The following is a 249226-nucleotide window of genomic DNA, read 5'->3' as shown; positions in this document are numbered from 1 at the left end:
AGTACAGAAACCGTTGTACAACTACTCTGGAAAAAATACTTGTTAAAGTGTACAGTATACCTTCTTGAAAACATAGAATTTCTGCCTTCAGAGTTTATCCATTATTTATTGATATGATGTTCACATAAACATATAACCTCAGTCACTGTTATTAATATGAAAATTCATGCTCTATTGCTTCAAATGTAATGCGCTAATGGCGTTCTTTGTCAACGGTTTGTTTATACGGACAGTGCACGCTGAGAAACAGCCAATTTATTTTGAGATGAACTACGAATGCCCACAATACAGGTGTAATTTTTATAAAGTGTTTTATTTCATAATGCACGTGTGCTTGTCGTATTAGGGGGACTTGCCATCATTACGATAACTGCATTTTTGTGCCCAGCATTATTGCATGTTATGATTATTATCATTTAATTTCGCTTTCCCCTTCGGAACCTGAAAATTTGTCTTATTCGGAACGATTCTCATGTCTTACCGGATTCCCATCCATATTATCATGTTTTTCCCATGCTTCTTTTTCCATTTCCTCCACTTGCATCCCCAAAAACACAGGTAATTGTGAATATGCCTGTCTTACTCCTTTAAGATCGCTTTCCACGTTCCCGAGCCCCTTGGTCTTATTTTGCTGATTTTCATCCTATGGCCGCCTGTTTTCCCATGCCATTTCTTCCACTTTTACGTGGAAAAACTCGCAATAATGGACATGACTCTGTTACTCCTATCACCGTCCATTCCTAATTTCCATCTGCTACCTGCTCATTAACTGTCTGACATGTAGAGCTTGCAGATATATCTTCTTACCATCCAGTCTACTCATATTTTGCAATTATTATTATTAGTAATCTACTGGTTTAGATAGATTTTGGATGTACACAATTTATCAAACATTACAGCAATAATGTACTTGCCGCTCCTAACAAAACATAACCTGATATGCTGTAATACAATAAGCCCTACTTCAATACTGCATACCTCTTTCCTCCCTTCATTCCATCCAACATCCCTAACGTATTACTATCCCTTCCACATTAACTTAACATACGCCCCTCTATGACAATCTTCAACAACCCTTTCCCAATCAAAATACTCTGAATCTAGCTTTCCTGGCTGCTTGGAATTTCTCTGAACAATCCACTCTCCTCAATCACCATGTGTAGAACTTCTTTGTTGGTTTTCCTTTCTGTCCACTTCACATTTTCCATCCTTCTTTATGCCATCATTTCAAAAGCCTCCAATGTATACATTCATTCTTCTTCAATGACCATGTTTCCATGCCACACAAAAACATGTTCTATATCAAATTTTGGAAGTGCATTTTCGTGATATACTTAAAGTTCCTGAAATCAATTCAGTGCTCCTTGTGAAAGCATCTTTGCCTGATGCAATTCCTCTCCTTGTCCCTACTACTTTGACCATTTTGCTCCAAAAAGCTTCTGAGATAACTCTGCTCCATGTTCCACCTGCTCTTGTTTTGAACTCTTTAAGTATATAAGTTAACCTTTCTTCTTCAAAGACTCTCCCTCAAAAAATCGCTCTGAATTTCCAATGCACTAAGAATTGCTTGCAACTGCTTGGCTAACTGGCAAACAAAAGCTTGGTCATCTGTAAACCTGATTTTATGGCTTCCCCATTGACATCCATTCCTATCTCCAGTTCTTCCAATAACTCTTCAATCATTTCCTTTACTTATTTTTTGGATTGCTTAGGTGATAATGGACAACCTTTTCTTACCCTTCTTCCTAACACTGCCTATCTGGACTCTCCTTTAGCCACTTTTACTTGGCAGTCTGACACATGTAGGTTGCTGATATGTAGGCTGGTCATCCAATTTCTTCCTATATGCTGTTATACATTCATTCATTCTATCCATTTAACTCTTATTGATAGCCTTTTTGAAATCTATGAAACAAGCAAGTACATCCTGATTAAATCCTATGTTCCTTTTGATTAGCAATATCATTATTGCTAATGAATTAAACCTACCCCTCCCCTTTCTATTCAAAAGTAATTCTGCTCTTAAGTAATCATTAAACTCTTCTTCATCCTCTTAATGATGATCCTAAGTAGCTCAGGGGGAATAATTGTCTACCTCTACAGCCCCTCATTTGATTTTAATATTCTTAATACCCTTAGTATTTCTAATACCTCCACATTCCATTTCCTAAACTGCCATCCCTGTTTGAGTCAGATGCTACTCTTCATTATTGCTTAGTTATGATTTTAATCTGCATCCACTTCCAGGAAACTGCATGAATTAAATACATTATGCCAAAACACGTGCCTAAAAATACTATAGTTTAACTAATAGTGGGGCATTTTCCAAGCATACTATGTCTGTTGTGGTGTCCAAACCATGTGCTAATTATGATTAATTCCTGTCTCCTTCAGAACTCTATTGCTATCTCCCCACCATGATTCCTTGTTCCTATACAATTTTCCCCTACCTCATAACCATATCTTCCTTCGCCTACCATCATGCTCAAATGGTCAAATGCTTCCCTACAGGAACATCTGCAATTATTTTCTCTGACTGATCTTATGTCCAGTCGAGCTCTTCCTCATGGCTCGAAAGGCATCCGACTCCAGTCGGGGGCATTGAATCAATAGAATCATGGTTTCACGTTAAAAACACCATTGATGGAGGCCAAGGGAAATCACCTAAATTATAAATCACAAGATTTTTTATGATAGACAGTATAGAGAGCATCAGTCCTGGCAACTACGGGACTGGGACTGATCTACCATGTGTCATGCCCACCAGTGGGAGAAGCAAGGCTTCCATTGACTTCTCACGAAATCCTTTGAAAGCAAAAGCAACAGTAGCTACTTAGAAGAGGACAGAATTAATAAGTTTGCGAAACTACAACAATTATTTATTCCAAGACAGCTTAAAAACGATAATGGCAATGCTTCCTAACAAATACTGGACACAGTCCAATTATCCCAAGACAGGATGAACGCCATAATGGAAATGACTACTAACAAATATTGTACTCAGCCGAGTACCCTCTCCTCCACTGTCTCCTGCCTTCTACAACGAGTCGTTCCCCCAGCGGGTAGGGAGATGGGGAAACCCTGAAAAATAACCCCAGCCAGGAAGGGTTGCGTCCGGACAGCACTGTGGATCAACTGTCTGTGAGCGGCCATATCGTCTGGCCTGCGATCAGGCCAGTTGTTTGCCGTGCTTGAAGACCCCTAAGAGAGATAGGGAGATCCTGGAGGGTTAGCTTTCTGGTTCCCAGCAGGGTTTCGGATGCTCTGTTTGGTCCGGGAAGCGATATCTCTCAAATTTCGTGTAAACAGGAGGCCTGGAGCTAGCAATTCCCGGTCAATCGGCTTCCATCGTGTTCTCGCTCCAGAGGAGAGTGCCAAGGATGTAGGTGTAGGGAGGTCGGAGATGGGTCATTATGGGATGGTGGGAAGGTTTTGATGGGCCCTTGCTCCAAAGATCAACCCCAAAACAGACAACTACATCTGAACTCTGGTTCTGTGGAGCGGCGTCCCGATTGTGCGGCCCCATGGTGGGTGGGGAGGCCGAGGGACGAATTATGTATTATTATGGAGGAAAAATCTTTTCCACCACCGAAAACATCCCGTCCGGACATGGGCGGGGAAGATAAGTGTGCTGGCGCAGGTAAGCGTTACTTCATATTGTCATGTGTAAAGGAAGGTGAGACCTTGAAAAAGGTTTCTACTTTCCTTATGCGCAGAGTTTTGTCGCAGATCGTACCAGGGGCCCCTAAGAGCGTGAAGAAGCTGATGGACAGTACACTGCTAATAGGGACCATAACGAAAAATAGAGCGAAAAACTATTGGTAAAGGGATTCTCCATGACATTCCGATAAAAGTGGAAGTGCACCGCACTCTTAACACCTGTTGGAGAGTCATTAGTCATTACGACCTCCTTTACGTAGATGTGGACGAAATGAAGAGAGAAATGTTCTCTCAGGGAGTGACTGATTGTCGTCGACTCACCTCGATGCGCAACAGAGAAAACATTAATAGCACCTCCGTGATCTTGACGCTCGCGCGCGATAGACTACCCGACAAGGTGTTTGTTGGCTGTGAATCGGTCCCAGTGAGGCCTTTTTCATTCCAAATCCCGTGCGTTGTTTCAAGTGTCAACGGTTAGGCCATGTCGCGTCGCGCTGCGAGGGCAAGGCAACCTGCCCGCGCTGTGGCAAAGACGCGCACGAGGATAAAGAGTGCTCTTCGGAACTTCTTTGTTTCAATTGCGAGGGTACACATCCAGTGTACTCTCGTGATTGTCCGAAGATGAAAGAAGAAAGGAAGGTCATGGAGATCGAAACGCTAGAAAAAAATCCCGTACGCGAAAGCGAGGAGAAAATACAGGGCGCTAATCGCCCCAATCTTCTCCCGGTCCTTTGCTTCCGTTGCGACCACGCCACTGCTAAAGTGTACCATCGCAATGCAAACTGAGGTCCCAAAGACACCGCTATCGACCCGCAAGTGCTAAAACCCAAGAGGATGAAAGAAACAAAGAGTAAGGTGGACAACGAGCCACCTACTCCGGTGGACCCTTCAAAGAAGAGCCGACCAAAAACCATACCTCCAGCTAAGCCAAAAAAGCCGGAGGTCTTTGGAGAGGACCACAGTATCTCGGATACTGAGGTTGTCGCAAGCGAGTGGAAGAGGGAACATCGCTTCAAGTGATAACCACAATAGTTGGTCATCTCAAAACCTTTTAATAAACATTTATTTATTTATTTATATAATTATTCATTTTAAATTAACACGTTTACTGTCTTTTATATTGCAGTGGAACTGCAATGGTTTTTATCGGCACAAGGAGGAGCTGGCCGTTTTAATCCATGATTTTAAACCCTCTTGCATTTGTCTGCAAGAGACACATTTTAAGGCCGATGACAAGGGTGTTCTAAGGGGTACACTGTTTTAGAACGGATTCGGATCCCTCATCACTACCAAATGTTTCCCTGGAGGAATACACGATATTACATCTTTTAACCGTTTGTATATATTACCAACTTCGCCATTCACATGATTTCTTGGTGGTATGCATACCTGAACAATGACCAAGTTTATCAGTTCTCATTAAAATTTACTAGTAATTTTCTATTCGTTGCTTGCTCTATGTCAACTACGGTTTTTTTACCTTTAAAATAATATTTTAGCAGCTACTTCATGGCTTTCAACTCTTCTGCTGTACATTTCATTTTCTCGACAAATCCCCGCTATTTTTTCATCCCACATCGCGGGGATCTAAATTCGTACATTCCGCTTAAATGTACTAAAAGACCGGTTTTTTTAAATAATCGACGGAATCGCGCACAATATTCAGCTTTCTTTCATTATTTTTAATATTAATTTCCTTTATTGACCTCTTTTGCTCCAGCTTTCATAGTTTCCATTTTCCACAATTTATCGTAACGTTTATTAAAGTTAGGCCGAGTACCAAGGCGTTTAGGAGTTAACCAATTTTGGAAATTCCAAATTTTGGGTGAGAATATATTTAGAATAATGTCAGTCTAGCCCATTCTCGGGTTAACTTCTGTTTTTTTCAATCATCCAAAAAACCATTTCTAAGGACAATGTATAAATTATTAAATATAAGGTGTTGGGCAATACTCGTATCATTTATGAATCAACTATGACGCAATTCACCAACAAGATATCAAAAAAGATAAGAATGACTGTTTTGTTTTCCATATTAGTGAATTATTTCGTGTTTTAAGAAGTGAAAAAATATATTTGGCGCAGTCGAATTTTTTGTAATAACGAGTGTGCCTTTCGTAAAGATGGATAAAACGTGCAAACAAATTTATTATATATGTATGTGACATTATTGCAACAAGTTTCTAGGCAGTGTTTGTGTATCGAGATGGGGCATACTTGACCGCTCTACATATTTACACATTCAAAGAACGTAAATCCGTCAGCGCCATCTGTTGACGACGTTATTTACTTTGCTGGCTGGGGCGCGAAACTTAAAAAGATTGACACTTGTCGGATTACCTGAGGTCCATGTCAACCAGTAAACGAAATATAGGGCATTATGGGAATAAAAATAAGTCCATAGGAAGTAATAACATTCCCGAGGAAACCATTTAGGGTTTACGTAAATATGTGCAGACCTTTTTTTATACCTTAATTCCTATAATTTATCAGACGTCAACTTGAAAGGGAAGATTTCTTAAAATTATCCATGGTCCTAACCCAAAAAAAAAGGAAATTTTACCTCATGTGAGAACTATAGAAGATATGGTTTCTTTTCACCTACTTCAAATATGGTTCTGAAAACCAACATTGATAAGACTAAGCGCCCATCCGACGCCCAAAGCACGCTTCACCTCGAAGCTCAGATCCTAAAGGGAACGGATGACCTCCGTGAAATCATTGGTGCCCAAATTCGCCCAGCCGAGAGCACTTCGTGCCCCTGACCGCCGCCTCGAATGCCTTCGAATCCTAAGGAACTCCTCCGCCGGGTATGCACCGGTTGATGGACACGTACGCGGCGGCTCTTTCCCTCAATTGGATCACTACATTGCGGGCATTTAAACTACGTATTAATAGCATTCCCTCCCTTCCTATCCGCTCCCTTCCCATCTCACCGTAGGCAGTGAGACGTTTGTTGTTGATGGGTGTTCGATGCTGCAGTATAAAGAGGAGTTTTCCCCTCGTGTCTTTGTTTAATGCACATGGTCTTGTATTTTTAAATATTCCAAGTAGTTGTGTCCAGAATTTGATAAAGTAGAATGATCCTTCATGCCAAAGGCTGATGTTTATCGAATAAAGGCTTCTGCTTACCTTTAATTCTCATCTACCTTTACTGTACCTGAGTACTTATATAGTGAAAATCATAGAAACATGTTTGGAATTACGTTTTTTGTTATCATGTATTGGCATTTTACTTTTATTTTTGGAGATTTTTAATCTATATTTTCCCCGTTTTGTTACACACTTAGTAAAAAAAAGTCGCCCCTCCTCGCCCTTACACATTTAGAAAAAAAAGTCGCCTTTCCTTAACACTCAATTTATAACATCCTGGGGTTTAAACCCCTGCTACACACATTTGTGGTGCATTTCAAGGAACATAGAGCGGCAACATAACTTCGTCTTTTTTAAAACGCAATGGCGATTCTGCTCGGACATGGGAACCACCTTCGTCAAGCTTAGGCCAAAACTCCCCTGAACCGATCTGGGGTCCATTACACGACGGAAGCGGTGAGTAAGGTAACGGATAGGATACCCGACCACTGCAGGCCTTTTTAAGGATAGAGGGCAGGTCATTTAGTGGGTCGGTAACATCTGGTGCTAGCGCAGATAATATGATTAATAGAAATATAGAATTACCCGACAACGCTGGAATTGATTTGGAAACACATTTGACACGCACTTCTCCTTAATCGCGTCCTAAATCACAATCAGACGCAAAACGGACTTTATTCAAAATAAAATAATATATCCATATTTGTAATAAATTGCAGAAGCCTCAAAAATAGAATAGCGGATCTCAATCACATAATCCAAAGATGTATAAACGACCAAGAAATTTTCCCACTAGAAAGAAGTACAAAACTTGGAGTTGGAGTTTTCGTTGCAGTGAAAAGGAATTTTGAAAACATGCAATTTTTATTTGAAAATAATTAAATAGGGAGTGTTTGGTGGACCTTACTGCGATATAATCAACCCAACATTAATCGATGCTCTTTTTATAGACCCCCAGACTCAGGTTTTCAAACAACTCATATCCTAAATGAACAAATATACAATTTTACATGCAACATAATAACAGAATCGGCTACAGGGCATTATGGAGGGCATTGGATAGTTAGCGCAAAAGATATTGGGTAAGATTAAATGATAACAAAACCGAATATGACTAGTTTTCAAAAAAACAAACACTATGTTAACAATAATTGAGGTCACAGTTGTAATGGCATAGAAATAATGGATGCAAAATGGGAATTTTTTATATATAATAATATTTTTAAGTTTTAATATCGTGTCCGATATTTTTTTTATAAAAACTGTCGAGGTGCGCGTCTACCCACCTTTGCCAGCGATATTTTCTTGACAAGTAGGCTACAGGGCATTATGGAGGGCATTGGATAGTTAGCGCAAAAGATATTGGGTAAGATTAAATGATAACAAAACCGAATATGGCTACCTGGTGTGCTGACTCCAGGAAGTACCTTTTACGTAGATAGATAGATCAGTAGATTAATGTATTTATTTTGCCAAACTTGAGGTCATGAGGTTCCCTCTTCCATTTAACAAAGTACGCGGTTAAACGTCTTTGATGACACTTAGGGTCCATTTGCGGTATTCTTTGGGAGAAGATTACAATTTTAGGAATTGAATAAAAGTTGCTGGTGCCATGAACATGATTGTTACGGGGCTGGGTTATCGTCGCTAAGCCATTTTTCGTCTTGTAGTTGGTTACTTCGGACCAGAACCTTTCTGCGCATCAAGCCAATCCGCTGCGCAGAGCTTTCTCATCAAAAAATTTAATTGGAAATGGTGTACCATATGATCTTTAAATGCCGAAAGGATTGGATATTATGTGCACACTTAACTGTTGTTAAGCTTTGTTTCTTGTACTCAAAATTCCTTAAGATTTCTCTCCTCCTACAAGAAAGCACGATTTCATGCTGCAAAATATAAAATCATTTGGTTGACAAAACTCTTTTTTAATGGTTTTAGACTTAACTTTAGAAATATATATTAACTACTATATCCGCATAAAAATCATCCCAAGCGGTGCTTCAAATTCAATTCCAATTTATGTATTTTTCTACCAATATGATTGAACGAAATTTTTTACACATATTGTAATAATTAAGGTTTCGCTTTGGGTTACTTTTCTGAAAGAAGTCCACAGAAATGTAGGAGTCTAAATGCCTTAAATTAGTAGAATTTAAACAAGCCGTAATTTAGTCCTAAAACAAATGACTATTGCTATTAAATATTTTAAAAGTCTTCAAATTCCGCGAGTGTAACCCCAAAAGTTCGTGGTGTTCCCTAGAGAAAATATTGTAGGTCAGGTTTATTAATAAAATTTGTGGGAAGCAGAATGCATATTTTCCTACGCTGGATCCATATCCATGAATCTTTATTATAATTAAAAAATAGTATTATGGATGATTTTTATCAATTATTCCTGGATCATACACCATAGAGAAAAGACTGTCTCTCAACCAATCCGCTCATTTTTTTATCTTCATCCAGAAACGTCACGCTTCATCCAATTTCACCGCTTATTTCGTCTACTATATTCCCTAAAAATTCTAGAGTAAATTTCCAATTACTATCGCATCGACTTGGATTTAATTACGTCTTTTTCTAATGCATTAAAACTGTAGACAGCATTCAGGTATTTTTTCGTTTTTCCATCCCGGTATCTCTCATTCATGCAAATTTACTAGACGAATATTTGCATTGAAGAGGAAATTGTTTTGTCTTGTCAAAATTGTATCCCCCGTAGGAAACCTATTGTTGAAATGCCCTAATTTTTGCGGCATTTCTAATCAGAAAATTGATAACTGGCATATTAAATGAGATGAAATTTAATTATTGTGTAAGTACAGTATATGACTCCTTTTGTCTTATGAATAAAGTACGAAAATATTTAAGCCAGCCATTGGGCCGCTTGAAATATAAAATCGGCATATATTGTGAAAGTGATGAAAAATAACTATCCATTGAGAGTTGGGAACTGATGAATATCAGCCTAAAATTCTGACTCCGTTATCGCTCCATCCTCGGCCCTCCCCATTAACCTCCTCCTCATCACTCCCTTCGAGACCCTTCAAGGTGCCTTCTTTTATGCGAGCCGTGTGTCTTGCGTGTATTATGAAATTCATGGTAATCCATGTTTGGGGTATATAAATGCTAAAAATCACCTATTGAGCCTTCTTTTATTTCATTGGTGTCATTATTTTTATTTATTATGGATCACAGAGTAAATGGTGGAATATTTTCAAAACTAGTAACTTTTATTCCCTGACAAAGGTCGCTCTAAAATTGTAGTGCCTTTGACAGAAATGTGTGCCATGCTTTTATTTTTGAAAACTTAACGAATCCTGATGTCTCCCTATATTATGTCCCCAAAATAATAAAAGGGTGAATGCTGTTCAAAGGCCACTGCATTTTGCGCTGTCACCGAGTCCCTGTGCAGGATTCCACTTGAAACACTATCTAACCTAAACGAACGCTCGAAGCAAAATTACCTTCAGCGCATACTGACATCATACCCCCAAAATGCAGCCAACGCGGTGAGATTGCGCTACATCGTACAGTCAAGTTTAGAAAAAATAGTTCTTAATACTTCTAAGAAATACGCGAGATTTCTGGTTTAACTTCTTTATGCATATTCATTGAACCATACGTTCAGGATCCTTTCAATTGACTATAACCTTGATGTGGTGGAAGGGGTTGTGCTTTCTGATGACTCCTATAGCTAAGCTTGTGGTAGCAATAATAACTCCTCTTTCGCCTTCCAACTCTACCTTCAAATACTCCCAATCTTGAGTGCCCCTTTTCCCGACCACTGTATCCTTCCAGATAGTTGGCACCTCAAGGCAAATAACATATCGATTTACTGTGCAGGAAACGAAATTACCCACAATGGCTTCGGCGACAAATGCCGAGGTGAATTGGAGAGGATGTATATTATTATATGTGATGGTATAATGGCAACTATCAATGTCGTATAATGAATGGTATTAATGGTGCCTTGCTTATTGAATAGTGCTTGGTTCGTTGTGCGCGATGCATGTGCACCATAGGATGGCTGTTGGAGAGTTGATGGCCGTCAGTGGGCCTTGCAGTTTTTGTGACCAAAGTGGTAATTTTTTCTCCTCCCCTTTTTTGCATTTAGTGGAATTTGTAGGAGCCCCATGGGGAATTCTCCTGCATGAAACGACGTGTCTTCAAGGGTACTACCCCTGCACTTAGATACAAGAGCTAAGTTAAAGAGAAAATATAGTTACTCATGGCGATAAACGTAGGCAGGATATAGAGATTACTGGGGTAAAAACTTGGGAAGATTTACTTGAGATATTAATCGAAGTCATCCTGATATCATATAGCGACATGAACACTTAACGTGTATTTTGATACATACATGATGTTGTTAAGACTTATAGTGGTATTATACAGGAAGGAAACTGGCAAACAAGGTTGAATAAGGTCTGCTCTATTGATTAATAGTAAGAATTTTTAACTCATTTTATCCCTAAGTATTTTGCACTCTTTTAAAATAAGTGGGTGGGGAAGAAACTCCAATGGTCCCAATAATTAGTCATAACTCTCGTCAGACCAATTGTTGTGTTGGTTTAACGGGAACCACGTCAGGGACCAACCACAACCTCTCGACCAGAATACCCTCTGTGATGGTAGACGGGAAATTAATCTGCGTCGAGGACCACGCACAACCACAACTACACTATCTTGACTGAAATCCTTCACGAGGCTGTGAGACCCCGTTAAAGATTTTACGGTGGAGGATTCACGAGGCTATGGAGAAGACTCCGTTAAAGATTCGAGGATATTCCCAGACGCACACTTTGTGACTGGCACAGACCAATCACACACACAAGCACTCAAGAAACACACACTCAAAAGGGCCCAACTTCTGGAAGAATCTGGAAACAGGTAAAGAGCAACCAGGAAATGCGTCGAACACGCGTGTTTCGGCCTAAAAGTTGCCCTCTTCAGCGAACCGAAGGGAAAACACCTCCAACACAAGGTTGAAAGTAAACAACCGGAGACAAACGTCAAATGTATATATAGTAACTGTGGGAGTTAGGGGACCAATCGAATTTGTGGGAAGATGGAAAGGGGAGGAGTACTTTAAACGTATTGGTAAAGAGGAAGGGGGGGAGGAAGGTAGGTGGGAGGAACAATGGACTAAGTGGAACGGGAAGGAGTAATTAGTGAAGAGAGGGGAAGGGGGGAGGGAGGTGAAAGTGAAGCTTGTAAAGTCACCTAAAATAGTTGAATAAACAATTTTTGGCGATGGAGTGCAATACGATACGAATGGGTGCGTTGCTTCTCCCCATCTATTGCCATAATACACATTCGCGTGCAGCATAAACGATAGATAATGGATGCGAAAATTTAAATATCACTCCTCATCTTAGATAGTGAAATTATATCTTAGGCATGTTCTAAACATGTGCTGCAATCTGGGTCAGAAAATAAATGTCTATCTTTAAAGAGTCAAATTTCGAGAAAAAATCAATTATTTTGATGGTAGAGCATTATTTCAGCTGACAACACGAATCTTTATAGATCCTGAGGTAAAGTTTCTTCATCTAAAAGAATATTCAGCACTATGGCCCAGGGTGTGTGGGCGGCCCAATCTCATGGCTTGCGATTTTCTGACATTGATTTTAGCACAATAAACCGAACTGCTTATTAGCATGTGTGTATTAAATTTATTAGAGAAACCGGGGTTGGGATCGCTCAGTGGCTATGCCAAAATTGAAGTTTATGAGTAAATTGTATGCATACATTGTAAGGATGTTTTCTTAGCGACGATGCTAAGAAATTATCATTTAACCAAAAGCACAACGCAGAAAAGCAGGTCAACGTAACATTGTCTTGAAAACGTGTAGGACAAAGTTGTGTGCGTCTTTCTTTCCACCAACGATAAGAGTTTAGAACAACCCGTCGCGCTAATTGGGAAAGGGGTTTAGGTGTCAAAAGAAGTCAGGCGTCTTATCGAAACCTTTCACCGTAGCAGGGTTTCGTAAATGAATGAAAACCGAGGACGTTTTCCGAAAGGATAAATCCTGATTAAATAATTGCTATTAAATATATTTAAATTAATTAATTTAAATTAATTGAAAGAGTTAAAAACGAGTTAGCAAAAAGTCCAAACACTCAAGATCTTCAGAAAATTCAATTATTTTCGGGAACACTTTGTTGATGAGCTCATCTTCGGATGAAACTTATTTGCAAAAATTAACCGAACTGCTTATTAGTATGTGTGTATTAAATTTATTAGAGAAACCGGGGTTGGGATCGCTCAGTTGCTATGCCAAAATTGAAGTTTATGAGTAAATTGTATGCATACATTGTAAGGATGTTTTCTTAGCGATGATGCTAAGAAATTATCATTTAACCAAAAGCACAACGCAGAAAAGCAGTCAAGGCAACATTGTCTTGAAAACTTTGAAAAAGAAGTCAGGCGTCTTATCAACAACTTTCACCCAAGCGAAGCCTCGCAGGCTTTCGTAAATGAATGAAAACCCAGGACATTTTCCGAAAGGATAAATCCTGATTATTACTCCTTAAATGCATGCAATTTGAATTTCGGCAGAAAGTAATATTCCAGTGGACGCAATTTTTCTGCAATCCAGAAAAGGCGTTTTAAAAAGTAATTCCTCGTAAACTAGTTGGCAGTAACTCAGCACATTAATGGAAAGGCGCGTTTTTTCCTACGAAGTAGTTATTCAATGAGATATTGTAATGAGTCCTTTGGTAATTTAAATTACTAAAGAACTATGTTAACTTGAGGAATTACAATTCAGTCCTCAGGGAAAGTATCCAAATAAGATGATCATATAGCTGACCAACGCTGATTAGACACTTAGTAATTGGAGAAAAACTAAAAAAAAGTTTCGGAGCAAAATATTTTATGAATGCATTTAAGAATAATGCATGAAGTATTTCCCTCCCGAATGACTTCTACATAAAGTATAAGGAAAAAGAAAGAGTAGGCTCGATTAAATAACTCGACCCGCCCTCACGACCTCTCCTCTGTGAAACTCATACGGAGAATAGATGGACAACATAGCATGCAATACTTTAATGAGAAGTCTATTGGCGTAATATAACGAAGTTTATGGATAACAAGATTAGCTCCAACAAATATAGCCTCATTGAAAAATGGTGTCAGCAATTGAGATTGAAAAATATGGACGATCGCATTGATTATTGTGCCATGGCTTTTAAATATTAAAAACATAAATCAATTTGTCTAAAAACATTTTATTAAAACCTACAATTGAAAATTTAGTTTAAAAACACCAAATTTTTTTTGCAACAAGAAAGGTATTTATTGAAAGATACTGGACAATTCATATCACAAATATCGCACTGGCATTCATTAAGGCCCATTAATTCGAAATACGTAAAGCTCTCATCCACAAAATCATCGATGACGTCCAAAACACACTCGACCGATGTACCTACGTTTCTAACATTAAAACACGCTTCGCTTTAAAAATAAGACACGCAAATATTCTACAAATGTATGCAATACCGAAGGTTAACTGACACGGAAGTGAAATAAAACCTATTATCACGGTTTTAAGCCTTCCCACCAACAAACTCGCAAAGTTGCTCGACGAACCAAGACCCACAGACACGACACAAAAATTTTCCTTGAAAACACTCAACAGGTAAACCCCCTTAACAATGAAATTAAGGTATCCTTTGACGTAGGGATATTATTCTATAGCGTCCCTATATCCATCTCCCTTGCTTACATAGTCGAATGGCTATGGAGCAATCAGCTGACTCCGGTGCTTATTGGGGAATACACCATCCTCACAACAATGAGCGAGGACAGAGCATACTTCTAGGTCAACCCAAAGTATTACAATCTAGCATAGTTTACAGTGGTAGGATATCTATTCGCCGACAATGTTTTCCTCCAGAATTATAAAAATGACTGTAGGAACTATTTCAATTATTTCCTCAAACCCTAGTCAGGTATGAGGACGACATATTTGCTGATTACGGCTAAAGTAAAAGTGACATCCATAAATTTAGCGTAACACTTAATTCACCCATGAAGTTGCACACGACCACGCACTTCCATTTCTACACCTACCTTTCATTGGAAATTGCGAGAAAGTCGAATATGACATGTATAGGATAAAAACGCACGCCGAAAACAGCATATAGGCATACTCACTCCACACTTATCAACAAAACACGGCCGCCTTAAATTGCTTCATTAACCTAATATCCACCGTCCCTCTCATAAAACCACTGTAGCACAAAGATTTAAAACACATAAAACACCATGTCGTAGTCCATGTATGCGATCTAGAGATGATAGGCAAAATATTCAAAAACCATGACAACAAAACTTTCAAATAAATACACCACACTCACACAATTGAATTAAACAGCAAAGAAATAATGATAAAAAAAAGGAGACACTAGTATTAGTGTCAGAAATCCAAGCACATTACGAAACTTAACAGGTTTTCCCAAAAACGAAACGGCCACAGTACAAGAATCGGCAATCTCGTAGGTGATGTGCAGCAAAAATCATATATTGGACAGACAATCCGCAATGCCAATGCTAGGTTTAGCGAAAACTTGGCTGAACATAAGAACGGTCGTTTGGATAAATCGGGCGTCTATGCACAAATGTTCGAAACTTCCTTTCCTCTTAAAATTTTATCGATTAACAATTAAACGAGTAAGTATATCTTGATGAATAACAATTTTTATACCCGCAAAGGCTTTTCTGAATAGGAGCCGGTCAGTAGTAACCTCAATGGATCGACGAATCAAGTCACGTTTTACAGAATATCACTTGCCTCGATGCACGTGACTACAACACTGTTTAAATATTCAGCAACAATGATTCTCCCGCGTAAAATATCTTTTCAAAGATTCTTATGAGGAAGAAATATTTTCGTGAGAAATATGCAAAAGGGGGAGAGGAAAGAAGAGACGAGGAAGAGAGGGAGGCTTTAATCTGGCCTTCCATGGCAGAGGTTAATCGAACGTAGACTTCTTTAACACTGATTAATTTATAAATTAATAAATGTCTCAACTTACAAATATTCCTATTTGCTGGATTCTTCGAAGTTCCATGCCCTAGGAATCCTTATTTCAATCCTGCAATTCCAGGCATTTCACATAGCACTGTGACATTTTTCCCTTTTCACGTAATGCTACACGCCGATCACATAACTGAAAGAGAGTAAAAAACGAGTTAGCAAAAAGTCCAAACACTCAAGAATGTGTGTGAAAAACTTTCCATTTTCAATATATAATTCGCATTCAAAGGAATGCCCGACCCCTCATAATTACGACGTTGAACGTTAAACCCTGTTTGTTTCTTGCAATTAGAAACTTTATTTAGTTACATTTTTAATTAAAATATTTGCAAGTCTTTGGGAATTCGAGGGTGAAAATACTTAATGTATTGTTTGACCCAAACGCAGTCGTATTAATTATCTATGAGTGTTCGAAACACGGCATGCATCGTCACTGAAAGAGCAATTTCCCCGGCCTCAGTCAGGGAGAGCGTCTGAGTAAAATGGGCCAAATGAACTTGAGAACACCTAGCACCTCGTGACCGTGACGTTTAAGTTGGAATGCTTGCACTCAAGCAATTGCAATTGCCACCACCTTCTTGGGATTAACGTTTGCAAGAGTTTTACTCCGGTTCGTACAAGTTTAATTAGCACTTTAGATTACCCTTTCAATGCCTGTGGAAGCAAGGTGCAATGGGATGTGACTGGTATTGTCCCTACAAATAAGTACCTACAGTCAAAAATATCGGGTTAACGAAACGCAAAGGCTACGGACCGACTGCGGATGACTAAATGTCGAAATATATTTAGTTTAGCTGCATTAGGAATACGAAATTTGTTGAGGCATTTTCTGCCGGGCATTAACAGAGTGTACTATCAATATTTCTGAAATAAATTTGCAACCACTTATACCGTCGCGCACCACAGTCTCTCCGTCTTCTCGGCAGTTATCATATTTGTTAACCAGTCAAAGTAGCAGCCTGTTGCATTGTAAATTAGGATATCATTTAACCTCTACCAAGCCAACTTAAAACCCCCAAGTTACTAGCAATCGCACGAAAAATTATTCGTCACTGGCGTCCCATTATTACAAGGAAATGGACACATCCGTCGCTTTCGCAATAATAATCATAAAATTATATCGCACTGAAAGAATCACACCCATTTTCACAAAGGCAGCCAATATCATGGGGCAGCTGACATTAATCACAAAAGGCGCGAATTCTAGACGAATATTGACACTCACCTCCGTCCAACGCGACGACACTTGACCATCTGAATGGATTAGTAATCGAACGAATAGCAGGTGTCCAAAACCGTTGGATGACGTCATTTTTAAAATTTTTAAAATATGCCATTAAGTTAGATTTTAAAAGTAAATTAAATCTACATAAAAAATGTCATTAATATTTTGGTAAAGTAATTTTAAAGCAATTTTCCCTTTATTAATTAGCGTATTTTTAATTCAATAATTTTTTGTTGCATATTTCAACTAACCGTCATGGTCTGGTCTTAAACCTATAGATGGCGCCAGTGGAAACATAACCACTCGTACAAGCAACATCACGACGTTGACTGCGACACGGCGAAGGCGCGCAATGGAACACACTTACGTAACTAATAACTGTCGGATCGGATCTTGGTCTCACGGTCCATCCCTTGCTCCTACCGGCAAGAAGTGCTGCTGTCCCCTCTCCTGGTAAGAATTATTATTCTTTTCTCTTGAATACATATCGGTTTCTTAATATTTGCCCGAGTACATACACGCTTAATGAAATAATCTTCGGTAAACAACATGATCACCCATCACAGGAATATCGGGACTCACTCTTGGCGACACGAATCGTAGTTCTGCGGATACTTAGAAGCATTTTGATAAACCACAGAACCGGACAGAGCACTTAATAAACATCAGCAGGAGAAATTAGAAATGTACTCCGGGCATGGCTATCGCCTGCCCTCAGAGGGGGGGAGGTACTGTTACATTCCCAGGGACACCAGGAGCATCCGGAGGAGAATCGAAAACATCACTCTTTCCCGGGATCAAAGCAATCGTCACCCAGGAACGATAACACTGCATCCCATGTCAGTTTTCAATCACCTCCCATCAAACATTCGCATACACACGGATCATCGAATAGACTGGAAAATTTAGGTGCGGTTAATCCGTCGACAAGGCGCACTTCTTAACAAAGCAGTGCTTGATAGACATTCCTTCAAAAAACATGAGCACGACCCTCGAGACTCTTCCAGCCTATTTTCTTGGAAGTGAATAAACTGACGCTTCACATTAAACAGAACAGGAGGAAACTTTTCCCTCTCATCACATAGCTTGAGACTTTAACGGGCGGATATCGGCATTTCACTGTCGTGATTCAAAGGAAAACTGGGGCGCATTAAAATTTTTGTAAAGATGTAATTTTATTTGCCAGCCTGAGGAAGGAAATCTAAAACGCTTGTTTGATCAATCAAATCAATTTGTATTGACTTCTAAGGAAGTCCTTAAAAGACCATTCATTTTCTCCATTTTCTTCTCATTTGTATTTTTAACTATTTCAATGATTTGAGTGATGCGAGCGGATTTACATTCTTAAAGAAGAGGCAAGCTAAGAAAGTTCCTTTGGCTAAGAGGATGGAACCTAGCCGAAAGTGAGGAACGAAAGAAATTGAAATGAAATGGCCGGATATTCCGAGAATGCAAGGGCAGTAGAAGAATGCATTCACCGTGTTCCTCTTGGTTTTGTGAAATTGTATTTCAATTAAAACGTTCGACATGTTTCCTCATTCACTTTATGCAATAGTATAGTGTATTTCGTATCCCGACAGAAATTTTTATTGGTATCCTGATCCTAGTTACGGTGTTTTGTTGAAGGACACTTTGAGTGTGTACGCCGTCCGTTGAATGGGACGCTAATCTGCCGACCCCTTGCCGCCTTTAGTTAAGAGTAGGCCATTTCCGACGCAACCACCATTCATCATCCTTTCCTGTCCACCCCAAATAGCCTCATAGCTCGGTCGCTTCCCATCAAAACTACTACTTAAGGCAAAGGAGGATATTTTGAAAATACCTGATTAATACCAATTCGGTGCAGTTTGAGCGAAACGGCAGCAGCTTCTTTTTAAATTTAAAATTTATCCGAATATCTACTCGGCTAACTTGCACTCAACGGGTTTTTTTTAGAAGCTACATATAATGCTTATTACACAGTTTATTTGCCGCTACGACACCGTACGTGTTACTGCATGTACCATTGGCCTAAACCTGGAAGAGCCCATAACCCCACGACATTGAGATAATATTTTAAATAATAGAAGCACTCACACTGTTCGGGGGTTCGCTTCCCGCGAGGGATGCCATTTCGTTTCAAATTGATTTTCTTTGCAATGAAAAAACGTAAGCACATTATTCATGATATCTTGTTGTCATTGACTGAAAGAAATTGATAAATTTCCTTGGGATGCTTGATTTCCGTCCTCTCACGTTTCCCATCAGACAATAGCATTAAAATGAGTATTTGGAAAAGAAAAACACTGTAAAATGAAACAACATGGTTAAAGGACTTTTTCAGGGTCGAAGTAGAATAATTTGGATAGTTTTTATATATTCAAAAATGAAAAGTGAAGCGGATAGGTACATGCTTAAATGAGGTGACATCAACATATATATAGCGCCCATTCACATATAATATGTGAATGGGCGCTATTAAAATGTGATGGTGAATGATGATGTGGCCATTCCTTCGATCGTTTTCATGTTCATATATATATATATATATATATATATATATATATATATATATATATATATATATATATATAACATATGTGCATAATTATACCTCTGTCTGTATGTATTTATGGATATGCATGCATAAAATTATGGCTAATATGAAATTTATATGAGGATAGGTTAAATGGAAGAAGGGATGATGTGGTCTCAATTTCCCCCCATTAAAGACGTCTATTTATGTCACATATCTTTATTTTGTACAGAGATTTTCCCAGTGTTATAATTTTATTGTCAAGTTTTAATTTTGACTCACTATTTCTATTAATAACTCATCATGTTTCCCAAAGTTCCTGACCCATATTAATTATTTCTTATTTCCTACCAGACACCCCTTTGTTTATACTTCCATACTACTCCATCACTTCATTTCTTCCAGTTTTAACTGTTGTTTATCCTGAATCATGTCATTGATATACTCCACATCCCTCTGCAACATTTTAGTGACTGCCTAATATTTTTTGACCTACGCATCTTGGCTTCCCCAACTTTCTCACTGAATATCCGTAAGCACGTACTTCTGAAAATTTTGTGTGGAAACATGAAAGAGTGAACATTGAATAAGGATTTTCTGAGGAGGGAGAGTCCTCCAAGCCGTTCATCAACCTCTGGCCAAGGCAGTGAATTTGAAACAAAAAACTTAATTTGAACATGCATGGGTAATATCAAGGCTGCTTTGGGTGGACTTGCACAAATAGTAATTCAGTGCAATGAGGTGCACTCTTTCCTTGAAAGGTAGGTTTGCACATTTAAATAACATAATTCCCTAAAATTGTCAGTTAAAATAATATTTTGTTATGGTAGTACAGAGTCATTGGTTGATACATATTTTACTTGCTACTACGCAAAAGGCTTCTCAAAACTAGAAAACATGTTTAAGTTTCTTTTGTATCATGTGATGTATCTTTATTTTAAATTATCTTGCTTTTTATGTCTTCGTGTAAAAAAGAATACGATACATTGCTTGGTAGTATTGGAAAACTTTTAACAAGATTTTAATTGCAAATAAGGGTCAGAGTTATTGAATATTTATTGATACACTCACATGAATTTTGGCACATCCATGCTCCTCTTGGCCCTGTAAAATTTACATTATTACAAATAAACCTGCATGAGTTCAGTCAAATCAGTCAGTTACAAATAAACCTGCATTGGTCAGGTATGAGTAGTCTCAGAAATCAGTATGAAAAAACATGCCCCATTCGTATGCCATTTATCACCAAAATACCCAATGAAATTATATCTCAAACTGCCGTTAACAATCTATGAAGACCTATTCTCTCATTGGCAGCAGCAGTAGTAACGTTCACCTGGGAACAAAACTGGAGTTCTAGGCCGGCCTTTCTTTGACATTGATTATCTGCCATTTTCAAACATTTGCACCTATGTCCTAGTTGTTCTATATATAATTTAGTCTTTCAATAAGCCTCCTGTATCATCATTAGGCCCTGGCTGATGATTTCTTTTGGCAAAAGCGAAATTTCAATGCAGTGTATTGCTTGTCTCATTCTTGTTACCTCAACTGTCGCCAAATGAGAACTGAACCTGATTCAATTTGCAGTGACTGCCACTGATGCACTATCAGGGTGAAATTAATGAAACATATACAGGATATACTTTAGACTTGAAGCTTGCAATAAAATAAATTTGAATGTTTGCACATTGAATGATGTGTATGAAAGACGTAAGCTCTCTCTTTGTTGAAAAGCTTTTCTGCATAGAAATAGAGTTTTCAACTCTTTGCTTTGATGCACCAAAATGTGTCTGATGGCATTCAAAAGTTGTCAAGTTTGCCCCCTTCCCCTCGTCACCTCCCCAGTGTCTCCACTCGTGGAACTGCACACCGCCTATTAGCCACACAGAATGAGCCGTGCCACTACGTTCATCACCACTTATGGAGTATTTGCCAATGCCAGGATGAACGGATGATGCCATCGATTCTTGACCCGGTTACATCAATTGGTGGCCACTGCACGGAGCAAAGACCAGCATGGAGCATTTTGACACCTGGGCCAATAAAAGATTTTGGCGAGTCGTGAACCCATCATGCACTGTCAGCGTTGAAACTTTATGTAAGCCTAGGTGCTTTAAAACCTACCGATCGCAACGTGCGTGCTGAGATCTGCACTTAAAAATGTCGTCAATCAATTTCTTCATAATATACAGCAAAGTTCAAAGTATAATAATAATTGATTTCCACATTTTTCGGGCTGCGTCCACGTATGTCGTTTAAATTCACAACAGTTTCGCCAGCTATCCTGCTGGCGTCCTCAGGTCAAGGATGAAAATAAGCTCGTGAAAAAAGCTCGGCACCGTGAAAAACACCAGGCTATTCGAACCATTGTTTGAATATTAAAATGTGGTAATGCTTAGTTACTGAGTTTCCTCGCAATACCAATTACACAGTGGGACTTATTCTTTCGATTTTAAGAATATTTTCTTGTTATTTTTTCCATTAGCATTGAAAATAGTCCGATTAATGGCAGTACAGTTAAATGGATAAATATCTCTCGATCTTCCCACCGGAAAGTAGCGTTCAGCAACGGCGCGTTTCGTTAGCTTGTCTGCCGTTACGTCTACCGTATCCTTGTGTATATGCAACTTAAACTACATGTAATGTTTGATGTGTTGCATAACCACAGGATACGTTTAAACTCGTGGGTTTATTTCATCAGGCCGCGGTTTCAGATGGCCTTCGCACACCTTGGTAAGACTAATTAACGAATTTAACCGAACAATGATGACGTTTTCGGTAAGAACTGCAGCTATTGCATAAAGTACACGGTATAGAATAAATTACGCTCCTTATAACAATAAGGAGCGTAATTGTAGAAAATGTAATATTGAAAAATTATCCATGGAGGTACTGATCAAGTTAAATTTATGTTGGACAGAGAATTAGTCATTTGAGGGTAAATATTCGGTCGTGTCCCAAACTAAAACTGATTTTGATACATAACAATACTTTTTTATCACACAAAAAATACCAGAATTGAAATTTTAATCGTATATTGGTTAGAGCTATCATTTGTAAATCTTATTTCTCATCAATGATAAAACGATTCATTTATTTTCGCCGCGGTCGTAAATATTAGAGAATAATTCTACGAAATGGAAAATGCATATGAGTTATAACTGTAAATTCCAATTAATTTTACGATTATAGAGCAGATGCCATTATGTTTCTGAATCCAGTTCAACCTGGAGGCATTGAAAAAAGTGCTTAAAAAATCAAACCCAATGACAACTTACCACTCATTAGTTTACTAAACTGAAATGTATCTACAGCTTCAAAATTAGTAATATATAATCGAAATCATGAGCCATTACAGAAAAGTATCTTTTCCACTTGATTCCGTGCTTCAATATGAAGTTACAGGTTTATTTTTCAAAATATGAATATTCTAACACTGGTAAGATCCTAAGCATGCAGCAACGTCAGTACCTCGAATATCTCAAAACACCATTGTGTCGTAAGTACTTTGGTCGACTAAATATCACATTACTTATTTTATCATGACTTTATATAAAATATAAATATACAATATATTACTTAGAAGTCTCAATGCTAGATAATGCTGAAAGAACTAGATATGTTGAATGTATAAATCATGAGAATACTAATCTATTTATTGCACATGGTGTGTATTTTTGTACTATTTTTGGAATCTGGAATTACATATTAAATAAAGAACCAAACAGTTTCAACTTCAGGTTTTGATTAATAGCTACAAATTCTGAAGATAGAGTTTTTGTATATTTTCTTTAGAGTGCCTCCCATCAGAGCCATCATTGTTTTCTTCTTCTTGACTTTCTCTGACCACACTTTGTGATCTCTTGCATTGTTTGACCTTGCAAACCTAAAATAATTTACCCTGGCTACTTTTTGTAAAATGCTATCATGAAGAATCCATCTTTAACGAAGCTACAAAATAAATATTTTGCCTGAGTTCTTCAACGGTTATCTTTGTCCAAAACAACAGACTGTTTTTGTTATGCTACGCATGTAATTAAGTTTTGTGACCTCTACCTTAACCCTAAAACCTAGTCTTTGTTTTTTGCATCTTAATTAAACTTATGCTGCCATGTGATGACCAAAAAACATTCAAATGAAATAGTCCCATGATTTGTACGCATTACCAAATAAAACAATATTTTTCATAATTATTATTTCTGATTTTATTTTTGATCTGCATTTTATACTTGAGACTCCATGAATAATTTTGTTAAAAAAGTGAAGCCAGCGGTTAATATCCCATCACATATTTTATATATTTGATTGTTTATTACTCTAGGTCAAGAATCAAAATTAATACTGTATTTGTCAGCTTAGTGCAATGATTTCCATTTTCTAATTAAGGTGATTGACATACCTCATTTTTGGATATTTTGATAGATATAAAGACTGAGGTTTAGCTGATTTAAGTAATCCCATCAATTAACTTAAATGTTGTTACTTGATTACCCAAGTACAGTAAGCTCGCCAATTGTAAATTTGAGCAGGTGCATTGAATAAAAAATTTTTAAATGACGAAAAACTATAATTAGCGAGGAATGTTTTCTTTTCCTGGAGTTTTAGATGTGCAGCAAGTGATACAGTGACAACAAACAAGGAATTAAAGGAATCAGTACCCTAAAGATATGTATACCAGGCACAGTGCTACAAGTGCCATAGAGCCTTAGATTAGATCCCAAAGAAAGTCTTAAATTAAATTGTTCATCTATTGTACCAATGTTGTCAATAAAATTTAAAAATACAATAATCATTATCTTTATTCACCCATGCCATGGAGGTATCCATGTGGATATCATCAAACAGCATAATAAAATAGCAAGATGGCTAGCCGGTATTGAATGGATAACAATGCATATAAAATACATCAGTTTCAAAGTTAGGCTTGAAATACTCATTGATAAAGTAGTAGGTTGGAGCACGACCATTTTTATATGACATTTTTGAACCTTTTATTATATATATATAATTTATATATATATATATATATATATTATAATTTATATATATAATTTATATATATATAATCTATATATATATATATATAATTTATATTTATAAATATTGGGCTGACACAATATAACACAAATAGAATAGAATAGCAACATTTAAAAGGACACTCACAGGACTGGAGCAGTCTCACTTCAAGAAGGCCTCTTAGAGGGCCGAAAGCTCGAACAATTTACTGTGTGAGTGTCCTTTTAAATGTTGCTGTTTTATTCTATTTATGTTATATTGTGTCAGCCCATTATTGTGCCGCTCATGTGAGTTTTTCCTTACAATCGTTATATATATATATATATATATATATATATATATATATATATATATATATATATATAAAAACACAGATGTAGATTTTTAAACCATAGAAACACAAAGAAAGGACACTCACATATGTAGTTTTGACATTTCGACGGCAAGGCCATCATCTTTAGAATGGCGTTCTCGGGAAAGAGCGGATATGACATGTGCAGGGGAGAGGTGAGGGAAGGAGAGGTGAGGGACCAATGGGAAATGAACAAGAGGGTGGGAGGGGATATGTAGGCAGCTATATGATGCATTCAATGGGCTTGGTTCAGCCCGAGCGGTTTAAATGACTGGGTCACCCAGACATGCACCAACTCGCGGGTTCTCACCTCAATTATACTAGCAGATAAGATAATATAATTTCAAAGATGTATATATAATATATATATAAATCCTTCAATTTGTACCAACTCACATTATATATATATTTTGCTAAGCTTAAAACAATGCAATGAATGTTAAGAATACAGATATGAGAACATTGGTGGTAACCATGCATAAGGTTGATAAAGGTGTAAATTTGGCGAGAGTATTGACCCCATGTCTCAATGAGTCTGCTTATATTATTAATCCATGCATATTATGAAAGTTTAAAATACCTAATATAGCTTTTATTTTGCATAAGGTGGCATTAGGTTCAAATCACTATTGTTTCACTTTGGACAAAATCTAACATTTTACCAAGTATACTGGAAACTATTCATTTGTTGGCACAAGCATAAAATACTATTTGTTACGATCCTGCAATTATTCACTAATGTATTATATACTGATAAATTGACCTATTATAAATATAAAATTCCATGTATAGCAGAGGAACAAAGAATTGATTCCTAATACATGTTTTTTCCAATATAAGCTTTATTCTGTAGATGTACGAGAAATTTAAGAAAATGTAATCATGATTTAAAAAAATTGTTGAATTCTAGTAACCATGTTTAATTTCACTGACGCTTACTATTATTGTATTTCATTCATTTCCCTCTTGGATAGTTATGACATTTTAGAGAAGTTAGCTATTATTCATTTAAAGCATAGTTCCCTTCCTTCCTCTACTGTACGATAATTCTACGGAGCCACTGTTTAAACAAGTATCATTAGTTAAACAAATAACTCATTAAGTGTAAGGAAGGAATTTTTAACAAGAAATTCACAGAAGAGTCCTCTTGATGAAAGAATTAACATTTTGTGTTTGAATTGCCTCCCCAAACATATAATAGCTACAATAATTATTAAGTGATGACCATACTGATGCCTTGCCGCTACTTATTTCAACTTACCAATTGTCCATCAAAATTTAGACTTTGACAAATTACAAAGCTGTCACTTGCCTCATGTTGGAAATCGTCACACTAAAATTAAACTATTACCATTTTCCTTTCTGCTACAATTAATACCAAGTTTCACACATTGATGATTTGACAATTTTATGAACATCTGAAGTGAAATCAAGGAAAAGTTGACAAGTTGATTCCAACAATCAACATGTATGCAACCTTAAAGGAATACAAGGCAATGGTCAAAATAAATAATCATTTGTAACACAAAACATGAAGAAAATTTTAATATTCATTCACTTAGTACAAATGTGGTTCCTACACTATTATATCTACATTCAATGGTGAATTAGGGAGGGTTATTCTACACAAAGGAATATTTCCAGAGGCTCATGAACATGGCCTCACTGGTCATGGCCGATGGCCATGGCTCAGTGGTACTCAACAAAGGTGTTGACAAACCCCAAGATACAATTATGATTTGTTTTAAAATAAAAAAGCAGTTAAAATACTGTCACACACTAACAATGGACAATTATACTTAGCAATACCTTTGAAACAATAAAATTCAGTTAGTTTGTAACTGTCTCATCAGTTGCATTAAATTTTCCAACATCAGTGATATAAAATGGGCGTGTTTTAAGCATCGTCCAACTATTAATCTTTAGGTAAATATACATGGTTTAATTAATTTACTAGGCATAAAATAATATGTTTGTGAGTGAAACAGTTCATAGGAATATATGCTTTGTATTGTTGTTTGTTAACTGTTATCACAGCGTACAAATTTAGCACAATATCACATTTTCAAGAGTACAAATACAAAAAATCTACCTCAGATACCTCAAATATTGCCATGATTAATTTCCAAGATTTACAATAAACAATATATCATATCGAAGAAATTACCATGCTCACTTCACTAACATACATAGGAGCAGGCTTAAAGTAAACCATACACTTGATGCTAGCAGGGCAAAGACACCTAGGTGGTTCCAAACAAGGACTCAATTTGCCTATGGTGGTTTTCAAAATTATAATAAATTTTATCAGGGAAAATACATCAAAACATGGATATACATAACATACCATATTTACTCATGCACTTATCTCCATCAAAGAATTTCCCTTCTGAATTTTACGAGAATAATTTTCAGTTAACTTGAATTAATTTTGCTCTATATTCACCAAAAAAGCCCACATGGATAAAATATGTTCATATCTCAACCATTTAAACTGCATGAAATATATCAGGAGTCATGACAACATTATAATACATGAAGAGTGATTAATGCTATTAACTGAACATAAAATAATGTACAGACAAGTTACACACACACACACACACAAACACACACACATACACACAAGTTATTGCACCATTCAACTGTGTTTTCACTCATCAGCAAGTATTTCCATACTGTATGTAATACAAAATCCAACAACATCCATCTGTGGTATAAAATATTCATCCTAAATAGCAAGTGACCTCTTGATACACAGAAATCCACACTCCACTGTCCAGTTCACCATTTTCATTGAGTGAGTATTACTTGATTGACAACTATATCATGGATTTATTTCACTAACAGCCGATACCAAACCATTAGTACCATTTCATGAAATGACAACTTTCAGATGGAACAATGACTGCAGATCAATCCTCAACTATCATCAGTGGGGCCTGGCCTGAATTAATTAACAAGAGTTGCTGCTCCAATATTTTTGTTTAATTTTGGAACATCTGCAAGCTTTTATCCCAAAATTGAAACAGAATTTATGAGGAAAAATGTGAGTCAAAACGATAGTATGGACTTAGGATGTGCAATTCCACATTTAGCCTGATAGAAATTGCTAATAGCATGGCCTACTTTTTCTATGCCAGCAATTACAATAGGAATGTCAAAGAATGAGTTCCTTTTGAATTAACAGCTGAAACCAAAGGCAAAGAACTGTTGGCAAAAGAACTCAAAATATTGTTTTCCACTTAGAGATTTGATTTTAATTCTTTGCAAGAAACAACAAAAAACAAATACCAGCAACTAATTATTAGCGCTAAAGAATATTTCCACTTTGCCCAAATTTCATTATGCTATGCTGAATCAATAGTAAACATTGATTTAGATGAATTTTTAATTGAAAAGAATTCCTCAACTACAGGAAATATTGTATACTGGCTATTCAAAAATGTTATTTTTATAGTTATTTTGGGTCTTGAGTTCCAAATGAAGTATATTCTCACATTTCCAATGTCACTTAAGATTTAATAACTCATCAATCAATTAATCCATGGCATCTTTGAATAAAATAGACCATTGAATATTTTCAATGAAATTTGTTGAAAAATGTATTCAATGGAACACAATAAAACCCTGGGCAACAATGGTTCAACATGCCTGTCAACACACACTATGCGACCAGGTCAACATATAGGTATAAAAATAAATATATAGAAAACAATGCAGCAGCTAGGGAATGTGGCCCTAGAAAACAAGACAAATATTAAGCCAATTGGCTATTCATTGTGTCATATTATTGGATGGGATGAGGATGATGTGATAGCTAATATACTGGCTTCCCACTCTGAGGTTCCGGGCTTCGAGCCCGGAACTGGCAGGATTTTTCAGTGGTATCCCACCCCCTACTTGGTGGTTTGCCTTGTGGAGAGCACATAAAGTGGAGTGTCATGTCAATCAGATTAGACTATTAAGTTTGGACCCCTTGGCATCCATAGTAAAGAGCAGGCTTATATCCAGGTTTCTCTCCACCTTTCATCCATTCCCTGAATATTCCACCCCTACCAAATTACCTACCAATCCCTAACAGCAAAAATTATCATAGCTGTCAGTTGTCTCCCCTATTAACTACTATGACAAATCATCCGATGATGACCCACTATCGGCAAAAACAGTAGGATAACTATCAAATGACACACACAATTGGTCACCATGAGCATACCACAGTTAACTCCCAGCAACTGCACGTTACCATGTTTTCAGATCAGCCCTTTAACCTGAATCTACTTCTTAAATTCTATGAGTTGCAAAACCTACACTTTATGCAACACATACATATTACTTGAAATATTGAATCAAATCTTAAGACTCCACTGACTAAAGTTAATCTAGTTTCATTGAAGGTGCTTCAAATCATCATGTCATATTTCTAAAGGCTGCTGGCTAGGTTGTCCAACCCAAAAATATAAATAATCAAATATCAACCTCTTGCACCCTAAGTAGGAGTCCCAAAGACTTCATTCTCCTGAAAATACAAAAATACTGACAATGGTGCAGTAATGCCTGCACAAATTCTCACAGAACAGAACTACATCAAAAGAGGATCTGAACCACCTCTTTTTTTCCTACCAAGGCAGACCTCAATGATTTCCAATTCCCTGCAGCACTTCAATATGAATCACAATTATGACCACTGGAAACATTTTACTCGTGAAAACCTCTTCAAGACTTTCTGTGAGTTCTGCTGTGAATAAGAAAATGGTCACAAATGCAGAACTTCCTCGATACTAAGCTGCATTTGTTGATTTCACACTGTGGTAGTAAGGCTATACAGGTTTGAGGGGAGGAAAGAGGGTATTTGATCAGGAAAAATGCTAGCCTGCACCTACTCCCCAAAGGAAATATGGGAGGAATTCCAAAACTTTAATAGAAAACTAATGCTGCTGACCATGCCCTGAAAATTCTAAACCACACACTCTACCTGCCAGCAACTCTAACACACCATGTTCCACCTTCACATGCTAATGCCTACACTCAACCAATAACGAATGACAAGGAGAAAATGCAGACACTCCTCCAAGTGGGGAAACAACAACAATTGCTCCCATGTTCCTTCCTTGCCTTAAGACTCAGCCTGCCAACATATTGCCATCGCCACCAGTGTTCACTTCAGAATCAATCGGGAGGGAAAGGCCAAGGCATGGCTGACATCTCAAGTTAAGGACTAAACAAGTCATCATTCCTCTCGGAATACTTTCATGAAAAAGTTTATTTCATTCCCTAAGGGTGTAATGACATCACATGTCAATCCTCCCCAAAAACATCTCATCTTAATCAGATTCTAATTTCACATCCCTTTCGTTCTGTCAATCCCTTGCATGGGATCAATAAGATTTCCATGACACACCTACAAGTGTGACCCACACTTGACTGGAACAAGAGATTAATATCTGCAGCATAGGCACACACACCAAAAGAAGAGGAGCCCCAATACACGCAGACATTCAACGCATGGTTTACCTTCCCCTGGGAGGTACCCATATAAGTCGATTGGGGACACAACTCTCAACAATGTTGCCAACCCATCAAGAATTAACAGCAAGATGTAATGGCCACCTGTCACACATGCACATCCTTCACACATCCTCCCATGATGATGATGGAGGTGCACTGACTGGATGCAGCTGAGAGATCACATGGGACGAACACAGATGGCACATAACATTGAGCAGGAAATAAGCAAATGCCAAGGATTTGGCATACTTTTAGACCAAACAATGCAAGCAGAAAATGCCAAGCCTTCCAGATGATAACCAGGTTACTTCAAATGCATCCACTCATCAGGGGCTCATGTGGCATGGAAGCACAGGATTCCATCATCAATCCTCAATGATTGAGAGGGCTGGATTATGAATGTTTGCTGTTTTTGTGACTCTAGTAGCTCAGTTGGCACCTAATCACTCAAAGAGCCCAAACTTTAATTCAAGTGTACACTACAGGCAAGCACTGTGCAGGGTAGGATTTGAATGCTACCCCTCTGTTCCTAAAGATTTTGAATCAGGTGCATATCCCAATGGGATACCCTCTCCCTTGGATGAACGGGGGACTTAATGAGTAAAAACAAATTTCTTCTAGTTTATTAAGTGATGGTCATCACATAAGGCTTAAAGAATCCTAAGTCACAGCAAAAATTCAGTAAGTACCCATATAAGTCACTTGGAGCAAATGATTTCCTACATTTTTATTACTTGATAATCTACCACTTTGGTAGGTTTTGGATGGACACAAACTAAACACTACTACATTCCTTAGACTTGCACAAAATGCAGCCTAACAAACATCATGCCTTTCCAGACTCATTTTCAATAGTGTGGATGTTATTTATAATGAGGTCCATGTTATGCTGCCCTAGTAAAGCATCTAGTAAAAGATTTTGTTAGACCCATAGATCAGATAAAGTTTTGAAAAGAAGACATGCAATTTACCCATCTGCAACAGACAACAGGTAGAAGGCACGATTTTCAATTGGTGTTTTTTACATCTATAGGTTGTTTCACCAAACACTTCCACTAAAAATCACAATGGTCGGACAGAGCTTAACAACCTCCAGCAAATACTTTCACCAAAAGATTCAATGGCATGTTTTGCCAAATTGAAAAAGATTCTCTCTAGAACTTACAAGGCTAGAATGTCACTTTTATCAAGGGATCAGTGTGCTTGCAGTAATGAGGATGTTTTGGGAGATGGCTCCCTTGTAGTGTATCCCTTTGTTTGGCAAAGCATGGAATGGATAAACCCAAAAATCCACATCAATCCTAGGAATATCCCACCTCTTTCTGAGTGGACTGCCTTAAATGAAATATCCAGTTGAGGACTTGAGCTGTGGATCTTTTTTAACAGAATCCTCAGATATGCCATTTACCTCTTAATACATGGACAAAACCAGAGAGATGACCAGTCACCCATTTTAACCAACTACATGTCAAGTCTTGCCATGACAAGACAAGTAAGGTAGTTAACACAACTAAAAGAATGTATCCAAGAACTCCTGGGACCTCACTTGTCAAAAACAAGGCCTGGATCTCAAGCCAAAATAGAAAAACAACTCCAATAACTGTAACCTCAACAAAAAAATTTGGGAAATTACCACAGTCAGACAAGTTACATTACACAGATATGCACCAAAATGCAATTGGTTCTTAATACCACCTAAGAGGACTCAGCACAACTGTGGCAAAAACTCATTAGGTTGCCTCTATTCGAAGTGACTCCACTAACTCCCTGATTTTATAAGTAAACTACACAAAATACCACGTTTTTAGAGTACCATTTTTATTGCTATGTTGAAAAATTTTATTAACCAAATAAATTAAACTTCAAAAGAATAAATGTGATTGCTACTTTGTAATAAAATCATCCAATTTAGTAAGCAGCAACATTCAATGACTTTAAAACTACATTCCACTTAATTCTGTCATGGAGTGGAATCGTAATATTCTGTAAAAATTATGTGATTTAGTATTTACATCTAAAGGCATCGTAACAATATTTTAGAATAATGCTAATAGCGTATTTGGTGTTAATATTTCATCCTCATGCCAATGAATACTCATAGCTTTTAAATGGGTGAAACATCACATATTACCATGCAATGAAAAATATCCTAAATAAATCAGAGATAATGATTAAAATGTCAGCCACACAATGGTCCCGAAAAAGAAGAAGCAATGTAAAACCCTATTGTACATTATTTTCTTTAGAGTGGGCACTTATTCAAAAGGAAGGCATTGCTGGCTACAGCCACATTGCATCGAATTACATCTACAAGGAAGAACATGCTAACTAAAGAGCCAGTAAAATGACCCCATGGAAAACTTTTAGAAGATTCCTTATTATGCAAACAAATTCAACTATGCCCATGAGCACCAATAGACACTGTCCTGCAACAAGGTAAATAGCAGAGAAAAGACGAAAGGAAGTAAAGGTTTTTCATCACCGAGGAAAGTAAAAAAGCCTCTCGAGTGCACATTTGTTCAAGACCCATTAGTGAAGTTAGCCAAGAGGCCTTATTTTCAACATGTATATATATAGTGATCATCATATGAATTACCTTCAACAATGTATTCCAAAGCTGGAAAGTTATAACTCAATGCAAACAGATTTGTTTCCGATTAATGGTGGAGGGACTTGAGTGATGCCTCATGGTTTAGAGTGGCCATCCAAAGCACAAAAGAATTAACATTCTTGACTCAATTCCCAATGCTGATTTATTGATCCCTCCACTCTACTCTGCTGTTTATTCTTATAAATGCACTAAAATCTCATATTTAAAAATAGCTCACTGTATTATCATTAACTATTCCAACTCTAATAGTAGACTGATATATGAAAAATACGAAGGACAGTCGGCAAAATTCAGATAAAGGTATCATATGACTTACTTCAGCTTCATTTGGGAATATGTGATGCCAACATTTACACACAGTCAAGAAAATTAAGTGTCAACTTGATCCAGGAATGAAATGCACATACACAAGGTAACTGCACATTTCCAATTATTAGTACTTCACAGAAGAATTTAAGTTATGCATTAAGTGTGCATGCATTGAATATTTTTCAAGGCTTTAAAAAGAAGTGGTGAAAGCTTTTCACTCAAAAGGCACTGGCTTGATCTGCAAAGGTGGCCCAAAATTTTTCAAAATTGCAACCTGCAGTGCATCAAAACAAAATTTACACTGGAAAGACATATGTATTTAATTGTCATACGTTGTTTAAGAGTTTGGATAAGAATATAATTTGGCCTGAGTTTAAGTGATCTGCACATCCCCAATATATTTAGATGAGTACACCCATTGTATTTAGAATATCTTTTTCCTATTTTGATTTTTTTTTCACATAAGTACCCCATTGCATTGAAATAAGGTACTTTGCACACACAAACACAAAACAGAGATAATTAAAAAAAGAGACCTTAGATAAACACCGGTCAAAGATTGCTTTTGACAACAAAAAGCTTGTGTCACGACATTAGCAATAGTATTTTGACACTAAAAGTCTCACATGATGTAGCCTTGTTGGTATCTCTCCACCACAGGGCAAGCATTAAATATCCAAGTAAGGAAGGCACAAAACATACTAAATACTTTTGTGAGGCAGTACACTTTAAGATCGGTGACCAAGGCATTCAATCTGCAATAAATGACTGACTTTAGAATTTAACTGAGCACATATTAATGAGCTCATAAATGTCTATAAAAATATTCCCGTGAATAAATGATAAAGAACAAAAAATCAATTTCATTTCATATGGATCAGTATCAGAAAAAAAAACACCATTCATATACTTCTTCATTCCTGAACAATAGGGTAGGCTTCACAAAACATCATAACCGCACTCAAAAATGCATTTGCACATGACTGTAAAGCATTTTGCACAGAGAGAAACATTCCATCAAATAAAGGTTAATGCATGAATGAAAGAGTTAATTTTGGTGCTCTACTGGCCAAACCTAGAAAAAGTTTTATCTTCTAAATCCACCAAATCATTTTTCCAGGCTCTACTGGTGAATACAAACTAAAATAAGAAATGAAATGTATTCACAAAACTGTGGTTATCATTTAGCCTCATCCATTGTCACTCATTACAAATTAAACAAAACATTAAAATATTTTATCCTTTCTGGTTTGACTTAAATATTCATCAGCGGCCCCCACAATTTTCATTAATTACTCTTATAACATATATTTCATTAGATATTTCAAGAAAAAACCAATTTGACTCGCAAATCAAATTTTCATAGAAATCTGCTGCACTGCTATCATCAATGATTATCATTCATTTGACAGCATACTGGGAAGAAAATACAAATTGCCCACTTTGGGTATGCTGGATGTCCAAAAATCAACTAAGATTTATAATAAATAAAACCTTTGAAGTGTATTGCAAAAGACCAGCAGTAACTTAAGAGCTACCACTCAAAAAGATTCTCAAAAATTCAGCATACCCGAAGAAGCTTCATAAAGACATGAAATTTTGCAGGAAAAATTATTTTATAAGAAAGTCTAAATGATAATGGCAAACCAAACCCTTATTCAATAACAGATGTTAAACTTTGATAAATAAAATATCTTCCTTCCAGGCAGAAATAATTTTCTTGCATGGGATATTTTACATGGAATGTATCACAAAATATGCATTCCCTTGTAGGTCGAAGTATCCAGAAATTTCATTACTTGCAAACGAAACTGATATCTAATCAAAACAAACCCAAAAACGAAAGAGTCCCTGTAGATAGAGCATTTTAAATCACTGCAAGACCTATTTTTTCCTGTTACAGAGTAGATGAAAGAGAAGGGAAATTTAGATATCTTCTCCATGACAGGTCATTTATGTACAGCACTTGTTATCACAAAGAGAATTGTTTTTGTTTTATGAAGGCAGTTGTTAAAGGGCTCAGTAATATGCACAAATAAGGCCTTTTTCTGCTGGTAACTTTTTGAACACCCCATTGTTACTGACAGCTTCAATTCATCAAATAGAAAATTGCAAGTTAAGGAATGATTTGGAAAATATATATGCATTTTTTTATGATATGCCATATTGCAAGGACAAGTAAAAAAAAACCATTATTATAATTGTTGATAAATCAACTATAAATGAAACCTTATTTACATGACCGGACAAAGAATACTGTATTACAGCAGGACAGCAAGTAAAATGGTGGTACATGTGTCTGCCTAATGAGTCAGGTTTCTGATTCCACTCGCCCACTTCCAGACACAAATGGCTTCATTCTGATTCTTCAATTTCAACAAGAGAACATCCTCCGTTGGCAGGAAACTGAAAAATCTGTGAACTGACCGTGATCAGTACCTCTTAGAAACGAGATTTTAACTGAAATAAAAAACTCCATAGTATAAGGCTGGAATATCCTTATATAAAGCTTTAACCGTGTTTAACGCATAGAGATAATGTCTCATCTAAAACATGCTATTTGCAAATCTAAACTTTGGATAGTCTATATTAAAACCCGTGATGTATGCCTGTGTTATAATTCCATGTCTTGAGCTTCATCCTCACTGAAATCTGACATTGATGATTCACTGTCCGAGGAAACTGCTTGCTCTTGTTCTCGAAGGGCAGCTTCTGTTGCATACTTTCTGACGTACTCTGAAATCCAAGCACATTTAAATATATTACACCCAATTACTGACTCTTCAAAAAAGATGGCTAAAACAAAACATCAAAAATGTCACACTCAAGAGGAAATATAAAACAGGCAATAAACTGCTCTGTTTGAAAATGAAGAGATCATGCTCTCTTAGAAGTTTTGCTTTCTAGTAATAGACCTCACTTTTGACCTGCATACAAGAGGAAATGCATAATTCTTCGCAAGTTTGGGAAACCCTTTACACCAGGAGTGTATGCAAGGAGGGGGGGAGTTAAAAGAGGTAAGGTTAAAAGGTGGGAGGTAAAAAACCTCCCAAAGGAATTTTTGAACATTTGAATAAATTATATTTTAGTTACTTGGGTTCAAAGTTTTATTTGACAATTCAAACCATGCAACAAATTAAATATTTATACTTACCAATAATTTTAATTTGCTATTATTACTATGTAACTAATCCCCACAGAATTATGAAGTGTGTAGGTAAATATTTAAGAAAGCATTTTTAAGCCTCATTTATGATGATTAAGCATGTGTGAGAAAGAAATTAGGTCAATATTAATTCCCATCCCTAATGAGAGTCATGTGAGGACTATTGGACCACGAGTTGGATTTTGCACAGAACTAATATAGTTCTAAGGATCAACAACAAAAGATGAAGAAAAAAAGCAAATGATTACTTAAAGGAAGAAAAGTATGGGTTCAGAAAGTTTAGGAGCATGCAAAACGGCAGAGGAATAATGAGATCATGGATAGATGAATAGAATACCACCAGGATGCATTTGTTTATTTCATGAACTTCAAGGAGGCATTTGATAAGATTTTGAGTATAATTAATGATGTTTTACAGAAGATCAGAATTGACTGGAGAGATAGGTGACACCTGCAACCTTTACATGCTTCAGACTGCATAGGTGCAAGAAGAGACAGTGATTCAGGATGGGGATTGCTAGGTAGGGGGTAAGACACCTGTCCAATATCACCTGTGCTTTTCAGCATACCTCATTATCCTATCTCTATGTAACTCATCAATTCAGTTGAATTTGCAGATGATTAAGCATTAATTAGCCAGTAGGACAAGGGATCGCATTCATTATTGCTGAATGCATTTCAGAATCAGGGTGGTAGGTTGGGAATAGAGTCCATAAGGAAAAAATGAAGGCAACAAGGTTCTCACAAGACAGGAAGGCTAAGACAAACATTTGAGTCAGAAAGCATTAACTACAGCAGATACAATAGTTCACCTCTTAAGGAAATGTTTTTAAAAAAAGGGGGGGAGGCAAATGATAAGGGATTGGAAGAAGAATTCCTCAAAATAGAGAGGACTTAACAAGGAGGCGAGAGTTGATGAAATGAACCAAGTTATAGGTGTTAAAGAAAGACTAGTGAAAGTTTGTAACATGGGTCACAGTATTATATGGTTTAGAAACTTGGCTGAGGCAAGGTGATACTGGAGAATTCTGAGATGTGGGTGGGCTAGAGGAGAGAAAAGGAAACAAGGAATTTAGAGCATGGGAAGGGAGGAAGAGAGGGATAAATTCAAAGAAGGCACCAAAAATTAATGTAGTAGTATTTAAGGGAGGCGACCGACTGCTGAGGTCATTTGCACCCTAGGGGAAGGACAGGAAAGGATGAAGGGCGGAGAGAAACCCAGCGTCGGCATTAGCCTACTCTTAATGAAAGGCGCCTAGGGGTCCGCAGCTTAACATCCCATCCGACAGACGGGGTACTCACTCTAAGTGCCCTCCACAAAGCACCTCAAGTAGGGATCGAGATATTTTGAAAAATATTCAACACCGCCGGGATTTGAACCCGAGCCCTCTGGGTGGGAAGCCAGTACGATAGCCACCGCACCAATCCCGATCCCCGCAAAAATTAATGTAGGGCATGTTGAATGATAAATGTTGAACACTACAGTAGAGGCTATGATGTTGGTGGGACAAGGTAAAGACAAAAAGATTATACATGACAAAGAGGATGTAAGAAGGCATCAATCACATGTGTTTATTGGATGAATAGCCTCAAGTAATGCTAGTTTTAGGGTATTTATTTAGCTTTGTGATAGGTGAGCCATAGAGATCTAGCAGAGTTTAAGTGCTGGATCCACCAATAACCTACCCTGACCAGTAGATTATACTAAATAATAATGTAGCTATATTATGCATGTTATTTTAGTGGGCATAAGAGCTTTCGGCAATTTTGGTCAACTTCTGGGCTATACCTCTTGCCAGGATACCAAAAACTCGCTTTGAAACATATAATCTATCACATTCCAGCCTATCAATATTACACAAAGTATCTTTAGCAATTCTATTAAATACCATTAGTTCTTCTAAATTGCACTGTACTTTTTAGATTATAACTAATTCTTCAGATACAGTATTTAGTCATACATTGTTCCCTTTTACTGCTCTTTCTATAGTTTTATTATTTTGGAGAACCAATTTCAACAGGCCAACACAAACTGAGTATTGGGAAGGCAGCAAATTTTCCATGTTCCTTAGGTTAAAGTAGGCACATTGCCGTGGACAAAATATATTTCTTGTCAAGCATATCAGTTGCTTGCGATCTCTGCAGGAATTATCGGTAGTATGTGTGTGTGTATGTGTAATGTATATGAAGTTAGCACCAGCGGGCAAAGACAAAAACACAGAAACACGAAAAAAGGAAAAAAACTCGCTAGTTTTCGAATTTTCGGTGGTCCCAGCCACCTTTCTCAAGGACGAGAAGGAAGGCTGAAAACTAGTTAGTTTCTTTTCTCTTTTCTATTTGTGTGTTTCTGTGTTTTTGACTTTGTCCGCTGGTGCTAACTTCATATACATTATTACTCACATCTGTAAGACTTTCACGTAAGTTTTGAAAATATATATACATATATATGCGTGTGGGTCGCGGTAGTCCAGGGGTAAAGCATTGGACTACTGATCGGGAGGGCCCAGTTTAGATTCCTCGGCAAGCCTCTCTGGGCACCTGCAGCTCCACCCAAGCTATCTGATTTTTCGGGTACCAGATCTTCCTGGGAAACCACAACTAGCACAGGGAATGGAACTGGCCCCCCTACACTGATGTCTGTGAATTTTGCATGCCTCCAGGCTTAGTACTGGGTGAACTCTGCCGTCACCGACCAAACCAACCTTCAGGTCGAATACTGTTTTACATATACATATACATGGTCAATTATGAAAGTAATGTGCATGATTTTATTTACTTCTCTGGGAAAAATAGATTTTTACATTGTACTTGTACAAATGCTTAAAATTCTTTAAACTACTCTCCCCCTGCTTCAATACACTAGCGGAGACGTGTCTGCCCTAGAAGGCGCCCTGAAACTCCTCCACAGGAATGTCTCTCAGGATCATTGTAACATGCTTTTGGATGTTTTCCAGGTCTCCTATAGCTTTCCTTTCAGATCTCTCTTCAGTCAGGGGGACAAAAAAACTCGGAGACAAAAACATTTGCATGGAGTCTTTTCGGGACTGTAAGGGGACTGGGGGACCCCTGCCGTGGGGCTCCAGGCCAGGAAGCTGATAACAATGAAGGACATGTGGTTCAACACAGGACTGGGTTGCACATTTCCAGATCCTCTGTCACTATCTCATGTACCGTAAATGTGGACATGCATAGGGTGTCAGCAATCTGCTGGATGCTCAATCGAGAATTGGAATGCAGAACTTTGCTTGCACAATTCCTGTTTTCATTGTTCTGGCTATTGTCGTGCATCCAGAACACCTTTTCCACCTTCCAGACTGTGACCTTGAAATTCAGTCATCCATGTAGGCCTCTTGAAGCATCTGGAATGTTTCAGGGGCTTTCTTTCCAAGATACTCAGAAAACTTCAAGGCATATCGCTGTTGATGTAAATGCTCAATCGCACCACACTTGACACGGAAGCACGTGTTTCTGCTCAGACTACTCGGAGGCAAATTGCACCTAGCTGAGTTGGAAGGGCAGACCACACTGCCATGGATAATCGCGTCACCATAAAATCATGCATGTTAATTTCATAATGGACCATGTCTGTATAGCGATACCAACTCTTATGAGTCTTTAATTGCAGGATTATTATTATTGTGGTTGTACTAAAATGGCTGATACGACCTAAATCAAATCTGGTCTTTAATGTTTTATCAGTTCTAAAATTTTTATAATAATATGTCATATTTTCAAATAATTCATATTAACTAAAGAAGAAATTAAGATTTTAAATCAATATAAGAATTAAATTAACCATCTCAGATTTTAAGAACACATCAAAGATTTTTATAGAGTAGTAAATCACTAAATGTAGGTATTTGAAAAGATCAATTTTGAAAATCAAAGCAAATTTATAATTCACACTCTCAACACCTCCACATTTCATATTAATGATGATTCTTTTTTATTATAAGTGTTGGGTGTTGGTTACAAAGTCTGACAGTCCTATAACACAAAATCGCCAAGTGATTTCTACTGGAAGTCCAACATTAATAATAAAGATTCTAAGTGTTGAAATGCCATAGGCACCACCTAAAAATAAGCAATTACAAAAAATTAGATAGATACTGGTGAGTACCTACATTTTTTCAGTTTATCTCTCCCAATAAATACAGTTTCTTCAGAAAAAACAAATGATCAACATAGGAACAGGTCCATTTTTGCATCTATATAGGAACAGAACATTTAGGCATCCTTGGACAATTTTTCGTTGTGCCTTTTTCTGCTAAAATACATGGATTATCTAGATGGAAAGTATGAGAAACAATTTCAGTGTTTTTTAATGTTTCACAGAAAAAAATAAATTGAGTAAAAATTATCTCAACATTAATACTTAATTATATTTCTTATTGAGTGCTAAGTGTATTTGATTCATTTTAAGGAGTATCTTTCATGGTGTTTTGCCACTTTGAAAACTCTGCGAATGTTAATATGAATATAATTCAATATGAACACAAATGTTTTTATTGATTAAATTTTAATTTATCTGCTTTTTTTAATGATATATTCAAAATTGTATATTAAATAATGTTAAGAGCAGGAGTACCACTATGAACTGAGAATATGAAAAAAGGGCTTCATTAACCACAGAAAATGAACTTCTTGGCTCGTTTTGGTCAGTGTATTTTGTTAAAATTTTTATAGCTTTTTTAATTCCTCTATTATAGTTATTATTTTTTTTTATTCTAATCCATGTCATTATTTATATTCATATTTACATTCAAATTTTAAAAATGCTCTCTTCACTAAAATAAACTGAAAGCATATACATTTAGGAATAAGGAAGAAAGTTATCAATTACTTAAATTAAGTTTATAGTTTAACCTTTCAACTTTTAAAATTTAAGCATCAGCCAACTACTATGTCAAAGTGAATGGTGATATAATAATATTTATGATGACATCAGGACATTACTTGGTACAACAAAACTCAAGAAAGTTTCAATGCTCAACTTCCCTTCATACACTTTCCCAGTTATCAAAAAAGCAGAGGGTATGAGAATGAGATCCAAAAAATGTGACAACACTAAGCCAAAGTCCCATACTTACTCAATTAAAAATGTCATTAGAATCAGGATTATAGCATGAGAGTTGCATTTTAATGCACTTGAAGGTCAACATTTTCATGTACATGCATGAATAACATACTTAAGGTGTTATGTATTCAGACTTTTTTCAAATTAAAAGAGAGAAAACCAAGAACTAGTGATGCATGTGAGAATAATCAAGATGGCCACTAAGCACAATACAGTAAAACTTTGTTATTTTAAAATTCAAGGGACCAAAGCAAATGCGACTCCAAAACATTGGGGTGCAAAATAAACTGATTTAAAAAAATTATTACAACTCTGTACTCAACCCATATAATCATGATGCTGTTTCATCAGTACATTAAAAAACTTGGCACCTAGAAAGTATCACAGTGAAATTTGTTTTTGTATTCAAAGAGCAACTCAATGCCACAAGCACCAGCTCACAGCAGAATCCCCTCCATTGACTCATCTGCCCAAACCTACAGGAGCATAATTACGTTTTCAATGCTCTGCGCCATCTGTTTTTCAAATGTCTTTCCTCTATCAACTAAAATCTTCTTCATCCCCCTCAGCTGCAAATCTAGCTTTCATTGAGATGAGCAAATTGGATCATTTTGCTACCCATTCTGTGGTAAGTTCTCTTTTGGTATTACTCATGGGAAACAATCTTCCAATATGACAACACTGTATGATATGCATGAATGAAATAAAAAAAAGTAATAATGAAAGCGCAAGGGTTGAACAATAAAGACTGATCATACATTTGTTTACGTCATAATTTATTCCACAAAACTTTCTTATTATGTGGCAATAATAGGTAATTCATATGTGGTACAAGTTTCATTTCTTTGACTGACCTAAGCCAGTGTCTGATGATGAAAAAAGCTTTCCACAAAGGGATTTCTTCACATTTGGGGAACATAGAGCCACACAGGCCCCAAAGGAGGAGGGCAAACATACTCTACATTAATGTTTAAGAGATATTCAGCCGCGACATGTATGATGTGAGGCCATACATCCTCGTGGTGCCCGTTGCTTTCAAATGTCACCTTTTGCATTTCCTATGGCATTCAGGGAAATTTTCAGTAAATCTTGTAAGTATCCTCCTTTTACAGTCATGTGCACAGGCATGACATGTTGATGTACCATTCTGTGAAATTGGAAAAGTGTTATGACCATTACATTTCCATCAGAAGCCACTGGGCTGTGTTTGGTCTTTATGATGCAAAAGATTCCCATGCAGAGCTTTGTTGTTTGCTATCAGGATTAAAATGATATATCCATTTTTCATCTGGAGGGATAACTTTTGAAAGAAACTTCTTATCTTCCGGTAACAGCAACCTACACTTGGGATGCTCTGTTGTACAGATATGAGTAAGTCTGTGAACCCGTTATTAATTTTAGTTTGCTTAATTGGGTCATAGCTTGCATGTGCATTAAACTCTAGATTATTTGTGCTCATGGATGCAGAATGAACCACAGATTATCAAAACAATATGGATAGCAAAGATAAACGGAAAATACGGTTGTTATATAAATGGATTCAATTTATCTAATACTTAAAACAAGTGACCGCAAGTAGGAAACAAACTCTCAATTTTCATTCTTGTGATTAATTCAAGTTTTTTAGCTATGGAAAGGTCATTTTTTCTAATTTCAGACATTTCTGTAAGGGTGGAATTATATGTAGTGTATACAATTCATAGTCATCAGGTGATACCGATTAAAACAATGCAGTGTAGATAACTTATTTGTTACATTATTAAACTATATATATTTGCTCCCTTCAAGGAAAATAATGAAGGGATAATGAAGGAGAAGAAAGGAATTATGAAGGGAAATGTTAATACGTAAGTGCAGAAATAGTACAAAAATGTTTAAATTAAAAATTAAATACTATCAACAACTTTTCATTCAGAGAGATTAAAAGCTTTTAGGAAAGTCGAGGTATTCCCAACTTGTATTTTTTTATAGTACATCAAAGTTTCAAAGCATTTAATTATCTTTAAATTGTAATTTCATCAAAATTCTGATGAGCTGGTATGAGGAAATAGCATGGATAATCATGACTTCACTGTATTTCACTGCAAATTGTTAGCCAGCTGCATTTCCACACATGCTATCAAAGGTTTACTGAAATGATATGTTTTAGTTGAATCATTTTCAATGCCATGAGACAATCCTTTGGAGCACCTTAGAAGCCAAAACAAGCATATTACAAGTATTGTCTCTTAAAATTATGCGACAGGATTTATTAAGCTTTCCGTACTAAGAACATGATCCCCCAATAAGTCTTCCAGTGAGGGTACATACATCAAGCTTCTAACTAAAGTCATATCAAATAGTCGGCTCTTTGTCCCACCTGAGGGAGAGAGCATGAGGGAAGATTTAATGAAGCATGGCTGATAAGGTCTCCAAATGCATTGCAGCATAACAATTGTGGCCTCAAAAAGGCCTTCAGAAGAGTGTGGGCACTTGACAATTTCTATCGTTCATTCCTGTTTTTGGGGAGATTATAGCCTCAACTTCATGTTTTCCACCACATCAAGAGGCTCCCAAATATGCCTCCACAATCCAAACTCTCCTCCAAGATACTTGATTCAGGCATATTCTCTGTAAAGCCCATAAAATTGAGGGCATGATACCCTTTTCTGTCCATTTGACCTATCTACCTCAGTAAATGATGTACGAACAATTTGCAGCATTTCATACCACAATTTGTACGCACATGAAATTAAGAGTCAAGTTAAAATGTTATGCGCTCACAATGTGACACAAACACATCCAATCAATCTCAATACTTTGTTTTGAATTTCAACGTGTTGTGCTCGTGAAATGAAGGCCTGATATCCTCAAATCACAAATCTAGCCTTTCTTGAAGTATTTATATGGTCTTACATTTCCACATTCCATTGAACCAATTGAATCAGGTATTAAATGACTATTATTTAATTTACGGATAAGTTATATTAAAAGTTGATTTAAGCACAGTAGAACATTTTTACAACATTTTCTTTGAATTTAAAAGCACAGAAATTTTCAATATTCACTGCGCAGTCAGCTAAGCATGTATAACCAACAATAGAGGAGCTTCAAATTGGTGTCAATAAAATTCATTGGTTATGATATTAAATGAAGCACCCAATACATGTCAAAGGGTGACAGCCGAAATATCTTACTTCTACTGTGGTCATTCTACAACAGTTCAACAAATAAAATTGAAATTTCTTGTGTCACGCTCTGTAAGATTTTGTCCTACTTTCTGTGCCAATTGACACATATGAAAAACTGAGTCGCATGAAATAGTATTATGCACAAACATTTATTACACATGTTATGTACACTTGAAAATTATGTAAACATGTTCAGAGACCCAAATGATCCAATATGAAGTAATTATAATGCATGAAAAAATTTACTACAAGTTTAACAATAGATAAAAGGGTAATATACACCATAAAAATACTTTCAAAAAATTTGTATTTATTTTCAATTGTGTAAACTTGAGCAAAATCTTTAAAGCATAATTTCTCAAATACTCTTGATTTTTTCTTTAAAAAATCAAATGATGCACTTAACCTTTATCTTCAACATAATTACATTTAGTGTGTTTTTTGCTTCAAGGAAGATTCATAAAACTAAACTATATCATTGACAGACCTTAACTGCTTTCTTTGATCAATTTCAGAGCACCAACATAACCTACCCATAGCCATTCCTTATGCCCAGCCCTAGATTGATAAATCGCTCGTTACTTGCTCTTCTTCCACCTCTTGTCCCCTAAATGAAATTCCCATTAAGAAGTAGCCTAACCTAATCAGGTTATTCCTCAGTGACTAAATTGACAGCAAATAGTCCGTGTGTGTGTATGGTAGACTTGATACACACGATGGTAAGGTGAAAGGTTCTGGGCCTGACACAAAGATGGTGTTCCAATCAGCTATTAATTCTTGTCTTCTGCATAAACAACATCTTGAGCACGAAGGCGCATGTGATGAGTCAAGCTGTTTCAACCCACATCACCTTCCCTTGGTATACAACCTTTTTACCCATACCCTAGCAATGAGAGCATTCAATTATCCCATATAGGACTCAGACAAACTGGATAAGCCATTTAGGATTTATGAATCCCTTTCATTTCTCAGAGGTTCGCTTATTTTCCCAGAAACATAGCACAGCTGTTTTCACAATATGGGGTTCTTTCTCAAATGATATTTTCCCTGTAGTTGGATCAATGCTTTTCCCGCAAGTAGTCATGTATTCAGAACAAATTTCCACTCCTGAGAATGGATAATTTTTTTATAAGACTTTGCTAGCAGCTAAGATGAATTTTACATTGAAAATGAAGGAGCTATTGACAATTATAATAAGAGTTCTCTGATCTTACATATGAGGATGATGAACTTAGTGCTGGTCCAGGTGGCACTGCAGAGATGAAATCATCCCAGCACTCACCCAGAGCCCAGACTGAATGCACTGAGAGTGAAGTTGCATTCATGAAGGCAAAATTAAGACGTGCAATTCTTTACTCAAGTGATAATGATATAAGCGATAGCATTGAGGAATTGAGCGTAGTAATCGAGTGAAAGAAATGTTAAGTGCGAGAAACAAGGAAAAGAAAAGTGGAAAGCTACATCTGAAGATGACCGAGAGCCTAGATGATTCCCTTTTGCAACAAGTCAGTTATGTGTTCGACCTCAAGTTACCACCGAATGTGCCACACCAATCGTTTTTTTTTCAGTTGTTTTTTACTGACACCTTGATAACAAGAATAACAAGTGAGACTAACGAGCATGCTGGGGTTATATTTAGCTGGAAAAACACATCCCAGCAACCCACTTGGAATAATTGGAAAGTGGTGACAGTTGAGGAAATGAAGGTTTTTCTGGATCTAATACTACAGACAGGTGTATTAAAACAATCTAACTTGCAAAGTTATTCGTACATGGATTTCAAGTCTCAAGCACCATTTTATTCAAGCTATTATCAAATGGGAGAGGTTTTTGCAAATATTTTGGATTCTGCACTTGAAAAACTATCAAAAATCAAGTAAAAATGAGAGAGCAAGAACCAAGAAGGTAAACTCCTCCTTGTTGTATCTGGAAATGAAATTTAGAGAGAGGTTCTGCCCTGGGAAGGAGATATCAGTTGATGAGGCTATTGTTAGTTTCAAGGCAAAGATAAAATTCATCATGTAAAATCCTAAAAGGCAAAAAAAATGGGAAATTTGTATTTAAGTCCTCTCAGATACCAACAGTGGTTACATACATTCATTTGTTCCTTATTATGGTGAATTCACATCTGACACCTTGGCAAACCTGAACCCCCTTTACTAGAGGAATAGTTTTAGAACATCAAAAGCAATGAAAAACTCTGTGCTTGATGCTCAAAGCTATCATTTCTACACCGACAGGTACTACACTTGCGTAACCCTGGCTCAAGAAAAAAACACCTGACAGGAACAATAACATCCAGTAGAAAAGACAATGCCACCCTAATCAACTACCCCAAGCTAAAGAAAGAAGAGGCAGTGGCTCATAGGAATCAAATTGCTATGCTCCTTGCATGGAAGGACAAGAGGGTAGTCGCAATGCTCAGTATATGTGACAACTCGCTGAGTCAGTCAAAAGGAGTGTGTGGCGATAGAAAGGCAATGATTTTCATACCCTAGGGAGTGACTAACAACACAAAGTTTATCAGGAAGTTGATTTGGCAAATGGTGGCGTAAGTTGTTTTCAGGGGGCTAGAGGTCAGCATTGAGAATTCTTAAATTTGGAAAAAATAATGCCAAAAAGAAAAAAAACCATTATCACATGGTAAATTAATTCGGGAACTGGTGCAAGGTCTTGTGGAGGAATTCAGAAGCAGAGCACAGACTACTAGGGTAGATTATCATCCGAAAAGTCAGATCAGCGTTTAAATGGAAATCTCAATGTAATCATTCCTCACTCAAACAAAAAAACAAAAGAGTGCAGTTTGCCCAGACAGAAAAGTTAAAAGGTGGAAGAAGAGAGGCAATTTTTACATGGGAGACATGTGAATGTAATCCAGTTTTTCATTTGGGGGCATGTCTCAGAAAATACCACACTATGAAAAATATAGAAATTAGAATAACTCTATGAATACAAAAAATAATTTTCATAGTAAAATTTTCCAAATAAAAAATTTTATGAGAAGAGAAATGCAGTCTTTCATCCTGGTGCCACCACATAAAGATGGAGCAAATGAAAATTAAATGCCGATTAGACTACAGGAATTGACACGATTACATCCAAGTGCCAAGGCTTAAGCAGGAAATAGATGATAAATGCACGAGGTTGTTCCTGGCAATCATTGTGGGCAAACAGTTGGATCTCTCCTGCAAAAAGGCATTGAATTACAGGTTGAAAGCAGAAGAATCATGTATCACAGGACACTAAGGGAATAGAATTTTCCCTAATACAGTTGCCAACAATATAACTAAACCGATCCCGAATGCGCCCCGTGCACTTCATCTCCCTCCCATGAAAACATTGAGTGTTCCCATAATATGAGGTACGCCCTGAAAATAATGTCCATTTGGTAATAAAAATAAAATGAGTACAAAGACAGAAAAACTATTTATTGAAAAAAACTACAATCTTAAACTATCTTTCTACACAGCTCCCACCATTTTGTAGGCACTTGTCATAGCGTGGCACAAGTTTTGGTATGCCTTCTTCATAAAACCTTGCTGCCTGAGTTGTCAACCATGTGGTAACAAATTCTTTGAGTTTGTCATCATTGTTGAATTTTTTATCACCAAGGAGCATTTTCAGGTGCAAAAAGAGATGGAAGTCCCTAGGGGTGAGGTTAGGTCAGTATGGATAGTGGTCAAACTGGCTCCCTATGTGAGTTGCATGTTTGATTCGACCTGTGAGGTCGGGCAGTGTCATGACTCAAGATGGACACCTACTTTGGCATTGTGCTCTTGATCATGTCCTTCATTAAACTGTTGGACCTATCTCCTTATCATTGTACCACTCATCACATTTTCCTCTTAAACCTCGAAAATCTGTCTATGAATATTGTTTGGTGTAGTATTCTTCCCATCAGAAAATGAATTGCAAATCTAATCTCACAAGTGGTGGGATTTTTAATTAAACTTACCAAGCACTATTAAGCGTAAACAAAAACAGGAATCTTAAAATGGTATCATCTCCTTCTCCTTGACCCAGAGCAACTATCCCACATACCTGTATGCCAAATTGCAATTGAAGCACTGCCATGGCAAGAAGTACAAATGGAACTTACTTCCGTCATGCACGGATTTACAATGAACCTGGGCCATCTAATTGTGCATCCTACATATCCAAGTAACTTTAGAAATAACTTTAGAAATACATATATTTTTGAGCTCAATCAATGGTTATATGCATGGTAATAGTACCATCTTGTTCAATGGAATGCTAAAACAATTGCTAAATCCTCCATTAATACAATAATGGAGAAGCAGATCTGAGATCATAGAAAAAAGCATAGAATCAGTTTTACTCATAAAGGTTTCTACCGCAACATATTCTTCAGAGAATGAAGAATGTTGAGAGAACAACTGGCAATTGAATGCATACTACCAAGATGAAATGACAGAGAGATATATTGTCACAGACAAGTAATTCTTCCCTTGCATGATACGCAATCAAAACAAATTCGTCAGACATAGCAGCCAACATCACATAGTTTTTCATATCCTGTTGTCTTCAGAAGAACTTTTTTGACCCCCTTTCTATCAAGCGTGTAATTTGATGGCATATCTAAGTAAATTGCTATTTTTTCCGCATTTACCATCTGCCCCAGCATGAAATTCCCTTTCTTTCGAAGATCAGGTACTTGTTTTCGGAAAGACACCTATGCGTATTCAAAGTCCATTGGAACCTTCTATCAAATCAATGTTCTCCGCTAAAACGCTAGCCCTGTTCGTCACATGAATCGTTCTGCCCATCATTAACTCGCCCCAAATTGTGTGCGAGGGATGCCCAAAGATCTTGCTTTGTTGTTGGCTTCCTGTTGAAGTAGGCCGTAGCTCACAAAAAGTCCACCTCGTGTTGGAATATTCCAACACTGCTGCATCCACTTCAGGGAATCTTCCATGTTTTTGCCCAGGGAACTTCTTTTGCTCAGGCTTGCATGCAAAAATAGTGTTATTTTTCTGATGCCACTATCTTACATTGCAACCTTTTACACCAAATCTGGTAACTGTTCTTCTATTCCCCATTTTCTTCCGCGAACAAGATAACTTGCCTTTTGAACTTCACGGTGCAAAAATAGTGTTATTTTTCTGATGCCACTATCTTACATTGCAACCTTTTACACCAAATCTGGTAACTGTTCTTCTATTCCCCATTTTCTTCCGCGAACAAGATATCTTGCCTTTTGAACTTCACGGTGCACAATTCTCGCTGACACAGGCCAGGTCTCGGTTCTTTATCAAGCTGGATTGCCCTGCTCTCAGGAAGCTATCTAAATGAATAACCAGAGTTCAACATTTCCCTAACCAATGACAATTATGAAGTCACCCACTTGGAAGCATTACGGTACAGATATTCTCACCCTTTTTCTTTCCTTTGTCAATGTTTTCCACGTACTTATATGCCCCACCCCAATTCTGAGGAACAACCACTCAATTATCCCTGCTAATCCCCAGAAATGGATCGCCACTAAATGCTAACCTATGTCCCTGAGAGGCCACGCCTGTTTGAGCCCAAAATATGTTGTCTTAGAATCACATTTAACTATTCTTTGGTTTTATGGTGTTGAAAATTGTGTGTGTCTTAAATTCACGGGCATCTTAGATTTGAATAAATACAGTATATACATCGCATCATTGAACAGTAAGGGCCAATTACCTCCTATATTTAAATATTAGCAGGTCAGAACAGTGTTGTATGCATTCAGTGCCATCTATTGATAGTTTCCAAAACCAGTGATGTTATTCTTTTGATTCGGCTGCCGTTTGCCTGTTGGCAAATGAGATACATTGTATGTGAAAATAGTCGATGTTACCAGTTGCAGCGTATGTGTTTTGATTAAATTTCTATGCGTTAAAGTATAATTAGCTGCCCAAAATCATCGAGAGTTTGCCTGGTTTTGAACCAGGCAAACTCTCAAACTTTCATGAGTGAAGGGAGGGTTTGGCATTGGTGTCAAGACTTCAAAATAAGCCACGCAGCCAGCCAGCCGTCCCATGCATGTGCCAGCACACACATGCATATGACGAAGAGCAAAGTGGCAGACACCGTATCCAAACTTATGTAGTCGTACAAAAAGTGAACCACGAACTGCATCTAATACATAATTGAGGAAAAATGCTCTGGCTAATAAATTTTCTCTTTTTGGATGAACAACTCTATGTCGTTGCCTAAGGAAAAGCTCAGATATTATAAATTGGGCCTAAGGTGAGTATGGACAATGCTTACCGACTAACACAAAGAGCAAAGAACGTTGGAAGGGACGAGCATTTTTGGACAGCTATAGATAAGACGCAGATTGCATCTAGCGACTATTTCCTCTTCTTGCACTTGAAATAGTGGCTTGTTGGACAACAGTTAGAACAACGACAAGGAACTCGAGACTGCCATTGTCAACTTTTTTGATTCCCAGGAGGCAAAATTCTATGCTAAGGGATTAAAGAAGATGGTGCAGCAGAGCCAAAAGTACTTAAAAGTGAATAGCCATTATGTGGGAAAGTGAAGTAAGTTTGTAAGAAATTAAAACTGTGAATAAAAACTACCCTAACAAATGTATTTTTTAAATGAACAAATGGCCCTTACTCTTCCATTATGCCTCGTGTAAGTTTTACCTCACTTTACTGAGTAATTTGTGAATTAGATTATGGCATAATTTATGGTTGAAATTTCATGGAATGATTCTGCTCATCCTTTCAAATGATTTATCTCACAGGATAGTGGTGTAACAGTCCAATGGATAGACACTGGGATACTGACCAGAGGACCTAGGTTTGATTCCAGGTGATGCCTCTGGGCACCTTCAAGTTCACCCAAGCTGTGTGATCTTTCAGGTATCAGATTTTCCTGGGAAACCACAGTTGGCACAGGGAAAGGAATAGATTGCATTATTAACCCCGTTAAATCATGAGTTTTACATACCATTGAACTGTGTATCAGGTGAACTTACCATAGGGTGACCGAACAACCATAGAGTGCTCACTGTATAGCCCTTAGGGCTATATGGTGAGATATATTCCATCCCCAAAATGGATAATCCGCATAGGGACAATCGAGAGTAGACTGTACTTGTTTAACAGACTACCGCCCCCTGATCTTTTCACCCAACCAAGTTTTGGATGAGGCAACATTGCACCCTTTGCCTCTGCCCCTCACACTTCCCAATGAGTCGTTTTCAGGGAGAGCTGAATGCCGGCCAGGATTATGTCCACATTTGTGATAGCAGCAAGGGCAAAGACCCTCCTCGCATTCTTTCCTTAAAGACTGCTCATTGAATAACCTTGTCTGTCAAAGCGTGTCATCTTGATAGGGCTGAGTAACATCAGCACTAGTATTCACAACAGTACAGTCAAATTTGAGATATTACACTAATATGCAAACATGAGTAATTCAAGTTCATAAATTAAACAGAGAAAAAAATGCAGCAGACAATTAATACATATGCAACTGTTTAGCGGAAAACAGGCAACTATGTAATACAAACAGCCAGGAAAAATGGTGACCAGAGCACTCAACTCCTGTAAAATATAAAATCTGAAAGGACAAGGGCAACTTTTAAACTGGGTTAAAACTTAAAGTTTGCAGGGAAATGGTGAAATCCTTAATTGCAGTAGAAATTGAATTATGTCTGAAAAAATATCTATTTTATAATGCATGAGTATTTAAGGAAAAAACTAAAATAATGCCTTCCCCTGATCACTCCTGGGGTGTTTCTTGTGAGAAATAACCCTCATTTTTTTTAATGATTTTGTTTAAGCAGGGCACAACCATTTTAAGGTATTGTTTATCATTCATTCATACAATAAATTCAACATATAATTTAGGTGCACAACACATTCATGATCTGTAAAATGTACTCAATGCTGCCTTTCACTTCAAACTCAGCTTTGATATTTTAAGAACATGTTTAGAAACATAATATTCATTTTTACAAATGATTTCGATGGATACATCCAACTTATATAATCTTATTTTAAATGAGTAAAGGTTTTATACAATGTTAAATTTGGCTATGATCCCAAAATTGGTTCTATTGTTTTGTTTCCAAAATTGTTTCCGATTTGTTCCTTCATTAAAAGGACGGGAAATACAATGTTAGCCATTGATCTCAGTAGCTATTTCCTTTAATTTGAAGTGTAATTGGTAGCTGGCCAGACAGTGGCCATAGGGTAGTGGAATGAGAGAGAATATTTATGGCTATAATGAATTTTAAAATGTATATTACTTACATGTCCAAGATTAATTTTTAACAGCTGATGTTCCTCGAGCACAAAATTATCTACTGCAAGGTGTTTGCAGATCTTATTTTGACAGTTTTGCAGCAAATCCAACTTGAAGAATCGAGTTGAAATGTCTGAATAACCATCATCTCAACAGATAGTCCAACGCAGAGGAAAGCCTGAGATACCTCCTTCATAATTTTAGAATATTGTTGCTCTCTTTTCTTGATTCACAAAAATGAGAAGAAAGAATCTTTACAACACCATTCATTACTTTAAATAAACCTCTGTAGGTAAATATTTGTTTGTGTAAATATATTTTTTGCATCCTTAGCCATATAGGTATAATTTTGCTTCTGGGTGTACGACCAGACAATGCCAAAGAGAAACATCTTATGCAGCAATAAATTTAAGTACCTGCAAATAAGAGTGAATTTCTTCTGTTCTACTTTGATTGATAAAAAAGAAATGCCTTCAGCGTATCATAAGTAAAGGAATTCGTCAAGTGAAAGGTGTCACAAAGACTTATTTTCATCCAGGATCCCTCAGGGGATGTATGGCCAAGTGTAATAAGTGAGTTGTTCAATAATTTCTTAGAAAAACCATGACGTGGCACTCATAGCATTGGGAAATGTTAGCTTTGAGTAAGTCTCATCTCTCACTAGACTGCTGTTTAAGTTTCAGCTGTATCCATCTCATGGTTTTATTTTCATAGTCGATTGATGGAACTAACTTTTGTTTATTTAGAAAACATGGAAATAATGAGATTCGATCTCAGAACAAACACTTCTATTTAAAAGTTTTAACACAATAAGTGATCAAAATCGAGCTGGATGAAGTTCATGGCACATCTGCTCCCGTGTTTGCGACCGTTAACAATTGGCTAAATGAGTTTAAATGTGGCCGTACATCCACAAAAGATCATTTGGGATGACCAGTGGAAGTGACTTCCTATGAAATGATTGACAAAATCCATGATATGGTCCTCCTGAGTGATCGATGAATCAAAGTTCGCAGAATAGTTGAGAGCACAAGCATATCACAAAGTACAATGTTTTCAATTTTGTATGAAAAGTAGTGGAGTGAATAAAATCTCCATAGATGGAGATTTCTGCTATGGTGCCGCATTTGCTTTCAATTGAGATTTAAGGCAACCTTGGGGTGGAATTAGAGGCTGGTTAGGTGCTTTTCTGTCACAATTCTGAGTTTCTGCATCGATACATAACGGTGGATGAAATATGGATACACTATCACACTCCAGGACAAAGTAATAGTGTATAAGTGGGTTTCTAGGGGCAATCCAGCTCCATAGAAGGGAGAGAGGGAGTTGGGCCAAAAAAAGGATGGCCACTGTTTTTTCAGATGCACACAGAATTATTTTCATCAATCACTTCCAAAAAGGACAAAAAGTAAATGGAGAATATCATGCCTCTATTATTTCACCAGTCAAGCAAAAAAACATAGAAAAACTGTCCTCAATTGTCACAGAAAAAAACATCAAGACGGTGTATGGGTGCATGCCCAAAATTGTGGAATTAAAGTCCAAATTATTACAACATCCACTGCATTCACCAGACTTGGCCCCCAGTGACTTTTTTAATTCCTAACATAAAATATTGGCTAGGTGAAATAAGTTTACATCAGAAAAGGGGATTATCACCAACACAGATACCTATTTTGAGGACCTACCAGAATCTTCCTTTTTAGATGGCTTGAAAAAATTATGACAAATCCTGGGAAAAGTATAAAGAGCTAAAAGGAGGATATGTTGGAAAATAAAAAAAAATATGCAAAACAATGTTTTTGTATTGTTTCCTAAGGACTTATTGAATGGCCCACGCAAGTACATATATTGTTTCATTTTGTGAGTTGTGACACTTCTATTTTCGCAGTAAGTCAATTTGTAATCATGAAGCAGCCGAGTGAATTTTCTTCAATGCTTACAGTTGGACCTCATTTCCACCACTTTCTGTGCATGCCCTCGGCAGGAGCATTAAAATCTGAATGTAATCTCTGGGTATAATTTTAAACCTTACGGATTTCAAATTGTCAAAGAGTTTGCAAATTCTTGCTACAATTATTGAATATTGGGAAGAAAGATATGAGGGAGCATCTAGGCATCCATTACCAAAACATGAGTAACCATAGGAGATCATCTGAGTTTATTCATTACCGGAGTTTGCATAGAAATGTTTAATATAAATTTCAATACGAAGCTTTATGCCCCACATTTCTACTTAAAGATTTTCATGTTTGATGAATAAAGTCCAGTTTCTCACATAAAGCATGCACAAGTCCTTTATCGCTGGTCACTGTATGGCTCTGCTCTACCTATCAAACCAACCACTGGGTTGATTACACTGGTTTTTTGATCTTACAGGATTAAACATGCTCTGGTTGTATTATTTCTGTATTTCATTCTACTAAACTAATGAATATGTATTTCTTCGACTGGATAAAATATTAATACCTTCTAAATACCTGCTATGAAAGGGGATAAGTTCAAAACTTATCCTTATTAAGATAAGTGGATCTCTAACATTAATGTTTAACCATGACAACTCCTCTCACAATAGAATTCATTTTATACTCCTTCCTTTACAAAGCATTCAGGTAGCACATTAATATCATTATGTTGCTCATTTTACACATCGATTATTTCCCTAAAACTTGTACAAAGGTGGAAGGAGCTCTTCCAGTGATGGCTGAAAGCAGTTATAAAATTATGTAATTGCAAAAACGTATGTCACCATTGGATCCATTCTCACCTACAAAGCCCTTAAATATTTATCCTATGGTCACCTCATATTTCAATTCAACAGAAAATGTAAACTAACCAGAAATTTTACAATATCTTTGGAAGATCTTTCAAACTTTGGCAGCTTGGAAAGATTTATTTTCTTCACACATGTCAGAAATAAAACAAAATTAAAAGATTGTAAAGGCCCCAATGGATATTAAAGGTATTACTACCACCATTAGTTTCAGGATGTAGTTAGTAAATATTAATATATCATTAGCAAACTATTTTGTCAATGTTCCCTAGAATAAATTAATTGTGATGGAGCTATTAATCTTAGAAGTAAATGGTTTCATGTAATTCATTAAAATAATATTATGCTGAAAAAATCCTAATTCAGTCAATTAATTAAGATTAAATGCTGGGTGCTAGTGAATCAATCTCTGAGAGATAGCATCTTAAGTTTGACAGAGAGTAGAGAATGAATTCTTCAAATGTCTTTTCAAAAAAATATTACCAGAAATTGGCATATTTTATGCATGTTACTTCATAAATATTTATTTCCTTTCACTGCAACATTTAACATAAAAAGGTCTGACAATGATGACTTTTAAGATAATTTAAAATCAACCTATTTTTCGAGTAAGGTATAGCATAACTTTCTGTTGCCTTGTTGTAATAATATTTAACCAAGATTACTCACTATATTTAATAAATTTCAGGGGAAGCCAAAAAGAATTTCAGACAAAAATTAAACAGCAAGCCTAAATATACATAGTTTTCATCATATTTCAATTAATTTCACATGCAAAAATCAGTGGCTTACATACCTTGAACTTTTTTCTTGTACTCTTCTGGCTTGTGTAGATACATTGCTGCAGCATCCCCATTGAGGGGATCTATTGGATTTGGGTATGTAAGTAGCTGAGGCAGGAATGACTCAAAGATATTTGATAAGTCTGAAAGGCAAAGGATGAGGATGACTACATGATTACACTCATTTCGCACAAATAATAATAATATGCACCCAAATAATGACCCTGCATCTATTTCATAAATCTGGTCACTTTCTGCAAACTTCATAGCTCTGAATTGTAAATGCACAGAGCACGTTAGATACATATACGGAAAAGGCAAATCAAATAAAACATTTAAACCATCAGAAAATTGGTAACTATAGAGAGCAATCATATCTTCACAGATATTAATTGAGTAGCAAAAATTATACCAATACCAATATTTTAAAATATGCCTTTCACAAATGCATGGTTCAACTCACTAGCCTGAAACAAGGAAAGCATTTAAAACCATGCATCTAACCCCCTTCCAATGCTTTCAATTCCTAATATACCTTTGAGTCTCTTCCACCAGAATCACCCTCAACTTTCTTGGTCCAGCTTTTCCAAAATCCAAACCATTCAATCTTCATCATACACTATCTATCTTTTTGGCAATTTGACTCTCATCCAATCCCCTCAACATTTCCAAACCAGCACAGCATACTTCAAATATTACAACCACCAGTGCATTGAATCCTCATCATTTCACAACTCACTCATCCCTCACCCTACCCCTCCTATTGTAATCACAAGCAATCCTCAAGTCACCCATGGCTACCCATTTGGCATTTTTGCTAATGCTGGCATTCTCAAGATCCAATTCCACACAATGATGTGCCTTACACAAACATTCATGTTTTTTTATATCTATTCAACACTGTACCAAATACCTTACTCTCAGCAATTCCATGCATTTTATCTCTCAAATCTAAACTCACACCTTCCACAAACATTCAAAAAAAGCATAGAAACCCAGCCTAACATTCAATTATTTCAATTATTACATTCACCAAGCAAGCATCCTTCTCATTAACCTCAACAAACACAACTGCTTCCATTCAAGATGCATTTCACCCTCTATTTCATTCTCTATTTTGTCCCACCAAACTTATCCAGGGTTCCTAATGGAACTTAATGGTTTCCAGCTATCAATACTACAGGGTGCAATGCTTAAATCCGGACAAATTTCCCACCACATTGTATTTTAACTGGAGGTCACAATTAGCATTCTTGAAAGCTATAGGCACCTAGTAAACAGTCATAGCCTCAAAATGGCCGAGATGTTGCATACAAGTGCGGAGTACAATCCAAGAGCCGCTATTATCGAAAGTGTTCGCGCTGGGCATTATATTTCAAAATAGTTCAATTCTTCTGGTACCTTATATCAACTGTTAACGATATTGTGGCTAAGTATAATGCTTCAGAGAAGTCTGGGGAAGGTTTTGCGATCCCAGCGAGGAAATCTCATTTTAGGAAATGTGACTTTGTCCAGATTTAAGCACCAAACCCTATATATTGCCATTTAAGAGAACAAGCAATTTACATTTGCAATCATTAGAACTAAATTTTCCATGCATCTATCTGCATCAAGCCCATACAAATATAAAGAGCCGTAATGCAGAGATTGCTCATCCTTGATGCATTGCATGCATCATCACAAACCACACACTGCCAAAGGCCCCATTTGCTTTTACACCTGCCATTCTTATTTTTATTGAGCCATCAATCCTCTCCAAGAATTCAAAATCCAGCTCATTCACTCCAAATTCTTCCCACCTGGGAGCCTTGCCAAGCCATACACAAAAACGGAGTCACCCAGCAAACATGGAATCATTGAATGCAACTCAGAGCGGGGAACATTGAGCAGGTTAGACTCCAGAGAACTTTGGCCCAAACTCCCACTATAAATTATCCTTTTCATGTACCACCCCCTAACTCACCCTCGGAAGTTTGTTCAAGCTCTTGTGCTGCATTATACCATTTTAACGTCTGTTTTCAATAACAACATGCAGACAATTGTGTGTCTATGTCTCTGAAATTATTTCTATTGTATACCCCATAGTTCTACTTCCATAGATATAGGGATGGGTGCACTCTTATACAGAGCAATTACAATTCCTTCAAAATTCTCTTCTCGATATATCCACATCATACTCACAACCTTTCTCCCAGCACCTTTTAATCTCTTTATGTCAATCATACTGTATTACGCTAACATTCATCCAAGGCAAAAATCATCCTCTAGTTCAATAATTTCACCAATAACAATTATTATGCAACCAACCTACTAGTTAAACAAAACTGCATGAATATATTCTATTGCTTCAGCCTTCATTTCATGTAAGTATTTAATATCTACACTAAAAGGAAAGACTTTTACTTTTCCACAGATTTTATTATATGTTACAACGTGTTTCACCGATTTGCAGCATCATTAGGAACCTGATGATGCCGCAAGTCGGTGAAATGCGCTGTACCATATAATAAAATCAGTGGAAAAGTACAAGTCTTTCCTTTTAATATGGAAAACTGCATTAGTTTCAGATGCATTTACTCTCAATTTCATTCTTTATTTTGCCTTAAGATATTCAGAGCTCCTCATGGACACATTAAACACTTGGCCAGCAATACTGCACAGTAGGCACACAGGAGAACTAAGTGAATTTAAATGCAACAATTTCAGAGTGTAAAAATCATTCGCCTTGACTGGGATTCGAACCCAGATCCCTCAATATCCGGTCGAGTGCTTTAGCCACTTAAGCTACCGAGGCGTCCTCTTAAACTCTGAAATTTTGGGGCTTTTAAAGGAACAAGATGTTGTGATGAAATACCGTACATACAATGTCACAGGCATTCGTAGTCGTGCGCAAGGCGCCACAGTCCACGAGGTTAAAGCTTTAAACATATATGGTGTTTTCACTTTGACAAATTCCAAGGAAACTGCGGGAGATGCCGCAACAGTAACTTTTAACGGAGTCATCCGCTAATGTGCATTTCAATGCAACAATTTCAGAGTGTAAAAATCATTCGCCTTGACTGGGATTCGAACTGGGGTTCATCACACCACACCCTTGTTTCACAACAGACTTACTTCAAACCAGTCACTCAATGTTCCATTCACTCTTAACTTGTCTACTAGTTTCATACGTCACTTTGCCAGCATTTAGTAACTGCTCACTCATTCCATTTCCTCAAAACCTTCCACTAATTTCCACAAATGATGCAATCATACCCCTCAAAATCAGCTATCATACAGGTAACTCTCTTTTGCGCCTACAGTGTAAGCTTGATATAATGAGAGCTAACAGTCCCAACAAAATTGCTGGATACATGGTGTTCCCATTATTAGAGATGATTCAATAATTAATCACACATTAATAAATTTACATGACATTTCAGCATATTATACGCCAATAACCACCCCAACGACTACAAACTTGATATGGTGGAAAGGCTTGAGCCGATCCATAACAGATAAGTCAAAGGGTAGGAGCCAAATGAAAGGTATTTATACAGCATCTGATCCTCAGTGAGGAAGCTTCAAAGGCATCTGACCCAGTGGGGTGGCCATTGAGTGATAGTACCACATTGAATATAGTAATGAGGAAGGAAACTGGAAACCACCTCAATTATTATCCCATGAACTGATGATAGACAGGATTATTAAAGTCTAAAGAGTCCTGGTAAACAATGGGACAACACCCAATTATCTGTATTTCATGACTGGTAGCAGGAGAAGCAAGGCTTCCATGGTCATCATCTCACACAATTCTAGCTATGTTCAAGCGACATAATCAGCACAGAAGACAATAGAACAGGACAGCATTAGTTGAATCATGAAAGTGGAATGTTAGTACAATTTTGAGAATATTAAAATAAGAAATCTAAAGAGTGATAAAAGAAGGAAACACAGATATTTTAAGGCTATGTGAGGCTAGATGGAAGAATACCATGGATTACTGGAGTGATAGTTATAGAGTAATATACAGCGGAGGGGAAGAAAGCCAACAAGGGAGTGGCAATAATTTCCACTGAAAAGGTTGGAAGAAGCATATTAAACAGAGCAAGGTATGGTGGGCTTATTATTAGTAAAACTACAAGCAGAACCAATGAACTTGGGTCATTGTTCAGGTATAAATGCCACCAGGCAATCATAGGGAGTATGAAGTCAACAGGGTATACAATCAGTTAAGAGGACATAATCATGGGTGCTCCGGGAGATGGCAAATCTTTTCCAGGGGTATCCCGATCCTTACTTGGGGTGCTTTGTGGAGAGCACTTCAAGGGAGTACAACATCCATTATTTTACTTATAAATCATAGAGCAATAAACTATAATAGGACATTATTCATTAAGTGAGGATTCCCATATGTGCCTTAATCATCATAATAGGCTTCCACAGTACATACATACATCAAATTCTTAATGAGCTTCAAACAGATGATGTGTACATTCCTATCAGGCATTTAAAATGCATTTGCCCTCCCACAATTGGTTCTTTGGTTTGCCAACCTTCCTTCAAACAACATTTTCCCAAAAGATCAAAAGATTAATTTATACCATCCTTATTTCATCTTTCCTCCATTCTCTTTACATAAATATAAAATTTTTGAGTCCTCTCAATCACTTAGGTACAGGGTGCTGCAACATAACTTCCTTTATTGAAAGTGTTTGAAAAAGGAATTACACACCCTGCATTACTTTAAGTTAGAAAACGGGGAAAAAAATGCACACATGAGTAAGAAGTAACTTTCCCCCAATACTTCTACATTTCACTAAACACATCATCCATGGTTACATTTATTCCATTCTTTTTGAGTCTCAGAGCTGTTATAACCTCATTTTAACTGGCATCAACTGCCTAACTTTAATTTTTAATAACTTATTTCTTTTTCCAGTTTCAAAATACTCCCACCAACAACCTTTAACTCTAAATTCATCCTAGGCAATCAATATCACTGCTCTCATTCTTTCTTGCATTAATCCCTCAAGTTTTTTCATCTATTGCCTAAAGAGCTTCTTGCTTACTTCAAAACCATTCTACATTTCTACGATTTCTGTATTTTGTACTCCTTCCTTACTTTCTCCCAAAAATGTTTTCTTCGACTCTATTTCTTCTGGCACAAGACAATGAGAGCCTTAACCTATTCCTCCTTTTTTCCTACTCGTATGATACTTTGCAAGTTTCCTTACAACCAGCCACTACCATCCTCAGGCAAAAACTAACTATGGGAATGAAGTTATTATTGTGTCTATGCAAGTATATATTAGAAGTTTGACCAACATCAAATACTTGTTCACTTAAAAGTTATTTCCAGTTCACCAAAGTCATTCTTCCGTTAAGGTTGGCCTTCAACAAAGTGTATTCAAATGCAATAAGCTACTGCGCACATGTATATGTGCCGACAGCCATTAATGGTTTAATACCTGACTGAAAAGAAGAAACTGAAGATTCAAGAGCTTCATAAATCACTTTTGAACTGATACAGGCTGATGATCCAAATGCCACAATCGCCCAACATCCTCTATGGTGAACTACACCCGAGCACTATTCGTAGGGACATTCAAAAGGCATTTTTATGCTTGACAAATGAGACCACCTCAGTCAACTTACCAATGTCAATAATGACACCAATGTAGCAGCTAAACACAAAGGCCATAATACAAGATGAGTTATCATAACACAGCTAAAGAAAACAACAGGCCAGTGTTTATCACACAATATAGGAAGTTCACACAACCAATTTAGCACCATAATGCAAGTTCCAGACCAAATCACATCACACCACTACAAAACCACCACAATATGTTTACATAGGGTAACATGCTGCTGGTTGGCACTTCTCACCAATCAATGCACAGGGACACTGTACAGCTCCTTCAAATTCTTCCTCTATTTGCCCTACATCCCAAATTCATCACTTTGTGACCCTAATGTTTACGCCCCTGGAAAAGATGACCGTCATATGTCACACAGTGGCATCCATTAAACTCTCAAGGACTGCTTCATCCAAAAGCCATCCTTGAGGAAGACATCCACACACTTTCAAATCTCAGGGAATGCCTGAATACAGGAGGCAACCAAGTTTTGTGTCGGCAAACTTGTCCTATATGTGCTCAAATATTTTCACACTTCGATGATCCCAATTAAACTATCCTAACAATGCACATTTTAATGGTCAGAACTTTAACTTGGTCCACATTCCAAACCCAACAGCTGATGCTTTGAGCAAAAGAGGTAGTTTCCTCCAGTGTAAAGATGCTACTGGTAGATTCCCGGAGCCAATTTGCCAACCTAACAGTAATACAAATATTACTGGGTTTCTAAGGTGCCATGGTGGATGTCATCATTATGTACCTGGAATGCATTCAAAAGTTGGCCTTGTGTCTAAAACTACATTCAGGCCAAACATAAGTTTTCAAGCTGCAACGAAAGGGTTAAATGGCAAATGTATCATTCATACTCATCAAATCAACCAGGACACTTGCCAATCAGATTACTAAGTTTCCTGGCCATCATTTGCATTCATATGGTTAAAATAACCCATTCAGGAGTTAGATTATTTTTCACTGAATTCTTACCAAAAAATTGTTTACTTAAAATATGGAAAAACTAAATTCAAAGCTGGAAGACAAAATAGAGGAAGACGGAATCTGTTTCATAATAAGAAGTGTCCAACCAGCAGACATCCAGTGACATGAAATAAAAGAAACTGGCTGGGGGTGGGGGAATGATTCAGCAAGCTTGCCTACACCAAAATAATGTTATTTTTCTAATAAATGCTTCATTGATGCACAACTGCATAGCCAGTTTTAACACATTACTGTTCAATCAACTGCTGTGTGGCCAGTAGTCCACGAATGAATATCAATTAGCCCCCTCAAGAGTGACAAGAAAATTCCATCTTATTAGAACAGTTTCTGTGAATTAGAACTGAGGCAATTTAATGTTAACCTTTAGAGAGTGCCATACAATGATATATCATCATTTGCAGAATTTGCTAGAAGCGCCAACACAATAAACACTTGTATTGTCGTCTATGGGGAGGCATTTTAAAACTATGTTTTTCTCTATCTGTATATATTGTAAATAATACAAGAATGCTATCTCATTTATCATGAGGCCCTAAAAATTTGATTTTAATTGAAATGATCAACAGCTTTAGTAATTAAAATGTCCGATTAAATTTTCCATTTTAAATTCCAAGTGGTTCTGGTTCTTACGAAACTGCTTCTGATGTGACACTTAAGAAATTACATTATTTGGTAGTCTGAATCAAATTGATGTTCTTCTAATATTCAATGCTTTGTATTTATGTCGGAAGTATTATTTTCAGCATGCTCTTTTTTTAACTGCATTGGAACATTATATTCAATGCCAAGAACATTGTATTCTCATTTGTTCTGCAAATTATTCATGATCATAACAAAAAGATGCTATGTCTTTTCTTCTCCCAGCTGCTGACTGTTCCACTTTAAGTCATTTATTTTAAACAAGGAAAGGCAGAAGAAACGATACTAAATAATTGCTACCATGTTATCTCTCACAGCTGGTGTTTTGGGTCAGCCGGTCTGTTGAGTAGCTATGGCAGTAGTAATTGAAAGATGAGGAGGAGCATAAATGAATACAATGTGTGCAGTCTGTTGCTGTTGTTTATACAATGAAATTTCACCACCTATATCTGGTCCAGAATTTTGTTCGTGGGGAAAGTATCATAGATTGACGAGTGGATTTGTGGCAATGTTTTGACCTAGTGGCTTTTCAAAATTAAAATAAACCTTTTGCCTAACAAATCGCACCAACTTTGAGAAATGAATTGACGCCTGGTGTTGACGATGACAGGTTAGCTGAATACATAAATTTGCTAAGTAGTAATGACGACTACTCTGTGGAAAACGAAGACAGCACCCATTTTCGTCGATAAATTGGTGAAGAGGAAGAGTTATCAGACTTTACGATCAGTTACAATTAGGAAAAAATTTCCATGGAATTGTGCAAATATAATATGCATGACAACGCAGCTACTCTAACCTCAGCAACACTTGAGCTGAGCAGGCAGAGAATTTTAAAACACCTATTGTTCAATCTCCGACCCCAAGGAGAAATATCTGGGCTTCATTGTGGAGACCCATTGTTGACAAATATTTTGGAATATAGTTCATAGATACGATGGCGGTCAATTATATATACCTTCTGAAATATATACACATTTCAGTGAGTAATTAAAACTATAACCAGAATTGTGAGTTAATGATAGGCCAAATAAAAAACCACAACCACCTGCAATTTTAAAGGCTCCTTTGTACACTCAAGAGTGATCCCTAAGTTTGTGCAGCTCAAATTAACCAGAAACCTTTATCAATACACCTGGACAGTTGTCAGTCAAAGTATTTCCTTGGTAGCTTTCAGAATAATCCCATTTCTGAAGCAAAACCTAAAAGAATTTTTCCTGGACTAAGTCTTCACTCTACTCTAGTCCAAAAAATATCAAATTTACGCATTATTATAAATGGAATTTTAAATAGTGCAACCAGTTCTTTTTAATTGAAAAACTTTTAAAAATTAGATTAAAAAAAAATAATTTAGAAATTCAAAATGATGCAATTAAAGAAAAAAATACGGGTTTTGTTTCAAAGAGGTCCACAATAATGCATAATCTGAATATATTCAACTTTTTTGTCACATTCTATAATTGCGGTACTCTTGTGTTTATATTATTTTATTGCAAACTCTCATCAAAACTATCTACTCTACAGGCATCATCCCATCATTGTTGAGCATGAAATATCGACTGCAAAAGATACTGAAACTTTATAAACAGAATGGTTGGAGGTGTCACTTTGTGGAAGCGATTCATTTCGGAAAAAGATATACTTAGTTATTCCACATATATTTTACTTAACACGACCTAGGTTTCCACTTACAAAGTCATCATCAGGTGATGATGACTGATTACGTCAAAACCTAGGTCGTGTTTAATAAAATATATGTGGAATAACTAAGTATTTCTTTTTCCGAGTCACTGAAACTTTATTTCTCATATCGTGGTCATGTCTTAATGTTACCAACCTACCACATTTGGAACAAAAATTTCATAAACCATTACATAATCTTAGGGCGAAGGCACTAAAATTAAGATTGATTCAGTAGATACGACCACAAATCTGCTAACATAGAGGCACTCATCCAGCAAGTCAATGATATATTGCATAAGAAACGTGCACAGTGTATGCCAACATCTTTTCCATCTTGGTGGAGAATAAAACAAAGCAAGAAATACTTTCCCATGGAATGATTTAACGTAAAGACCAATTGTACACTCAGGGGACTGTATGTCATGAGGGAAGAAATACTACACCATACAGAAGACTTTGCATTAACCATAAAAAACACCATACACGGAGTAATCAACCAGAAGGTCAATTTGGTTGGTGATGGTAGTTTCAAATTCACCCAGTACTAAGCCCAACACCGTGTGCAATTCACACATCAGGGTAAGGTATCTCTGATCCTTACTCTGTGCCATTTATGGTTCCTGTTACCCACCCAGGAAGTCCGGGTACCCGAAAAATCACACATCTCGGGTGAACCTGAAGGTACCCTGAGGCAAAACCGGGAATCAAACTCGGGGCCTCTGGTCAGTAGCCTGAGGCTCTACCCCTTGACTACCATGCCCCCCTATACATCTACATAAAAACAAAATCAATATGAAAATAAGAAGTGAACATTTGATAACCAATGGTGGCATTAACTAAATTGAAACAAATGACAGGGACCAGGATTATTATCTGGCAACCATTTAACATTTGTTTTGGATGGGCATCTTGCATCTTTCCCCATTGTTTAGCCCTCATGCAAGTCGTACACAAAACAAAATATACGTACAAAGCAATTCAGGCAGCAGGAAAGAGGAAAGAATTTCAAACTAAACAAATTATCTTTCAAAGGCAAAATAAAAGAAAAGCAAATAGGCACCAGTCCCAGTCATTTGCCTCAACTCGGCCTGAATGGAGGTTGAGAACCTGTTGAGCACGCCCCTTGTATCCGACATGTTAAGGGGCTCGTAGAAGGATAATGGCACCACAGTTTGCGGAGAAACCTAACAATTGATCACACACAGCAAAAGTAACAATTTTATATCCTTAAAAAACTTCACTTTCAAACAGCAATTTTTCCTTTTGTGCAAAACTCCTTATGTCAAGGAATAAAATTTTACAGAATAAGAGCTAGGTAAAATTCCCTAACAAATAGTAAAGACTTATATTTCATTTAAACTCCTTTAAGATTTTCACTGCTATTCTCTATCTTGTATATACTGGCAACTAATTTTGTGGATTTTTCTTCAAAAATTGTCCTTGAGAATGAAAGAAAACTTTCTAGGAATTCACTTTGTTTTATGCTTAACATATACTAAATATTATAAAATCATTTATGATTAACACATACATTAGATTTTTCAATAACACTGGAGACAAGAGTAATTACGATGTTCTCACTTCCTGGAAATTACAAGACCACGTGAGAACCTCAAATTAATATGTCATGTACTTACAGAGATGTTCCAATCATTAAAACGCACTCTTCCTGTGGTCGCACAACTTGATAGCGCTTGTTTACACACACACAAACACATGCGCACACACACACAAACAAATATTTTAATCACTCCACAATTTGGAATGGCTCACCATACAAAGCTGTCCATGCTTGGTTGATGACATCCAGACAAACAGTTCCAGACACTTCATCGATGTTTGGATGATAAACCTTGTTCATAAATCCGATTGATGGAGACTTGAAGGGATAATGCTCTGGTAAATGGACCCTGACTTTCCATATGCCACCCTCGTATGGCGCTGCAAGGAATAATGGAAACCTCAATCAATCAAACAGATAAGCAAACCTGCAAAATTCTTATCCACATTTTAGGAGAGCTCATTGAGCAACCGGGCTTAATTCCATTGGAAATCACCTATTGAGGACAGCTATTATATTTTCTTTCTTGAGATACAAAAAATTCGGCAAGCACTTTGCAGGCATAATCATGCTTTGAAATTTAAATGCTGTCAAGAGTGAGTACCTCAAATCAAAAACTCTTTCCGCACCTTTCAAATAAAGAGAAATGATAATCATTCTGGGTTTTCCACTTTCTATTACGTACCTTGTCACAGAATGGAGTGGGGGACAGAAATGATCAGATGGCATTGATCATATGATCTTTTGCAATTATTTGCTTAAATGGAGCCACTTGGCAGTGCAGCAGTAATATTACACTCTCTCAAAAGCACACAGCATGAAAATGGAAATTCACGGCATAATTTTTGAGAGAAGAAATTGATAATTAAGATAATTTAACATACTGTTTAGCTTACAAGTTCAACTAGTGGGTGGTGATTTTTCCAGCCAAATGCTCTCTTCAGCAAAAAGTGCAGAACCCTCAAGATGCTGTCCTTAACATCTGGCTGTGCTTCATGAAATCTTGAATTTTCATGCATGGTTGTAGTTTTAATAGTGGTCAGGTCTTCTCTCCTTCTACTTCATCCGAAGATTTGGGAATGTTCACCCTTGCCACTCATTGTTTAAGTCTTTTTTCACCCATCAGCCCTCCAAAGGAACTTTGACTCCTTCATCAATTTCTCTTCAGCAATCAAAAGTGACATTAGGGTTTATTTCTTCCTAATCCTCCAAGATCACAGGCATTGCATTTCTTCCTAAGTCATATCAGTCAGCTTTATTGACTATTTATGTGCTTAAAAACTTGCATTAGCAACCAGCCAGTTCAGGAGATAATTTTCGTTTGCACCTTTGGAGTTGTTCCATCCAAAATGAACACTTTTAAATTAACTTGGAATGGATAACATTTTTCCAAAGGGCCCTAAATACATTGGCTGCATCACAGAGATAATTTTGAAGTAATTTAATCAATGTTGCTACCTCCCTTGAAGAATCTTGTCCTGGGCTGAAAAGCTGCCACAGAGGAGCAGAATTTTATGCAAACAGAGATTTTTCCCCAAAGTCACAATCCATTTTTCAATAGCAACGTGGTCAATCAAGCATTTGCGCTAGCTTTATGCTGCAAAGGAAAGAATTTCCTGACCTTGAAATACCTCAGCTCTACTGATTTCCTCATGATATGTTTTGAGAACCTGTTGTATTTACCCCCACCAAATGTTACCCATTTATAAATAGCTCTTGCCACCACTGTAGTCTTTATATGTAAACTGTTCCCGGGATCCCCATGTTTTATTGGTAATCCACTCGGGAAAAAATACCTCTTTTATCCACATCTTAAATGTTTCTATTCCATTTACCAAAGCGTGTTTCGTCGACTCATGAAGCTCAATTGGCTACTGCCAATAGGAAGCACTTTCAACAATCTTAAAGGGAAATTAATTTTTTTCTTTAAAACCTGAAAACCTTTCTTTAAACTGTCACTTTCAGCATCAACACCCTTAGAAATAATAATAATTCTTTTCATAAAATCTTCAAACCAACCTAAACTTGCTACAAAATTGTTAATTCCAATTTTCCTCATCTCCCTCCCACCTTCAAACATAACAGTGCTCTACTAAAAGGCAAAATGTTTGCAGGAATGCATGAAAACCAAAAATATACTGTCAATGCCAGAATAGCAGCCTACCTCATGCATTTCCCTTTTCCTCCCCAAGCACATTTGGGCAATCCTTGATTTGTTTAATTGTTAAAGCATGTTGGTGTAGTGTTAGACAGATTTCCTCACTCTTTCATCAAACCAACCCTCCATTCCACTACCATTACAACTTTTCAAACCACTTCCACCTTTTCACTAAAGGTCATTTGCTAGATGTTTTGAATTTCAGGGATAGGATGTATATCACTGGAAACCGTCACTTAATTCAGCTAAGCTAAATTTTTAAATAGAAGGGTAAAAACTAAAGCAAATGGAACAGTGTTCCTATCTCAGAATTGTTTTGGACCAAAATGGTCATAGAAGTAGGGATGCAAGGGGAATAATTGTGTTAGGCAAAAAAGCTCTCACAAGAAGGAGAGAATTGATGTCATGGATACTAAGAAAAAGCTCATTAAAACTTTCCAATGGAGTGCAATTATGTATGGTGCAGAAATATGGTCATTGAGGCAGGTTGATAGGCGTATATTGGAGGCTTTTGAAATGTGGGTGCGAAGAAGGATTAAGAAGGGAAAGTGGATAGAAAGGAACACAAACGAGGTGGTGTTAGGTATGGTGGTGGAGGAGACAGGATTGTGGGCAGAAATCCAAAGGAGGCAGGAAATATGACAAGCTACCATAACATTTGGATTTATTAGAAGGGCATTGGGAAGGTTTGATAAGAATGTTAAAGAGCAATGTTATCTTTTGCTAGTTAGGCCTCATTTAGAATACACTACTATTATATGGAATCGTCATGAAGTTAGATTGATTATGGAATTAGATCACATGCAGCATATAAGAGCTGGATTTGTAAACCGCTGTAATTATAAAGTGAGTAGTGTATCAAAATTACTAGGGAACTAGGTTGAGAATCACTATCCAAATGAAGTTTAAATCTCTTGCATAAATTGGAAGGTTATCTCTTTAGTGTTTACGTTGATATGTATTACAAGCCCCATTGTCCTATGGTAGGAGAGACCATGAAAGTGAAATTACAGGGATTAACTGTAGAACAGCTAGATTTAAAATTCATTTTTCCCGGGCATAATTAGGGCTCAAACTAACCCTAATCAATTGTACTAGAGGGAAAAGTATTTTTAATTTGTCATTCTAAGGAGCCTCGTACGTTGTCTTTGTCTCATCTGGCTTTAATTATTTTCCTTTTTGTTACCTACAGCTCCTCTTGTACGCATAGAGAAGTTTATCTCACTTATTTAGCACAGTGAATGCACATTAAATCGTTACAAACTTCCTTGTTAGAATTATTTTACAGAATTATAATGTACCTAAAAATTATGAAAAACAATTTCAGATGTTACATGCCTGGTGTGTCATCACCCCCTACCGTGCACCCTAGCTGTAACTTGCAGGGTACTATATAAAATGAAATAATGTCTTTGCATAGATTTCTTAGGGAGTTTTCCCATGCATAAAATTTATATAACCATTAACACAGTAATCAACCCTATGGTTGGTTTGGTAGGAAATGGCTGAGTTCACCCAATACTAAGCCCAAGGGCATGTGAATTCATGAATCAGGGTATGGGGTCAGTGCCTTTCCCTGTGCCAGTTTAAGTTTCCCTGGAAGATGTGATACTTGCATAGTCACATAGCCCCTCTCCTTTCCCAGAAACTGACCTTGAAGGAAAATAAATCCAACCGTTCAGCCCTACCCCTGACCCCACCCAATGCCACGTAATAACCGAGGTACCACTACGTTTCCCCTTCCCTTACCCCAATAACCCTCACCCTTAACTTTCCACCCTCTCCCTCCCTCTAACATAGCCACCCCCTCTCCTTTGCCTAAAGGGTGAATATAATTCAACTATGGCATGTGAACGAAATTTATTACTGATGGGAGTCAGGTCGGGGAAGAGGCTAGCGTACTGACTTCCCACCCTGACGCCCCGAACTCGAATCCTGGAGGCGACATATTTTTCAGTAGTATCCTGACCCCTCCTCGAGGCGCTTTGTGGAGAGCACTTTAAGTGAGTACACCATCCATCAGATGGGACATTAAGCTGAGGACCCCTTGGCACCTTTCATTAAAAGTAGGGGCTTCTCTCCGCCCTTCCTTTCCCATCCATCCCTTAAGGCGCTAATGACCTTAGCTGTTGGTCACCTCCAAGAAAAACTACTACCATTATTATATTTGATGATTGCGTTAGTCAGTGAAATGGACTATACCTTAAAATTACGTCTGTGGAAAATTACAAACTCCTTTAATATGAAATTCACAAAATTCCACTAAATGAAACAACCCTATGAAAACAGATTGTCAGTTTTTCAGTTATTTTTTGACCTCAGAAGAGTAATAAATATTTGCCCAGATTTAAATTTATACAAAAATGTATTCTGCCATTGGGCAACTATTTACACAGAATAGGATGCTTACAAAAATAAATAAATGTGTGCAAAACTCATTTTGAGTGTGGGATCTATTTATTAGAGATATAGGTTAGCCGATAGCCATGCATATAAGGTTAGAGTTGGAATAATGGCACAGAAAATAAAAATTAAAGAACAATACAACATTTTAAGTACAAAATGAAGAAGGTTCGTGAAGACAAAGAAATTTAGGCAAAAGGAGTACAAAACATAAAAGAATAATCAGCTGCATTTGGTAGTCATACCCTGGAAAATGTAATGGAAGAAATATGAGAGGGAAGTTCCGAAATGAGGCAGGGACATGTACACAAGCCAAGGAAAGAGATGTGAGAAGTACATGTCATCAGATCTTAGATTTTAAATATTTTTGGGATAGTCTGGTGAAATTCTCAAAATTTTCCAAGGCACAGCAAATTCCCAGTTGTTCAAAACCCTGTAATGTAAATTTTGAAGATGATAACTGACAGGGAGAAGACAAGCACTGTCAAAATATCAACTAATATTTTGTATTATAAATTTTTGCCATAAAGTTTGCATTAAATTGACTAGAAAGATTAAAGATGTGGAATAAAATTTCCTTTTAAATAATCTATTTATTCATTTGCGATCATTTATTAGCCGGCCCGGTGGCGGCGGAGTAACGTCCTCGTCCGCCACCCCCGAGGACGCGGGTTCGATTTCCGCCAAGGTGGTCATTCCTCCTCCTAGGGCTTGGGTGAAGGTAATTGTCAAATTGATGCATCAATTTTCAAAGTCCGATGTTAAGGTCGGTGCGCTGTTTTCGGACTAATACAAAATAAATAAAATTCAAAACAATTTTGTTTGTCTAACTTCCTGCCCCAGTTACATCAAAATCATGGCACAATAACGCCCTGACACACATGCCAATGAATTGTCAAGGCACACTTGCGAGTCACAAAGTGCTTTCTAACACTTGCCATCTTGATCGACCAAAGCAGGAAATATCCGTATATTTAGATTACACTAAAGTCGTATCCAAAATAGTGACCACACTTGCTTCCTTCATACCCTGATTGATCTCCGGTAAATGAAACAAAAATGACGCACTATAAAAAAACTTTAAAGACCTATTCGTGACATTGCCTATTTCATATTATATCAATTCCTCTGCGCGTAACAAATTTAATATAAATGAAATTTGTTTAACGAACCATAAACAATTAAATACCTTACGTTAACAGTTCACCACAGCAGTAATTGTGGCCACGAAAAGAATAAAAACAATGGCAACGTGAGAAATAACTACAAATAGCGTCGCACGAGAATCGGCAACTGCTTTAATAAGAAAACACCGCCGTTACCCCCGTCATTCAAAACATACCCTCCAGCTTTACCCTAGTATAACGTTCAACGTGCTCCTGTGCTACACACTGCATATACGGGCAACGCCATTCCATTTTAGTTCAGCAATCAACCCCCACAATTCGCGCTTGCGCTTTGCGAAATGGTAAAGAAATTTGTGAAAGGTAGTGCGCACTTCACAATACGGGACGTCAGCTGTCAGGTGCTTTGTTTACATTTTTGGACGGCCTCCTTACGAAAGAGACTTCCAAGGCCGAGCTGAGGACTGCGGATATTTTCGCTTCCATTAAATTATGCATAGTCAGCTACAACTCGACAATTAACATTAAGGAAAGAAACATTTACCAATTTTTTTTAGGAAGTCATAAGTAAAAACACCAGACACAACAAGCACAAATCGATAAGTTTCACGGAAAGGAGAAAAGTTATACATTAGCGAATTTTTAATTCAATAAAATTTATATAAAAAATATTATTTCCACAATCACTGGCGTAGTCCCTCGGTGAACACCAAAACGAATACGATAACGAATATACGCTGATATTTTAACGCTCTTGATGTTTACTTGGGCACAACTTCCGCATGTTGCTCAAGGGGGACCTTGCGAATAGTTAAGGTTTGACGTTCGCAGTTTATAATAGAGACGCCACAGCAATGCTCAGAAATATTCAAACATAATCGCATTGAGAAATACAAATCACTGTAATGCACTATGACACTAATAAATATCTAGACTATTTAATTAATCCTTTGTGTAGAATTAACTCAATTACTGATGTTAACTCAAAATACTTCTCGCTTTCCGTACCATTGGAAGAAATTCAACGCCCATGCCTATTTATCAGCGAAATGGTGAGTTTTGTACAGGTAAATTTAATTTTTTTCAAGTGAAAACAACACAATTTATATGATCGTACAACCAGTATTTCAGCTTAACTTAAGCAATATAATTGAAAAAATACTATACTTACTGCTTCGTGGCCCAAAGAATTTGACACAAAATTCATTTAGGCCCCCCAATATAGTAACTTCATGTTTGCTCTCGATTCTGACAGAGATGTTAAGGAACATAAGAGGCACAGATCAGTACATTTTCACCTGATATCACGGCTTTAAACTACGCCCCAGGCAATAGGGGATGTCTAATCTTAGACATATCCCAATCGAAAGCTAAAACAAATATATTAACATTTCATTTTGAGGTAACCAGAGCATGTCACCTCTCTCCACATACAACGTAAAACATCACGAATAAATTAACTGACAAAGAACAATAACGAAAGGAATTCAGGAAGCATTATAATCAAATATAGATGAATGTCATGGTTGTCAGAAAGATAATGATGACCCTGAGACATGTACACAAATATCACTTATTTGTAAAAATACACAAATGAGAAAGTAATTCTGGTCAACGCTTCGCCTTTAAACTTGATCCTGATGGCTACAGTAAAATGTAATGCTATGTCAACCGATATAAGGAAAGTGATCACGGAGTAAGCTGTCGAAAATCCATAAGCCTGTGATGTTCCGAAGCCTGATTCAGTAGCACATCCTATCGCGCTCCTTATGCGATATCCCTCGACCACAAGGAAAGGATACAATTTCATTACGTCTGTGTCCATACGACGCTTTCCAGCACTCGGTGAAGACATTTTCGGTTTTCCTCTAGAAGGCAATAACAAACTTTCTCCGCACGATCTCTGCCCCTTCACACACTCATGAGTGGGCTTCTCTTCCCTCATGAAATGGCGACCAGTCTCGTGACCATAAGAGTGACACTCAGTGTTAAAAAACGGAATCAGATAACTGCCACTAGTATGTGACGCAAAACGAGCGCTGTGTTTGCAACGGCAGTGAGTGTAACTAAATGGCCAAACAACTGGGCAATCCTCCTCTCCCGATCCCCCCCCCTTCGTCGCGCTTCATTTCGGGTGTTGCTAAGTTGGAGGGATATGGAGAGTCATTTGAATGCAAATACAGAAATGTTTGAAAAATAATTCATTTATTTCAATTGTGAACACTAAGTACAAAATGACTCAAACGATTAATGTACAAATAGAAGTTAATCACCAACAGAAAATGGTATTATTGCAATATATTACCGCAGGTTTAATTATTATTAAAATTACTGAAGATTTTGAATTGGGTATCCGTAAGAATACTTTTCAATCAGCAGAAATGATAATTTCTGATAAATAAATAATTTTTTCAATGCAATGACTATTACATATTAACAAAGATGAAATATATGCTTGCATGCATGTTGTTGAGTATGCAATCGCACAGATGTGAGACCGGGGAAAAACCGAAAGGAATGCTAATATTTAAAGGAGTTTTCTGCATTCTCAGCCACCCTCCGATCTCTATCCCGTGAGAATACATTCGATACACACATATACACTGAGAGTTTATAATAGAGACAACACACAACCATTGAATGTAGCGCACAAGTGAATTTACGATGGCCACAGGCATGATATTGGGATAGAAAATTAAGTGAAATAAAGACACCACTTGCGTTGTAACTTGAAGCTGAAGATGGTTACGCCCATGATATAAACAGTGCTAATTGGACCATTTTTTCTGGATTTATTTTTCATTAGTCCAAAATAAGCACTTCGACCTTTTTACATCGGACTTGGAACATTGATATAGCAATTTGACAATTACATACCTGTAGATACAAGCCCTAGGCGGGATTCGAAACCCGCGACCCCTGGGTTGGCAGACGAGGACGTTATCCCGCAGCCACCGGGTCAGTAAAATTATTCTCTATTCCAGCACCACGCATGTGACCAGTGTTACATTCATAAACGCATGCTACATAAAACCTAATAACGATACTATAAATACATGTACGTGTGCTTTGCCATCAAAACTGTCAAAAAATTCAGTGCTCTGCATTACCTGTTTCTTGTTCCAAACCAGCGCCAATGGCTGAAAAGGACAAATGAATCAAGGTATTATTGATTTGACGGTAACCATGAATACAAATTGCATTGTTGATGCAAACTTACTTTTCCAACCCATCATGAAATCACGATGTAAAACTTCTTGCCTGAACCCTCAGTGCAGCACTGCACTTTCATCTTCTTGATCTTCTCTGGGACTTTTTTGGGACTGGGATTTTTGTCAGGCTGGATACAGCTCAGCTCCATGCAGAGTTTACAGAATAAAACTGGAAATGAAAGATTTCTAGAATGAACTATTACAGCGAACAGGACACATCCGATGCCACTTTATGATAAAAAAACATCTACTAAAAATATGCTCCCATCAATAACAAGCATAAGACAGTTAAGAATGACAACACTCATACAAAGAATTGCTTAAGCCAGTTGTGTACTATACGATGCATGGATTGTACTTCACCGATCAGAAAACACAATGTATCGAAGAATACAATGAATTTATGATGCAGTACGACTGAAAATATTATCAAAGACGGGGAAAAATATTTAATCACATATGGCTAACGGAAGCATGAAGGTGTTGATCTACATTAATTTTTCTTCACACTCTACCTTATTCTCTCGTGACAGTGAGTGACGCTATGTAGATATAAGCATTTAAACTTTTCAATGCACAATTCGCGGAAGAAGAGAATGACAGAAAAATTGCATCCTCTAGAAAATGCATTGAGAGGCTAAAATGACACTACCGATTTATGCCAATACTGTTTTGTCATTGATAGGCAAATGCTTTTGAAAAATATGTCAAAAACTTATCTCATTCCAGGATTACAAGGGCCTGATGCCAATCTTCCCAGAAAAAGCTGAAGATTTCTTTCCAAATAATTGTGACGCCAGTAATTATTCTCACGAATCGCCAGAATCGGGGGGAAAATACAAATCAACTTGTCGATAAGGAAACAGCGATTTCGAAGATATCGTATGAGGTAATAATATCAGACGCGTGTCACTATATTCCTGCTTCTAGTCATACTGCTTCTTGAAATGATGATCACCAATCAGTTCCTTTCGCCTTCGATCAACTTGAAACATTTGAAATTCGGAGAAACAAAGAGTATGAAAATGTAAATATTTTCAAATACTTATTTTACGCGCAACGATGAATAAATGAAAGTATTCTCAATACACCTTTCACTGGCATCAGACTTCCTCTACCCAAAGACCGGCAGGGAATGAGTGCTTTCAAAATACCAACTCGGCTTTCGATTGGCCAAATCATCAAACCGTACTCCCACTTGATTGGCCAATCAAAAAGAGAGAGAGAGAGAGAGGGTTTGTACGCCTTTCAAATATAATTTTTAAACATTATATAAACATAGTAGTTGTAATTTAAATGTAAAATATTACAAAAAATATTTTAAAATAGATAACGTTTGTTAAAAATGAAAATTTTATAATTATTAGGTTCACCCTCGTTGAATTCGCTACATTCGTTTAGCGTTCATGACACTTCCCCATTGGAAATGAAGAGAGAACTCCGCGCGGGTTGAGACGAAAACGGGAGTGAAGGGTGCGGGCACCATAATATTACCCACATTCTGTCAATATGTATTTATTCCGTATGATATCGCAGATTAGTATCGAGGAACGTATTATGTGAATAAATGTTTTGATCCTTGAAGGCTAAGCATTTTTCTTTCTTAAAATCTAATTTATATGTGCTTTATAATTTAGTAATTTCACAAGTTACCATGTTATTTTCCATTGGGTGGTGACAAACCACACCTTTCAAATACAAATATTAACTTTATTATCGTTGTAAACATCGTAGTTGCAATTCAGCATAAAAAAATTACAAAAATAATTTTCAATCAAATGATACTGACGCACTGAAATTAAAAATAAACGACTTGGCTTTTCCACATATAATTTTTTTTATTTACTACCTAGGTTTTTTATGGTATAACTTCGTTAAACATTTGGGATAAAATTTATTACGCTGATGGCTGTATAAGATTTAGAATTATGTGAGATGTATAGTGTAGATGGCCAGGAGGGTTACCGAGAAATACGCAAGTTATATCAACTATCGATGATATATGGACGAAAAATTGTTTTAGGAGTGAATGAACTCACTCGCTATGAAATTTGGGAATTGCGTCATTTACCGAACGCACTCGATCCTCAATCAGTTTGTCTCAAAGCTGTGAAACACTGAGTCGCTTCTCTGGGAATTTCAAATGATGAGATTAGAGTCCTTTTGATTTTGGAAAATTCCCCCTCCCATTCAAACATTCTCAATTTGCGCAGTGGAGATGGTAAGCTAAGTTTTGCCCCAACTGTAGCGTTTTTATTTCAGCCGATGGATCGAGGATTGCTTGAAAGAGATTGTTCAGGAAATTATTAATGTGTAGAAAAAGGAAGTCGATATCCACTTCTCAGGATTTGAACCATATGACTTTCTTCATAACTTTGTATAACTTTTTCTGATATTTAATTCTACTTAACTGAGAGACCCACATCAGTCAGATCTGTATTAACTCAGTAAAGCTGTTTAAATGTTAGCAAAGCTCAACTTTCTCAACTGAATATCGTTTAACACTTTACCATGCCTTCTTCCAATGTCATTTGAATTTTGGTGTTGAGTTATGGGGTCATTTCCCACATGTAAAAAAATTTTGTTAAAAGAAATGAGAGCTATTCGCTTGCTAATATACCACCACGTGATTCCTACAAACCTTTTTTCAAATAGGTATGAAATCATGACTATTTAGTTTATGTCTTTAAGGCTCTGATTCATATGAAAGTTAATCTAGAAACTTATTGATTAAGATCTCACATCCATAACTACACCACAAGAGGTAAAGCGAATCTGAATACTACTTATTGTAGAATGTCATCATCTGACAACATATTTCATTTTATGAACATACGACTGTATAACTATCTGAATTCTCAGTTGAAGTTGGACTGTATCCAGAGTTTCAAGAATACGGTACACACCTGGTTACTTGCTCACCCGTTTTACTCATTGGATGAATTCTTTTGTGACAATCTTCATCACATTTTAGAACTTATATTGATATATTTATACCGGCATTTAATATGCCTGCACCATTTTTCAAAATGAATAAAGCATTATTATCATTAACCACCATTCCTTACACCAGTACGATATCAGGCCTATCATTAAGGAGTAGTAGGCAACTTTACAGTGTCCTTATTTCTCTTTAAACCTTTTCTGATTTTAAAATTTATGTTTTTTCCCTTGGATTGCAAATACACGACATACATTGCAAATGTGGCCCAACTGAAGTGCACCGACCCTTCTCTCTTAACTTTTAAACAAAACAGGCCATGCAGATATGAGGAGTGCTTTTGTATGGTGAAGAAATATGGTTGTTGAAGCGATAGATTAGGAAGTGGGAGTTGAAGGATAGACATGTTGGATGGAATGAAGGCAGGTATTTGTATTCAGAATTACAGAAGTGTTTAAGGTAGTGCATGGCTTTTTTTGTCTGGTAACATAAGACTTAGATATGTATGTAGAGATGTTCTATCTGTATCCATCCAAAACCCACCTTTAACTACCAAAAAAGATTTTTTAGTGAGGGCAAAGAATTCTTCATGTATATTTCAACATTTAAGATTCTTATTTACTTTTCCCCTTACTTAGGGTCCCAAAAAATGTTGGCTATGGTGACACCTGTTTTGGCTCAGAGTTATAATTTCTAAGAATATCACTGATATAATGTATTTTCATGCATTTTGTGATGGATGATGACACTTACTGCTGGATACAGTGAAAAGGTTTAGGTGATTGAAAATGTTTAAAAAGGAATAATTGCCACTAGCATGTACAGGAGGAAGACTATGAAATTGCTGCCCCTGATGATATGAAGTAATTGAATGACAAGATATTGAGGAAATATAAATGGAATTGGACAAGGGGTGATTTTGAGTGAATTTCATCTGATTCATGAGTTTAAGAGGTATTGTTTCAGTGATATTGGGATAGTGAGTAAAAGGGGAATTTAGTGAATGCAAAGTAAATCACATACTGAATACAACATATTGAAAACTGAGATGGCTACATTGAGTAGTTATTGGGGTCAGCTGTATTAAATCTCCTCCACTTCCGAGCTACCTCTCCAACCCACACCCCCATCCTTCCTCTCTTACTCTGAGGCAGATTCCCTTCCTATATGTCCTCCGGAGCTTCAGGATTGTTGGCTCCATATCCCTCCTTTATAATAACTCATACATTGTCAAACATCCCTGCAATGAATACTTGGCATTCCACATGAATTTTATAAGAACCCCCTCCCTTGGCATGGGTATGTAAGAAATTGAGTTAAGTGGAAACTCTGGCTGGAAACTAGCTCAATGTTGGTCATACAGCTTGGGCAAAGTATGGAGAGTTGTACCTGTGCTGAATAAATAAGCAATGCCAATTTAAAAAAATAAAGGTATGATGATGTTGGAATTAAAACTTGTAACTAATGCTCACATTTACTGAGCAAATCAAAGCAAGAAATCCATGAAGTGATTGCTCTGATGCTTTTCACAAATAGCAAGTGCACTGTAAATTCTTATATTATTTCAATAATTTTTACATTACTTACTTCCTTAGAAAGTAATCTGAACCTTTTAAGTGGGATAAGTATAGTAAACTAAGGAATTGGATCAATAGACTTAATACAAACAAATTATTGATAAATAAATAGAGAAAATATAATTTATGTTAAGTATTAAATGGATATAAAAACTCAACACTCAGATTATTGATGGTAGAGTCATTAAATAAATAAAATAATGTACACAGTCATAGTCCTTGTTACACATTTATTTTCTTCATGGATACTACAAGAAAAGAAGTCATCAGTATTGATAACAGCCCGATAAGTTATTATAAAAGTTGTTTGCATGTCAGTTAACAAAACAGGATAACCAACCTGTATAACCAACCGACTGTTCTGTGAATGCTGAGATTGGGTTTGGGGCAAATGACTCTCATCCCTGGAAGATGATCCTCTTTTGAATACACCCCTGGGCACTTCAAAGGATCCTCCACTCAATCCCAAGGTTGCCGCTGTTGAAATGAGACTGAGCCAAAACTGGCAGGAGAGTGTACAACACCATCCTAGACAATGGAGGGGAAGGTAGGTTTGGTTTGGTAGGAATGGGTGCGTCAACTGGTAGTAATGTACAATCATCAAAGACAAGGAAACTTCTGTGCAGCAAAAATATCACCTGGCTCAGTCATTACATCTATCAAACTAATTTTAGTAACACATTCTTTGCAATACTTTCTCATTAGTTCACTGTAAAGATTTATAATCATTTCGTCACTTTTCCTAGCATTTTTTATGGTAAAATTTCTTTAAAAATGTCATCAAAGTGCCCCTACAGTGAAAAACTAGAAATGTGTGGCAATAAATGGAGTTTTTTAAGCATTGAAAATGTGTACAAATTTGACCATTGAGAGTACATTGCAGCAGAAAGTCAGGAAACCAGATGAATAATTTCTACATGTTGCTGAGCAGCTCTAGAGTTATTTTTTGTCATACCAAAATGATTTGCATTTTCTGTTGAGAAAGGCTTTGTGCCATTTAAATGAGTGGGTGGTAATCTATAACATCAAAATTTCTGCCCTCCCATGCTGCAATCCAAGTTTTCTCCCATGATCTAAATTTGCAACAGGTGTTTTCATTAGAGTTTCTTCATTACTTTTCAAACTCTTTCTGTGACTTGAGTCAACTTTTCTGAGTTTCCATAAGGCCTCTTTGACTTCTCTGTGATATTATCTCAGTTACTAGTTATTGTGTTGGAATTCAGAGAGAATAAACTTCTCTCTACTGTCAAGTGTAATGTTTAAAAAATTATTTCGAATGTGCACAGTATCTGCATTTATACCCTGATTGATTGCAATGCATATTTTAATTTTTCCCGAAGCCCATCAAAGTTCCCTTTCTGAATAGATATGTTTAATGCTTTTTCTGAATCAATTTTAAGTGTATAGTTTTCATTTCCTCTGGGGTATTAGTCACAAATGTCTCAAGCATGTTATGATTCTGCGATAGAGGAAGTTTAAGAAAGGATAACAGACAAAGGTATGAAAATTAACCCTGAGAAGTTACAGTTTAATATCAAAGAAGTAACATCCATTCGGAATAAGATGCCAAATCCAGAGCTTAGAGTAGACCCTAAACATATTAAGACAAGGGTTGGCTTGCATACCCCAGTTAATGCTGCTGCTAAAGTGATGAGATTTTTGGAAATTGTTAAATATTTGTGAAAGTTTGTATTTATACTCTCCTCAAATTCTAGTTTCTTTGCATGAATGAACTTCATCCCTTTGGGAATGGAAACAAAATCAAACAGGTGCTGTTAAGTATCAGAAATCCTTGCTTACCTAGGCTCTTTTTTTCTAAGTAATTGATTGGATTTATTCAGTACTCTCACAAAAATATAATCCCAGAAATGGTCTTGGCTGCTGTCTAATGCAAAAGGAGCAGGGAAAAAACTAAACAAAAATATGTTTCAATTGAAAAGAGTTTTCAGCTGGTTAGTTTACAACCAAAAAGTTCTATAAGTTCACTTAAGGTGGAGAAATGAGTATTCTCAGTGCTCAGACATCTTTGCAGACAACTATGAGGAAGTTTTTGAATGAACAGTTCATTTCCTTTTGTTTGTTCATTTGTCTCCTTACTCGCAAATACTTCTTTGGAAATCATTAGACCTCACTTAAACTTACATTATAGCCCTTGGAAAGATATGCATGTGACCTTAGTACCCTATAATCCTTTTTTTAACACAATGGAACACAAGATGAATATGATTTTGAATTCTGTGTGCAGAGTTAACTTAGTAATGTACTTATACCTAAAAATATGGTGAAATATAAAGTAGAACTCAAAATCATCCTAAGTTATAGGAGTGGCCAAAAGTTTTAAAAGATGAATGACCATAAAAATCAATGCTCAGATGTATTTAAAGAATTCTGGAAATTCAGAGCAAATCTTAAAGAGAAGGATGTACTTATTTCTAATGGAATTAAAGTGCTTCTCCTTAAGAATTAAGGAATTAAATGCTGGTGTTGATTAATAAAGGACACTTTGGAATGAGAATATGCGAAGCAAGAGCTTGTAAATTTCTTTATTGGGTAACTATGAGAAAGGATACCGAGGGCTCAATTGGTCAATGTGAAATTTACCTTCAGTTTCATAGAAAAACTATCAAAAGAGCCCATGCAATAGTATGGGCTCTTTATTAGTGGAGAGTATTATCATAAAATACTTGGCACCTTCACATGACTCCTCCTGCATTGGGCTGCAGAAGTCTGAATAAATCACTTAGAGTTTTCTGACCCCCTTAGTGCTTCCCTCTTAAAAGATGCCTCAAACATTTCCCTTCAACCTTTGATGCACATGGGCTATCATTACCAATCTCCAAAAGAATTATCCCATGTCATATTGTTTCAAGATTGTATTATACTCTCCCCATAATTTAACCCAATCCAAAGAACTGCAGGAGATGCCACCACAGTAACTTTTAATGGAATCATCCACTAATATGGATTAAAATGCAGTATTTTCAAAGTGTTAAAATTATTCGCCTTAGCAGGGATATAACCCGATCTTTTGAGCCATATCTGCTTGACTCCATAGTAGTTGTGAGGTTGATAACTTGCCCCTGTTTCACAGACTCCACAGCAAAAATTACCTCATGAGGCTCTTTCATCTCCACAGATTTCATATCTAATATAAACTTGCAGCCATCATCAGTTCCAGGGGCAATTACTTCTCTACAGTTTTATGAAGGGTGAGATGCCTTCCCTCAGAAAACATATTACTAGTCTATTTTCCATCATTTTAACAACTAACAAAAGGTTGGCTGTTTGACTTAAAACAAAAATAAAAAAAAGCTATATAATTTAAATATGTGCAACAAATCTTAACCCTTAACGATACCATAACTATCACTGCACACAATCTGATTGTTCTCAGTTCAAAATCCTGATGACTCCAGAAGTAATATTAACCAGCAAGTTTCTTAAGATGCTGACACCAGTCTTTACACTCTTATATTTGACGCTTGGCAAGAAAATCAGCAAATATGCATGTGTAACACTATGCAGCAATGTAACTTGCTAGCCATACTTGAAATATTCTCATATTCCATTATCATGCTAATAATTGAAGAATTAATACAACCTGGACCCATAGCCATGTTGGTATTTAATTTATTATCATGGAAAATAAAATAGCTTACATCTCCAAAACTTTCTGACTTTAATTGCACAAACCAGAACTGATGATACAAAACAAAAATATATTGGAAATATAAAAAATTAATTAACTGCAAAATGCCCTTAGAAATTCAAATGGTGCTAAGCTCATATGTAAACTACAATTACCTGTCAAAGATTGGGTATCCATTGAATATTTTGTGCCATATGGGGGTCAACATTGGTTTTTTTCTATTAGCAATTGTGTTGTACATTAGAGGATTGAAAAAAGGGTTTTGATTAAAATTCTTTACTGTACTTAACAATGTTCTGACTGCAAAACACACCATCAGTTTAAATATTTTTCACATTCACAATAGAACAAGCATAAATAATTCTCAGCTCAAGGAGCTCTTAAATAACAAAAAAGTATATGCTGTCAATATAATGATGAGGAGGTAGTTTGAGAAAGTAATTGGAGCATAACTAGGAACACCATACCATACTCTTTGGGATCCATACGCGTTTTGCATGTCAATCAATTCTTCGTCAGCACTCAGCTCGAAAGCAGATCTGTGAAAAAAACCAGTATCAGTGAACAAGATTCAGGGAAATGCAAAAGTAGTCATAAAAGAGAGATAGTAATAAAAATGTCACAGAAATGGCACACAAATTTTGAAACACCAGAGAGAGAAATTTGTTGATTCTTTCAACTTTTGAAGCAAACGATCAGAGGAGGATGCCCACATTTCTCCTTCATTCCAAAAGACAAGCTATTACTATTCTTCAGACGTCACTTAAGATAGAGGATGTAACAGGTCATCCCTCCGAGCTCAAATATCTACAGAAATATATTGAATCAAGACAGCTTTAGTACACATTCTTAATAGACATATTAGTGATGAAGGATTTTGTGCTTTCCTATTGAATTCCGCTCAGGTTCTCCACCAGGTAAAATAAATGATCACCGGGTCTGTGCACCCAAACCAGGCTATCAAATAAATTCTACATGACACCACAAAGTGATATAGGGTATAGAGCTCCAAAACTCAGGCCATATATTTCCCGAAGCTTTTCTTCATGATTACCTTGAAGGAAATAATACTACCTTGATCAAAAATTTCCCGGAATTTATTCAGAAAATTAAAAATACAAGTTTATTCATCTAAATCTATATTGTCCCCTTCAAAGTAATCCCCATCGACTGCAACACACTTATGCCAGCGCTTGATCCAATCCTCGAAACATTTTTTATATTCGGTTTTCGGTATGTCCATCAGTGCTTCCTGCGATTTTTCCATTACTTCCTCTCGGCTGCTAAAACGCGTTCCCCGTAATGGTTTTTTAACTCGATTGAACAGAAAGAAGTCACAGGGAGCCAAATCAGGTGAATTCGGTGGCTGTTGGATGGTATTTGTTGCATTTTTCGTCAAAAAATTACGAATAATGATAGCACTGTGCGACGGTGCGTTATCATGGTGCAAAATCCACGAGTTTTCTGCCCACATTTCTGGTCTCTTTCGGCGAATTGCTTCACGCAAACGTCTCATAACGCCCAAATAATACTCTTTGTTTACTGTCTGGCCTTCTGGCAAAAATTCATGATGCACTACACCGTTGTAATCCATGAAAACCGTCAGCATTGCCTTCTTTTTTGACTGAAAACGACGTGGTTTTTTTGGTTTCGGCTCATTTGGTGAACGCCATTCACTTGCCTGATGTCTGGATTGCGTGTCGTACTCATAAACCCACGTCTCGTCTCCAGTAATGATCCTTTTGATGAACGTGGGATCGGATTCAGCCTCGCAAATCATGTCTTTTGCGACGTCAACACGGTCTCTTTTTTGCATGAAATTGAGGTCTTTTGGCACCAACTTTGCTGCTACACGACGGAAACCCAAATCATTAACCACAATGTCTTGGGCGGATCCATAGGCAATGTTCAAGTCCTCCGCTATTTCTCTGATGGTTAATTTGCGGTTATTGACCAACATTTCTTTTACTTTATCAATTTTTTCACCGACTTTCGATGTCGATGGTCTGCCACTGCGTTCATCATCTTCGATTGACTCACGACCACTTCTGAACCGCTCGTGCCACTGGTAAACGACCGTTTTTTTTAGAGAATCGTTGCCGAAACACTTTTCCAACATTTCCAACGTCCGTGCGCCACTAAATCCGTTTTTTACGCAAAATTTAATACAAGTTCGTTGTTACAAATTTAAATCCATTTCTGAAATTGTAAAAAATCGCCAACACACACAGAGATAGATGTACTCTTGGCTACGTAACTTTTGCAAATGTCAAGTTATGACACTAAGATTTAAAGGGAATATCAACAACAGATGTACCAATTTAACAAAAAAAACAGAACTCAAATCGGAACGATGGGAGCGCCACACGGTGGTTATTCCGGGAACTTTTTGATCAAGGTAGTATACCATGATACAGATGATACAGACAGACGGAATACACAGTTACAAATACTTTGAGGTCCAACTTGATGATTAATTTTATAAAATTTCAAATACTATTCAGAGTGCTAACAATGGAACGGCGATTTTTATGCCAAATATGCACATGGCTTTTCATGAAATTTACTTTGTTCCCCATTTAACCCCCTTAGTGATGCGGGCCGATATATTGGCTTTTAATCTAGGGCGAAAAGTGCAGTGGATCAATATATTGGCTCAAACATAGGCTATTGTTTATATCGCTATAATTTAATAATTTTTTCATACATCTTGCGCATGGTTTTTTATCATAAATGCAACATCTCTACTTTAAAAAATATGCTTTTTTAGATTTTTATTTTCTATTTTAAATACCTCTTGTAAGGTATAAACCTTAATGTAATTTTTAGATTGAACTGTTTACACAAGGGAAAGTTCAGTCTAATGCTATGCTTTTTGTTTCACTGAGTGTTCTTTTCACTGTGAAATCCTCCTGAAAGACTAATCTGTTTAATTTTGCAAACTTTTGAATTCTTTGTAATGACTCTGTTTTGATTCAAACTGCTAAGATTTGGGCGATACGATGCTAGTGCTTAGCATGGAGCTGAAGCATTACCATGCAAACATATTGCTTTCCCTTGCCTTCAGTCTTAGGGAATCATTTGGGCACTTTGTAATGTGATGACATTGTAAGCATTTGTCTTTCTATAAGGGCTTGTTTCTTTTACTGCCTTGAGATGGAAAGTACATTGCAGATAGTATGCAAAAAACACAGTTCTCTTTTGGCTTTGAGTATCAGCGTTGTTTTCCTCTTGTGAGCGTGCGGTTGAATCAAGCGCAACCTCAAGAAAATAGGTAAATTTTTATTTTCTCTTTTATCATTTATAAAGAAAATAGTCCAAAAACAATGATGACCAGGCATCAATACACTTCAAGCATCATTCAGCCTCTTGAGACGGAATGCCTAGGTGAGGCAGAATGTGAAATATCTCCTCGTGTAGGTAGATCAAATGCCTGACTGGAGCAACTCCCAGGTAAAAAAGAACAGAATATTGCAGTTTGTAGTGGAATATATGGCCAGGAGAGAAAAAGGTCCCAAACAACAGTGTACATATGTTATAAAAAAGTGTGCATAGCATTTGTTTGGTTAGCCATTGGTGCTAGATGAACAATTTGACAACACTTGCAACAACAGAATTTTCTACAAATTGTGACTTTGCAGAGGCAAACAGAAAGTTATTCAACTCAAAAGTAATTCTTTATTTTTTATAATACTTTCCACATATCTTTTAGGTTAATTTTGTAATGCAAAAATAGTGTTTTCATTTGAAAATGTTATAAATAATATATGGCTATTGTTTCTTAAAATCAAATTTTTACTACCACAAAAAAATGTTCATGTTTAGTAGACGAAACAATTACTATTATTTTGTATGACGATGTAAAATTATTTCTAAATGTTACCTAATTCAGTTAATATATAATAAAAATATTGCATATGAATATGTTTAAAAATGTCTTCAAAAGGTTTTTTTCCCTCAGATGATACATTTCATTAAATTACCCTCTGCACTTTTTGCTACTAACCCTGGCAGGATGCAGTACTAGAGGGTTAAATAGGCAGAAGGTTCAGGAATATAGGATTTTGCATATCTCCGATTGAGGTAAAAGGTTAGACTTTTTCATTTTACTGCCAGTAGATAAATTTTTTTTGCTATTTCTGATCTGAAATAATAAATTACAGGTTCTGTAAAATATTGCACAGTGTAGATACTTGAAGGGTATAACCGATGTGGGCTTGATGTGCTCAAATACATCGATGCAGCTGTGTCATTTGTTGCAAGAATTAGTGACCAGTGACCCTCTGAGGCTGAGTATAAATGACCATTGCAGAGGAGGAGAAAGATGGATGTTCTAATTTTTGAAGGGTTTTTTGGGTGAATTTTATGGGAACTACAACACTATTGTAGAACAGAAATGAAAGTGCCAAAATCACTAATTTGATTGTCATCAAGTTTCTCATCACCATACAAAGCACATTAATGTGCATAAGTGTGTCAGAGAAATATTAAAGAATGAAAATGAACTGTAATTTTGCCAAAAATGAAAATGTTGCTGATATAATGACAAAGGAGCTATATAGTACCAAGTTTATACTTTATAATTGTTGACCTCTTATTTTGTATGAAACTTTGTATTTCACCTCTGCATCATGGAATATTATTTCCCTCTTTGTATTTATGGATAAAGGCTATGGGAAATAGATGACCTGAGGTTTGGATGTGCTAAGCACCATTCTCCATTACCAAAACTATATAAAGTGTTACCAAGATGAAAGGATAAGATAAAGTTGATGATTCATTATGCACTTGAGCAAATAGATTTTACTAATGGGATGGTTTTATGGTCTGCAAATTAAAATAATAGCAGAGAAGTAGAGATGATACGAGGGTCATCCGGAAAGTAGTACCCGTTCGTGCCGCATGAAGTGCTGACGACGCGAGTAGCCGCTGGACGAGGTCAGATAGCTTCAGTGGCTTGTCTGCCTTCTCTGAGCCAAGTTGCGTGACGCTAGCATTGCCTGTGTTGTTTCTGTGATTGTTTACAATGTTTAAAAAAATTGAGAACGCCGCCAGTTGTGAAGTGAGGACAGTGATTAAATTCCTCAATGCAAGAAACGTTCGCCCATGTGATATTCATCGCCAATTAAAGGAGGTGTATGGAGACAATGTAATGGACGAGTCGTCTGTTCGGCGGTGGTGTCGCAACTTCAACATGGGGAGGGGGAACACACACGACGATGAGCGTTCGGGGAGACCGTCTGTCATTACAGACCAACTGGTGAGCTCAGTTGACGAATTCGTGAGGAACGATCGGCGCGTCACAATTGATGACATCTGTGGCATTTTCCCAATGTTTCTCGAACAATTGTTCATGAAATTGTTAAACACCATCTGCATTATGCAAAAATTTGTGCAAGATGGGTCCCTCGCGTATCTCAATGAGCTGGCGGCGAAGGACTATGCAGCAGGAATACAGAAACTTGTCACACGTTATGACAAATGCCTTAATTTGCTTGGAGATTATGTTGAGAAGTAGTTTAAAGTATCCTCTTTCAAATAAAATTTTTTATGTTTGTTAATATTTACTTTTGTGTCTTTATTTCACGAACGGGTACTACTTTCCGGATGACCCTCGTAGCTGCAGGAAATTTAGTCAAGGTAAACAGTACATAAAAATATCAACCAGTGGAAAAATGTGAGGAACCTGCGATAAATCATAATTAATTTTTATTCTAAGCATTTGCTTATATATTGGAGATGAATTGTAAAATATTAAGCTAAGACTTTTCCTTCAGTTTATTATGAACTAAGTCAATTATTTTATCTTAAACGGTTTTATATATTTACATTGACATTAAATCCAAGCATAATGTTTTCCTCACACATACTTGTATGTGCTACTTAAATGGAAACTTACACATATTGGCTCTTTCAAAGTATGAATATTTCCCATTGCTAATAGTCATTTGATAATTTAGGTACCTAAAATTAGGTGTTAAAGACTGAATTTATTTAAAAGTATTCAAGGGACAGTAAGTAATATCAAAATGAATTTACATTAATTCCATGAAAATAAATCACTCAATCATATTCTTCTATGTACTGAAACCTAGTGATTGTTTCTTCTTCAGCATCAATTCCAAGGAGTCACAAAGGAGCCTTGCTCTATAATAGATGTGAAAATAAGGGATTGTGGTAATCTCCCATGCTATTGAATCATGTTTGTTTTTCCTAAGAGCACCCTTTCGGTGGTCTTCCATGCTAATCATACATTTCATGGCCTACAAACCAAACCTAACACTCAAAGTTAAGGCCAACCAATTACTCTGAATCACTAGAGGCAACAATTTCATTTGAAGACCAAATGTGAGGTTACTATGGTCCAACCAGACTCTCAGATTTTCAAGTTCAAGAAAGCTGGACTATCTTGTTTTCCACTTTTAAGCAAATAAGCATCTTTCTTTTCCCTATCTGGAATCAGCCTGTGATATATTGGATAATAGTGCACAAGAATAATGAGTGGCTTCAATGATTGAGGGTAGTAATGCAGATAGTGCTGGAACACACCCACAAAGGCTCCTTACCTTGTTGGGTAAGGTGGCAGGCGGACCCAAAGTTCATTGAAATTTCTCTTTTGTTGATGCTGCTGATTTCTTGGTATCCAGCTGGTTGTCTGGGCATTTTTCTTTTTCTGCTCATTAAGAATTTGAGAAAGAACAGCATCATCATTATCCATTAAACCATCACTAAATAGGTCATGGGGGGAGATTTCTTTGATATTTGTTGGCCTCGGCACTTCTCTCTCATCATTTGTTACTTCTGCCTTGTTCATGCATTTTTTCCTGAAACTAAACAAGAAAGATCTCATTAATGGGTTCCCAACAAATCTTCTTCATTACTGCCTAAACATTTGAAAAAGTGTTCCAGTACTAATAATGTCGATACATGGAAATCTCTTGAGTTTTATTAATATTATTTTTGAGACATTTCCCTTTTATTTGAGCTGTCAACATAGTTCCCTTACATGGAGTAAAAAGTAGGGGGTGTCAAAGGCAAAGATGTTGCTTAAAAGTATTCAGAGGAGCTCTGTGGAGATCTGGCTGATGAGATGGCTCACTGGACTTTCTGCCCTGATGACCTAGGTTTAAATCCTAGCAGAAACAAATTTTTCAGCAGTATCCCAATCCTTATTTGAGTGCGCACGTTTGTGTGAACAGCAGTTCAAGTGGAGTATGTCATACATTGCATGGGATATTAAATTGTGGACCTCTCAAGGTCCTTCATTTAGAGTAAGCTAATGCTGATGCAAATGCCAGATTTTTCTCTACCATTACTCCATTCCCTAAAAATCCTACCATATCCAAATTACACCCTATCCCCAATGGTGCAATTGATTTCAGCTGTTGGCCACCATCCCGAAAAATGCCTGCTGCAGTACTGCTGAGGTGGTGCATCACAGGGTCACATTGACTTAGAACATAATGAAGCAGATTTTGCTACTAGGGAGGATTATTCTTGGGCATGCATGCATGATCTTTACAGAATTTGGGCTGGCACAGAAGAAATCAGAATATTCAATATTTATTGGGTCTATCTAAAAAATTAGTCAAAATTACTCATCACATTTTTCGACTCAACAGGCATTTTCTACAAAGAGTTTGTGACTCAGGGGCAGTCTGTGAATAACACTATGTTTTAAGTGGAAGTCCTGAAAAGGACTTAGAAAATAGTGCAATTCATCTGAAAGGAGGTCTTAGCCAACTTAAGGCTGCACAACCACAAGGCACCATTCCACACCACCTTCCTTGTGACGTATTGAGTACCTGGCCTAGGACAAGGAGGGGTAACGGTACCCCAGCCACCCAATGTGGCACTGCCAGACTTATTTTTGTTCCCAAGAATAAAAAGGAGTTTGAAAGGCAACCATTTTGGAATGCTGGATAATGTGAGAGGCCGTGATGAAGTTCACATCAATGTCTTCCAGGAAGCATGGCTTCCTTGACTGGCATCAGTGTGTCAATACAGAAGGGTGCTATGTTGAAGAAGTTTAGCAATTTAATCTTTGATCAGCCAAACATTTTTTCCCGGATTCATTCTAATGATTTGTGGGACAGACAAAGTAAACTGGGGCACATTACTGCTGGATAGCAGCAAAACATGATGAGGTGGGGAGGAAGGGGAATGCAATTTTTCCATAGATTGCAGCTGCCAAAGCAGCTGAGAATATGCAAGAACCACAAATGATAAAATAACATGACTTCTGCTTAATGCTAGGATCAAGTTACCCAGGTTGTCCCTTGTGAGGGAGTTCTGCCTACTCCTGTGAGAGGAGTTTGTGTTCATTGGAGCGAGTTTACTCTCATTTCCACCTGATTAAAAGGGTGAACAGGGATCGTGCCCAAGCAATCTGACATCTCCCGGTATCTCTTGGCATTTTCCACATGGATGTACATGTGTCTGCTGGAATGTTTAAATCAGGCATTTGTGATAATTAAGCTATGTGCATTTTTCCTTCAATACTCTATACTTAGTTTTCTCTCCACAGTCTTTTCTTTCTCCTAAGCCACACCATCCTACCTCATCCTCTCCTTTCCCTTTGCCTGCCATTACATTCCAATCACTATCAAGTATTCCCTTCCAGGTACATTCACAACATTTCATCTAATTGGTTAAAAATCCATAAACACAGTTATCAACCCGAAGGTCGGTTTGGTAGGTGATGATAGAGTTCACCCAGTACTAAGCCCGACCCTGATGTGTGAAATTCACACATCAGGTTAGGGGGGCCAGTTCCTTTCCCTGACCCGGTTATGGTTTCCCAGGAAGATCTTGGGCCCGAAAAATCACATAGCTTGGGTGGAGCTGAGGTGCCCTGAGTGCCTTGCCCGAGAATCAAACCTGGGCCCCTCCAGTCAGCAGTCTAACCGCTCTACTCCCTCAACTACTGCGACCAAGTCTAATTGGTTATGTACATGATTTATACCTTCCTGCTTGTTGGCATGTACACCTAGAGTACAACTAACTGAGTGGATCTGCTCTTATTTCTAATAATAATAGTGTCATTCACCCATTCCATGTCTACTGCCCTTCTATACAGTTTCTTACTCATTACTATGGCTACCTCACACTGATTCTCCACCCCTATATACGCACGGATTCTCCACCAATATATCACTCTGTAACAATCATTTCAATAATCCATGTTATCTTTCTACGTCACCTCACACAAATCAACATTACTCTTTCAACGCCTTGGCTTGATCTTTTCCAATTTCCCTTCCTCAGCATTGCCCAAACATCTCAAACCCCTATTCTCACCCTTGCATTCCTCTCTTTTCTCTACTTTGCTGCTGCCACCTAGTTGGCTGTGCAAGGATTTCATGCAATGATTCAATCCCCCACACCAGGACACAACATGTGGCCCAGTGGGCTAAGAGTTGCCAGGACTCATTTTCTCTGTCCATATTTATCATGGGAATGCTAATTGATATGATTTTCCATTGTTTTCAATAGTGCAGTTAACATGGCACCAACATTCATTGGACATCCCACTGTCATCAACTGTCTTTGCAGCCACCGCTCTGAAGAACACACTGCAAAGACTACTTTTCATCTGCCTTCTATCCTGAGATCTATTGGCATGGGGGTACCCTTACCAGAAGCAATTATCATTGGTCCTACCAATACAGCTCTAGGAGTAATTGCAACAAACAAGGCTTTCCACCAGATCTAGTTTTTTAGCCATGGGGAGAGCTTCTGTGCATGCACCCACAGGAAAAGCATCTGTAAGGAGCGTGTTCGATGAAGCATTGCTGAGGTAATGAGGACATAGGTGGGTTTTTGGGAGAGGAAGGAAGTTCTGTGGGCTGTGGTAGGAGGAGGGATTTTGAAGTTTGCAACCTTGGACTGGTGGGGAGTAGTAAATACAGGTATTAATGATAATTACTTGGTACTCACTCTTTTAGTTTCAGATTAGGAAGAATATGCTCAACCTGAAATCCACTGTCTTCAACCACTTTCAGCATTGTTTGATTCCCCAGGAAGTGACCTGAAAAAAATATATATATTACACTCATGAAACGAAGCAAATGAGTAATATTCACTCCAAAAAATTTAATTTACTTATACATTTTGTATAACGAGTGAGTGGACCTACATCAAAATACCTAATAAACCAGAATTTCCATGAAGAGTAGAATAAGTACATAGAAAAGCTATGGGTTACCACAGTAGCCCAGGAAAGTGGTACATGTTCAAATAATTAAATATAAATGGAACATTTAATAGATTCTTCATTAGTGTTTTGAATTTGGCTAATAATTATGAACATGATAATCTATAGGAAAATTTAAGACTTATATTTTTAAGGTTAATAAAATGAGAGAATTGAGGATTGTATCTTTAAAAGGGAAGCTACAGTTAATGAATGAGCAATACATTAATCATGCCATTAATCATATTTATAAATGCATTACTTTTCAATCAAAGAAATACCTATGTAAAAAACACTGATAGAAAATTGGTGGCTAAAATAATCCTCATTCATCAAATCATTGCTGGCTGTAGAGTCCAAAAATCAGCATCCACTTACATACTTTGGCACCAAAATGCTAATAAAAATACTTTGATAGCAAATATTTGTATGCACAAATATAGACTTCTGGACTGAAACTCAAGAACTAGTATTGAATAAGCTATAAAGTCAATATGTCAAATGGAAAGCTACATTTAAACAAATTATTTTTATTTTAAGGCATTTTTTAATTTCGGTGTAATATTGGTATAGAGGTATAAAATATAAATAAATAAATGATATTAGGCAAAATTTAAGAAACTTAATAATTAATTTACCTAAGTTGCATGCATATAAAAAAAGGTCCTAACTACTTTTCTGTGCTGATCACTATAGGAGATATTGAATTCTAAAATACTACATGCTAAGTTTGAACTCCAGTATGTAAAAAAAACTATTGGAACTGCCAGGACTATTCTGTAACTAGGGCAGAGTATTCATTCCCCACTAGATCTCATCTCTTTTGAGTTGCCTCCATTGATTCCTGAAAAGCTGGGTGACTTACATTTTGCCATCAACTCAGCAAATCCCTTGGGTAGCCGATAATAGTTTGAGAGTTTTCAAAACAGTCCAATACAAATTCACATTTCTTAATTTCTCTTTAAAATTACAATCGAGCATAAAATTTTAAAATCAAAACCAATAAGGTTAATTTTTGCCTGATTTGGCACAAAAATAACAATGTATGTATTCATATTTATGGGCTGATAATGGGCTGTGTACCAACATTAAACCATGTTGTGCTAATGTTCTTTACTAAGGAGACTACAATTCTCTCCTGTGGTTTTGTATCCATTCTAGGCTTGTACCCCCATGCCACTTGTTTTGATAGGTCACCCTGTGAAATATATACTTCCGGAAGTAGCTGTTTTAAGGATCTTGCATCATAGTGAATGTCGATAATTAAAGAGACTTTTTTAATCTAAGTCATCACCACGCTCTAATTTATTACTTTAATTACCTGCCAAACTAAATATATAACAATCATAGAATGCAATAAGGAATAATAAAAGAACACAGGTTACTTTAAAAACTTTGGACTGTAAAAACATACCTGCTCCAAATGCAAAAAAAAAACTCTTGTCAGGGTTATCTCGAAGTAATGCAGCTACTTTCTTTCCCATTCGAAGATTTCTTTTGTTGATCAACTCCTCACGAAAATATTTATCTATCACTTTGGCTGTTCCTTCTTCAGTGGCCTGATAAGTCCCATTAGAGAACTGAGGCAGCTGAAATTTTTATATATTGTGATTAATGAGCAACGCATTTATTGCATTTGAAAAAAACATTTAGTGAATTGCATATTATGCATACTATTGAAGCATAGAATACGAGCATTTAGATCAATGGTGATAAACCTGCTGCAAAGGATCCAACAAGAATCAATCTCTCAAACATTAAGAGCTAAAGAAGAAAGCATACAAATAGCTTTGTTGCATGAGGGCTGCCCAGAAAGTAACTTATGTTTCGGCCTAGCATGGTGAAGGGTAGGGCTAGAGCCACAACTTGGTGTGTTAATGTCCCTACAGTCAGTACACATCCTGCTGTGGTAGTGAGCAAAGTAGAAAAATCACAGTCTGCAAACTACCACAGCAGGATGCATACTGAGTGTAAGGATGTTTAGACACCAAGATGGTGGCTTCAGCCCTACCCACCGCTATGCTAGGCCGAAACATAAGTTACTGTTTTGACAGCCCTTGTAATATGCTTGCAAAAGACACTGATACCAATAAGCATGAGTTAATATGCTTGATTTAATTGAAAGTGCATCTTAAGAAACAAATTGATGTCATTTTTAGCTACTACATCAGGGAAGGATCAAAATTAAAATCAATAATCCCAATGAATAATATGCATTTACTCACTGCTAATATAAGTATACACCATGTATGAGTAGAATGCAGGCCATGAGTTAATCGTCTGAACCAAGTGCTAACTTGCTTTTAACTACAAACTGACCATCAGCCAGGGGAATCAGCTTTTTACCATCAGTCATGGGAATCATCATGGATGGCACTGCCTTTGGCAACACATAAAGGCTGGCATGCATGCACAAAACAATGATAATCTGATGGCTGCTACATTATTTTTTTCACAATATATTGTCTTTTAGGACTATTGTCTCTAACGCAACTACTCCTTATTTCGTTCACCGTTCACTCTGTGTTATAACGGCCAAATTCACTCATACAGCGGATTTTCTGATTTCCAGGGAGGCTTGCTAACCATAATTGGGCTATGTGGGGGCATCAAGTTTATATAAACCTCATAAATCCTTAAATGACATAAATTGAGGTGCCAAAGGGTGTTGTCAAGGTGTTTGACTCTAATGAAGTCAAATTACTCTTATCTAATGTCCAGTTACTTTTCCATAGCCCACTTTATTTACCAATTGGCCCACAAATCAGAAAATAATTAGAAAACATAGCAAAAAACTTTAATCCTTAATTCTCAATGTTGGGACTCGATTAGGCAATGGAATGGGATGCGCCAAGAAGCTTATGTAATTATAATTTTTTTTAGATCAATGAACTTAAACACCAGGTAAGCAAAGGAAGAAGTTCATTAATCCACCCCAAATTTTGCACACATTGGTTTGATAGCAAATTCCACTCATATATCTCATGGTATTTTATTTCTTCAGTCAATACAACCAGTGCTTTGGCAGTTATAATGAAACTTAAGCTAAAAGAATTTGAGATATATTATGTATGATTGATTACGCCATTATGTATAATTTTTCTGGAAACTAATTACATGGTTGCATGGATGCAAGTTGGGCTAGATATATTTTATGCAGATGCTTGGCACATACTACATTTCTATTTATTTTGGAAAGTGGACCAATTTCCGGGGAAATTGTTGAGCAGAACAGTATTGCTAAATTGAACACAGAAGCAGAGTATTTAGATTTGAGTCACACTATTAAGAAGGAGCAATTTTGAGTTATTGATTCCTTGAAATTTTTGCAGAAAACGTTTAGGTACTTTTTACAGAGATGATCAGTTGACATAAAATTTTGCTAGCAATTATATTTACCATAATTGTACAAAACATCTTCATGCCTTCTGTGATGTATTTAAGCTTTACTGATGGTTAAATTGCGTTGAGATATCTATCAAACCAAACCAAAGATGTCAACTAAAGCTTTGCACAAAAAAAACTTAGAATGTGTATTGAAGGATTAAATATCATAAAGTAAATTTTGCAAGCATAATTTATTTTATTGGGTATTTTGGAAAACAAACAATACATTGTTTTTTATGGGTCCTGTGATTTCGGCTAAATTTTTTTATGCTTATTCCTTTATGATATTTTTCTTTTCAATGATATTCTAATTTTGTAAAAAGTGACCTCTGTAAACGCCATTATAATGGATACAGATATTGATATTTCTCCACAATACCCAAGTATTTACACAAAATCACAACATGGCTTCAGGATTAGCAAACACATTTGGTATATTTATATTGACCCGGAGATAAGTAATGCGCTGGAGTAAGCTGCTCCCTTGCACTCCTCTAAAAATAACGCCTTCCATCCATTCTAACTCAAAGAAATACCATCTGAATTTATGAATTAGTGTACATAAATTGTTTATAATCATAAGAAAATGCTTATGTAAGGGAGCATTACTGCATACATTCCTTGTACCTCCTGTAAACATACCTTAATTATTTGGGAAGCATCTTGATTGAAAATGATGGCATTCATATCTCTGCAGTTGTAATGTTTAATGAGATCATCTGTTGAAATAGTTTCATTGGTCTTTCCTGAGCGAAGTCTTTCCAAATGATTTAGAGTTTGATTCAATGCAAAAACCACCTAATGACAAATGAGAAATAATAATTTGAAATTGAAATTATAACTTGACAGTGCTTTCAATCATGAACATATTCAGATACCTATGATTTAAATGTATAACACCATGTTTTTAGCAAATATCACGCTTACTCTATGTTTCATGCAGTGTATACTAAAAATTCAATTTCAGCGTTTAGGCATGCTTGTTTAAATGATTTAATAAACCTATAATTACAAGAGTATGTTGCAACTATTCATCCAAGTCTATAGAGAGTTAATCATAAAATTATTTAAGCTGACTTTTACTCAAGATTTTTAAAAATAACTTATCTAAACTGCACATGTTAAATACAAATTAATTTAATTTCAGTTACAGCTGAAATAAACTTTTTGTTAATCCTCAAATAAATTGATCAAAAATATTTTTACTTCAGCAAAAACTCATAAAATATTTTATCCAATTCAGTAACTCTATTCTGCCTACAGATAAGTTTTGGAATGGTCCCCAATTTCTAGTATCTATGCTATGACTCATGGGAACTTCCTTCTTTATTGCTCTACCTTCCTCAAAGAAAAAAAATCATAATAGAAACTGACAAGTTATATTGCTTTAAATCAGGTAGATTTTTCTTGTAGAAGTTCATGTCTTTGACTTTTCTCCTTTCGTCTCACATAGGCGCCAACCTATAGTTATTCTTAGAAGGAATCTCTGTAGTCTGACAAGTTTACTTTTAGCAGCTATTTTGCGTGCTAAATTTTAAAAATAAAAAAACATGTCAGGTTAAAAATGTAACATAAAAATTCCAATTTAAGAGTTGCTAAAAATGTTTTAAATTAACACATTTATGTTTGACTCATAACCACCACAGTCTTGTTGATGTTGATGTGCATACAGGACTGACCCACACAGAGAAGCACATGGAGTGATTTGAACATGAGTAAAATGTGATACTGTCCAGGAAAGGGGACAATATTTGCTTGCACAATGTCCAATGCACTTCCAACTAATAGCATAGATATGCTATAATACGTATGTTAATACATCTCATAATGTTAATGAATTTTGCTTCTTACATCATATATTACTCCCCATGTTATGGCACCTTCAAGAGAAGTAGAATTTTTGGGCCATCTTTGCTTTTTGATTATCTTCAATTTTCCTCTCCATCCTTCATTATTTGCATAAGTATTGCTGATACATGTGACACAAGACTCAAGGTTTGGTGCTCCTCACATTTCTCTGTCCTCGTCCTTTTTTTTGGTATCGCGATCATCACACTCCTTCGAAAGTCTTGTATCTTTGATTATTCCATGCAGATTGTCCTTGGCTTTGTTTCCGAGTGCCTCGATGATGTCTCTGTCCATTTTGTCTTCTCCAGGAGCTTTGTTTTTCTCAAGGTCTTTTACTGCTCTATCAAAGTCTCTCCTCATCATGCGTGGGCCCTGATTTTTGTCATCCGTTTCACTCTCATCTTTCATCAGGCTTTCTTCCAGCGGCCTCAGACCTTGGTAGAGTTCTTCGATGTATTGCTTCCACCTATTGCCAATATTTTCACCTTCTATCAGTTTGTCCCCGTTTACATCCTTGATGTTGTTGCTTTTCATTTTCCTTTCTCCAAAATGTTTCTTCAACAGTTTGTATGCTGTGTCAGTATTCCCCTTCTTCATATTTTCATTGATTTTCTGGTAGCAGCCTTCTATCCAATTCTCCCTAGCCTTTTTGCATTCTTGGTCGACTTGGTTCTTAAGCTTCTTGTAGAGCGTTTCCTCATCGTCATTCCTGGCATTCTTGTATTTTCTTCTTCCTTCTATTAGTTCCCTTATCTCCGCTGTGATCCATGGCTTCTTCATGTCAGCTCTCTTTCTCACCAGACAATTATCCAAATAAGGGATGAATCTCAATCTGTATTGATAATTTTTATTATTATTGTTATTCGTATTCTACCGATTAAAGTAGGTTTTGGATGGACACAAGCAACCAAATAATTACCTAGTTTCTCCTTACAAAACAACCCTACAGCAAAGTCCCCCCCCATCTCCGTATACTTCCTTCCTCCATTCATTCCGTCCAACATCCCTATCCCATTCCTGCCCCTTCCTCATTTTCCTCATTTGCCCCTCTATCACAGTCTTCAACATCCCACGGCCAATACAAATGCATTTCATCCATTTCTTCTATCTCCTTTGGTTTCTCCCGACAATCCTCTCTCCTTCCCCGCCATAGCGCCTCCTCATTTGTTTTGCTTTCGGTCCACTTCCCCTTCTCCATCCTTCCCCACACCCGCATTTCTAAAGCCTCCAATCCATGCCTATCATACTACTTCAATGATCATATTTCCGCGCTGTACATAATTGCGCTCCATGGCAGAGTTTTGATGAGCCTTTTCTAAACGTCCTAACTCAACGTCCCAGTCATCAACTCCCTCCTCCTGGTGAAAGCTTTACCCAATACAATTCTTCTCCTTACATCCCTGTTACTTTGACCATTTTGGTCCAAAACACTTCCGAGATACGTAAACTGTTCCACCTGCTGCAGTATTGTCTTCCTATTTTAAAATTTTCCTTGACCTTTCTCTTTCTGAAAAATCGCATAGTCTTTTTTGATATCTGTACAGGTTAAGAGCTTGAAAATATTTCAAAGTAATATCAGAACAGGATTCGATTCTGCACGAAAAAAATTTCTTAAATCCACTTCATCATGGAAACTCAATTACAGGTACTAGAGAGTTCATTTATTGGTTTGTGTATTAAACGGAATGCTGTTCCGAGATATTTTTGAAGTATTTCCAAATTGGGTAGGTGGGAAGGAGGGTTAGGAAATACTATATCTGGTCGTAAAGTTCCACCCATATATGACGGCCCTAAAGAATGTAGAACGTCTTTGGAGCTAAAAAATGGTGTATTGCGATTTTGGGGTTTAAGGGCATATGGGTCCGTATTTATTACAACCGCCTTCCAGGTTTGGTATACGACTATTGGTCCTTAGTTCCGCGTTCGGCGGAGCTTAGAAGGACGGCAGATCTTGGTCCGCGGGTCCTTCGAAAACTAGCGTTGAGCGGTAGGCTGATTGCCTAAGGTTAACAAAAGCACTCATCTTCACTCCCCTTCCACAGGGACGATGCCCGAGCGACTGTTGAGTGCACTAGTGCCGTGATTCCCCTCCATCGAACTAGGACAGCCGAGAGGGAGGGCTTAGGGCTCGCCTCCGAATGGGAGGCGGGGGGAAGTGCGTGCGGCCTCTCCGCCCCCCCCTACCTTCTGGATCGATTGCCAGAGAACGACCATTCGTCACTGCCACTGCTTTGGGACGCAGGGCGGCGAGTCAGTCGCCCTGTTCCGGAAAAGGACACCCACAATCCTGCCAGCGTCGCCCCCTCCCTCGTGGGACCCTCGGTGCGATCCTGCCACCCCCCCTGCCGCTCCTCTCGACGAGGTTTCGTTGACACTGGCGTCTCGGACCAGGGAACGAGGCGGTGGCATAGTCGCCCGCCGACAGAGGGCTGTACTTCCACAGCTAGGCGTTCGAGCCGATATGAGACTATGACTGGCGGTTAATGTGTGAATGAACATTTCGGCTATCGGCTCCTGCTGCCACTTAATTAAATCGTGTGAAATTTTAAAAAATATAAACCCACTGTATGCATTATGTGAACTTCACTAGATCTAAAAATTAATGTTCCATTCCTCCACAAAGTAAGGGTGGTCGTCATTTGATATAAAGTCTAATGTATTTAAGAAAGTCTCACACCTCGTGTATTCGGAATTACAGCCCCAAAGATTGATGAGTACGGTTGTAAATATCCGTTAATTTATGACAGAGGTAACCGCCTGTACTCCTACTGACTCAGCCAAAATTGAGTCGTCAAGCGCAAATGGCAATCGCACATTTTAAAAACACACACATTACCTTCAGTACTTTCCGAGTCCGCTTTCTTGAAATTTTTTTCCGACTGGCGCGATTCGGGGCGTCGTCACTAAAGACAGTGGCTTAGGGGTATCTTCTATGAATAACAATATGTTGGAAGAAACACTATATCGCTTCATTTATTTATTCTTCACAAATCGAGGAGAATTTCCTCTCGCTAGTCATCCATGGGTGAAGGGAGGTTGGTAGGTTGGTCATATAGCCCTCGATATGCCAGTTCCAAAGCATACCTTGTCTATAGTAATTTTATGAAAGGCGAAGGATGGGAGAGGAAGGGAGGTTGGCTATATAGCCCTCGATATGCCATTTCCAAAGCGTATCGTGTCTATAGTAATTTTAATTGCAATAAGCGAGACTAAGACGTAGACGGCCTCTAATAGTCTTATTTTTCGCAAGCCCCCACTATTTATTACGTGGTATGACATTTTTACGACAGTGACTGTGACAAAATACCTCATAACAAACTAATAAATCGCGCTTCGGTTATTGTAATAATTCATATAAGGATGAAACCTGCCTTGGCAATTGTTTCATTGCGCAGAGTGGGATTAGGAACGCGACGTATCTTCATCGCCGTCGCAACAGACGCAGCCACTTGAGAGTATTGAAGGTGATGCTATCGAGTTCAATTATACAGAAAATACCTTTACTTTAAATGCAGTACATTAATTTTACAATGCATAATCCATACTTTATTTTGAACACTAATATCTTTATAATTCATCTATTTCATTATCGATTCCCCATCTAAAAATATTTGTACATAATTAGGTCTTGACAAAATAATTATTTCCACAGAAATGACTAAAGGAACGAGATGTACTGCCAGACCAGACGAGTCAACCACTCTTGTCTTGTTTCGGTTTGCTAAAAAAATACTCGCCTATTTATGTCCGTCCGTTTTGACGTAGGTCGGCATTTTATTTTAATTCTGAAATTTTAATTCCCTGTTTCCGGTCCATTAATAATTTAGTTATTCATGATTAAATATAGCATAGGCTTATATCTAGCACAGCCTCCCGATATTTCACTACGAGGAATCCCAAATTTCACGGTGGTATGCCAATAGAGTAGACATTTGTCGAAATTTGATTTGGCACCAGTTCCTCGATTAATTTAGCACTGAAAATATAGGTAATTACTTCAATGAACTCATAAAGAATCATTGTCTTATTTCTTATTGAAATCGGGAACAATACTCTCCCAGTATGCCAGTGGGTACTCAGGCACAACACTCCCAAAGAGAGATTATTTTAAAAACTCACGTGGCAACCGGAAACCAAATGATAAGAATTCCAAAGTTTTTCAGAGGAAAAAAGGTAATTCAAATGAACAATTCATACTAAAAGATTACTTAGAGACTTTTTGACAGTCATAATAGCATGCCTATGCCAAAATGCATACAAAAATGGGTGATTTAGCCAATTAAAATTTAGAAAACGGGTACTTTTAAAAAAGCTCTTAGTTCAAACGAAAGGAAGTTACTTTTTTAAGAAGACTGAAATGGGTGATATTTTTATTACCGATCAAAGAAATTAATGATCGTAAATGTTTACTCCTCGCCTTGTTTTAGCAGGTCATTCGAACCCTGGTTGGGCCGGAATGATCGCTATCAATGCCATCACGTAGTCCTACAGCATAACAGACTTCACCCCCAAAACCCTTCTCCAGCAATAGTTCCCGAGTTTTCAGTGTGCAGATTTTGACTTGTTAAGAGAGGGTCTGCCACAAAACTAAGTAGAATGATTTTTTACCGCCGACGCGGACGGTTGGAGTGGGGGGATTTTAGGCGGGAAATGCCCGCGGGCCGTTAAAGTGCACGGATCGCAGGCAGACTGAACCCCTGGATTATGCATACGCAATTTTTGATTATCCATTAATGTTCATTACTTTACTTGCGAAATCAAGGTACAAAATACGCCCGTTCCCGTCAAGTCGTCATTGTGAGAACAACATCCTTATAAATCGCCAATAATTTCATGGAATAGCTCAAAGTGATGGCTTCCATCGTTATTCCGTAATGGGCGCTCGTCATAAAAATTATAAGTTCAATAAAACCTGGCCAAGGGTGACAAATGATAAAGAAAAATAATATTGCCTATAATTATAATACACGTATTTGCAACTCAATGAACAAAATAATCGCTAAAATTCCGTAGATACCAGTGGGAAAGGTAATACATTCCGATTCGTTGGTTCTCCCATGAAGTCAGTCTGTCTTTTATTGCGGAGTTATCGTAAACTTCTCGACAGCTATGATCTAGCCGTAACCACATAGGTTACTCACAAGCATAGAAAATCAGCGTTAACAGGACACTCGCTATCACCCTTCAGGAATTCAATATTCGTAAAAACAAGTAACATTTCCTGCATTGAGGGCTGGAAAAATGAACAAACAAGTGATTTTTACTCTGATCTAGCATTCACAGAATTGAAATAATTTCCGCCTAAATGAAGGGCACGAAATCATTTACATTGCCATGCTATACATTTTTAAATGTTACGTCTTATACGTATATTCGGCGTCGTTACTGCACCGGCTGAACGAATAAATCACGCAAACACCTCACTAGGTAAAAAAATTCACTTCCATCAAAACAATGTACGGATGCACACCCGAGAAGTTTCGATGGCGAAAATAATGAAATTAAAGTTGGAATTATTACAATACCCACCATATTCAACGGTACTTTTCTTGGCCTGCTGTCAAGCTTCCTTACTAAGAAATCCCAACGGGCAATACTATCTGGCGTCACATCCCCTTGATCAACTGCACAATCTGGAGTTCCCCAGGGTAGTGCCCATAGAACCATATCTTTTCAATCTGTTTATTGATAATCTTGCCTTCCTTTGGTCCCCCACAAGCCTATACCCTTCTATATGCCGACGACTGTAAACTATTTAAGCAAATTCTTGTTGTTTCAGACTACCAACGTCCACAGGATGCTTTAAACAAAACTTCTGAATGGAGTAAAACTAAAACTATTACTGAGTAAATGTAGTGTTCTGTTTCGTTAAATCTCGTTAAAAACACCCTGTTAACTTTAAATAAACTAAATATTTAAATATTACTCCATAACTCTCAATCGCTTGTCATCAGTAAAGGATCTTGCAATTTTAACAGATTCTAAACATTATTTCAATGGGCACATTCAAAGAGTCAGAAATAAAGGTAATAGGTCTTCTCTACCGCTTCACATAAATAAGTGATCCACGAGCACTGCACCCATACGTTTTCACGATTATTCTTCTGCTCATAATAATTTCTACACAAAAATAGTATAACACCGGGTCCCCGATCTCTGTAATGCGTCCAAAGAAGTCATTTTATCTACACTTTCCACCTCTGACCTTCCCAACCAAATGGTAAAATCTGATTTAAAGTTAATTTAGAACACTATTAACTCTCTCACCGACTACCCCGAACTGCTCCCCCAAATCAACTTCAGAGTACCCCCAAGACCGACGCGCACAAACTCATTACTCCACATGTACACTCCCAGGTTATCACTATTTGAACGCTCTCTTTTCTTTCGCCTCTCCTCTCTTCGTTGAACTCTCTCCCTGACCCCAGGGATCCTTTTCTGCTCTCCTCTTACGTGTTTACTAACCTTGCTCTTTCCCATCTCTCCAAAATTTATGAGGGGTAAGCACCTGATGATGATGCGCAGCATCGAAACCATGGTCGTGAAATATTAAATCTTTATTGTGGAAGTATAAAGTTTTCCTTTTTACCCTCATAATGAAGGAATTCCACAAAGTTAAACCTGAAACTGTTATGCTTCTCCATAATTTGATGAGAACATACAGACCTTTGTTATTTCTGTTTTTAATTGATAATGTTTGTTGGTTTTGTATTTATGCGTCCTTATATTTCTACATGCTCCGCTTTGAATTGGCAAATTACTTGCGAGTGTGGTTACATTTTCAAATAAATAAATATTCACCACATTTGGCCCCTGGTGACTTTTTTTCCAAACTAGGAAAAATGGCTCGGCGGAAAACAATTCACGTCGACTATGAGGGCCTTTCGAAATCTTTGGGCAACTTTTGGGCAAACTTTGGGCAAACGCTTTTGGCAAGTTAAAGAAGTTGGAGAAAAGCTAGGAAAAGTTTACCATGCTAAAAAGATATAATGTCGAAAAATGAAAACATCTACTCAGAATAATTTCTTCTTCTGATTTTCCCAAAGACTTACTGAGCGACGCACGCATAGAATCAGGAACATAAACATTTAATTTTAAATTAACTAATTTCACTGCTCACATTTAATGAATAACGAAATTTAAGTGGACGCTAACAACTGAGGAGAAGAGGAATTTTCATATTTAGCGACGGTAGCCGCTGCAACGCAGGTAAAGGGTACACTCAAAGAAATGGGAATCATCAAAGAGTATTATTCGATATCACAGCGCAGCGTTCTGTTCCACGCAGCGTACAATATATTAAAATGACTTGGACCGAACCTATTTCGGAACTCCTTCGAAAACCGATTTTTCTTGCCTTTGGTTTTTGCTACTTCAAATTTTACTTGGGGAGATGGTTATTAAGTGATGCCTCTGCGTTATCTACACATACAGGTATCCTCCCCCTGTGTAGCGACAGTATCCCATTTCCCACGAATTCTGGTAACCAGAATATCGCACCACTAGGATTTTTGGACCGGGTTTGGGCGAAAAGATAAGTTTTGGACCAAGAAATTAAATGTTAAGATATGAGTTTTTATGGACTAATTCGTAGCATTTACGAGGGTGGTCGGAAAAGTTTCCGACCTCAGAAAATTTCAGAATAAATGTCTTGTATCTTTGTTAGGTCGGAAACTTTTCAGACCACACTCGTTTATGCAGGCATGTTGCATGATAGGTATTCGGTCGCCCCCTTTCCACGCGGTTTTTGGGGGACCGCGGGGTGCCAAGTACATGAGGAAATAAGAGGGAATGTACTATGTAGAATGGCTGGTGACCTAACACCCCCTGCCAAACGTCCTTGCGACGGCTTGCGGGGTATTATGCAGATGTAGATTTCTGAGGGAGGGATATGACTGGAAGACTTTGTCAGATCAGGGTTGGTTTCTATTCCAAAAAAGGGAAGGACAAATACTCGTATGTGAGGACTAGAGAACGATTAGTCTGGTTTCGCACGCAGCATAAGTAGCGCTCATGATCATCAAAAGAAGGATGGAGAGCATGACAAATGATTACTTAGGCGATGACCAGTTTCGGTTCAGAATCGGAAGAGGTACGTGCAAGGCTATTTCAGGAATGAGTTCACTGATAAAGGGGAACATAGAATGCAATCAGGCTGCACATATCTTTTTCGTAGATTTCGAAAAGACGTTTGATATAGTTAATTGAGTAAACTTTATACTAAAAGCTAAGCTAAATGTTAAAATAGGAGGGCAAAAACTAAAGCAAATGGAACAGTTTACCTATCTCGGAATCATTTTCGACCAGTATGGTCAAAGTAGCCAGGACGTAAGGAGAAAAATTTCGTTAGGAGAAGAAGCTTTCACAAGGAGGAAGTTGACGACAGGAATGTTAAGAAAAGGCTCATCAAAACTTTCACGGTAGTCCAGGGGTAGAGCATTGGAATACTGACCGAAGGGCCCATGTTCGAGTCCCGGGCAAGACTCTCTGGGCACCCTCAGCCCCACCCAAGCTATGAGATTTGTCGATTTTCACGGTATTCTCGGATGATACCGTGATTTACCGGGAATATCTGCTGTTGAGGATCAAATGATAACAGTAAAGAATCTCGCAGGTATTTCAAAATGGGGACTGGATTAAATCATACCACAAGTTCGGTGGTGAATTTCTTTAAAAGATTCATGGGTTTTGAACATAAACTTGCAAGAGCTGATCTAGAAGTAAATGATATGGTAAAATACCTAGCAGTGGCTATGACTGAGGACCTAGCTCAGGTCCCTCACACGCGTAAAATCTGCAGGCAACCAAATAAAAATTGAGAGTCATTAGACGCATTGTTGGAAAGATCAGATATAAGCTCAAAGAAATTAGCTATCATGTTCTCCTTAGGCCCCATTAAGAGTGTGCATGTACTGTCCGGCATCTGACTGAAAAATACCCCATTCGGGAAATGGAGAAGGGTCAACGCAGGGCGGCCCGATTCGTTAAAAACTGTTACGACTGAACGAAAAGCGTCACAGAAATACTTCCAGAGTCGAGTTGGGATTCATTATAACAAAAGCGATTTGATGCTAGGTTGAACTTAGTATCGTAAATACATTAAGAGCTGTTTTTTCAGTAGGTCTGGTCAACTATTCTTGATTCAGCCTACATTCTTCATTTAGAGCATGAATGTGAAATTTGAAAAATAGACACCAGGAGTAGCAGACTCAAGGACTTCTCCCTACAGGCAATACGGGATGGCAACTGTATGTTTATAATTAACAAGAATGCCACCTACCCCCCGTAACGTCTCGGTTTAAAGTTTCATTCGTATGCATGCATTTAACACTGATCTCATGTCGTTTGTTGGCAAATGCCTTCTCGCAAGACTGAGTAGTACTGAAATAGCATCTAACGTAGCGCATGTTCAAGTCATTATCTGCCCAACTGCCGACGTGGAAGGAAGTGCCTTAGCGAGCTCCTGCCAAAATAAGTCCAACCAACTTGCTACCTGCTCTTCACCCACGGCCTAGCAGTGCAGTTGCTGTGACTGATTTCTTACTGTATTTTAGTGGTAGTGATATATGTTCTACATTCAATTTATATTTCATTATTTTAGAGTGTTTAGTGCTCAAGTGTCTGTGTAATACCTTGTGTGGAATGATAACTGTTAGAGGGAGCAGATAGTTTACTTTGTGCGCCATTTCTTAAGTGTATTGATCGTGTTTTTCGTCTCGCAGTTCATACGTGTTGTTATCGATTATTTTGCAAAATAATCTGTTAATTTCGTATTCTCACCCGTTTACGAGCCTAAAAAGGTCACTGATATTTCATACATTTGATATAGAAGGAAAGAGGCAGGTGACAATTTCTTTATTGCCAGGGGATTTTTAGAGTCTTAGACTTGGTTGGCTTTTATTTTTTTGGACACAGATTAGAATGGATTTGCGTAGATTTCTTGTTCCCATGTTTAAAAATGCTGGCGGATTCGCTGCTCTTCGGTATCACCGAGTGGTAGAGGATACTGCAGGAGCTCCGATCGAAGATCGACAGCTGGGTGGCCTCTTTCAAGGGGGATGGTGCTCGGGACGGGATTCGGAAGCCCGCTATGCCAGAAGAGCTGCACGGGTTCGCCCGAGTGCTACACGTGGCTGGGCGATCGAAGACCTACCTCCAGTCCAATCTGCCAATGAAGGACAGTCTCCTTCCGTAGATCGGACGACAAGAGGGTCATTTCTCGGGGCAAAGGGAAGGTGAAGGTGACGCTGTAGCGGAGATTGGGCTCTGCAGAGGCAGTCGAATCCCCGTCTCCAACAGGTACCAGGTACTGTTGGGTGAGAGCACTATTGAATATGCAGCCCCCACCCCTACTCCGAGGCCACTGCTGAGGGAAAGACGTCCGCGAACGGGGAGAGAGTGAATAATTATGATAGGTAGCTTCAATGCCCTCCGTATAATTTCTTCCTTACGACGTAGGATCCAACAGGAGGGATATGTTGGATCTTGGTCCTCATGGTGTTCGAGGGTCCTCTTGGTGTACGAGGGTACTTGGTCCTCGTATATATATCAGGGGGTGGGGTCCCTCAGGTGACAAAGGTGGTGAAGGCAGGTTCAACGAAAGTGTTTTGTTCCAAGCTGCGAACTGCACCACATTTTGGGACCAACGACGCCACGCACTTCGGCTCTGAAGAAATTCTGCGTTCTTCGAGGAGCTGCATTCGGAGGTGAAGCAGGTGAAGGAAGCAGTTTAAATCCTTGTTAAGTCGAGCATTTGCTCAATTGTCCCGCTATTTGACCGCGGTGGCAAGATTTGGTTCCGTATAGAATGGGTAAATTATATTAGGAAATTTTTGTCGGGGAATTGGAGCGGACTTGATTGATTTGCAGCCTGTCCTCGCATCGTGTCGAAAGCCTCTCAGTCGTCCGTGAGTATACTTATATCATACAAATGAGGCATCGCAGAGGGTAGAGCGTACGATATTAAACGAACGTATGAGAAAAGGTTAGCATAGTTGGTAGTTTAGAGCTTGGGTCTTCTTCTAAGGGAATAAATAATACGGCACATTACATAAGACCTTTCAGTAAAAGAAGTAATGGAAGCGAAAACTATCTCAACACGCGTGGTGGATAATTTAAATAAATAAAAGAAGTACAGGTCGAAATGATCGGTACCATAATACTAACCTGTGGTCGTATTAAAAATAATGGAGCTGAAGTACAACAAATATTCCGAAGTGCAGATGCTGACATAGTTTTGGGAACAGAGAAGAGTCACTGAGGATATTAAGGGCGGTGATGTTTTACCTTGAGGGTACAGCAATTGCAGGCGAGACAGGGGTAACAGGAACGGAGGAGGAATCATCATTCCCGCGAAAAAAATACTTGAAAAGCTATACGCACAGATTTGATGAGCAGATCGACAGCTTTTGGAAAGCAATAGAGAAATAATCAGAGAAACTTTCATGCATGCTCATTATACAGGCCATTCGATTCCACTCCAGAGGCAATGCACATTTTAGATAGCTAGGTTTAATATTTCAACCGTTATTATAGTTGCTACATAGCGTCATTGTGAATTTCTTTTTTCTTCAATAGAAAGGGATAATTGCTGAATATACACCGTAGGGAGAAACCGCGATTCATGTGAGGCAACTTTTATTATGTTCCCAACACCCTCAATGTACCACGAATAAGAGTCTGTTTAATAGACTACCCCAATTTGATCACACATTTACAGGTAGTAAACCTGTAGTTGTAACCGAAGGGATAAGTGACCCCAAAAGCATTGTTGCCGAATTACATGCATCGGTAAATAAAATTAGAAAACCCAGAAGAGATATATCTTTTCGAGAAGGGGAAATTCTAGAATTTGCCGACTATTCTCTGAAAAACTTATAATTACTAATAACGAAAACGCGCAATACAGGAAATGAAACTGTATGCAGGCGTTTCTTAGATTCAATTAGACACTTAGGCGTAGAGATTTCTGTTCCGAGCAAAACAAAAGACGAAAGCAACGAACCACAGTGGTAAAACGGTGAGGTTAGAAGAGCTTTAAGGCAACAAAAGAGATTGCCACTGTTTCCGCCGTTACACAGTGAAAATACAAAGGAAATTGCATTCAAAATACAAAAATATTCATTAAAAAACCGATGTGGGAACACCTTTTGAAAAGTTAAGGGGAAAATACTTAACACATCGTAAGGGAAAAAAATATTTAGGCACAGCTTCAAAAGAAAAATTCTCTGCGATGATAGGGAAGATGACCCCAAATCTTTCTGGTCATACTTTGGGAAGTTGAAGGGACAACGCCCAAGCGCAGAGTTTATTAACAACCACAATGGTAATATACGACGGTAAGTCAATAAATAACTCGCAAAACTGGATAAAGGCATTAATAATTAGAGTATATTCCAGAAATTTATTTCACTTTTCTACATACCTGTATACACCCTATACATTCAGAGATACTTATACCATCTCTTTGCATGTTCTTGACAACCAGTAGCAAAGAAGTCTTTGGTTTTCTGCTGCAACCAACAAGTAACCTCTTGAACCAAGACATTATCATTTTTTTAAATCCGCCACCCAAATGATTTAGGAGCCCGAGCAGATTGCAATCACTGGCGGCTAAGTCAGGACTATCGACGGTGGATGTTCCAACCTCTCCCAACGAATTTTCGCAATGGCTCATGCGTTTCTCTTGCTGGCGTTTGCGACATATTTGACTTACCCTCGCATTTGCAGATGGCACCTAAAATCGAATATTGTAAATAATTTCTTTCAAAACATTTAAAATAACGACACAAGCATATCCGCGAAGGTCCAGTAGGACCGATTTTAAGGATGGACGACATCATAATTACGTACCAAGGGATTACGCAAGGGACTACTACTCCGCATTAAACAAAAACAAATCCCATGGATCAAAGGACATTCCCTCAAGAGTGATGAAATATCTCGCATCCGAAACAGTGCCCTTCTTGGAATTCATATTTTTTAAATCTATTTTGAAAGGTTTTGTTACCCGGGACTGGAACCTAGCCAACGTCACGCCAATCTTCAAAAGTGGAAATAAACGAGACCTCGCCAGTTACCGACTGATTTCCTCAATCTCCCTCACCTGTAAAATGCTAAAACACATAATTGTTCGCAACGTCATGGCATTTCTCGTCATTCAAAACCTTATATCCAATAAACAACACGAATTCAAAAACGGAAGATCTCTTGAAACGTAGTTCGGGCTTTTTTGTGGACGATGTCTTGATATTCGTGAAAAATGGATACGAAAGAATCACACATTTACAACAAGATCTGGGATGGGAACGTTTAGATGTGCGAAGACTCAGAGCTAGATTCACCCCATTTCACAGATACCAATCGTGCGATTTTGCATCCGATACAGAAGATATACCTTTAATTAAGCCCCCAATTACATAAGCAGGACAGAAAATTGTCAAAGAATAAAAGACTGCCGTACTGAAAGATTCAAACATTCATTTTTCCCTATTCAAAACAATAAATTACGGGGAGGGGGGCACTAAGACTGGAATGGATAGGCACTGGCGAAAACAGAAAGGGACATGGAAGCTACATTTGCCCTCAACTCGATTCATGGCCGGTGAAGCCCTTATGAAGGTGGTGGGATGTCGTGTAAATAAACTTGAAGAACTGATTCATTTGTGAATACTACGTACTGCATGGGTCGAACTCTTCCTGGAAGTTGGCGACTGCGTTACATGTTAACCCGCCCTTTTACTTGGGACTCCTTATTTGTGCTCTTGTTGTAGTCAGTGAAGGGGTTACTAAAAGTATAACAGTTTTAATGTGTGTAACGGATGTTGTATGAAGGTGTCTTGACTTCAACTTTCTCTTTCGGTGGATCAGGTGTTTGTGGAAGTATTGGAGTAGATGTGGTACGGCTGGTGACCTCACACCTCCTGCCTGCGATGACCTGTGGGGTACGTGTAGATGTGGATGTTAAAACACTCCCTAACCGTCAATCGTTGGGCTCCCCCCTTGCGCCCTTCGTCCTCCATGTGGGGGTTACGCGTCACCTGGTCAGCTATTATCATCAGTGGCTAAGGTTTTTACCTTCTTGCTTTCCGGTTCTGCATGACTTGTCTCATCGCGACGGTCTCTCATGCGGGTGGATGATGTTCATTTTGGTGCCCTCCTATTCCGTGCACCTAAAAACTTCTGCAGTACAAGTGGGATGAATATTTGTATATAACTAAGTTTTTACTTATATTTACATGTGTGCAAAACCATGCACGTTCTTTTCAGGGGTTTAAGTGGATGTTTTTCCCTTTTCCTAACCCTATTAACCCCCTCCCTCTCCGATATTCCTTACCGTTTCCACCTTTTTTTAGATTCCCTGTGACACCTTAGGCATGTTGCCTATGTGTAACACATTTTATAATGATGATAATATTCGAATATAAGTAAGAGAGAAAAAAGGAAGGTTACAATTCGGCGATTTTAGACTGAACCGTAAGGAAATAGGTTGCTCTTGAAAGGTCTAGGGTTCGTTCAGACCTAAAAACCGAGTCTACACGTATTAATCTCTGATGAAGGCAGCGCTATGGCCTGGTAGTCGGATATCGAGGGGTAGGTTTTGCGCTCGAGTCTTAAGTAATGCCTTGACCACTAGAACTTGGTGGGAAACCGAATGATGTCAAGGGAACTAGTCCCCCCTCTCCCTGACTGTCATATGCCTTTGGTCCGCAGTGAGATACAGCATCACCTATTGAAATCGACATCCGGGTCGATTACTGCCTCCAAATACATCAGTGGCGTACTTGGAAAACATAAAAGTTTTATTCTACAGTGGGCATGATTTAAAAAAATTGCTGGATTAAGGAGTACTGATTAGTGGTTTGCACGTCATCGATTCGTTTGTCCAGCCGTCTGTGTGCTTTTGGAAGCACTTTCTCCAACCTCGCTCTCGTGATCACCTTCATAAGACACACTTCCACGCACAAAATCATAGAGTAACTATATTAGAAAATTAACAACGATACAAAAAAACGAACGTGTTCAACAGTGTCCACTCCGTTTCGTCAATTACGTATACCCCAGGGCTGCACTCCAATATGAGCAAAAAGTAGGAGCCCTTTCGGTCTACCCAGTATATGGTGGCGAGTCACCGCAACCGCTTCAGTTGTTTTAGAATAGAAAATTGCTTGCAGAGCGCTATCTAGGCATGGAGTTCTAGTAGTACAATTCTTCACGCTAAGCACCAGCCAATTTATAAAAATGACCTATATCGAGAAATCTCGGATATTTTATTTGACTCCAGGCTTATTTTTCAATAATTCTAGCCTCTTCACGAATTTCTTTTCAAGAAACTGAGACATTTAAATTGAGCGGCTCCATATGTCTTCTTCGCTTTAAAAGCTTTCATGGCCACCCAGGGATTTGAGACCACAGCTGCGACGTGTCATTTCCGCTGAGGTCCTCAGTGACCACCATCCCTCCCGGTCGGTCGGGGGTTACCCTGAAGATTTACTCATTGAAGGCGGCCCTCGCAAATGTCACCTTTTTTGAAAACCTTGCACCGAAAAACTACTGGCAATGCGAGGCAGTACTAACAGCAGATTCGCAGGTGCATTTCTGAACAACTCCCTGGTATCAGTGAGCCCAGGTTTGCCGCAGTCGTGATTTGGCAGCAGAGTGTAGATTCTGAATTCGATGAAAAGTTAGATTGTTCATAGGCGATTAGAACGGGAATCTCTAACGTCCCGTCGCGAGTTTATAAACATAGATGCACTAACCCAAGACAATTTCCTCCATTTGGGGCAGGAGCACCGTGTCCATTTGCGAGGTTAGGTCGACCATTTCCTGCGATCGGTTTCTTTGGTGTCCCGTGATTTTACGGTTCACTCCTTCAATGTTATGAAAACAAAACTACCATCACTGTCTAAGGTTCCCTTCGCCAAATGACAGCAACTTAAACCCTCAAGTTTGCAAAGACGTGGAACTACCGTTTTTAAGTAGTTATCACTATAAATATAACTGAGTTATCTGGATAAAATTTATTCTGCATATTAATTGACTTTTAAACGCATAGTTTTGTAAATTACAGCTAATAACGTTGATTTCTTTCGTTTCAGGAAGCCGTAGTCATTGAAGCAACTCGCATCATGGAGAAGATAGAGGCTCGCAGTGTAATTAATTTCCTTCATTTGAAAGGTTACAATTCCCGGAAAATCCACGATGTAATGATAGCTCGTCACATGACACAGTTGTGAGTTGGAAAAGGAATTTTCAAACTTGCGTATGCCCCTCACAAACATTCCAAGAAGTGGAAGCCCATCACTTACGGACAATGCTGTCACGGTGAAGTTAGCTGAGGACTTCATCCTATTAGACCGAAGAACACCCATCCAAATGATCATGAATGAGACTGAGTAAGAGCAGTGCGTGGAAAATTATTCACGAAGAACTGCACATGGCAAAGGTGTCAGCACGCTGGGTTCCACGACTACCGGCTACTTTTCAGAAGCTAACACAGCACGATCAGCAATCTCGACCACCAATCAATGCTACGTGGATATGAAATGTTGCCACATCCGTCTTATTCTCTCAATCTCGCCCAAGAGACTTTATTATTCCTAGAATTCAAAAAACCATTGCGAGATCGGAGATTTAACTACTCAAACGTCGTCATTCAAGAGTGGAACATTGGTTATCGAAGCAATCTGCCGAGTTCTACAATAGCGGACGTCGAAAGGTCAAGAAACGCTGGGACAAATTCTATAATTATAGATGGTGACTGTGCAGATAAGTTTTAAGAATAACAATTAAATAATAAGTTTTTATCTCGAATATATTTAGCACTAATTGAAGGTTTAAGATACCCCATCGTAAGTTTCCTTACAGAAACTAGGACACTCAGAGCAGACTCGAGATTTTGGGCGGGTCAAACCCAGAAAATTAAAATCAGATACAAGAGGGCGGTGCCGGGCCGAGGTGTGAAGGCTCAGATTCGTTTTGCGTGTCTTTGTATACGTCTTAAGATGTGGCGCTCCAAACCTATCCAGTGAGAACTCTGGCTCCCTGAGTCGGGGCGACAGATGGGGAATAGGGGAGTCCGACCCGCACGGTGCAGCATATCAACGTACACTATACTTTTTATTTTCAATCAGTATTCCTCATTAACCCATGGCTAATGCAGCTCGATAGCTACCTGTACCAATCAACGAGGGAGAATACAAAGTTTCCCACTGAGAGGATTCCTTATTTTGACCTCTAGCATCCGGTAGATCCTGTCTCGATTACCGACGATGACATTTCTGCTTACATTGGGCGGAGTTTACCTACGCATTGAATGATTTTCATTTGATCATTCTCGACAAGTGCTGGTACGAATTCAGGATAACACTTCAAGGTGATTCCATTATAACGAATGTCTCCTTGCTTTTCTCATTCGATGGTAAATATTACCAACCTATATGTGTTATAGCTGCGGGCGAAAGTAAAGTTCACGGTATCGGCCGCAGTACTGAGATGTGGAAGGCAACGGGAAACCACCACATTAATCTCCCTAGAATATGCAGCTTTCCCTGGCATTCAGATACCGTAGAAGGGAAAGATATGTGCCGCAGTAAACCAATCCTAGGATTTAAATACTATAAAAAATATGTATTATATGGTAATAATCCCCCCCAAGTCATAAAACTGACACCTCTCTCGCCAACATTTTAAAATTCATGATGCTGGGCCTGACCCACAAATACCTAGGATATGATAAAAGATTACGCGCATATAGTAGTGGAAAAACTATTCCAACGTGAATCCGGCCATGTTAGACCGCACTAGTCCAGCCTACCCTTTTTTTGTTTGTGTCTCAAAGGACTATGGTGTCCCCATCGGCCCGATAGAAGTCTTTTTTTGAGGCGAGATGGGGACTTCATAGTCTCTTCTTCCACCAAACCTCATATAATACAATAAACACAATCACAATTATCTAGGCCCTAGGTTGAGGAAAAGCCAACTCGGCGGGACTCGAACCCGCGACCTCTGGATTATTGGTAGGCGAGGGCTTTAACCCGCCGCCACCGGGTGGGGCATCATTGGTCCGCACCGGCCTTTTCCTCTCCCAGGTGACGGTAATCTGCATACAAACCGCGGCCACGCTGAACCGGTGTCATTCATCGCTGCATCATTCCTCTCAAGCAGTCCAAATGCCTTTTCAAACGGTGCAAAAGTTTATTTGGAAGAATTTACGAGTTTTTTTAGGTGAATACAGGGGAATTTACGGGAGTACAGCCTATACGGTCTAGCGCGGATGATTTTATCTAGAACGCTTGTTCCTAAAATGATCGAAATAAGGTATTTCCACCTAGGTACCATAAAAATTGTTTTCATAGGAATTTGCCTCTGAGTTTCATTCATCTCGAAACCCATTTTCTTGGTCCATTTGGGGACTACGTGACGCCTACCCCAGTGCAGGAACCATGATTAAATTGACCTCCCCAACAAATGTTATCACAATGACTGGACGACATTATTGCGAAGAAAAACAGAAAAATATTACATTTGGAATAACTCGATTCTAATACTGTCCCTGAGAAAACGCGAAGAACAAATTGGAAAGTAAATTTATCTAATTCAATAGGAGCTATATTTCGTTTACACAACGAACGTCACGTACTTTGACTTTGTACGATTTTTCGCTAATTCTATGCGAGCGTAGTTGTCGCGCGGCTCAAGTCTCTCATGCACAAGTAAATATCTCCAAATTTTTAAGTTAGAAACACTTACCTGCGAAAAACTAAGACCGTTGAGAGGAGAACACTGCTCGTTCGCATCTTCGACAGCCCCGACTGCCTTCTTTAACTGCGAAGCCTTCTGGGCAAGATACAGATCTAGGACGGGGACACCACGCCATTTGATATCGCCTTCCGTCAACGAGCTGACCATCAGCATCACCCACACCGGCCTTTTCCTCTCCCAGTTCCCAGTGATAGTGGCGTAGAGGTAATCTGCATACAACCCGCGGTCACGCTGATCCGATGTCATCCATCGCGGCATCATTCTTCGCACGTACTCCAAATGACTTTTCAAACGGTGCAAAAGTTTATCCGGAAGAATGTCCGAGAGTTTTCTACCTCGGGGGATGAGTTGACACCGACGCAATGCCGACAGAGTTTTTCCGTCCGTAAGGTCCAACTCGAAGTACACCTTTTCGGATTCTTGGAAGGCCTGTTTAGTGTTTTCGGGGATGAAGTCCCAAACCCTCGTGTAGGGCACATGAATCGTGCCAAAGAAGTAAGAAGGGGGCTGACGCCTCACGCCCCACAGAAAAGAAAGAGGCGACTCCGTCTTGAGGAAAAGTAAAAATAGCGTCATAAGGGTATGAACATCTAAATGTAATACATACACGCAAAAAATTTATATGCTACGCCTACCTCCATTCCATCGCAATAATCGGGGGATGTGTATTTCCTTGCATCAAGAGATGCCCAACAGAGAAATAGCTGTGACGGATAATGATAATTTCCATTAAAACAATGTTTTTTCTTAAGGACTAGTAAAATTGCAATGCAGCTTACTATGTATGCGTAAGAAGCAAAAGTTTCCTGGCGTCCGACTGCCATGGCAGCAGGATATTTTAGTCACCACAGCCGCAGAATGCATGGAAGACGTAGGGTGCGTCAAGTTTACTCCGTTCTCCTCTAAGCGCGGCAGCGTACTTCAAACAAGACCCAATGTCACTTCAGGTCATCTTCTCTTACTTACGCCCACGCTCAGTCTCAACCTTCACTGAACTCCGTTAAATGTCTTCAAGAATACATGGGATAGCGTACGATCTCGATTCACTTGCCTGTTTCCGTGGCCGCCAGATGGAAGTGTAGTACTAATCCATAATGACCTCTAGCGCCATCGCCTCGAGGTAACGCGTCTTCTATGATGGAATGAATTTGCTGATTGGGGTCGTTTTTCAGATTAGTGAAATACGCCAGCAATGGTTACGCTATATTCAAGAAGTAAAAGGGCTGAAAAGCCTGCTGAAATTGGGGCTGAATACATAGATATTAAACCTATATACTCATTTGTGTGCTTTTTATTAAATGGCGAAAGTTTCCTGCTAACTACATGATAAATTCAAATTTTGATGATTACGTATCAGTCTCGTCAGAATAGCAGCAAAGGTTCCCTTGCAACTTGAACGATATGGTATTTCCGGATATTCACAAAAGCTTTATTCACGCGACTTCACAGAATATTTCTTCCTTTAATTGCATTCCTCAAATTCAGAACTTAGAAATTACATTGTTAAATTCAGCAGACTTCACATTTTGGTGACGGAGAACCGCAACATTTCAATATTAAAATTTCTAAGCAGTTAAAATATTCCAATGCAATCCGGTCATAGTTTCGACCTGGATTTTTCTACAGGTCGTTGCAATGGTAGAAATTTGTCTGGTGTATAGTTCATTGAAATTATTTAGGTCAATATTGACATTCATAAATAATGCTATACATGTCACATTCACACAGCTTTTATAAAACTGATTTTTTCTTTTTAAAAATCTATTTCATAAGCAACACAGAATAAACCATAAAAATGGTTTAAGTCTACCATTAACCTCTTCATATCCTCAATTATTGCACAGCTTCATTTATCCAGTCATCATTTCATTATTACTGAGCAAAATGATTTCTGTTCAGAATCATTTAAACAAGTTTCCCTCAACTGCTTCCCCATTCTCTATGGTGCAATGAATCTACAATTCCAAGTTCCTGAAGGAACAGCCTAAATTAACAGTAAAATCAATGTGACAATGACTTACTCCTGATTTCCCTGTACACATGAAGTCATTCCAGCACCTAAACGAATTTCCTTTCGTCCATTAATCGTACACAAACTGATTCTGGGAACCCAATGAGGTCTCCGGTAATTTTGAGTGGTGCTGAAAACCCATGAAGCAACTGTGATCATGTGCTTTCCAACACAATAGAAAATTGTCAACAGCATCAAAACATACCCACCCAAAGTTGTAACTAACATACCAACACACACCCCAATAAAATTCATATTCAATGTACTCATTCAAGTGTCCTTTATTTAATTACTTAAGCAATATTTCTTTTTCACTCTTTAAAAAATTCTTTTCATATTTTATCATGTACACCACCTTCACTGGCATAAAAGTGTGCCCTAAGATATTAAAAAATATTTTGGCTCTTTTCTAATACAATTGTTAGCTTAAACTTGATTATCTTAAGGCCCAGTTTGAATTACAAGTCACTTTAGAGTTTAAGTAGTATTTCCAGAACCCTTACTCATCAAATCACTTCAAAAATGTATTTGCTGTCTCAATATTACAGCTTTTAATAATCCCAATGGAATAGTTATTAAATTACTACCTGTCATGAGGGCACTAGCCCAGTCAAGTCTCAAGTCAATACTGATACACAAGGTCATACTTTATCACCAATCACAGTAATAATATTGCACAATAGAAGCTTTGAAAATAACTTGGCTAAGATAACAAAGTTAGCTAAACAGTGGACTTAATACATTACAAACTTACATAGTTCAAGGCAAATGCAGATGATTTAATTACACTGACATCATAACACACCTTTTGGGTCACTGCTTAATTGAATAAACCAGTAAAAAGTGACATAAAGGTACGTAATGAAGCCTGCTTTTTATGGCAGAATTGACACAACACTAAAAGGTATGATGAATGTATTATATCCAGTGATTTCATATATACACCTAAAAACCATCATTTTAACTTACCTACTTTGCTCAAATGCCGTTTGTCAAACACATCCATGGGATACCTAGTTATTTTTTTCTCCACAAGGCAAAAAAACTGTTCGTCCCATTAACAATAGAATTATTACTTTTTCCTTGCCATTTTTGGGCTAACAAAAATCTCTTTCTTTTAAACATGCTGCCCCAAGATGCTTAGTATCATCAGCTATTACGGGAGGTGACAGAGAGCTGAGGTAATTCGCACACCTTTAGGGAAAGGAGAGTGATTTGGTAAAGGTATAAATTCAGGAAATGGTGAAAAGCTAGAGAGAAACCCAGTGTTGGCATTAGCCTATTCTTAACAAAAGGCACCAACAGGTCCACAATTTAACATCCCACTCAACAGATGGAGCATTCACTTGAAGAGCTCTCCATAAATCACCCCAAATAGGGATCGGGATACCACCGAACTTGGTATATACACCACCTCAACACACCACTAGACGCACACCTTGTCCTTATGAATGACGAGTTGAATAAAAAATTTTTAAAATGGAGGTCAAATGTAATCAAAAGCTGAAACTCTTCCAGCCTTTTCAAATTTTAATTCTTCCAAAATAACAACATTTATCTTGAATTTGACATGTAGATTTAATAATGTATAACATATTAAAAACACAAAAAATAACAGAATAAGCATTTACAGTTTACTCATTCATTTGCCTCCAATACTGAAATAGTCTCAGTAAGCTCATCCATTTCCTGTGGAATTAAGCTTCAACTTTTTTGACCAGTGTCAACACGCTTTTTCAGAGGTTGTTATGTCAGTTCGCTAGCCCACAAGATTTGAAAGTCTTTTTGTGCAATTGTGCTGTTTACCCTGAAACATGATTTCACACATTTTCATTGCTAGCTCTGATAAAATGTCCGACAAATATTATTTTACAAATATTTACCGGAGCCAAACTGAAGGTTATTACTTTATGGATGAACTATGCCAATCACTGTACACAAATATTGACAGCATTATTTTATTTCTTATATAATAATTTATTTTCCGTAGAAAGACACAGGAAATTTTGTTCAGATCAAGCTGGCTCATCAGGTCATTTGAGAAGTAATAGGGGCAGTCAGCCCTGTATGGGCAACCACATCTGGTATAAGGAACTTGTAATTAATCTCTGCAGACATGGTTTAATGCAGCACATGCAGCAATAAATTTCAATGAATCTCACTGAACAGGAGTATGTATTTGAAACAAGCAAAGAATGCAAGTAGTGGAAAATCAGGTGAACCCAATGAAAATTTTCCATTTAGTCTTCTCCTCCTTGATCGTTACAGAGGGTACTCTTTTTAATATAAACCACTTCTGGCTTCTATATAAATACTCAACAGAGAAAACTTTTAATAGTATGACAAATATCACATAGACATCAGTGATCAAGCACCCGACTTTTACTGACACTGGCTATTGGATTACACAGCTTCCATTACTTGCAAGCCAAGCACGTTCAAATCTTTGTTTCACTAAGCACCTGAATTAAGAGATCACAAAAAATCACTTGGAAATAAGTAATAATTCACATATTATTCTTTCACCAATGCTAAGATAACTGCTCTTAACCCAAAATGAAATCTCAATTTTTAAAATGACAAGATACATCCAACACCTCTTTGTTGAAGATTAATAATGTCTGACTCTGCTGCTGGCTCTTGAGGCTATCATATGATGTAATTGAATCAGGCAAGAAAACAACACAAAAAATACAATCTCACCACTTGAGGATTTCATTGCTGCTCAGAACCACTTAATATAATAACATTATGAACCACTAACAAAGGCACATAACTAGTAGCATATAACTATGTTTATACTACATTTAATCATTACTGAAAAGAAAAAATTCTGAGGTATCTCTATTTAACAAGTAATGCAAAGCAGAAAATAGCAGGAAGGGTTACCGTTTACTGTTTCAGAGTAACCTCTCATTAACCAACATCAAGTTCCAGAGACATTTATCGCCAAGAGGGATTTCAGTGCAGAGGCCTTTAGGACTGATCAGGATGGTGAGGCAGAGGAATTTGTATTAATAATTCCTGCATAAGTGAGAGAAGATTGTATTTCTGAAACTCACAACAGCTGGAATGTAGGTTGCCATTAGATGGGAAACACTACACGGGATTAATGCACAAATTGTTACAGTAGAGGAAAGGAGGAAGTCATCACTCTTTAACGGAATGGTACACGTTTTCTGCATAGTAATGGAGCTCAGAAAACTCACTTCTGACACATGCCCTGATGTAACTTTTCGTGAAATCCGTCACCACTTATGGTCCAAGGATAGCTAGCAGAAATTGTACCTGAAATTATGTCCATAGTCAAATTCACTCTCCAGGGCCTTCTATACACATGTAGACTGAACAAATAGGCTTGGCCATTGCTATTGAGTTAATGGTGAACTATATCTCAGGAACATGACTAACGTACCTAGTAAAGGGAATACAGTTAGAAAAATCAAAGTGACACTAAATTTTCAGTTCAAAATTATTTCCTGAAATGACTGACCTGCAACAACAATGCCATACACTAAATCCTGGATGACTACCTAACTTGACCCATTCCTGTAAGGCAGAGGTTTTTCCTCTTTTAAGGCGTTTGCTTTTTACTTATATCAATTATGCTCATGCAAGTTACCACAGCATTATTGCATTAACCTCAAATTAATCCAATTAATGCAAATTCCATCATGATGACTAATAAAAAAAGGGATGGCTGCATACCCAGACTCCCCACCACTTTCTCACTTTCGTCACTATTGTTTGCACTCTATTACATTTCAGTTTGTGGCCATTAATATAAAAATGTGCTTCAAGTTTCCAATGGTCATCATATAAAATCTGGCTTTTCTCCCGATTCTGGTCATTTAATAGTATAGACTTTTTACATGGAAAAAATTCATTGGATTTACTTATGTTGGGAATGATCTTCGGAGGAATGAATTAAGATGTGAGTTGATTTTAATACAGAAATTCATAGCAATGTTCAAAACATTTCTTTTGCCTCTTACTCCGTTTCTTTCAGAGATTAAAAATACAATTGCACTAACTGTGCTAAACCAAATGTAAAATTTAAAGTCCTAAAATCAATTCAGCACCACAGGACAACAAATAAAATACAATTTAGGGTTTTTCTATTTCTTTAGGTCCATAAATTTCTTACAGTAAATTTTAGTAGTTTCTCTCCTCAAATCATGGTCAGGTGTCAAAGGAACGTTTTACAACTAATATAATTTATATATATTACTCTGATTTAATATACATTTATATACACAATGTATTTACAGCTTTAGGTTAATGTTAGCTGCATTCATATAGGTCAGGATTGTGATCAGGTGAAACTGAAGGTTCCTCATCATCTGCAACACTAGATTCCTTGGGGGCTGATTTCTTTAAAGAATCCAAGTATTCCTCTTGTGATGTAGCAAGGACTTCAGCCAAAACCTTTGCGTCGTCTTCCCACTCCGTTAATCCTGAAATGTTTGATACACCACACTGACAAACAGAGAATATTGCTTCTCACAGGAAAGATAATACACAAAGAGTTTTTGATGACTTATAAAATATGAATGCATATATCACTTCAATAACTTATTTGTTGATGCAATGTTAAACAGAACATCCAAATATTCATGGAAGGGAGGTAAATGAAAAAGACTTGGTATTTCTTCTCTAAAAATATATAGTTTTTGTAGCAATACAATTGTGTATTACCTTAAATTGAGAAAGACATAATTAGAGATATATTTGCCTTGCATGAAGCATTCATGCAAGGCAATCCATTCAAGTTTTTGCAATCATCCATAAGCCTAAATTAAATAAACTTTTAATCTTCATGAAATTTTGTTAAACTTCAACTACAAGATTTTAATTTAAATTAGCAGCAAACATTTCAATTTTATCACACAGGTTGTACCATATGAAATACAATTAGTACATTATAACACATCAGTGCGTTAAAAGGCACTGAAAGTCCTTAAATACGCACACTGTCTCTGCAGTTTTTATGGGAGGAAATGGTACTAATCTGGGTGGAAATAGTACTAAATATAATCGGGAAGAAGAGAAGATATAAAAACTGGGAATTGCAATTTTTGGATAGATGAATATTTTTGAGTTAAAACATCTGAATCAACTGATTAATCCATAAATGAATATGAAAGTAGCAAAATAGCAATGCCCATTCTAATTTCACTGAGGAAAATTGAACAGCGGCTCGACAAAGGGAGTTAATCATCAGATAAATAAATAAGGCTAGTGAAAGAGTTAAATTCATTTGTGTATGACATCATCATTATGGTAGCAATTCAAAATAACAAACCAATGAAGCACCAACACATTAAGTTTTCTGTTCAACTTCTCTTTGTAATAAGCTAATTTTTAATTTCTGAATGGTAATTGTTTCCAAAGCACTATTCAAGATTGCTTTTGTTTCGCTACTTTGATTGCAGCTGACCAAGGGCATTAGTAAGTGAGGTAGTCCACAAGCACATTAACACCAAAGACATACTTCAGACCATGCGGCAGAAAATTTGGCTGATTTTCATTAACTTATTTTTACATTATAAATATTTTGCAAAATTTTATGTTTAATGTAAATAAAGAGAAAATTTATACTCTTAACATACAAATTTTCCTCGTCAAATCAAAATAAAGCACAAGATTGCACAGTACGCGACTCAGGCTAAAATGTTGGACAGACGATATGAGCTCTATTAGCATGCCAAATGCATTTTTCACCCTCGAAATATATTAATTACAATCAAAACCTAACAGCGCAACTCTTCACAAATGTGCAAAATATTTTTTATTTAAAAATTAAGGACACGTGGCCGGACAATATCCTTGGCAACACAGCCTACTTTCAAATCTTTTCCCATTAATTCATTTTTACATGCTTCTCTTGGCACTACCACAGGAATTAAAAGCAAGAGACAAAGCAATGCAGATTCCATTCTTAGCTTTTTATCAATCATAACACACTCAGTGCATCTTTTATTTTGCAAATCTTTGAACAGCAATGTTATTATCAATGGGCATAAAAAGTAAGCCTTATCATTTAATTAGGCATATGAGGATGAATTGAAGCAGCTAGAAAAATGTGCTTTACACCATACATTTATTCTAAATAAACCCTGGCTTAAACACATGCAAAAGACCCTGTCAATACAGTCATTTTAGAAGCAATATCATGTGCTACAGCAGCTGATGTGTTTGTCACTTTCATGTCATCGGTGAGTGGAGAGATCACCACAAAAATAGCCCTTTGAATGTTTACCAAATAATAATAATTATTATATTATGGGTCGCCATAGTCAAGGGGGTAGAGCTTTGGACTACAGACTGGCGGGTCCCAGGTTTGATTCCCGGGCAAGGCACTCTGGGCACCTACAGCTCCACCCAAGCTGTGTGATTTTTCGGGTACCAGATATTGCTGAGAAACCATTACTGGCACAGGGAAATGAACTGGCCCCCCTACCCTTATGTGTGAATTTCACACGCCATCGGGCCTAGTACTGGGTGAACTCTACCATCACCTACCAAACCGACATTTGGGTTGATTACTGTGTTTATGGTTTATTATTATTATTATATGCACTTTCTACAGGTACTGATAGGAAATAAAAGGAATAATATTGCACAGAGTCTGGACTTATCAATGGCTTCAGTTGCATCACTTGCTATGGCTAATTTAGCTGGTCATTGATCATTAACAAAAGGCATCCTCTTAAAATAGGCCAAATTTAAAATTACTCATGAAGAACAAGAGGTATCACCTTAAACTTAGCTAGCCAGTTAGACCTGAACCATCTATAAATTTTTTCTTTAACTTGTCTAACATTTCTGTAAAAAATTGAATTACAGAGAACATATTAAAATGGGAGAGACTTTTTCTCCATAATTGTCTTCGTAAAACCACTAATAATACTGAAAAATCAAAAATGCAATGATACAAATCAGTATTTCTCCACATCATATAATGTAATATATGGTTAACATGTAAATTATGCATTTGTGGAGTAACAACAACTGAACGATTTTTGCTTTGGTATGATGAGGCAAATTTACGTCAGCCTTTCCTCACAATCTTAAGGTCGCTCTGATTGCACCTGCCTAAGGAGGGCACGGCAACACTTCACTTTCATATTACATGGGAGAGAAATAGAAACTGGATGAAACTTAACCATGATGGTACATGAACTGTGAGCAAGGGGCAGAGATGACCAAATTGATCCCAGCATGTGACACAGAAATGTGGCTGCAACATCATGCCATAATCTGTTACGTGAAGCTGATGAGAAATTCACCCATCGCTGTTTCTAAGTGCACATAGTTTCTGGCATTTATAGGGAAAGGTGCCTTCAGTGAGCCATTGCATTTCAGACCGAGATGTTGAGGTTATCTGACTCAATAAAACACTAATTTTCTATGCAATTGCTCAACAAAAATGATTCAAGGATTTGGGTCTGGATGTAATGTATTACAACACCCTGAAGTTATGTTTCCCTATATTAGTACTGATACTGCATTTACTCACGTATTTTCACATCTGATAATTTTCCTCCACCTAGATTTTAAGAGAATATTTTAAATTAGTATGCATTTAAAGATGTCTCAAACATTGAAAATTATCCCATCCTATTTTTTTAATGTGGGGCTAGTTATGGAACAAAATACAATGACATTCTATTGTTACTTAAGTACATCATCAACCACAACTAATAAGCGCACTGGGGTTTATTATGTCATTTTCAGATGGTCAATTTAAGTTGATGTAACATGGTCACACTACATGTGGCGGGCTTATGCTTTTCTCGTGCACTCACTTTTTTCATTGGAGGAATATTTTTGCCATGACGACAGATCAGAGTGGAAATGTTTTTTATTAAATACTATTAACGATTAATGCATAGCACTGAAACCACTTCAGCAGGGTCACATTTTACAATTTACACGCTATACATGCTATAACATGCATAACAACTACATGCTAAATCATTTGTATGCCATATTGGCAAGGACATTACTTTGCCACCACTGGGGCTTCATAAATGGAAAATATCTTTCAAAAATCATTATTTTTTTACTGAAATTTCAAATTTTTGGGCCGTTTGAAATGAGTAAGATGAACAGATTTTGGCTGAAAGCAGACCTGTATCAAATGATGGGAGCAATCCTAAAATTTTCACTAAATACTTTTAAAATAATGTCTATCGCCACAATAAGGGTGAAATTTTGGTGAAATCCTTTGACATTTAATGATCAATAAAATTATTTGACATCTAATGACAGAATAAAATGAGTAAAAGAATTTTTCCTTGCTAAGATAATGGAATCAAATTACTGTATATTATTAGTGATAATATAATGTGATATCCCTAGCAGTAACTTCGAAGAGGAAGTCATTTCAATAGTATCTAATACTTTTACAAAGAAAAACTATTATTAGAATATAAACTGCATTACATTTAATGCAGTTCTTCTCCTGATATTCGTCAATGACTTGAGGCCCCAGGGAATCACCTCCTTAATGCTTTTCTACTAAGTATTTTCAAAAAGCTCCTGATTCCTTTAATAATTCCAATTTTAAAGATGTTTGAAAAAATAAACGAGCATTGATTGTATGACTGCAAAACAACCATTGTTTTCTACACTAGAAGTAATTATTTTAGAGGGCTAAAATGTGGCGCAGGGCTCACGAGTGCACTTTTGATAATGCACTGGTGCAAAGAAAAATTCAGCTAAGACATCCTTGTGTGATCATCCATTCAAAATAAGGTTGCCAAAGGACAATTAATCCATGAGCATCAAATAGTTCATATTAAGGACAGTGACACACCAGCTGCTCCCAATCATGTTGCATGAGCATGAATGTGCAACTAATTGTGAATATAGATATTCTCTGACGGTGCAATGTGAATGCAATCAACTATACTCATCTACAGTCACCATGAATGAATCATGAAATAAATTATGGCAGTGATGGGACGGGAGACATTAGACTCCTGCAGAATACAGGATGAGCATGCAGAATGCCTTGATAATCTTAAAATACTTTCAAAATACCATTTCAGGGCATTTAACTGAATGAAAAATAATCTTTATTGTCATTATAAAAGGAAAGTATAAATTATTGGTGGCTCATTGAAAGATATTTAAACGGCATCTTTAGTTTTTCAATGATACTCTCACACAATTTACATCATTTACCCTCTGGAGAGATTATGATCAGATAAGGCATGCACAGGTTAAAAGGAGACTGGATAAGAGGGAGTCCACTATATTTAGCATTTTAAGCAGTAATTTGACCGAATGGTTTAGCTCAGATCCTAAATTCCTTCCACTACTGATAAGACATCAAAAGATTTTAGTAAACCACCGCATGCATGTGTGGTACAAACAAAAAAGTAGACATTTAATGTTGAAAACACACAATCCAAAGAGAGCCTAGAAGAGCATCACAAAAGAAATGTATGTCTTTGTATTGAAACAATTTATTTCCCCAGTCAAATTTGGTTCAAAATCACAACCAGTTCCAATGAGCAATTGCATCATCTGGACTATATAAAAATGGTATCAATTGAAATCCACTCCATTCAGAAACTTATTTTTCTTGGAAAACGTATTGTTTCACAAAAAGGCATATACATCTTCCCAAAGACATTTCATTTTTAATAGTAAGAAATTGTTCAAATATAAACTTATCAGGTATATCACACCTAAAGCACAATAACCTCCCATGGTAAATAAAGCAAAAATACTCGTAGAATTCAAGAATTCACATACCTAAAACTTCGGGTGGCACCTGGTTTAGGAAATTATAGCACGATTTGCTGAAATCCATGTTCATCTCACGCCTCCCTTGGGACGGGCCTGGTTCACAGGGAGACACCACATCCAACGTTGTGCTCACTAAGGCATGGTCGTCTTCCTCTTCATCCGAGTAATCTCGCACACGGATTCGAAAGTGCTTGCACGACGGCAGGAGGTGTTGGCTGGGGCTATGGCAGGATGCCACGGGCCCCAAATTGTGGCTCGTGGCCGCACCTGCAGCCGAGGGTGAGTGCCGCCCCGGGGCATGCTTCATTGAGTGCGAGTCATGGCCGCCCACCTCGGGGGAGCCGGGCCGCATGGGGGAGCCCCCCATTGATGCCGGCTTGCTGTGGCATGGCTTCTGCTTGGCAGAAACTATTTTACTCATCTTCCCTGGAGCCCACTGCCTGTTTAAATTCGACGATCCCGGCTCAGGCTCGAGATTATAGTCCTCCGGCCGGGACAAATTTTGGAAGAAGCAGGAAGAAAGGGGAACATAGGTTTGCTTAGTACCACACGGGCAGCCTGGGGGACATCTGAATGCATCCATGTGTCTCTGAGTCATCCCTGGTCTTGCAGAGTGAGCCATGATCTCTGGCGATGACTCGTGGTTTCTGTTAACAATTCCCGACCGAATCCCAGGTCGATGAGGCTCTGGAGAATTCTCCTTCAGCCTCTGGTTGAGCCCCGATTTGGTCGGCCGGTTCTCCGCAGAAGTGACGGTGGCCGACGTGGTGGCTGCCGAGGCACGCTGCTGCAAAGGAAGAAAGCAGTTGTTGTGTTTGAGGGGTACACCACAACTAGCGAATGAAAGTTGACTACATATTACAAGGTTTGGATCAAAACCAAGGGAAGCGAGGCTTCTGGGCCACCCTCATACTCTCTCATGTGACACCTAAAACTCATAAGCCTGCTACCTTTTTGACTGAATTCTGTGTTCACTGATACTAACAGGAGAACCCGACACCTACCATTTGATAAAAGTCTTTGTGGAAAGTTGTGATATTCAAAGGCATAAACCAAGATTAAACAATTCCTTCCAACACGAGTGATGCTTAAGGGAGGGTGGAGAGAAATGAGGACAGAGGTATGGTTATTCCACAGAGTGTGAACTCCTGACTAGGGAAGCATAATGCTTTGGGGAGAATCCAAATACCATGGAAGGGGCGCGCTTCATCACTTTCATAGTATGAAAAATATAACCGCTAAAATTAATGATGCTTTTAATTCAAATTGCATTTTAAAGGAATACTTTAATAGAACGGCAGATGCACATACCTAAAATTTAGCATACAACATATAGATTTTAATTAGATGTTATTTGGCCAACTATTGCAAATAATTTGCTGATATAAGAGAGCAAAGGTTGAAATAGCTGTTCATTCTCGTTCTCTTACTTCCCGAGTTATATTTCTCCTACTATATCCAATTCATCTGGCATTTTTGTAATTCACTTTATTCTTTACTCATGTACAGTAAACTCTTCATCGTCCCTTACAGAAAATCTGTTTTGCGGATCATTTGTTTCAAGGGTCATTTGTGCCGCCATTCCCGCTCCCCAGCAACCCAACATTATTTGATGAAATAACAATTGTAAAGACAATAATTTAAGCCTTTGAAAATCACATATACTCTCTAAAAAATACAATTTTTAAATTCCTGGTCCCCCTTGAATGTTTTTCATTTAGATCACATAGTCAAAAGTTATCAATCATTGCTAATGTTTTAATTTCAAAATTTTTGCAACATCTATACTTTCCCATTATCATTTCCCTAGCATTCATTAGCCCTGATGTTTTCGTGCTCTCCTTGAATGTGAGCAATGCAACAAATAAATCATTAACTATCAACACCATAGGGCCCAGGTTCGAATCCGGCAACAGCAGATATTTTTCAGCATTATCCTGATCCCCACTTGAGGTGCTTTGAGGAGGGCACTTTGATTGAGTATGCCATCCATCGGATGGGACATTAAGCTGCAGACCACTTGGCGCCTTTCGTTAAGAGTAGACTAATGCCAATGCCGGGTTTCTCTCCACACTTCATCCATTCCTGTCCATCCCTAATGGCACAAATGACCTCAACTGTCGACCGCCTTCCCTAAAACTGCTCCTATTATTACAAACAATTTATTTACCCTTCCAGGAGCAATAGCAATATCATTAACTTTTGTTTGTTCATTTGATAAAATTACGTGATTCAATTTCCTGCTAATTATGCTTGCTCTCAACTCACACCTTTTCTCCTTTTCCCTCGAAAGTGTAGAAGAGGAGTTTTTCTGTTATCAAACCAAGTACTTATCATCATTGTTTCATTAAAATCAAATTTTATCCATATAAGCATGTCCGTTCTCCACATTTTCCTAAAAACCAGAAGTTTATATCTCAACTACGTAAATAAATGTAACATATCCCATACTTTGGTATAGAGGCTATGCAGGAATTACCTTCAACTGCATGGTTATTACACATGAGTAAATTAATTAATGAATAAATGAACTCTTCACTGACCATTGTCTTGTGCCGTTTCTCATTGTCCTTAAGCCATTGTATGTAACTTTCCCGAGCAGCTTGCTCTGTGAGAACCTCATCTGTAGCTTCCCAATCAGTTGCCATTAACTTATCCTCAAGCATTGCCTGAAAAAAATAATTATACAAGACATTTTAACAAAGCGAAGTAGACTTTTCCATTATTTAAATTCATATGTATTCAATAACAAAAGGAAATTTCAATTCCCTTAGGTCTAACACCCTCTGTGCGTGACTAATATTAGAAAATGGAATCACCAAATTTATTCCATTAAATCTGATCATGTAAAAAAAAAACTCACCTTTGTATTTCCATTTCCAAATTTAAAAATTTAACCTTAAAAGTTTCTAACTAGTTAATAAGCATAACCCCATTTTCACAAAATTAATATGTATTTACTCATTGCATGAGATTTAATGCTACTATTAATATTAATTTTAGAATGCTGTAGCAACAGGGATTTTTGGGAGGTAGGAAGTTATTTGGCCTATATTTAGCACATTAAGTACATAAAATTTTGCATTAATGGTATCAAAAAAGGTCCTTCCTCCGCAGAACTCACATGGCAAAAGAAACTCAACCAAAGGGAATAGAATGGTTTGAGGAGTCACTTTGTGGAAGCCATTCATATCGAAAAAGAAAATGCTTTGTTCTTCCACACACATTTTATTATGCACGACCTAGGTTTCGACTTGCAAAGTCGACTACCAACTCCATGCTGAAGTGACAAATATATCTTGCATATAGGAAGAGGGGTTTAATAATAAAATTTACAGTGGATGCACAAAATGTTAATAATTTATGATTCCACTAAGTGCACACTAATTCCATTCCCAGAGAAAAACTTCATAACTGGAATTAAGACACCTGAGTTCAGCTCAAAAAATCATGAAATTGGGGCACAAAAATTGTCAAAACAGCTCCTTTGTTCTAAAATCATTATTCTCCCACACACTGATTGTGTTTGGAGCACAAGAAAATATACATTAGTGAGGTACCTACTATACACAGGTACATTTAAGATGCACATCATTTTAATAATGACCATCTATGCTCCCTGCTAAAAAATTTACCTAATACTTACGGCAATCTACTTTCATTTTGAAACACTATTTGCATTTAACTACTGTCTCTCATAACTGGAAATGGTTAACATATCCAGTAAAACAAAATACAACAAAAAACAATACTTGACAAAAGGTGTATGCCTGCCAAACATCTTTTGCTATGTATTATCTTCAGTATAACTACTGCATCTCTTTATGGTTTCTAAAATGTTTCAATAGAGATGCTGTCTGTTTACCTTACCTTTTCCATTTACAAATCTGAATGCACCGTGACTGAAGTACAACTCACGGGTGACTTGACTTTCACAGTGGCCAATTAAATTAAGAACACAACATAATTGTTTTTGGTTTATCATAAAGGGAAAACCACACAAGCTTCCCCGGCAGAGAAATCATATATAAAGAATATAATAAATTATGCATATGGTTATCATAGTATTGAATGACTAATGGCCTCATTAGAAATAATTACTGTCAGAAAATAAATACATAGGTACTACTCAAGTTTCAGCATATACTAATCTCTTCTCACCAATAATGGTCTTTCCGTTATTAACAGTTTCGAGAGTAAGATGATGTCGACTTACACTCCTGATTATAAGTACACGTCTCCTTGCCTCCACTTTTATAACGTAGGGCTACATTGAACAATTGCTACAATTATCAATGATGAACCTATGCTGTCATTTTGTTCTAATTACCAAATTAATTTTTTCAGACCACCAAATCAAAAATACACGTAATATTATTGCAATTGAAAACTTGTAATTAGCTATAACACACTAAGTACATTTTGGTTTGTTCAGTTCATAAAAAGAACGGGATCACGAATTTTATCATTTGTAAACTTATTTAATTCCTTCTTTTTAAGCGTCTCCACCAATATCCCATCAAATGCCTCCGACAGCTTACCAAATTGTGCCGGTCAACCTATGCCCAAAATTCAAATCTCAAATGATGCAATAGAACGTTTGCACAAAAATATTAAGCCAAACAAATCCTCCGGGACTGATGAAATATTCGCTGGTATATTTAAGGATCTAGCTTTGGAAATTTAGCAGTATCTATAAATAATATTTAAGAAGTCCCTGGCAGATCACAAGGTTCCCAGTAATTGGAAAGCAGCTAACGTAACACCAATATTTAAAAATGCAGACAAGGAGGAACGGAGAAATTACAGACCTATTACCCTCACATCCATTTCGTGCAAGGTTATGGAACATGAAGTTGCTTGTTCAATCGGGAGACACCTTGATAATCAGGAGTTATTAATGTAAAATCAGCACGGTTTTCAAAAGGGTAGATCCTGCAATACACAACTTAAGCTTTTTGTTCATGATATTCTTACTTCAGGAGAAAGCAATGTTCCAGTGGATGTGAATTTTCTAGATTTTAAGAAAGTCTTTGACTAAGTACTTCATAGTAAACTACTTGCAAAGCTAGAAGCATATGGCATAGATAAAAATATATGGGGTTGGATTTGAAATTTTTTGAATGGTAGGGTACAAAGAGTAGTCATAGATGGAGATAGCTCAAATACAGTAAAAGTTACTTCAGGTGTTGCCCAGGGAAGTGTCGCCAGACCTCTTTTATTCCTGCATTATGTAAACGACATTGACCCTGTAGCCACTAGTTAGATACGTTTATTTGCTGACAATGCACTGGCTTACTGTGATATTTGTCATCCTGAGGACAGAGCAAATTTATCAGATGACCTTAATGCTATAGCATAACACTGGTGTGACAATTGGCAATTAGAATTAAACTTAAAAAAGTGCATAAAGATAATTTTTTGGGAAAAGAGCAATACCCTCCCGAACGTCTACTGCATTGGGAATGCCAAAATGGAATGTGTAGACTCATTTAAATACCTAGGTGTCACCTAACTCACAACCTCTCCTAGGTTAAACACAAACGGAGAATATGTGGACAAGCTAATGAAAATTAGGATTAGAAGAGTAGTGGGTAAATATAATGAGAGGGTCAAAGAGAAATGTTATCTTTCGCTTGTTAGGCCTCATTTGGAATATGCTGCAGGTAAATGAGATCCTGGCAAAGTTGGATTGATTGCCGAAATTGGATCACATGCAGCATAGAGGAGCTAGATTTGTAAAACCTTGTTATGATAAACTTAGTGGCGTATCCAAAATGTTAGAGAAGGTTAAGTTATATATTAAATCTCTTGCATAAATTGGAAGGACATCTCTTTAGCAATGATGTTGAAAATGTACTATTACCCCTATCGTACTACGGTAGGAGAGATCATTTCAATAAAATGAAAGAGATTTAGTGTAGAGATAGATAGATGTCATTCCTTCCTTGAACGATAAGGGATCAGAATAACATTTTCCAGCCGTGATAGACTTGTATTAGAGTCATAATTAGTCTAGTGTATACAACCCCTGCCACACACCCTAAATAAATAAATTATTCAACAGAATTGTAATCCTGAGCCTTCATTGTAGTTCATACTCATAATTAAGCTAGAAAACAGCTAGACAAAACGCCATTACACCCAAAACAAAACACAACAGTCAACGAAGTAGGCATATTTTTTGTACCTTTCTCCTTGATTCACTGTTATGTGCATAATGGTAAAGTTCCATCGATTACTTCCTTCTAGCCACCATGGATGAAATTAGTGAGAAATCAAGATGAATGAAATTTTTAAGTAATATCCTGTAACAATAATAAACCTAAAGGAAATATGCATTTACAAATTTACTCTTCTATGCACTGACAATGTACACAATAGCAATCACTCAAATTTTCAAGTGTCTGAACTAAATTTAGAATATAAATACACCAAAATGAGGGCACTGTTTCAACTAACCTGCTCAATTACACATTCCTCACTCTGCCGAACAGCTTCTTTCATTAAATTAGTGTCCGCTAGGCCAGGGGTGAAGTTGGGCAGGCCCAGTCCTACGCCAATTGTGGCTTTATATGGGTCCACAATACTGTTATAGTGGACACCACGGTGATATGAGAGGCGAATTGGTTCGTTGTCAGGTTTGGCTAACCCATGAAAAATATTTATTGGTTCTGAAAAGGAAAATCAATTTTAAGTTATAATTGGTAAAATGCTATGAGATATGAGAAACTTTTCTTCAAAGCAATTATATGAATCCACGCGTGTTTGTTCAATCAAAGAACACTTAAATGCCCTGTCAATACCTGTTCTTCCCACCTCTTGTCCTCATCTTCAATCACGGAATCAAAGAATACCAAATTCTTGAAAAATACTGTGCGTTGAAAGGCAACACTGGCTTCCAGTCCCAGCTATTTATAAATGAATATGTTTGCAGGATGTTTAACCTTTCAACACCAACCAACGTAGAATCTATGCTGTTGGCTTTGCTAAATTAATCTTTTCTTGAAGTCCTGTCGCTCCATGATTTTATTCTTTGGTACTTCACAAAAGAGGAGGCTTAGACCTCTCATTTTATATAATTCAATTTTTTGCTGACAATGTAACTAACTACAAAAAGATATACCAAAATGTATTATTCAACATTGATGTTAATATTTTTAGACCAAATTTTAAGCCCGAATAAATACATAAATAATGCTGAAAATGTTGACAGCCTATCATGTCAACTGCTCCAACGGTGATGACATCAGTGAAATAGCAAAACAAAAATAAAAACACAACCTGAAAAGGCTCAGTTAGTGCTAACCTATTCTATTGAAATAAAAATTCCAGATAAGTTGGGCATAATAGATGTCCAGGAGATAATTGAATACATCTGTACTTAATGCCATGGTGATCTACCTGGCAAACATGGAGAGAAAATCTGATCATCTACTCTTCCAAATAAAAGTGGTTGAAGAGCTATCAAAAAATATGCATGACCGGGAGATTGTGAACAGCTGGGGTCTTAAGACCATCAAACAATGAGCTTAAACATCTCACAGAGCAACTGTATGAAGAAGATCCTCCTATCTTGAAAAAAGGTTCTCCTAGCAAAAGAGGTTTCTTGTCTGTTCAAAATATAGAAGAGAAGGGACACTGAGCACTGACTCAATATGCATTATGCTGGTCTTCACTTTGATTGCTTTGAAGACACCAAGCAGAATTCTGAATATAAGCCATATTTTTTATCAAAATTTTTGATACCTTCTTCGAGAATCTTATTATAATATGCAAATTTCACAGACTCGGAAAGTGGAAATGAACATTAGCCTTAAGGCCTCATACAATATTGATACATAGAAATTCCCCTCCGAAGGCCTTGTATTTTAGTTACCTAATGAGACATCATAACAAAAAGAATATTAGTCCGTGATGCCATTTCTTGACCAATTTAACATCAAATTATTCCTTATACAGTAATACCAAATTCTAATTAAATAATTTAAAATTTATGAAAAAGATACATATAAAACTTAAATTATAATGGCAATGTATTAAAATGGCACCAACTTGAACAATAAATAGGAAGGTCACAGGAAAATGAACCAAATAGAAAATTCTTAATTATCCGTCTAATGGATGCATGACGACGCCAAGGACAAACATGGACAACCAAAATAGGTGAAAAATATGGTCATAATATAAATGGTATGAATCAAAAATAATTTTAAAAAAAAGTGACTGAGATTAGGAAACAAATTAACTCTCCTTGTTCATTCTTTACGATTAATTAGTTATTTAATCAATGGCAAGTACACATTTATTCAGTTTTCATCCATTTTTATAAAGGTGGAATTATAGTTTTACAAAAACACACAACTGTCTTTAGGTAAACGGCAGAAGGTTTTGTGAGAAAGCTTCTGTCAATCACATAGCCAAGAAAAAACAATTGATAGGTGAAGGAAGAGTATCGACATAGGATTTCTGACACAGATTCATATTTGTCATTTCATTTTATTTAAAATAACATGGTGTAGATAGTTAATGATTTATTTGTTGCATTTTTAAACTATATACATATATTTGCTCACCTTCAAGGAGGGCAGAAAAACATCAGGGCTAATGAATGTGAAGGAAATGATAATGGGACTATAATTAAATATTACGTATATTTCATATAATATTAAAATGAATACATAAAACATTTACCTATGCTGTAACAAAAAATTTCTATCGCCCTGTTGAACATCTCACTGAGTGCCTGCAGCTCAATGTGATTTCCATGAACTGAGTCATTCCTTTTTCGGGCCACATATGCATCGAGGTCTTCAGTCATATACTGCTTATAGTGGTCTTTATTTAGCACCTGGGAAAAAATAACTCCTTTGAATTAAGTTGTTTCAAGCAACATGTTTAATGTTATCCAACTATGAATTTATTTAGAAAACAATTACTCGTAACTGTTATCCATTTCTAGTTGCGCACTTCAGCCCATTCACTGGATTACTGTCAAGTTTCATAGTTTCAATAATTTAAAAATTACAGAAAAAGAAATGGATGCTACTGTTGAAAAGACCTCTGCTCAATTCTGGGAGACAAATTTTATTTTTCCTACCATCAGCAAAGTGAAGTTAATATTTTTATGGGTGTAGTGAAATTTCCTAAACCTTATATAAACAGTCTGCAATAACCATTTGTTTGTGCCAATTTTCCTCAATGTAGACAATACATATTTTACTGCAAGTGGAATGTAGGAAGAGTCAAGGAGAAGATATTTGTAATTATGAAAAGGTTATTTGCCTGCACATGTACAATGAATTTATTCAACAAAAATTGGAGATGCAACAATACAAAAACATTATTGCATACAGCCTATCAATATAATTATAAACATGATTTATCAAAGCAGTACCATTATGAATAGCAAATACGCTGAAGCATGGGAAAAATGGTACTACCCTTGACTGTTTTAGATAGTTCTCCCCATGTCCAAACTTCCAGGAACAAGAATATTTTTAAGAAATAGGTCTCATCGTTAATCATTCTAAATGTCTACGCAATTGACCCTTTCAAGGGACCTCAAGAGCTCTTCATGTGTGCAGTGGAACCTTGCTTAACGAGTATAATTTGTTCCACAATCATACTCGTCATACCTTTTTGTGTTTTTCATTATCAGCATTCATTAACTATGGATTCATTAACAAGTGCACAGAGACTATCACTTAGTACTTAAGAAATAGTGAAAGAAATCATTCCCATAATGGAGTATTTATCTACAGCAGCATTCTTGCTCAAGAAGTAAGCATCCAACAATTGCTCAAGGGCTCAAAGCACCTAACTCCAAGTCAGGCAATGCTTTCATTTCATTCCACTAATACTTTCCTGGCAGACTGAGATTACAAGTATGAGAAGTTCACATTTCAGTCACCAGTGGTACTCTGTACTGCCCAGCCATTTTCAAATTCTTCCTAATAACCGTTCACATTAAACTTTTTCCCAAAAACGGTTTACTTTTTTAAGCATACACGTGCAAAACGAATTCAAAAAAGTTTTTTTTAAAAAGGCTGATGCACGTGAGTAATTGCTTAGAATGTTAAATTCTTTTAATCCTGCACATTGTGATAGCAGGAATTCTGAAAGTGAAATAAAGTAAATACAGGGTTCGAAATACATCCGAAAAATAGGAAATTGCATGATGTGTGTGATAAAAATGTTTTAAATTGCAGGAAAACATATATTCCGATAATGCATATACAGGAGACTTGTCTCTAATTCTTTCTGGCTACGAGATAATGCGCACAAATAAATTTGGATTGCATGCGGGTGTCATTCAATGTTTAACGACTGGTCTCCATTGATACCCAGTCAATTGTTCAAATTTTATACTTTGTAAATAAAAAGTTGAGCATAGCTTTTTCCTTATATGCGGTGGAGTGAGACTGCACTATGAGAGAGGAAGCAATAATTTTAAATCCTATAAGATGCATTTTCAAGTACCCACTATCACTTTGCTCCAAGATGTCTCGTAATAAAACTAATGCCACCAACTTAAAACTTGCTACACATTATTTATCACTTAGGCCCTTATCTCACCTTTGATATTATGAGCATTGACAAATGAACATGCAGAAAGCAGAGGCAACAACATTTGAAGTAGGATAGCATGGGATGCAGAACTCGACACATCTAAAGTGAAAGGAAATATTCTAATTTTTAAAAAACTTTTGCTCATCCAAAAAAGTTGCACATTGACAGCTAGTTGTCTCATTCATTAATCCACATACCATATTTTTGGGTTTCAGTCAGAACCCACACATTCATGAGACATTTAAGTATTTAAAAAAATATATTACAATAAGTTTTGGTTTAATCGAAAAAATTATCTCATTTTTCAGGCTGTATCTTATGCATCTCGAATATTAGGGTGGAATAAACCGAATTAATTCTGCATAGAATTTCAGGAGTGCAAGTTGCCTCTAATTAGGAGTGATGAAATTTCCAAAGAATGTGGAGTTTAGTACGTACAAGGAAGTCCATACATTGATTGCGGACAATGGAGTGCATTTCCTGGTCTCCAAACACTTGGTCAGCAACGGCACGAAAGAGACATGCTCCATCCTCACCCATCTGCTTGATAATCCACCCTTTTTTCCTTAACCTCTTCTCAAATCTTCTATCTCTCTACAGGGAAAACATCACAAAAAATAAAAATAAGTAATACATCTCAAAGCACAATCGATTGCCCAGAGAGTGGGCAAGAGAGTGCCTGGTAGCACACCTGAGCAAATGAGAACATATAAATTTGAAGACTTTTGGTAGGAAATGAGTCAAGTGCTGAATTACAAACTGCAAGCCAAACACCTCCTCCAGACCCAATGGCATATCACACCAAGAGCCCACACTCAAATTTCAATTGTTTTGCCATTTAAGGAATCACATCAGCTCTATATCAATCCTTAACAAATCTTGCAATATTAAACCTGAAGCCATGAGGCATAAATCAATATTACATAGTTTTCTTAAAAGTAGCTACCTTCAAACTGAGGGCCATCAAGGAAGCTGAATCCATATGTTAAACTGTGAAAACAACCCCAATGCGTACTGTTACCACCATTTCAGCCCACATGAAGCTGGGTTTCAGAATTCAATATTTCCCTAATTCTGTAAGATCTAATAAACAAGAATGCAGGAATCCACTTTTACAAGACGTTTATGGCAAAGTTAAATCAATATGCAGCATTTCACTGGTAAAATGTGAAATAGTGGAAGTAGTTAAAAACCACCTGAATTATGCCTTTAAGAAAGAAAGCATTTATTTATTTATTATTAATACCTGATCACATATGTCAAGAATTATCCACTTAGGAGAATTTTCCATTTGTCATTACATGGCTTAATTCCGACCATGGGGTTAAGAATGCAAGCGCCTTGGTATTATGCGAAAGAATTTCTGTATTAAACAAACAGGGAGCTTATGGTGATCTGGACTCTGGTAATACAGACTCCCAAAAAATATGGATCAAGTCTTGCTGTGTAATTTGGGTGGTTTATTAATTGGCTTTACATTTAATTCTCTTAACTATACAGAAATCAAATTGGTTGACAAAATACCAGAATAACCACACAGAAAGACGTATCTGCTAACACTAAAATGTTCAAAATTATACACATTTTCAGCATTCACAGATATTTGAAAAACATCACCAAATGTAATTCATTTTGGGCAATGGCATTGACAAGGGAAAACAACAGAAATACCAGTAAGTCCAGCATTTGTGTTCAAAATAAATAATACCATAAAGAAAATTTGATTAAATGTTATAATAACCAATTTTGAGGGCAGGGATATCAGGAAATACAAGATGGGAGATGGAGAGTACAAATCCAGATACTTTAGGGAATGTGCGGTAAAATGGAAGGATAGCGGAGATTACTGGGAATGATGAATACTAAGCAATATAGAGTGCAGAGAAATAGAGAGAGAAAAGGATGGCAGTGGTGTCGAACAAACAGGTAGGACAACGCATTGTCAACATAAAGAGGGGGTGAGGGATTGAACACTTATTATTAGAAGTAAATACTGACCTAACAAACTAAATCATGAGTCAGATTTACTTACCAACCAACAAGTAATCACAGATATGAAACAATAGATAGTTACAAGAGGTTGGAATGAGGTGGTTAGCGAAGGGAGAGATGTTTCAGTGAGGTGTTTTCTAGGAACAAGGAATACTATAGTGAGAATGAAATATATTTTGGCAGGAGAAAGGGTTAAATTATAACAAACAATTGGTTTATACAACACAAGAGACCTAGATATGAGAGTTGTCAGAAAAGTTTACCGCCTCAACATGAAGATGGCAGCAACCTTCAACAAAAGTTACGGAATGCGTACGTGCTTGTGTTCAAACATACTCACCAAAATTTTAGCCATATTAAACACCCGGTTATTGTTTGACATCTGTTTGAATGAGTGGTTGCGAAGGCTTTTGTGAAAATGGGAAAATTGAGTATTAAGCTATATAATGCATTGGTTTTTGAGAGGTAATACGCCTATGCAAACCAAAGGTGGGTTGAATGCTGTGTGTTGGGACTGTGGCATCATTTAACACCGTGACATTTTGGGCAGCTGAATGTAAACATGGCCACACCAGCTTGGCTGATGATGAGCATTCAGGGCACCCAGAAACAGGACAACCACCGATAAAATCAAATATTTTCACCAAACAATACCGGGCATCCATCAAATTAAGGTTAAAGGGATAACAGGGGTTATGGGTATTAAAAAGAATGCTTTTCTCATGTATTGACTGAAAAATTGGACATGCATCAGTTCTACAACCAATGGGATGCTTGCTCCTTATGGACCAAAAACTAATTATAAACACCATTTTGGAGAAGTTTAAGTAAAGTGAGTCAGTATTTGCATGGACGAATTGTGTTAAGCAAAGAAGCTTTAATTAAATAAAGGAGAAATTGATTATGGGGATGCTATGCAAGGAGGATAAGAAAATATTCATGAAAAGTTTGGAATGTATAAAGGTTTTCTTCAGCTTGGAAACTTGATCAATAAATCAAGCAGCTCAGCATAGCACTTTGACGATGATGTGCAGCATTGAAACCAGGGTCATATAATATATTTAACCTTCTTATGTGGCATAGGATTTTTTTTTCTCAACCCTCAATCAAACAGCTACCAAAATTTTCAAAACAAACATAACTATAATGTTTACTAAGATGATTTCAATAGAAATAAAATTATGCATTCCTATGCTCAACATCATCCTTCCTAACTACACCTACATCATAACACTTTGTGGTCTGCTCACTTATTAGCACTTTGCGTCACCTGGATCAAGTGGTCGCTCATGTATCAATACATGTTCATGCAATCTTCAGATTTGCATGCCCCAGTGGATTACTTTGTGATTATTAGGAGCTATTTCTCTGATCCTTATTAGTTAAGAAGCTTCCCACGTTGTTTCTATAGGTTCAAGTCGTTTTTGAGAGATAATACATTTTTAACCTGAAACATTTATTGCTACCCCTTCCGCAACCATGGCTGCATAGAATAGACGGGGAATGAGCAAAAATGATAGATTAAAAAGAATTTTTTACCGATAATTTGTTTGACGTCCCAAGTCGTTAAGGAACTGATGGAAGTTCTCATGAAAACGATAATGAAATACGAAGTGACCGTGATGAAGATGTAATAATTATCAAGACAACTGTTTATACTCTACCTTTACAGTATTCCAATGATTCTGAATTTGATGACAGTAACAACCAACACGATGAGTGAAAATATTTCATTTTGGTCGGAAAATGACATTATTCCTGCTTTAGAAACATTTGATGGCAAACCAGGAGTGAAAATTACTCCACATGATAAAAAAAATGAGTGACATAGTTAGTTTGTTCATTGGGGATGACCTCTTTTCGATGATGGGTGGAGAAATGACATTGCTTTCATAAGCAAAATGCTCATAAATACATTGGACCTCCTTAAAGTTTTAAGTGGCACGATATAACCATTGGAGATATGAAAATTTTTTAAGAATGGGTATCCTTATGGGACAGGTGCATAAAGTCAGAATAAGTCCACATAGTGGCCAAAGAAGACAGCACTGCATTTGCTGAACAATGCCCTATTCAATTCTTTTAGGGTGCATTTGGAGCTACCACCTATGATTTCAATTAATTTCCTTCCTATAGGGGGAATCGGGTTGATTCGGTGGCTATTGTACCAGTTTCCCACATGGGGGGCCCAGGTTTCAAATCCGGGAGGCGGCATATCTTTTTCAATGGTATCGCCATCCCTACTTGAGGCGCTTTTTGGAGAGAACTTTAAGCGAGTACGCAGTCGGTCGGATAGAATATTAAACTGTTGACCCCTAGGCACCAGGTTTATCTCCACCCTTCCACCTTTCCCATCCATCCTTAATGGCACCCAAGACCTTGACACCTCCCATAACAACAACTACTATTATTTCCACCTACATTCTTGAACCTAAGCCCGGGGGAACACACCCTATGGTACTTGCCTCTGCCCACTCCTCTTCAGTCAAATATGCTACCATTCCGTACTCGTCCTCTGAGTTGTAGCCACTGGCCTCATCCAAGTAGGGAGCACCAGAGGGGCCAGCGGATGGTGTTGGGGGTCGTGCTGGAGGAGGCCTCGATGCTTGCGCCTTGCTCTTGGCTCCCTGCTGAGAGTGCTGGCCAGGGCCCAAGTGACAAGTAGGAGGGGAATTGACTCGCTCCCTATGCTTGGACCGCGAAGTCCTGCACGAGAGGAATACCAGACATTAAAGATACACCAAATACTGACCATGCATAGAGCATGTTAATTTCCACATGCTAACATATATTTGCATTTCATAAGCTTTTGAAATCAGGATTAGAAGTGTTGCAAGGGAAATAAAAATGTCGACATAGCCAAGATAAGGGATCCTTATCCCCACGTTCACTTTGTCATAGTCACAGTAAAAAGGATTAGGTCCAGCTCTGAAAAAAACTTGTATCATAACCTACTGAATAATTGCCCAGTAAGTTTCATCAATGAATTACAAATTTTCTTTCATGGCTAGCGAATTAAAACCCTCGATACTATAATGCTATCATTTTCCAGATGTAAATTTGTTGCTTGTTGGCAAATTGTTGCCATGCACAAGACCTTGAAAATTATTTGCATTTGCTAAATACGAGGGTGGTCTGAAAAGTTTCCAAGCTCAGAAAATTTCAGAAAATATCAGAAAATTTCAGAAAAAATGTCTTGTATCTTTGTTAGGCGGGAACCTTTCCAACCGCCCTCATATTAAGATTTTCATTCTTTGATGTCATTGAAAAAAATACTGAGAAAGATCCATCCGCAATTAGTAAATGCATCCCACCAGTTATTCCAGTCAGAGTACACATAGAAACAGCCGTTACTGAAACATAACATCATGTCTAATTGGGAATCCTATATTTTTGAACATTTTTGTCTAGGATATGACTGGCAGCATTTATAACCAAGTTAAAAAATATTTTATCAATGGAGAAACAACTCTTAATTTCACAAAGGAAACAAAGAAACAAAACTTTGTGAATTTTTCCACAAGTTTAATTTCACATCTCTCGATAATTTAAAATTGTACACATGGAAAATACCTTTTGGAAATACGCCATCTCATTTGTCTGGAACCCTATAATGGTTACTATTGGTGCTCCATCAACAGAGATTGACTTGTCACTCGCATGCCTTAACATTGCTTGTCTATCCATTTTGAGGGATGCCCATGTAAACTCTAACTTGTCAGCTGAGTACTCATAGAGAGAGAGGGGGAAGGGGGGTGGGGATTCTAACCAAATATATCCGGCTGGTACCGACACATGGGCAACCCCGACAGCTGACCTTCCCGGTACTTTGTTAGCATGCAGTGGCTCAATAACAACACAATAAGCAGAGGATTATTTAGTCAGGGACCAAACCTGTGTGGACTTGCACGATGCCTTCGCTTGCCTACACTAGGCACCGAGTCAAGCATCTCATCAAAAGGATTGTTAGAAGCATTGTGAGATGGATGCTTTTCTTCACGGCTGGAACTACTTTGTGAAGGCCATAAGTGATGCTGCTGAGCATTTGATGTGGGGCTAAAAGGTGCACACGGAAGACCATGATTTTCAGTAGACTCCAACTGAAATGTGCAGAGAACATTAAATGTTACTTCAAAGAAAAATAACAAATCAATATATCAATTTTCTGCTACATTCTCAACGCATGCACCTCTTTATAACATACCAAGACCAAGGATTAATTTGCCTTCCTTGAGAAAACTGACGCTCATTACTATGAACCATGGCTGTTTGCGAATATCAAACTGAGCTAAAGGCAACTCTCGATGCTGGAAACTTCAAACGAAACTACTGTACTCATAGAACGCCAGTTTTCACATGTAATGCTTCAGACATTACAGAAGTAAACTGGCATTATATCAAACGGCATGTCTTACGGCTGGTACCATGACTCTTTGCATCAAGTCTCGGTTAAGCATGAGATCTGACAAGCTTACTAACAGTTAAATTTATGAGACCATATTATAACCATTTACTCACTGTCCAACAATTAACTATTGTACATCAAATTTCTAACTGAAGGTTGTCAGCAGTGCAAAACTGCTTTCTTTTGTTTACATCTAGAAACACCAAATGTTGTGCCTACTCTTGGCAATTTTATGCATATTTGACAACTATGAAAAAATCAATACATGGCACGCAAGCAAAAGCATTAAATTGTTTTAGTAAAATACCATGACACTCTTTTTAAGTTGTTAAAAATCATTAAGTCATAACACAAATAGACAAATTCTTTTCTTGAAAACACTGATATAACAATTTTGTATTATAATTTGAAACAGTTTTTAGATAGTTCTACCAACAATCAACAACTATCTGCTACCAGTCAAAAACTATCATTATGGCTTTGAACAGGGAGTTACCATGGTGGCCCCGTCAAAAATTGCTATTTCCTTAGGGATTAACATTTTCATTAACAGAATGACATAACAAGATCTTAAAATGGATTCCCACAATGGCACATTTATCAACCATTGCATTCTCACTCTCAATATTTACCTACTGATTACAACTCTATTCAATTACTACAATTTCAAAAATAATGTTCAAAGCTGATAGTTATTCTTGGTTGATTATAATTAATCACAGCAAAATTATTATCACCAAATCTGGAATTTAGATATATGCCTCCAAGATAAAAATTCTATTGTTTACAACTAACTCTTCTGGTAAATGTTGGAGTCAGAAATGGCTTAAAATTAACTTCAACACTCAGGGCTGAATGTGAACTTTCCTTCAGACTGACAAGGTTTAAGATTTCTGTTTCTAAATTGAAAATGAAATCAGCAGGTACATGTCATTAATTAAATCATTGAAATGAAGGATGAGTATGTATTCACGTGACAGAAGTTTCATGCTTACATTACTTAAAAATAATTCCTAACTTGATTTATCAATGCTCACATGAATTAACAAACATTTTCGTCGTCTGTGAAAATAAAAGAGTATCTGAAAATTATCTTAATGCTCTTAAGGAAAGTCAATATTTACTCTATTTTATACGTTGCAATTGCAAGATTATTAAAATACATGGTTCATCAAATAAGTCTTGAAAAAATAGACATTATTTTAGGCTAATGTATTTACATTTCAATATCATCTCGTTTTAGCTTGAAGCATTTATCCCAGTATTTTTCTGTTTCATTCAGAGCCATCCAAAAAGTAAGATTTCTAAAGGTCCTCAAAATAGGCACCTTTTGGTGATGATCACCTTGTTCATCATGCATTTTTTTTCCGTCGAGCCATTTCTTTAAGTTCAGAAATAAAGAACCACTGGGGGTCAATCTGGTGAATGCCATAGGATGGATGTTGCAATAATTAGAAATTCATTTTCATAATTGCTGCTATCGAAACTACGTAAGTGTGAAGAACTTTTTTGCTGAGTTTTATTGTGATTTCTTCACTTAACCGGTGCAATAATGATGCATACCAGTCTCCATTTCTCCTTTTTACAAGCAATCAATAGTAATTCCACATGCATTCCATAGTACCGCGGCCATTACCTTGCGGGCCGATGTCACCATCCTCGCCTTCTTTGGAGGCGGATCATCTTTAGAAACACACTTTGTCTCTGGAGTGTAGCTTTGTAACCATGTTTCATCAACAGTTCTGTATCGACATAGAAACTCATTAGGATTGCAACAGAGAAACACCAAACCAGCCTCCGACTGGACTGCACAATTGAATTTATTCTCCACTGAGAGCAAATGCAGCACACATCTTGCTTTTTTCACACCCAATTTTTAGTGTAAAACTGAAAACACTACCTTGTGATATGCCTGTTACAGCCACTATTTCACGAAATTCAATTTGTTCATCACTCAAAACCACATCATGGATTCGTCAATCATTCCAGAGGAAGTCACTTCTACTTGATGTCCCCAACAATTGGATGATCATTTGTGGATGCACAACCACATTTTAACTCATTTACCTAATTGTAAACAGTCACAAACACAAGAGCAGATATGCCATGAACCTCATCCGACTTGTCATGGATCTGATAATAAGGTTTTAACGGATGGCGTAAAAATACTGTGACAATGGAAAATGAGGTAGCTTTGGTAAAGCATGTCGGATGTCATGTTTGCTCACTTCAGTTGGAAAACGCAGTCAAATGAACATTTCCCAAGCTCTTCTGAAGTGGTTCATGTGAAATAAGCCAGGTTTTTAGTATCGAATCATAGCTGTAGATGAAACTTGGATTCACCGCCACAATCTTGAGATGAAAGAACAGTCAAAACAGGTGGACTGCAGGAGGTGAACCTGCTGCCAAAAAGTTGAAGATGGTTCAAAAGGCAGGGAAAGTGATGGTGACTGGTTTTTGGAATGGTCAAAGAATTGTGTTCATCTTCCGTTAGGTAAACAATAATGCGAGAGCATCACATGTCATCACTTGAAAAGTAGAAGGCAGGAGTTGCAAAAAAACCACCGCATTTGAAGAAGAGTTAAGTACTTTCCAATCAGGGCAACGCACCTGCTTACACTTTGACAGTCGCTATGGCTAAAATTCATGGATTTTACTTTGCTTTGGTTGACAACTCACCATATCCATCAGCTCTGGACGCAAGCAACCTTTTCCTGTTTCTTAAACTTTTTCTTTCTTAAACTTAAGTTTTGCTTGGAGGACAGATTTTCATCAGATGAGGAGGTTATCATGCTTGTAAATACCTATTTTGCTAAGAGAGACGTCTACTACTATTTGAAAGGTTTATAAATATTAAAGAATCACTCTAGAGTGGTGTATCAACTTAAAAGGAGGCTACGTTAATTAATAAAAATAAATTTGAAGAAAAAATATCTCTGACAAATTCCAAAGAAACTGCGGGAGATGCCGCAACAGTAACTTTTAACGGAGTCATCCGCTAATGTGCATTTCAATGCAATAATTTCAGAGTGTAAAAATCATTCGCCTCCAGTCAAGGCGAATGATTTTTACATTCTGAAATTGTTGCATTGAAAAAATATCTCTTTTACTTGTTAGGTAAGAAACCTTTCAGACTACCCACGTTTATTTACAGGTTATCAGTTTTTTTTCTATTTAGCTTCAACTTATCAGTTCATTTAATTCATTCTAGACATCTTATAATGTAGTATTTTACTCCTGTGTAGGTTTCCAGTTATTAATCCCAATCATTAATTGTTTTAATATATGCTTTGTGCCAGGTGCAATTTTTTATGTCCCAGCATACTTTTAAACCTAATGGGCTCATATTTTTTAATGTAATCTTCATATCACTTAACTTTATATCATATAAGGTACTAAAAAGATGCAAAGTACTGTGGGAGTACTTGGACAGTGACCCTAAAACAATCTGATAACTGTCATGGATTTACAGAGAGTACAGAGAAGCAAACCACATTTTGCTTAAGGGATTGAAAGGATCTTATTTCCACTGATAGTAATGAAAAACATACTTTCAATAAATTTATCCCGAGCGTTTGTACAAATGATGTTACCACTGAGGATTTCCCAGATTTTCTTCATTCCCAACAGATGGCTAATGTTAGCATCTGAATAAGAATTTATGAAATTACAAAAATTGATTAAGACCAACACATCCCTGGAAGCAGAAAATATACTGCTAGGGTAACAAAACAATTAGCTCTGAAAATTATGCCACATTTCCAAGTAATATTTTTAAAATCCCTCAAGGAATGCAAAGTCCCTAAAATTTAGAAAATAGTGCATATATCATCTATTTTCAGAAGTAGTGGGGAAGATCCCAGCAATTACAGACCCATTTCCCTCACGTTGATTCCTAGCAAAGTGGTGAAATATATCAATGCCATTTCAATAATGGGATTTCTTGACTGCATACACTTCATAAATAATGATCAGAGAAGTCCACTCATCTGAGACTCAATAGGTTTATTCACTCATGACTCACATTGAGGGACAGTGATAAGCAGTAGATGAATGTTTTTATATTTCAAAGTGGATGAATTTTTTTATATTTCAAAAAGGCATTTGAGAAGGTTCCCCATGGTAAACTTATTTAAAAATTAAAGGTTGTACCATCAATGAGAGCACAACCAATTCGGTCATTGGCTTTCTGTCAGAAAGTGAATCGAAGGTTGTCCTTGATGACTCTACAAGTGGCCTCTATGTATCTCAGGGAAGCATAATTAGGCCCTGGCTTTTCTTGATTTTTGTTAATGATCTGAACCTCGGAGGGAATAAAATGATTACAATGCTTGAGAATGATAGTGATTTTTTGGGAAATATCTGAAATGAGGGTTGATTGATACTCTCTAAGGGCCTTGATGGTATTTCAAAATGGTGCACAAAATGGGGATTAGAAGTAAATCATAATTAATCTTCGGGATAAATTTCCTTAAAAAGATATGCAGTTTTGTGTACAACTGGCTGGGGTTGATCTAGAAGTAGTTACCATGGTAAAATATCTACACATGTGTAACTATCAATGAAACTTTATAATGGGGTCACTACATATGTAAAATCTGCATGCTAGCAAATAAACAATTGGAATTCATTAGATGCATTGTTCGAAGGAGCTCAAGGTCAAGGAGCATTGCTCCCATGCTCTCGTGAGATCCTATTTTAAGTATCCATTCAGTTCATGAAATTCAACTGATAAAGGGTCTCATTCTGGAAATTGAGAATGTTCAACACAAGGCAGCCAGATTTGTTAAAACCTATTTTGACAAAATGAAAAGAGAGACAGAAATGCTTCTGAAGCTGGGTTGGGAATCATTGGACAATATAATGCCATGTTGATCCAAATATATTTGGAGCTGTTTGTTTCACCACGGAGATCTAGTCAATTATTCGTATGCCAACATACATCAGTCAATTGGATCATGAATGTAAAATTGGAGAATAAGACAAAAGAATTAGGAGACCCAAGGAGTCCTGCCCACATGCAATAATAACTGTAGGATTATACCCCACAAGAATGCCACTTGTCACTTGCAATGCCTAGGTAATAATATGTTTAGTTGGCAAAACCCTCCCCACAGGACTAATTAAAACTAAAAGAACATATATTGCAGTACATACTAAAACACTCGCTTACTGTCTTTCATTATTCTTTCAATCTCCCCTTGTTCCTGGGATGGGGTAACGCCTAACGCAATCAGTTGCTACCAGAAGGATCCCACTTTTTCTACCTGAACATCAGGGATGAGGACCCAAAATTAAAAACCCTTAGCTTAATCAAGGTGCACTCCTTCCTTTCCGAGTCTGCATGACCTGTCGTAGTATGGTATAGTCTCGAACACACATGGTTGAAGTTCATTTTTATCCCCTCTTCTTAAAATACTAGAAAACTTTCAGACCCTTTCAGTCCCTCATCCCTCTCCGCGGGGGGAAATTCCTGCTACCTGCAACATTGAGTCGCATTCCCTGCCTTTTACAGACTCTTTAGGGGGTAGAGTGTTTTGTGGTGCATTTTCATGTGGTAGTGATGTTTCACACTCTTGCTTGTTGTGTCCTGGCTTCCGTGTTGTAGGATGGCTTTTGTGCTGCATAATGGGGTGCAGTTTTTAGTTGTTTTGCGGTATATGTGTTCGCATGAGTATTGGATGAAGGGATTTTTGCATGAGTGTGTGCACTGCTGTGGGTGTAATTTTCCGTGTTGTTTTTTTGCATGTGGTATTTTTCCTTTTTACGGCTGGTGACCTAACACCCCCCGCCACACACCCTTGCGGCGGCTTGCGGGGTATTATGTAGATGTAGATGAAAACTTCTGTAGAGCGTAATATCAACACTTGTAATAAACTAAGTATGGTGCAAACACGTTTGTGTGTGAACATTTATGTGGGTGCTCCACATAATAAAACCACTTGGCACTTGCTTGCCAGGGCTTTTATGTGAATGTTCCTTTTCCTTTTCTTCATCCCTTGAACATCCACCCCTCCTCGTTTCATACCCTTTCCACCTGGAGATTACACACCCTACTCGCACACCCTTTAGAAGGATTGTGGGATATTTGTGTGCATTTAAACTTCACCCGAGACATTTGCATACCTTTCCCGGAAACATTACTACACATGCGGTACTCTATCAAAGTTTATTTTCCATCTTATGGAATCTCCAATTTTTCTTCCCACAGTTTAAACGAATATGCTTAATTTATGAAAACAATTGTTAAACAAAGTGGTTGCAGAATTTCCACTTGAAACAATGTTGAGTACATTAACATAAAAATACAAATAAAAGGTTACTTTTTGCAGTGTCTCAGAGATTTCTGGGATCTAGACTACTAAAATAAGACAACAAGTGGACAACTCAGGACAAGCATTGATTGTCTGGGAGACATCTAGCATATAAAAGAAAAGACTTGATTCCTAGTTGAAATTACTGAATACGAATGAATATTAAATCACTAATTCAAGATAACTAAGCATGCTATGCTTTTTATTATGTATAGGCAAATACCATATTCGTATTATTAGAATTTAAGTCTTCCTGCAAATTACAACATTAACATCACTTCCCATTAAATGTCCTTTTTTTCCAACATATGTTTGAATAATTACACAATTTCATTTTCAGTTTTCTTGCTTTTTGTTTGACCATGTGCCAGAGTAAAAAAATTCACATTCTAAGAGTTACTCGTGTACATCAGTCTTTATGAAAAAAAACTTCATCGATTAGTTTCGTACTAAACACTTATAGAAGATGAACGTTTTAGGGAATATTTAAACAAGGCGGGGTAATACTTGTTCGTTCGAAGGTTTCCGCGGCCATGAGTAGGTGATTTCCACATTTTTCGGGCTGCGTCCGCGTATGTCGTTTAAATGTACAACAGTTTCGCCAGCTATCCTGCTGGCGTCCTCAGGTCAAGGACGCAGCAGGATAGCTGGCGAAACTGTTGTACATTTAAACGACATACGCGGACGCAGCCCGAAAAATGTGGAAATCGCGGGGTAATACTTGTTCAACTGCCACTACTGATCGAACTTTGAACTACTTAAACTCAATCTCAGTCTGCATGACTAGGAGTTAGCTGTGTAATGTCTACATTGGAAGAACACCTGCGGGAGATGATGACAATTTCTCAGATAACTTGAAATGGGGAGAAATGAAAATGACTTATGAGGCAAAATTAAAAATATGGAGTATTACATGAAAATTAAAATACATGGTTATTACCAGTGCACGTGTTTTCCACTTTCAAAAGAAAAACACAATAAAATGATACATTTATAACCCAATCAAACTAATAATATTGAAAATTTAAAGCTTTGCAAATTTATTTCAGCACACTATTTTCACAGGATTTAATTTTTTTTTACAATGTTACAAGAGGGTGATCAGGCAGCCATTTTGTAAAAATTGCACAAAAATATCTCGATAACTATAATCTTTCAAGATGGGGTCAAATCTTGTAAACAATTTTGCTCTGTTTCCCCTGCTGGGTTAGTTCTACAAATAATGTCATCTTTGACCATTGATGCATACCTTAATATAAAATTTTCAAAAGTGAGCAAAATACAAAAATTTATTTTAAATATCATCTCAAAAACCATTTTATTCTTACTCCTAAAAACTTGGTCAGATACTCCTATTTGTATTTATGAGACTGGCAAAAGCAGATGAAATAGACTTTTGCCGGAAACCATCTCTAAGAACATCCCAAAACTCCCATCTTTCTAAGCCATCATCAGCTCAATTAGCACCCAAATTTTAGAACGAAAATACATTTTTTATTCCTATTGAACAATAAAGCTGTACAAAAAATATTTATCCTTCTGACAAGATGAAACTAAAAAAAATTTAGTAAAGGTTAGGTATGAGTAGTTCATTGTGTATTATTTTCAAAGAACATCCAAAACAACATTAAAAACTGTCAAGATGAAACGCCTTCTTTTTTTCTAATTTTCAAACCCTGTTTTAAGATTAGTCCACCACCATCTTTGACTAAGGGTAGGCAATGGGGTAGAACAATGGACTACTGAACAGAGGGCCAGGGTTCAATTCCAAGCTCAGCACTCACAACCTGTGATTTTTCAGGTGCCAAATGTGAAAAATGTCACGCTGCTTTGGGCTAAGTGAGCTCTAATACTTCAATTATCAAACCAAACTCCTAGTTGATGACTGTGCACTCTTTACCTTTTAATACGTGCAGTTTATTAGGATACCTTTTTTAACTTTGAGCAACATTTAAATTATACCAGGAACTCATTGCTCTGATAGTTTCAAGTTTGTGGATTACATCAAGCAACATATAAAAATTGTGCATGGATAACTCACACAAGAACTAATTTGTCTTTTATAAGAAAAATATTCAGAAAATGTGTTTTAGCCCAGAAGATTTTGGGCTACCTGAGAAATTTGACTAACCCTTTATTCCAGCGAGGATTTTACAATTATTTTTAATAGAAGTATCAGCACTTTAGATACTGATTTATCACTATTTAAATGTCCTTCACTGATCTGACCAAAAGGAACAGTTTCATGTGTTTGAGATGTAAATGGTCAAATATCTTTTCCCAAAAAGAACCATTGGTGGAAAATACATACTAAGTAATGCAGCAGCTAGCTAGCAGAGTAACTAGCAGCCTCCACTGCACACAAGATTTGCGAGGTGATAATGTGGTAGGCAAGTAATTGTGTCATTGCATGGCACACTGCAACCCCAATTACCTAATTCAACACTCCATCAAAGTACACAAATGTGACAATTATTCTTTAAGTGCTTGCAGAATACATAATGCATTGAAAGATGCTAGTTAGAAAAATATCTCTTGATTTATAATTCATATAGAATCCAAATGAAGAATATAATTATTTTTCCTTCTAAAATCAACCATGTGTTTTCCAGTAAAATAACATTTTCTCCAAAATCCGAGGTTATATGGATTGATTCCGAGTGTTCGCATGGATTTTTTTCAAGGTTTTGCCCATTACCAGTTTAAGGAATGCTGCCCACCCTTAACACTGGAAAAGAAATTTAGTTTTCATATCAATACATTTTTTACACTGATCATTTTCTTATTTAACTCATCAGTCTTTGGACCTACACAATCAACAAGTATATCTCAGACAAGGTACATCATTATCACTATATGGGTAGGTAATGCTGAAAAATATTGAAATATTGGTACTTGAGAAACTGGTCACTTCTATTTATTCCATTTACCTTGAATTTGAACAGACAGCAAAAGAGCCTGGGAATGTGACATACCGTACCAAGTTGAGAACTGAATGTAGCCATCGCTGATCCATAAAAATAGAACTTTTATGGCAAAATAAAATAGAAGAAAAAACCATTTAGCTAGTGTCTACAGTCACTATTTTTTTCATTGTTACAGTTTATTTTACCATATGATGTAATGATTTCTCCTACCAAATCCTAGCTAATGTTTTTGGGATACAGCAAATGCTCAAAATTATCCCATTAAGATTCTATCCTCCTCCCTACGATGCTTCAGAAGGGTATCTGATGAGTTGCCACACGGCTCATGCATGGCATTGCTTCAAGAAATGCCACTTCTTGGCACTGCCAATCAATGCTTGCATCTACCCAGCTGGGATAGTTTGTGAGCCAAAATAATTGCCAGTGTCCGGACTTTTTTTCCAGTATATTCCATAAAAAAATGTTCAACGTGATTTTCTGATTGCACACAATAATGGAATGTAAATCTCCAGATAAACCTCAGGAGAGTATTGAAGGAGATAATAGACTTTGCCTCAGAGGTATACCATTTAAAATTCTGTTTGCACATGAAAGGTAAGGTGAGTTATGTTCTAGCATTCTTCTTGAGCAAGACTGAATTTTCATCTAAATCTACAATATTTATTTCAAGATATGCTAATTGCTAAATCAAAAAAGGTCTATTTTCATGATGAGACCCTATATTTAAGGTTACCTAGTTAACCACTACTTAAAATATTTTTGAAGTTATCACACAAATAATTCCCACATCAACAGCCTGGATAATGTTCTTATATGATTAAATGTTTTCTGTTAATCCGTTGTGGTTACACCTACCACCTATAACATAATGGTCACAAGGGGTCCGGCTCGTTAGACCCATGCCGAAAAACATCCATCATTTCTTTGTGACTTGCGATAAAGCCTTGAAACTTTCACTGAATTTACTACAACATGTACTTTCTACACACCATTGTGCAGTTATGCAGAATTTGTTAATAATACTTTAAGTAACAATGTTAAAAAAACACTTAAATTCACTTTTTCGATCAAATCATTGAAAAATCTCCTAATGTCAATAAAATTTTAGGGGCACACTCCAAAGACACTACCCTTAGAAATGACATGAGTTTAAATGTTAATGCTGCAAAAAATTATATTTATTCTGAAGGTTTAAGGGCTGAATTTTAAGCATAATTGCTTAAACAATAGAGAGATCATTACCAAGGCAAATTGGGTGAATAAATAATTTTGTCTATTCAACAATAATAAATTTATTTTAAAAATAGTGCAGCAGACATCATGCAAAGTTTAGAAATTAGAATTAATGCCTAGAAATCAGACAGAACAACCAATTTCAACGTTTAAGGAAATGTGGTGTTTGTCATATATCAGGCGCCAGGACAATGGACTCTGCATCTTTGCTTGTTTGTCTTAATTCCTTTCATCTTCAATCAAATATTTTAATAAAAAAATCCCTACTATTCTCTTTGCAATACTCACTTCTCAAAACGACTATTTACTGGAAATATATTGAAATCGCTACACACTTTGATAGAATTTTGTGGCCATATGGTTGGACCGCGGCCACATTATATCAGTGCAGATCAATGTGCAAAGGCCACTGAAGTGATTCCAAGGCTTGCAAATGGTACAAACCTTTGATAGTGTTCACTATCAAATACAAATAGGAGCACAAGTTTGATTTTGAGGCATAGCTTCCAAGCAATGAAGCCATGAACTTGGCCTGGGATCTTTTGGACCCCCAGGTGACCCAAACATATGAGGCTAGCTCTCAAGACCACACAACAATCCAGGAGCTATTCTATTGTCTGAAGACTAGAGCTTCTTTTTGCCAAGAAGTAAACCTAATGCATGATAGTGTGTGTGTACCCTCTAACTCCTAAAAAAATGTCCCATTGAATCAGTTACCAACTCCAACTCACTGACATTTCTTAAAAAGGAGACAAAATGTGGCAAAATGCAATTATCACAAAATGATTTAGATCAATCTGCTTATATACATTGCTCATGAAAAAAAAGAGGGGAGGAGCAAAACAGTGACATCAACATACACAATTGATACTTTCGGAAACTGCACTGCATGCAAGTGGAGATGACATATGCATGTGAGGAAAATGTCAACCCCAGTGACAATAACTGCAGAAATTATTTGGCGGCAGTGATGACAAATTTCCGGGATTTTACAATGGATAATGGTTGATACACGTGTAGCCGCTAAATTGGAAGTACAACTTTTCAATTTTCTTTGTTTTTGGTGTTAACATCAAAATACTTAAATCCTTTTCTGTCTGATCCAAGTATTATCCAAATCTAGCAATCCAATTCAATTCTAACCTGAAAAATCCAGGTGCATCTTATGCTCCGGGAAATATGTTAACTCCTTGTTCTTACAGTGTAATAAATCGTAAGTTACGGGTTATTCACCCACCAACGGGAAATCAATCTTTTTTGCAAGACTTTGTGAGTATGGGATGCGAAATTAAATTTTAGTAACCTGTCTCCAAAACCTCAGCCATTCACAACTCTTTGAATCCTTGGTTTCAAAGCGACTAAAAACCATTTTAATGGAGATTCTAATAGGCCCTTACCATGCTGGTTCACAGAGAATTAATTCTTTCAGTAAATGTAACTATATGCAGTTATCTATTCAAAGGTTATCAAGTCAATGTCATCTACACAGACTATGCTAAATCTTTAGACCAATTGAGCATATAAGCACCACGGTCCGAGCTGTTCTACATAGAATTTGGAGGCCCCCAATGTTTCCATCGGTGAAAGATAATCTCGTCAATTGTAATGAGTTGTTGAAAATTCAAAACTACCATGTAGATCCTATCCCTGTGACTCCCCCAAGGATCTCATCTCCCTCCTTTTCATATTAATTCTTTTTATGAATGAACTTCCCGATCATAGAGGAAATTCAAAGATTCTTACATTTTGAATAACTGATTGAAGCACTTTTCCACTTGATAAAATAAAAATTTCATCAAGTGGAAAAGTGCTTCAATCAGTTATTCATTAAGTTCGACTTCCACCAAATCACGCCTGAAGCTACTCAATTTGTTCTTACATTTGCTGATGATGCTAAATTACAATGGATTAGTCAACCTGTGAAAGACTGCTTTTTGCGGCAACAAGTTCTAGTCTTTTCAATGATCTTCTGAAAAGTACACATAATAGCAGTCAAGTACTCATTATCATCAAAATAAAACTTCTGTCATCTTACTCTCATTCAATTAACAATGATGTCACTCCATATTACCAAAGATCTAGAGGTGTCGGTGAATTCCAATAATATTTTAATGTACATACTGGAAAAATAAAAAAGCCCTGAATTTTCTTAGATCTATTACTCATCTGGCATCAAGACTTCAATGCTTTTTAAAATAGACTTGTATTGCACCCTTGTGATCAACTCCTTTGGAGTGTGGTCTCCATTTACACTATAGAATATCAAAATACTTGAGTATGCTCAAAAGATGTTTCATTACAAATGGGAAGCTTCAAAGACAGGAATTCCAAATGAACTAATGAACGACACACACATGAACACGGTATTATATCTTGAATCATTACACTCCATGAGAGAGAAGCAAAATCTGATATTTTTGTACAAAATTATAAAATCTAGTTTATTATTATCTTAAATGACTTTTTATCACTAACACGCAACATGACCAAAGGGCATCTCATCCATGTATATAAAGGAGTCTATACTTCAGCCTGTGCATAATTTTACATTCACACAAATATACATCAAATTTATGACATTAAACACAACAATGCAATCACAAAATTACCATTTCCATGAAAACATGAAATCAGGTGATTATTAAAATCCAAATGCCAACATTAAAGTGATGCTAGCTTGCTCTTTATTAAGTATTAAAACCATAAACATCATCAACGAATATTTTTTTGGTTTTCTCAAACAAATAAAAAAAAATCAAAGTTGTAAAGAATGCCCTGCCCAGATAAATGAATTTTTGGAACCAAAAGGCAGCGGCACCGAAGTAGTGTATCATTTAGAGGGAATGACAAGGCCGAGCCTTCTCCGTACTGAAGCACCGATCAAGTCGCAATATGCCCACGCCTTTGAATAGAATATTCATAGACAATAAAGCATGCACGGGCAACAAGGCCTTTCACTCATGTACACAGTATATGAAAACTGTGAGTTGCAATGGGAGATACCCTCAAACAGCGCAGAAAGCCACCTCTGGTTCCTGGTCTATTCATTTCTTCATCCATGGAACCCAGACAGGGAGCACCTTTGTGAAATGTCTTATTTTTTTTAATCATCTAATTAAACTTAAATCATCATTTACATTCTGCTAATTAAAATACTCTACAAGAAAAAGAAACTCATACAATTCATAAACTTCATTCGAAGGTAGGAAATAGTAAACCACAAAAATCAAAACACCGACCGCCTGTATTAACAAAAGGTGGGCGTAAACATTTCCTAATAAGCATCGTCGAAACGAAACATCCGCCGTGTATCCGTACTGTAGGCACATTAAATGAAACAGAATATTCCTCCTCCATCATTATTTCAAAGCTGACTATTACAACATAAAATTTCGAAGGCAGGGTTGTAACACCGTTGTAAAAACTTCATAATAAAAAATATCTGAAGCTTCAGATACGGACAGTATCTTCACACGAACGAATTGAATGCTTGTAGGGTTAATAGGCTTTATTATAACAACTGGAGTAATTGCATTCGTTGGACTTGCAACAACAGGCATTTAAGATGAGTGCCACCACAGACAACAACTACAGACTTTCCGAACACAATATAAATTTTACCCCTTCAACAATTAAGGATCGAATAATATGAAGGAATAAGCATTACCGCGGGGCTTACTCACCGCAGAGGCCGAGACTGGTAGCGCAGATGATGTTGTACTCAGTCCGCCATTATCTGACGGCTCTTCATTTTTCGAGTTATTCTTCTTTTTACTTAATATTGTCATGGTATGTAATTTATTGGAATCAATTAAAGTTCAAATTTTGATATTGCGTTGAAGTTCTAACAAATTTTGAAGGAAAACTCTCAAAACGTTCTTCCAAAACGTGGACCGAAATTACCTCAATATAACCTTCGAGTGATCAAGAACGCTACAGTTAAACTACCATCTGGTGACCATTCACGAAGTTTATTTATTCGCGGGGTGTATTTTTTAATGCGATGTTATCGGAATAGTTAGTCTCCTTGGGAATAAGGTTTTCTACCGAGTCTTATGCTACGTTTAATAATTCATAAAAATATAATGAAATTATATTCTAATAAAATTTGATGAACAGAAAAATTCCCGAAGAGTGATACATTGAGATTGAAAATTTTCTTCTACACTGCATTTGTAAGCACCGTGATTTCTATGAAATCTCCAAGTTCCAAAGGCACACTTAATCTAATATTTTATTCACTTCAGGTGAAGTGGTAATATGAACAAGAGAGTGCATGGCTTATACGGGATGCTGAAAACTTAGGAATTAATCATATGTATCATCTTTCAAATTTTTTCAATGATAAAAAATTTCATAGCGTGTTTTTGAAATATATCTTTTGAAAAATATAATTAATTTGTAATTATTATCAAAATGAAACTAGCTGCATAGTGGCGACTTAGTGCAAACTAAATGAACTACGACTTTCGTGATAGAGTAGGGGCAAAATCGTATAGCCTACCATCAATCTTCTTCATATTTGGACTAGGGCTAAGGGAAATATATAAATAAATTGACATTGTTTTACTTGTCCATGTAAAATTTGAACAAAGTTGAGGAACAATACCACATCCAAAGAATAGCCTGAAGGTTATCCAGCAAAAAAGTCATTAAACATTTTTAGTGTAATTCGTATTATGCAAGGTATAGTTATACACAATTGTATGAAGCTAACAAATTAATGTTAATTTGAATCATAATTCCAAAAACAATTACATGTCACCTCACCCAACGACTGATTTCATACTAATTACCATAGTGGCCTCATGTAAATGATTATGGGTAACATCAAATTAAAACAGAAGGAACTTCCTCCCACCATGAGTGCTTCGATGCAAACAGCATATTTTAAGTTGCTGGCAACTTAAAAAGGTATCGCCTTGGGTGGGCTATTAAAATTGTGGAGGGAAGATTCCTTTGATAGAAACCACAACTGATGATGGAGTCATCTTTATGATCTAGTGTTGAAGTTGTAAAAGCCACTTGACAAGGACTGTTGCCACATATGAAGGAAATTCATCTCAAATAAGGTACCCTAGTCCAAAAAAAGAGTGGATTGCCTATAGAGATAGGCACGCATTGCTCCTGTCATGGAAAAATTAAAGAGTAGTATCAATTGGAATTTTGTCACTCCATTTGATATTATATCAACTGTAAAATAAATTTTAAAATCCAAGCGTAAGGATGTTTATGGTCAGTCTAATTCCATAAAGACGGAGATTATTGCATCATTGTGGACCCATTAGCTATGCTACTTAACTAATGTTTTGATACAGGAGATTTTCCAACGGCTCTAAATTATTTCAAAACAGTACCTGTCTATATGAAAGGTGATAAAGATGATTTAACTACTGCCCCATTTCCATAGTCCCTGTTTTTGGAAAAAGTTTTGAAGCTATAATAAAAGATCAAATATGTAATTTTTTTGAGTCAAATAATCTGTTTTCCAAATCACTTTTGATCTGGGAAATCCACAATTATGACTGTAGAGTCCATAGTTAATTATGTCATTAATGCATTTGAAGAGAATGAATCAGACTGTGTGAAACTGTGTGATCTTAGGAAGGCTTTTGCCTGAGTTAACAATTAAATATTACTATCTAACTAGTTGAGGGTGTTGCACTGAAATTAATGAAGTCATATTTTGATAATCATCACCAATTAGTTCAACTTGATGGCTGTCAATCAGCAGCTTTTAGAGTAAAATGTGGTGTTCCAGAGGGCTAGGTGTTTACCCAGTACTTATCATCATCATGATTAATGATTTGCCCTGTAATATGAAATCTAAATCTGTTTTATTTGCTAATGGCACCAATTTTGTATGAAAATATCAACATCTAGAAGATGCAAAGGTATGATCTAGCTCTACCCAATGACAGGCTAAGGAATGCTTTGATATTAATCATTTACATTTAACCAGTAAAAATCCCAGCATATTGTATGCAGTCTTAAATCAAAAATAACTGAAATTGAAACTGCTAAAATACTAGGCATTTAAATTGATACAAAACTTAACTGGGAGACCCATATCAGTCAAACCTGTAATAAACTGAGTATAGCTGTTTATATGTTAAGAAAGCTCAACTTTCTCATTTCAAATGAGTATCGTTTAACACTTTACCATGCCTTCTTTTGATGTCATTTGAATTATAGTGTTGAGTTATGAGGTCATTTCCCACATGTTAAACAAATTTTGCTACTACAGAAGAGAGCTAATCGCTATCTTACTAATATGCCACCATGTGATTCCTGCAAACCTTATTTATTAGGTATGGAATCATGACCGTACTTAATTTGTATATCTTTAAGGCTTTAATTCATGTGAAAGTTAACATAGAAACTTATCAATTAAGATCTCACATCCATAACTACACCACAAGAGGTAAAGCGAATTTAAATACTACTTATTGTAGATGGTCATCAACTTACAACACATTTCATAATGTGAAAATTCGACTGTATAACTCTTTACCCACTCAGTTGAAATTGGACTGTATCCAGAGTTTCATGAAAAGGGTATACACCTGGTTACTTGCTCAATCACTTAACTCATTTGATGAATTCTTTTGTGACTATCTTCATCACATTTAAGAGCTTAGGTTTATATATTAAGTAATATTTATATTGACGATATTTAATATGGTTATACCATTTTTTTAATGTAAAGCATTATAATTACTCCCATCCAGAGGTCATGGGTTCGAATCCCAGAGGCGGCAGATATTTTTTAGCGGTATGTTGGTCTTTACTTGAGGTGCTTTGTGGAGGGCACTGTGAGTGAGTACATCATCTGTTGGATGGGACATTAAGCTGCAGACCCCCTGGTAACTTTTGCTAAGAGTAGGCTAATGCTGACACCAGGTTTCTCTCCACGATACATTCTTTTCTGCCCATCTTAAATGACGCAAATGACCTCAGCTGTCGGTCACCTCCCCTAAAAACTACAACTTTAAACTGTGGGAATTCAAAAATTAAATTCGGAGTAGCCTAATGGTATTGAAATAAAATAGCCAGGTGCAAAGGGAAAAAAGGTGCATTGGTTGATTCTTCAGAAAAAATCCTTCAGCAAACTATGAAATTAGGACGCTACAACAGTGAGGCTCCTCTAATGTTATGTGTGGCGTATGAAACATTCTCCTAAGCTATGTGTTAACGTATGTCATAAAAAAGAAAGAAATGGTTAATGACATTTACATAAATCCATTGATAGCATTTGATATGGCAGAGTCATTAAAGTATATTTCTCTTACTGCAGGCCTAGCAATTAAAAGTGTCCAATGGGTATCCCTGACATTAGGAGGAATGATAAATCTAGGAAAATCCTTCAAATCTCATTTATGGAGTTATTAAATCAATGTTTCGAAAGACTTGGACCAAGCAATGAACTGTTAGACTACAAGATCAATGCATCAGCAGTTTTTATCAATGGTACTGATTTTTCCAAAGAGGAGCTCCAAGGGCTTAAGTCAGGTAATCATCCTATATAAAATGCCTGCGCGACAAATATTACTTTTTTAACATCAACCTCTAATATATAATAATCCAAGGATTTTAAAAGAACTGCAATACTGATATGCGGCTGATATACCATACCTTGATTCCTTAATGCTTTTGAAACTGCTTAGATAATGTGAATCTAGAAGATCCCTTGTAATATTTAATACTAATGATAATTTACAAATAAAACATAGTTCATTTCTTTTCTGATACAAGGCAGTTTTCAGATAAATGGTAAAGGTATGGGACACTAAATACTAAATGTCAATGGTTTGATACCAACCAAAGTTTCATTTATTAATTTATTATTCCACATTAAAAGAGTGTCATTTTTCTCAGACTTGTCAAGTCTGTGGAAAATCAAAAATTTCTTTAATTAGTTTTAAATGAATGATATGATTGTCTATGGCTGTAGTAATGTAGCTAAAGAATAAGATTGTGTTAAAAGGATTAACCAGAGTCGCTATTTCCTCCAGTCCATGATTCCATATATTCTTCTAGCGATTATTTTATGAAATTTAGAATTGCTCCTGATAAAATAACCATGGAGAAAAAAATTTCCCTGAAGAAAAAATCTTTTGCAGCAGTGTTTAAGCTGGAAGTCATTGATTTCATCAAAGAAAAAGGGAATCATGATGCAGCCAGGAAATGTGACATTGGGGAGCCAGTTGAATGGGAAGAGAAGAAAGAAGAAGCAGTTCTAAGATTTGTACACCAGAAGAAATGTGCACAGAGGTGCAGGTGGATACATCTGCCCTTTGTTGAAAAGAAGCATCATGAGTAAGCTTCTCTAAGAGAGATAGAAAAGAAATGTAGTTTATACGAGGGTCATCCGGAAAGTAGTACCCGTTCGTGCCGCATGAAGTGCTGACGACGCGAGTAGCCGCTGGACGAGGTCAGATAGCTTCATTGGCTTGTCTGCCTTCTCTGAGCCAAGTTGCGTGACGCTAGCATTGCCTGTGTTGTTTCTGTGATTGTTTACAATGTTTAAAAAAATTGAGAACGCCGCCAGTTGTGAAGTGAGGGCAGTGATTAAATTCCTCAATGCAAGAAACGTTCGCCCATGTGATATTCATCGCCAATTAAAGGAGGTGTATGGAGACAATGTAATGGACGAGTCGTCTGTTCGGCGGTGGTGTCGCAACTTCAACATGGGAAGGGGGAACACACACGACGATGAGCGTTCGGAGAGACCATCTGTCATTACAGACCAACTGGTGAGCTCAGTTGACGAATTCGTGAGGAACGATCGGCGCGTCACAATTGATGACATCTGTGAGCATTTTCCCAATGTTTCTCGAACAATTGTTCATGAAATTGTTAAACACCATCTGCATTATGCAAAAATTTGTGCAAGATGGGTCCCTCGCGTATCTCAATGAGCTGGCGGCGAAGGACTATGCAGCAGGAATACAGAAACTTGTCACACGTTATGACAAATGCCTTAATTTGCTTGGAGATTATGTTGAGAAGTAGTTTAAAGTATCCTCTTTCAAATAAAATTTTTTATGTTTGTTAATATTTACTTTTGTGTCTTTATTTCACGAACGGGTACTACTTTCCGGATGACCCTCGTAAAATGAAGCAGAAGAGGACCAAGTAGAATATTATTAGGGTTTTTTAAAGCTTGGGCTTTTAGATAAATGAAAATGAATAAATTTGTTTCCATAAATCATTTGTTCACCCTTGAGAGCTGGGCCCAAACTGCCTGATGACTGAGAGCCGAAGTATAGAAATTTAGACTCTATGTGAAAGAAAATGTTTGGTTGGATCTGGCACATCATGGAATGGACCCTATTGGCTAGAATCTCCCTGGTTTGAGGGCTGTTTATTCAAAAGCATCAAAATAAGTTCTCTTAGTCATAGCAGGACATGAGTGGTCAACTTTTACTGTATTGTTAAATGTTAACTTCCGATGGCAGGAAGCATACATTCCTGGTTGTACTATTAAAGAGAAAAACACTGCCTACAGGAAACTTTCCAAAATTAATTTCGTTATTGTAATTGAAAAGTATAGAAAATAAAAGTGTGGGTTGAAGATGCTTGGAAAAATGAACAGAAGCCTTTTTCAACCCAAATATTTTTTCATAGCTTCGAGTGACTTGGCAGTAATATGTATGTCTAATAAATTTCATTTTTTTTCATATTTTATTTCTATCTTATTTTCTTTTATTAGCCCTTATATGCACTTATACTTAAATATGAAATTGTATTATTTTATAAAATGCTTAGAAAATAAATAATTTATAATCTATTCAATGGCAGGTACAGGAGGTGAGTATGATGTCATCTCATAACATGTATCGAAGGACCAACCTAGTGGAAATTTCAAGTGAGCTTTTGCAATGTATTGAAAATAAACCTGATTATTTGGACAACATCAACACTGGTGAGGAAATCTAGGTTTTTGAATATGACCCAGCAGCAAAAAGCCAAGGCTCTGTGTGGCAGGCACACTGACCAGTTCCCCAAGCCCAAAATGGCAAGAATGAGCAAATCAAAAATGAAAAAATGCTCATTGTCTTTTTTGACAGTAAAGGGGTGGTCCATAAGAATTTTGTTCCTCAAGGACAGACAGTTATGTTATGTTGCCTACTACGTGGATGTGCTGGAAAGACTCCAAAAAAGGGTCATCAGGACGAGAAAAGATATCTCCGCTTCCTGGCAACTCCATCATGACAACACGCTACGATCCGTGAGTTCCTGGCCAAACACCAGGTGCCAATACTGCCCTTCCTCCCCTATAGTCCTGATGTTGCTCCGGGAGACTTCTTATTGTTCCCTCGGATTAAGGAAGCCCTGAAAGGAACCCATTTTTTGTCTATAGAAGCAATCCAATCAGCCGTAACAAAGACGTTATGTGAGGTCTCCAAAGACGCTTCCATGGCGCATACTGATTATGGCAGAGTTGCTTGAAAAAATGTGTAGAGGCCCAAAAAGTGTACTTTGAAGAATTTTAAGTGTTTGTGCAAATCTGTTCAATAAATCACTAAAAAAAATAATTGCATTACCTTCGCAATGCACACTGTATTATCCATTTTCCTATGCAGGTGCTATAGCTTTCCTTGAAGTATTCAATAAAGTTGTTGGCAGTTTGTGAAAACTTGTTTGAAAGTATTTATAGTATGGTTTTCCAAGAGTTCTCCTTTTCATGGATCAACACTTGCAGGGTTTCACTTTTCTGGACTCCCTTGGGAAGATTCTTCTGCTGATATATTTTAACATGCCAGGAACAAAGTGAATTCCTCACATTTGATCCATAACAGTTCTAACAGCATTTTCAGGGACTTCATTGCCATCTTAGACAACATTCAATAAAAATTTAGCACCACTGTCTGCAATACTCTGCAGAGTTCTGACTACTGTTTCCTCATATAAATTATTTGTTAAACAAGGGACAACAGGGCATTCCTCATCAGAAACTCAGGGCACTCATCAGGAACAATTAAATTTAACAAAATAAAACTGTTTTTTTTTCAATTTGTCCATAAAATTCTAATGTAGCCTGAAATCATTCCCTTTATCTGCTATTTGGTCTGAATTCCTAATATATTAAGTTCATACTTAGGGTATACATAATCAACAATGATGTGCTCTATTTCTGTTGGCTGACGCACAGATTTATGAATTAAAATAGAGTCACTTCTTTGAATGAAAAAGGAACTGAACACTGACTGTATCATCTTAACTGAGGTATGTGTTTAAATTTAATTAATCTACATCTTGTTACTTTAATAAGAAGATATGTAATGTTCCTTGAGAGGCGTTTTGTCTTTCAAATAAGGATCAACAGTCTGGAATAATTCTTGGCAGTGACATCTTGCTCTAAAAGGGAGTTATCATGGACAGTACAACTCATGCGGACTTAGTACAATGGACTGCGGGACCACCTTTCTGGAATTCTCCAGAAGGTTTGACCGTAGAGTGTTATGGATTTCAAATTGATCTCTTTCCCATGCTTAATGTTCAAAAATGTCCTTGAATGTATTAGTTTCTACAAATATATCCTGAAAGACTTGAATTAACTGTGTGGATTTCACTAAACTTCATCGCAGTATGACTAGTTTCATCATAAAAATGACATATTCAGGAGCCTGATTAAACTGCTCACACCTAAATAAATTTTGGTGAAATCTACAAAGTTTTTCCAATTCCTCAAAGCAATATTTCACAATTTCAGCCTGATACCATTAAATTGAGAATTATCCTCTTTGTAGAATCCTGGATTTAAGGGACTTAGACAAAGTTACTAGAAGTATTCATTGCAGTCGGCATGTGGACATGAGTTGTATTTGTCGGTAAGTGAGTAGTTTTTCTTATGCCTAATGAAGTAGACTTGTTTGAGTATGAAATATGATAAACTGAGCATGCCTAATATTCACTTAGTCTGCATGCTCTTTTCTGATTCTTATAAGTTTGCTTTGGAGCAGTGCATTGTGTTGCATTTTTCACACTACCTAGGATAAATAGAACTGTGAGAGATAACTCTCTCAGTTAGGCTACCATTTTTATTCTGAGTAAGAGATTCATCATGGAATATGCTATATGTTTTACAGAGGTTTCCATTTCAATTTAATGCATGATCATTGAAAAGAGAAGTACGGGGAAGAGGTGAATCAAAGGTTAATGGAGATGGCTTATATAGCAATGAAATTCTGACTTTGAATGGTTGCAGCAGTGAGCCGTTGGTTGTTAGTGAGACATTTGAAAGGACTGAGGACTATGTTGTGTGAATACAAAAAATGTTTCTCTTGAGAGAAGTATTTGATGAACCCTTTCATATTTTGAATTACTTCACATGATCTGTTGAAGTGCTTAAAACATTTCAGCAGTTTGAATGTGGAATGGAGAAAGGAGGACTTATAATTTTCTGTTTTTTATTATTATATGGCTTCAGCTGGATTCATATTTCATTGTGGCTTTTTGTTTTACTGAAGCAGAAATAGATGAAAGATAAGGGCCTATAAGGATCACTATGCATTATGCAGCACTTCTCATTAAAAATTAATGCTAGGCTGAATAATGTGGGTGTGGATGTCACTGCTGAGGGAAGCTCCAATCACAAGCAACCCTAGAACAGTCATTCTAAGAGTAAGAGAAGAAACAATATAATCCATCTGTGGAATCAAAACTTGTGATGGGAGTTAAATCCATTTCCTTGATAGGCACTCTTTCACTTTAAAGATAACTGAAATAGAATGTCACTCGCCAAGAAAGTATGAAGGTACCAGGAAGTAGTAATCATGTAGCTGCAATAGTGCATCCATTAGCAGGAAGAAGCAAGGCATAAACATGTTTCCTTTTTTTAGTGATAGTTATTATTTTTAGCACCATATTTATCTTGACTTTGTTTTATTTTGTTTAACTTTGGATCATTAAGAATCAGCCCAAACAAAAATCATGACACGAGAGTTCCCGGGTAAGAAAAATTTACTCCATTCTCCTTTGCAGATATAGTGGTAAACAACCATAAGAGTGGTAATGCTGTTTTGGGCTGAGCCATGAACTACGCAATTTCAGCATCAAGGCACAAGATTTCTAAACGAAGAGTCAGCATTTTTTTCATGCTTTGGAGAGGTAGCGGGGCTAATCTAAACTTTAATCTTCTTAATGTTCCTTTGATTATTTTTATGTTCCTTTTATTCTCTCCAAATTCCTGATTTACATTGGGTTTACCTGTCTCACCAATACAACATACAATTTGTTCATATAAATATAAATTATTAATTTACTTTATTCGAAAGACTGGACATAATGGATAAGTGATAATGGACATAATATTTTTGGCAGTCCCACAATTGCAATACTCATTTCTTTTTTAAAAACAGTCAGGATCTAGAAAGTGTGGCAGCATATTTGTCATAGTTTAATGCAAAAAAATGGCATTCTTTCGTACAAATATATTGCATTGAAACCCGAGTACCGTCGTGAAATATTCATTTACCCTGTGATTTTAATTTGAACATTTAAAAAAATTCCATTAAGTAAATTAACGCCACGGCCGATGTTTAATTTCCTATCGTCAACTTTGCAATTTCATAATATTAGGGCTTGGTTTCGGTAATATATATATATGTATATATAAATCTTTGTTTAATAAATAACACGGTAATGTTGAGAGGGAGTGATGCGATGTTCACGCCATCTATTAGCTGAGGCAATGACTGCGACATAGTATCATTGTAAAACAACGCCATCTCCTTGCAAATTCTCTAAATAAAACAGAGTTAAAGGTCTTTGAAAGAGGACGATAAGATACAGGGACTTTCTCCATTTTGGTCATTCGCGCCTGAGCAGCGCGACGACGTCTGTGGGGCCCTGCAAAGGATAAAGTTTGGTTATGAAGTTGTGTTTCAGATGTGGAATATCGTTCGTACTATTTGGATTTTACGTTGAGGAGTGCCAAATCGTGTGATTGTTTGGATCTCGGCTTCCAGTGAACAAACATTCCAGTGATTGGGGAATGTTTAGTGTGGTCGTCAGCCAATCATCCACTACTGCCACCGAAATGCCTTTGTCAGGAACGCGGTCCTTAGTCGCCAACATCAATGATGCTACGTCCAGCACTCCAAGTGATCCATTTTCCAACCACAAAACTGAAAACAGTAACCACCTGCCTCCACTGAACACTCAGAATAGTGATAGTCATAAAAGTAACCAGTTAGAAGGAGTGCAACAGATCCTCGAGGACCTAACCATTAATCACCTCCCTAATTTGAACATACAAATTTCGAACCAACCGAATACCCAAAATCAGGCGTCATTGTCTGCAAGCCATCCGGCGACCTCCGACAACTCAACAATAAATAATAGACCAGGAACACCAACTGAAGGAACAATGTTTTCTACCCCTGAGTTTGCATTGAAACTTTTCGAAGTTAATTTAACTGTGTTTGAGAAATCGGAGATCTACGATTATCCACAGATATATTTTATTGGTCCTAATGCACAGAAAAGGCAAGGTGGTACTGGTATCGAATACAACAACGGATACGACAATGAGCAAGGATGCTATCTACCCGTTACCCACGACCATATCGCATATAGGTATGAAATCATCAAAGTTATAGGGAAGGGAAGCTTCGGGCAAGTAGTAAAAGTTTATGACCATAAAAGCCATCAGCACGTGGCTCTTAAAATGATCCGAAATCAGAAAAGGTTTAGCAAACAAGCTAAAGTGGAGATAAAGATTCTCGAGCAACTTCGGAAGCAAGACAAAGATAATAACTTAAATATTATACATATATATGATAACTTTCAGTTTCGGAATCATATGTGCATTACTTTTGAGCTATTGTCTATCAACCTGTATGAACTAATCAAGAAGAACAAATTTCACGGATTCAGCCTGCAACTAGTTCGGAAGTTCGCCCACTCAATGCTGCAGTGTTTAGAAGCTCTATACAGAAACCGGATAATCCATTGCGACATGAAACCAGAGAATGTTCTTCTCAAGCAGCAAGGAAGAAGTGGGCTTAAGGTATGTGGAATTTCTTTGAGGTTACCATTCATATTATTTAATTTTATGAATTAATGAGCAGTGAGTATGAACTACTACCAATTACAGATTCAGGTATGGTGTGGTGGAACTGTTCCCTAATATCGGAGACGAAAAGTAATACAATTTTCCTATTAATAAAGATTTATTTCTCATTAGTTTCGATGTACTACATCATTTTCGAGTGAAGCTCTCTCTTTACCGCTGTGCGGTGAGAGCTTCACTTGAAAAAAATTTAGTGCATCGAAACTAGTTGGAAATAAATCTTTATTAATTGTAAAATTGCAATAGTTTTAGTCTCTTCTATTATTAACTAGTACCATTGCATTTCCTTTGTGCATTATGTTTTGGTTGTGCTTTACTTTTTACAAGCGGATTTACAATTTTTACAAGCGCTATCGTGGGAGAAGGGACCATCAGGTCTCAATTTCGCCCATATAAAGATATCTATCATAATTCTCTATATAATTTTTTCTTTAAATATTGTCGTATTTTAGCTTTGGTTAATACTCACACAAATTTAATTTCTTGAGGCGTGCGTTGTGAATGTGTCGGACTGTTTCGATATTTTTTAGGTATTTTTAGTTAACACAAGGTTTATTTGGTTTTAGTTTCAGCCCCGAATAAAGGCAACTGAAAGTTACTCAATCATTATATCGTACTAAACTGCTGAAATCGGAAAACAGCCTTTGTTCTGATTTCAGAAGTTAAATACGATCCAATAAAACGATTTACAATTACGTTTATTACGTTATTATTATTTTGGACAGGACAAGAATGCGAAAATATTACCTGTAATGTGATACAATAACATTGTTTATGATTCATTAATAGTCTGTGATCAGGAAGTTGCGCGGCACAACTAAAAATATTATAGCATTCCAGTAAATATAACTTACTAGGAAGCGAATAAATATCATGACCGTGAAAAACGCTTCCTCATCTACTTATTAAACTGTGGGCATTAGCATAAAAGGTTAAAACGGACGTGACATAATTTAATTTCGATAAAAAATAACGTAGGGACTGTAACTCTTGACCAATTAATAGGCTGGGAGTTTTATTCATGTCGTTTACTATAGATGGCTTTTCTTCGGTTATACTTTTTTGATCTTATGTGACTGAATAATCGTAATCTTTAATGAGTGCTTATTCGATGAATGTGTGAAAACTTTCCAACTTCATTCAATGCCCTCGGAAACGCATCCGTATTTGATGTTATGATGAAATAATAATATTAATGAACGAGAGTAGCTTGAGGTCCTAATGCTCTTACTTATATTTAGTATTTTGTAATTTTTACTTATTGTCGTGTAGTGGTTTTTTTCGGCATATGTAAAACAGTAGACTTGGTGATTTATCACATTTAACTTGCCTTTTACAACTATCATTTGCCCTTGTGTTCATTGTATCCAGATCGCCTGGTGAAAATAAATTATTATCCTGGACGCCACAGGCAACAAAAGTTGCACCCTGCTGTTGGCAGCGTGAGTCATCTCGAATGGAAGGAACTAAGAGCTGAAGGGGTTGTTAGGAGCATCGCTCACATCAAGGTCGCTCACTTCCGTCTTAAGAACTTTTACTAATTTCTTTGGGAAACCCGCTCGAAGAGGGAGTTATTTTACAATGCGTTGTATTATTGCGCCGTGGCTAAGCATACAATCTTCCATAAAGTTTTCGAATTTCTAATACCATCTTCCTTACAATTTTCATTTTATCTAATAATTATTATAGTATACCACCGAATAAAATCGCTTTTAAAATAAATAATTTAAAAATTGATCTCACATTTCGATGCCTTTTTTTGAAGCAACATTTTTCGAAATTAATGCCAGTTATTGGCTTGTAGCATCAAAGGCTTCCAAAGATGCAAATGTATTTTCTAATCACTGGCTCTGCAATTAAGGAATGCAATCCAATAAGATTGTTGAATTGCAAGATATATATCCCAAAATGTTACTCATCAGTATTAAAAGTTTAGTATGTTGTTAATAATTCATTTTAATGCGTGCAGTATCTGGTCAAGACACACTAATGTGAAAGGCAAAGCCTTGACCAGATGAGCTGGGATGCAAACACATAGTTTTTCAGAAAATTGTAAAGTGGATAACACCTCCAAAAGTATAATAAAGAACAAATAGATATTTTAAGTGGTAATTTTGAAATTTGCTCCCAGCTATGGCATGATTGAAAAAATACCACCAAAAGGCTATAAAAATGGTCATATAAAGGCGATATAAAAATGTTCATTGGACAACTGTGTGATGACTGAAAGGATAAAAATCACAAAATCCAATTTATGACAGTGCCCTGAAAAATTGACCGCCTCAGACCGCCCATTGGGTTAGCAGTTTTAGGAGAGGCGACCGACAGCTGAGGTGACTTGCGCCATTAGGGATGGATAGGAAAGGATGAAGGGTGGGGAGAAACTAGCCGACTCCAGACGCAAGGCGCCAAGGGGTCCGCAGCTTGACGTCCCATCCGACGGACGGCGTGCTCACTCGAAAGTGCTCTACCCAAAGCACCTCGAGTAGAGATCGCGATACAACTGAAAAATATCTGTTGTCTCCAGGATTCGAATCCCTCGGGGTGGGAAGCCAGCACGTAAGCTACTGCACCATCCCGATCCCCCAGTAATGGGTTTCACCATTTAATTTAATTTTGTATTTTTTCACATTAGGCCTCATTTCTCTGCTAATAATTTCGATGCACAGGTGACATCATCAGGAAGTGTCCATAGTGGCATACCTTATGATGCTGTATATGCAGCAAAACCGGTAGCAGTGGAATAAGTTTAGGGTGAAAAAATGCGTGGTTTACTTATTGAATGGTCTTGAATTTTCACTAACTAGAAACCATCGAATTCAGTATTATTACTTTTTATTGCATGTAATCGACCGGTTAAGCTAGTTATAGATGGTCACAACTACCAAATAAATATTTGCCTTAACTATCAAAAGGCAATGCAAAATCCGACTCTGCATAAAGCTTCTCCTCATGTCTTTGTACTTCCTTCCTCCCTTCATCCCGTCCAACATCCCTTTCTTCGTTTGCCTAACATTCATTCTTCCGTCTATCTCAGCCTTCAGCATCCCACTACCGATCGACGTTTTTCGTCCATTTTTCCTGCCTCCGTATGATTTCTGCCCGCTACCCCCTCTCCTCCCTCACCATACCTAAAACTTCCCTGGGTCCCTGTCATCAACTACCTCCTACTGGTGGACGTTTCTTTGCCCAGCGAAAGTCTTCTGCTTACTTCCCTACTAGATATCCTTGTAACTATAGCCCTCCTATTTTATTTTAAGCTTAGCTTTTCTCTCTCCGGAGATCTACCTAACCTTTGTTTTATTTTTGTTTATTCTCATGTAATATCCGTCGCCCTGGCTTTCCAATTCACCCAGCAATGCTTGCATCCACTTGCCTGACTGACAAACTAAAGCTTGCTCATCAGCAACCTAGCTGATTTTATGATTTCCCCGCCGACTTTCATTCCTGTCTCCAGTTCTTCCCATGCCTCTTAAATCACTTCTCCAACATACAGCACAGGTGATAAGGGACAACCCTGCCTTACACCTCTTCCTAACTGCCCTTCAGGACTCGCCATCCTTCACTCGCACTTGTGCAGTCCGAGACATGCACAGGTTGCGGATTAGTCTCCTTTCCCTTCAGTCCATACCTATTTGCTGCAATGTAATCATTGTTTTTCCCAATTCACTCTTTCAAACGTCTTTTCGAAATCTACGAAACCGACAAATACGTCCAGAGTGTATTCTGTATTTCTCTCGATTAGTGATCTCACTGCAATGGCAGCACGCGTGCCTCAATCATTTGCCCTACTCTCTATCCTTTTGTTGATGATCCTAAGAACGACTTTAGCTGCGTGGGTTATCAAACTTATTGTTCTGTAGTCCGGAGTGTATTCTGTATTTCTCTCGATTAGTGATCTCACTGCAATGGCAGCACGCGTGCCTCAATCATTTGCCCTACTCTCTATCCTTTTGTTGATGATCCTAAGAACGACTCTAGCTGCGTGGGTTATCAAAATTATTGTTCTGTAGTCCTCACATGATGTAACCGTTACTTCATTAGAATAGGAACTAGCGCTGGTCTCACCAAATCTTCTTGCGAAATTCCTCTCTCGTAAATACCACAAATTAGTCCATAAAAACTCTTCCTCCCTTCTTCTCCAAACCTTTAAGTAGCTCCACACGAATGTTGTATACCCCCCTCTGCCTCATTTGATTTCATTTCCCTTAAAGCTTTTTCTATCGCATCGTCGAGTATGCCCGGACCCAAACTGTCTTCATCTACGTCACATTCTCGTTTTATGGCCGAACTTGCTTGGCCTAAGTTCTTTACCATATTTCGCTTATAGTCCTTCCATCTCTCTAGGATATTTCCTAAGTTCAACTAGTATTTTCCCCGACTTATTTATGATTGGTTACATAGATTTTCCTTTCTGACTTCATCTAAATCTACATAATACCCCGCAAGCCGCCTCAAGGGCGTGTGGCGTGGGGTGTTAAGGTCACCACCCGTAAAAGGGAGCAAAACCACCTACAAAATCGACACATCCATGCAAACCCAGGCCCACAGTGACGTATACATTCGTGCAAAAATCTTTTCTACTTACGCGCATGCTACTACATATAATATCAACTAACAAACAATTGCGCCCAAGGATGCAATTGGTGTGCTATACAAGAAAGTTAAAACACTATAGGGAAGTAAGTTTTTTAAAATTTTTCTTGATTTTGTTAATGATTTGAACCGCGAAGTGAAAATTAAGATTAGGATGTTTTAGTTGTCGTTGAAGCGTAGCGTCCATTTCAAAAATATCCCCATCGCTCTGTTTCCATATCCTCGAATTGCGTCTTCCACATCCTTCTTTTGCTCTCTATGTTACCCATCTCAATTTATCATTTTACTCTTTGTACTTCATTCTACCTAGCTCGGTGTTCACATTATTCCACTTACTTTTCTCATCTATCTTTCTAATCGTCTCATCCATAATCAATAGTTTCCTTGCCCTTTTCCCATTAACGGTTCCTATAGTTTCTTTTTCTGTTCTTTCTTTCGCTTTCGATATCCCCTTTCTGATATACTCGTATTTCCATATTTCCTCGATGGTACTGAGTTCCTTTCCCTCATTTGCTTGCTAACCTTTGGAAAAAGCAAGCTTTGGCTAAGTGGTTCACTAGCGCTACGGCTCCGCCTACTTGGACGCTCGTTAGTCCGTCTGCATGCCGTCGATACGGCTTGCCCAACTGGCAATGCCTTCTCTCTCCAGCTCCCTGGCATTGAACCATTTGCACGCGTAACAATCAATTGGCAACCCAGGGAAAAGTTGCAAATTTGAATATTGGGTAGCTTTTTTAGGCTTTAGACCAATATGCACGGCGGGAATGGGATGTCAAGGGGTTAGGCGCCCGGTCTGGCTGGCCGTCGTCTTTTGAGAGCGAGAGAAAGAGCTGGGCGTATTGGAGGTCGTCACGTGCCCGGGGTTCACCTGCCCCCCCCTCTCTCGGCGGAACCCCCAGGGCCAGGAGGTGGTCTCGCTGACGGCCGGCGGTGGCAACTGGAGATGGTGGTGCAACAGGTTGTGGCGCGTGACGTCACTCCCCTCTTCCGCGCCACCCCTCGCCGCGTGCCATCTGTCCAGGGGCGGGCGCTCGGTGGGCTGCTTAGAAAACCAACCGACAGTGGCCGAAGTTCTTACGATAACACTATTTTTAAACGAGAATTTGGTAGCTGGGGTTTTAGAAGTCGCTGAACCCAACCAACAATGCTTACGAAGTTGTTAATAACAAAAATGTGGAAATTGACAAATTATTTCATTTTTCGGCGAAAGTTAAAGGTGGGAGTGTTTGGAGGATGCTGAATACGAATATATTAATGCATTTATTGTAAAAAAATAAGTAAATGATCATAATGTACGCAAGTTCTTAAAAGTTATTAAATATTGATAAAAAATGTGTTGCTGTGCAACTTAGCAGCACACGATTATTTCATAATTTAACATATGCAGTTAATTTTTATGAGCATATCTCAATCTATTCAACTATTGCACTATTCAGTTTGCAACTTAAATACCATGCAGTGGATCAACTAATAAGATATTTAACAAGAACTGCCTAAAAGCCATACTTATACCGTTCTTCTTTCTTTTCACGTTTCCTTTAAATTTCTTTTTGATTATTATTAACAACATAAAAGTGGCTCAGTCATAAAAAAATATACATAAATACATTGAAGAGATTCATTATGTATATGAATAAATATAATTTAAATTAAGACGACGAAGTAGGTGGATACTTGATTAGATATTTATTATATAAGAAATTACTCAAATATTATGAGTAGCTACATTAAAAAGAAGTAATCAAATGTTACCGCTGTCTTCACTGAGTCGTCTTCTACTGTACTACGCACTTCGACGAAAAACTCGTTCGACTGGTCTGAGCTTGATGGCATTCGTATATTAGGCGCCTTCAGAAAGCTAGAACTACCGGAAAAATATTTTTTCGTTTAGCGTTTCTTATGATCAATGGACGATAATAGGGGTCTGATTGTGCCAAGAGCCGTAGATACAAATTCTCATCTTCCTCGTGTGGTTCCTTCTGTAGGGCTTAGTCAATTTGTCACACGACTGGTGGGCGCCCTCCGATATCCGGCCAATGGGTAATATCATCTCTGGAGTTAATGATGGCTGTGCATAAGCAATTTATTGCACAGTTGGTGGTATTCAACAACGGGTAGAGATGGGCTATCTTTTGTGCTGCTTGAAGAAAGAAGTTTTCAGAAGTCTTACAGCCACCGGTCACAACCGGCAGGAGCATGTGTAAAACCTTTATCATTCCAGCATCTATCCCAAGGATCTCTGCAAATATCTTTCGCGAAAGCTTATGAGTGGTATTTGCCTTGTTAGTGCCTCGGTATCCTGGTTTGGGCTAATGCAAGCTACTTCTTGAACTGAAGTCTTGATCAAATGTTTGTGGTAAGCCACTGCCGTTTTTACTTCGTCTTCGCCCCCTTGCTATTTCTTAACCTTACACTTATATGCAACGCGCGAAAAAACCGGATGTCCGAATGTGTGCATTCAACGTCGACATTCCGCACTTCCAAGTTGTTTTCATTGATGGAAAGTGATAGAATACGCGGAATGATATTGGAATCCTTCGGCGTTGCACGACACCAATGGCGTCGTTGGGTTAACTTAACAATCAATCAGTGGAGTGCATCTTTTGCTGTCGATCATAGTCATGGCAAGGTTAAACGAAATTCGCGCGTGAGCATTCTGTAAGGAGGCTTCAAATGGCACAAGCAAGCTTATGTGATAATTAATGTCGTCCGTTATGGTTATCGCCACAGTTAATTTAGATTTTTATCGTACGCAAAGTATACCCTAAAAATACTACATCAGATAAAACTTTTCCACATCCTCAGATAACTTCAGCTTGTACTGACCGTGACCAGGACTACCGTCGCATCCTCATTTGCATAATTAAGCCATAATCTGCAGTTTCTCGTCCGACAGGGCCTGGAGCTCGTCTGATTGCGGGAACAAAAGCCGGAGTGCGATGTGGTCCAGCAAGGTCTGCGGCGGCTTTGGATTGGCCGATTCTAGGACTCCATATTCCCCTTGCCTTGGCGTGTATGATTTTTGGGCTCGATAACTTGCACGTGGACGTGGGGTAAATGTGCGTCGTGCTCCATACTAATTCTCCTCATCTCGCGATACCATTGGAAAGGTTTCTCCGAAGAACTACGTATAAATTATTTGCCCCGAAAATACTAAACGGTAAATTAGTAATGGCATTAAATATATACTCTATATATGGAAGTTGGTTGATGACAGGGAGCTAAGGTAAACATTTAAAGGTGAGGCTAGTGAAAACTTAAATGAGGAGTGAAGTAACGTGCAGTGTAGAAACTTGGTTGTTGAAGCAAGGGTTTAGGCGTGGAGTAGATGCTTCTGAGAAGTTGGCGTGGAGGGGGATGGAAAGGTGAAATGGGCGGAAAGAAAAACAAATTAATGATAATAGAGGTGGTAAGAGAGCAGAGAAGTTTGATGGAAGAAATTAAAATGTACGACGGTGGTTGATTTTTAGGTTATGCCCGTTTGGTTGGCAAAACACCTACTCAATATTTCGCTAGCTAATGGCTGGCGAAGCGAGAGATGGTAGTCCAGTTGAGGACTACGGTTTAGGAACAAGATTTTGCAGCGGAAGGAAAGCGGTAGAATTCTCAAGGAGACGTGATATAATCATTTGGGACAATTGATTTGAGCACAATTATAGGAGTAGGTATGCGTGGAATATGCCCAGGAATTCAGAGATATGTCAAGTAGGCTTTACGTAATGGTTAGGTCAAATTAAGGAACAGGGTGACTAACTTTAACATTCTCCCGTGAGTGGATGTGGATTTTGACCATAATTTAGTACTAATGAAGTGTAACTTCAGCTTACCGAGGGTAAAAGAGGGAAGACGTATAAGAAAATAGGATTTCAAAGCTTTAACCCGAAGACATAGGAAAGAGTACCATGTAGTCGCTGAAAACATTAAGTGTGAAGAGAGAGGGGCTCGTGCAATAAATGCAAAATGGGAACGTATCAGAAAGGGGCATGGAGATCCGCAGACTTGTTAATTGGAACATTTGATAGGGAACGGAGGGACCTTGGATTGCACATACGCACTCCCCTGTAAGAGTGTGTGGCGGGGGTGGTGAAGAGTACGAGCCACACATGAATTACTTCAATCGTACACTCAAACGTAAGCTCGTATGCAGACATTCTCGTGCACATGCATGCCGATATAGGTCATCCAATTATTTTTGCATTTGATCAATTTATTAAATTTATGGATTTAAGTTAATTTAAATATTTCGGGTTCTTGGGTTCGATTTTGACGTGATTGCGTGCCTAGCGAAAGTAGAACATGTATTTGAATCTGTCTTTGACGATATCTCCGTAGTTTTCTTACATTGGTCGACTTATATTATCTAATTCGGTTTTCGAATAATTCCCCTTGTGTGCAGCGTGGAAACTCAGCAGCCCATTCCATTCGCTTGAACACAGATGAAATGACGTTGAAGATAGGCTGAAGAAAGAAATGGAAGAATGTGAACACAGAGTTATGACAGAAAAAAATGAACAAACAATAACACTTTGCCGGATATTGAGGTAATTCACGACCGATTTCGTTACGGTTTCGAGGAATCGAAACCGATCGTGTATTAAATCAATATCTAGTAGAAATGTGTTATTACTTAATCATTATGATATTCGAATTCTGGCGGATCACGCCTGAAACTATGTAAGTTAATGGGCAACTAGGTGAAAAGTCATAAATAATAAACTGGAGAGAATGTAGCCCACCAAAGAGTGTGAACTTGTGTACAAATTTAGTCAAATTCCCTCAGAGTACTTTCGCATTTACGTTAGGCGAGGGGAGGGCTCACCACAGCGACTCCTCTGCTCACCGCTTTTAACTCAGCCGATGATGAAAATTGTCGTGGACATCCGGGTCATCCCGAAATGAATTTTGTATGTAATAGCAAATTGGTTTCCTTTTTTCCCCTTGGATGACGATTCTCTCTTGAGAGTTCCAAAGCAGCTGACGAAAAAGGACCGGTCACCTGCCATTATCCCCTATGATAATATGGCGTGCTTAGTTATGACGTCAATGAAAATGAATAAGTCTTTGCGCCAGCATTCCATCGCAAGATTTTTTGAAGACCAACTTGGGAACGATGTCGTGGTTCAGAGGGTGTCACGAGGAGTGTATTGTTTCTGAACGCGTTCTACCCGATCACGGAGATGGATATGCGCCTGGAAATTAAGCTCCCAATACCAAACAAGGTGCCCGGGACTGGACCACATCTCCACCCGGCACATTCGGAATGCACCACGCTGTTTAACTTCTCTTGCTCTTTTCCCAACGTGTGAAGCGTGGCAAAGCTGGGTTTATTCCGCAAACTAGGAAAGGTCCTTCAATCCCTTAAAATACGAGGGTCATCCGGAAAGTAGTACCCGTTCGTGAAATAGAGACACAAAAGTAAATATTAACAAACATAAAAAATTTTATTTGAAAGAGGATACTTTAAACTACTTCTCAACATAATCTCCAAGCAAATTAAGGCATTTGTCATAACGTGTGACAAGTTTCTGTATTCCTGCTGCATAGTCCTTCGCCGCCAGCTCATTGAGATACGCGAGGGACCCATCTTGCACAAATTTTTGCATAATGCAGATGGTGTTTAACAATTTCATGAACAATTGTTCGAGAAACATTGGGAAAATGCTCACAGATGTCATCAATTGTGACGCGCCGATCGTTCCTCACGAATTCGTCAACTGAGCTCACCAGTTGGTCTGTAATGACAGACGGTCTCTCCGAACGCTCATCGTCGTGTGTGTTCCCCCTCCCCATGTTGAAGTTGCGACACCACCGCCGAACAGACGACTCGTCCATTACATTGTCTCCATACACCTCCTTTAATTGGCGATGAATATCACATGGGCGAACGTTTCTTGCATTGAGGAATTTAATCACTGCCCTCACTTCACAACTGGCGGCGTTCTCAATTTTTTTAAACATTGTAAACAATCACAGAAACAACACAGGCAATGCTAGCGTCACGCAACTTGGCTCAGAGAAGGCAGACAAGCCACTGAAGCTATCTGACCTCGTCCAGCGGCTACTCGCGTCGTCAGCACTTCATGCGGCACGAACGGGTACTACTTTCCGGATGACCCTCGTACATACGTGTCCTATCCCTCATCTTTCCAACTCCTCAAGTCCATCGGTTTGCAGGCTATGCATCTCCCGAGGGTTTCAACGCCGTCAGCACACGGCCTTATTGGGCGTCGCCAAGGCCTTCGACCAGGGGTGGCACGAGGGCCTCTTCCTCCTGCTTTTCAGAGCGAATGTTCGTGGTCACTTGGTGGAAGTGATTCAGAGCTTCCCCTCCGAACGCTCGTTCCGATTCGCCGAGAAAGACGCGCTGTCGTCCGAAACAAAGATGAACTGTGGCATCCCCCAGGGCACCATTTTGTCTCTTATTCTCTTCAATAACCACGCCATTGATCTTCCTTCTCCTCCACGAACGCTCGCTTTCATATTCCCTGGCGACATCGCCAACGCAGCCAGATCTTGGAATGGCGATTCTGCCTTTTACAAGATGTAAAACCTTCTTTCTGTCATTGATTATTGGACCGTCAGGTATAAAGTCACGACAACGGCGCCAAAAGCGTGAACTTCCTCGTTAACGTTCAGAGAAGACAAAAATGTCCTCCACGCAATCTTTTTAACTGTCGAAGTCACCCGTATTCCAATGAACTTAATACACAAATCCTTGGGGATAAGAATGGCCTGCCCAAATTTTGTTCGTATCCGTTGACAAAAATATAGTTAAAAAATAAACTCGTTTTTCCGATCGCATAGCTCCGACGTGCATGTCAATACCAGGATACGACTATATTAAGAGATCAGAAAATATTTAATAACTGCTGCAAAAGAAAGTTTATGACAGAAAAAAGATGGAAAGAAGGAAAAGTACGGTCCCCAAACGGGTGTAATCGTTCTGTAGAAATGCCGTCAATCAATGTGCAGCTCGATTTTTTATTGAATGTCCGAACTAAAATTCAGTGTGGGTCAGTTTCTAAGAGCCATGTGACATTTACTGAGCGACCCATGGTAAATATTCTGTGTTTCTATTTTATGTATTGAGTCATATTAGACGAACACAAAGATGAGCTGAATGATTGGATATGTAAACGACCAGTTTTAACTATGCAACTGCACCAGCAAATATGAATGATTCATGGCATTAATTTTTTAGGTTGATCTAATCGTGAGTGTCCATTGTTTTTTTCTGTCAGGAACTATTTTAATGTTTTGAAGAGGGAGGGTGAGGAATATTTTCACAGGAACAACACGAAGAGTGAATGCGGCCACTGTGAAAATATTCTGAGTTATTCAGTGAAATCTGTAAGGCATTTTCTAATGTCTGTATTTATGTTACTTGGGATATAGCTTAAAACTTAACAGTCAGACGAGCACTGTTTTCTTGCTCTTGTCACTTGCGAATGCGGCTTATAAGGTAGTAACATTACTGTGAGACGGCTCGACATGCATGAAGAGAGTAATTGCTCATAATATCTGTATGGCGAATAATGTCAATCTGTGCACGAATGCTGTCATTGTTAGTGAATGGCGAATCTGTGCAATGAATGCTGTCATCTATCACCTCAGTATCCGTTGTACAGATTCGAAAATATTTCATAAGTTCCTTGTGTGATCATGGGCGTTAGTTTTAAGTTAATTTCGGTGTTTTCTTTAGTAACCAAAATTACTCGGAAGTCGTAACTAAAATTTTAAGTGGTTCTGATAGTTCAACTACATCTCCTTAATACCCCGCAAGCGGCCGCAAGGGCGTGTGGCGGGGGTGTTAGGGCACCACTCGTAATTAAGAAAAAAAGACCGCCTGCAATATTATACAATCCACAAACGAAACATGGTATACATTAATGCAAAAACCCGTACAATCCACACGTTTGCAAACACTTAAACTACCAACTAATGTACATATCACCAAGAAGTATTTCTGATGTATTTGCAATGTTTAATTTTGTTCAGATTTGTAAAGTGAATGTTTTTAATGTGTCTAAAATGACTTCGATTTCTCACTTATATGATTTCTGATTGTTCGGGGGAAAGAATGAGTATTTGTATCCATCTATACTGGAATATATCTCCCTTGTTTTATCTTTGTGGTCTGATCGACTAAAGTAGTGTGTGGCCATTATAATTCCTTTGTTGTCATCGTTAAACTCATTCGTTTTGAACCTTTCTAAAAGTCTTAGTCTCGCTTGTTCTCTTCGTATCTCAAGTGGCTCCCAGCCTAATTCCCCTAAGAGACGTGTCCCATTTGTGTTCTTATAATGACAAGTTTTAACGAATTTGGCGGATTTTCTCTGGACTTAATCTAATATTTTGCCAACTTTTTTCCCGAAGGATACTTGTGGCATATTGTCACTAAGGTCTAACTAGAGCAAAATAACCCCTCCCTTAAACTTTTTCATTTCACTTCCCCACACCGTTTAATGAGGCCGAGTTTCTTTGAAGCGGATCCGCATATTGTCCTAATGTGTGTTCCCCATGAAAGGTGTCGTGTTATAACATCCTCCAATTATTTACATTGATTGGCCGTAGTCAGTACTGAACCCTCTATTTCGTGGTTTATGTCCTGTTCGCCACTTCCTTTATTCCAAAATTTCAAACCTGCCCATTTGTCTATATTGAGCATTAATCCCCATTCCTTGTACCAATCCGAGATTGTGTCCAAGTCTCTAGAGAGTAGCTCGCGATCTAGTTGGCTCCTTATTTCCCCGTATACCACCGTGTTGTCAACGAATAATCTGAGTTTGCTACTAATGTGTGCGCTTAAGCCATTAATGTATATTAAGAATAGCAGCGGTCCTATTGCACTTCCCTGGGTGATGCCCGAAGATCTCTATGCGCTGAGAATGATCTCTATCCGTTGAACACAACCCATTGATGACCACTATAATTTGTTTGCGAGTTGACAAGAAGTCTCCAATCCAATTGGTAATTTTCTCATTGCTACCATATCATTCAAGTTTGTGTGACAAATTATTGTGTGCGACTTTATCGAAGGTTTTTTTGAAATCTAGGAATACTGCTTTGTTTTGTGAGTTGTTTTCTCTCGTCCTAAGGATATCGCGAGTGAAAAGACCTAATTGTGTTTCGCAAGATCTGCTCTTCCTAAATACGTGCTGGTTGTACCTAAGTATTTTCCTACTCTCAAGAAATCTCGTAATGTTAGTGACAATAATGTGTTCCCTTATTTTACAAGAGATCGATGTTAGGGAAATGAGTCGGTAATTGGTTGGTTTATCCCTGTCGCTGCCTTTATAGACGGGAGTTATATGGGCTAGCTTCCAGTCGCGAGGTACTGAGCTTTCTTCCATCGATTAAAAAAAAACCAGTCTGTGAAAACGTGGCAATGTCTTCAGCTAATTCCTTCAATATTTTAGCCGGTATTTATACCGGATCAGGTGCTTTGTTTACTTTGATACTATGCAACACGCACCAACAAGGGAATAGAGCAGATGCTCTATTCCCTTGTTGGTGCGTGTTGCATCGCTCAAGTGTTCCTCGGATGGGTTTGGAAGAGCGTTCGTGACTTTATTATAGACGCTCTGGAAAACTTTTTTTTTTAAATATTTTCCTTTCTCACGCTCTTTGTAATAATTTCACCGTTTTCCGTCTTCAAATAATGTACATATGTACAGTTGGACGTTAACCCTGTATATCACCAAAATAGGACCAGAATGACTTCGGATTTTCCTCAAGATATTCGCTTAGCATCTCAGATTTGAAGTGTAGGGCTTTTCGCACGATACGTTTCGTTATGCTACGACGTTCTTTTAGTTTCTGTTTGGATGAATTCTGACGAACTTTACTTTTTTAACAATTTAAAAAATCTGATTGTAGTCTTATTTGCCTTCTTAACAACGATCTGACGTCTCCGTTGTACCACCTAGGTTCCTTACTGTCGCATTTCAACTTTGGATGGGATTCACGAGTCCATTCTTTCACGAATAATATTTAAGAAAGATTTTCAAGCGTTCTCTGTATCGGCTGTCAGTGTTTTTGTCTTTCATTCTGGCAATTCTCTTTTTAAATATTCTCGTAGTCCGTTAAAATTTGCCTTGTTGTATACGTATATTTTCCGCTTTTCTTTGTTTATTTTCACGAACTTAGTTTTTAACTCTACAAGAATAGCCTTGTGGTCACTGATTCCGTCCATATTTCAATGTTTGCAATGATTTCGGGCATAGAAGTCGCAAAGATATCCAGTATGCTGTAGCCTCGTCTTGTTGACTTAACAATTTGTTCTAAGGAGTGTTTTGTGACTGTATGAAGGAGTTCATGGCATGAGTCTGTTTTTGGCAGATTTTCCTACGCTGTACGTGTCGCAGTCAATTGACGGTAGATTTTTATCAGCAGCAATTATAATAATACTGTTGCTGTTTGTTACTCAGAATGGATATTCGGTCGTCAAGCGTGTGTAGAACCTCTGTTTTAGAATAAAATCTTCTATAACTAAAAAAGTTCCAGTTCAATTGTCATTATCTTTCACATCTGTAATTGGTGAGTTTTTGTCCCAACATAGTATTAAATTTTCTAATACCGTACTCGATTGTGGTTCAGAATACGTGCTTAAAAAGCGTTGATCAAAGCAGAAAGTGGAGTTGTTATGTACGAATGAGGCTAAGGGACTAAATATGAGACACGAAAATTGTCCATAACACAGAAAAATGCCGGTTTATCAGCATCGATACATTTATATGGTTGCATTTCCAGGTGCGCGACCACTGCAGTGTATGTCTCCACGAGTACGGCTTCCCCCGTTACCTCGTTCGGGTCACGACCTATTGGGAGGTCGTGACCCGAAGGACGTAGGCAGGCAGGAAATGGATTCCACCCACCTCCTCTCCCTTCGCCCTTTCCACGTCTCCTTCGCTTTTGTAGTCCACTGAGAGGGAGGTCGATGGAGGGAGGGCTGGGGGTCCGTTGTAACCCTGCGTGAGTGCCAGCTCTGTGGTCGTTAAGGCGTAGGTGCAAGATCCCTAGCATTCGATAGAGAATCACAGTTGTCCGAATGCTGGCGTCTTCGCCTGAGACGAGATGTTCTATTTGATTTGGCCTCGTCTGGCGAGCCCCATTTTACCACCGCCGTCCATTATTTTCAATCGTTTCTTTTACCAGCAATATGATTTTTCCGGCGTCCCGGCGTCTTTTAAGTCTGCCAGCACCACAACCAATGAACCGAGATGCGTTGCACACATTTCCCGAACCGGAGAGCGCTACCGTAAATAGGGTTCACGATTTGCATCGACTCCGCCGACTCCTCTGTCACCATAGCTGCCACCGCCACTTTCTTTACGTGTCCGTCCCCTGCATCGATCGTGATGGTGTTGGGTTGCGCCGTCCGCACACCGTTGTGTGCGACCGCACCAGCCTCCAACACGGTCATGGGGAAGGAACAGTGGTGTACCGTGGTGCAGACGGGCTGCGGGTTGGTCGCGTCCGCGGGCTTACGTCGTACCCGCCAAGTGATCAAGTCGCCTTACCTACACAACTCCTCGTAGCGCGGCCTAGATCGGCCATGAGCACCCGGATACTTGAGTGCTCCACCTTTCGCATTCCTTAAGGAGCCATCATTTGGGCATTTGGGGTTTTATGGCTCGTTTTGCATCGACTCCGCCGACTCCTCTGTCACCATAGTTGCCACCGCCACTTTCTTTACGTGTCCGTCGCCTGCATCGATCGTGATGGTGTTGGGTTGCGCCGTCCGCACACCGTTGTGTGCGACCGCACCAGCCTCCAACACGGGCATGGGGAAGGAACAGTGGTGTGCCGTGGTGCAGACGGGCTGAGGGTGTGGATTGGCGGGTTGGTCGCGTCCGCGGGCTCATCATTTGGTCATTTGGGGTTTTATGACTCGTGGGCAGATGAAGTTTCCTTAGTGCACGTGTCGTTGTTCGAAAGAGCATTTCGAAGGACTTGGTGATCGGATTCCGGTGGAATTGTGTCGTTGGTGATCCCACGCAGTTTACGTTGTTCTAAGGTTCATAAACAAAGGGATAGAGAGTAGGGCAAATGATTATTTTGAGGATGACCAGTTTGGGGTTAGGAAGGGGAGAGGTACGCGTGATGCCATTGCCGTAATGAGATTATTAATCGAGAGGAACATAGAATACAACCAGGAGGTATTTGCCTGTTTCATAGATTTCGATGCTAATTTATACATTATTTATACACGTATATATATGACACTTGGTCGGCGCATGGAACGCAAGAGTAAGTTTTTATATATTTGTATTTATACTCCCGTGGGCCTTTCAATAAGTCTGTCAGGAATATTGGAAAAGCGAATTATTTGGGGCTGACATTTTTTTATTTTTCCGCAATCCCCGTTTCCATGTGCTTTTCCCAGCGTTTCTCCCACTCTTTTAATCCGTCCAAAAATCCGGATTTCGGAAGGTCCTCCAAATGGTGACCTATGTGTCGACGACGGTCTCCTCGTTCGAAGGGAGTCGTTTTCCGCCGGCCCGACCCTTTCTTTCCTTCCACAGACGTCATTTACCACAGGCCGTGGTGGATGGAAATCCCTCCACAAAATCTTGATCGGAATGTATGGGAATGCGAGAAACATCTGAATTTGAACACATTCAAATGATATACCTGTATAAGGTATAGATGTTATTACGAGTAAATTGCCACGGGGACAGTTTCTCTGACTGAAATCTTTTTTCATCGCATTACAAGGACCCGTTACGAGCGTTTTTCTATCAACAGCTAAGAAATTAGAATTAATTTTACATTGACTTAATTGATGAGTACATATAAATATGTAAATATTTTTATTGAGTCTTATTTGAAATCATAAACTTTAATTAAACATTTCAGCTAGGTGTTTATATTTTTTGTAGTTTTATAGAGCCAACTTTCCGTAAAAAATAAAAAATGCACTAATCATTAAAGCGTATTAGTTCAAAAATGGAATTATATGAAACAAATCTTAAAGGAACACCACAGTTGCCTTTGCCTGCGGAACAGAAGGTTCATTAACACATTTTCTCAGATGACAAAGGCACCTTCACTATGGTAGGTAGTTTGTTTTATGATATGCATGCAACATTTCCGTAGTCAATCTCTTTTTAAATCACTTCTTTTCCAATAGCTGTATTCAAAATTGTTGCACCATTCAAGACTTTATTACTGACCGCTCGTTTCACAGGGTGTGTGTAAAAATATTTCGCTTTTTCCTGGTTACGTGTTTGTGATTCACTGGTTTCATATCTCACGTAATGTTTAGGTGAAACCAAGTTTTGTGCAGTAAGAAAGATTCTATAAATTATCTCATCAGGTTTAGTGGGATTTTGAATTTTTGGGACGTTGATTATATTTTATAGCTTGATTAACTTATAATTTCTCCTGTAGTGGAAGATAAATTTATGATTTCTACCAATGACTGCAGTAGTCCTCAGATACATCTTTCGATATTATTGTCCCATAGAACATCTGTGGTTACCTTATGATTTTAAAATGAAATTATAGTCTTTCATTGGCAATTAATAGCATCGGGAATGAAATCACAGCATTTATTTAGGCTTTTTAATAATACCAAATTGAATATTATTCTCCTTGGTGGTTTCAATGCGCCCTTCCCATTGTCCCCCCCACTCTCTGCCATGTACTTATTATTTTATGCCCAAATTCCATGTCATGCTCTATATTTTGGCTTTCCTTGTTTGCGCTTGAATTAGTATTTTTTTGTTCATACCTTTCTCACTGGTAACTAACGATTTGAGCGTGCCCTGCATAGGTTTGGAGCTCATTCGTTGATAGGAAGGTCATAATATACTTTATTATCCTCTTTAATTAGTATCGAATTTCCTACTTTTCCATCCTTATCTCTATGCTGGAATCATCATATTTATATCTTCTCTAGGGTAGTATGTAGTCCTCTTTTGAGGAATTCTTTTCGACAATTCCTATGTATTTGTTGGCCATGGTTTATTTAAAGTACTAGATACTCTTCTCATACTATATTATTCTTTCCTTTTTCTATGACCCTGTAATACTTAATATAATAATATATACCATGCAACCAAACGATATAAAAGAGTTCTTCATCTTTGTTCCTTTTCCTCTAATTTTCTTTTTTGTATGCATTACGTATCATTTGCCGCGATCTCTTTGGTATTTCTTTCTCGTGTGTAATTTTCTGTTTTCTTTATATGGGCACGTGGTATTCCTGTGGGTGGAGCCCTGGGCAACTGTTCGTAGGTCCCATATTCAATTCCGGGTAGTACCCAATGGTCCACCCGAACTGTGTGATTTTCCGAGCACCAGGTCTTTTTGTGAAATATCTGCATGCACAAAAGACTCCACAACCCGCCTCAAAGTTGTGTCGTTGGGGGTATTAGAGTGCAGAATAATAATTCAAGCATACTCTGAAATACATGTTAATTGACGTGGAAAAACTATCGGGCACATACTTGGGCATTTACAAAAGACAGGTATTTTTGAGTTTGGCCAATACATTTGTCTACATATTATTTAAGAAATATTTTTAGAGATCTTGGGTTCGGTTTTGTTGTGCTTGCGTATGATGCAGGCAGGAGTAAGAATGATTGACTCCTTCTCTGACGATATCTATCTCCATTATTCCATTCCGGTGGTCGAATATATCGATAAAAGTTGCTGCAATAATAATTCCCTCTTTGTTGCAGGAAATCTGAGGTGCCCTGTACCTTTCTAAGAGTCAGTCTTGTCTGGAAGACTGTCAACATTCTCGTCAAAAATCAAATAGGCTCCCATCCTGATCCTCTCCGGATTTGGCCGTGAGGCTTACTCTCATCCCATAACAATATTTAACAAAACTACGACCGCCGTGCCGTCGAAACGTCAAAACTACATATCATAGTGTCCTCTCTTTTTGTTTCTATGGTTTAAAAATCTACATCTGTGTTTTAATGTATTTGTGCGTAGCCGAAGAGCGTTCCATTTCGAAGATGACAAAACACAAAATCCTGTTCCTTCCCTTTCCTCCCCTCTATTACACTCTTCAACATCCCACTGCCAGTCAATACGCCCCTCAGCCATTTATCCTGCCTCCATAGGATTTCTCCCAACAAACCCCTCTCTTCGCCCACCTTACCAAGTACTTCCTCATTCGTTTTCTTCTCCATTTCACCTTCTCCATTCTTCTCCACAACCACATTTCAAAAGACTCCTATCTACGTCTATTATCCTGCTTCAATGACCATGTTTCCGCACCGTACATAGCCACGCTCCATATCAAAGTTTTTACGAGTCTTTTCTTAATATCCTTACCCTAAGTCCCCCTCATCAACTCCCTCCTCCTTGTGAAAGCCTCTTTGCCTAGCGCAATTCTTCTCCTTACGTCCCTAGTACTTTGACCGTTTTGGTCCAAAACACTTCCGAGATACGTAAACTTTTCTACCTGCTCTAGTTTTTGCCCTCCTATTTTAATGTTTAGATTAGCCATTTTCTTTCGATTTATTAATATTGATTCTCATCCCATACCTGTCGCACTGAATTTCCAATTCACTCAGCAATGCTTGCAACCCCTTGGCTGACTGGCAAACTAAAGCTTGGTCATCAGCAAACCTAACTGATTTTACGAATTTTCCGCCCACTTTCATTCCTACCTCCAGTTTTTCCCATGCCTCTTTAATCATTTAATCGGCATACAGGTTGAACGGTAACGGTGATAATGGGCAACCCTGCCTTACACCTCTTCCTAACACTGCCCATCCGGACTCCCCGTTCCCCATCCGCACCTGAGCAGGCTGAGACATGTGCTGACGTGTTGCGGATTAGCCTCCTTTCCCTCTAATCCATTCCTATTTTCTTCTATATACTCATTGGTTTTTCCCAATTCACTCTATCAATCTCTATTTCGAAATCTACGAAACAGGCAAATACCTCCTGGTTGTATTATCTCATTACTGCAATGACATCACGCGTACCTCTTCCCTTCCTAAACCCTAACTGGTCATCCCGTAAGTAATCATTTGCCCTACTCTCTATCCTTTTTTTATGATCCTGAGAACAACTTGAGCTGCGTGGGATATCAAACTTAATTGTCATGTAGTCCTCACATGATGTAGCCTTTACCTTTTTCAGAATAGGAACTAAAACTGATCTCACGAAGTCTTCCGGCCAGATTCGTTCCTCATAGATACTACGCCCCATATAGCCTCTTCCTCCCACATTTTTCTAAAGATTTCAATAGTTCGGCTGGAATGTTATCCACCCCCACGGCCTTGTTTAGTTTCATCTTTCTTAATGCCCTTTCTATCTCATCGTCTAGTATGCCTGGACCTAAGCTATCTTCCTCTACGTCATGTTCCTTTTTCTATGTCTAACTTTGATGGTCTTAAGTTCTTTACTATACAGTTTTTCTGTATATTCCTTCCATCTCCCTTGGATGTTCCCCTGCGTCAACTACTATCTTACCCGCCTTATCTCTAATTGTAAGCATAGATCTTTCTTTATCACTTCCCGATAAAGATTTCACTTCGCTGTACAGCGCACCGATTTCACCCTTCCTCTGCAAACTATCCATATCCTCGCACTGCGTATTCCACCATGCTTCTTTTGCGTTATTTTTTACCCGCCTCAATTTATTGTTTAACTGTTTGTACTTCATTTTGCCTAATTCTGTATTTACATTCTTCCTTTTTCTCCTCTCATCCATCTTTGTAATCATCTCATGCGTGATCCATAGTGAGTCCTTTTAGCGTTAACGGTTCCAATAGTGTCCTTTGCGGCTTTCGATAACCCTTTCTTGATCCTTTCCCATTTTTCTTCGATAGTACTTAGCTCTTTACCATCCTCCATGATTTCCTCTACCGCCTTTTTGGTCTCTTTCCTTTTCAAACAATTTAATGCTTCTACATTCCATTTTCTAACCCGCCGCCCCTGCCTTATCTTTTTGAAACGGACGCTAAATTTCATAACAACTAAATTGTGGTCAGTGTCCGCATCCTCTCCCGGGAAACTGTGCGAATTTATCACACTCTTCCTAAACCTGTGTCTAACAAGAAAATAATCTAGCTGATACCTTTCTTAGTCACCTGGCATTTTCCATGTATACCTGCGTCTTTTGTGTTGTCTAAACCAAGTGTTGGTGATGACTAACCCCTGTCTCCTGCAGAACTCAACTGCTTTCTCCCCGCGGTCATTCCTCGTGCCTAAACCGTAGTCCCCGACCTCGTCACCATCTCTTCCTTCGCCCACCGTAGCATTCCAATCCCCCATCACTATCAAATGTTTCCCTGAAGTAACACACGCGATTATGTCCTCTTAAGTGATCGTATATCCTATCGACCTCTTCTTCCTTATGGTTGCTCGGTGGGATGTATACCTGAATAATAACCAAGTTCGTCGGTTTTGCTTTGATCTCTACTGGTAACAATCTATCCGCTACCTGTTCTATGTAGACTACGCATCTTCCTACCTCTTCATTTAATACTATAGCAACCCCTCGTTGGCTCTCGTCCCCACCGCCTTATATTATTCTACACTGTTCACTCCAGTAATCCCCGCTATCCTTCCATCTCACCTCGCATGGACCTAAAATATCTATATTTCCCCTTTCCATCTCTCGCTTAACATTCTCCAGTTTCCCTGTCCTCATCCTTGTCCTAACATTCCACGTTCCTATTTTAACTGATGTGGTCTTCTTCTGCTGCGTCTTCTGTCCTGCTCCTGCCGGGTTTCTCCTGCAAGGTTTTCGTGGGATGACGACCGCGGTAGCCTTGCCTCCCCGACACACGCACGACACACGACCGATTGGGCCGAGCCCCGTAGTTGCCAGGACTCAAAATCTCTGTATTGTCCATCATTTAAATCTTGGGAATGATAATTGAGGTGGTTTTCCGTTGCCTTCCTGAATAGTGTTTTTATCGTGACACCATCACTTACTGGCCGCCACACTGGGGTTAGACGCCATTGTAGCCGCCTCACTGAGGAACAGACGCTGCGTGGACTACCTTTCGTCTGGCTCCTAACCTTCGACCTATCTGGATGGGTGACCCTACCAGGAGCAATTATTATTACTCCCGCCAGCACAGCTCTAGGGAACGCCCAAGCCCTTCCACCACGTCAAGGTTGTAGTCCGGGGAGGTGTATATATATATACATCTATATATATATACATATATATACATATATATATATACATATATATATATATATATATATATATATATATATATATATATATATATATATATATATATATATATATATATATATATATATATAGATGATTTCGTCGACGTAACGCGGAAGTGCCGAATAATAAATTGGACAGCAACAAGCAATATAGAAACACATAAAATATATTTGTGTTTCTACATTGTGTTTTTGCTGTCCAATTTATATATATATGTGTATATTCAGTATATATTTAAATATGTACATATATATATATATATATATATATATATGTATATACATACATGTGTATATATGTATATACATACATAACCATAAACACAGTAATCAACCCGAAGGTCGGTTTGTTTGGTGATGGTAGAGTTCACCCTGTATTAAGCCCGATGGCGTGTGAAATGCACACATCAGGGTAGGGGGGGCAGTCCCTGTCCTTGTGCCGGTTATGGTTTCCCAGGAAGATCTGGTACCCGAAAAATCACATGGTTGGGTGGAGCTGCAGGTGCCCAGAATCCCTGGAATCCGCATGGTGAACGCATTCGTTGTCATGTATAAAGATATAAGGGATGGGAACACGCAGAAAGCATTCCTGTGTTCGTTTATATATATGTTTCTAATCCTTTTCCTTATATATGTGTCCATGTGAATAGTGTGTAATTATTTGGTTATCTACCGGTAGGTTTTGTGTGGGCCCAACTGACAAACAATTATTTTGTTATGCCTTGAAAAACACAACTCAACATCCTACTCTACTACAAGTACCTTTTCATATATGTGTACTTCCTTTCTCCCTTCATTCCGTCTAACATAAAACACCGTAATCGACCCTAAGGTCGGTTTGGTTGGTGATGTTAGAGTTCACCCAGTACTAAGCTTGGCAGCGTGTGAAATTCACTCATCAGGGTATTCATGCCCTTTCCACGTATGCCTAACAATCTCCTCTATGACAGTGTTTAACATGCCACTGTCGATCAATATGCTTTTCATCAATTTGTCAGGCCTTCGTATGATTGCTACCAGTAAACCCATCTCATCGCCCACCACTTCCTCATTTGTTTTCCTTTTTGGCCACTCCGCATTCTCCATCTACCACGCTCACATTTCAAAAGCCTCCAATCTACGTCTATTATCCTGATTCTGTGACCATTTTTCCGCGCCATACATAACTACGCTCCATATCAAAGTTTTCTCTTGTCTTTTCTGAACACTTTTACTCAGCGTCCCGCCCGTCATTTCTTGCCTCCTCTTGGAAGCTTCTTTGCCTAACGCAGTTCTTCTCCTTACGTCGAGACTACTTTGACCATTTTGGTTCAAAACACTCCCGAGATTTGTAAACTGTTTCACCTGCTCTAGTTTTTATCCTCCTATTTTAAGGTTTAACTTTGCCTTTATCCTTCTGGAAAATCGCATTACATTTGTGTTATGTATATTGAATCTCATCCTGCATCTATCGCACTGAATTTTCAATTCACTCAGCAACGCCTGCAACCTCTTGACTAACCAACACACTAGAGCTGGATCATCATCAAACCTAACTGATTTTACCAATTCCCCACCGACTTTCATACTTTTCTCATAATGGATAATGGATAACCCTGCCTTACAATGCAACAATTTCAGAATCTAAAATTCTTTCGCCTTGAACACTCTGATATTGTTGCATATAAATTCATATTAGCGGATGACTCCATTAGACGTTACTGTTGCGGCATCTCCCACAGAGTCTTGGAACCCTGCCTTACTCCACTTCATAACACTGCCCATCCGTTCCCCACTCGCACCTGAGGAGTCCGAGATATGTACAGGTTGCGGATTAGCCTCCTGTCCGTCCAATCTATTCTTTTTTTCTGCAATAGGTTCATCTTAATTCACTGTATCAAACTCCTTTTTTAAATCTACGAAATAGGCAAATACGTCCTGGGTGCATTGTATATTTCTCTCTATTAGCGATACCACTGCAATAGCAGCATGCATGCCTCAGTTATTTACCCTGCACTCGATCCTTTGGTTGCTTATTTTGAGAATCACAATTTTTTTGCATGTTTGATGAAACTTATTGCTCTGTTGTGCTCACATGATGTAACCGTTACCTTTTGTTACAATACGTCGGAACTAACACTGATCCCGCCAAATCTTCCTGTCCAATTCCTATCTCGTAAATATTACCAATTAGTCCATAAAAACTCTTCCTCTCACCTTTCTATAAACCTTTAAGTAGCTCCGCAGGAATGTTTTCTGCCCCACTGCCTCATTAGATTTCATCTCTGTTAAAGCCCTTTCTATCGCATCGTCAAGTATGCCCGGCCCAAAACTGTCTCCATCTTAGTCGTATTTTCTCTCTTTATCTAAACTTGCTTGAACTAAGTTCTTTACTATGCACTTCTACAGGTATGTATTCCTTTCATCTCTCTAGGATCTTTCCTGGTTCAACTACGAGGGTCATCCGGAAAGTAGTACCCGTTCGTGAAATAAAGACACAAAAGTAAATATTAACAAACATAAAAAATTTTATTTGAAAGAGGATACTTTAAACTACTTCTCAACATAATCTCCAAGCAAATTAAGGCATTTGTCATAACGTATGACAAGTTTCTGTATTCCTGCTGCATAGTCCTTCGCCGCCAGCTCATTGAGATACGCGAGGGACCCATCTTGCACAAAGTTTTGCATAATGCAGATGTTGTTTAACAATTTCATGAACAATTGTTCGAGAAACATTGGGAAAATGCTCACAGATGTCATCAATTGTGACGCGCCGATCGTTCCTCACGAATTCGTCAACTGAGCTCACCAGTTGGTCTGTAATGACAGACGGTCTCCCCGAACGCTCATCGTCGTGTATGTTCCCCCTCCCCATGTTGAAGTTGCGACACCACCGCCGAACAGACGACTCGTCCATTACATTGTCTCCATACACCTCCTTTAATTGGCGATGAATATCACATGGGCGAACGTTTCTTGCATTGAGGAATTTAATCACTGCCCTCACTTCACAACTGGCGGCGTTCTCAATTTTTTTAAACATTGTAAACAATCACAGAAACAACACAGGCAATGCTAGCGTCACGCAACTTGGCTCAGAGAAGGCAGACAAACCACTGAAGCTATCTGACCTCGTCCAGCGGCTACTCGCGTCGTCAGCACTTCATGCGGCACGAACGGGTACTACTTTCCGGATGACCCTCGTAGTATTTTCCCCGAAGTATATAGAAATTATTAACTCAGGTTTTCCCTTCTTACGTCCCGATAGTGTTTTAACCTTCTCGTCTAGCGCACCAATTTCATCCTGTCCCTTTTAACTCTCCACATCCTACTTTTGCGGTATATAGTATGTTACCCGTCTCAGTTTATTATTTCACTCTTTGTACTTCCTTCTGCCTAACTTGGTGTTCAGATTCTTCCATTTACTTCTCTCGTCTATCTTTCTAATCTTCTCATCCGTAATCCATAGTTTCCTTGCCCTTTTCCCGTTAACGGTGCCTGTATGTAGTTTCTTTTGCGGCTTTCGATATCCCCTTTTTGGTAAGTTTCCATGTTTCCTCGATGGTACTCAGTTCCTTTCCCTCATTTAAGATTTTCTCTACAATTTCCTGATACTCGTTCCTTGTCAATCCATTTAATGCTTCACAATCCATTCCCTAACCCACCTCCCGTGCCCTATATGTTTTTGAAACGGACTCTAAACTTCATAACAACTAAATTGTGATCAGAGTCCGCATCCGCTCCCGGAAAACAACGCGAATTGATCACACTTCCTAATTCTGTGTCCAGCCATAATATAATCTAACGGATACCTTTCTGAATCTCCTCGCATCTTCCATTTATATATGCTTACGTCTTTTGTGGAGCCTAAACCAAGCGTTGGTGATGACTAGCCCCTGGTTCCTGCAAAACTCAATTGCGTTCTCCCCGCGGTCATTCTTCGAGCTTAAACCGTAGTCCCTCACCTCATCACCATCTCTTCCTTCGCCAGCCGTCGTATTTCAATCTCCCAATACTATCAAATGTTTTCCTAAAGGAACACACACGATTATGTAACTGATCGTATATCCTATCGACCTCTGCCGCCCCATTATTGCTTGGTAGCATGTTTGCCTGAACAAGGACCAAGTTCGTCGGTTCTGCTTTTATCTCTATCAGGAATATTCTATCCTTTACTTTTTCCATGTTAACAACGCTTCCTCCTACCTTTTTATTCAATATAACGGCACACCTCGTTGCCTCTTGTCCCCTCCGCTTTACAACTATCACTCCAGTAATCCCCGCTCTCCTTCCATCTCTCCTCGCATAGACCGAAAATATATCGATTACCTCTTCCCGTCCCTCGCTTCATATAAACTAATTTACCTGTCCTCAAAATTGTCCTAACATTCCAAGATCCTAATCTAACTAATTTGGTCATCTTCTGCATATGCCGTTTTGCTGTTGTCGGGTTTGCTTTGCAATGGTTTTGTGGGACGACGACCGGGGGAGCCTTGCCTCTCCCGCTGCCAGGCACAACATACGGCCGATTGGACCCAGTCCCGTACTTGCCAAGACTCATATTCTCTATACTGTTCATCATTATATTCATGGGAATAATAAATGAGGCGGTCAAGTATTGTTTACATGCATCCACGATGAAATAACTAATTTATTAAAGCACTCTCCTTTCTTTATCTAATCTTTTTATCTGTAAGCACGGCGCTGGGGTGTGTCCATATGACACCCGTAGTTTTCCCAATGGCGCGAGACCCCATCTGGTTGCCTCCAAATAATGTCACGCATCGTCTACATATATTAAGGGGTCTATGAAGTCGGCGGGATGTTTTGTAACAGTTGACCTTCCAAATTCTGACGTTTCGGCGTGAACTTCTCTCGGGGGCCACGCATAATAAATAAACCCTTTTGAGGACGCGGATCTCGACGGCATTTCGTGCAGGGCTCTTAACCTCGAGGAAGTTCACGGATTGGAGTGACCATTGCGGCCTCAAGAGCGCCACTCTTGGCTGAGAGCGAAAGCACGCCCTCCGCTCAACGCGTTCGCCCCATTTCTATTTCGAGAAGATCTCGGGCGGCCTTGCAGCTGGCAACCCTGTCGAGTGCTGCTCTCCTCCCTCCGGTCGAGGGCATCGCCCTCCCCTCCCCGGATCGCCACTTCCCCCCCGCCTCTTCCGCCTCGCGATGGAAACCCTCGCCAACCCGTATCTGTCGTCTTCCCCCCTTCGTTCTCCCGCCGCATCCTCTATATCTCCTTCCGTTCTGCCCCTGTACCCTCGCCTCAATTACCCCCCTTACCCCCTCCTCTCCTCCCACAGTCTATCCTCCCGCACAAACCGGGGGTTAAAGACTAAGTTAACTGCGAGTCGCGATTTTATTCCTTCACGTTAAACTCCATGCATCATCAACTTGTCGCTTCACCAACTAGGGGCCATAATATTCTTGAAATGGTAGCCAAGAACTGTACCTATAGACACTATTAAAGAAAGTATTGACCACAGAGTAGTACATTCTAAGCTTGCCATCAATGGGGCCCGAAATAAAAAGCCGAAAAGAAAATTATATTCCTTTTAAGAAGGGGACTGTAATGGCTCAAAATGCGTTTTCCAGTGTCAATTTGTTAATTTTTAGGATTACATATGGTAAACACCGAAAAATTGAGAATATGCGGAATCTTTTCCATGGCATAACGCGCTCAGCAGTCAACAAGTTCATTCTCGTTGAATTTGTAAAAGGTAACACGAAATCCAGTTGGTACAACATGGATGTTAGAAAATCATTACGAAGTCTAAGCTTATTATACGCTAATTAATTGGGATGATATCTCTAGCGACAAAAGGAAGGTAATAAGATATGTAGATCGAATTTCAAGAAGTAATTTCAGAAGGCCTTCAGCAAATTCATAAGGAAAAGAATAAGAGAAAATTTGAAAGAGAATCCGAAAGCATTTCGGTCGTGCGTCAGAGAAGTTCAGGGAAATAAGTGTACAGTTAAATCGCTCAAAAACGATGAAGGCGAAAGAGTAACCAGCAGTTGTTAGTTGCTCGTAGAACAGAATTGCTTTAGTTGCTAATAGATGATGTTAGCTCTAAAGCAGTAGGTCTATCTTTAGGTGTTCCCATGGGGTGTTTTATCGGACCCCAGTACTCCTTCACATTAACGGCATTAACTCTCGAGTCACTAGTAAGATACGTTTCTTTGCCGACGATGCAGTAGTTTACAGAGATACGAGTATTCGTAACCCTGAAGATAAAGCAGTTTTAGCAGATGACTTAAATGCTATTAATCGCTGGTGCGGCAATTAGAAGTAAACTTAAAAAAGTGCGTAGTGATGCCTTTTTGGGGAAAGAGCAATTTCCTCCCGAACGCTTACTGCATCGGGAGCACCGAAACAATATGTGTAGACTCGATTAAATATTTAGGCGTCATCCTCACTCACGACTTCTCCTTGGTGGAACATTTACGGGCGATATGTGGACAAGCTAGCAAACAAAATAGGGCAAATTAGATTAGTACCTGGTGAATGTGATGAAAAGGTCAAAGAGAAATGTTAGCTGTCGCAGGTTTTTTGTCGAATTTAGAATATGCTGCTAATATTGGGATCCTCGCGAAGTTGGATTGATTGCCGTATTGGGTCGCGTGCAGTGGAGAGGAGCTAGATTTGTAAAACGTTGTTATGATAAACTTAGCAGCGTGTCCAAAATATCAGAACAGCTAGGTTGGGAATCACTCACGGAGCGAAGTTTAAGTCACAGATTAAATCTCTTGCATAACTTGGAAGGAGGTCCCTTAAGCAATGATGTTGAAAATGTGTTATAAGCCCCATCGTACGACGTTTACGGTGGGAGAAATCGTGTCGATAAAGTTAGAGAAATTAAGTGTAGAACAGATGGATTTAAGATATCATTTTTCCCTCGACCGAAAAGTGATTGGTAGAACGTTGTCCGATCGCGCTGTGAGCGAAAAGTATCTCGAGTCATAATGAGTCTGGTGCGTAATCACCCCATGCTACACCATAGCCGTGTCTAGCAGGGTCTAAAAAACGTTAACCCCGCCTCTTATCTCAGCCCCCTTCATTCTCACCTTGGACTCCAGCCCGCCTCCGCCGATCCGCAACTGGGAGCATCGGGTCCCCCCACCCCGTACCGGCGGCCACACTTTCACGGAGGAGACGAGACCAAGCTTGTCGTGGGGGGTGATGCGCGTCGTAGTGCAAGGAACCCCTCCGTCCCGTGCGCACGCCTCCCGCGCGCTGCTGGTTCTTGTTTCGGACGAGTTCTCTCGAGGTCATCAACTCTTTTCCTACCCGCGAGCCAAATATATGTATTTATTCAGAAAATTGTCCACAGGCAGCAGGGTTGCCAGTTTGTATTGGCACGTGTGACGAATAGAAAATAAGGGAGTTATACGTACGGATGTCAACAGGGAATACAGATTGACCAAATATCGGCGGCACCGGAAGAACATGAGGGTTTTTTTAGTCATTATTTTTGTAGCCGGCCGAGGTGGTGCATTCGAGTAACTGCATCATGGGCGCACCGAGTTAACGCTAATATCCAGGTTCCCTGCTTTCAAGCCATGAGGGTGTCTTGGTTGTCCGTGGCGAATGGCGATTCTCTCGGAAGAAATAGGCAGACGCCTCTGTCATGGACCCCGCTACGTTTCGTTCGTAATGGCCGAAGAGATTTTTACACCGTGCTCCCGACTGCGAGGAGACGATCTGGGCATGTCCCAAGTATTGACCCAATGTATTCCTCACTCTCTTGTTATGAGATAGGTTTTTAGGTGTTTGCGGAACTTACATTTCTTACACACCCTCCCATAGCGTAATCCGTAAGGCGTTTCTCATGCAAGCAAATCCGAATACTTTATCGTACTTGAATTCCGTAGTAAGGCGATCGATTGACCTTTGGACGAAACCGCAGCTCAATAACACTGGCATACTATGCAATCAGTTGAATTAGCAATTCGTGAGATCCGGCGATCCATACGCAAGCGATTGGAATTGATATCGAAGGAGTATTTTTTTATCCGTGCAATGGAAACAGTCTTCGATGCATACATATTGCCATTCAATCCATAGCTAATCGGTTCCACACGACTCAAATTGGGATGGTTACGAGATAATGTTCATCAATGATATTCAAAAAGGTTAAGCAATAATGGGAGAGTATTACACATCATTACTTGACAAGCTGATGCCCCATATTGCAAAAACCAACCGCATTTGAAGAGGAAGAAAGTGCCTTTCTCTCAGGACGACGCACCTGCTCACACTTGGGTGCCCGTCAATGCTAAAAATTCTCGAATTTCACTTCAAATTGGTTGACCAATCACCATATTCACCAGATCTTGCCCCCAATAGCTTTTTCCTGTTTCGTAACCTTAAGGATTTGCTTGGAGGTCACAGATAACCATCCGACGGACATTATTGTCTCAGGCGTAATTTTATGGAATGTACACAGCATATTTAAAATGAAAAGAGCTGCTTCGTAAATCCACACTAACTTCATTAAAATGCGACCTAGGTTTCGACGTTGGACGTGGGATCATCTGGGGCATGGCGTCCGAAGTCGAAGCCTAACTCGTATTTTAATAAAGTCGTGTGAATTTACGAAGTTACTTTTCCATTTAAAATATTGATGAATTTATGTGCATAAATTTTACCTTTTAAAAACTTTTAAACCCATCCTGCTGTCTAGATAAACAATCGTATGGGTAGCAATGATATATTCTACAATTAAACAGGATGTCGATATTTAAGGAATTGGTCTGTATTGCTGTGGTCCTCTCTCTCTCCACATCTGTAGCGTGGCCGTATCTCTACGCATGTGGCCATATGTGAGTTAGCTTCCAGTCGCGAGGTATCGAACTTTTAAAAACCATTTTAAAATGTTATGCGATGTGCTTCGCATTTTCCTTCAGAGTTCGCTAGGCAAATGCTAGGGCAATGTTGAGGATGGGAAAATTAGATAATGTAAAGCGAGAGATGCAATGAGGAAATTTAGGTCTATGCGAGGTCATATAGAAGGTTAGCGGGGATTACTCGAGTGATAGTTATAGAATACTATACAGCGGCGGGGACGAGAGCCAGCGAGGGGTTGCCATAATATTGAATAAAGAGGTAGGAAGAAGCGTGGTAAACATAGGACAAGCAACGGATAGAATATTACTAGTAGGGATAAAAGTAAAACCGACGAAGATGCAATGCGAGGTTATGGAAAGTTTACAGAAGAAGGGTGAAATTAGTGCGCTATGGAGCAAGGTTTGATCACTATCGGGAAGTAATAAGGGAAGATCTGTGCTGACAGTTAGAGATAAGTTGGGCAAGATAATTGTTGACACAGAAGTGATCCAAGAGAGTGTAAGGAATATGTAGAAGAACGGTGTGGACTATATAGACTGATTCTTTGCATCTATAAGAAGCGAATCTGTTAAGAAGACTTTGTGAGATCATTGTTAGTTTCTTTTCCGAAAAAGGTTAAGGCTACATCATGTGAGGGCTACAGAACAAAGTATGATTTCCCATGCAGCTAAAGTGGTTCTCAGGATCATCAACAATAGGAGAGAGTAGGGCAAATGATTACTTAGGGGATGGTCAGTTTGGGTTTAGGATGGGGAGAGGTACGTGTGATGCCATTGCAGTAATGAGATCACCAATCGAGAGGAATGTAGAATACAATCAGGCATATTTCCTGTTTCGTAGATTTTGAAATTGATTGAGTGAACTGGGAAAAACTCTCGAGTATTTTGCAGAAAATAGGAATAGATTGGAAGGACAGGAAGCAAATCCGCAACCTGTACCTGTCTCAGGTTGAGTGGGGAACGGAGAGTCCGGATGGGCAGTGTTAGAAAGAGGAGCAAGGCAAGGCTGTCCATTGTCACCGATGCTGTTCAACGTGTATGTGCAGTAAATGGTTAAAGAGGCATGGGAAGAACTGGAGCTAGGAATGAAAGTCAGGGAAATTAGTAAAATCAGTTATGTATGCTGATGGCCAAGCTTTAGTTTGTCAGTCAGCGAAGGAGTAGCAAGCATTGCTGAGTGAATTGGAAACTCAGGACGATAGATAGGGGATGAGAATCAATATTGATAAAACAAAGACTTCGGGGTTTTACAAAAAGAAAAAGGAAAAGTTAAACTTTAAAATAGGAGGATAAAAACTAGAGCATGTGAAACAGTTTACAAATCTCGGGAGTGTTTTGAACCAAAATGGTCAAAGTAGTCTCGACGTAAGGAGAAGAACTGCGTTAGGCAAAGAAGCTTCCAAGAGGAGGCGAGAAATGACGGGCGGGACGCTGAGTAAAAATGTTCAGAAAAGACTAGTGGAAATTTGATATGGAGTGTAGTTATGTACGGCGCGGAAGCATGGTCACTGAAGCAGCAGGGTAGACGTAGATTGGAGGCTTCTGAAATGTGGGTGTAGATAAGGATAGAGAAGGTGAAATGGACCGAAAGGAAAATAAACGAGGCAGTGCTATGTATGGTGGGCGAGGAGAGGGGATTGTTGGGAGAAAGCCTAAGCAGGCAGGAAGAATTAATGAAAAGCATTTTGATCGGCAATGGGATGTTGAAGACCGTAATAGAGGGTCGAGTGTTATGCAAACGAGGACAGGGTAGGAATAGGATATAGATGTTGGAGGGGATGAAGGGAGGAAGGAAGTACACCGAGATGAAGATGGACCTTTTGTAGAGTAGTATGTTGAGTTGTTTTTTGTTAAGAGATATTTCTTGGTAGTTTTGTCCATCCAATGCCTACCTTAACCGGTAGATGACCGAATGAAACAACACGAGTGAATTTTTAAAGAAATGTTTCCTCTAGTCTTTTTAAGTTTTTCGCTATCATATCGGCCTCTTGTTTTTTATGTTGTGGGATATAAAGAGTGATTTTAACCCATGAAAGGGCTTACGAAAGAAATGCTTCAACAACTGATTTTTAAATTAAGGAGAGGATGTTGAGCGTATTGGGCATATTGCCCTGTTCACAGCCAGAGGAATGTGTAGCAGGAGGTTATAGGTCACCAGCAAGTAGAGTAATTGTCATTTCTATGTCGTAAAGTTTCCTAATTGTGCAGTCTTTTATTGTGTGGGGCAAAATAATGCGTTAAAGCGAGCGACCTTGCAATAAATTCCCTCTGATATCCTGGCCGTGATCTCGTCTACCATTGATTGCATTGCGCCCCTTGGGTTTTCTCCGTCCTATCAGCTTGGTACTGGAGTGCTTGTAAAAGTTTGTCTCTCTTGTAAAAGTTCGTCCTCTTCGAACTTCCAGTGTCTCCCAACCGTGACCATCAAATAAAGAGGTGGCCCTCAGTAAATTCTCAACGATTCCCTACGAAGTTAGGTATGGCGAAACGAGCGTACATGAAAGAACCAAGCTAAGAATCGGCAGAAGTGGGAAATAAATTTTATGCGATATTGTATTACAGTTCCAATTGGCTCCCGAATACGGTTTACTTATAAAAGTCCCTCGTGCTCCGTAACGGTTACGAGGGCGTTAATCCTCCTTTATAATAATAGTCCCATTGAATCCCCGACAGAGGCGACACCGGGCTCCTGTCCAACCCTCCTCCCCTCCCCATCGCTCACCTGGGCTGGTGTCGTAGAATAAGGAACGCAGGCGATTCAGTCGGATTTCACGAACGTGCGGTGCTAACGCTTTGTAATGAAGATATCCCTGGTAAAGTGTTCTTTCCAATCGTTCCTTAAGTAGATAGCGACATTTGTTTCTCTCACACACTTGCAGGGTCTGCGGCGGAAACGACCGCGGATTTGCTGATAAGAAATATCGGAAGAAAATTTCGTTCATTACGGCCTTGCTGGCGTAGGTTTTACTCTAGAATTAATAGAAGGGATGGAGAAAATGGTAGCTCATATTAGTCAAGGATACTTTTGAAATAGGACCAAAACCTTTTCTAATAGTTAAATTGAAAGCGTTTTGAGCTTAATGAAAGACTCTAAATTAAGAAGAGTTTATATATATATATATATATATATATATATATATATATATATATATATATATATATATATATATATACTTACTCTACATCTCGCGATTCCGGAAATGAATCCATTTTTGAAATAGGAGGAGAGGTCGCTAGTTGAATTCCCATCCGAGCGATAGGAGAGGTGTAAACCGGAGGGGATTTGAATCTTATCTCCGTAGACGAGGACAACTATAGTTTCATAGGAGGAGGTAAGGACAAGGAGTCATGCGAGTCACTGCTTCGTGTTTATACATCACAATCGTTAAACCAGTTATTATTAACACATACCAGAGGGAAAAATATACTTGATCTATTAAAAACAAATTTATCAGAAGAAGTCCTAATTACAGTGAAACTTGAAGGGCTACGGACCTCAGAAAAGAGCAAGTTAAATTCAATATGTTTACTGAGAAAAATTAGAATCACATAAGAGAAATATACTTGATTGACCGGGCCAATTACGACGTGTAAAGGCGTGAGCTGCTAAAAATTATTTCAGGAGAGTAGTAGCAACAGAGACGGTTTGAGTATGTGGAGTGCTTTCCTTAAAGTCACGCGGTCTGCATTGGAAAAATACATGCCTAGGAAATAGGAATGGCACCGGACGGAACCTAGTTGGTACAATGCTGAAGTATTAAAAGCCCTTAGAGCACATAGGAGGCTGGCATTTAAAAATTAGGAGAGCACGCCAGGTCAAGACTAGGAAGATACAAAATGAAATATTTCAAAACAATGAAACGGCTCAAGCGCTATCAAGGAAAGCATGTCGCCGACTTTAAAAATAGAAGATTTGCTCAAAGTATATCGGGAGACACGATATCATCAGAAAGACCTCCTTATTTGGAAGTAAAATTCGACAAAACTTCACATAATCGCCACAGTTCCCAAAGACAGGAAAGTAGCCAGTGCCACGACCACGTTGAAGATAGGCAATAGAGAAGATCCTAGTAATTGCCAACCTGTCTCGAATCTCAGAGTTTACTGATAAAACTCAGCATGGTTTCTGTATGGGTAGATCTTGCGTATCCAACTAGTACTTAATCTTTCATAATATTTTCGGCTATTGTTCCTTTAATAAATTGATAACAATATTACTCGGTTTTCCAGTAAACTTCGTCCGTTTGGTGACGATGCAGTGATCTAGAGGGGTTAATCCAGTCAGGAGAATCATTACCAAATGACGTAATATACGATCCAAAAGTGGTGCGAGACTTGGGAGCTAGAATTAACTAAAAGGAAATGTTTCGATGAATTTTTGGAGGGAGAGTATTTCATGCCCTATCTCAGGCGTTACTTGGTGGAAGTCTTTCATATTGAGGGAAGACTGACTTGGCTGATTCCTGATAATGATGCCTTACAACGAAACCATAGTCGTGCAAAAAAAATGCTAGTGGAATCTGCGGAGTTAGTCTTCCCTCATTTACGCCTGGGAGAGTATTTCACCCGGAAACATTTACAGCATATAGGAAGCCAATATGACAAACGTAGTTATGTATTGATAGGGTAATAGAGCGAATTTAATTCACCGTATATAGTCCCGACCTGATGATCTGAGGTGTGTGGGATCCTCACGAGGTAGGCATAATATTGGGACTAGGTCGAGTCCAACGTAGAGCAGCTACGTTTGTCAATAGTTGTTATGAACATGATAGCAGTGTAACAGTAATTGCAGAACGAATAGATTTAAAATGCCGTTTTTCCTTCGCAGCATTAAGGATAAAAATGCATATGATCGCAGAGGTGAAGGTTTTCATTCATTAATCTGAAATGTATGACATGTTCCCTTATGATTTGAATATTGTCTTGTTACCAAATATTTCAGCATGTAAGGAACTTCTTGCGTGGTGGCTAATTTTGTTCGATTGTATGATCGAACCAATATCTCTGTTGATGTAGATGTAATGAGTTTGCTTGTATGGCTGGTGACCTAACACTCACTCTTTCGGCGGCTTGCGGGGTATTATGCAGATGTAGCCCATTTTTATCTTTGCAACACCCTGCCTAATCCTTTAATAAATTTTTAACACAGCTTCGTTAACAATATAATGGCCAATTTCTACGGTAGGGGCCTACTATGTCATAAACAGTACGGGTTTAGGAAATACAGGTCGTACGAAAAGCAACCCGGCCTTTTTTTTGTGATATCCTCTAATCGAGGAGCTGGAATTCAAAGGTGGATGTTGTATTTTTATATGCCTGAAACGTCTCCGTAAAGGTCTCTCGAGATGAAGAGCAAAAACTAAGAAATTGTGATATTAACGAGCACGTGAAACACTGGATAAAGTGCTTCCTATTTAACCGTGTTTTTTAGTTGATTCTTTAGAGGATGTTGGTTCAGGAATGCCTAAGGGGAGCACTTTTATGTGTTCATAAACGACGGAAGTTCCCTCGGCAACCGTAGATTATATAGAGACGACTCGCCGATTCGCGGAGAAATTAGGGCAACGGCGGATTGCGGGCCACTCTCTGGTCCTTTCGACCAGATATTAGTGAGCTTTAAGGAATGGAGGTTAGAGAACTGAGTGTCAGAAATAGAAAAGTTGCCAAGTTTTGGACTAAAAAAAGAAATATCTGAGAAATAAAAATATAAACGGGACCGAATTTAGGAATTCAGAATGGGTCAGGTATTATGACGTAGTGCCGACAAAAAGGCTTTTATGCGGTACTATTTCAGAAGAAAATGTAGGTCCTTCGTAAAGCGAGATGTAATTTGCGCCCCCAAGATGAAAACGTTATTTAAAATTGGAATATTTTCAGAGGATATAAATAAACCATTGGTACGGTTATTCGGCAAAGAGTGGTAGAGAGCAGACAAGACTCAAAGCCCTTTGGAAAGGCACGGACATCTTAGTGTTCTTGCGACGAATGATGGGGATTATTGTAACTCGAAATTATGTTGCTGGACTCGACAACGGTGCTGAAATACGAGAAAGAGACACCTTCACTGACAGATTCAAGTATCCCTTCCACCCTCGCACAATACGCTGTCATAACAAACGAAGCCAAGCACCCGACTTAATTTATCTCTCTATGTACTCATTACTGCATAAGGCTTTGTGGCTGTGGTGATCGGTTACCAACCATACAACACCCACTCCAATACTTCCACAAACACATAGCACGGAATGGAAATGGCAAGTGGATGGGGGCGACTAGACACCCCGCTCATGCAATATCCTCTAAACTCATTACGAAATTGCGTTTATTGTTGGTAAATACTCCATTCACTACACTAAGAAGGTAAATAAGGAAAGTAATCAAAAACGTTGGGTTAATATGCAACATAGGTAATTACTATCTGGTAGTATTTTTTGGTAGTTTTCCTCACGCAGAACGGAAAATTCGAAAATGCATAAGATCTACTAATTATTTTGACATGACACCCCACCACGCAGCTCAAGGGAGTCTGGTGGGGCGTGCTAGGATCACCACCATGGAGTGAGTTGAGGGAATGAATGTAAACTTCCATCTTTCAAACTACTTCTGTCAGTGCTTATCCATATTTAATTAGTGTTTTCCACTTGTGTTGTTATCGCGATTAGTGTGCTCAATTGGCCATTTCCCCGCTTAATATTTTGAGGTGTGGTACACTGTCCAATGTAGAAGGTAGGGCATAGTTGGTACTTCAGAAGGTAAACTATATCGCTGTAGGTGCACGAGGAGTAGGGAATTGGTGAGAGAGTTAAAAAGCGGGTGGGAGAGGGATGGAGGTCGGGTTTTTGATATCGGTGCACTGACATAATACTCTTCATTTATCGCTTGTCTTTTTGCCCGTAATTATTGCAGATGATTCCGCGTGCATCCCAGTAATAATTCGTGGCCATAACATTTTCGGCTGATTTCGCCCTCTTCGTCTTCTTCGGAGCCGGATCGCCCATAGAAATTCGCTGTTTCGACTGCTTCTTTCCTGAATCTGTATTGTAGTGGTGTATCCGTGTTTCCTCCACAGATATGTGTCGACGCAGAAACTCGTCTGGATTTCGACGAGAAAGCGCCTAACCAACCTCCGGATCGACCTCACGATTGCGTTTATTCTCCACTGAGAGCACATGCGGCCCCAATCTTGTCCAGATTTTCTCAAACCCAATTTTTTGGCAACGTTGAAAACACTGTTCTTTGTGATATATGCCTGTGACCTCAACTATTTTGCGCACTTTGATTCGTCGTGCACTCGAAACCATATTGTGGAATTAGTCCCAGAGGAATTCACTACCCCTGGGTGTCCTGAGCGATGTTCATTATTTGTGGATAAAAGGCCACTTTTAAACTCATTCATCCAATTGTAAGTAGTCGCAAAAGCAGGAGCAGGTGTGTCATGAACTTCAACCAGCTAAGCTTTGTTCTATCGGTGTTATACCTTTTAAATAGAAGTGTTAAATCACCGCATGAACCTCATTTTTTCTTTTTTTGTAAATAAGGGCAGGTTTGTTGCTTAAATTGAGTATGAAAATGAAACCACGTGATGGGGATAGCTGAAATTTTAAGTGTAGTCTAATGAGAGATGCGTATTCCTTAAAGCAAACCTTTTCTGTTGCTGTGAGCCATCTCTTGGATTTTCTAAAGTGTTATTGAGCGCCCCACTGTAAACTAATTTGATGACTGTGTCACAAACCGTATGACGAAGCCCACGTGTTGCTGTGGGTGGCTGCCCGCATGCCTCTTGGCCCTTCTTTAGTTATCCTTTCACACGTCTTCATCTATTTCACATGTATGCGTTTGTAAAGTCTCACGAACGTGAATGTATATATAAGAAAAAATCATTCGTTCCATTAAACGTTGACAGGAAGAATAAACGTAACTTTGACAGTAGGTTTTTTTAAATTTTCGGTGGTGCAATCTTCAGGGTGATGAATAGGAATATGTCTTCTTTTATTTATAGTCATAGCTAAATTTCTGCATAATTCTTTATTTATTAAATATATTATCTAACGCTATTTTCCTTCAAAAAAAGGCAAAATTACTTCCTATCCATTTCATAGATGGTTTCCAATCATCTAGCGTAAGAAAAATATGTTTTCAATATCCCTCCCATTATATCTCAATACTATTTTTCTTGGTCTAAGGTTGTGAGACAGCTTGACTTTCCTAAAGCACCCATTTTTGGTTATTTTCATATTTCACTGTCATTTAATTTTAATATTATAGTGAAATGTTGAACTAATGATGGATTATTCAAATAGAGCACAGAAAAATGTTTCTATGAACTTTCTATGAAAGGTTCCTATGAACTTGGAGAGTGCAATGTAAGATGGTGAAATTTAAAGTATAAATTGACATGTTTACCGCCCTCTTGTTGTGCAAACTTACCAAAATATATATAATGCCTGGAACCATTCATTTTAACGATTGACCCTGTTCCAAGCCGGAGAAATTCATGCCTTATAGACTCTGATCCAGGGCTAAAGGGGAAGAAACTGTCTAAATGGGCGAATATTTCTCATCGCGTTCTTTTATTCTTGTTGCGTGTTTCCTCAAATGTCATCCTACCCTCCCATGACCCTGTGTATGACCCAACTGACCGCACTTATTCTTCGACAGGTTATTGATTTCGGATCCAGCTGCTACGAAAACCAGAGAGTGTACACGTACATCCAGTCGAGGTTCTACAGAGCCCCCGAGGTGATCATGGGTGGCCACTACGGGATGCCCATCGACATGTGGAGCCTGGGCTGTATCCTCACGGAGCTGCTCACGGGCTTCCCTCTCTTCCCCGGCGAGGACGAGGGAGACCAGCTGGCGTGCATCATCGAACTCATCGGCATGCCTCCCGCCAAAGTGATGGAGTCTTGCAAGCGATCCAAGATCTTCATCAGCTCGAAGGGCTACCCGCGCTACTGCTCCGCATCGACGCGCGAAGACGGCAGCATCGTGCTGAGCGCCGGCCTGACACGCCGCGGTAAGACCCGCGGGGTGCCCGGCTCCAAGGACCTCCAGAACGCCCTCAAGAACTGCAGTGACCCTTTCTTCGTGGACTTCATCCGCCGATGCCTCGAGTGGGACCCGGAGAAGCGGCTCACGCCCGCGGCAGCCCTCAAGCACTCCTGGCTCCGGCGCCGCCTCCCCCGGACCCCGGCTGACTCCTCCGCCGCCCCCACTGCCTCCGCCGCCGTGGCCCCCGGCAGCAAGCGGGACGGAGGCGGGGGAGGTTCCACCCGCACGGCCTCGTCGTCGACCGCTTCCGCCTTCCAGGCCTCTTTGGGCGCGGGCCTGGGGAACAGTGGCGGGACGTAGGTGGCGGTCAAGACGGGCGGCCGGCTGCGGGTGTGGACGGGCGTGCGTCGCGCCCACCAAGTGACCAAGCTGCCTCACATCCCGAACCCCACGTAACGACGGCCGAGCGCGGCCCGTCGGGACCGACGCGTCGCGAGGGCTCGCGACAACTCACTCGCCAAAGGGGCCGCACTCACGAGGCGTCGTGAGTGTGGTCCCTTTGGTGGCTGCGCCGCGGGAACTCTTGTTGTGATCTTCGAATTCCGCGGCTTCGTACGTGCAATTAAGAGTGCTATTTCCTCTTTCTGTTCATGCAATTAAGAGTGCTATTTCCTCTTTTATGTTTAGCTTCCCGAATACACTTTGGAGTGTAAATACAGGGCGCCAGCATATATTTAGCAGGCAAATGTAGTCTGCGCTGCCAAATATGGACGAATAAGTAAAAAATTATGAAAAAATGAAATTAAGTAATGAACAAAAAATCAAGCATTCAAGCGAGTGCTTGACCGATGCAAATTAGAAACAATTTTAAATATTAAGAAAAGATTTTAAGGAAAAAAATGAAAAATAATCAAGGCTTAAGTTTATAGGTTATGATGTGCATCAGAGTGGGATTTTCTAGCCATTTTATTATTTTTCATTTTTATGCATTCGTTTTAATTGTCTCAGCCTGAAGTTCCGTCCATGGGGACGAGTATCGGGCGTATGAACCCCTCATTTTCATTATTAGTTTCCCTAGGTTTAGACTTGAAATCTCGCTCGCTAAAAGCCCCACACCCTTCTCCTTCACCTTCTCTTGCATTGGAAAGGTACACCGTTCATTACACTCTTTCGTCAACATTCCTCTGCGCTCCGTTCATTTTCACCGTCCTGAAGTGGGCGTCCGCCTCACTGGAGCAGTGACCTCGTGTGGATCCAGCGGCTCCAGCCAGCGAGGGTGGCCTGGCCAGGTGTGGCGTGGTGTCGTGCCATTGTTCGCGATCATGTCTTTGGTCTGGTCTCGTGTGATGAATACTCCTTTGTAACTGCAGGTTTAGTCCCCTCTAGGATCTTGCCAATTGAGCACCTCCCGCCAATGTAATTTTTTTATTGTCTGTGAATGCTAGCGTAACAATATCTCCTCCTGTCAAAAGAGTTATTGAAAAGGGTGATGCAGCTTCCGCGTTGGACCCATGAACTCATACAAAAGACGTTTTACTGGAAAAAAATAGGTGTAAGATAAAAAAAAGTGCACCCGTATCACTCAGTGCACAAAACCTGAAGTCATGAAAATCAAAGCTTCTCGTTTCTAATAGTCAAGGTAGTTTTGGATGGCATGTGTGTTACAGGGCGTGGTTTGGTGCATTCTGATGTGATGCTGAGTCTCCAAGTGTCTGGCTTGCTGTGTAGTGGGCGTCGCCGTGGGAAGCGAAGCGCTCTCGAGGCCGGCGCCATGAGTGGGCGACGCCAAGACAGTAATTTAACAGCATTGGATTTAATGTTTTTATAAACCGTGATATTTTAGTGTATGTGTACGTGACAGGTATGGATAAATGATCTTGGTCATGGATTATTGAATTTTTTGTCACTTGATCAGGTTTTATTTTGACATCCGCCTTGATTTAGGCGGGGGCTACTAAAAAAAGAAACAATTGTGATTTTAAAAAGTTTTAAGATAATTGTCGTGCAGCGTCATTTTTGTCTTTGAAATTTCCGAGGTTTGCCTAATAAATACATTTGTAATGTTATTGTACAATAGGGGTGCTATCAATCAATGTGAAGCTTGATTTTTTATTGAATATCCGAACTAAAATTCAGTGTTGGTCAGTTTCTAAGAGCCATGTGAAATTTACTGAGCGACCCATGGTAAATATTCTGTGTTTCTATTTTATGTATTGAGTCATATTAGACGAACACAAAGATGAGCTGAATGATTGGATATGTAAACGACCAGTTTTAACTATGGAACTGCACCAGCAAATATAAATGATTCATGGCATTAATTTTTTAGGTTGATCTAATCGTGAGTGTCTATTGTTTTTTTCTGTCAGGAACTATTTTAATGTTTTGAAGAGGGAGGGTGAGGAATATTTTCACAGGAACAACACGAAGAGTGAATGCGGCCACTGTGAAAATATTCTGAGTTATTCAGTGAAATCTGTAAGGCATTTTCTAATGTCTGTATTTATGTTACTTGGGATATAGCTTAAAACTTAACAGTCAGACGAGCACTGTTTTCTTGCTCTTGTCACTTGCGAATGCGTCGTATATAGTAGTAACATTACTGTGAGACGTGTCGACATGCATGAATAAATTAAACGTGCAATTGCACGCCGAAAGGAAAATTTTTATTTCATGTTTTTTCTCTAACTTTCTCTCTCTCCTATCCCCGCCCGATGAACAGCAAGATGAAACAACAATATCGCCGTCGAGGAAAATGACTCAGTTTCTTCTCGGTGGTCCTTATGGAGGTTTCCCACCGCTTTCTTTCTCATTGTGTGCCAATTTGTTTAGCTTCCAATGAGTAGTTTCAAGGTTACGTCGTCACCTATTTAATTGTAGACGGGAATTCCGGTCTTCCATTGGAATCCCCCTAGGTATGAGACGTGACACCGTAATATGGGGTATAGGCCACCTAAGTATGAAATAGGACAATTGTCGATAACATAGAATAACACCGGTGTAACAGTATCGATATATCTTGATCGTAGCATTTCCAGGTGCGCGACCACTGCAGCGTATGCCTCCACGTGCACGGTTTCCCCCGTCACCTCGTTCGGGTCTCGACCTATTGGGAGGTCGTGACCCGAAGGACGTCGGCAGGCAGGGGAGGGATTCCACCCACCTCCTCCTTCTGCGCCCTTTGCACGTCTCCATCGCTGTTGCAGTCCACTGAGAGGGAGGTCGATGGAGGGAGGGCAGGGGGTCCGTTGCACCCCCGCGTGAGTCCCAGCTCTGCGGTCGTTACGAAGTCGGTGCAAGATCCCTAGCATTTGTGAGTGTGATGACAGTTGTCCGAATGCAGGCGGATGCTTCGCCCGAGGCGAGATGTTGTCTTTGATTTGGCCTCGTCTGGCGAGTCCCATTTTACCACCACCGTCCATGATCCGCGCTCTCCTCGCTCCTCCAGTACCGTAACGATGCATCCGGCGGCCCGTCCTCACTAATTTGTTGAAGTTCACCAGCACCACAGCCCGTGAAACGGGATGCATTCCTTTCGTTTCACGATCCCGAGAGCACCACCGTAACGAACTCCACCCTTGGCCCTGCCGTTGATCAGGACCTACCCATGAGCAGAAAAAAGAGCATTTACCTATGTTTCTCACAGATCGAAATGTTCTTACTGACTTTTGGAAGGGTTGATGTATCTTAAGGTAGAAGGAGCTGTACGCAGTCACACTTCTGACTGCTCAGATGTGTGGGCCATCACCTTGAAATTTATTCTACTCGGGTGGTAGGCTGCTAGCAGTGTAATTGTTATCGTCATTGCCATTGCCATTCATTTTCTGACTCGGTGTCGTTTAATTCATTAAGCTTCAAGAACTATGAAGTGAGGATCATAATAAGATTTTGAAACCGGATCACCTCCATTTCCGGCCGATTGCTGTTACCAATGAAGTCGCCGAGGTGTCGCTTGAAAAGTGATTCCCTTTACTTCTTACTGCTTCCGAGATCAATGCCGGACTAAGCGAATGATTTTTACACTGTGACATTGTTTGCCTTTCGATCGTCATATGCGGAAGACAGCGATATTCTCGTGATGTTCCCTGATTTTATTTATCGTAAATTTCACCGATGCATAATTGTCGAGACCCGATGCATGTTCATGTAACGGATAATTCTTGGGGAAGTGCGTGCATGGTGAAACTCGGGATAAGGAGCTTTGGGGATTTTCAGTGCATTTCGAACTTCAAGTTACTAAAAACGGATCTAAATTCAGCGCAATGGTTTTTGTATTTTAACTTCTTACCAAGGCTTCAGGACGCATAATTCCAATTGAACACTTGTTAATCACCGTTCCACAGACACAGTCGCGTTTTGCAAATGTGCATTCACACATACCAGGAGATAATTTATCTCTTCCAGAAGTATATTTGCGGCGGATAACGGTTACTTCACTTTCATTCATGCCCAAATCGCATGAACACATGTTCCAACAGAGAAGAGCACAGGTATTGGTTCCGTAAATTCGTACGGTCTCCCTTTGCAGGCATTTCATAAAGGTTCGTCAGATGATTCATAGGGGTTATAGATCCTCAACTTTATCCAGGAATCCTGGTTTTACGACTGAAAACTTTCAGGAATTCCTGTCTCGTGAAAAGTCCACATCACCGCTGTAATTATCGTTTATTTTGTTATATTGTGGTGTCCCTTTTTTATGAAAGCAATCCATGGTCTTCATCAACTCCGAGGGCTATCGGCGCAACTGCTCCACATCGATACGCGAAGACGTGGCTTAGCATCGTGCTGAGTGCCAGCCTGACCCACCGCAGTTAGACCCGTCGGGTTATCCCGCTCCAAGGACCCACAGAACGACCTCAAAGGACGAAAGAACGACCGCGTCTTCGTGGACTTCATCCGCCGATGCCTCGAATGGTACCCGAGCAAGAGGATCAGGCCCGTGCCCGCCCTTAAACATACCTGGCTCGTGCACGGCATATCGCGGACCCCCGTCCGGCTCCTCTGTCACCATAGCTGCCACCGCCACAGTCAATGCGTGTCCATCCCCTACATCAACCGTGACGGTGTTGGGTTGCGCCGTCCGCGCGCCGTCATATGCGACCGCACCAGCCTCCAACACGGGCATGGGGAAGGAACAGTGGTGTGCCGTGGTGCAGACGGGCTGAGGGTGTGGATTGGCGGGTTGGTCGCGTCCGCGGGCTCATCATTTGGTCATTTGGGGTTTTATGACTCGTGGGCAGATGAAGTTTCCTTAGTGCACGTGTCGTTGTTCGAAAGAGCATTTCGAAGGACTTGGTGATCGGATTCCGGTGGAATTGTGTTTCGTTGGTGGTTCCTATTGAAATGTCTCGAGTGCACAGCATCACCATGGTTAAGGAGTGTTGTGTACTGATGTGCAGTGGGAATTGCGGCAAGGAACGAAGGTGTGAGTGTTTGTTTCCACGCGAAGAAGCCTTGAGAAGTAAATGGATTAACGCCATGCCAAGAAAGGTATTTCAGATTTTTTGTCGTTCAGTGCCATTTCTGTCTTTGAAAGACCAAGGTTTGCTCAATAATTGGAGTGGTAATGCAATTGTTCGCTAGAGCTTCAATCAATCAATGTAAAGCTTGATTTAAGAGTGAATATCAGAGCTAAAATGTCATGTTGGTCAGTTTCCAAGGTCAATGTAAATGTTACTGAGCGACCCGAGGTAAACAATCTGTTTGTAGCTTTTATGTATTGGTGAAAGCAGGTGAACGTCAATATGAGCCGAATGATTGGATATGTAAAGCCAGAGTTGTAATTATAAAATTCCAACAAAAATCGATAAAGTGGGACATTCGGCTTAGAAGTTAAACCAGTCAAAATATAAATTTTTTGGTTATTTTAAAAAGGGACTATTGAAATATGTAAATGAGAGAAAGCTCCATGAGAAACATTTTTACAGAAACAACTTAAAAAGGAAATGAGGCCTCATGGCTCTTCACCTCGGCGGCAGGTGGTGGCTCCGGCCACGGACACCTATTGCAGTAATGAAATATTACGTCGGAGGTCAGAAGTACGTTGAAAACCGCCGCTTTCGGCTGAGAAATTATTAAGAATCTTACTGTGATTCCCCCCCACCTCCTAGGGTAGGGGAGGGTTTCCCTTCTATCTTCTCTCCCTGCGTCCTTTTTTATTGTTGGGAAATTATTAAGAATTTTACTTTGATTCATAAAAGGGATTATGTAATTATGCTACCAATTACAGTTGCGTCCAGAGCACCGCTCCGGTTATGTCAATGTCTTCCGCCCATTTCCTTTTTCGGGTCACGACATATTTGAAGGTCTTGACCCGAAGGAAGGTATGGGAGGGATTCCCCCCACCTCCTCTCCTTTCGTCCTTTGCATGTTTCCATCCCCTTTGCAGTCCAATTAAGATGGGGGTCGATTGAGGGAGGGCAGGGGTTCCGTGGCAAATCCATCCTACCTCAGGGTGTAGCCACTGTTGTCCAGATGCAGGCGTATTCGCCCGAGGCGAGATGTCCCCTTTTATGAGGTCAGTTCTACTTAACCACTGCCTGTCAATGATCCGCGCTCTCTTCGTCGCTCCTACAGTACCGTGGCAATGCTTCCGGTGGCCCGCCCTCACTAGTTTTTTTTAAGTCCACCCGCACAACAGCCTGTGAAACAGGATACATTCCAATGTTTCACGATCCCGAGAGTCCACCGTAAATTATATTCTACGAGCTCCACTCTTTGCCCTGCTGCTGATCAGGACCTATCCATTATCGGAGCATTTACTTATGTTCCTCACAGATCGAAATGTTCTTTATGAATTTTCGAAGAGTGGGTATGAGCTTAAGGAAAACACTCAGGGTAAAAAACGGCCCCTTCAATTTCTTTCTTGCTCATGTTGCATGAGCATATTTTCGAACTCAGAGGAGTACACGTACGTTCAATTTTTGTGAAATTCGTACAGTTTCTCTTTTGTCCGAAAAAGGTATTGGCGTGACATTTATTTATCCTTTTCAGTATTTTTTCTTGTTTACAATGTAATGCTGCTCTGCTAATCACTTTGAACTCCATCTCTCGGTCATAACGAAAACTTTCTCCAACTTAACATCCCTACCGAGGGCAAAATATTCGCCAATCAAACTGCGTCTTAAGCTGTGTCCAAACCCATCGGTTTAAGTGCCTCAGTCGCTCAAATTTAGGGAGAAAAGCACATTGAATTATGTATGGACGCCATAGGCATCAGAAGGACGCGAACTCGGGCACCCATATCCGCCCCTTGATTTCTGTTAAAAGGATCTTATCCTAAATACGCCATATTGCAACCCCATAGTTCCAAGTGCTGGGAGCGTGGAACCCGGCAGGAGTGTAATCGCCATTTTGGGGAAACATTATTTATTTAAGCCACAATAACATGTTTTTCTTTCTCAGAGTGAGTACTGTTATTATCACTATGGAACCACTGAAAAAACTGAGGTCTTCATTGACGCAAGGTGGAAAAAGGCGGAGCTTTTCTGAGGCAAGAGAAATTCGGCGTCTGCCGCATGGAAGTAGTGCGATACTAATTCTAGTCGCTCCTTCACTTGATTAAGTTATTCAATGAAAGTTTATTTAAAGAGTAGAGGTAAGTATATATTTCATGGTTTTGTGGTTCATTTCAAGGCAAAGAATGTCGTGTTTTTAAATTTTCATGCCTACTCACATATACAGGATGCCAGTATACCTGTATGCCCAGGATACCAGTGTGGGTGTATCCATGCCTCGTTTGTGGGTAGGCTACTAAGTCTATTGTGGCATGTGAATATTACAGAGAAAAACCTTCGAGCGTAATATTGCGTTAAGAGAGTGTAAGTATTTAGTAATATGCTTAATATATCTGCTAACATTCAAGCTACTGGGTCATGATAGGTCATTTGCTAAAACGGTGGCAAAGAGAAAAAACTATGTGACCGTTAAGTATATTAGTACGCAAAACATTAAAAACTACTCATGACCCCAAGTATGCATATCATTATTTGGTAATCTACCGGTCAAGGCGGTTTTAGATGGACACCACTACCAAATAAATATTTTGTGACTGCTAGTATAACACAAGCCAGCAACCTACTCCACATCAAGTCCCTCTTCATCCCATCATCCTGTCCAACATCCCTAACATGTTCCTGCCCTTTGCTCGTTTGACTAACATTCCTTCCTCTATTACAGTCTTCAACACCCCCATGCCGAGTAATATGCCCTTCATCCATTTTTCCTGTATCCTTAGGATTTTTCACAACAAACCCCTCTCCTTGCCAACCATACCAAATACTCCCTCATTTGTTTTCCTTTCCGTCCATTTCACGTTCTCCAGTCTTCTTCACACCCACATTTCAAAAGCCTCCAATCTACATCTATTCTACTGCTTGAGTGATCACGTTTCCGCGCCGTAAATAACTACACTACATATCAAACTTTTAACGAGTCCTTTCTTAACATCCTAACTCAACATCCCCTCCATCAACTCCCAACTATTTGGGAAAGCCTCTTTACCTAGCGCAAATCTTCTCCTTACGTCCCTACCATTTTGACCGTGATGGTCCAAATCACTTCCAAAATTAGTAAACTCTTCTACCTGCTTTATTTTTGCCCTCCTATTTTAATGTTTACCTTAGGCTTTTTCTTTCTGGAAAATCGCGTCATATTTGTTTTATTTATATTGATTCTCATCCCATATTTATCGCACTGAATTTCCAATTCACTCAGCAATGCTGACAACCCCTCATCTGACTGACAAATTAGAGCTTGGTCATCAGTAAACGTAACTGGTTTTACGACCCCTCCGGCTTTCATTCCTACCCTCAAGTTCTTCCCATGCCTATTTAATAATTGCCTCCACATATACGTTGAGCAGCACCGGTGACAATGGACAACCCTACCTTACACCTTATCGTAAACTGCCCATCCGTGCTCTCCGTTCCCCACTCGCACGTGAGCTGCCTGAGTCATGTACAGGTTGCGGAATAGCCTCCTTTACCTGCAATCTATTCCATTATTGCGGAATATACTCACTAGTTTTTACCAAGTCACTCTATCAAACACCTTTTCGACATCTACGAAACAGGCAAATAAGTCCTGATTGTATTCTATATTCTTCTTGATTGGTGATCTCATTACTGTAATGGCATCGGGCATGACTCTCCCCTTACTAAACCCAAACTGATCATCCCCCAACCAATCATTGGCTCTAATCTCCCTCCTTTTGTTGATGGTCCTGAGAACAACTTGAGCTGAGTGGGAAATCAAACTTTTTGTTCTGTAGTCTTTACATGATGTAGCCTTTACCTTTTTCGGAATCGGAACTAACACTGATCTCACTAAGTCTACCGGCCAGATTCCTTCTTAATAGATACTACGAATCAATCCATAAATATTCTTCCTCCCATATTTTGTGTTGTTGCCAGGACTGGCATTCTCTATACTTTCCATCATAAAGGTCTTGGGAATAATGATTGAGGTTTTTTTCCCGTTCCATTCCTCAATAGTATTTTTACCGTGACACCAACACTCAGCTGTCCCACTCGGGTCAGACGCATTTGCATTCGCCTCACAGAGGAACCGACACTGCGTGGACTACCTTTCGTCCGGCTCCTAACCTTCGACCTATCTGGCATGGGTGACCCTACCAGGAGTAATTATCATTACTCCCACCAGCACAGCTCGAGGGGTCATCGGAACGCACAAGCCTATCCACCACGTCAAGGTTGTAATCCATGGGGGTTTATTTGACATATAGGAATTAAATTTCGTCCACTAGATTTAGAGTGAACGACATTGGATATTTGATGTATTAGATTGTGCGTTTGGAACGCTAGGAATTCTGTCTCTGCTTTGAAACTGGATAGTAGATCACAGGCGAGGGTAAACTAGTTAACGCTGAGGACTTTTCGCTTCCCCGTCCATGTGCCGCAGTTGGTTGGACACACGGAGGAACGATTGCGACTTTTGGCAGACGGGGACATCTGCCAGCAAAGCGGTTGGGTGGTTCTCGCGGAGTGGAGGTCGAGGCTTTCGGTTGCCCATAACTCTTCCGACTCCCTGCAGAGTAGTTGGCCGGCAATTAGGGCGGCCGCAGGCATTTGGCCATCTGAGCATTTGGCGCGGCGGGCGACCCGCTGTCGGCGCACCCGTCTCCTGCCATCCCTCCCCTCCTCCCCCCGAATCGAAAATCAATATTCTTCTGCATTTGGGACCATGCAATCTGGCGATACACCACACCTCGATATTTCTTCAAGTCGGCCTACCGAACATAAGGATTTCGGCGGAATTGTCCCGCCGGAAGCCGGTAAGTATCTTCCGCATATGATGTCAATATAATTAATGATCATCGTCACCTATGAACTATATTCCCCGCAAGTCGTCAGCAGGACGAGTGGCGGGGAATGTTAAGTCACCAGTAATTCTAGTTTTACTCCTCCATTTCAGCATACACATGGCACCCCGCGCACCACCGACACGACACCCCACCCCTAGATACAAAGGAGCGTTTGGAGGCGGCAAAACGCCTACCGAAAAGGGAGTTAAGAGTGAAGATAACTTTCATGTTTTAACCATTTTCAATAGCGTCTGCCCGAGTTCGTCTTATCGTTTCCCCCTTGAGTTGTGGTCGCGATGTATTGGCGGGATAAGCGAATGCTTGAATCTATCCATGCGACAGTCAATGCCTCTTACCTGTATTTTGTGACAATTTTCCGTCGTGGCGATTTATTTCGGGGTTGAGTTATATTGTCTATGTTAGCGTAATGACTGTATTGTGTTTATGTTCCTTGCTGTAACTACTTCATGATTTTAACTAACAACTTCATTAGTAATCACGGTAAATGCAACGACAGCGGTGTAGAAATTGTTTAATGTTACGTAAGTAGTTATAACTAAAATATCCATTAATCTGTTTATTATATAGAAGACTTGAATCAAACACACTCGTCCCCTCAAAACTTGATGACCAAATACCAAAACTTTTCGCCAAGAATGCCATCAGCACGTTTATATTTTTAGATCTACCGAAAATTATTGCTCAGCAAAACCAGCAAATAATCGGGATCTTACCAAAAACTTGTGATTTTTTCTGTTCAACGGACAAAACTAGTTGGAAGAAATAGTTGGATAGTCAAAACGATGGTACCAGCAAGATCGTTGTTTGCAACTAATTCCCCAGAGATAATTTTGGACGCGGCTATAACTGATGCCATTAACGACCGCAAAAGCTAAATATATGAAAATGAAACTTAAGTTCACGGAAGTGATTAACTAGGGAGTTAAGTATTTTTATTCAAAAAAGGGAACATTCATGGGTGTCAGGAAAAAGAAAACTAACACTAACTGCAAATGATCATGCTGGAAAATCACTGCGCTATAAGAGAAACCACTTGGAATATTTTTTTGTCATGTTCGTGACTGAATAGAGAAGTTTATTCCTAAAGGCGTAAAAGCATTATTAATGAACCAAGATAATACAACGGAACGGAGAAGTTAAAGGGGTCTTATGTTGGCGCAATTAATCCCTCTCCGCAAAGGCCCGCAGAGGATGTAATAATTGCGCATGTATGTCTGATGACGTAACCACCCCGCCACAGCCCTTTCGGCGGCTTGTCGGGTAATATATAGATTTTGGTATAATTTAAAATTTTATAACTCATCTTCGTTAGAAATGCAATGACCAATTTTTACAGTGGGTGCATTATTGTCCTAAAGAGCACGGGCTACGCGTACATATGCTACGAAATGTAGCACATGTAGGGACAAACGAAGCCACGCACCGTGGATCCGAGGAAATTCTGCGTTCTTTCGAGAAACTGAATTCGAAGGTGAAGCGGATCGGAGTTTAAAGTCCCACTTAAGTGTTATCCCAGTTAAATATTTGCTCAATCATCCCGCGATTTGACTTACCGTGGTGGCATGGTTTGGAGTCAGATTGAAGGGGTAGATAATAGATTGGGAAATTTTTGTCGGCGAATTACAGTGGTTCGTAGTCTAGAAGTCTGACTTTGTATTGTGTCAGGAGCCTCTTAATCAACCGGGAGTATATTATACGGTTGAAGCATCGCAGAAGGTAGTCAGTAGGATTCAGGAACATATGAGGAGAGTTTAGCATATTTGGTAGGTCAACTAGTGGAAATTTACTTAATAAACATTACACGGGTCAGTCACTAAAGAATTGCGACTAGAATCATGGCAAATGTAATAAAATATTAGACGTAGCACTTGAGAATGAATAGGTAAATATAATTCCTAGAGTAAGTAGCATCAGAAAGGGAATTCAAACTGAGTTGATCAAGAAGGAAGTATCTCCGTGGTGTCAATAAACTGCCAATTTTTTTGAAAAACAAAATTGCCGACTTCAGAGGGTTAGAAGTACCGAAGGAAATAAAATTATAGGAACTGAGAACACAGTTTTAGTGGAGGGTCACAGGGTGGGAGGGATGGTGAAATGGATACATTATAACATTTATCAAAGGTAGTATTGTGTTCGAACACTCCCTTTGATAAATGCTATAGTGTATGCAATTTAGCAGCCCTCTGACCCTCCACTAAAATCAAAACAATAGAGCAGGCGTTTATCTGGCTCTTGGATTCATGGAATTACCCCGGTTTAATATTAGTTATTAATTACCCCGATCTTGACATATCTTCATCGCCCCTCCGCTCCCAACACCTTCTGTCGTATTCCCACACTTCTAAGAATCCCCCTCCCATCTCTTCCACTCGCAAGCCTTTCCCCACCTTCCCCTTCCATCCAGCGTTTCCAGCACCTTCTGTTTTAACCTTTCCCGCAGTTCATTCCTTCTCTTCCTTGAGATAGGTGGCTTGGACCACCGAAAATTCGAAAACGGCGTTTCTTTTCTTTTTTGGGCGTTGGCAAAGGGAAGGACCCCCTACCCTGATGTGTGAATTTTACACGCCGTTGGGCTTAGCACTGGGTGGATGCTACATCTGTTTATATATATATATATATATATATATATATATATATATATATATATATATATATATATATAAACAGATGTAGTACCAACCCAGTACTAAGCCCCACGGCGTGTAAAATTCAGCAAAGGGGTTGCAAGCATTGCTGAGTGAATTGGAAATTTAGTGCGACAGATATGGGATGAGGATCAATATTAATAAAACAAAGGTTATTCGATTTTCCAGAAAGAAAAAGGCTAAGCTAAACGTTGAAATAGGAGGGCAAAAACTAGAGCAGGTAGAACAGTTTACGTATCTCGGAAGTGTTTTGGACCAACACGGTCAAAGTAGTAGGGACGTAAGGAGAAGAGCTGCGCTAGGCAAAGAGGCTTTTACAAGGAGGAAGGAGTTGATGACAGGGACGTTGAGTAAGGATGTTAAGAAAAGACTCTTAAAAACTTTGATATGGAGCGTAGCTATGCACGATGCGGAAACGTGGGCATTGACACAGGAGGATAGACGTACACTGGAGTCTTTTGAAATGTGGGTGTGGAGAAGAATGGAGAAGGTGAAATGGACAGCGAAGAAAACAAATGAGGAAGTACTTTGTATGGTGGTCGAAGAGAGGGGTTGGTTGGGAGAAATTCTATGGAGGCAGGAAAAGTGGATGAAGGGGGTATTGACCGGCAGTGGGATGTTGAAGACTGTAATAGAGGGGAGAATGTTAGGCAAACGAAGAAAGGGAAGGAACAGGATATGGATGTTGGACGGTATGAAGGGAGGAAGAAAGTACTCAGAGATGAAGAGGGACCTGATTTAGAGTAGGAGGCTGGATTCTGTGTTTTGTTTTTGGAGTCCCAAAATATTTATTTATTAGCTGTGTCCATCCAAAAACCTACCTCAACCGGTGGATTACCTAATAAATAAATAAATATATATATATATATATATATATATATATATATATATATATATATATACGTTTCCTCGATAGCTCAAGTGGTTAAGAGCATCCGCCCGGCAAGTGGAAAGATCCGGTGTTCGAGTCCCGGTCTTGGAAATATTTTTACTCTTGTGATCCGTTCGATTCCGCCTTCCTCACCTTTATTGTGTTCGTCCTTTATATGTGTTCCTATCCCTTTTCCTTATATCTGTTTCTATATGTATGAGTATTTATTCGCCGTTTGGCGGGATTTCGTGTTTGAATGTGTGTATATATATATATTTTTTTTTTAAGTAATCTACCGGTTAAGGTAGGTTTTTGGACTGACACAACTACCAAACAAATATTTTATTACTCCTAACAAAACACAAAATCAATCATCCTACTCTATATCAGGTCCCTCTTCATCTCTGAGTACTTCCTTCCTCCCTTCATCCCGTCCAACAACCCTATCCTGTTCCTTCCCTTTCCTCTTTTGCCCAACATTCTACCCTCTATCACAGTCTTCAACATCCCACTGCCGGTCAACACCCCCTTCATCCACTTTTCCTGCCTCCATAGGATTGCTCCCAACAAACCCCTCTCTTCGCCCACCATACCAAGTACTTCCTCATTTGTTTTCTTCTCTGTCCATTTCACCTTCTCCATTCTTCTCCACACCCACATTTCAAAAGCCTCCAATCTACGTCTATCCTCCTGCTTCAATGACCACGTTTCCGCTCCGTACATAGCTACGCTCCATATCAAAGTTTTTACGAGTCTTTTCTTAACATCCTTACTCAAAGTCCCTGTCATCAACTCCCTCCTCCTTGTGAAAGCCTCTTTGCCTAGCGCAATTCTTCTCCTTACGTCCCTACTACTTTCACCGTGTTGGTCCAAAACACTACCGAGATACGTAAACTGTTCTACCTGCTCTAGCTTTTGCCCTCCTATTTTAATGTTAAGCTTGGCCTTTTTCTTATATATATATATATATATATATATATATATATATATATATATATATATATATATATATATATATATATATATATATATATATATATACAGGGTTCGTCCGGAAAATAAGTGTACTGAGCTCAGGAAAAAAAAAAATTTATTACACTTTTACATATCTTAAGCTAATATTCCTCAAAATAGGACCCTTGTGAGTCGATACACTTGTTCCAGCGGCGTTCCCATTCCTGGATTCCTGGAACGCTCCCGCGAAGGCATCATCGGGAACCTCTCGAAGACACGTCGTCACGGCCTCTTTGACGGCGTCCAAAGTCCCGTATCGCGTTCCTTTCAAACTCCTCTTTATCTTCGGGAACAGAAAGAAGTCCGGTGGTGCCAAGTCCGGGCTTTAGGGTGGGTGCGGCAGCGTTGCCACGCCGTACTTGGCCAAGAAGTCCGACACGAAAAGCGCGGTGTGAGACGGCGCATTGTCGTGATGCAGCCGCCAGATGTTTTTGATCTGTAATTGCTCCCTAATAATCTCGTGCACTATTGTTTTTGGCACATTACACTGCTCTGCTATCATCCGAACACTAAGACGACGATCAGAGTTCAGTACATCGCGAATTTTTCGCACATTTTCGTCGGTGAGTGTCGTTGATGGGCGTCCAGGCCGTGGTTCGTCGTCGACCTCTTCTCTGCCCTCCACGAACATCTTGTGCCGCCGAAAGATCATGTTTCTGGACATGGCTGACTCCCCGTAAGCCTGGTTAATCATACCGACAGTTTCGGTAGACGATTTCCCAAGCTTTACCGCAAATTTGATGGAATAACGCTGCTCCAAAAACTTCGGCATCGCGTTCCGTGACGTGGGTCGAGCGTGGAGGTTCGCGTTAACAGAGCTCCTCAATACACCACAGCTCAGAGGCGACTGCCTTTTTAGCGTCGCTTGCCAACATACCCCCCTCCAATCGCAGCCCGTCAGAGCGGTGCTGGGCGCGCTTGGAGCGGCGGGAAAAAATCAGTACACTTATTTTCCGGACGAACCCTGTATATATGCACACACACGGGTATACAATAAAAGACCATAAATACAGTAATCAATCCGAAGGTCGGGGTGGTCAGTGATATTAGAGTTCACCCAGTACTAAGCCCGACGGCGTGTGAAATTCACACATCAGGGTAGTGGGGCCAGTTCCTTTCCCTGTTGGTTCAATGTTAACATTTTTTATTTTTTTTTAATTTTTTGGACCCATTTGACCAATGGTTTCCTGGGTCCACTTTTATTTTACTTCACAGTTAGTTGGGGATTCCTTTGAATCTTAGTTCCCTTCCCTTTCCCTGTGCCGGTTATGGTTTCCGAGGAAAAGATCAGGTACCCGAGAAATCACATAGCTTGGGGGAGCTGCAGGTGTTCAGAGAGGCTTTCCCGGGAATCGAACCCGGACCCTCCGCTCTGTAGTCCAACGCTCTATCCCTGGACTATCGCGACCCACATATATATGTATGTATAAATAAATATATGTACATATATATGTGTGTGTATGTATTATGAATGCCAATTTCGTTCAATATTAAAATATAAGGTATGCCGAAAATTATTTTTTCAATTTTAATGAGACAATGACCCTCGAAGTTCAACGACATCGTGCTCCGCAGCTGTATCGGGGCTAATACCCCTACCAACCCAGCCGAAATTCACAGGCGAAATCAATGTGGCTCTCCCAAAAGCACAAACAAACTTCCCACGTTCCCCCGTAACCTGAGACAGCAGACGAAAAGCGAGGACTCACTTGAAGGGGATGGCTTTTAGAGATGGCTTTTAAAGAAGGATTGGAGGTGGGGAAGACCAGAGTGAGGGGTTGGGGGAGATGGAATTGCACCTCGGTTGTGTGGGGGCGAGTCCACTTCGGCTCGGAGGGAGGGGAGTCGTCAACGTCTGGGAGGGAGGGTAGCGGCGGGCGAGTCTACGTCCGCTGGGAGGGATTGGAATGCCAGGGAGTCCTGCATGGGCGAGAGGGGGCGAGTGGCGGGTGAGTCCACCTCTGCTCCGAGGGAGGGGAGTGCTCGGCGAGTTTACCCCGGCGTGGAGGGGTTGAGCTCCGGGCGAGTCCACATTTGCTCGGGGAGAGGGGCGTGCTGGGCGAGTTCACCTCTCTTAGGGGCGAAGGGAGAACTTGGCGAGTCGATTTCAGTTGAGCGGGCGATGTGTGCGGGGGGTGGGCTGGGGATTACCTCCTCTCGGAGGGAGGCGAGTTCCGTTCACCCCTCCCTCCACGAGCGTACAGCAGCTGGCCGTACTTTCCACATTTTCACGGCTTTCTTTGCACATGTCATTTTAGTTTTAGTTCGATATTCTACGAATTTTCTGTCCGGAGTTGTTAGAATTTCATCATAATATTTTGATCAATATTTTAAAATTTAGTGCACTATTCTTTATCCTCTAAAGGCCTCTCTAAAATATCCGTTGATATTTTATCTTGGTTCCTTGGTTTGGAATTGTGCGGATTGATTAATAATCGTTATAATTTAATTACCTTACGTTGTTCATACATAATCTTAATTTTGAGAAAACTTCTTTAATATTTATTTTACCAGAAGAACACCTATGCTACGAACGACGCGAAACTATAACCGTGTTTATACGAATCTTAGGCACTGCTTTGTGCGATGCCTCCGCGCTTTATCGCTCCGCTTATTTCCACATTTTCATTGCGGACTGCGTTTCCTACAGTTGTGTTCACGGAATTATGCGATGGCGAAAAATCGCCCTGCTCGGCAATCAATTTCCCTTACCTTGGAATATCTTCCGGAAATATCGGAAGACCTGATCATCTCGAAACTATCTTGGTTTGTAGAGTGGTCAGGTGAAGACATATCAACCACATCAATTTAATATTACTGCATTCTCAATATGGTATCAGGAGATAATCCTAAGTCGACCGATAATATTTATCAGCATGTATTTCTCAGTATCAAAAACTTGTTGATTACCCCATATCGTAACCTTCAGAGAATTTTTCTTGTTTCTTCCTGGAGCAATTTCGCTGGAAAGTTACGAAAGGCACCGGGCATACTGTTTTTTTTTGTTTTTGCTTGATGTTCTCTGGGTTTCTCTTCTATTAAGTCTTGATTCGAATTTGACAGTAATTTTTAAACTACTTTTAAAATTTGGTTGGAAATGTCATTGCTCCTGAACCTCCTCTGTTGCCCCATTTAGGGATGTTAATATCACTTTTGAGTTTGTCAGGAATAGACTCCCTTCACGTGGAATACTTTCAAACAAATCCGTAGTGTGTTCCATTTTAACGCTGTGTGTTCCCAACCTCAATAATTGTAGTCCGTGATGCATTTGCTTACGAATCCCATTAAAATTTTCTAATATTAATAGGTATTCTTAAGGTTTTATCTTGGTCGTTTTCAAGTACTTCGTTTACATTTCTACTAATTTCGCTTTATATTCGGTAACGTCCTCAGTTACTATTTCTATTTTTGTGGTAATCTCTGGCGTCATCGCCTTGGGTTCACAAACCGAGGAATGCTTTGTAGCAGAGGGCTCTGTAGAGTATCCAGGCCCCTGCCAATCTTTCGCTGCCCACTCTCTTGCGCCATTCTCTCCTTCATACTTCTCGGAGTTTATCCAAGGCCATCTTCCGCTCAAATGTTTCTCCTCCGTGTTTCCCTCGATCGTCACATTCAGTCAATTTCCGTGCATCGGAAAATGATGCCCAATGTTTTCCTCTCTTCCTCTTGAAAGCACTTCCCATAGTCTTCCCTTTTCAGCCACTCTTCGAGGTACTTTACCAATTAATTGCATATGCATAGTTTTCATTGGCACCACACTACCGTGTAACCTCTTTCATCTCTGCATCACGTACGAATAAGAGTAGAGCCTATTTTCCAGTCGTGAGCGGTTGATTATTTTTATACAAAAGATTCTTCACCATTCATATTCCGCTGCCTCAAACCCCATTTGCATCTATTAGTCAGTAATTATGCGTCATCAGTAGCAAAACACTTTCACTTGCTCCAGTGTAACTTTTCCTTGCTTTACGTGGAGATTATTATCATATCCGTCTTCCCTTGTAAACCATTACCTTAGTTTAAATTTTATTTATCTTGAGGTCATACCTTTTTTCATCGACAACTACACAATACCCCGCAAGGGCGTCTGGCGTGGTGTGTTAGGTCAGCAGCTATGAATGCAGTCCCAATCATGTCACCTGTAAACAAATATTAATTGGATCATGCACTCGAACGAAGTTAATAACACGAAAGAATCTACATAATAATCCACAAACCGTCGCAAGGACGTGTGGCAGGGGGTGGTAGGTCACCAGCCATTCTACATATATTCCCTATATTTTCTCAAGCACCTGGCACCCGCGATCCACCAAAAGCCGCGTGGAAAGGGGGTGACCAAACACCAATCATGCAACGTGCCTATGTACGTACATATACATGTTACATGGTTAGCAGTTTTTCCTATGCCTACACAAGGAGGACAAGAAAATACATTAAAAGAGGGCAGGCACACATGCAATGCAGACACTTATTACCGGTTAGTGTTGTACAAATTCCGGACAGCCAATTCATAAATACTATAGACTTTATTTACATACATTCACCTTTTCACCCCTTGCCCAGGAGCGCATGGCGGGGGGCGTTAGGATGCCAGACTAGTGTGTTTTGTGGGAATTTACTCTTGTATGCCCCGAGTTTTGATAGTGTGTACCTTTTATTTTCTTAGGTGTTCCCCCTTTTATCGGCGCGAATAGTGCGCCGGAAAAACGAATACTCGAATCTATCAGTTCGACAGCCCAAAACTCTAATTTGTTGATAATTGTCGGCCTTGCCAATGCATCCCAAACGCTCGCGGTATACTCAATGTGGGACCTTACCAAAGATAAATGGCACGTTTCCGTCACTTTATCGTCGCTGCACCTTCCGACCAAACGTTAGACGAATGCCAGCTTTTTTTAGCGTCCCTCCACAAATCGTGCGTACATGTTTTCCCCAAGAAAGATCCGATGCAATGGTGATCCCAAGTATTTTACTTCATCCACGATCGGAAAATCTCCGAGTGTGTAAGTTGGTAAATTTTCTGTGTGTTTTCTATTGTTTAAGAAATGCATGACGGTACATTTGTTCGTATTTAATTCCAACCTCCATTCTTCACACTATTTTTGATTTTTGTTCAAGTCAGTTTTTAGTGAATCACGATCTGCGTCATTCGCTACTTCCCTGTAGATTACAGTGTCGTCGGCAAAGAGTCCTATGGGGCTTTTTATTTTACTGGTGATATCATTAATGTATATAAGAAATATTAGTGGTCTTATGACGCTACCCTGTGGGACGCCGGATGTTACTTGCACATAATTAGAGCTTGAGCCATCCATCACTGCCTTTTGTTTGCGGTCAGTGAAGAAGTCCCGAATCTAGTATTACTTTGTCATTTATTCCAAACCATTGCAACTTGTGAATTAATCTAACGTGTGGGAAATAATCGAAGGGCTTTTCGAAATTCAAGAATATCGCATCTACTGGTTTGTTTCTAACCCCCGATTGTGGAACGTCGTGTATAAAAAGTCCCAACTGCATGTCACATAATCTTTCCTTATTTAGGCCGTGTTTTCTGTTGAATTATAGGTTGTGGGTGTCGAGGAATGTTATGACGTTACTAACAATAATGTGATCCAAGGCTTGATGGGGGAGGGAGGTTAATGCTATTGGTCGGTAATTACCGGGTTCTTGTTTATTCCGCTTTCAAAAATAGGCGTGATGTTGGCTATTTTCCAATCAAGGGGAATGACACCTTCTGAAATCGATTTGTTAAATATGTATTTAAACAAAAGGCACAATTTCGGCCGCGAGCTCTTTCATTACCCTTGCGGGAATATCCTCTGCTCCGGGTGATTAATTGCTTTTCATGTGTAGGAGTTGTTTTGTGATTCCTTCGCGCGTAATTCTAATGTCATCCATCTTTGCGATAGGTGTGACGTGGCCTTTGCTGGATGTCTTTCTATCATTAGTGTACACGCTTTGAAAGAAATTATTTAAGATATTCGATTTTTGGGTGTTGTCCTTATGTTTATTACCATTGTTGCTTTTGATGGAATCTGTTTGGACGTTTTCCCTGCAATTCCCTGACGTACGACCAGAATTCCTTAGGGTCATTCTCCTAGTAATCGCACAAAATTTTTCTTTTGAAATTTATGAAAGCACTTTGCGTTACTTTCTTTGTTTCCCTACGATGTTTTAAGTCGTTTTTTCGTGCACTTTCAGAAGTCGTTCCTTGGCCGTTTTTCAGTGTTTTTTTTGTATTTCGAGTGCAATTTCCTTTGTTTCCTTTCAACAGTGAGGTGAGAAAGAGACCTTTCGCGCGTTGTGCCATCATGGTTCGTTGCTATCGCTTTTCTCTTTAATAGGGATAAATGCCTCCATACCGTGTCCTTATTCCTTAATTCCAAGAAATGCTTCCATATAGCCTCAGTCCTAGTGTTGAGCGTTTTCGTAATGTGTAATTGTACGCTTTTTCTAAGGCACGCGGCAATATTCTTGAAGTTACTTTTCTCGAATAGGTATACCTTTCGTCTGGGTTTAACGATTTTTTACCGAAACAGATAATTCTATTACAATTGCTTTTTGGTCACTCATTCCTTCCATTACATATGAATGTGTAACAATTTCGGGATATTTATTGAGCAAAGATATAGAATGTTGTTGCCCCTGGTTGGTGTTCTCATTATTTCGGTCTTTGAGTTGGTGGTGAGCATATTAAAGGTAGCCTCGCATGAATCGCGGTTTCTTGCAGCGGTATTAATGCAGTATTTGTCCCAGTCTGCTGAAGGAAGATTGAAGTCACCCCCAACTATAATGTCGCTTTTCGTGTTCTTGCGGATAAAATGCGTCATTCGGTTATTTAAAGCCTCTATCGCATCTGAAGTAGAATCGAGTGTCCTGTAAAATGAGCATACGTGTATTTTGTTCTGGTTATTTCTCTCTATTGTACCCCAAATGCTCTCAATCTGGTCATCAAATGTTTACGCATAGCTTTAAAAGTTTTTTTTAATGGCAATCAGTACTCCTCCGTTTCTGTTCACCATGTCTCGTCTATATATAATGTAACTTAAAGGGAAACCTTCACCGTCATCAACATCCTCCGTAGGCCAGCTCTCCGTTCCTAAAACTATGTCCGCGTCTAGATCATGGAATATGTGATCGACTTAGGCTCTTTTGTTTTTAATACTACGACAGTTTAGAACGATTATTTTGATTCGTTTCTCGACATGTACTTCGTTCATTTTTGGTTTAACTTGTTCACTAAGTGGGTTGTGTGTCGTTTTAAGGCAAGTTTTTATTTGTTCTGTTATTTTTGGAATCTGAGAGTAATAGCCTGATCTGACGTGACAAAAAGCGCTGGAGCCTACTTTATTTTTCCCAATACATGATCTGCGCCCTTTTCTACCATCTATGCTAACCCTCGAACAGTGTTTGTTTATCCTGCACACTATAAACTGCGATGCCGGGGTACAAAATGGACCCCGGAGTGATGAAGGGGTACCAGACACGATGAGAGGACAAGCCTCAGATCAACCAAGTTCGCTACAATTTCCCGACAAAATCCCAATAATCTTTGATTTATACCCTCAATTTGGCTCCAGACCAGCCTTCCGCGGTCAATACGCGACACAATTCTACGAATACTTATTTTAATAGGGACCTTCAACTCCGCCTCGACTCGTTTCACCTCCGAGTGCAACTCCTTAAGGAGCGCAGGATCCATTCAGATCCATGTTCCGAGGCTTCGTTGGTCCCCTCATGAACCACAATGCGCAGCTTAGAGTAGCAACCTGTATTACTAACGACCGCCTGCGTCGCCTGGGGTATCCCGCCACCTGGTACGTATACACCAGGACGAGGAGAACCCACCTTCTCCCTCCCGTTGGACTAAGCGTCGCAGCGGAGGGACTCCGCCGGACATTGGAACTGTCCAATATTACGGTTCCTTTCCTTCCCGTACGTTGATCTCTTACCATAGGCAGCGCCCTCGGCGTAGCGGGTGCAGGTACGGTGGCGCTGTTATCCGACAGGTACTGTTAAGCAGTAATATTCGGTAACAGGATGCGTATATTCAAAGCATGCGGTAGAATTGGTAAAAAGATGGGTCTATTAAAAAAAAATGACATGCAGCCTTTCATCACCTACTTTTTGACTAGGATCCTTCGCAAGATTTTATTTCTTTCTGCCAATGAAAGGCTGCAAGGCAACAAGGTCTATATTAAAAGTAGTAGGACTGAGTCGATTGAAAAATATTCATCAACAAAATTAATAATTTACTCATAAGTCCGATGTAGCACCCTTGTGCGCCCACATACAGCTGCCAGCAGGTTTACCATGCCTCGTATTGCCTTCTGGAAGGCCGCACCCGGAATGCTGCTTAACTCTTTCGTCCCGGCCTGTTGTAACGCCTCCATCGCGCCGTAGTGACGTCTTTTCAGCACGGATTTAAGGCGGGGGAAGAAAGATGGCTGGTGGGGTAATGTGTAAAAAATTGGATCCTCACTCGCTTAGTCGAGAAGCTCTTGGCCGATCCATGTGGGAGAATCCTTTTGTTCGTCCGAGAGCACTCGTGGCACCAACTTCGCTCACACCTTTCTCATGCCCATTTTTTCGCTCACCAGTCGATGTACAGCACTTTTAGGGATGGCAAATTCGTCAGAAACCATGTGAACACTTCATCCGCTATCCCTGTCCAACAAATCCTTCACTCTTGCAAGAATTTCGTCACGTTTTGAGGTCGAAGGGCCTCTCAAAAACACCCGACCTACGCATAGCGTTTTCACCATAATCTTCCTTGAGAATGTCATGTGTCTCTTTCACTGTAGGTAATCAACTGTGCCACGTCTTACAGGATATTGCGTAGATGTAGTCACTGCTGCCTTGTGTCTATGTAGAGCGTGTCTTAATCTCGTCGTGGTAGTTGATTCTCATTTCCTTAGAGGCTTCAGATTCCCGTCCAAGCTGTCGAAGGATTTATTGAGGGCAAGTAATTCGATGCCAGTCGGTAGAACTTTCGACATCCTCGTCTCTAAGAGGTGTTCAGAGCGAGAGAATCTTCTCTTCTGCATCAACATAAATACCCCGCGTCCCACAAAAAAAAGGTGTGCGGTAGGGTGTACAAGCACCAGGTGAGATAGGGAAGGAATTAGGGAGATAAAGGGTTTTTTAACGTTTAGAAGAAGGGAAAGAAAACGTAAACTTTAAACCCCTAAAAAACGTGAAAATCCATATTATCATATCCTGCTCCTCTACTTCTTCTGAATCTATAAATATTTTTATATCGAGTAATATACGAGGGTCATCCGGAAAGTAGTACCCGTTCGTGCCGCATGAAGTGCTGACGACGCGAGTAGCCGCTGGACGAGGTCAGATAGCTTCAGTGGCTTGTCTGCCTTCTCTAGATAGCTTCAGTGGCTTGTCTGCCTTCTCTGAGCCAAGTTGCGTGACGCTAGCATTGCCTGTGTTGTTTCTGTGATTGTTTACAATGTTTAAAAAAATTGAGAACGCCGCCAGTTGTGAAGTGAGGGCAGTGATTAAATTCCTCAATGCAAGAAACGTTCGCCCATGTGATATTCATCGCCAATTAAAGGAGGTGTATGGAGACAATGTAATGGACGAGTCGTCTGTTCGGCGGTGGTGTCGCAACTTCAACATGGGGAGGGGGAACACACACGACGATGAGCGTTCGGAGAGACCGTCTGTCATTACAGACCAACTGGTGAGCTCAGTTGACGAATTCGTGAGGAACGATCGGCGCGTCACAATTGATGACATCTGTGAGCATTTTCCCAATGTTTCTCGAACAATTGTTCATGAAATTGTTAAACACCATCTGCATTATGCAAAAATTTGTGCAAGATGGGTCCCTCGCGTATCTCAATGAGCTGGCGGCGAAGGACTATGCAGCAGGAATACAGAAACTTGTCACACGTTATGACAAATGCCTTAATTTGCTTGGAGATTATGTTGAGAAGTAGTTTAAAGTATCCTCTTTCAAATAAAATTTTTTATGTTTGTTAATATTTACTTTTGTGTCTTTATTTCACGAACGGGTACTACTTTCCGGATGACCCTCGTATATTCAAATGCATGGTCGAACATGCGCCACTGCTGCCCTGACACGCCCCGAACGGTGGCTCGCCTGGTCTTGTTTGATATACATACATTATTCATTTTATCCAACCTTAGCTTATTGTCTTTCCAATTGCTAATAGCTCTTCACGCATTCAGAGCATTTCATTCAGATACCGCAGGGGGCGACGGAATGCAAATCCTTCATGATCTTAGCGTCATATATTTGGAAATTGTAATTTATTGACCTGCGTCCAGTCCTTTCATTGGTTAGTGAACTTCTAAATCGTTTGGGAGTTCATTATGCGAAGGAGGCAGGCAGAAGACAGCACGACGACGAAAGTTTAGTGTGCGAAGTTCGTGTTCAAGAGGGCAGGTCTTCATCTGGACAAACGTATTATTATGATCGGTTGAGTTCGGTTTTGCATGGAGACAATATACCAAACGGTACAGCGGCAATTTCCTTGCCTCTCCTAACAAAACGCAAACCCAGCATCCTACTCTACAACCGGCCCCTCTTTATCTCCGTATCCCTCCCTTCATTCCGTCCATCACCCCTATTATATTTCTGCCCCTTCCTCACTTGCCTAACATTCTCCCCTCCATCTTCAACACTCTTCAGCATCCCATCGCCAATCAATATGCCCTGCAACCATCTTTCCCGCCTCTTCTGGATGTCTCCCCGCAATCAATCCCCTCTCCTCACCCACCTGCCTAGCACTTCCTTCTTTTATGCCCACTTCACCTTTTCCACACCCACTCCATAGAAAAAAGGCGTAAATCACCGATACGAGGTAACAGCATAAGTGACATACGCAATTGCGACTAAAATCCAAGAGGTTACTGAAGGCATAAGCGTGATATGCATATATATTGGCACGCAAGGACCAATCCCTAATGCCCATGCGACAGGTGACCTATCAACCCCCGTCACATGCAGTTGCGGTGATCTACGGGCTTTTGTAGGTTTGGCTGTAGGAGTATAATCATTGTATGACCCCTTGTCGCAGGACACCTTGTTTCGAAGATTATGGCCCGGGGCCATCAATTTGTTAGCGACCGAAATCGAGAAAGAAGGAAGAAAATGGAACGTTCCAGCAGTCAATAGTATTTCGATTGACGACTTCCAAAAATCTTAATGACGTCACGGCCCAGATCAATATTCACCGCTTGGACTAAACGCGAGTCCTCACGCGCTCTGTCTCACCTCCTGCGCCCTTCGACTCTTGCCCCTCTCTCGTCACGTGACGCTAGATGTATGGCGTTACTTCACAGCGAGGGCACACAAGAGAGAGGGAGGGGGCACCGGCACGCTTCGTTTTGGCGCTGCATTTCCGCCATGGGGTGCCAGAGACGGTCGTCCATGTTGCAGCCACCCAGCGTATAAAATCTGGGGAAAACGATGGACAGAGAGAGGTTTTGGGGGAAGTTCCGGGTTACGAGTTTAGCGCAAATCGGGTTTCCACCCGAGAACGTGGCCACGCGAACAGCGATGAAATGTAGCGCAGCTATTTCCGAGTTACGGGAGTGAGGGAGAGATATTTCTGATCCCCGATACATGTCCCATTTTAAGGAAGCGTTGAGATAGGAGACAATGAGGACGCGGAGCGGGCGAAGGGGAATTCTCAGCGTCTGCGTCGTTCATCACTGGGGCGCGCAGGGTGGGGCGCTTTCCCGCCCCAGCACCAGTCGGGGGAATTAGGACGAGAGAAATTGGAAGATAATCTGTCTAAATTTACACACTCTACAAGGCTTGCTTAGCCGCCGCAAGAGCGTGGGGCACGCAGAGTGTAAAGGCGCTCTTTCACATAGAGTACATGCGTGTATGCACCACATTTGTCTAGTTGTAGGTCACCTTTGGTTTAAAGACGATATATTTCTAGATAATTTCTGTAAGTTGAAACGAATGTAAACACAATTAAGCGAAAAATTTTTGCACCGCGCTGACGCCAACTCTGTTCTCGACAAATTTCAGCACGTGCAAATACGAAAGAAATTGGCATTGAAGGGGTGCCTAGCTAGCATTCACTTATCCAACAGCCTCTCGTATACATATATTATATGGGGACCATAAGTTGCATGTCCATATAATGGTGGAGTTCCCTCTTCTGACTTTTCAGTTCGGCATGGCCTGTCTTGTTTTGGTGGAGGCCTGTGGTACCAATGGTTTTGGTTCATTTTTATTCCCTTGTTTTGAATTTGGTCTTCCTCCAGCATGTTAGCAAATTTGCACGTTATTTCATTGTTTTTAAAGAATATTTAACCCCTTCCCCTTGCCATCCCATGTCCTCATTTATCACTCACTCTTCCAATCAGGTGATTGCACCCCCTGCCACACACCTTTTTGGTGGATAGCGGGGTATTTTTGTCGTTATCGATATAATACAATTGTACCTTGTCGCCCCTCGTTCTGTGGTCCAGTGTGACTTGATTGGGCTGATGGGGAAGTGTGCTAAGTCTCCAATTTATAGTATTTACTGATTATACAATCCGTGCATGCTTAATATCTCATGTACATTTGGAAATTAACTCACTATTAACCGAAACTTTTTGTTAGCAGATTATGAAACAATACTCATTTAAACCCACCCTCTCGCGGCAAGTCTAAGACTAATGCCGGGCGTGTTGTCAGTTGGCGCATCAATCAATTACCTTGCAGTCGCAGTGATTGCCAATTTGGTCAATGCGTGCATAAATAATAGTGATTGATGTCAAGTGGAGGATTTTCCAAAGTGAATGAGCCATAGTTGACTAAAGTGTTGATAAGATGGCAATTGAATATGTCCAAAGCAGGAAATGTATGTTATTTACCACAAAAGTGTGGGTGTGAACACTATAGCCACAAGTAACTTTTCACGCACCCTCATCTTTTCCGAGATTCTAACAAGACCTTTCGTTAATGTGGCAATTTTTTCCAAATAACTATTAAATAATCTTACTGCATTATAATCCTTGGCAATGCCAAATTCTATCTATAGCAAGGATGCCAAGTTGATTAATAATGTAAGCTCATTGAGTCCTAGTTTGGGTTTCCTAATTCGCGACATTCTGTAAACTTCTGGAATCGAGAACGGGAAATGTTAACTCCCGAGAATTCTCCAAATAATCTTTTTTATTTAATTTTCGAGTATCGTCTGTAATAATGACTGTAGCAGTAAATGCTAATAAGCAGAAAAGCCGTAGAGAAGGTGGGGCAACTGGGTTCTTGGGCCCGGCGCAGTCTAGACACTCCCCACATATGTAATAGATCAACGCACGGCTTGACTAGATAAAATTTCGAAAATGGATGTCGACTGAAATTTTATGAACAGTACATATTTTGCCCTGAGCGCTAAACAGGGGTCACTATGGTAGCATTTTGGCTAGGTTTGTCGAAATATAAACAATGTAATTAATCCAAACTTCATTTGACCGAACCTTATAGTATTCAGTGAGTCTTACGTGCATTACAGAATGACTTAACATCCCTAATCTCATTAAAATACATTATTTATTAACTTTAGCATTGCTGGAAAGCAAATGCAAAGGCTATTCGTTTAAAATTAAAAAAATACTTCGAGTACTTTTTAATTGTAATTTTTTAAATAAACGTTTAAGAAATATAGAGCATTAGTTGCCTAATTAGACTATCGTAATATTTGCTCTTGAACAAATAAACTTGCTGTGGAAAAAATTCTTTCATTTTCTGTAGTTGTCGGTCGAATTGTTATCACTGCGTCTAAAAGCATCTTTAAGTTGGAAGTGAGAGAATGCCTTGCTTCGTATAAGCTCATTTCCTTCCTCAGAGAAGCAAATATTTTGCCTGCGTGCATACGGCTAGGCTTTGACGTCGAAATTGATCTTGCTTCAGTCAATTCACACTTCAGATCAAATTCTGATAAATTGTATGGACATCCTATGTTTTTTTTTAAATTCTCCTGCAAATGTTCCTATAAAAAGTATTTCCATTAATGAATTCGCCAATCGTGCGATTTAATTCTTATTTGACAAGGGAAGAAATTCATTCTCTTCCATCTTACACAGACAACTAACGTTGCCCAAGTACTAAGTGAGAGACACAAGATCTCTATTTCAACGTTTGAACATTTCAAATTTTATTTCCCATTAAAGTATTTGGCTCATTGAAGAATTCTGTTTTTCTAAATTACTGAATAGGAAGAAAATTCCTTCAATTGTGAGAATATTAGCTTCTCTATTGCTGAAGACTTCAACGGGTAATCTTTCGGATTGTAAACAATTTAACATGCATCTCAATATTTCATAATACTCTGCTTTTCATAAGTGATCGAGTTTATGATCTTAATCTTAATTCTTAATCGGATTTATGATCTTTAAAAATCTCTCTATCATTCTCTCCAGTGTGTTTTACAGTCCAAAATAACTTCTAGCTCCCTATTTTCACTCCACATCATTTCTTGCTGCAAAAGAGTAATTTTTACGGGGAATATTTAAATATATTCACAATTATTCGTAAGTATTTTCATTAAGTAATTTCCCGACCAACTTTTTCGGGATTCGGGAGCGGGAAAGCAAAAACAAAAATCCCGAGAACGGTGGGAAGGAATTCCCGCCCGGAAACCTTACACGTATGTTTTTACACAAGTAACTTACACGGGAATTTTTGCATGGTGCTCTAACCCTAGCCAAAAGAATTCTAATAAAAAATTTGTGAAGAACAACCGCAATCTGATTAAGACTTGCCGTTGTCTCCAAGTTCAAAATAATCTCGTGATCTTATTTCTGATTCCGAGTGAGAGTATACGATATAAAAAATTAATCGGGCTTTGTTACCTTTTTCGAGATGAGATTATAATGGGATATGTTTGGGAATTTCTCTCAAAACTCAACTTCCTTTTGGTGCTACACAAACCAACACCACCACGTCCAAACTTTAAATCTAACCTGTCAAGTAGATTTGTGAACGATTCAGTTTCAGCAGAATTTTTCAGTAAACGAATACACGCCTCCAAAATTTCACTAGTACCGTGGAGATTATCTGATAGAGAAACAATCTCTTAGATGCTCCTCCTTATCTCAGTAGTATGGCGCAAAATCTAAACCCTCGCAATTTGCTGTTTCAAGCAACTCTCTTCCGTTGAAACCTACACAATAGCTTATTTGGACCTTTTGTTATCGTATTGCAACATAAGGAACAGAGCAGGAATTGTGTACTGTCTTGCGGAGCATTATTTTTTCTTGGAGTAAGTAGACTTTATTATCGCTATTTAGTTTCACAAATGAATTCGCTGAAATGTGAGCTATTTTTGAGTTTACGTATCAATTTTGCCTTTACTCACGCCTTACACCCTTCCATCGAGCGGCTGCTGACGTCACGCGGGTGACTCTCGCGATGACCGCCGATATGATGTGGCTGTCGCCACTATACACAAAATCACCTTTCGGAACGCACATTTTTAACCACAAATTTGATAAGTCCAAATTACTTCTAATAATGGGATCAACGCGATTTAAATTAATATGGGGAATTATTTTCGGTTGAACTATTTTCTAGAAAATTGAACGTTTCGCTGACCCCAGTGGCAGCGAGGTACCGTTCTTGCCAGCCCACCCGGAGGTCCCGGGTTCGACTTCCGCTTGGATGGGGTTTTCTTTACCAAGAATTTTTTAATTGTTTTTTTTGTTCTTTAATGTTCTTTAATGTTCTTTGCATCCGGTGGACTGACGCCAGGGAGTAGATGATTGGTGGGGCAGGCGGTAACAAAAACGCGGGAATTATAGTAAAAACTGCGAAAATGGTTGAAATCAAATGAAGCAGTCGAATTGTGCGCAAGTCCCCACTGCCAGGTAGAAGTGTGGACCGACTTCGGTTTCATATGGGGCGGCATGGAGCCAGAAAAGTGTTGGCGCAGAAACCGACTGCCTTGGAGCTGAAGGCACGTAATCAGGACATCAGTCCATGCTCACCATTACAGCCTAGGTATGTAAAAAAATTACGGAAGGATACTGAGTTTTCTAGTTAATTGAGTGAAATCTTATTCCGTTTTAAATTTTATTGAAATTCGTACAAGGGTAAAATTACCAAACGAGGACCTCGTATAGGGCCTTCCTTTGATATTCTATGGAGTGAATAAGAATTTATATTTTTTCAATCGTACTTTTAATATGTTTGATGTTATTATCTCATAAGTTTTGTTTAAAAGAAACAGAAAAATCCGCACGATCGATTTGCAAGTTGCCATGTCAATCAAATAGGAAAGAAAATTGCTCTCGGAATTCGGACTCCGGAAAATATGAGATTATTCAAATTGTATCGATTCAAAAGACTGAATATTCCGACGTAAGTTTCTAACTTCTAGGCTCAGCAAAAGTTCATAAAACCTTAATGGCGTCTCGTTCGTACCATGAATACATATAATGGGGTTAGATCTACTAGCTAAATTCACGACTTTTTTCACCTTTTTCATTTCTATTACATCTCAACTAAAAATGAGAGAATCGATTGATAGAATATTGCATTAATAATGCTAGAAATATATTTATCATTAAAAATCATATTGTGTCGTCGTACCTGGAATGTTAAAAAAAAAATAACATAGTCACTTAAAACATGTATTGCATGCGAAATAGGCGCTTGCACATAAACCGGAATGCCTGCCTTGAACACTCATAAATAAATACAAGTCTCTCTGACAATATTCCATCATTAAATATATAGAAAATCAAGTGTTAAGCATTAAATCTCTTTTCTCTCTGAGAAAGTGTCTATTCATATTGAAATACGTCCAGCGAAATAAGTTATTTTCATAAACGAACATCAGATAATCCGCTCAATTGGGATGAAGCTCGTCTCACTTAGTCGTGATGGCTAGGCCAGCTGTGGAGAATACCCCTTCGTTAGGGGAGCTTGTGATTTAAACAGAAAGATCTTCTGAGGGAGCCTACTTAGCAAAGAAAACTGATCCTACTTGTCTCCAGAACTGTGGGCGGGCGTCCCCATCATTTACGCTATTCGGGCAGAGTGCACAAAACTATCAGTTTCAACTGCGCCTATCGTTAATTTCTAAATGTCCCATCCCATCATTTAATCATGGTTAGACGAGCCAGGATGTTTTAAAGCGTTATAATATAGAAGGATTAACGGAAGGGACTTTGTGACAAATCTGAAAATTTGATATTCAGTTTTACTTTGAAAAAGAATGCCTCCATATGTTTGAAGTTGTTGCTCCAATGCAGTGTTCGTTGACTTGGGCAAGATCGAGGCAGCTTCAGTCAAGGATAGATCCAGTTAGAGATATATTAGTGATATGACGTCGACGGTCCAAGCCATCCTTCCTTCTCTGCCTCCGCTCGGAGGTCGGAGAATACATCCTGTTTACTTCCTTTAAGAAGATTTTTAACCAAGCTCGCATGAGATAAAGTATAAAGTGAGGAAACTGTTAAAACCTTGAGGAAAAATAGAAAAAATGAAATATACAGCGAAAGAGTGAACTTGAATTCAAGTATTGATGCTGACGCGCTTTGAAATAGAGATATATCAAAACCAGGAAAGCTTAACGGCCTGCAGGCAGATGGTCCACTTCCAGGAAACTATTTCGCAAAAGCTTCTAAGATACGTAGTGTTGTAGACCGAGTGTGGTAAGGTAAGACCCAGCCTCCGAAATGTTACCCCCTGTGTGCTTTACATAGATACTGGACACTGCTGGCTTTCGCGTGGGCGCAGAAAGGAAATGGGTGGCTCCCTCTTTTCAGCCGACAGAAGGGGCTGAATTGCAAAGCTCCTCGTAGCGGGGCATCACCCAATACGTCCTGAAATACCCCTTCCTCACTTATATCTCCGAGGACTTGCTTCCCGTAGCACGTGGGGCTTCCGCTTCCGGTGGCCGATTCTATTGGCCAAGACGGAAACGCGGCCCGCCGCGTGCGACCCTCCGCGATAGCCATGCGCCGATCCTTCGCGGGAGAAAAGGATGCGACATCACCATCAAGGTGCCCGAGACTACTTTTGAATGCGTAATGATTTCGACGAATTTTGACGAACATACGTGTCACTAAACATGTCATGGGTTCAAATGGGGGATATAAATTGCAGGTTATCTTAAGGAAGTCTATTTGAAATTAAAATACAAAAATGTATTTCCATTTTCAACGCACATTTTGTGCCACTAAACATTCCTCTCGTGTTCTTGTGTGGTACAATGTCGCGTTCATGCGCCTAATGATTTGACTCGATTTGAAATACATAAGCCTTGGACAATGAATTTTAGTTCCCTTCTATTAGAGATTTCTTAGAGATATTAAATATCCTAGGTATCATAGCAAAATGTTATATCGAATTAGTCGCTTTTAATTCCACTCCTACATGTAAGATATTATATCTGTGTCATACAGGGTTCGTCCGGAAAATAAGTGTACTGAGCTCAGGAAAAAAAATTTATTACATTTTTACATATCTTAAGCTAATATTCCTCAAAATAGGACCCTTGTGAGTCGATACACTTGTTCCAGCGGCGTTCCCATTCCTGGAACGCTCCCGCGAAGGCATCATCGGGAACCTCTCGAAGACTCGTCGTCGACGTCTTCTCTGCCCTCCACGAACATCTTGTGCCGCCGAAAGATCATGTTTCTGGACATGGCTGACTCCACGTAAGCCTGGTTAATCATACCGACAGTTTCGGTAGACGATTTCCCAAGCTTTACCGCAAATTTGATGGAATAACGCTGCTCCAAAAACTTCGGCATCGCGTTCCGTGACGTGGGTCGAGCGTGGAGGTTCGCGTTAACAGAGCTCCTCACTACACCACAGCTCAGAGCCGACTGCCTTTTTCAGCGTCGCTTGCCAACATACCCCCCTCCAATCGCAGCCCGTCAGAGCGGTGCTGGGCGCCCCTGGAGCGGCGGGAAAAAATCAGGAGTCAATACACTTATTTTCCGGACGAACCCTGTATACATCTACGGGTCGCCCTGAAAGCACAGTTTCTAGCGAAGGCTCAGACCCTCAAGACTGAATGCCCGCTCACATTACCCCCCCCCTCCCCAAAGAGATACCATCACCGTCAGATTGAAATAATAAAAACCTTGAATGCAGTTAACAATTTAATCCCTTGCCCTCAACAAATAAAATTGTTACAATATGAGGGTGATTCTTTTTTTATGCATATCATAAGTATAAGTAAGTACCGTAGTAGTCCAGTGGGTAGAGCGTTGGGGTACTAAAAGGAGGGCCCGACAATAGCCCCGTCCCCTAGCGGTGCTTGTTGCCTGAGACACAATGAGCTGTCTTTGCTTGGCGGGTCGTCGAGCTGTGCGTATGGTGCCAGTTATGTTAGTTTCTGTTGTCCTTGTTTTTACTGTTTGTCGAAAGTGCAAATTGGCAAAATCACGGAGCAACGAACCAACATCAAGTTTTTTGGTGAAGTGCGGTAAAAGTTATCAAGAAATTACTGAAATGTTGACAGCTGTACACGGTGATAATGCTCTGAAGAAAGCATCCGTTTTCTAGTGGATTAAGGGTTTCACAGATGGCTGGCAAGACCCGACGGATACTACAAAGCTGGGACGACCTCCAACTACCTGGATTGACGACAACATTGATCGTGTGCGCTCCCTTGTCCTTACCGCTCGTCGAAAAACTGTCCGAATGATAGCCGAAGAACTGAATTTAGGAAAATCAACATGGCACACTCTTTTAACAGAACATAATGGATGAATACGTCACCATGACAATACACCTGCACATTCAGCAGTGATTTTTCACCAGTTTCTGGCAAAAAAGTCAATCACTATCCTTGATCATCCTTTTAATTCCCCAGATCTCGCCCCCTGCGACTTTTTCCCATTCCCAAAATGTAAAAATGTGATGAGGGGACATCATTGGGAAGATGTGGACACAATAAAACAAGAATCAACGAGACAACTAAAAAGTCTACCTGCCAAGGACTTCCAAGGGTGGTTGAAACAGTGGAAAAGATGATGGAATTTTTATTGAATAGAGTATTATATACACACACGAGGGTAGGCTGAGACCTAATCCACACATGCGTGTAGACCATGGACAAATGACCGTCAGAAGCACTCGTGGTGGCAAATGGAAGTGACATTCCCCCTCAACATGTATACGCAGGTTTGATGTTTCATTCATCCAGTGTATTTCGAGAAGTGGAAGTATGGAGACGTGTTCTAGTGCTATGTCAACGCGTGTTAAAGAGCGTGCTGTTATAGAAATTTTAACTACTGAAAAAGTGACTTCTACTGAGGATCATCGTCGTTTGAAGGCTGTTTATTGTGACGATGTTGTTGAAAAGTCTACTGTAAATCGATGGGTAGTAAAATTTCGTGGTTACGAGCCTGGAAAAGCCATAATTTTTTATGAAACTTCTTTTTACTGTGTATTGGAATGCTCACCGAGTTTATGTAACCGATTTCCTGAACGAGGGATAACGGTAAATACTTCTCAGTGTATACAGACTCTAAAACACCTTCGACGTCGAGTTTGTCGTGTTAAAGGCAGCCTGGCGCCAATAATCTTGCAACATGACAACGCTCGTCCACACACCTCGAGCGCAACTGGAGAGGCTCTGCGAAACCTGAAATTAGAACCGATTCCTCACCCTCCTTATTCCCCCGATCTTACGCCTTGCGATTTATATTTTGCCTCGACTCAAGAGACAACCCATGGGTAATCATTACACCTCGGACGATGAGGTGAAGGCAGCTGTCAATTCCTGGATTCGGAAAAGTCGGAAGAGTTTTTCAATGACGGGATAAAAAAACTTGTTACACGTTGAGAGAAATGTGTAAGCCTTAACGGTAACTATGTTGAAAAATAAATGTATGATTTTGAAACTTAGAATTGAACCAAATGTACTTTTTGCTCCATCTTGGTATTTGTTTTTGTTTGTGGTCTACAAGCATGTGTGCATTACTTTTCAGCCTACCCTCGAGTGTGTGTGTGTGTGTGTAAGTATATATACACTTCTCTCATTCTCTCTCTCTATAAATATAAATATATATATATATATATATATATATATATATATATATGTATGCATGTATATATATATATGTATGCATGTATGTATATATATATATATGTATGTGTGTATACATATATGTATATTTATATATATGTCC

General features: G+C 38.7%; 4 protein-coding genes across 6 annotated transcripts; 1 reads left to right on the top strand and 3 right to left on the bottom strand.

The window, feature by feature from the left end:
- Window positions 1-26430: 26430 nt before the first annotated feature.
- Window positions 26431-74684, bottom strand: LOC139685652 (ubiquitin-conjugating enzyme E2 H-like). 3 transcript variants are annotated; one of them, XR_011700209.1, is made up of 6 exons: window positions 74542-74684; window positions 73911-73987; window positions 67267-67434; window positions 56569-56697; window positions 40627-40787; window positions 35963-36072 (listed from the first exon to the last, which is right to left on the bottom strand). XR_011700209.1 is itself a non-coding variant. In XM_071582609.1 (5 exons), the coding sequence occupies exons 1-5, from the start codon at window positions 74682-74684 to the stop codon at window positions 35951-35953; spliced, it is 639 nt and encodes a 212-aa protein (XP_071438710.1). In that variant the 3' UTR covers window positions 26431-35950. The 3 variants fall into 3 exon arrangements, 2 of the variants coding, with proteins under 2 accessions (XP_071438710.1, XP_071438711.1); XM_071582609.1 differs by lacking the exon at window positions 40627-40787 and having other exon boundaries at window positions 26431-36072; XM_071582610.1 differs by lacking the exons at window positions 35963-36072; window positions 40627-40787 and adding an exon at window positions 52897-53222.
- Window positions 74685-84390: 9706 nt separating this feature from the next.
- On the bottom strand, window positions 84391-119329 carry LOC139685848 (metalloprotease TIKI1-like). The gene is made up of 8 exons (XM_071582961.1): window positions 119090-119329; window positions 118946-119014; window positions 118299-118859; window positions 98343-98498; window positions 95728-95902; window positions 94058-94148; window positions 90685-90948; window positions 84391-84657 (listed from the first exon to the last, which is right to left on the bottom strand). The coding sequence occupies exons 1-8, from the start codon at window positions 119132-119134 to the stop codon at window positions 84483-84485; spliced, it is 1536 nt and encodes a 511-aa protein (XP_071439062.1). The 5' UTR covers window positions 119135-119329; the 3' UTR covers window positions 84391-84482.
- Window positions 119330-122265: 2936 nt separating this feature from the next.
- Window positions 122266-161469, bottom strand: Duba (Deubiquitinating enzyme A). Its single transcript, XM_071582904.1, has 10 exons — window positions 161213-161469; window positions 146545-146750; window positions 145116-145356; window positions 141097-141252; window positions 138781-138937; window positions 136549-136760; window positions 132630-132755; window positions 130093-130873; window positions 127844-127873; window positions 122266-124778 (listed from the first exon to the last, which is right to left on the bottom strand). Exons 1-10 carry the CDS (start codon window positions 161315-161317, stop codon window positions 124606-124608), a joined length of 2187 nt encoding a protein of 728 aa, XP_071439005.1. The 5' UTR covers window positions 161318-161469; the 3' UTR covers window positions 122266-124605.
- A 9907-nt stretch (window positions 161470-171376) lies between these two features.
- LOC139685651 (dual specificity tyrosine-phosphorylation-regulated kinase 2-like) lies at window positions 171377-215873 on the top strand. The gene is made up of 2 exons (XM_071582608.1): window positions 171377-172548; window positions 212878-215873. Exons 1-2 carry the CDS (start codon window positions 171532-171534, stop codon window positions 213568-213570), a joined length of 1710 nt encoding a protein of 569 aa, XP_071438709.1. The 5' UTR covers window positions 171377-171531; the 3' UTR covers window positions 213571-215873.
- The last annotated feature ends 33353 nt before the right edge of the window (window positions 215874-249226 follow it).

Source organism: Hetaerina americana, unplaced genomic scaffold (assembly GCF_022747635.1).
Source record: "Hetaerina americana unplaced genomic scaffold, ioHetAmer1.1.p SCAF_12, whole genome shotgun sequence".
NCBI classification, from domain to species: domain Eukaryota; kingdom Metazoa; phylum Arthropoda; class Insecta; order Odonata; family Calopterygidae; genus Hetaerina; species Hetaerina americana.
The sequence above is the reverse complement of the archived record's forward strand: the minus strand, read 5'-3'. Positions and strand labels throughout refer to the sequence as shown.

What these genes read in the sequence shown, in the direction of transcription:
- LOC139685652 (XM_071582609.1), bottom strand. Translation starts at nt 74,684, where the DNA reads ATGAGGGAAGAGAAGCCCACTCATGAGTGTGTGAAGGGGCAGAGATCG. An exon ending in GACACAGACGTAATGAAATT is followed by an intron (nt 73,988 to 74,541) that starts GTATCCTTTCCT and finishes CATCTCTGTCAG; the next exon opens with AATCGAGAGCAAACATGAAG. An exon ending in AGCATGGACAGCTTTGTATG is followed by an intron (nt 56,698 to 67,266) that starts GTGAGCCATTCC and finishes TTTGCCTTTCAG; the next exon opens with ACTTATCAAATATCTTTGAG.
- LOC139685848 (XM_071582961.1), bottom strand. Translation starts at nt 119,134, where the DNA reads ATGGCAGTCGGACGCCAGGAAACTTTTGCTTCTTACGCATACATA. An exon ending in TTGCTTCTTACGCATACATA is followed by an intron (nt 119,015 to 119,089) that starts GTAAGCTGCATT and finishes TATCCGTCACAG; the next exon opens with CTATTTCTCTGTTGGGCATC. An exon ending in ATTATTGCGATGGAATGGAG is followed by an intron (nt 118,860 to 118,945) that starts GTAGGCGTAGCA and finishes CTTTTCCTCAAG; the next exon opens with ACGGAGTCGCCTCTTTCTTT.
- Duba (XM_071582904.1), bottom strand. Translation starts at nt 161,317, where the DNA reads ATGACAATATTAAGTAAAAAGAAGAATAACTCGAAAAATGAAGAGCCG. An exon ending in AATTTTTTGTTACAGCATAG is followed by an intron (nt 136,761 to 138,780) that starts GTAAATGTTTTA and finishes TTTCCTTTTCAG; the next exon opens with AACCAATAAATATTTTTCAT. An exon ending in ATTATCAGATGTGAAAATAC is followed by an intron (nt 124,779 to 127,843) that starts GTGAGTAAATGC and finishes CAAACATTTCAG; the next exon opens with GATTAACGGAGTGGGAAGAC.
- LOC139685651 (XM_071582608.1), top strand. Translation starts at nt 171,532, where the DNA reads ATGTTTAGTGTGGTCGTCAGCCAATCATCCACTACTGCCACCGAAATG. An exon ending in AAGGAAGAAGTGGGCTTAAG is followed by an intron (nt 172,549 to 212,877) that starts GTATGTGGAATT and finishes ATTCTTCGACAG; the next exon opens with GTTATTGATTTCGGATCCAG.